The sequence below is a fragment of the Anolis sagrei genome, chromosome 6 (assembly GCF_037176765.1).
Source record: "Anolis sagrei isolate rAnoSag1 chromosome 6, rAnoSag1.mat, whole genome shotgun sequence".
In the NCBI taxonomy this organism is placed as follows: Eukaryota; Metazoa; Chordata; class Lepidosauria; order Squamata; family Dactyloidae; genus Anolis; species Anolis sagrei.
Window position 1 is genome coordinate 109,610,327 of NC_090026.1, and position 264,407 is coordinate 109,874,733.

At 40.6% G+C, this 264,407-nt stretch overlaps 4 protein-coding genes across 7 annotated transcripts; 3 read left to right on the forward strand and 1 right to left on the reverse strand.

Moving 5' to 3' along the window:
* Positions 1-33,620: 33,620 nt before the first annotated feature.
* On the forward strand, positions 33,621-173,411 carry MYO3A (myosin IIIA). Of its 4 annotated transcripts, none has more exons than XM_060782425.2 (36): positions 33,621-33,682; positions 60,656-60,838; positions 67,852-67,986; positions 76,832-76,936; positions 77,586-77,685; positions 91,499-91,575; positions 93,644-93,789; positions 96,841-96,906; positions 98,201-98,356; positions 111,018-111,117; positions 112,849-112,965; positions 113,071-113,175; positions 113,264-113,347; positions 114,403-114,605; positions 115,907-116,005; positions 116,214-116,328; positions 118,502-118,628; positions 119,721-119,931; positions 123,318-123,465; positions 125,731-125,884; positions 126,504-126,592; positions 127,698-127,827; positions 131,088-131,167; positions 131,304-131,345; positions 131,968-132,045; positions 135,769-135,974; positions 136,924-137,035; positions 137,997-138,159; positions 139,340-139,426; positions 141,264-141,384; positions 142,699-143,959; positions 144,616-144,754; positions 163,306-163,415; positions 169,122-169,162; positions 172,712-172,855; positions 172,984-173,411. In XM_060782425.2, the coding sequence occupies exons 2-36, from the start codon at positions 60,671-60,673 to the stop codon at positions 173,096-173,098; spliced, it is 5,334 nt and encodes a 1,777-aa protein (XP_060638408.2). In that variant the 5' UTR covers positions 33,621-33,682; positions 60,656-60,670; the 3' UTR covers positions 173,099-173,411. The 4 variants fall into 4 exon arrangements, with proteins under 4 accessions (XP_060638408.2, XP_060638410.2, XP_060638411.2 ...); XM_060782427.2 differs by lacking the exon at positions 33,621-33,682 and adding an exon at positions 51,805-52,038; XM_060782428.2 differs by lacking the exons at positions 33,621-33,682; positions 131,304-131,345 and adding an exon at positions 51,805-52,038.
* Positions 173,412-180,308: 6,897 nt separating this feature from the next.
* GAD2 (glutamate decarboxylase 2) lies at positions 180,309-232,206 on the forward strand. Its single transcript, XM_060782430.2, has 16 exons — positions 180,309-180,497; positions 181,294-181,353; positions 182,995-183,147; positions 185,934-186,167; positions 201,099-201,189; positions 204,810-204,922; positions 206,209-206,324; positions 208,583-208,662; positions 209,723-209,777; positions 213,665-213,781; positions 214,922-214,986; positions 216,036-216,114; positions 217,101-217,250; positions 220,032-220,139; positions 221,109-221,198; positions 227,398-232,206. The coding sequence occupies exons 1-16, from the start codon at positions 180,422-180,424 to the stop codon at positions 227,569-227,571; spliced, it is 1,761 nt and encodes a 586-aa protein (XP_060638413.2). The 5' UTR covers positions 180,309-180,421; the 3' UTR covers positions 227,572-232,206.
* Positions 232,207-242,935: 10,729 nt separating this feature from the next.
* LOC132779778 (alpha-ketoglutarate dehydrogenase component 4-like) lies at positions 242,936-243,273 on the forward strand. Its single transcript, XM_067469516.1, is given in 1 exon segment — positions 242,936-243,273. A coding segment is annotated over 1 exon segment (324 nt). The 3' UTR covers positions 243,260-243,273.
* Positions 243,274-249,223: 5,950 nt separating this feature from the next.
* Positions 249,224-262,865, reverse strand: LOC132778921 (uncharacterized). Its single transcript, XM_060782431.2, has 6 exons — positions 262,658-262,865; positions 260,186-260,224; positions 258,591-259,227; positions 256,074-256,612; positions 254,503-254,569; positions 249,224-252,919 (listed from the first exon to the last, which is right to left on the reverse strand). The coding sequence occupies exons 3-6, from the start codon at positions 259,213-259,215 to the stop codon at positions 251,400-251,402; spliced, it is 2,751 nt and encodes a 916-aa protein (XP_060638414.2). The 5' UTR covers positions 259,216-259,227; positions 260,186-260,224; positions 262,658-262,865; the 3' UTR covers positions 249,224-251,399.
* Positions 262,866-264,407: the final 1,542 nt, after the last annotated feature.

The following is a 264,407-nucleotide window of genomic DNA, read 5'->3' on the forward strand; positions in this document are numbered from 1 at the left end:
CACCAAACATGGGTTGGGAGTAATGTAGCCATCCAAATATTGTTGGACTGCAACTCCCATCAGCCCTAGCTACCATAGCCAATGGTGAAGAATGTTGGCTGCTGTGTTCACAGTTGTTGTTTATTCGTTCAGTCACTTCCAACTCTTTGTGACCTCAAAGACCAACCCACGCCAGAGCTCCCTGTTGGCCGTCACCACCCCCAGCTCCTTCAGAGTCAAGCCAATCACTTCAAGGATACCATCCATCCATTCATCTTGCCCTTGGTCAGCTCCTCTTCCTTTTTCCTTCCATTTTCCCCAGCATCATTGTCTTCTCTAAGCTTCTCTGTTCACAGTAGCATTGGCAAAACCAGGCAATACCAACCCTGGCCTAAGACAGCTATGGGCTTCAATGTTTTATACTTAAAATTCCCATTACCTCTAATCACCCGAACCAATGGTGAGGGATTCTGGGAACTGTAATGCAAACACTGACTTTTGTGCATCACCAGTTCTTTAACAGAGGGTGGTAAAGTGATTTTATTCAATTTCCAAACCAATGTTTTATCTTGAGTGAAAGCAGTTTGGGAGTTCTTCTAAGATGTTCTTCTAAGAAGGATTCCCCTTCCGTTTTGTAGAGCAATGGGTTTGGAGAGGACCTTAACTGCTGTTGCTCAAAGTGGCTGCAACACAGTTTGGAGATTGTTATTATAGTAGTACCTTTCTTTGGGGAATGATGTGAGTATTTCTCTGGAGAGCCAAGCACTGAGGTGTGTGAGATGGCTGCATAGTGGAGAGGAAGCTGAAAGTAGAAGCTGAAGAGGTACCAGCAACATCAATAGAGGGACCACCTTGCAGGTGGCAATATTTCAATATTTCAATGACTGCTTCCAGCCTGATTTCATCCTAGCCAGTCAGAGATCACAATAAGGAAGTCACAATGCTTTGGTTGATCATTAGTTTCACTGAGTTCAGACTGAGCCAATTATCACTGGATAAGTGAAAAAATAGGCATATTTTGGGGTGAGTTATGGCAAACATGCACTTACCTTTTTGGCTTAGACCCTGTGCTTACTGCTGTTCCAGGGGCAAATCCCTAGCTGGCCTTCTTTTGGGATTCTTTTATTTGCAATGTCTGATTTGCAGCACAAGTGGTAAGGAAAAAGGTGCCAACCACCTTCTGCCTATTGGTTGTTATACAAAGCAAAGGTATCCTTGCACTGAAAGAAAGCAGCAATATGGGCTGAGAAGATAAGGTCTTTTTAATCCACTCTGGTCTAGTATCCATTGGATGAAGCATCACTCCCTCCTGACCTTTCGAAAAAAGTTAAAACCTGGCTCTTTGAACAAGCCTTTGAAAATGCAGTGAAATAGACAAACATGGAATTATGTAAGATTGAGACAAGGAACAGCTTAGACAATGCTACTGGAAAATGAGATACACAGGAAGGCATTGGTTACATATATATGTTTTAATAGTTTTTGTATGAATTTTTAAAATGTTGTTTTAATTGTATATTATGAATTGTTCTGGCATTGAATTGCTGCCAACTTGTAAGCCGCCTTGAGTTGCCTTCAGACTTGAGAAAAGTGGGATAGAAATATTGTTAATAAATAAACAATAAATAATAAATAAAATCTCCCTCCCTTCCATTTGTGCTTACAAGGATGGAATCTCACCACTCATTTATCTTTATTTCTGCCCTATAGATATTATAATTAAACATCTATACTTAACTCTTTGTTGTGAATGCTGATTTCATGGATAGAGAATCAATAGGAGCTACAGTAGGTACAATGCTGGACAAAAGAAGGAGCTATCATTATTTTGCTACATCTGATAGCAAATCACATAGTTCTTCCTGTTCAATGGATAACCTCTCCCTACAATCATAATTTTTTGAAGAAGTAAAAAAAAAAAACAACCCTATGCATTAGTTGACTTATTGTTCAAAGGAGAGAATGTAGGTTTTCTAAAAGCTTCCCCACAGAGTTTCAGAGAGAATGATTTCTGCCTGGTTTTTCCTCCAGAATCAGCGTGTTAGCTTCAATGTTCCTTTCTTGTTCTCTCTTTCTCTCTCTTTCCTCAACCCCCCTCCCATTTTGAACAGATTAGACTGCAGCCTTTTAAGCATGGGAAGATATTACCCAGCAGCCCTTAGGATTATGTTATCAGCTGCAACCAGATGGAGCCTATCAGGGCTGTGTCAATCACAGTACACCTGTTGATCTCGTAAGGAGCCAAAAAAATTAATTGTGTATAATTTTTTTTAAAAGAAAGCACAATGCAAAAGAGAAAAGGCAGTGGGAAAAGGGAGGAAATAATGACTCAGTGCATGCAACATTCAGAATAAATAAATTTGAATAGAAAAGAGAAATGAGACAAAAGAAAAAAATGTTGCCTTCTAGTTCTATTTATACTGGAAATGAACCAATTCTTTCGCCTTTGAAAGCATGGAAAAAAGGCAGCATTTAGTACAGAAAGTCCATGGTAGCAGATATTCATGATTTCTGGGAGATAATGGGCACATAAATGCTGTGCAAGATGTTCTCTTTGAGGCTAAACCTCTGACATTGAGGTTTTAAAGGTGAGCACAGGCAGCCATGAGGGATGGGTAAAAAGGTAGGCATAGGAAAAATCCAAGCTCACCGTTTTGAGCACCAAATCTTTGGCTTTGAGTGCTTAAGACTTTAAATATGAGGGTTCAGGTTCCTGCAATGATTTAGGCTTTTAACACACCTATGGAGGCATGTTTTCAAGTATCTTAAATCAATAAGCTAGATCACTTTGTCTCTTATGCAAAGTTGGATAGATTGCTATATTTGTTTTGTGTTAGACACAATCATTATTTTTCTCATGCTTTTTAAAAAAGCAATCTTTTTTTCATTTGAATATAATGCAAGATGCTTTGGCCACAGTTTTGTGGGTAAATGACACACAAATATATGGAGGAAGAGGAGGATACAGAAAAAAGATGTAATGAACTAAATGTGTGTGTGTGTCGGGGGGGGGGGGGTGATGCTATGGAGAAGGTTGTTCACCCCTTTAGTGAACTCCATGCAGGAACAAATATCAGGAGATGGTGAAAACTATTTTAAACTAGTTCCCAAGATCCCCCAGCCATGTAATCCCCAGAATATGTGTTGAAAATGACCTTTTTGAACTATAATTTCAGCAATCCTCCAGCTAGTATGGCCCTAATGCTGGGGTGTCAACTCATTTTCATCGAGGGCCACATCAACATTATGGTTGCTTTCAAAGGAGTGTTGAATCCACAGATGGAGAATCCATGGATACAGAGGGCCAATTATAATTTTTACATAGTGGTCTTTACGTTTTAGCTGAGTTCCCAGATATTACTGAATGACAACTCCCATTACCATGAAAACTGGGGATAATGGGAATTGAAACCCAACAGCACCTGATGCTCTGACATTGGACATTTTAAAGGACATTTTAAAGTCAGCCATCATATCTACAACCCTTGCATCTAAATTAAAACCTCACTATCCTGACTGAACAGAACAATCTGCAGCCTTTCAAGTGTTAATGTATCACAACTCCCATCAGCTTTAGGGCCTTGAGTTTGACACATATGCCCTAATGGCTATAGCATTCTTGAGATCGTAGTACAAATACCTTTTCCAAGCTCGGTTCCAATATAGAGGTGTAGCTATTAGGAGTGGGACTGAAGGTGCTATTCCACAAAATAAGAATTCTCCCTCCAATTAAATGTTACTACGTTCTTCACATTTGTAGCATTTTGGTAATTCAAACTTGACTTGTGCACTTAGCCATATAGTTTCGGTGTCCAGAAAAGGAGACAGGTAAAGTTATCAAAGGAATGTGAATACTGCAAATGAAAGTGTTCAAGGTGTGGTCCATTTTTCAATCCCTCATTCTCCGCAGTGCTAGAATTTTGGGAACTTAAGGAAAAGTGTAGTTTGGAAGGCTGAATTTCTGTGGAGACAGTGGGTCTTCATTTTGCCTCCCCTGTAGCTGTACCCTTGTAGTTTGGATAATGGCCCACTTGTTTTCTGAAGAAAGAAAGCACTTATGCAGCTTGTCCTAATGGGTGTTTACTCTCAAAAATAAGTCCTGTGGAGTTCAGCAGAGCTTACTTATATGTAAGTATGCATTTATACAGCCTTTCAAAACAAATAGGAAAGCATCAATAAAGGAGAAGTGAGAGGAGTGTATTCAAAATCTTCCCGGTTTTAAAGAGGACACATCCCACATAGGAAGGTGCTATGATCTCAAAGTAAACCTTTGTGAGTAAGATTTATATCCCATCTTTCTTCCATTGAGCTGAAAGCGTATCTCCTTCTGGCTTTATTGTGCAAGAAAGATCAGAATTGATGTGCCTGGACAAAGGTTGACTAGTATGTTTCATGGCTTATTGGGAACTGAATACTGTATCTCCCAAGCCCCAATCCAACATTCTTATTCCTATGCCACATTGTTCCATAATTATTCATTTGAAGCTAAAGAAAAAAAGTCTATCTACAAATACTGAGTATTTTTCCAGCCTAGTTTGTCATTCGGAGGAGACTGCTTTTACACTTTATGATGTGACAAGAACATATTGTGCGTTCTGCTGTCACTCTAAAAAGCAGAAGATGAGATTTTATCAGAATCCTCTGGTCTTGGTGGCTGAGCTTTAGAAGACACATCGGAGATGGGAAATGATAGGGATGGATCCACAAATGGGTTACAGATCAATTCTAAATAGAGAATTATCGGTGCATCTCCAGCGATATGGCAAGAGAAGAAGCCCTGAATTAGGTCTTTTGCTAGAAAATGTGTTCTGCCTGCTCTTCTCAACCTGACAACCTGATACAACAGGTTCCAAGGAATAGTGCAACAGTGACATCCAGTGGTGTTAGAGATCCAATCCATATAATATAGTTGTTCTCTTCTCATCACTGCCCAGTATTACTATTATCTGTACAAGGCAACAAGAAAAGTTAATGTTTTGTAAATAACTATGCATACACTGCCATTTGGGTAGAAAAGAAATATAACATCCAGGTAAAGCTCGGTGGAGGGGTTGTTGAAGGCAATATCAGATGTTCCAGTAGTACAGTCAGCCCTCCACATTTGCAGGTGTCCCTTTTGTGGATTTGATTAATATGTTCTTCCTAGGAATCTCTGGGTCCTTCAGTGCATCTATATGATTAACTTCAGCCTGAACTTGTCCATGCAGTCGCAATGAAGGATCTAGAGATTATTAGAGAAAACATTTCTCTAGGTGTTTCTAAGTCACCTGTCACAATTCTATCACTATCTATGGTCTTCTCTCAGATTACAAAAAGTTATTAATTGGGTTTTCATTTTTGGCACAACCTCAGCAAATGCAGGGGGATTAATGTTGTTGTTAATTCACATTCTTACAAGTTTGGTCTCATTTGTTTCATTTCAGTTTATGCATTTTAAACTGATGAGTATCATATTGTCTGCTAAAATTATAAAGCTATAAGACAGGGGTCCTCAAACTAAGATCTGTGGACCTCCAAGGTCATTTACCAGTCCCCATCCTAAACTTTAGACTCCCTTCCACACAGCCATATAACCCAGAATATCAAGGCAGAAAATGCCACAATATCTGCTTTGCACTGGGTTATCTGAGTCTATACCAGGCCCGTAGCCAGGATTTTGTTTCGAGGGTGGGGGCTGGGTTTGGTTCGGGGGGGCTGGGTTTGGTTCGGGGGGCTGAGTTTGGTTCGGGGGGGGGGCTGTGTCTGAGTGAAAGAGGGTCTACCCTAGCAAACTTTTTGTATTGTTACCCCAATACCCCCATGCATATGGGATATATTGAGCATGGTGATCAGATCATGATATGAATAAACATAACAGTTTAAATAATGTACCAGTAAGGCCTTCTCGCGGACCACCATCAGAATTGGGGGGGGGGGGCTGAAGCCCCCCAGGCCCCCCCGGCTACATGCCTGGTCCATACTGCCATATATTCCAGTTCAAAGCAAAAAATCTGGGATTTTATTCAACTGTGTGGAAGGGGCCTGGGTTATTTGAGTTCACACTGCCATATATTCCAGTTGAAAGCAGAAAATGTGGGATTTTATTCAGCTGTGTGGAAGGGGCCTTAGGATTGCCCTAAATCTGAAATGACTTGAAGGCACACAACAACAACAACAACAACAACAACAACAACAACAACAACAACAGTCCTAATGAACTTGACTATCTTATCAGCCAAAAGCAGGCCCACACTTCTCATTGAAATGTCGGTAAGTTTCTGTTGGTTAAAATTGTTTTTTGTTTTCAATATTGTATTGTTCTTTCATGTTTCTTTACACTACACACAAGATGTGTGCGGTATGCATAGGAATTTGTTCATTTTTTTCCAAACTAAAGTTCTATCCCCTCAACGGTCTGGGGGACTGCAAACCGGCCCTCTATTTAAAGAGTTTGAGGATTCTTTTTGTAAACAGTGACTGAAGTAGCTTAAAAACAAAATCTAAAGTGTAACAGTATATTAAACAGTCCTTAAAAGACCTAATCAGCAAACTCCAAAATATTATAAAACAAAGGTAAAGTGTTTAGGAGATGGACCATTAGTGATGGGGATGGTCCGTTAGTCCATCTACCCAAGGAATGTCAGCAGTTCTCTATGCTTTGAGGCAAAAAAGGCATCACTGGAGGAAAGGGGAATTGCTTGAATGTTTGGACACAACTGACAGCGCGATGTGATTTTTCTCCTTGTTGATCGTGTTGAACTTGAATACTTGAGGTGCAGCGGATTAAACCGCTAAGCTGCACAACTTGCTCACTGGAAGGCCAGCAGTCTGAATCCGTGGGATTGGGTGAGCCAAGCTCCCATTGTTAGCCCCAGGTTCTGCCAACCTGGCAATTTGAAAACATACAAATGTGAGTAGATCAATAGGTACCTCTTCGGCAGGAAGGTAATGGTGCATCATGCTGGCCACATGACCTAGGAGGCATCTACAGACAACTCTTCAACTTAAAAATGGAGATGAGCACCACCTCCAGAATTAGCATAGACTAGACTTAATGTCGAGGGGAAACCTTTACCTTTACTAAACAACACAAATTATTTCAAATGCCTAAACTATAAGATCTTCAACATCTTAATTCATATGTTACCAGTACTTAAGGTTTACAACAAGCCCAAGGGTGGATATCCCATTCAGGTTGTCCATTTAGTGTCAGCTGCTCCTCTAACCAAAATAATCTGGCACCAAGTGCTATAAAAAGCTTTTCTTTCAAGTCTGCCTTCTCCACCCCAATGTCCTCCAGATGTTTAAGTTTAAAATTCTGGAGACGTCTTGCTAAACTGTTCCAGATATGAACAACATGGGCCATGCATCCTCCCCTTTGCAATCCAGTATTTGATATCCACAATTATGCCCCAAAGCCAGATATAACACTAAGCAGAGTGAAATGTCGGACTTTGATAACCAATTTGCAATAACATGAAAGAATAACAAATTGATATATTGTCGAAGGCTTTCATGGCTGGAATCACTAGGTTCTTGTGGGTTTTTTCGGGCTATATGGCCATGTTCTAGAGGCATTTCTCCTGACGTTTCGCCTGCATCTGAGGATGCTTGCCATAGATGCAGGCGAAACGTCAGGAGAAATGCCTCTAGAACATGGCCATATAGCCCGAAAAAACCCACAAGAACCTAACAAATTGATAAATATCCAATGTATTCTTATTGTATTTCTTACTGAAAGAGGAACTAAGATGCCACTGGGATTTCCTGCAAATTCCAAAATAAACTGTATGTGTTAAGTTGTTAAGTACTTTGACTGGGTGATACAGGTGTCATTTGTTGGGATTTCTTTTTAAAAGTAACTTTCCAAATGGCACACTAATAATACTTGTTTAAGCTAATAAGCTACTTGCCATTTTCATTTCAAATCAGGTGTTGCTTATGATTGGGAACACAGATCGTGCCATACGATTGTAACACATTGTCTCTCTCTTGCTAATGTTTCTGGGTGATTTCAGAGCGGCTAGAGGCTTCAGCTGACCTTAATTGGCCCGGCTATGAGGCCTTAAAGCCTAATAAGATCACAGCAGTATCTTTAGAACAATGTACAGAGAACTTTTCTCTCTGGTTACATGCTTAAAATGGCAGGAGGCCAATCCTTTCTTAATGACTTAGCACAGCAGGCCGGTTTGAGGAAAGCAACTGTATAAAAAGTGAGCCAAAGACCCTTAGGAAACCAGCAGCCGAGGTTGGCCCTGCAAAAAGCACAAGCAAGAATAGCTCATCTCTCCATCGTTGTGTCTTCTTTTATACTAATGAACGGTCTTAGCCAGATAAAGGTAAAGCTTATTATTGGTTATGCAATGGCTCTTTTTTGATTGGCTGTGAAAGAACCAATCAACAGTGACAGGAGTGTAAAGCATTATTGGGTGGCTCCAGAATGAATTTGTAATATGGGCTTCTTCACAGGCAAGATAGGGCTAGAGTTGGCCCACCATATCCAAGGATTCTGTATCCACAGACTTCTGTCAAGGTCTAAAATAGTTTTAAAAAAAAACACCCAAATCTAACCTTGATTTTAACCTTTTACTGAGCCATTGCATATCCATGGATTTTGGTATCCGCAGAGGCTCCTGGAACCAACCCCAGCAGATAGGAAGTGTCCATGGTATATCATAATAATAGAAATGGGGTTAGCGTCTGTAACTGAGGTTCCTTTGTTAAAGTGCATCTTTCCTGTTCCCCGGACTTGAACTTTTACCTTATAGCAAGTATGGGCAAACTTTGGCTGGTAGGAATTGTTAAAGTCCAAAACACCTGGAGGGCCAAAGTTTGCCCAGGCCTGCTTTAAAGGTTTGTGCTATGGAATGAGAAATAATGCAATCTGAACGAGGCCTTGAGGTTTTTTGCCTGACATATCCTAAAAGTGTGTGCACTCATTTTCTACCTTCTTTTTACAAAAGATCTGGCCATGGGCAAGAACCATTTAATAAGAGCAATGAGGAGGATGGAAAAGAAATGCAATTAAACAGAGTTAACAATGGTTTGTGTTTTCTACTGCTATGTGACCTTTGTTTCAAACTCCAGGAGAGCAAGGATTAAGGACTACAAACACCTATCTTTCCAAGGAAGAGTAAATTGTCACTATGTGTACACGATTGCTAGGATCTGATGCTAGAATTCATAAAAGAATAAATTTGTTCATCTGCTGTAACAAAAACAATAAAGAGATCCTTAAAAACAACACAATTTTGCAGAATTGTACCACTGATATCAGACTCTGTGTGGTACTAAAACATGCTGTAGTTAACTGTGTATGAATTTGTTATGTAAGCAGCGAAAGCGTAAGCAGCTTTGGGAAGATGGCTGGCAGGAGGAATTTAGTTCAAGGGTGAGAAAATTCTTTCAGTCTGTCAGCCAAATAAGAACTCAGAAAAGTTTTTCAAGGCCATATTCTAGAAGAAATGATAGAATCATTGAGTTGGAAGAGACTTCGTGGGCCATCCAGTCCAATTCCCTGCCAAGAAGCAAGAAAATCACAGTCAAAGCATCTCTGACAGATGGCCATCCAGCCTCTGCTTAAAAGCCTCCAAAGAAGGAACCTCCACCACACTCCAGGGCAGTGAGTTCCACTGCTGTACAACTTTCACAGTTAGGAAGTTTTTCCTAATGTTCAGGTGGAATCTCCTTTCCTATAGCCTGAAGCCATTGTTCTGCATCTTAGTCTCCAGGGGAGCAAAAAACAAGCCTGCTCTCTCCTCCCTATGACTTCCCCTCACATATTTATACATAGCCATCATGTCTCCACTCAGCCTTCTCTTCTACAGGCTAAACATGCTTAGTTCTTTAAGCTGCACCTCATAGGGCTTGTTCTCCAGACCCTTTCCTATCAAAACTTTGATAGCAATGTACCAGCATATTTTGTTTTAAGTTATGACTGTCAGTAATTAAGCTTTAGGAGAGGCCTTTCAACCTTTTGGAAAGGCAATGCAACCCTTAGTAAAGTTGAGAAAGGACTTAATTCTAAGGGGAACATGACCGTTAGGGGTGTGTTAGGAATTAGACTGAGTCCCAGGAACTGAGGTCCACCAACCTTGATTTAGCTGTTACCTTTGTTTCAATGTTCCTGTCTATACCTTCCTCCAAAACTGCCTTTTGAATTTTGAAGGAAACTTCTCTAAGAGCCAGTAGGTGTTTCTTTTGAAATGCAAATATTGCAACTAGAAAAGAAAAAGATAATACTATTTTGCTGTTGTGTGCCTTCTAGTTGTTTCAATTATGGAGAAACTTAAGATGAACCTATTATGGGATTTTCTGGGACTGAGAGAGTACGATTTGCCCATGGAATGGTTCCTGTTGCTAAGCAAGGGATCTCCATAATCATAATCCAATGCTCTCAAACCAGTATACTATGCTAGCTTTCTGCTACCTTGGCAGCCACCTCTCCACAAAAATCGAAGTCCATGGTGAAATACAACAGTCTGAGCTCTGTGAGCATAGTAATTTTTTTTTAATGAAGCATAGAATGTTTGAGGATTGGGACATTTGTAGGGATAGTAATATGCTTGCTATTGTCTTTCCGAGTCTATTGTATGCCTGCAAAACATGGATCATCTATTATCATCACTCTTGACTTTTGGAAAGATCCCATCAGGGTTGTCTTCAGAAAATCCTGCAAATTTATTGGGAAGACAGGTGGACAAATGTCAGTGTTCTGGGAAGAAGCAAAGAACTCCATCATTGAAATGATTCTCTACCATCAACTTTTCTGGACCAGCCACATTGTCCAAATGTCTGATCCTGTCACCCAAAGCAGTTACTTTATTCTCAACTTAAGAACAGAAAATAGAGTGTCAATGGACAACAAGAGAGATTTAAGAGATGTACTTAAAGCTGATTTTTTAAAAAGTGGTATAAACACCAAGAATTGGGAAGCCATAGCACTTGAGTGTTGTAACTGGAGGTTAGCTTTTGAAAGGGCACAAATATAGTGAGAAAGGAAGAAACGTGTCAAATGGGAGGTGTGTCAAGCCAACTCTTGTTGCGACCGCCTTCCATCCAGAAATCTATGTCCTCAATGTCAAGGACCATGTTGATCCAGAACAAGTCTTCGCAGTCATTTATGGATCCCCCGCCAAGACTCTACTTCTGAAACACATCATACTCGGTCACAAGTGATCGCCCATGATGACGACTGCTTATACAACAACAAAAACATGGACACATAATTTGCCCCTGAAAGTCACTTCTAGTAAAGATCAAGTGTCAGAATATGGATCCATTTGGTGGATTCTAATACATCATAATTTCTTTTCATTGGGATTCTTAGCATGTGAAAGAACATGCAAGAGTGTCTCTGAGCATGTGTAGATTTTTCTGACTGGATCCTCAAAGCCAGGCCAGTTCCTGCAGCTCTGTTAGCTTCTGGGCCAATTCAGTAATTTTCACCTTGCAATTCTTTGTAAATCACAATAGCATCTGACTGGAAGAATGTGTAAGAATGGGTCTTTGTCAACATTGCCTCAGGTTATTCAAGGACTCCTCATGAAGCTGGTTAGTCAGCTGGAGCCATGAGCCGGATGTCATTAACCCAGAAGCTCAGGCAAAGAAGTGTTGACTGAACTGAGAAAATGCAGGCAACTCAGGTGAAAGTCTGAAATGGGAAGTCTGTGGAAAAGAGGCATACACTTAGGATTTGCAAATGAGTGATCCTATGGTGGAGCTAAGCTCAATTCAATGGGTCTTGCTTCTGAGGAGATATGCATTCTGTTTTGCTGTGCAGTATTGTATTGTGAGCCTGCAACCTTACCACACATTAAGATGTAATCTATGATCAATCAAATGGGAGTCATTTCTGACCTATAGTCATCCTAAAGTCAGGAGCCTCTGGTGGCGCAGTGGGTTAAACCCCTGTGCCGACAGGACTGAAGACTGACAGTTCGCAGGTTCGAATCCAAGGAGAGCGTGGATGAGCTCCCTCTATCAGATCCAGCTCCTCATGTGGGGACATGAGAGAAGCCTCCCACAAGGATGGTAAAACCATCCAAGCATCCGGTTGTCCCCTGGGCAATGTCCTTGCAGACAGCCGATTCTCTCACACCAGAAGCAATTTGCAGTTTCTCAAGTAGCTCCTGACACGACAAAAAAAAATCCTAAAGTCAATCTATCACAGGGTTTTCTTGGCATGGTTTTTTCTGAAGAGGTTTGTCTTCCTCTGAGGCTGAGAGAGTTATCACTTGCTCAAGGTCACCCAGTGGGTTTCATGGCAGAATGGGGATTAGAACCTTGGTATCCAGAGTTGTAATCCAAGGTTCAAACCACTAAACCAAGTTGCACATAAAACTAAGAATAGATTTGGTACAGTAGACTCTGTTTATTCTTTTCATCACCATAGTTAACAATAATAATAAACGATGGTGATGCTTACTTACTTACTTACTTACTTAGGCAATCCCTCATTGTCCGAGTAAGATTATCTTACAAGGTCAGCGTACTGGCAGTGGGAACGTAGGTGAGTGACTGTGGAGCCCTATTCTTGACCTGCATGTTCTCCCACAGTGAGGGCATCGGTTTCCAGGTGGAAGGCTGTCCCGGTCGGGGTTGGCGTGATGCGCTTTCCTCTTGGCATGTTTCTCTCTTTTGCTCTCCAGTCATGCCTCTTCAAATTCTACAGCACTGGTGGTCACAGCTGACCTCCAGCTGGAGCACTCAAGGGCCTGGGCTTTCCAGTTCTCCGTATCTAGACCAGAGTTTTTAAGGTTGGCTTTGAGCCCATCTTTACATCTCTTTTCCTGTCCTCCAACATTTCATTTTCTGTTTTTGAGTTCGGAGTAGAGCAGCTGCTTTGGGAGATGGTTGTCGGGCGTTCGGACAACAAGGCCGGTCCAGCAGAATTAATGGTGGAGGACCATCGCTTCAATACAGGTGGTCTTTGCTTCTTCCAGCATGCTGACATTTGTCTGCCTGTCTTCCCAAGAGGTTTGCAGGATTTTTCGGAGGCAACACTGATGGAATCGTTCCAGGAGTTGCATGTGACATCTGTAGACAGTCCGTGTTTTGCAGGCGTATAGCAGGGTCAGGAGGACAACAGCTTTATAAACAAGCACCTTGGTATCCCTATGGATGTCCCGGTCCTCAAACACTCTCTGCTTCATTCAGAAAAAAGTGCACTCACAGAGCTCAGGCAGTGTTGTATTTAAGTGTCAATGTTGACTTTTGTGAAGACGTGACTGCCAAGGTAGCAGAAATGGTCAACATTTTCTAATGTTACACCATTAAGCTGTATTTCTGGCATTGCAGAGGGATTGGCTGGTGACTGCTGGAAGAGCACTTTGGTTTTTTCGATGTTCAATGACAGGCCAAGCTTCTCATACACTTCTGCAAAGGTGTTTAGAGTGGCTTGTAGGTCTTCTTCTGAATGCGCACAGATGACGTTGTCATCAGCATATTGGAGTTCTATAACAGATGTTGTTGTAACCTTGATTTTGGCTTTCAGTCTGCTGAGGTTAAATAGCTTGCCATCTGTCCAATGGATGATTTCTACTCCGGTGGGAAGCTTCCCATCAACAAGATGAAGTATCATAGCGATGAAGATGGAAAATAAGGTTTGGGCAATAACACATCCTTGTTTGACACCTGATTCCACCTTAAATGGGTGATAATGACAATACAACTTATACATTCAAAAGTCATTTGTTGGCAAAATCTGGCATATAAGACAACTTGATTTTCAAACTTTTCCCTGTAAAACTTTTTGTCTTTGACCATGTTATTTTCGAAAAGCACATAGTCAAAGATGCAATGTTTCATTTTAGCATGCTTTAGGAATCACAATTCCTTCAGCTCAATACCAGTCTTATGCCTGGCTGTGAAATTGGCATGTACTTCTTCCTAAAACACCATGCAATAAAATAATCTTTGATAATTTCGCTAGTGATATTTATAATGGAGTGTGACACTGTTTTTCAGCTACAATAGAACTATAAATATACATGTGGTAAAATCTATACATAAGCACGCCATTTGAAGATTCAGAGAAAACACAACTGGCTACAGAATAAGGGGTGGTGAGTACATAGTTTGCAATCTGAAGATCCCAGGTCCAGTTCCTGGTGCCTTCAGTGAGAAGGATCTTAGGGCCCTTCCACACAGCCCTATATCACAGAATATCAAGTCAGAAAATCCCACATCTGAGTGTGGACATAGATAATCCAGTTCAAAGCAAACTGAGTCCAAAGTATAAAAGTAGTTTGGACTCCATTAACACACTGCTTCTTAAGATGTGGGTCCCCTTTGCTCAGTGTTGGGTCACACTTTGCTCAGTGTTGGGCAACAGTAAAAGGTTAATAAATATCAACCATTTACTCCAATCTGTTAGCAGCAGAGTGCAGGGTTTATAGTGGAGTCTGCAGAAAATGCTTTAGCTGTACTCCACACCAAAAAAAAAAAAACCCAGTCTGTTTAGCAAGCCTTGCAAAAGCTGATTTATTTTCAGTAAATGTTTAAATTTTATATTTGTTTTATATATACAGTACATGGGGTCACGTAAAACTTTCTAGGTGGAGAGGGATCGCAAGTGGGAAAAGTTTAAGAAGTCCTGCATTAGCACAGCAGAATGGAGAGGGAAGACTGTTACCCTTCCCAATAGGTTCAGCTAAAATCAAACCGCTGCAGCCTTTTCTAGCTTGTGTATGCTTCCCCATTAATAAGTTTAGCCATTCAATGCTGTTTCACCAGCATTTGTCCGTGATCACCTGGAATCATTCAATGTATGACAGCACAATTCAAAGTGCTGGCTTTAGCCTATGAAGCCCTAAATGGTTCCAGCCCAGTTTACCTGTCCGAAGATATCTTCCCCTATGAACTGCCTCGGAGATTAAGATCTTCTAAGGAGGCCCTGTTCTTGGTCCCACCTTCTTCGCAAGCACAACTGGTGTAGACAAGGGACAGGGCCTTCTCAGTGGTGGCCCCTCAGCTATGGAACTCCTTCCCTAGCAACATTAAATCAGCCCCCTCCCTCCTAGCCTTCAGAAGGAGAGTAAAAACCTGGCTCTGGGTCAGGATTTCCAAGAACAGCACAATGCAATGATATAATTGGAATATGTGCAATGACTATGGAACAGCCTTAGACTACGGAACGGCCTTAGACTATAATTTTTGGATGGTGTGATTTTAATAAATAATGTAATTTTAAATGTTTAATATGCATTAATTTAAATTCAATTGATTTTAAATTTAATGTTTGTATGTGTTTAAGGCATTGAATAATTGCCAAATGTAAGCCACCTTGAGGAGGGGTAAAATTAGGGTAAATAAATAAATAAATAAATATGACTGCTTGGATGCTTAAGTAAAGCAGATGATATAAAAGTACTTTTGTGACCATTCCATTCAACATTCTATACATCCAGAGATTAGAGATTCAACCGTTATGTCAAAGTACTTTCTTTGTAGTTTTCTTTGCGGCTCTTCGCCAAATTCAGCTAGACATCATCTAGCTCTCTTTATTTTATTGTTCCTTGCAGAGAAAAGGTCAAATGTTTTATATTTGGCTTAGCAACCTTTATCAGCAAAGTGGCCTTGCTCATTTTTACCAGGTGCCCCTTGTATATTTATTGCCCATTTACAGGAATGTTAGTCCAATGTGCTTGAAATAGAGGTTGAAATTTTGTCTTGAAGCAGTTCCTTTTATTTTTATTTTTTGGCAGGCTGGTGTCATAGAAAAACATTTTTTTTACTTGTCAATTAATAAAATAGAAAAGTCAGAATTTTTTCAGGATTGCAGCAGTTTTTCAAGATTGCAGAAGTTTATATGAACAGGCAGGATTATTTTAAATATATGTGCTATTGTGGTTTTTAATGCTTATTTTGTCTTGTTAATTTTATGTTCGTGCTGTTCTCTTTGTATGTATTGATTATGTCACTTGGAAACTGCTCTGTGTCCCCTTGGGGAGATAAAGCGGTATATAAATAAAGTTTTGTTGTTGTTGTACTTCGCCTGCCTCAGAATGGATTGAACTCTAAACCTAAAATCAATCAAACTTTCAATGAGCTTTCTTTTGAGAAAGGCAATTGTAGCTTCTCCGGGGCAATTTTATGGTCAAAGTCAAGCAAAGTCAAACAAAATTCATGCTGGAGGATCCAGAGATTTCCAATAAAGATATTGTCTTAGGTCTAAAAAAGTGATCTTTTAATTTCCATTTTTATATTTTCCCAAGGATCCTGTGGCCCTAACCACCATAAAATTGCATGAGCTACCATACATATTCCAGATGATAATATGTGCAATATTGATCTGGTTCAATGCATGTACGAAGTGCCCAAGGTAAACTTACATTGAGCCTTTTACTCTAATTCCTGACCAGACATGTTCTATGAACATCTTGAGAGTTATTTAAGTTATCAATACTTGAGTTTTCAAACCTATTAAAGCCTATATAAGTAGATTATCTTGTATATTTGGCACCATTATGGAGCTAGAATCCTGTCTGTATGCCACTTTTAAGAGTAAGTAGCAAACAGGCAGAGGTCAACTAATGGGGAAATCCTCTAGTAATACTGTAAGGCATAAATGAGAGTAGCAACAACATTTGAGAAGTTACTTTTTGAACTACTGCTTTGAACTTCTGCTTCCACAATCTTCCATTTATGATTTAAAACAGTCTTTCATCTTTATTTGGATTTGATCCTTGAAAGGCTGGTGTGAGCAGCAAAACACAATGTGTGGCATATATGGAACATCAATCCTGTTCATTCAAGTGGCCACCAATATTTTTAGCTATTCCCCACATTTTTAAATAACTATTTTAACACTGAATAGAAGCAGATGGCAATGCTGAACCAACACATTTACACATTTATCCTTTTATACTAAGTTGTTCCCTTTCCAGGCTCAATTACACATCTAGTGGAGGAGCATCATCTCTGTCCAACCATGAAAAAGTGAGTGTCAGAATGCTAAATTAGGGCTTCATGATTTTGAAGTTAAATTGATCACTATGTTAACTACAGAACAGACTAGAACCCTGGTTACAATGATATTTTGAGAGTACTTCTGTATGTAAAGTTGACTTATTTTATTCAGAGTTCATTTGAACAATCATTGCTTTGTCAGAATGGTGTGGGTAATAAATCCTTTATTTTCAGATGAGCAAAAGTTTAATATATTGACGCACTGGCCAAATGTTTCTTATGCTCTGAGCATGGCCTTTGCCAAAGGTTTTAGACTACAACTCCCACAGAGGTGGCCCTAGGTAATTTGCAATGGTAAGCAAACAGTATTTTGGCACCCCGCCCCCCAACCAATCATTGATATATATTTTCTGTTCGTCGTGGGAGTTCTGTGTGCCATATTTGGTTCAATTCCATCATTGGTGGAGTTCAGAATGTTCTTGGATTTTAGGTGAACTATACATCCCAGTAACTACAACTCGCATATGTCAAGGTCTATTTTCCCCCCAAGAGCGCCTCAAGAATGCCCCTAGGCAAAATCAACTATACTGCAAATGCTTACTTTACGTAATGGATTGAGCCGCCCCTGCCCACAATCACTGACCATAGATGGCTGAGGCTAGTGGGAATTAGGATACACATGCGCGCGTGCACACACAAATACACACACATTAAAAGTGAAAAAAGTGTGTGTGTGTGTGTGTGTGTGCGTGCGTGCATGCATGCATGCCTGAGTGTCCACTTACACAGGCAAGCTCCCACCTCCGCAAATAGCTATAGCTCCCACTGGACACAATAGGCTCTCCCTCCAATGACATTGCAGGTTATAGTGAGTGCTGTGAACATGTATAAGAGCTCTGCCAATGTCCTCCACCAACACCATACTACCCATCACCCAAGTGAATGCTTTCATACGGGGACAATTCCATCCTAGATTTTATGTGTTTAATCCACCACAGACATCCCAGTGTTTCTTATTCTCTCCATTGGTGTGAAATTTCCATGACCCCGCCCACTACCTCTCTCATAACCATTTCCTATTCTTTCCTATGGCACACAGCAAAAAGAGAAATTGATCAGCAACTGAACACACTAGAGAGGTTTGAGGAGAATTCACCATGATTTAGAGGAGGTGTAGGTACTGGGATGTATAGTTCACCTGCAATCTAAGAGCTCTCTGAACCCCACCAACAATGGACATGGAAGCAACTTGGCACACAGAACTCGCATGACCAACAAAAATACTGCAGCTCTTTGGAAGGATTTGTAGGAGTTGTAGTTCACCTACATCCAGAGAGCACTGTGAACCCAAACACTCATTGGTCTAGTCCAAACTTGGCACACAGACCTGATGTGATGGAATTTGATTACTGGAGGGTTTCACCCACAAGCAGAAAAACTGTGACCTCCATCGATGATGGACCTGGACCGAACTTGGCACACATGACTAACTCAACCTACTGGAGAGGTTTGATGGGATTGACTCACCATAGTGGGAGTCGTAGTTCACCCTGCAGCCAGAGAGCACATTGAACCCCACCAATGATGTATTTAGAGCAAACTTGCCAAACATAACAGACTTTAAGTACTGATGGAGTTTTTCAGGATTAATCTGGCATGATGTCAGTTGTAGTTCAACCACAACCTTATGCATTTTGTACAATTAAAAAAATGACTTTTTCAAATAACCTGGACAACGCCAAGTACCCAAGTTGTATATGTGTGTGTGTGTGTGTATCTCCTATCAGACGTTAAGTTATATCCCCTTATTTCAAGTTACTATTAATTACAGTTGTATATATCAGAAAGAGGGTGGAAGGACAAATTTGATGTGTGATTTCTTCAGCATCTTCAGGATCAAGGAGTAACAATCAATAATCAAGCTCTCAAATGTCCAATGAATGAGGCAGAAGACAGATTCCACTTTACACAAAGATGTTGTTGAAGATGACCTCATATCTCCTAGCTGTAAAGTTTGGAACAGCTCCCTTTGTAAATAGTTGTCATAAACCTGCCAAAAAATCCTCCCTGTAAATGTATTGCCATTTTGGAAAGCAGTTATCACCCTGCCATTTTGGCACGGTTTTACATTGTCAGATAGATAGATAGATAGATAGATAGATAGATAGATAGATAGATAGATAGATAGATAGATAGTTTCCACTGAAATCAGCATCTTTCATTTTTCCATCTATATAACAGAAAAAGCTTTTCATTTCCAACCCTTGAAAAGGGGAATTTCCTTATAATAAGGAACAAGTTTCTAGCTCTGAAATAAGGCATTTCTCCTTAGAAAGATACACTTGGCAACATTATTTTTTATTAAAAGACCCTCTCAAGTTTTTGCTTACATTTTTATTTTGATTCAGATTGTGAAGTAGATGCCCCTTTAACAAATGGCTCCCGTGATTTGAAATGCCCCTGAAAATGTGAAACAAACCTTCAAAAATATTGTCCAGACTACAAAATCTAGCAAAGCACATTAGCCTTTGAGATGGTAAAGGTGGTCCATGTGCCAATTCTCAGCCACAAATTTTTCAAGCACCCAGCAGGGAAAATTAGCCTCCCTGTGTAATCAGTGTTTCTCCATGGCAAAGGAAAAGGGCAAATGAACATACGCATCCAGATCAAACAAAGAAAAGAAATCGCAGCTGTCTAGACTATAAACCTCCGTAAATACCAGCAGCAATGGCATCACTCTCCCAGCAAGATTGCAGAGCTGCTGTTTGCAGGAAAACAGAAGACATCTGGCAAGAATAAATATTGTTTCTCATCTGTAAAAAGAGGAAAATATCTCTAGATCCACTGAGCTCTTGGATGGAAAAGAAATACATTATACATTATACATTTATTTCATAAATGGAAATAGCCCAAAGTCTGGGGGCTAGTTACACCAGTTTAATCACAATTGTCTCTTATGGGGAGGGGAGCAAAAGAGAGATCCCGTTGATATTCTAGTCACGATGTCTCAGCAGCTTATTCTGGAGTTCATTCGGAGGAGGTAATGACTAGGAAAATGACAAAGAAAACTGTTACTGACCATTAGTGAGCAATCACTCTGTCATATTATCAAGATAATTTAGATAAATGTGGTGGGGGAGGGGGCAGCTGTCTCCAAGGGAAACTGTGATATTTCAGACAGCAGCAGCAGCCTCAAAGATCTTGATGTTGTGTGTGAGAGAGATTCTGCAGATGTTGACTCTTTTCTAATCTGTCTGATGGAAGTATTACTCACTCTTAGCCACCTGAGAAGGCAAAATGCAACTCAAATACAGTTGGTCCTCCATATTCATGGATTCAGCCATCCACAGCTTGAAAATATTTATTTTAATTTTGCCATTTTATATAAGGGATGCCATTTTACTTTGGACTGTATCTAACGGGGCTTGAGCATCCATGGATTTTGGTATCCATTATAGGTGGAGGGTTCCTGGAACTACAACCTAGTGCAGGGGTCCACAAACTTTTTAAACGGAGGGCCAGGTCACAGTCCCTCAAACTATTGGAGGGCCGGATTATAATTTGAAAAATCATGAATGAATTCCTATGCACACTGCACATATCTTATTTGTAGTGCAAAAAACACTTAAAAACAATACAATAATTTAAATGAAGTACAGTTTTAACAAATATAAACTTATTAGTATTTCAATGGGAAGTGTGGGCCTGCTTTTGGCTGATGAGATAGGATTATTGTTGTTGTTGTTGTGTGCTTGCAAGTCATTTCAGACTTAGGTTGACCCTGAGTGAGGGCTGGGTAAATGACCTTGGAGGGCCATATCCGGCCCCCGGGCCTTAGTTTGAGGACCCCTGACCTAGTGGATATCAATGGCCCACTGTAAAAGCAGCATGGGTTCAGATTTATAGAAGTATTCACACGAGAAGGCTTTTCAACATACTCCCAGTTCTGTCAGTAGCGTGCACACACACAGAATTGTGACACAATAAAAGCTCACCCATAAGGGTGCAAAAATGGTGGCATATTTACATCTGGAAACCCTTTGCATGGCTGCACACAGGCTACCCTTCAACTTGCAGTAATACAAATGCCTTAATAGAAAAATAAATGGGTAATTATATAGATTCAGGATTTATTTATAGTAAGACCCTTGTAAATATGGAACCCACATCAATGCTTTTACTCAGGCTTGGTGGTATCTCTGAAGGAATTTGCTAGGTGTTCCAAGCAGTTCTGTGATATATGCCCTCCAGAAGCCACCAGAGTGGCAAATTCCTAGAGATTATCATTATCATGGAGAATCACTCATGATCAAGTATGATGGTCTTCCAGGGGTAGAATCTTGGTGGTGAATCCATAAATGACTATGAAGACTTATTCTGGATCCCCGTGGTCTTTTGCAGTGAGAACATACATTTCCAGATGGGAGGTGGTCTCAGTATGGGTTTGCTTGTCATACCTTCCTCGTGCTTGTTTATTCCTTTTGCTCTGTTTGTGCCTCCTCGAAATCCATAGCACTGTTGGTAACATCTGACCACCTTCTTTAGGACTCAGTGTCCTTCAGCACAACTCTATGGTATGCTGGAAACAGATGTGAGGTAAATCAATGGTGTTTGGTCATGCCAATGGTTCCATAAACTATGTTCAGCCAGGAATGTATAATATTAACCAAGTGAAACATATTCATTCATGTATATTTAACTCTTCCATCTAACTGAAAAAAACTAACTGTTTGAGCCTTATCCCACTCTCTCAATTATTTAATTGACTGGACTGTGTCTCATCCTCCTCCTTCATTTCTTTGCTTTCCAAACTATTATGATTCCATGTGTTCCTGCTTTCTATATTCCGATGCCCTCCAGATGTGTAGGGCTGGGATTAAGACTGTGCAATGAATTAGCCAATTTGCAGGTGATACCATGTCATATATGAGTGGCTATAAAATGGGTTACAAAGAATTGATGTCTTCTTTAGTGAACTGAAGTTCAGAAAGATTTAGAGTTCCCACATATTTTCACAAGGTATTCAGTTCTCAAAAGAACTACAACTCTAAGCCTCTCAACTTAATTGAATCAAGATGCAGGTTGAGTATCGCTTATCTGAAAATCCAAAATGCTCCAATATCCAATATTGTCCACATGGGTGACTGAAATAGTAACATCTGTGCTTTATGATAGTTCAGTGTACACACATTTTGTTTCATGCACAAAATTATAAAATAATGTGCATAAATCCACTTTCAGGCTGCTTTTCTAAGGTGTATATGAAACATGAAACATTTTTCGTATAAACTGGGCCCCATCTCCAAGGTTTTAAGGAAAAGGATATTCAATCTATATGAAGACATCCAAATACAGGCACATTAGTTGCTATGCCTTTATATTGTTGTCAGCTCAAGATCTATATATAAGGTAGGTGGTTTGAACTCTAGGAGCACCAGATGGATTTACTTTTATGAGAAAACCCGAACTACATGTGCGTTCTAGCATAGATACTTCCAGTCCTCTAATGGCATCACATATTGTTACGTGCGAAAAAAATATGAGTACAAACTCATGTGAATCTGAAGCCACTGTTGAAGTTCTGAACTGATATAGGAGAAGGCTATAAAGGGAGGAAAGAAACTAGATGTTCTAGTTCTTTATTTTCTTATTCCGTAGAGAGGGCCATAAAGTCTATATTTTAGAGTTGGAAGCTAGTAGTTTCAGTCTTTGGTTTCCGATGTGATTAAACTATATTCTTTCATGAACCCATGAACCCCAGTCAGTATAAAATACAAAGATTAATTGATCCAAGGTGAAGCAAGATCCTCTGTTCTTTTGGAGTTTGCTTCTAGACCGCCGCATATTAGATTGACTAAAATGAACGTGTGGGCTTGGTTTTAGTAGAAATGAAAGATGAAGAATAACAAGCAAAGCTGTATGAAGATTTGCATATGTTCAGGAAGATGTTTGCTTATTATTCTTAATCATTATTTAATTATTATTTTTAATCATAGAGTAAGATCTTCCAGGGAGGTCCTGCTCTCAGACCCACTGGCCTCACAGGTGTGGCTGGTGGGGACAAGGGACAGGGCCTTCTCGGTGGTGGCACCACGGCTGTAGAAGTCCCTCCCGGGTGAGAATAGGTTGGCCCCCCTCCTTCCTGACATTTAGGAGACAGTTAAAGACCCGACTATGGAACCAAGCGTTTGGCCCATCATAGGAATAAACTTAAAGTGGAAGTTGAAAGTGCAATGAACCAGGTCTGTTTATGGACAATGGCTATGTCTTTTTGTGATATGTGATTTTATGTGCTGTGTTTAATAATGTTTAATGTTTTATCAGGGGAGGGTCAATTTTGATGTTTTATACTGTTTTTTTATCGATGGCATTGAATTGTTGCCAACACTGAAAATCCAAAATGCTTCAACATCCAATATTGTCCACATGGGTGACTGAAACAGTAACATCTGTGCTTTCTGATAGTTCAGTGTACACACATTTTGAGTCCCCCTCGGGGTGAGAAAAGCGGTATACAAATACTGTAAATAAACACTGTGAACCACCCTGAGTCCTCTTTGGGTTGAGAAGGGTGGTACCACAAATAAATAAATAAATAAATAAATAAATAAATAAATAAAATTTAGACATTTCATTATCTACATTTCCAGCCAATCGAATACTAGAGACTGAAATATTATTATTGGGTTCATTCAAAATTTTCCATCTGGATTTGTTCTTGTCTCTTAGAATTTAATACTACAGCCCTGAATATCAAAAATAGTGATAGACTAGTCAGTCTTAACACCACTAATCCACGTGATGGAGCAAAAATCCTTTCTAAGATCTCTGCCAACCTTTTGTTGATAGCACATGCATTTTCCTATGGTGTTTCACCTGTCTTTTATTTTCTTCTTGATCACTGATCATTTGAAAGCAAGGGATTTCAGTTTCCCATCCCATTTTCTCCATTTTATGTTGTGCAGAGGGGTATGTCTCCTAAAACGGGTAATGGCTCAATGATTGCCATGGCAACAGACTGACGTACTAAATCAAGATTGCAGTTCCTTGGCAGAAATGAGCTAAATTCTAGCTTCAGAATGTAAAGCTTAGGATCAGTCATCGACAGATCTGAATAATACTTTTGAATAATGACAAACAGACAGAGATGTCTTCAGCTAATAAACAGTTATTTATTAGAGTCTTCTGCAATGCGGAGCAGCATATCTGATTTTAAAGAAGCGTAACACACCTACAGCCATTTTCAACAGGGTGGTCCTGATAGTCTGTGCTGAAACAAAACAACCGTCATGTGGCACCCTTATGACCAACTGATATATTGTATGGTGAGCTTTGGTGAATTGCTGTCTATTCCGTCAGATGGAATGTAATCTTTAGTGGTCCAGACAGACATGCTTGGGGGAAAAATAGATGGAAGTAGAATTGGATGCAGAAATATTATTAACGTTGGCCATTAACTAAATTGTTGGTGACACAACACAAACAGCCTAGCAATAAGAAAGGTTGTTCTAACACATGCAGTGTGATATGAAATAAGCAGGACATGCAGCAAAATGTTGTGGCATATTGCAATTTGATTCAGGATTCCAAGCGCATCATTTTTCTCAGATAGTGCAGTTCATGCCGTTTTTTACCACCACTACCCCATAGGTGAGCATGCTGTGAGTAAGCTTATTCTTGACTTGCTGGTACCTTCTTTTTCTAAAGATTTGTTCTATTTCTGCAAAACTTTGGATTCCGCCAGGTTGGATTATATCTCTTTTTTGTGCTTAGTTGAGGCTGGCTATGATTCACGTTTGAAAAATGAGTTCATTAGCAGTATATAGGATGAAAAATGCATCACCAAACAAATTCAAGCAAGGGGATCAGAAAACAAAGGGACTGTTAAGGATCGTGGTAGCCAGCAGCATTCCCTGAACTTAAAAGTAAAACAAACAAGCCAGTGTATTGAGTTCTCTTGGCAACTCCCCAGTACTCAGGCACTAATGCTTAGTCTGTGAGGAACACAATGGTATAGCGGTTTGAGGGCTGGAAAAGGACTCTGGAAAACAGGGTTATAATCCCTGCTCAGCCACAGAAACCCACCTTGGGTAAATTATGCTCTCTCAGCCTCAGAGGAAGGCAAAAGGTAAATTCAGAATAAAATTGGCCAAGAAAACCCCATGATAGATCTATTTTAGAGGCATCACGAATCAGAAACAACTTTTAGGTAGACAATACTGGTCCGTTGCAAGGATGAACAGGGTATAGGGTTACAGTCTGTGCTGGATGGGGTTACACTCCCCTTCAAGGTGCACGTTCACAGCTTGGGAGTTCTCCTGGACTCATTGCTGAGCTTGGAACCTCAGGTTGTGGCTGTGGCCAGGGGAGCTTTTGCACAATTAAAACTTGTATGCCAATTGTGCCCGTACCTTGGGAAGTCAGACTTGGCCACAGTAGTCCATGCTCTTGTTACATCTAGGATAGACTACTGCAACACACTCTACATGGGGTTGTCTTTGAAGACTGTTCAGAAGCTTCAAATAGTCCTACAAGAAGAGGCAACCAAGTTAATAACTGGAACGGCTTACAGGGAGCATACAACACCCTTGTTACGTCGGCTCCACTGGTTACCAATTTGCTACTGAGCACAATTCAAAGTGCTGGCTTTGGCCTATAAAGCCCTAAACAGCCCCGGCCCAATTTACCTATCTGAATGCATCTCCCTCTATGAACCATTGTGGAGATTAAGATCTTCCAAGAAGGCCCTGCTCTCCATTCTGCCACTCTCACAGGCACGACTGGCTGGGACAAGAGAGAGGGCCTTCTCAGTGATTGCCCCTTAGCTATTGAACTCCCTTCCTGGTGAGATTAGATCAGCTCCATCCCTCTGTCCTTCAGAAGGATGATAAAAACTTGGCTGTGGGACCACGCTTTTGGGACAGTGCAATAAGGCAGCAATAGGGTTGTAGCACAGTTGGCTAGAAGTCAGCTGCATTAAATCACCACGGACCGAAAGGTCATGAGTTCGAAGCTAGCCTGGGTCAGAGTAAGCTCTGGACCATTTGTCTAGCTTGCTGTCAACCTTTGCAGCCCGAAAGACAGTTGCATTTGTCAAGTAGGAAATTTAGGTAACGCTTATGCAGGGAGGTTAACTTAACTAATTTATGATGCCATAAAAATCTCCAGCAGCAGGCAAAAGAATGAGGAAGTACTTCATCAAGGACTCAGTGTCACAAGTGGACTGTGAAGTGACAGTGTCCAGAATTCAAACATACCTTCATGAAGCTTAAACTGCCTCTGTGTTTGTCTATATATGATGTGTGTATGGCATTGGATGTTTGCCATGTATATGTGCACTGTAATCCGTCCTGAGGAAACCTCACCATGCCAACTAGATTCAATGCAGATGATCGAGACGGTTTTAGTGGATTTTAATGTCGAGATAAATTATTTTAATACTTATGTATGTGTATAATCTATTTATGTCCTGGCATTGAATGCTTGCCGTTTGTATGTTATGCTCCGTCCTGAGTCCCCTTCGGGGTGAGAAGGGTGCAATATAAATGTTTTAAACAAACAAACAAATAAATAAATAAATAGCAACAACAAACATTTTGCCTACAATTTTGTACCTACTTCACCAGGTATAAGGTGCCCTGAACTATCTGCAGGTTATTTTCAAGATGGCATGTCTAGCATTGCATTTAGGATTAATGTGCCTTGTTGGAAAATGTTTGGATCTGGGAAAGGAAAGGAGGAAAATCTGCTCCAATAACACTTTAGAGAATAATTATTTCAATTGCAAGAAAATTGAGGTGCTGTAGATATTAAAATGATTAGGTCAATAAAGTAGTAAGGATTTTGAAAGATTGAGCATTAAACCTCCATGAGCCTTCCAAGAAGCAGCACATTAAAATGAACATCCTGTCATACTGATGGTGCTGCGTTTAAAGACCAATTATATAAAAACATCAATATCAAACAAGAGTGATGAAATTCCTTGTCCCCAGATGCCCAGCAATTTTAGTTAGTTGAAGGGATTTTTGGATTGTTTTTAGACTGCGTCTTCTAATGTCTAAGGCCAGAAAATATTGGGTTTAGTTTCTCTTTATTAAAATGTATAAGAAATGTTTATTAATTAGTAGCAGTGGTTTGAGTTTTGAAACACCCCACTGGAAAGCAGGGTTTGTGATCAACTTTCTTCACCATCTAGTTTTCACATACATTTATAGAAATCAGAAATATTATGGTCATGAGTGATCCTGTCTTCAGCATACAAGCTGTATAACTTTATTCTTATTGTGTGCCTCCAACACTCAAATCACCTACACTATGCTGGCTTCTATATGTACCTTTACACTTTATGATCTTGTCCTTCACAATCTGCCATCTGCTAAAAGTATAGAAAATCTTAAGGCTATTTTGATATCTCTGTTTTTTGTCCTCGGTGCTTCTGGTTTAATTAGCTTTAGTAGTGTGATTCTATTTTGACATAGATTTTAAATTAGATACAGAAGCTCTTTAGATTGTATTTTGGCACTACCATTCATTTAATGTTCTTTTAAAAATCTTGACTCTAATTTTTGAATTATCTGCTCATGGTCTGTGCCAAAATCTGCTTCTGGTTTTATTGCTGTAGTGGGTGGAGCTTCTTTATCTTCTGTTTCCAAAGTGCAGTTTACTAAGGAGTAAATAAATGTGTCAAGATCATTCAAAATGTGGCAGTTGTCTTTGGACTCCCAGTCTCTTTGGGATCCAGCTGTAAAAGTAACAACTCTGAAAGATGTCAGATTATATTGCTGTGATTAGTAAAGGTAAAGCCTAGTTGCATCAAACTCTGAAGGTTGTTGCTCATCTCCATTTCTAAGTCAAAGAGACAGTGTTGTCCATAGATGCCTCCAACAGGAAAAGGTTGAGAAATGGAGAGTATTGTAGCTGGCATGACTGCATGGAGCGCCATTACCTTCCTGCTGAAGTGATACCTATTAATCTACTCACATTTGCATGTTTTTGAACTGCTATGTTGGCAGAAGCTGGGGCTAATAGCGAGAACTCATCCTGCTCTTGCACCACCTGACATCCGCCGGGAAGTAGAAGCCAATAGTGAAAGGACCAAGGCAGAGACATCTCCAGCTCATCCCCTGTTTGGGTATCAGCCAGCATGTCAACGACTTAAATCTAGAAATAGTTTTCTAAGATCTACAGAGACACTTGCTGGAACACCTCAGCAAGTGAGAGTCCAAAAGTGGCAGGCTCAAACCCAGAACCTCAACCAATGGCTGATGCCCAATGAGAGACTCCCTCCTGGGCACACAGAGGACTGGGTGACCTGGAAGGCACTGAACAGACTGCACTCTGGCACCACGAGATGCAGAGCCAACCTTCAGAAATGGGGCTACAAAGTGGAATCCTCGACATGCGAGTGTGGAGAAGAGCAAACCACTTACCACTTGCTGCAATGCAACCTGAGCCCTGCTACATGCACAATGGAGGACCTTCTTGCAGCAACACCGGAAGCACTCCAAGTGGCCAGATACTGGTCAAAGGACATTTAACCAACTACCAAACTCACAAGTTTTGAATTTTATCTGTTTGTTTGCTTTGTTCTGTTAGAAATGTAATATAATGGATTGGTTGCTCTGACGCAACAAATAAATATCCTACTCTTTCAGTCAGCAAGTTCAGCAGCTCAGCGGTTTAACCCACTGCGCCACCGGGGACAGCATTACCATGATTAGATAACATTAAATTCAAAATATTAGCTTGCTGGTGAAATTAGCACATATAAAATGCCTAAAACAACTATTAAATCCCACATTAATAATTAACAACATAATCAATAAGCATGTAATGTTTTCTGCATAAAAGCACTGCTGTGTTAGCCATACTGAAAGAATGGAGAGGAACCTGTGGCCAATTTCATTCAGTTTAAGGGGAATTCTAACTATTGCTGCAGCATAACAAATATGGGTTATTTTTAGTGTTTAGGTCTGTTTATAAAATGCTAGAGGCCATAAATGACCCTGTACTTGCCCTGGAATCAAAGTAGATGCCATCTATTAGCAAGAGAGGACTCTGAATGTAAAAGTCTCCATACATAGCTGACATTTCTAGGTCTCGTTTCCCCCAACGTGTTCCCGAAGTAATCATGATGACAAAGAAATCTCTTGTGAGTTGAACTCCAGTAAGATGGTACCTGGAGGACATTACTAGCTCTTTTTGAATGAGAAAATGCAATTTGCAAAAAGCCTTTAATGCAAATTGGGCATCACAGCAAAATGATTTACAAATTACAAATTATTGCATTCTTGACTATGATAATGCATCGGGTCCTACAGAATAAGTGCCTTGGGCAAAATAATAAAGCAATTACTTGGGCATCACTGTTTTTCATGTAAAAGTGCAAGTTTACAATTCTCTTGGGTTTTATGAGCCTACATTATAAAGATACAAGTAGTTTTTAAACTGGATTTTGAAGTATCTACTGTCAGGTACAAGGCCTCCAACAGAAAAAGGCTGAGAAATGGAGAGTATTGCCTCTAGAGTGCCTGTTAGACAAGTGCCTTGTGGCTGAAACAAATGTATTTGGGCTGCATTCTGCAAATACCTACCAATGATGTAGTGGATCCAGAATTCAAAAAGCCAAGGAACCACAACCTTTTGAACATAGAATCGTAGAGTTGAAAGAGACCATTAGGACCATCCAATCCAACCCAGCCTCCTACTATGCAAAAATACACAATCAAAACATTCCCAGAGGTTGCTAATGTAAGCAAGATCCTTGCAATACACCACCTTATTACAAATGAGCATCATTTGCATAACATTCATGTTGAAGTGAGAACAAAAGCAAGATTATTCCCTTGAAACAGCACACTGCCATTTAAAGCGCTTGCAATTCCACCTTCTCATATAAACAGTTTCAAGCTTCTATTTACATACTCAAGGGCTCCTCCTTAATGAAAGAGTTCTGTGTTCTGCTGAGACTGTCGAATGGAAAGGTCCCACTCTTGTTGCACATTTTCTTTTATATCTAATTGTGCTGTCCTGCTAAAATAAAATGTACAACATGGCTGCTTTATTGTCTTTGTGGATCTGGAGGTTCCCTAGTTAAAGAAGGACCTGGTTAAATTCCAATATGGCCGTTCTCTTAAGATTTAGCAGTGAAGGAGAAATGACCTCTTCGATCATACCAAGCTCAAATTCAAAATAATCTCTTGAGGTAGTCTTCGCCAGTGTGGTATCCCCTGGATTTTTGGACTGTTGCTCCCATCAGCCCAGCTAGCATAGCCCGTGGATGGTAGCAGTTGGAGGTTGCTGTTTTGGAAAAGACTTCCCAAAGGATCCAGCTGGCCCATCTGGTGTACAATGAATATAACAAAGCATAGCCTAGCATAGCAGAAACATGTGGTTTCTTTCAGTAGGTGAGGTTCAAATGCCGTTTACTTCAAATGCTAAAGTTAGGTGCTAACCCTGAAGGATGGAACAATATTCCTTCCCAGCTACAAAATACCCTTTCTGGTAAATGCTTCTTAGAACTCCTCTCCTTTCTGTCCAGAACTGTATTGCTATTCTTTCAGCACCAGCACAAAACCTTTTGTTATCTGTGACAAAGTTGGCATACCCTCCCTCCTGTTCCACATACAGAAATGTAGTCGAAAGACGAGGGATTCTCAAGATGGTGAACATTAGCACCCAAATAGGTTCAATCCCTTGGTCAGCTCTTTCAGTGTTCATAGTGAAATCCTGAATTGATTTCCCATCCCATTCACAGCTGAATTTTTCTTCAACACTGATAACAAGGACAGTATCCCCCACCAGTAGACATAGCTAGTTATGGGGATTTAGAATGGGTTGTGTTTTGTACCTTGTTCTGTTCTCCAACCAGGAGTAGTGCCCATAACATTAAGGAAGAAAGAGCCAGAATGTTTGTGCTGAGCATCTACTGCTACCTGAGGTGATTGCCACCTTGCTTAATTTAACACTAATGGAGCTGGTGTTTCCATGCAAACCACAAAGGCATTCTCACCTCCATGGCTAAAAAGGAAATCAGGCTACCTGCCTCTTGGCATTTTGCTATAGTGAGTTGGCCCACAATATCTTGCTAACTGTGGTATCTCTTCCTCATTCCACCGACAGACGTTAGATGGACTGGCGATTGAAACCTAACTTCACCAATTGCAAGAGGAGAGGGTCTTCATCACATCTCAGTCAGTGAATAAACTCACTGGTGTCAAACAGGTTGCATGTCACAAACATCTATGATAAAGTAGCACAGCCCCCTCAAGCAAATGCCACATAAGGAAACCATCTCACTTTGTATTGTTCTAAGGCTAACCTTATTGAGATGGTTGCTAGTTACACTTCCTTTTTCTGTAGTCATTATGAGAATGAACCAGCCTGGTGAAACAGGGATGAAGCCTACAGGTATAGTTGTTTAAATGCAGGGATGAATTAGACGTATTCCAGTTGCAGAGTCTGAAAAGACTACCTTTTTACTCCAACTCCTAGTATCCTCCAGAGTAACTTCCACAAGGCTTACCAATTTGATCAAAATGTTTTCATTTCTGTACGGCAATCACGATTACAGTTTCAAATGTCATAGCACATGAATTCTACCTTGCTCTTGTGATGCTTCTTTTTAAGCACAGTATATTTCTCTAAGTTATGAGTGGGCTACATTGATAAAGAAGCAGGAAATCATTATTGTGAAGCCTTCATATTTGTCTTCTGGTTTTATGTCTCTTATCAGTGATAAATGATTTCTAGGGTCTTGTTGTCTGACTATTTTATTTCTTCATTTTTCACATTTTATGATGCAGACAGCCTGGCGTGATAAAGTTTGTCAAAGTCAACAATCTTCTAGGTCTGTTTCACTGGCATCAACGTATTTTCTTTCTCACTTTCTCTCTTTCTGGTTTGTCCTGTTGCTGCATTCTCATGAATACAAAGTCAGGGTGTTGTTTGTTTGTTTGTTTGTTTATAGTCATCTGGGATGAAAGCAGCAGTACTGATTTTTGGTTTCTTTTCAACTGTTCCTTCAAATAGACAAAGGATGAGTAAGAGTTCTGTTCCTTCAATTATTAAATATAATAACTGACCAAAATGTACATGTTTCTTCATAAATATTACAGTAGGAGCTTAAGGATTGCATAATACTGGAGAAAACTAAACAGACATTTTCATCCATCCCTAAAACAGATTAAATTGCTGGACCAGCATTACCATTTGGCAGTGGGAGAGTGGCATCTTAAGAATGGATATGAAGTGTTCTCAAAAGATTGGTATGCTTAAGAGAACCATCATACAGTACTTTCAAAGAGTATGATAGAGAATTCTCAGTCCCTCATCAACCTCTCACAGGATGAAGCCAAGACTGCACTATAGTTGTGCAGTGAGGATATGTCTTAGATATATAGGATATATCTTAAATATATCTCAGCATAGCTAGTGGCCAAGAAACTAGATCAGTGGTTCCCAACCTTTTTTTGACCAGGGATCACTTGACCAGGGACCACTCTCCAACATTAGTACCAAAGGGGTTATTAATCAGTTTTTGGTCAACTTTAGATTAGTTTTGGTTATTTGGGGTGCTGATTCAGAGAATTGCATTGGATAGACCACATCAGCTCTAGTTTCTGTCACAGAACATATGTCATCCAGTAGTTGCCATCCGCTCACCCACAGAAAACCGTATTTAATAATCTAGAGCTGGTGTGGTCTATTCAATGCAATTTTCTGAATCAGCATCCCAAATAACCCCAGGAAAAGGCCTAAAGACACCAAGGCACTCAAGGAGAGGGAGGGAGGAGGAGAAGCATCAGTCAGGAAGCTTGTTTTCAAACCTTGCATAGATAGTCAGTCTCTCCCCTCCCGACATCCCTATTGCCTCGGCACTATAAGAAATTTTCACAAGAACAGTTACTCTCGTTACAACAGTGTAGTAACAGTGAGGCCGTGGACCATATTTTATTTCTTGGGGACTACTGGTGGTCCATGGACCACAGGTTGGGAACCACTGAACTAGATCAATAAGAACAGCAGACCTGCATTCTAGCTCTATCAGAGCTTTGTCTCTTGCCTATCATAATAAAATGTACAGTTCAATCATAATTTATAGAATGTTCACCAACCCCCAGAGTTGGACATGACTAGACTTAATGTCAGGAGAAAACCTTTACCTTTACCTCTATCTCATCAACATTTCAAAAGTCAAAACATTCCAGAGTATTTGGGGCTTTCCCAATAAGTCATGTGAAGTTTGAATAACCATAATGATGCCAGACAATACACAACACTTTCATACATAATATGTTTGTTTACCTTGGTGTCTCTCTCTCTCTCTTTCTTGTTTAGCTTTTGTGTTTTAAAATATGTTGACTCGCATAACGTTTTCTGAAGTTTGTGGTTTGCATGAACCATCATATTCATCCTTCTGAGGAAAAGCTTCCCAAGATTTGTGGGTGTTTAGATGTCTTTAACTGTGACTCTAAGAAATGGTGCATGTGTGCACACAGATATGCACACAAAGGAAAATGGATAGGTGCACTGTAACTCCATGCACATGGATTATGCGCACATACCACCATTCGGCTTTGTAAAACCACCGTGGGAAAATTCCTGCAGACTCCCATGCACCTACTCTAGGTTACTTTTCTTAGATTGAAAGGATCAAACCATCAGACTTGGAATCTGTGGTTCTTTTAATCATGTTTGGCTGGTGTAGAGAATGCAACTATTCTTCTCTAAAGTAGCTTGGCTAATGTAAAATGTTCACTTTCTAATCTTCCTGCATTGCTGTTGGGGGACAAACATAACCTTTCCTACAACAGTAAGTATGACTAGACTTTTTCATGGTCACTACTTTTGCTTTGTAGAGCCCCTTTAACTCTACCCCACAGAACACGAATGAACAACAGAGTGGAGTTTAAGATGGGAATGTATAGGTAGATCTTTAGGTGATTTGCAAAGGATTGGCACTCAAAATTGTAACAACAGCAAATACAATTACAGTTAAACAATCAGCCAGCCAACTCGCATAGGCATTGCCTTGAGCTAATTGCGTGCTTATCTTTAACTTTTAGTGTTCTTCATCTTGGATTTTTTTCTTCAGCTTACTATTTGTGAATTACTTTTGTCTAGCCTTTGAGTTTTATTTATCAGAATTATTGGTTTGTTTTTAAATGTAGAAGCAAATGTCTCCAGTGTGTGGTTTATTAGGTAAAAAAAATTACCGACTCCACCCCTTGAGCCATCATTTTGCACCCAGTTTCAGTTGATGGACCTAAGGATTCTTACTGAAAATGATAAAAGCACATTCTATAAGTCCTAAATCAGCACATCCCTGGTGTACTATCGTAATACTTCACAGTGCTTGATGGTAATTAGCTGGGATTTCTTTCCCTAATTTATGGTGATCGTAGGGTGAACTTCTCATTGATTTTTCTGGGGAGTTGCATGGGTTACTGTGGCCTAGCTGGAAATGAAACCATTTTCTAGTTGTAGTCCAAACTATACTACATTGGCTCTCACTAGTCTGGTTGCTAGGGAATAATGTTGTTGTTACCAGGGAATAATATTAATCTAGAATCAATCACGTTATGTTTTGCTGTAGACATTTAGTTCCTTGTGTACATGTTTGGGTCTCTGACTGGGTTGTACTATCAAGTAGTTCTTGTTAGCTGCTATGGAAAGCCTGAGACAGTATAAATATTTTGCATATGATAAAAAATGAGAGCTGGATTGAGAAATTTCAGATTTATGTGGATGTGTAGCATAAGAAATGGGTCAGATAATCACCAGAAGAATAGGGACCCCCGGTGGTGCAATGGGTTAAACCCTTGTGCCGGCAGGTCAGCAGTTTGAATCTGGGGAGTGAGGGTTGAGCTCCCTCTGTCAACTCCAGCTCCCCATGAGAGAAGCCTCCCACAAGGATGGTAAAACATCAAAACATCCAGCCGTCCCCTGGGCAACATCCTTGCAGATGGCCAATTCTCTCACACCAGAAGCAACTTGCAGTTTCTCAAGTTGCTTCTGGCATGAAAACAAAACAAAACAACAAAGGAATGATTATTTCTACTGAGGAACCTAACACTTCCTTTGAATGCACTCTGGATGACCAAAGTGGTTGCAGCTGGAAAGCACAAAAGGATTCTGCAAAAGGAAGAAAATGACTAAGAGACTCTTACCCAGTAGTTTTTTCTGTCTTCTTGTCCTGTTCATCCAGGTGCACAAGTTGTAGTTATTGGTTTTTCCATCTAAAAAGGTCAGTAATCTGGGAGCTCAAAGGTAACCCAAGGATAGTTTGACAGTAATGAGTCTATGGTCGCAGTTGCTCTCCGGTCTGTGTCCATTGTTGGGAACGCAAGAGTTTTCACTAGGAGACACTCCTAGTAGTTTAGTTCTTCAATTTCCCTTATGAAAGATTGAACCCATTAAGCAAAAATCTTCAGACTGTTCTGCTGGTTTCAAAGGTATGTTTTGCAATGGACTTGGGAAGAAATGAAGTGAAATGAAATGTTGATAAAGTTCTTTGGCAGGATTGCCCCCTACTGGGCCAAATTCATCGTGGCCAGAAAACAAACTCTCAAGGGCTGCTTCTTTCATTGAAATGTTTTGTTTTTGCACTTAGTTGTATTCAAATATACACAATGCACACTAGTTGTGTCCTGGCTCACATGGGCACTGTCATCATAACTTTGTTTCAGTGGATTAGATTACATTACACTTGTTGTCTAGAAGTAGAATGGGTGAACTGGTTCCACTGAAAAACTCTGTACTTGAAGTTATGCTTGAAAATTGGGAAATTTTAAATGTGGTATTTATATCTGCGATGGCCCATTAACAGCTATCATTGGAGAAACCTATAAGCTTTTGTTGGAAGTTATATGAGAAGTATATAGGATATATATTCCAAACAGATTTTGCATCAAAAGGAATGAAGAAGGAGGGGAAGAAGGGATATGTCTACCCTTCTGATGCAGTACCTTGTGATATTAAATCCTCAGGTTTAAAACATAGTTGTGGAAATGGGACATAATGTGATAGGATTCAGAAAGTTGCTCAAAATGACAGGGCTTTGAGATCCTTGCAGTAGTTTGCTAACACTGATGTGTGAAACCAATAAATCTGCTCACAAAATTTCTCAGGACTCAAAAATCTCTGCGAGAGATTCCTTTTTGTATTTGTGCAGTAGTGAGGACTCTTGTATGAATATATACTGTATATAGTGTACCATGAAGTCATTGTCTTTTTTCATACATCTGCTAATGATTTGGAAAATATAGATATAATAGTTCAGGGTTTTTTCATGTCAGAAGCGACTTGAGAAACTGCAAGTCACTTCCGGTGTGAGAGAACTGGTCAACTGTAGGGATGTTGGCCAGGGGATACCCAGAAGGCTTCTCTCATGTCTCCACATAGGAAGCTGGAGCTGACAGATGGGAGCTCACCCCACTCCCTAGATTCGAACCATCAACCTTCAGGTCAGCAGTTCAGTTGGAACAAGGGTTTAACCCATTGCACCACCGCAGTTCATAGATCAACAGTTGAATATGAGCCAGCAGGGTTATGTTGCAGCAAAGAAGATTTTATCCTGTATTAATGGAACCATAGTTTCCAAGTCAAGACAAGTAATAGTTTCACTATATTCTGTGCTGGCCAGATCTCATCTTGAGTACTGCATTCAGTTCTGGGTGCCTGGTGTTAAGAATAATATTATAGCATGTTGGAGCAGGTTCAGAGGATTATAAGAAGCATGAAGAACAAGACATATGAGGAGAGGTTGAAGGAACAGAGAAAGTTTAGCTTGGTGAAGAGAAGAGTGAGGGGCAACATAAATGCACTCTTTAAATACATCAAGGACAAAGAAAGGAGAAGGCAGAGATCGAATATTAAATGTTCTATCTGTTAATCAGTGGTGTTTAATTGACCATTGGGCATAGAGTTGTTTATTAAGTATTATTCTTCCTGAGGTTTACAACCCCAATGGGTTTATGCTCTTATCTGTATTACGTGGTGACTGTAGCTGGTGTTTCCTGCCAAAATGTCTGATATTTTGCATTTTTATGAACTTCAATAAAAATTTTGGAATACATATTTATATGCAACTATATGTATTTTTGTGTTTTTATATAAAGTCTTTGAAAATAGAATAAACAGATTGGCAATCATAATCTTTTTGGTTTCACAATGCATTGTTTATTGTATCTCTTTTTCTTAGCAATCAGATCTAGAAGGGGATTGATCCCATGTTGACTTTCCCAATTGCCCAGGCCCAAACACAAAGCTTTCACTCTTCCAAGAGTGATGGGAATCATTTAGGCACCAATAGCTTGCCATTTCCCCCGAGCTTCACAACTTTCCCATTATCTGCCATCATCTGTGTTTTCAATTGTCAGTCTGCTGTTTGCGATAAGTGTCTCTGCTGGCCTTTTGCCTGCTAGCGGTTAAGAGATTAGGGGGTCTTTCTCTCAGTCTAGCACAGAGATGATCACAACCCCCCTGCTACTTCCACCATTTGTAAATCAGTGGAGCAAGAAATTAAACAGACATACTAGAAGCTCCAGTGCTGGAATACCAATAATAAGAACAGTACAGTACATACTGTTCCTGGTTGTTTGCATTTTTACTATTTATTTATTTTTTTATCATATCAGGAGCAAACCAAGTGTACAGTTGTGATATGTTTGAGAAAACACAAAGTTTAAAAACTTGGCATTATATTAAATGTCCTTTGACCAGTAGCTAGCCACTTGGAGTGCCTCTGGTGTTGTTATAAGAAGGTTCTCCATTGTGCATGTGGCAGGGCTCAGACTGCATTGTAATAGGTGGTCTGTGGTTTGTTCTTCTCCACATTCACATGTCATAGACTCCACTTCGTTGCCCCATTTTTTAAGGTTGGCATCTCGTGGTGTCAGAGCAAAGTCTGTTCAATGCCTTCCAAGTTGCCCAGTTTTCTGTGTGCCCAGGAAAGAGTCTCTCATTTGGTATCAGCCATGGATTGAGGCTCTGGGTTTTAGCCTGCCACTTTTGGACTCTCACTTGCTGAGCTAGCATGGCCTTCTAAAAATTGTAGTCTAAAAAAGTAACAAGGCTCTGAGCATGCATAGTATGATAGCATATATCTACTCAAGGTATTTAAGATTTTGTTTTTTGTTTAAATCAGACGTTGTTTAGCATACATAGTATATGATGACTTCTCTACTATTTAGGTTTTAGTATTTATAACATGTCTCAGGCCATCAATTCAATTTTTACAAACACTGTCTTCCAAAATAAGAGCACCTCTACCAGCCAATGAACCCAAGATAATACTCATCATTTCCACCTATACAGAATAATAAGAAGAGGGTGATGCGAAATCTACAGAAGGTAGCGGTGTTGTTGTTGTGTACTTTCAAGTCTGATTTATTGGAACCCTAAGGCAAACCTAACCCATGGTTTTCTGGGACTGAGGATGTGAGGCTCTCTGGTACTAAATTTTACGCCATTCAGATTGCATGATGCCACTTTCTCAATCAATATTAGAAGCATTTGTCACAAGATTTTATGCTTGAATACCTAGATTTATGGAACAATCACCCTCACTGCCAACAATCATGAACTGCCACATGTGCAATAATCCCAAGTGTATTAATGAAATAATAGCCCTCTAAATGCCTGTTAAAATGGTTCATTAATTATGTCATTCATTCTCGTGTGACAAAGCTCGGAGATTCCATTGGCCCTGAGGGGCATGAACCAGAAATAAACATTAATTTCAGTGCGTTTTGGATAAGGATAAATTTTAATGTGTAACATTCAGTTTAATTTCTTCTTGTGAAGCACTCCCTGATGCATTGATAGGACACAGCCAAGTGTACTACAGACCTATATTTCCAGAGGCAACTGCTCTTGGGTATTTTAAAGTCCTCTAGGTGCACACCAATTTGGAGACTACTATGCAGATGAAAACAATACAATTTATTTTAAAAAAGCCAAACTAAAAAAGAAATCTTAGATTCAACTCATGCATTTATTACTGTGCTAGTGATTGTGAATACGAAAAAAAAATATTAGTTTGGAATCTGACTTTGATGTACCAATCTTAGAGAAAACCCACTAAAATTAATGGAATCCCATGTATCTTAATGGGTGTATCATAAGTATGGCCATGAGTACCCCTTGTGTCAGTCGGGCAATCAAACCTGCTCACTTCTATCCAGTGATTTTGGGAAAAGCATCATTTTTTTGCATCTTAATTTCTATAAAGCTAAGATTAACACAAAGAGAAGACTTTGCACTACACCATTATACCGTTTGTAGATTGGCAGTGCATGGGAGAATTCTAAACGCTCCTCCAAAACTCAGTATTCCCTAGGAATGTAAGAAAATCCAAAATCCACAAAAGAGTGGTTTCCTTATTGGCAAACAAAAATGCAGAAAATTAATTCTGCAAACTTTTGATGTTACACTGACTTCTTTATCATGCCAGATTATAACATCTAGGGGCTGAGGTGGCACAACGGGTTAAACCATAGAGCAGCTGAACTTGCTGACTGGAAGGTTGGCAGTTCAAATCCGTGGGACTGTGTGAGCTCCCACTATTAGCCCCAGCTCCTGCCAACCTAGCCATTTGAAAACATGCAAATATGAGTAGTTCAATAGGTGCCACCTCAGTAGGAAGGTAAACGGTGCTCCGTCTCTTCAACTTAGAAATGGAGATGAACATCTCGCCCAGAGCTGGAGATGAAAAGGGAAAGCCTTTGCCTTTGTCTGTGTATTTGTGTTTCATTGTTTCAAGGCATGTTTGCCTGTGTCTGTATATATGCTGAAATCCGCCCTGAGTCCCGTCCCCCGTCCCCGTCCCCCCCCCCCCCCCCCCGTCCCCCGGGTGATAGGGCAAAATACAAATAAAGTATTGTTGTTGTTGTTGCATGGTGCATTGTCCACATTTTGGTTGACCAGTATTAGTAATCACACTTTTGTGGATCTGGATTTTGCTCCCACTCCTAGAGAGCACCTGCCATGGCAGCTCCTATGGGGAAAATTGCTGTCCAAAAAGCTGGCTGTACTGAATCCTTATTAATAATTTTGCAGTAACATTACTTGTAAATCATTAATCAATATTTTGCTTGTAACACATGGAATAATAGAATTGGAAGAGACCTTGTGGGCCATCTAGTCCAACCCCCTGCCAAGAAGCAGGAATATTGTATTCAAGGCACCCCCAACAGATAGCCATCAGCCTCTGTTTAAAAGCCTCCAAAGAAGTAGCCTCCACCACATGTAGATGAAACCATATAATCTGAAGCATCACTGTAAATAAATAAAAATGACAGTTCTGACTCAAAGATGTACATATTAGAAAATATAAAAATTAGCATAGAGTTTTAACCTTGTATATTGATACAGTATTTGTAAACTGCACTTGTAAAAATATGGTTATAACTACCAGGATATTTTTATTTAAACAATTCTTCTCAAACACTACCCCAAAATTGTACAGGCAATTATCACCATTTTTGATGGTGCCCTTCTGTCTCACTCTCACACACCTCATCCACTTAGTGACACCACTGCTCAAAGATGCAGTTGGGATTTGGCTGGCTCTGTTGAAAGGAACATTAGCCAGTTCTGAACCTGGCATACCTTTTCACACATGGCAACAATTGTGTAGTAAGGCAGAATGTAAAAAGGGTGTGCCAGCAAGATGGGAAGAATAAAGGGAGGTGAACAGCTGAAACAGGAGGTGTATGAATGAAACAAGCAAGGAGAGAGGAACGTAAGAGATCTCAGACTGCTGCTGTTAGTAATCAATTATTCTCTCTTCATGAATAAGGAATGTTTGGCTTATTCATTACTGTGAAACTGAGAAGTTCCCAGGCATTTGATGTAGCATACAAAGACTTGCCAGTGTACTTACCTGTTCCTATACTTATTATTCATGATGTGACATAGACACAGGAACTTCACACTGTTGTGTTACAGAAAATTCCTATTCATTTGCTTTTATACATTCCTGTAAATGAACAAAAGCTGTGTCTGTGTTCCTTGTCAAAGATAGAATGTACTAAAGTTTGTACCTACCACATGGGACCAATTAACTTAATTCACTCTTATTGTTGCGTGCATTAAAGTCCTTTCCAACTTACAGCGACCCTAAGGTGAACCTAATGCAGGGTTTTCATGGCAAGATTTGTTCAGAGGGAGTTTGTCTTTCCCCTCCTCTTAGAGCAGTGGTTCTTAACCTGTGGGTCAGGCCTGTAGCCAGGATTTTGATTTGGGGGGGGGGGGCTGAGTTTTTTTCAGGGGGGTTTCGGGGGGGGGGGACTGAGTCTGAGTAAAATAGGGTCTACCCTAGCAAACCTTTTGTATCATTACCTCAATACCCCCATGCATATGGGATATATTGAGTATGGTGATCGGATCATGATATGAATAAACATAACAGTTTAATTAATGCACCAGTAAGGCCTTTTCGCGAACCACCATGAGAATTTGGGGGGGGGGGGGCTGAAGCCCCTCAAGCCCCCTCCCTCTGGCTACATGCCTGCTGTGGGTCCCCAGATGTTTTGACCTTCAACTCCCAGAAATCCTAACAGTTGTTAAACTGACTGGGATTTCTGGGAGTTGTAGGCCAAAACGCATGGGGACCCACAGGTTGAGAACCATTGCCTTAGAGGTTTCCATAACCCTGCAGAGATTCAAACCCTGGCCTCTAGGTTTGTGGACCAATAATAATATAATTGTAATAAACTTTATTTATACCCTGCCACCATCTCCCCGATGGGGACTCGGAGCGGCTTACATGAGGCCAAGCCCAAACAACAAAATACAATAAAATACAACCGAAAACGCAAACCGAAACCAACACTCATACCATTTCACCACATTGGATCTCTAAGATTCTGGTTATAAAAAAAAAACTCTTTGATAACCATGTATTTCAAAGCCATTACCAGGAAAGGGTGTACAGTGACAAATGAAAACCACAAGGGATGAAAGAGATTTTTTTCAGCTTCTTGCCATGATGCTTTCATGTTGCTTTACTGTAACTATTAATTGTGGAACTCAAAAGCAGTGTAGACTTCCCCCTGATTAAGTCACAATTGTGTGTTGTAGGAATGGGCTCCCAGTAACCCCCTATAGACCATGGCATCCTGAATCTGTAATAATCTTCTTAAGCTAGGCTTCATCATTGCTTGCTTTAAGTTGAATGACTTGAAAAGTATTATTCCACTTGATGTTTTATTAGTATCTTATGAATTCTTTATTAGAGGGCCTAGAAGAGGCTCAGAAATGCTTCTAAGGGGAAATATTTTTGGAGCATGTGTGAATAAAACTGTGGATATAAAACTTGTGATAAAGGGGTCATGGAATCATAGAACCATAGAATCATAATATTGGAAGAGACCTCGTGGGCCATCCAGTCCAACCTCTTGCCAAGAAGCAGGAAAATTGCACCCTTACAACGGATGGCCATCCAGCCTCTGTTTAAAAGCTTCCAAAGATGGAGCCTCCACCACATTCCGGGGCAGAGATTCCCACAGTTGAACAGCTTTCACAGTCAGGAAGTTCTACCTGTTGTTCAGGTGGAATCTTCTTTCCTGTAGTTTGAAGCCATTGTTCCATGTCCTAATCTCCAAGGTTGCTCCCTCCTCCCTATGACTTCCTCTCACATATTTATACATAGTATAGCTCTGAACCATGCCAGCCTTAAGAACCAGAATTAATCTGGGTTTGTATGACAAAGCAAGCTGCAGTTGATATATTTTAAACCTTCCTTTTCTTGGCCGCACCAGAAAAAAGAGGGGAGAACCTGGCTTTCTCACTTTCCTTCATCTTTATCTTTTGAAAGCTGTAAACAAATAGGATCCTATCATACTACACTGTTATAGCACTATATTCCACTTTAACTTCCATGGCAACATCATATGGAAATTTGAGATGTGCCGTTTGGGCAGTAAGAGTGAAATATAGTGCTGTAATAGTATAGTGTGATAAGGCAGTGTGTGTGTGTTGCTGAACACACACCCACTGCCTTATCACACTATACTATACAACTTCTGAATTTGCCCTCAATTCTACCTTCAAGACCATTTTTGCTTTTACTACTGCATCTATTTTTAAATACTTAAATGCCTTTGGGCAGGTAGTTATATTCTGTTGTTGCTCTGGAAATCTTCATGGCCATTAACACAGTTTGCTTAATAAATATGTAGTCTGTTTTAAATGCAAACATATCAGAATAAATATTTAGAGTAATCAGTTAGGAAGTTGTTTTGTTTGGTAAAAGAAAAGGTTATCCTCTGGCACCAAATAACATCCTGACACAGTACTTATTTTGCTATTACACTAATTAATGTTTAAAGAAACAGATGCATATTGGTTTACTTCATGTTCACCAAGGTGTATTGTTTAACAGAAGGAGAATATTTATGCCAAGTACTTCTTTATTGTTGCTAAAACAGTACAATGAGAAAATTTAGCAGATTTCCTGCCCTTGCCCCCAAAGCATTTGTTTGCTTCTGGAAAAGAGAAAAGCTTTTCCATCCTGCTCTGACTTCTGTTCATTGTTTTCAGTTTCCAATGTATTTATTTATTCATTTTGCCTCCTGAAATTTCAAAGAAAGAGATTAAACTGTCAAAGAGCCCTGTCTTCTGAATAGCTCCCCGTCCCTGCTGTCCTAAAATGACAGATAAACGATGTAATGTTTACATAGAATCCTGATGTGCACTATAAAGGGGGCAATGTAATGCTGAACTCACTTTTTAAAAGCTGAATCTAACCAGCATAGCATATTAATTTGAGTGTTGGACTATGGCATCCCTCACTTGGCCATGTAAACCCACTGGGTAACCTTGGGCAAGTCACATACTCTCAGCCTCAGAAACCCCTATGATACATTCATCTTATCGACTCCGTAAGTTGGAAACAACCTGAAGGCACACAGCTACGACCTGTCTGATGTATTGTATTTCAGTCTAGGGTGGGAATCATGCAGTCCATGGGACACATTCAGTTCCCAAAGCCCCTTTTATCTAGCCTCAATGTCTTTTGGTCCCTTCCAGGTTTTTTTTACCACTACCGTTTTCTGCCAGATTTAGACTCCCTGACTTCCTCTTTGTCTCCCTGCCTCTCTAGCTTTCTTTATAGACAGCAATTATTAGATCGAAAGGAATGAAGGGTGAAGAAGGCAGCAATGGCTCTAATGTGCCCGACTTGGAGGGATAGGAAAGAACATTTGAAAACATTTTAAATTGTTGAATTTTTTTTCCAATTCCTTGAGTTTCAAGGGACCATGCTGTTCAGAATCCTAGGCCAAAGACAATTGTAATGGTTTGAGAGTCATTCTGTGCAAACATTACACGTGATTATTTTGTACAGAAACAGCACTGCCTGCACAAGAAAAGTTGTTTTTGCATAGATGTTCCTATGTTAAAACACATGTAACTTTTCTGTACAGAATTATTATTTTCTACTTGAAAAATGTGGTTTCCTACTAAGCAATGCACTTTCTAAGCAAAAATGCTCAGAATAACTAATAAACTGCAAAAAGTGAGACAAAAAAAAAAGTACTCATTGCTCCCTTCAAGAAACAACATAGGAAAAGTTGCAGTCAAAAGGAAAAGATATTACTGTAATTGACACCTGGGGTTCTTTGATCTCTCTCTCCCAAAAACCAAGGAAATAAGGCTGAGAAAGGGAGAAATAAAATGTCTTCAATTTTTTTCATATCAGGGGTGACTTGAGAAACTGCAAGTTGCTTCTGGTGTGAGAGAATTGCCCGTCTGCAAGGATGGTGGCCAGGGGACACTCGGATGTTTTTGATGTTTTACCATCCTTGGGGGAGGCTTCTCTCATGTCCCCGCATGGAAAGCTGGAGCTGACAGAGGGAGCTCATCCACTCTCTCCCCGGATTCGAACCTCTGACCTGTCAGTCTTCAGTCCCATTGCACCACTGGGGGCTCCTAATGACTTCAGTGATTACTTTATTTCTTTGTTGTCATTTTAAAAAGGAGGAGTTATGCTAGCTATTTAAAAATGCCTTGGGTATTTTCAGGATTTCTGCCAGACAAGGAACTCGGGAAGTGTGTATAAATCTATGTGCCTTCAAGCTGCCTTGCCTTTTTCATAGGGTTTTTTAAAACAAGCACTCCTCAAAGGGGTTTTTACCAGTTCCTTCCTCTGAAATATAGCTAACAGCACCTGATATTTGTTGGTGGTGTGCTATGCAAGTGCTAACTGGGGTTGATCCTGCTTGACTTCCAAGATCAAATAGGATGTGGTACCTTTATGATAATTAGGCTCCTGGAGGGTGAATGAAAAATATTCACATGCTTTGCCTGTGGAAGTCCCAGAGGGTATATACCATTGATTCTGATTTATGGTTATCCTAAGGTAATACTTTCATGGGAGTTTCTTAGCAATTGTTTTTTGCCATCCTCTGAGGCTGTGAGAGTATGATTTGATTTGCTCAAGGTCACCAAGTTTCTGTAGCTGAGTAGAAACTCGAGTACCGGCTTTTATTTGAAGAGGTAGTTACCTCCACAAATAAAAATCCTGCCCTCTAAATTATATTTGCCCCCAGTCCTCAGATTTATAGCATGGCGATATCTTAAAATGTCCATTAAACATTTAGAAAGTCAGTATCCAAAAGGGATGAGGAGGTCAAGGCCAAGGGAATTCAAACATAGCAATTCTCGGTGATAATGATTTTCAGAGTCTCGCTGTCTGCAAATTTGGCAAACTGATGGAAAATTTCATGGGTAGAGAGGCAAAATCAATCTTTGGGAAGGTTCTGCTCTCATTTTGTTGCTGCCTTCAGTAGTTACACCTTTGGGAAATCCAACAGGCATCTAGCCATCCTCACTTTCCTTTGAGAAGAAATCCTACAACCATGATTCTAGTACAGAGAAACCCCTGACTATATATTTGCCAATCTAGCTTCTTAGGGTGGAGGAATCCATAACAGAATCTCCAATAAGTGTTCCACATTCCATTAAAGAGCAACACTTGCAGAAAAAATAATTAGATATTACTTATATCAACCCACTGGAGTGCTAGGAGCATTTTGCTGTTGGCTTAATTTTATGCAGTTTATAAAAACACAAACACTATCTCAAAGTCTAGACTTTGCAATCCTTAGGAAGGAGCCATAAGACTTGGTATGTGGATGAATCTCCCAGTGCCGACAGAACTTTTGCTCTCTCATCATACCTATCCTTCTAGGCATAGGCCCTCCAGAAAATATAATCTTGTTTGTGACACTGTTTGTTGCATTCCCTAATTAGAGCGAACAGACGACAAATCCAAATCCCCAGATGGCTATCTTTGGAACATCCTCTAGAGATTAGTGCATGTCCCAGGGATATTTGTGGGGCTGTGTCTATGGATTTGGCTCCAGATCTGCAGCCTGGGTGGCAAGAAAGTCTGTAGAAGCGTTTGAATATTGCCTGTCATCTTATAAACTGAACTTTTGTGTAGCTTCTGGGTGAGAGAATTGGCTGTCTGCAAAGATGTTTCTCAGGGGATGCCCAGATATGTTTCCATCCTGTGGGAGGCTTCTCTCATGTCCCCGCATGGGATGCTGAGGCTGACAGATGGAAAATCACCCCCATCTCATGGATTCAAACCACCGACCTTTGTGTAGCACTAGGGTTGCTAATGTTTTCTCAGGCAACTACCCGGAGCTGCGGTGGAGCAATGAATTAAATCCTTATGCCGGCTGAACTTCTGACCTGAAGACCTGAAGGTCAGCAACTTGAATCTGCGAGATGGGTGAGCTCCTGTCTGTCAGCTCCAGCATCCCATGTGGGGACATGAGAAAAGCCTCCTACATGATGATAACACATCTGGGCATCCTCTGGGCAACGTCCTTGCAGATGGTCAATTCTCTCACACCAGAAGCGACTTGCAGTATATTCTCAATTTGCTTCTGACATGATTTTTTTTAAAAGGCAACTACTCCAAACTTTTATGAGTTTCTGTAACTAGCAAAACCCCTGCAGATATTTTTGCAGTGTTTTCTCAGTTTCTACTGGTTTGGTTCCAGCACTTCCCAGGGATACTAAAATCCATGGATGCTCAAGTCCCATTATAAACCATATTGTAATAAAATTACATCCTTTATATAAAATGGCAATTAACTCAAAGGAGGCTATAGTACAGGTAAGCCTATACATCAGCATCATGTTTGGCAGGTGGCAAAATCAAGGTTTGCTTTGTGGATTTTTTTCCCAAATATTTCAAGCCATGAATCTGTGCATGCAGACCCATTGACACAGAGCTTTGACTATACACTGAAACTCTGCCTGTTGCCTAGCTGTTAATAACACAGGTGGAATTCAAGCCTGTGGCAAACAGGCAGACTTGCAAAATCCAAGCTCCATCAACCAGAACATGGTACAAAAGCCATTATGTGCCCAGTAGGGTGTTTATTTATTTGTTTGTTTGTTTAAAATATTTATATTTTTCTCACCCCAAAGGAGACTCAGTTTCATAGCCAAGGGGCAATCACTGAGAAGGAACTTTCTCTCATCCCTGGCAATTGTGCCTATGACGGTGGTGGGACCGAGAGCAGGGCCTCCCCAGAAGATCTTAATTTTAACCGTGGGTCATAGAGGGAGATGCGTTTGGACAGGTAGATTGGGCCGTATAGGGTTTTATAGGCCAAAGCCAGCACTTTGAATTGTGCTTGATAGTAAACTAGCAACCAGTGGAGCTGACACAACATGGGAGTTGTGTGCTCCCTGTATGCCGGCCTAGTTATTAACCTGGCTGCCTCTCAGACCATTTGAAGCTCCCGAACAGTCTTCAAAGGCAGTCCCACGTAGAGCGCATTGCAGTAGTCTATCCTAGATGTAATAAGAGTATAGACCACTGTGGCCGAGTCTGACTTCACAAGGTATGGGTGCAAATGGCAATTGTGCAAAAGCCCCCCTAGCCACCACTACCTGAGGTTGCAGGCTCAGCAATGAGTTCAGGAGGACTCCCAAGCTGAGAACCTGTGCCTTTAAGGGGAGTGTAACCCCATCCAGCACAGGCTGTAACCCTATACCCTGTTCAGCCATGCGACTGACCAGGAAGACCTCTGTCTTGTCTGGATTCAACTTCAATTTGCTCGCCCTCATCCAGACTGTCACAGCGGCCAGGCATACTGAGTATCGGAACTGAATGGCACTCAGAGCTTTTCCACAAAAAGAAATCCACTCCCATTTGTTTGTTTTTGCAAAAATAATAGAGGAGATGGCTGGGGAAAACTCATTCTGCTTCTCCCACAGTCAAACTACTGGACGTAATATTAAGAAATCTTTGTCCTCCTAACAGTGATCTGACCTTCCAAGTAGATTCAGGTCACATTTCCATCCAATTCTAAGCAATAATTCTTAACTTGCAGGAATACTAGATAGATACGTCTAGTGTGCAGTCAGCGCAGGTTTCTAGTGCAATCCGAGGCATCGTATTTGTGACCTATAAAGGCTTTGATGGCTCAGAGCCAAGTTTCCATTGGGACTACCTCTGTCTTTGTTGTGAAAAGAAAATCCATTTAGGTGCCCAGCCAGGAGAGGTTATTTTGGCATGCAAAGGGCATGTCGCCTTCTTAACTTCAGACTGACTCTTTCCTTTGGCGGCTATCATTCGGTTTCTTGATCTTCAGATTGTGCCACCATGCTTGCCATTTTGTTTTGGGATGACACCCATGTTGTTTATTTATTTATTTTACTTAAAAGAAGTATAAGCCAAGTTTTCAAGTAAACCTGCCTAAAGAAGGATAGAATAACATACAACTTAATTGTTGCAACAGCCCCACTGCCTGCCAACCCGTTTCCAGGCACAATTCAAAGTGCTTGTTTTGATCTATATAGCTTAAGGTAAAGGTAAAGGTTTCCCCCTGATATTAAGTCCAGTCGTGTCTGACTCTGGGATGTGGTGCTCATTTCCATTTCTAAGCCAAAGAGCCGGCATTGTCCGTAGACACCTCCAAGGTCATGTGGCTGGCATGACTGCATGGAGCGCTGTTACCTTCCCACTGGAGCAGTTAAAAACATGCAACTGTGAGTAGATCAATATGTTCTGCCTTGGCAGGAAGCTAAGCGGTGCTCCATGCAGTCATGTGAGCCACATGACCTTGGAGGTGTCTACAGACAAAGCTGGCTCTTTGGCTTAGAAATTGAGATAAGCACCACCTCAAAAAGCCAGACACGAAAGGGAAGCCTTTACCTTTATCTGTGTATGTGTGTTTCATTGTGTCGAGGCATTGAATGTTTGCCTTGTGCTGTATATGCTGTGAGTCCCCTTGGGGAGATAGAGCGGAATGCAAATAAAGGGGGGCCCTGGTGGTGCAGTAGGTTAAACCGCTGAGCTGCTGAACTTGCTGACTGGAAGGTTGGTGGTTCAAATCCGGGGAACAGTGTGAGCTCCCACTATTAGGCCCAGCTTCTGCCAATCTGGCAGTTCGAAAACATGCAAATTTGAGTAGATCTATAGGTACTGGTCTGCGGGAACAGGGACGGCTCAACCCATTACGCAAAGTAAGCATTTGCAGTATAGTTGATTTTGCCCAGGAGCACTCTTGGGGGGAAATAGACCTTGACATATGTGAGTTGTAGTTACTGGGATGTATAGTTCACCTACATCAAAGAGCATTCTGAACTCCACCAATGATGGAATGGAACAAAATATGGCACACAGAACTCCCACAACGAACAGAAAACAATATCAGTGATTGGTTGGGGGAGGCGCCAAAATACTGTTTGCTTACCTTTGAAAATTACCTAGGTCCGCCTCTGTGCAGGAAGGTAATGGTGCTCCATGTAGTCATGCCAGCCACATGATCTTGGAGGTGTCTACGGACAACGCCAGCTCTTCGGCTTAGAAATGGAGATGAGCACCAATCCCCAGAGATGGACATGACTAGACTTAATGTCATGGGAAACCTTTACCTTTACTTACAAATAAAGTGTTGTTGTTGTTACATAACCTATCTTGGGTTGCTGTGTGTTTTCTGGGCTGCATGACCATGCTCCAGAAGCATTGTCCCCTGACATTTCACCTGCATCTATGGCAGGCATCCTCACAACCTCAAAGGATATCTGCCATAGGTGTGGGTGAAATGTGAGGAGAGAATTCTCCTGGAACATGGCCATAGAGCCTGGAAAACTCACAGCAACCCAGTGTTTCCGGCCATGAGAACCTTTGACAACACATAGAACCTAACTTGAGGACTGCCTGTAATGATGATGTGTTTTTAGCTACGTTGCAACCTGCCTCAAGCCAGGAGGTGGGCTGGTCTCTCTGCAAGTGGTTGGTAAGAAACAATTATGGATTTTGCCATTAAAACTGAATGACTGTGTTGCGCAATGATGCCTGTCTAAAAACTATGCCAGGGACATGAAATGCTTGGAAAGCTCCAAAGCAGAAAGTGCCAAAGCAGAAAGAGCCCTCTGGAAGGAGTGGGAGTGGCATGGCTAGGAAGACAGGGCTTTGGCTGGCCTCTCTGTGGGTGCTTGTTAAGAAACAGTTATGGGGTTGGCCATTGAAACTGAATGACTGTGTTGCACAATGATGCCTGCCTAAAAAGGCAGAAAGAGCCCTCTGGAAGGAGCGGGAGCTGCATGGCTAAGAAGACAGGGCTTTGGCTGGCCTCTCTATGTTGTTGTTGTTCATTCGTTCAGTCATCTCTGACTCTTCGTGACCTCATGGACCAGCCAGAGCTCCCTGTTGGCCGTCACCACCCCCAGCTCCTTCAAGTTCAGTTCAAGGATGCCATCCATCCATCTTGCCCTTGGTCAGCCCCTCTTCCTTTTACCTTCCACTTTCCCCAGCATAATTGTCTTCTCTAGGCTTTCCTGTCTCCTCATGATGTGGCCAAAGTACTTCAACTTTGTCTCTAGTATCCTTCCCTCCAATGAGCAGTCGGGCTTTATTTCCTGGAGGATGGACTGGTTGGATCTTCTCGCCGTCCAAGGCACTCTCAGAACTTTCCTCCAACACCTCAGTTCAAAAGCATCGATCTTTCTTCGCTCAGCCTTCCCTAAGGTCCAGCTCTCACATCCATAGGTGACTACAGGGAATACCATGGCTTTGACTAGGCGGATCTTTGTTGTAGTGTGATGTCTCTACTCTTTACTATTTTATCGAGATTGGACATTGCTCTCCTCCCAAGAAGTAAGCGTCTTCTGATTTCCTGGCCACAGTCTGCATCTGCAGTCATCTTTGCACCTAGAAATACAAAGTCTCTCTATAGGTATTGTCGAAGGCATTCATGGCTGGATTCACTAGGTTCTTGTAGGTTTTTTCGGGCTATAGGGCCATGTTCTAGAGGCATTTCTCCTGACGTTTCGCCTGCATCTATGGCAAGCATCCTCAGAGGTAACACCTCTCAACAGAACATTTTCCCAGGCTCAGCCAGGCCTTCAAATGCTAATGAAGGTGGTCAGCTGAAACATTCACACCTAGCTTCAGCAGAGAGCTCTGTGCCCCACCCCAGTCATTCCACAGATATATAAACCCATTTTCCTCTGAGGATGCTTGCCATAGATGCAGGCGAAACGTCAGGAGAAACGCCTCTAGAACATGGCCCTATATCTCTCTATAGGTGCTTGAAAAGAAACATTTATGGGGTTGGCCATTGACTGAATGACTGTGTTGCGCAATGATGCCTGCCTAAAAAAGTGTATCAGGGAGGTGAAATGCTTGGAAAGCTCCAAGGCAGAAAGCACCAAGGCAGAAAGAGCCAGCTGGAAGGAGAGTGGGAGCAGCGTGGCTGGGAAGGCAGAGTTTTGGGCTGGCCTCTCCGCAGGTCGTCGGTTGCCACCTTAACAGCCACGAAAGAGAGGAGGGAAAGCGGGGATCGTTTGGGCGAGAGACCGGGGCGAAGGTGGGCCGCCCTGTTGCTTCCTCGGCAAGGGCGGGGTCCAAGCGAGACGGGGCATCCCTGGAGGTGAAGCCGAGGGACCTGCCCTGGCTCTGACCTTGAAGGGGAAAGAAGCGCCTGCGTCTGGAGGGCGCGAAGGCAGGCGGGGCGAGGGAGGCGAGGCGGCGGCCAAGAGCGCGCAGAGCCCGATCCTCTCTCTTTCGCGAAGGATCCCGCCTCGGAGGGGCGGTGGCTGGATGGGTCCGCTTGCCCGGGAAGAAGCAGAAGAAGGTCCGAGCGCCTTCCACGCGAGACAAGGGAAGGCGGCGCCCCCGCAGCAAACACGGTAAGGAGGTGGAGGAGGGCATCCGCACGGGAGAATGGGTGCAGCCCGACACTGCTGTTAGCTGCTTTGCAATTGTCGGGAATGTAGTTTGATAAGGCACAGGCACTCTTTGCCGGCTAAAACAGACCTGGGCAAACTTTGGCCTTCCAGGTGTTTTGGACTTCAACTCCCACCATTCCTAACAGCCTCAGGTCCCTTCCTTTTCCCCCTCAGCCGCTTAAGTGGCTGAGGGGGAAAAGGAAAGGACCTGAGGCTCTTAGGAATGGTGGGAGTTGAAGTCTAAAACACCTGGAAGGCCAAAGTTTGCCCATACCTGGTGTAGATGCACCTGTTGATCACAGAAAGGGCAAGGAGTGGGAAGGAGAGGCTGCTCTTTCGGCCAGTGAGGCTTCCTTCCTTCCTTGATCGGGCTTAGTGCAGACCTTGGGGATCCTCCACTTTCACATCTCTTGTTGGGACCCAGTCCGGAATGGGACCGGGCCAAAGGAAAATGGTTTGGCTCTTTTGGAATTGGCAGGAAAGGAGAGGGTTTGGACTCCCATGATCCTGTGCAGCTTTCCTGTGCCTTGAAAGGTCTCTCCCCACCCCATTCAACTCATTCATAATATTTTCTGAAGCTGGGTTTGCTGTGAGTTTTCCGGCCTGTATGGCCATATTATTATTATTATTATTATTATTATTATTATTATTATTTTACTGACACAAAAACACAGTATGTCACAGCAAACCAGATCTATATGCTGGATTTCATATCACAAAATTACAAGTCGAACACTTCCCAAGCATCTAGGACTGTGTGATGTGTTTTCGAATGATGCGTTCAGATCCAAATAAGGTAGCCTTTTGCAGTTGACAGATGGTGATTTTGTCAATGTTTATTGTTTCCAAATGCTGGTTGGGGTCTTTTGGCATGGCACCCAATGTGCCGATCACCACTGGGATCACCTGTGGTGATCCATTGCAGTTCACTTTTGAGGTCTTGATAACTGCTGAGTTTTTCCTGTTGTTTTTCGTCAGTTCGGCTGTCACCTGGTATGGTGACATCAATAATCCCAACTTTTTTCCTTTCCACAATTGTGATGTCTGTTGTATTGTGTTCCAAAACTTTGTCACGCTGGATTCGAAAGTCCCACAATATCTTTGCATGTTTGTTTTCCACTACCTTTGCAAGTTTATGATCCCACCAGTTCTTTACTACTGGCAGGTGGTACTTGTGACATAAGTTCCAGTGAATCATTCGTGCCACAGAGTTGTGTCTTTGTTTGTAGTCTGTCTGTGTGATTTTCTTGCAGCAGCTGAGGATATGATCCATGGTTTCATCAGCTTCCTTGCACAGTCTGCATTTATTATTATTATTATTATTAACAGCATTTCTATACCGCTTTTCTCACCCCTTGGGGAACTCAAAGCAGTTTACAACAACATAATAAATGGCAAATTCAATATCTCACATATAAAAAAAATCACATATCTAAATCAATAACATAACTGTGGAGTAAAACCATTAAAACTATTTTAAAAAACCATCAAACATAGACATAAGCATATTATTGTTGCAGTGTGGGACAATTTCAACAGGAAGGAGGAAACCATGAAAATGAATAAAATCTGGCTGCCAGTATTTTTAAAAAAATCTAAAATCAGGACATTAAAGAAAACATACTCAAAAATATCACATATCTAAATCAATAACATATAACTGTGGATTAAAACCATTAAAACTATAAAAGCCATCAAACATAGACATAGGCATGAAACATATTATTGTTGCAGTGTGGACAATTTCAACAAGAAGGAGGAAACCATGAAAATGAACAAAATCTGGCTGCCAGTATTTTAAAAAATTCTAAAATCAGGACAGTAAAGAAAGAATACTCAAAAACAGAGGAATTCCTGACAGGAAACAATGAGGGCCAGCTAATCACCTCCCAACAAAGGATTCCCCAGGCAGGAAGCAGCCAAGCCTTGAAGCTGCAAGGTTTTTCAATGCTAATCAAGGCAATCAATTGCAACATTCACACTCTCCTCCAACTAACAAGAGTTCTTTCTCCCACCCTGGACATTCCACCGTTATATAAACCTCACTTGCCTAGTTTCCAACAGACATCATAACTTCTGAGGATGCCTGCCATAGATGTGGGCAAAATGTCAAAAGATAATGCTTCTGGAACATGGCCATACAGCCCAGAAAACTCACAGCAACCCAGTGATTTCAGCCATGAAAGCCTTCAACAACATATTTTGTGAAAGTTTGGGTGGCCCCTTTTTTGTATTCACATGTGTGTGTAGCAGAGAGATCAGAGCGAGTTTGGTTCTAAGTAAATATTTTTTTAGATGCAGAGATTTGGAGCAAACCTTTGATAGTAAATCTCTCCTTGGTTAGAATGAGTGCAAACTTTCTACATTTAGTGGTGCTCTTGTTGCTTGTGTGGTATCTTTTCTTCCACCTGAAAGATCAGGTTGAACTTGAAATATATATCTTAAAACAATATCTCTCTTATGCCTTTTCAGTGACTAACAGGAAACAAACTTAATTCATGTTTAAGTGGTCAAGCTGCTTCTCACATAATAGGGGTGTACACTTGTAATGTTATCTTTCAGCTGGTCATAAAATGTATTGCAGCAAGCAGTTTGTTTATAGGGTTGTGAGTTTTCTGGGCTGTATGACCATGTTGCAGAAGCATTCTTTCCTGAAGTTTAGTCCAAACTTAATTCATTTTAAAGTGATTGATCAACTCTTTGCATAATAGGGGCGTACACTTGTAATGCTCCCTTTCAGCTGGCCATAAGATGTATTGTAGCAAATAGTTTGTTTATAGGGTTCCTGTGACTTTTCCTGTCTGTATGGCCATGTTCCAGAAGCATTCTCTCCTGACGTTTTGCCCACATCTATGCCAGGCATCCTCAGGGGCTGTGAGGTTGTGAGGCATCCTCAGAGGTTGTGAACATTCCTGTCATAGATGTGGGTAAAACATCAGAAGAGAATGCTTCTGAAACATGACCATACAGACTGGAAAACTCACAGCAACCCAGTGATTCCAGCCATGAAAGCCTTAGACAACAAATTTGTTTATCCAGCTTGCATTGACTTTTGAGACATCTAACAGCCCAGGCATCTGCTAGTGGTAATCCGCTGGAATAGTCCTAAGATTACTAATATCAATCTAACCGATTTTTTTTTCTGACTCCTTTGTTTGCCACAAATAACTTACTTAAAGAAATTCAAACACTCTTCCATCATCTGTGTCTTAGAAAACTAGTTCTTGATTTAAGATATTGGCATGGTGGCTGATATCCGAACAGTGGGTGGGCTGGAGAGGTTGCTGCCTTGGTTCTTTCATTATTGTCTGCTAATTCCTGATGGATGTCAGGTGGTGCAATACCGGCTAAATAGTTTAATTTCTCCAGTGGTCTGGGGCATAGACATCCTGTGATAATGCAGCATTGTCATTAAGAGCCACATCCACTGGTGAGATGTGTTCTACACTAGACATACGTACTCAGCAGCAGAGTAGCAAAGCGCAAGGACAGATGTCTTCACTGTATCTGGTTGTGATCCTTAGGTTGTGCCAGTCAGCTTTTGTATGATATTGTTTCTAGCACCCACTTATTCAAGCAGTGCTTATTGTAGGTCAGAGCATGGTCCAGGGTAACTCCCAGGTATTTGGGTGTGCTGCAATGGTCCAGTGGGATTCCTTCCCAGTTAATCTTTAGAGTTCAAGATGCTTGTCTGTTCTTAAGATGAAAAGCACATGTCTATGTTTTAGATGGATTAGGAATCACCTGGTTTTCCTTGTATTAAGCAATAAAAGCACCTAAAGCTTCAACACACCTGAAAACATCAAATTAGCTTAGAGGGCTCTGGGCAACTCTCTCATCCACCTGCTTCCCAGTATCCGCTTCTCAAGGTGCCTGATTTACTCTGCTGTGTACATTGTACAACCAGTTCTTCTTGGGCCCTTTCGCACAGCCATATAACCCAGAATATCAAGGCAGAAAATCTCACAATATCTGCTTTGAACTGGGGTATCTGAGTCCACACTGCCATATTTTCCAGTTCAAAGCAGATAATGTGTGATTTTATTCAGCTGTAAGGAAGGGACCTTAGTGTTTTTACTTAGCAGTCAATTCCAGGGATCTTATATTTGTCTGAGTTACAGGTCCCAGTAATTTCATTTACATATGATTTAAAATAAAGTCAAAGCTTTTGAAAAACTAACTTTCTTGAATTACCATTCCCAAAATCCTCCCTCTGGCAAGTCTGCTGGCCATGTTAGTTTAGGAGATTGTGGATGTTATGTTCCCCAAAAGTACTTTTCAAAACTATGCACACTTTATATATTTGAATGTGATGAAATCATTCCTGCTTCAGCGTTATTGCAAATCAAGGTGAGAATTATGTGCATCTCCACATATTGTTAAATATCAACTTTCAACATTCTCCACCTTTGGCTTTATCTGTTTCATATTGAGAGTTGTCGTGTAACAACATTTGGAGGGTTACACAACTCTCCTTCTTGACTTAAGTCATTGCTGCTAATCCATCCTGATTTAGATGTTCTCCAGATAGGTTATCCATTTCTTTCATAGTTAGCTTCTTGGGCACTAACAATGTTGGGGATCTGCAGTCAGATGCATGGAATTGCTTCATTGAGGGGCTTTCCCCTTACCTGACCCTGTTATCGGATAGGCTGCTTTAATTTCTAACTTGGATATCAGTAGCTCAGAAAGCAGGCAATTCTTGGGTTACGGCTGACCCAGTTCTTTGGTCGTTTACTCTTGTTGTCATCCACTCTGACAAATAGACTCGAGAGAGTGGAAGACTGAATTGATTTTTGTGACATATAAATATTGGCTTGTAATAGGAAAATTAAATGGTGCTTAAGCTTTGGAATCCAGCTTGCGCTCCACAAACATGAATCAACAGTCTGCTTGTTGAAAAATTTGCTCTTTATTTCTAGCAGTGTAACTCCCCCCCCCCCCCAGTTAAATGACACTAAGATGAAAAAGAATTGAGCTTCATCTGCAGACTGCTAAGACTAAACTTATTGTTTTCTTATGTTCAAGGTTTATGCATATCAAAGAGTAGCTGCTTCATTTCCAGTGTTGTATATCAACTTTGTATAAACAGATATGTCAATCAAATAAATGGATAAAGGTTATTTATTAGCTTCCATTTTTAATAAGCGTTTCTAGCTTTCAGTGACGCCCCTTGCATTCATTTCCCTGAAATAGCTGCCTGAGGCAACAGATGCTGGGAAGTGGCAGGAAGGAGCTATGTACCATGTAAATGACTCTACATCCCCTGTGAATGTTTCTTAAATATATTTATTTTAGGAAATTGCTTTTTTGGACTTCAACTCCACAATTGTGGCAACTGAAGTCCAAAACACCTGGAGGGCCAAAGTTTGCCCATGCTTGCTACAGCTGTTTCTTTCTTCTTCTTTTTTCTAGGAAACTGTCATGGGATCAGAAGTTGATGATTCATAGACGAACATTGGTCCATAGACCAACAAATTGAATAGCACTGCTCTAATAAATAACAACAACAACAACAACTTTATTTGTATTCCGCCCTATCTCCCTGAGGGGACTCAAGGCGGATTCTAGCATAACAACAGCAAACATTCAATGCCTACATAAAACATAATATCAAATTAAAACCTAACATCAGTACATTAAACCTGACATCAAAAAATTAAACTATATGTTGTAGACAAAATTCTAAAATAACATAAATCTAAACAAAATGGCCACATTACCCCTAAGGAAGCTTGTTGCTTCTGGTTGTTGGAAGAGGAGAACAATACCAACAATTGCCTTCGATAATACAATACCAACAATACTTTGCACAACCAAACATACATATACTATTCAGTAATGGTAGTCATCTAGTTAGAGCGACTTTGATATAGTCTGGTTTTTTTAATCTGTTTTGTTCCTGTGTTTGATGTAGACCAGATCTAGATATCTCATGTGGGGCATAGGCAGTTGCTTCTTCCTTCAATATGTCAAGATCAGACATTATATTTCTTTTTTATATCCTACTTACCTATCCGACTGCATCTCCTCATATCAACCTGCCCGTTAAAATCTTCTGGAGAGACCCTCCTCTCATTGCTGCCACCATCACAAATGCAGTTGGCAACGATGAGAGAGAGAGGGCCTTCTCAGTGGCTGCTCCAATTCTTTGGAACTCCCTCCTTAAGGAGGTTAAAACAGCTCCCTCCATGGCATCTTTTAAAAAGCAGCTGAAGACCTTCTTGTTCTTGCAAGCTTTTAATTAAGATAGCTAGTTGAAATGACAGGAAAGCTAACATTTACTGAGATATGCTAAGATCACTGTCTTGTTGAGTTTTCCACAATAACTGTATTTGATAAATGTTTCTAATATGTTTATTTCTTATTATAAACTTGATTTTATAGGATATATGTGTGTGTGTGTTGACTTGTATTGTTTTTTATAATGGTGTGAGCTGCTTTGGGTTCTGTTTAGGGATAAAAGTGGAATACAAATAAATATTTATTATTATTATCATCATCATCATCATCCTAAAAATCTTTCAGGAGCAAGCAGCCAATGGATTGGGGAATGACACCAGTTTAGGGGCCACCACTTTGTGTAGCACTGGTGTCAATTGACTTTCTTAGGGATGACTACCGTTCTTTTTCCAGTCAGTCCTATTTCTACTCAGATGTGAGAATCTTGAGACTTACCATCAGTCTTAGCCAAGGTTGCAAATGGTGAGGAATGCAGGGAGTTGCATCCAACAGCATCTTGATAGCCACATGATTCCCACCTCTAGTATGTAGCCAACATTGCAAGCTAATTAACTATATCCTGTCCTAAGATGGGAACCTTGTACATGAAACATATTTCATTTGTTTCTCTTATGGTGCATTCTTGCTCTTTAATTATTCTTTGTACGATCCTTATTTTATTTCTTTACAGGCTTGGTGGAGTATGCTTTCCCACTGTAAGCTCTGAGGGAAAATTGAACTTGCCAGTCCAGTTGTCTTTTGTATCTGAAATGAGCTAGAGTGCCATTTTGTTCTTCATCTTCGGTAGAATAGACTTCCCTTCTACCATGGCCAGCATGGAAACTTATTATCTTACAGTATAAAGTTGTCCCTCCACATTTGGAGGTTTAACTTTTGTAGATTTTATTATTCACAGATGTGATGAACATCATCTCTCTGGGAATCTGTAGGTCCTTTCTGCAGAAGTTGACCATATAGTTACAGTGGAGGCTCTATGGCACCTACTACCTTGTCAGATGAATGGTTTCCCCATCTTAGTCTGCTGCTGTCACATTGCCAGGATGGAGTCCAATGGAGCCCATCAAATGATGCAGGGCTATTTCTGATGGGGCTCCATCCCAGCAGCATGACAGCAGCTTTTTAAGAGGGAGTTCTGAGGAGTTGGATGACTACCCATTTCCTCATTGAAGAAGTTAGAAACACCACAGAAATGCCGTGAGATGGCAACCCATGACCCACAACAGTAAGGAGACGAAGCTCAGCACTGTCCCACAGTCTCAGTTATCCCTAGACTTGTGGACCTCAATGTGATGAGGTACTTAGAGAGGTTCTCTCAGGTAAAAATAATAATTTTCAGTCCCTTCACTTCTGTGGTGGTTCTGTTTCCCTAATCTCAGAAAATGTGGTCTGTATCATATATTTGGGTTCCTCTGCATATATGATTATAGAACTACTGCATATTCCACTTTAGCTGTCATGGCATTACACCCTGGAATTCTGAAGTTAAAAGAGGGGCATTTCAAACTCTCAGCCAGGGAGCTCAAGGACTTTGCCAAACTATATTTCTCAGGATTATGTAAGAGCAAAGAAGGTATGGCAGTCATAGCAGAATCACTGTGTAGTCTAGAAAGTCCTCTTCCCTCATTATCCTTACAATAATCATGTGAGATACACTATTATGCTCCTTGTATGGTTGAAAAACTAAAGTGCAGCTTAGCTAAGAACACCTCAAGAAAAAATGGGGCAACCTGTGTTGCTCTCAAGATATTTTGGGGCTGTAGTTCCAATCAGTCTTAGCATAAGCAATAGTGAAGACTGATAGAAATTGCAGTCCAACAAAGCCTAACGGGTCACACACATTTATCATCCTAGTCTAATGCGTTCATAGTGGAGGTGTGTCTTGAATCGAGGACTTCTATTGTTACCTGGCAGTGCAGTCTTTGTCTTCTACCATATTGATGACTGAAGGGATTTAGAGTATCACGATGTTGCCTCTATAGAGGTCTTTTCCCCCATAACCTGCATCCCACATCTCAGGTTAGAACTGTTGGCATTGCTCTTGAGAGAAGCTTCATTGTCTTACATAAGTTGGAGAGCAAAAGATGGAAATGCTTACCATATTGATTGGAGATTATGTAAGTTGTAGTACAGCACATCTGGAGGATAATAAATGACTCCTTGCACAATCCTCATCTTACTCCTTTGGGGACTTGGCAGAACATGCTTTTCCACTGCTCATGATTCTTGTTATTAATGTATAGAAATTCCAGGTGTAATGCATTTTAACCTATTCAGTTTCACCTATGCTTGTTAATATTGACTTCAATTTGCAGAATTTTTTGGTTTTTATTTCCAGGATTCATTATTTGAGATGCTGCCCTTAACTGGCAAAACAATAGTATTTGATAGCTTTCCTGATCCTTCGGATACCTGGGAAATCGTTGAGACAATTGGCAAAGGAACGTATGGCAAAGTGTTTAAAGTGTTCAACAAGAAAAATGGGAGCAAAGCGGCTGTGAAAATCTTGGATCCAATTCACGTAAGCGTTTTTTTAAAAATTAATAGCAGCGGATTTCATGCTGATGACATGAAAAAAATCCAGAATGAAATGAACAAGAGGGAGTATCTTGATGGCCAAGCTGCAGCTTTATTAGACATTTTATCACTGTGTGTGTTTGGTGTGCCAAAATAATTTTGAGAATTATGATAGATATTGACACCCAAAGGGGTTTTTATGTTCAGTCAGGAATGGGTGCAGGTCTGATGTTACTTGTCTATGCTGGAGGCCTAAACCCCATTGGAGGATAGATTGCTAGTTCCTGGAGTATCCTTTTCATTAGTATCAGTGCCTTGCTGAATGATCATTCTAAACCTGTGGTTCACAACCTGTGAGTCCTCAGGTGTTTTGGCCTACAACTCCCAGAAATCCTAGCCAGTTTATCGGCTGTTAGGATTTCTGGGAGTTGAAGGCCAAAACATCTGGAGACCCACAGGTTGAGAACCACTGCTCTAAGCAAATGAGCACAGAGAAGGAGAGAAGCACTTGCAGTCACTTTGCCTTCTCATTCTGGGAGCTGTATAGACTGAACCGAGAGAGAGAGAGAGAGAGAGAGAGAGAGAGAGAGAGAGAGAGAGAGAGAGAGAGCACAACTGAATGGGCAGTGGTCATTCATAAAGGAAGAGTACAGTATTTTGTGAAAAGTTCCCCAAAACCTGGAACTCAGGTGAAGTTGATAAATACTATACAGGCTGAGTATTCTTTACCTAAAATGCTTGGGACCTGAAATATTTTGGATTTCAGAATTTTTCAGACTTTGGTTTTCCACATCTTCAGGTTTAACTTTTGTGGATTAGTTTTTTGTTGTTTTTTGTTGTTGTTTTGTGGATTTCATTGTGGTGGGCTCTTTAGGAATCTCTAGTTTTGGCAGAAATTGGAGGACTTAAAAGATCCCTAGACAGTTTTTTTAACTTTTGTGGGTGTTTTGTCCCTTTTCGTTCAGTGAATGTGGAAGTGCCCGAAAGGTACTTTTACAAAGAATACATTTAATAATTTTGTGCATGAAACAAAGTTTGTGTACAGTGCACAATCAAAAAGCAGATGTGTCAGTATCTCAGCTCCCCATGCAGACAATTATGGATTTTGCCAGATTTTGGAATTCTGGATAAGGGATACTTTACCTGTATTTTGCTTTTGTATTAGTTATGTTAACATTCTCCTTTCCTCCAGTTAGCTCAAGATAAGGCATGCAATTCTCTTCTTCTTTTTTCATTATTTTCACTACTCTTTGTAGTTGACCAAGCAGAGAGCAAGAGATTGGGAAACAGCAGAGACATAAGGTGCGCCTATACTGTAGAATTAATGCAGTTCAACACTAGCTCAACTGCCATGGCCCAACACTATGGAATTATGGATGTTGTAGTTCCACGGGGCCTCTAGTCATCTTTGCCAAGGTGCTAGTGCCTCACCAAACTACAAATCTCAGCATTCTATAACATTGAGGTATGATAGTTAAAATAGTGTCAAACTGCATTAATTTTACAGTGTAGAGATGGACCCTAAGATGGATAAGTGACTAAGAGCACATTCGTTCCTTGGAATTTCATCCAGGCAGTTCATTTTCTCACAGTAACCTGTTTTGGAAGAGCAGACAGGATTCCTCTCCCAGCCCCGTCCTTGATTTAAAATGAATCAGAGCCCATATGAGTTTGCATCATGTGGCGCCTGGTGAGTTGCACATCAGTGGTGAATCTATTCAGAGTTTCCGTGTTAAGTGAGCAATCCAAGGAGCTGAAATTGCATAAAGGACAAGGTCCAGCACCTTGAAAAGCTCATTTCTAGTTTGTATTAGAATCAGGGCAGATTTCTTACCCCATGGGCATGGAAGCCTCCAACATGGTGTCGTGGCACCAGCAGTCAATGGTGTTGGTGTTCTGATACCAGTATCATGATAATAATAAATATTACCAAAGGGGCTCACCTCAGTTTCCAACAAAAAAATGGCAAATATTCAATGCCATGATGTGACAAACAAACAAACAAACCAATCAAAGCAATGAGTAAAACAACATCAATATAAACTTATAATGACCAAAAAATAAGTACCTAGCTAAACATAGTATATCTCATCCAACACATTTATAGTATAATAAATCGACATAACTAAAATACTTTAAAAGTTTGGCATGCTTCTCACAGTAACCTGTTTTGGAAGAGTAGTGGAAGGTGGTAGCATTTCTAAAAGAAGGAAGCAACTGCTGGAGGGAAGATGGAAAACCATCCTACATAGGGTTCTTACAGCTCATTTTGCCTGTGTTTCTGTGGATCATCTTTGAGCATCCTAGAACTGGTAGCCATTTGGTTTATGTGCCAGATTCCTGTTGAGCAACTTTCAATTATGCTACTTCTGTCCCTGTCTTGTCTGATAAGAACCCTATGCAGCATGATTTCCATCCTCCCCCTATTTATTCAAGAGATGAGGAATACATAGTTCTCTTAATGTTGTTAAAGTATAGCTGGGTAGTACTCGTGTGAGTTGCCATCCAACAACATCTTATTTCATTTATGCTTATCTCAGGCCTTAATAGACTGTTTACAGCAACAATTGCATAATATTGTCAGGGGAGCACTTGTTAAGCCTACAAGTTATTCCTACAGAGTGTTGACTGCAAATGAGTCTGGACTGTGTCCAAAATTTACCCATAAATGTTTCATTTTCAAGTTATATTTTCAAAATACACTAAAAAAACTGTAGTAGCATCTGATACTTTATTTAAACAAAAAAGTCAATGAATATAGTTCTTATTCATACAATGCATGCAGACATAGTCAAACTTATACAGGTTGAGTATGCTTTATCACAAATGCTTGGCCCTTGAATTTGGTTGGGGTTTTTTTCAGATTTTAGAATATAAGCATAAACATAACAAGATTTCTTGGATGTGCGACCCAACCTGAATCATGAAGTGCAATATTTTTTACTATGCTTCTGCATGAAACAAAATTTTTGCACATTGAACTATCAGAAACCAACAGGGTCGCTTTCTCAGCCATCAGCACATTTCAGATTTTGCATTTCCGGATAAGAGATACTCAACTTGTGAGGCTTCAGCTAAGGGATCTTTTCTAAATGTGACCCAAGTCTGCATGTTTATATCCATACATACTAACAGAAGTGGAGTTCTCTTAAAACCAAGAGAGTATTCTTATTTTACTTATCTCTTGTCTTAAATCATTGCACTTAGATGGTACAACTTATTCTTAGTAAAACCTGGGAAGCTTGTTTTTTTAAGTATGATTTCCACTATCTAGAGGCCATGTAATCTTTCCATACTGATACTAAACCAAAGCTGGAGAACATATGACTCTCTGGATCTGTGGTTCCACCTTTTTTAAACCAGGGACCATTTTGATTAGGGACCATTCTCCATCATTAGTACCAAAAGGGTTAGGAATCAATTTTTGGTCAACTTTAGGTTTGGTTTGGTTATTTGGGGTGCTGACTCAGAAATTTTCATTGGATAGATCACATAACTCTAGTTTCTGACACAGAACATATGCCATCCAGTAGTTGCCATCTGTTTATCAACAGACAACCATGTTTAATAATCTAGAGCTGATGTGGTAGTAGTAATCTTTCGTGGGTAGTCAGCCTCTCCCCTCCCGACATCCCCGTTGCCTCGGCACTATAAGAGGGTTTTGCAAGACCAGTCACTCTTGTTGCCACATGGTTTCAAGGCAATGGTGTAGTAATGGTGAGGTCGAGGACCATATGTTCATTCTTGTGGACCATTGGTCCACAAGACTACAGGTTGGGAACCAATGCTCTAGATACTGTTGAATCATGACTTCTGCCTTTCTCTGTCACAGCTGAATGCAGTTCCAATCACCATTTGGAAGATGTACATTCTCCATTCCTGTATTTTTCTAGGGCTGTAGCTACAGAGTGAGTCCTGTTGAAATAGTGGATTTCTGAATAAATACATATAGGATTCTATTTATCCATGTCACCCATCTGAGACAATTACACCTACAGCTTTTTCTGAGGCCTTTGGACTTCCCCAGTGTTGTATTTATGAGGTGGCATCATGAAAGTGACTTATGCAAGCATAAGTCTAAAGTATGCCTTCTTAATTTTTGCATTCAAATTTCAGTTCCCCTTCAAGTCTTGCTATAGCATAGCATTGCCTATGAAATTCAGGATCTTGACCATGGTATGGAAAAAATGCTTTCTCTTGAAATTGTCAACTTTTAATAATCCAGCATCATTGTTTTATAATTATGAGATAATATGGAATATACAGAAGCTAAAATTTCACCCTTAACTCCTTTGGAGAAAGATTTTAAAAAAACCCCTCACATCTGAAAATGAAACATTGTGACTTTTATCTGGCTGGAACAGCTTTATCCTGTTTCCAAAGAACTGGTTCATCTTTCCCACCCATTAGAATTTCTTATCAAATGTGTTGCTGATTCACAACCCTAAGATTACGATCTTAATTAAATGAATTTGAATGCAGAAAGATGTATTTGCAGTCTCTCTGTTCAAAAATAGCTCTTTTATTATTATTTTCCCCCTCGTGCTTGCCTGAGGTGCCTTCTGATCCACGGTTATCAGAACAATTTAAATACTTTATACCACCTACGTTGTCAAAAGAAAGACAAGGGAAATATGAGGATGTTTATTATTAGTCAGTGTTAAAAGGAAAGGCCATAGATCAGAAATGGGAAAGGTTAAGATTTTTGGATTCCAAACTGTATAGCTTAAAAGGAGCAGAAACATTCTGTCTATAACAGTCATGGTCAAACCTGGACCCTCCTCCAGGTGTTTTGGACTTCAACTCCCACAATTCCTAACAGCCTCAGACGCTTTCTTTTCCCTTGAGGAATTGTGTTAGTTGAAGTCCAAAACACTCAGAGGGCCCAAGTTTGACCATGTCTGATCTATAATGTCCATGGAATAGTATTGTCTTTCTGTTTAGTCTTTAAGATTAGTCTGAACCCTATAGGGAATTTCTGTCATCCCTATCAGGAACCTTGTTCTTTCATTCTCCTGAGCATCCATTTAGAAGGCTCATTTGCTCTTTGAAAAAAAAGGTTTCATAAAGTCCCAGATGGCCCAATGGTTCTTCTTTAGTGACCAGCAGGTGATGACCTGGTTTGTGGAACTTGGTTTGGTTCCATAAACAACACCTTCCTTCTACTTAAACTGAAGGAATTGTGAGTGGCTGCAGAGGGAGCCATTGCAATAACCTAAAAAGAACAGCATTTGAAAATTTCTGTCTTTCTATAGAGAACATGAGGCCATGAAATCATGAAAAAAATGAAGCTAACCCAAGATCAAATTATTATCATAAATTTACATTGTCAGTGACATAGCACATGCTGGTGCACCTGTTCGTTCACTTTCTGCTTGGTATATTTTCCTCAGTAGTTTAAGATATACAGAATTAAAAGAGAAAGTTTCTTCAAATACAGGTAGGAATGTCTGAAAGAGAAACATAAAGAAGCCCTTATTTTGTAACCTTTTGAAAGAGCTGCTTGCATTGTGCAATAGCTGATTTAAAGCTATTGATATCCCCCTTTACAGGTGGAAGAATGCAATGATTCTAATTGTTTTCTAGGGTGAAATAGCTCAAGTTGAAAGGCAAACAAAAGCTTCTGACAAGGCTTATTATGGAGCTTTACAGAAAAGATGGTTATGGAGCAGGAAAGATTAACGAGTTCTATGGTTGTGCATAAAGTTTTCCTCTGATTTCACAAATTCTACCAGCCAGATGCTTCTTCTGGCTGGAACACCCCAGCAAGCGAGAGTCCAAAAGTGGCAGGCCCAAACCCAGCACCTCAATTCCTGGGTGATACCAGATGAGAGACTCCCCCCTGGGCACTCAGAAGACTGGGCGACTTGGAAGGCGCTGAACAGATTGCGCTCTGGCACCACGAGATGCAGAGCCAATCTTAAGAAATGGGGCTACAGGGTGGAATCCTCGGCATGCGAGTGCGGAGAAGAACAAACCACTGACCACCTGCTGCAATGCACCCTGAGCCCTGCCACATGCACGATGGAGGACCTTCTTGCGGCAACCCCAGAGGCACTCCAAGTGGCCAGATACTGGTCAAAGGACATTTAACCAAATACCAAATTTACAAAATCTGTGTGGTTTTTTTTCTTTCTTTTTCTTTTCTTTTTCTTTTTAATCTCTGTGTTTGTTTTGCTCTGTTGGAATTGTAATACAATGGTTGCTGATGACACGATAAATAAATATACCAGCCAGATGCTTTTTCTCCATGCTTTTTTTTTTAAAAAATGTGATTACGTATATACTGAAAGCACAATACAGGCCACATACCTTCAGGGAGCTTTCCATGGAAACAAGAAGCCATATATAATACACTGATGAAATGATTGACTGATATGATTGAACACCATTGAAATGATTGGCTTCTGTCTGATGTTACTATTGAGTTAAACTGAAGGAGCTAAAAATCTCTAGAGAAGTGCTTCAACAAACAAGTCAGCCTCAAAGCTTAACATCTGAATAAAAATACTTGCTAGTAGAGGGACACCAGGGATTGAGTTTCCATTTCAAAAACTTGGATAGCAACCAATAAGGCTCCGTCTTATGTTTCCCCCAAATAGTGATGGGACTTTGAGATGGAGCATTCACTAGGAAAGCTTGTCCCCCCCCCCCCCCCTCCTCCTAATAAGACTCCAAGCACAGTATTTCTTTTCAAATTTCTATGAAGCAGTGGTTCTCAACCTGTGGGCTCCCAGGTGTTTTGGCCTTCAACTCCTAGCTGGTAAACTGGCTGGGATTTCTGGAAGTTGTAGGCCAAAGCACCTGGTTGGGAACCACTGCTAAAGAGCAAGATATTTTTTGTTGAACATCAGTAAGTATGCTTTACAATGTTGTATAAATCTTTTCGGAATGATCTTTGCCATTTTTTCAAAGGCGTTGTTGATTAAAATATTCACAAAGGGAAGGAGGAGGTAATTTTTATTAGATGCTCTGTTGTTAACTTGCTGTTTCTTTCCTTTGGATACATGACCCCAGGATATTGATGAAGAGATTGAAGCCGAATACAACATTTTGAAAGCACTTTCTGATCATCCAAATGTGGTCAAATTCTATGGACTATACTACAAAAAAGATGCAAAAGATGGAGATCAGCTCTGGCTGGTTTTGGAAGTAGGTGTTTTTTATTTCCTCATATTGATTCACTTCTGCTTTTTTTTCTTTTTCTCTTGTGCCTGCTCTCCCTAACTTATTATGATCAACTTAGAGAGAATTTATGGGTGCCATAGACTGCAGTCCTAAATACACTTAGCAAAGAACCTGGCAATGTGACCAGTGGTAAGGAGCTGCAGGAATTTGGTATTACTTTTATCATGCTGTTGTGCCTTGAAGTCTTTGACAATGTATGGTGACTCTATTTTTCTGGGTCTGAGTTTGTGTGCCTAGCCAAAATCACCCATGCATTTTCCCATGAGCAGGGAATCAAAATTTTCTAAAGTGATAGACCATGGTACTGTCTAATTTGTTGTAGCTTCGTCCTAATTAATTTGCAGTTTGATGAGGCACTTAGAATTCCATGGTAGAGAACTCTAGTGTACTCTCCTAAACCATACATAACACAAGAGCGCTCTAGTAGATCATTCTGATTACTTCACCAAACTATGAATGTAAGAAATACTTAGGATGCAGCTGTGACAATTAAAAATATATATCGAACTGCAATATACACATGTACTGTATTATGTACTTTATTAATCTAACTGAATTAAGAAGGATATGAATTAAGAAGGATATATCGAACTGCAATATACACATGTACTGTATTATGTACTTTATTAATCTAACTGAATTAAGAAGGATATTTCTGAGTCATAATGTTTAGGATTAGAATGACAATTTCCTGGTATTTTCAGTATCTGTTTCCAAGCTTATCTCCAAAAGCTTGAGTTGACTGTAATTTTGTAGAAGAGATTTGAATGCTGGTTTCATAGAAATAAGGATGTGGATTGAAGTCATTGAGGTCATTTCTTTCTTTCTTTTCTTCTTTCTCATTTTGTGCTAAACATGAACAGAAGCATAACAAGTAATAGTCATTTTCAACTTTGAATACTTAAATAACAGTGTGTGAAAGGGCTTTAGGCTTCCTCTAATTTGGCCAGACAATTAGTAGTCAGGTTCAAGTAGGAGGTAATTTCAGTTCTGTACTTTCAGCCTGGGAGGGGAGCAGTGCTCCAAGAAACAGAAGAGTCAAAAGAAGACAAAGAACAGCACGTCTTAAACTACTGAATACTGAAACTACCGAGATGCCATATAGGCAAAATGTAACATGGAGCAGCAGTTATTCAGTAGCAACCAATGGCTCCATGGTGTCATCCTGCTCCAAATGTTATTAGATGCTTGAGTTGTTTGTAGGATTCCCCAGTGGTAAAACCAGGAGCTCAACCAAGGGTAGGAAATCTCTGTTTCAGGGTGCTGCATTCTAGGGGTCAGCGAAGACCAATGAGTGGAACCAAAATTGCTATTTTTTGACTGTTTCTAGCAGTTAACTAAGCCTTAGGAGAGGCACTTTAGATTTTTAGATTGCGGAAAAGCCCACACAAGGATGGGAAACCTCCACACAGTCGTATTAAGGGGAAGAGTGTGTGGCCAGAGGGTAGATGCCAGGGGTTGGATTCAGTCTCTAGTCTTAAGGTTACCAACTCTGGTCTGCATAAATTATGGATTTACCCAAAGCCTGCTAATCCCTTTCCCTTGTGCGTGGGTGGTACTATTTTGGCTACATAAACAACAGTATGCACAGGTTGAACTTGGAAGCAGAAGGAATGATATATGATGACTCATCTGTTTGGTATGGCAGGACTGCCCTGAAAGTGTTGCATTTTGAATTCTTCCTTGCAGCAGTCCTTGAAGTTAATTAATAATGCTAACCACACATGGCTAATCCCAAAGAATAATCATCACGGAGGCTTACTGTGATCCAGTTGGCAGCCGCCGGTTTGCTAATTTAAAGCCTGCCTGGAGTGATAACTAAGTTTACATTATTTGGCTTTGATCTTTTAAAAGTGAACATTAAGTGCTGGCATTTCGTTCACATTCAGTTCCACAGGAGAGACGTATAAATATTTAACGGCACATTCCTCAGTAGGTCTGGTCTTTATCAGTTGTGAGCTTTGTTTTATCAAAACAAATAAGCCAAATGTTTTGAAAAGAATCAGCAAAAGAGCACAGGGATGTTTGGATGCTATTTAATGCACAGAGCCATTGCAAAATCAGCATGGCAGAATTGCATTTCAGATTTCACAAGCTCATTCAGAGTCTTTGGAGTAGGCCTTTCGAGATGCCTTGGTAGGGAAAATGTATAAAAGCTTATTGTGTAGCAATATTAAACTGATAGTGATACTAAGAAAATGCCTATGCATCACATGTGGAACACAAGTCCCGTCCTCTCTCTTTGTTTTCTCCTCTCTCCCTTTTTCTCTTTTTGAAAGATCATCATGATTCCACATCACCTCTTCAGAAGAAACTTAGAGCCGGTGCCAATTTTAGGTGAAAAATGATGTGAGAGTAGCGGTGATGATAAGGTCACACCATGCTTTCATGTGCCCACACCATGTATCCACCCATCCCTTCTGCAGTCCTTATAATATTCCACCCATGAACTCAATCACACACATATTGTCCTTGTCCATTCAAAGCATCTCATCCAGGAAGAATTCTCTGGCATGTGCATATGTGGCTACATCTGCCCATTCCAAAGTATGTTCTTACCCTTGCCCAGGTGAGATGTATTGTATATAGTCATGTATAAGCATGATTGGTGGGGACGAAAGAGAGGGCTTTCTTGGCGGTGGCCCCCTGGCTCTGGAATACCTTTCCTAGAGAGATTAGGTTAGCCCCCACCCTCCAGGCCTTTTGGGCTAGTTTAAAAACATGGCTCTTCAGACAGGCTTTTGACCTTGTGTAATCTATGGTCAGATTGGGGATTCAGCAACTGCTTACTCTGGCACTTTGAATTGTTAATTGCAGATAGCCAGCCTTATTTGCTCTTCTACTGCGATTTAGGAATTTAAAAAAAAATTATATGTGGTTTATGTGTGTAATTGTGGTTTTGTTTTTGTTTTAGACTTCTGCTGCTTTGGGGAGACAGTGGTGGGGTATAAATAAAGGTTATTGTTATTGTTATTATTAACCTAGAAGTGTTAGCCAAAAAAAACCTGGATTGACTTATCCACTAGTCCAGGCATGTAGCCGGGGGGGGGGGGGGCTCGGGGGGCTTCAGCCCCCCCCCCCCCCGAAATATTCATGGTGGTTCGCGAAAAGGCCTTATTGGTGCATTATTTAAACTGTTATGTTTATTCATATCATGATCTGATCACCATACTCAATATATCCCATATGCATGGGGGTATTGGGGTAATGATACAAAAGGTTTGCTAGGCTAGACCCTCTTTCACTCAGACTCAGCCCCCCCCCGAAACTCAGCCCCCCCCCCGAAATCCCCCCTGAAAAAAAATTCAGCCCCCCCCCCCCCGAAACGAAATCCTGGCTACGTGCCTGCACTAGTCTATACTGTAACTTAACTTTTATCAAAAGCATAACAATTCCCTCTATTTTCTCTACTATGGCTCTACTTCTCCCCTTTTTTAATGCTTGGGTAGGAAAACAGTGGAGATGGTGGCTCTTTGATACTTCCTTTCAGGGACTACTGAGAGGGAAGTGAGGGTTGGTATTTCTTTTAGGTTCTCCTGAGATGAAATAAACTCTTGTCTTTCGCTACTCTTAGTTTCCCTTTCTTGCTTTGGATCAGTATTTATCTAAGAAGTAGTGCCTATTCCAAATGTCTGTTTCAGTTATATGGAAGCCATTATTCTCCTAAAGATTGTTGCATTAACAGATTTACCTAGTACATTCTGAATTATCTGGAATTGAATAGTCTTATGTTAAAAAGTCTATTTTAATAGGAACAGATGACTTTATGATAATCCCAGAATGACAATTCATGGCCTTTCAGGTGGCATTGGACTATAGCTCCCATCATTATTCACTTTTAATTGTTCTGGCTAGGTGTGATGGGAATTGCTGTTCAGAAGTTGCCTAACCATAACTCATTTTTCTATTTAAAACTAATCCTTCACCTTGTTATATTTTGGAAATGCTTGTTTGCATATTTCCATTACTTTTTGGCTCATGTATAATCTAGTTTCTTCTGCATCTCCTTCCTTGTCCTCCTCTGTTCAGCTACCACTGGTATGGAAATTGCCAGATAACAATGTGTACAAAAAGGAGGTTACTAGCTGAAACTACTTTGTGAATGAGGACAAAATGGCCTGCCACGGAACTATTATTCCAGCCATGTCAATAGTCCTGAAAATAGAACTGCCTCTCGCTTTGACTACGTTCTCTAATTATACTACATAATGTATTGTCTTTGAAAAGAAGCCATGTATAGGAAACAAATGTGCACGCCAATAACAGACCTCTCTCCCCTATTCTTTAGACCAGGCCATTTTTCCATGCTCCTCTTTATAATTGCTACTTTCAATCCAACTCTACTTTCTTTGATCCATTACAGCTCTAAATCAGCCTTAATTCAGCCATTTCAAATAATCAGAGCCGTAATACCTCTTCTTTACTTCCCAATTACAGTAATTCTGCTCTTTAAAAATCACATCCTTTCTCTCCCTGCAAGTTCAAAGATTTCTGACTACAAGTAGGTTTTAGGACACCAAGGTTTGACAAATACTTGTAATTTTCTGTGGAAAATTATAGATTATAACCCCTTGCTTAGGCAGACAGAGAGCATAAACTGTTTCCTATCCCAGCATACATAATAAAGGCTAGCTTTTTTAACACTTCGTTTTCATAATTAGGTAGAAAAGCAGAAGGCAAATAAAAATAGAAGCATGAATTCTCAGTAAATAAGGCAGTAAGCAGAATTCTGGGAAATGTAGTTTAGGGTGGGACCTTTTGAATTCTCTGCTACAGGAGTCCTCACCTTCCCAAACTACATTTCCCAGAATTCTGCTTACTGCCTTGTGCCACTTCCTCCTCCTCCTCTCTGAAAGTTTTGGTGGGGGTGTTCATTCTCTAAAGGGATTTCAAGATAAAAGGGGATTATTCGGATTTTCATCAACCCTGTGAGGTAGGCAAAGTTGAGAAGCAATAACTCCAAAGTTTACCTAGTAGATTTCTTGTTGTTGTTGTTGTTGTTGTTATTATTATTATTGTTATTTCAAAGGCTGGTGGTTTGACTGCTTTTACTGCCTGGCAGAAGGGATTGGGCTGGATGGCCCCTGGAGTCTTCCAGTGAAATAGTATTATTAGGTTTATGTTGGTTAAAGTTCCCTAAAAATCAGTGGATGTGCAAATTTTTCTGAAACTTGTGGGGGGGGGGGTGATGCCCTGGTTATGTTGTATTATTAAAAATAGAAATTCGTGGAGATAGCTCTTGTAGGTTTTTTTAAAAAAATGTTAATAAAGCTTTTTTTAAATTCCAGAAATCAGTGTAGCATTCTGAAACTTGGGTTCGGTTGGGGGGGGGGCAGTGGTAAATATGTTCTACCATTGTAGCAAGTTTCATCCAGATATGTCTAAATATGAGGGAGAAAGGAGCCCCGGAAACTCCTCCTGTCCTTGCACAATTACATAACAAAAAAGTAATGAATTTTGTTACATTGTTATAGTTACGAAATGTACTGCTTACTATATTTTAGAAACAATTTAGAAATGATTTGCCACCGCCCGCTAATTTTGTAATGAGTATTGAAACATTTTTTTCATTGGTTGGACAGGCCTAGTTAGTATACTATACATTTTGAAGTTCTGCATATATGGATATACTTTAACATTAAATGAAGGCTGTGTTGAGCAAGGCCTTTTTAAAAGTTATATTTTTCTGAAAGCTTTGAAAGTAATGGACAGATTAGTTTTGCATATATCCCATTATAATAAAGAAGTAATTTTTGATTCAAGGCAAATCTAAGGCAACCCTATCACGGGATTTTCTGTGGCTGAGAGTAGGTGACTAGCCCAAGGTCCAAAGAGTTTCTATGGCTGAGGAGAAAATTGAGTCCTGGTCTCCAGAGTTGAAGTCCAATGCTCAAGCCACTATACCAGTGGTTTTCAACCTGTGAGTCCCCAGATGTTTGGCCTTCAACTCACAGAAATCCTAACAGCTGGTAAACTGGCTGGAATTTCTGGGAGTTGTCGTCCAAAACACCAGGGGACCCACAGGTTGAGAACCACTACACTATACCATGCTGGCCCTAGGTAGCCTCAGTTTGACCATGAATGCAGAAAGCAGAGCTTGCAAGAAAAAAATACTTCAGAATAATTTACTGAAGGCATTGGCTTTACACCTGGTATAATATTTTTGTTCTTATGCTGTAAGCTTCTTTGGGCACATTCAGGTGGAAAAGTTGCTTGTAATGTAAAGTAGTAGCAGTAAATAATACCAGCAGATAATAATCTCCAGACTCAATTATCTGTATGCTGTGTTCACACACAAACGCCATGAAATGAGGCAGTATTGTTGGTAACTCTCCTATTCTTCAATTTGCCAGATATCTGGATTTTATTATTATGGGATTCTTAAAATGCTGTGGGTTCCTATAATAACTACAGATAGATAAAGAAATCTACACTGGAAAGGAATATAAATACACTTTGCTGAAATCTGGTGCCATAGGGAAAAATTATTTGAGTGGATTCTTCTGTTCTTACAAGTCAGGAAGGGTTTAATGGATGTTTAAGTGGAATCTGTAACTTGAATCCAATAGTTTGTGTTCCGATTTCTAAAGCAGCAGAAAACAAGCTCACCCCATCATCTACATGGTATCCCTATTGTATCACCTTTCCATCTCCTCTAAGCTTAATCTCCCCAGTTCTCTACAATGGCATGGTTTCCAGAATGTTGTTCATTTTGGGTATATGTACTATGACACAATGTCATCACTCTTCATAGACTTCCCTGAAGGTTATCAAATCCAAATCTTGCCTCCTGCTCACACCTTCTAAACACTGCTGAATATGTGAAGTTAACATCGTTATTTGCATTCTTTTAATTCCCTTCTGCTTCTCAATTCAGTTCCCATGATATCATTGCTAAAGCCCATTGGGTTCTGTCAGGGTTCCTGAGGAATACATGGAAATGTCTTAGTGTTTGAATCTGCATCTGCAAAGACAGCCATTGTGGAAGGAGTGTTGACACAATTAGTAAAAATAGACATTGGGACAGGAGAATTAAATTGGAGGAGTTGCTTTGCCCATGGGCTTCGCTTGAGCCGATAAGAAAATAGAACAAGGCTAATATTAACTCAGGGAAAGGTGGGGTGGGGTGATTTGTAGAGGTCAAAGGAAAACGCAGGGATGGATGAAATTCTTAATCTCCATCTTCAACATGCATTACAGAATGCTTCTTGTAACCGGTGCCGAAAGCTGCTTCTACCGCAGCTAGTTCCAATTTATAATCAAGAAATGATTTTTTTTTTTACACAGATAAGTGTAGCTTAGTTATAGTTCTTCACAGGCCTGATTGCTTTGAGTTCCTTTTCCAATGACACCAATTATTACAACTAGCATTTCAGCAGAGGATGGAGGACAGAAGTGCTCTTTTGCTTTATGCATGCCAATGCTTAACAATAGGAACTTCCATTTTAAAGAGTACCAAATGAGAAGCATTATGCTAGTTTCTTGGATAGTGTATATGTATGCATTTTAGACATATAGCTGCCTTCCATTCACCTGTTGACTTGTGGGTATGTCATGAATTTCATAGAATTTTCTGAAGCAAAGAATGCTCTGGTGGTTTGTCATTGCCTTCTTCTAGAGCAGGCCTGGGCAAACTTGGACCCTCCAGGTGTTTTGGACTTCAACTCCCACAATTCCTAACAGTCTCAAGCCCTTTCCTCCCCCCCCCCCCCCCCTCAGCCGATTAAGCTGGAATGTTAGGAACTGTGGGAGAGAGCAGTGCTCAACTTTGCTTCCTTTGTCAAGTCTGTTGTTACATCTCATCCCATTTCTTAGAGCAGTTAGATGTTCCAGTGGACAGACCACGTCATGTTTGCTGCCTAAAGCAGAGCAGTGAATGATGCTTCTCCCAAAGTCATAATCTGAAAGCTGAGCCAAAATATTTTGGCATTTATGGCACAAACCTACAGCTGTCTCTCTCTCTGTGTCTCTCTGATAATGAAAATGCTATTGTGTTACATTAATAGCTAACAATTTTCACGTACTGTTTAAGATGGCTAATTGTCAGGGATAGAGAAACATGATTATGTTTCAGAATAGTGTTAGGCCCAATTTAAAAGTAGCCATTTCAAATTGGACCTATCCTTAATTGTGGCCATGGTTGGTGAATCTAAAGGGATTCTGAAAAGCTAAATATGCATCCTTGCTGTGGCTGAAGCCAGCTTCACAAGGAGCCATATAGGAACAATCAACTACATGGACTCTATAATTTTCAGTAACTCTAACTTAGTTTTTGCTGGGCATTAGTGCAGCCATTAATGCAGCAGAAACATTTACCTTTACCATAATGCAGCCATAATATTTCTCAATGTCCTAAGATGGCCAATAGTCACATGGTTATTAAAGAAGATAATATATAGTAGAAGAGGTTCCTTTGGAATGAGAAAACCATGAAAGGTAAGGAGAAAGAAAAAGAGTATCTAATGAGAGAAGCAAAAAAGGGACGGTGAATAGAAAAGAGTTATGGCTTGATTCTTATCTCAAAAACTAAGATGTTGCAATAATCATTTTTCTTTCTTGTATAGGAATCCACTGATTTAAAATTGATTAAGTTCCTTTACTTCTTTATTGGACTAAGTCCTGTGTTACACTTTTGGCTTTTTTAAAAACTATTTTCATAAAGTACCTGTAGAGAGAGATTACTAGAGAAGATTTCTGTGTAGTTTTCCAGCTTGTACCATCAACCAGGGCTTGATTCTTATCTCAAAAACTTGGATGTTGCAATAATTATTTTTCTTTCTTTTCAAATTTTGTGTTTCTATACCTATAGTTGTGTAACGGAGGATCGGTAACCGATCTTGTGAAAGGGTTTTTGAAACGAGGGGAAAGAATGAGTGAACTTATCATTGCTTACATTCTACATGAAGCACTTATGGTGAGTAAAAAAACCCTGAAATACCATAATTGAAATATTCTCGTGGATATGGAAATCACAGATAATAGCAAATCCTATTGAAATGAAAGACCCGTGGCCCAAGAATACATAGAATCAATTTGGAGGACTTAGACAATGTCTAGAGAGGATATATTCTGTTGGACAGGAATAAATGAATCAACACATATGGAGATCATACTTAATACTGATTATGTAACAAGGCTACATGGGTGCTGCTTTGATTAGGGCCATTTCTTATTTGTTTAGAAGAGGGAAAGATGTCATTGTATACAGTGCTTTCTTTCCCCATAATTTGGGGAAAGGCCTAGCTTGGCCTTTGCAGGTAGTTTTGGCCAACCCCACCCTGATAAATACACTCGACTATAATACAAATATTTCTGGCTTCTGCTGATTTGGAGAACATTTGAGAGGGAAATTAATTATGGATTTGAATTTTATTTTTTATTTATAAATTGCCACAATACCCATAATTTACATACTAATTATTATTTCCAAGATGTCAAATGCTGAATCTTATACCCTTGAATTATATTGAAAATAATCTTAATGATACTGTTATTCAATTGTACTGACATTTCAACAGTTTTTAAATTTTTGTATGTTAATGGGTTTTACACTTTCTTTTCAGGGACTTCAGCATTTGCATGAAAACAAAACCATTCACCGTGATATCAAGGGAAATAACATCCTGTTAACCACTGAAGGAGGTGTTAAGCTTGTGGATTTTGGTAAATTACTATGCTTTTATAACCTAAGTGTCATTGCTCAATTAGGCTGTATACCAGCCTTGTGTTTAACAACTTGCTTGTAGCTATGGGAAAACAGGAATTCCATTCAGGTGAGATAGTGGGCAGACAGAAGAGAGGGATCTCTCTCTCTTCTGTCCATCTATCCTATTCATTCTCCCCCTGTTAGTCCCTTGGTTTCCATGCTGGCTTGTTATTCCTTGAATTACTTGCTGGTTAGAAGGAATTTTAAAATTACAAACATACTTAAAAGCTAGAACAGGCATGGGCAAACATTTTTGCGAGTCCGGCCAGAAGGACCAAGCCAGGAGGAAGGATGACCAGGTACACTGGGCGGGGCAGGCCCAGGTGGGAGAGGGCCCAGGAGAGGGTGGGGCCAGGAGGGGACAGAGCAGTTTCAGGGTCATCCTCAGGTTGTCCTCCCGGGGCTGTCCTTATGCCGAGAGGACAAGACATGCAGCGACTACCCTAATCCTCCTTCCTATCCTCCTTCTCGGATCCTCGGGCTGTCCTCTTGGCATTATGGCAGGAGGAAGGTGAGACAGGCGGTGGCTGAGAGTACTCCAGAGGGCTCTCAGCCACCTCGTGCCTTCTTCCAGCCGTCCTCCCGGCATAAGGACACGGTGGCCCACAGCATATTTGTACTGAGAAGGTGGTGAGACATGCAGTGGCTGAGAGTGCTCCAGAAGGCTCTCAGCTGCTGCGTGCCTTTCTCTGCTGTCTTTTTGGCATAAGGACGTGGCAAGCCATTGTGTCCTTATGCCAAGAGGACAGGAAAAATGAGGAGGGCCTGAGGTAGGTGCCCAGGTGACACATGACACATTCGGCCCCTGGGCCTTCGTTTAGCCATGCCTGAGATTCAATATGGTGTTGTGAAGGTAGGGTTCTAGGTTCCTAGTTCCCAATTGAATATGCTTTTGAAGTATGGTGGAGTCTCCTTCTCTGGAGGTTATTGAATAGATATTGCCTGGACATTAAGAATGCATTGATTGTATATTCCTGCATGGCAGGTTCTTGAGTCCCTTCCAACTCTAATTCTATGAACCGCAAATTACCTTGAATGGCATTGTGCCAATGGAACCTCTCTTGGCTTGACCAATCTCTCAGGATTTTTGTAAGAATAAATTAGTGTGTGTATCATATACACTGCCTTTATGCACACTGTGGGAAAAGAAATGTATAATTCAGATAAATAAATCAAATAAATTATATTGACTTGGATGATGGAGATTTTTTGCATGGCATTTGGGTAAGAAGATTATGTGCATAGTATGTTTGGATAGATGATATTACCCAGGAGAAGAAAGTTTGGCTCTCAGCTTTAATATAGTCATGTCCACTTTCTCATAAGATAGTAGAAAATAACAAGTGCACTGTACATGGGCTTTCCCCCTCTAAAAACAATTTTGATATCTTGAATTTCAATGTGTGTGTACACGTATGATATATTCCACTTGATGTAAATGCAAAACTTTGTCTGGATCCTCCCACAAAGCAGGAATTATACAAGTCTTTGCCAACCACTGCCATTTCACCTTCCAGAGCATGTATTAGGTAGTTCAAACTCACTATAAATTCAGTAGGATCTTGTTTTGTGCCATCATTTGCTCATTTTTATATTTTAAAATGTATTTACATGTCTAATATGTGTGTATGTGTTTATTATAATAATTTAAAATCATATATACATTCTAAATGTACTTACTAAATTTGGAAGTCATATGTAAATTGTTTTGAATTCTTGTGAAAGTCTATTATGGTTAGGGAAGCATCAAAATCTCTTCTTGCTTTTCAATATATTGTGCTTACTCATGCACCCTTGACATTAATAAGGCCGGTCATATCTCTCAGTTCTAATTAGGTCACCTATATGATAGAGGCCCATTCATAACAAAAAGAGGAGCCTTCATTCATTTGTAAAATAAATCATCAATAAATCAGGGGGCTGACTGATGGGATGAGACACATGTTGAGCATGAATATGAGTGTATTTTTTTAAAAAAAATACTTCAAAGGACGAAAAGCTTAAAATAATAAAATTAAACTGAGTTGGTATGTGGATTAATTGAACATTAGGTTCAAATAATTTCCTTTTGGATTCCTGCTATGTGCATAGTGTTCTTAATTAGTATGGTATTGTGGCTTGATGTGGGATTGTAGATTAAAGAGCTTTGGTGGGGATGTAAATCAAGGTTGCTGTTGCTGACCCCATGAGTTAGTTCAATATGGACGTTTATAACTAATGAATTTAGATTAAAAGACAGAAAAGGATCTTAGGATATATCCAGAAGAGCCAAAACTATCATGAAATGTTTTGAATGATGAAATAACTCCCTGAAACCATCTCACCCAATTTAGCACTCTCTAGATCTGTTGAACTACAACTCCCATCATCTCCAGCCATTGTGCCCATGGTAGAGGGAACATATTCTAAAGTGATACTATATATAGATCGGTGCCATTGTTGTGTGTGCACTCAGGTTGCCTATATACTTATAACAGACTCATGAATTTCACAGGGTTTTCTTGAGCAAGGAATAATCAGATGGATTTGCCAGTTACCTCTGAAGTTTTGCTTGGTATTCATTGGAGGTCTCCTATCCAAGTACTAATCGGGGCTGAACCTTCCAAGATCATACATGATTTGGGAGTTGTTTGAAAAATGAATGAGTTTTTATCCATATTGAGGGTGGGGGTGGGGGTTGTTATTGTGTTACCTTGACTTTTGTGTTGTTTTTCTTTTTGTATTATTATTGCAGTATTATGACTGCTAGTGAATTGCATTACTCTAATTTTGCAATTACTGTTAGTGGAATTGTAAATTCGACAGACGAGACTGTTTTATTGTTTTAATGCTTGTTGATGTATTGTTTTAATTGTGATTTATATTTAATTGTTGTTTTACTATAGTAATTGTTTGTATTGGCATCATATCGGTGCCCAACGTAAGGCATTGAATCTTGCCATTATTTATGTGTAAACCACTTTGAGTCCGTTCCCATCCCCCCGCCCCCAGGGGTGAGAAAGGCGGTATATAAATACTGTAAATAAATAAATAAATAAATTGAATTGCAGAAAGAATTCTAGTGGAGAGTTAGAGTGCTGTAGTATAGGAGGCCTCAAACCTTCATGGTCCCTCACACTTTCAGGGAACCTGACTATAGTTTAAACAAACATGAAAAAAGGAAAAAAAAAGTACAATATGTGAAATGAAGAACAATTTTAACCAACATAAACTTAACAGTATTTCAGAGGGAAGTGTGAGCCTGCTTTTGATGGATGAGATAGTCAAGTTAATTAAGACTGTTGTTGTTGTGTACCTTCAAGTTGTTTCAGACTGAGGGTGACCCAAAGTCTAAAATTTAGGGCAGGGGTTGGGTAAACAACCTTGAAGGGCCACATCTGGACCACAGGACTTAGTCTGTAGACCCCTGGTGTAGTAACTTACAGTCTGCGACTGTGGACTTATTCCAAACTCGGTAGCCTGCCTGAATCTATGGTGATTTCCACATCACAATGAGACTGCTCAGTAGGGGAGGATATCTTGCTGTAACATCTAAGCTAGTAATTTTACCTACTTCTGCTTCTCTCTTTCTGCATGTGAAGCTAACTGTCACAATTATAGATTTAGATGAAGGAATCATGAAGTGACAGCAGTAGTTCCTCTGTATTTCATCCAGTGCCAGGCTGGAGATGTGGTATGTTTGCACATCTGTTTCAGTATGGCATGTGCCATTTGAAGAGAAATTGCCTTATTATCTCAGCTTTAACCACAATCTTCAACCATACGTTTCATAATCTGACTCATTTATTAAAGAGGCCATTTTACTCAAGCATGTCATAAATTTAAAAGGAGGAACAGCATCTGCTAAATAAAGCAGATGTGTTATGGTCCTGTATACCCACTTCTATTATGGCACAACCTCCCTATAACCATTTGCTTGTCATGTCACCAGAAGTAGTTCTAGGACCTTCAGGTTTATGTCAGGTTTCTTGCTCACCTGCAAAAGTTCTCTGCATATGCATATGTATGTGTAGAGGATTCCTCATAAATGTCAAACTGGCAGGGTACGGCAGGGCTAGGGCTAATAGGAATTGAAGAGTTCACGAGGACATCTGACAAAAACTACAGCAAAGAAGATACACCTCTTTTTCATTGTTTGGTATGTCCATCTCCTTGGGGAATCATGCAGGCTGACCAGATCTTGTTGGATTGCAGTTCCCAGCATCCCTAGCCAGCAAAGTGAGGAATGTTGAGAGTTGCAATCCAATTACATCTGGAAGTCAGCATCATTCCCACCCCTACCCTTGTTTAACCCAAGTGTGTCCGCATATCCATTTGATGAAGTAGCAATGAAAACATTGACATGCTTTTTGCACCTACTGAGAAATGGATACATAGGCAATGGTAAAATTGTTCTCATTATTTTGTTGTTGTTGTTGCTGCTGCTGCTGCTGCTGCTGCTGCTGCTGCTGTTGTTGTGTGCCTTTAAGTTGTTTCTGACTTTTGGTGACCCTAAGATAATACTGTCATAGTTGTGTGACTTGCCTTGTGGGTTTTTATGGCTGAACCCTGTTCTCCAGAATTGTAGCCCAACACTCAAACTGCTATGCCACATTGGCTCTTCATCCTTATTCTAGACAATGTTAATTAAATCACTAGTTTAGTAAATGGGTACTCAGTAAATTGATTCTTATATTCCCTTGTAGTGAAGAAATGTGCAAAACTGTATGGGTGAGTGTGTTTATTGGTTTACATACTGTATACATGTGGCCATGCCTAGGAAAACACAATCTGTGCTGACTTCAGAATGACAGTACTATATAACACTGTTTTTGGACTAGGATATGTGTAGTAACAGCAGTAACAGTGGTATCAGAACCTAATTTTGCTAGAGCTGGGAGTCAAAAATCTTTGGTGATCTAACCCACAGATCTGCCAGTAGATCCCAGCCTATCTTCTGTCCACCCCAAGCTAATGGATGAGCTTGAATCAACAGGACATAAAGGGACAGCTTTGCTTGTAGCGTCAGGCTGCCTGACTAAACCAGAGGCTAAAACTCTTCAGTGAGTCATTTCTGAGAAACAGAAGGAAGATAATTGGCTTTTTATTTAGAATATTTGACATTGGCATGACACATATACTGGAACACATTGAACCAACTGAACTGAACTGGAAAGATTTACTTAAGCAGCTTGTGGAAATTCAAGCTGAACTAGATGATATGACAGGAGAACGATGTGAGTTGGGATACCACTTAATTCACATTTAGAAGTGGAGGTTGGGAAGGTAAAGCTCTTTTTTTCTTCCCTCCAGCTAACTTCATTCCAACTAGATTTTTCTCTTGTGAGTCTCCAAACCTAAAGGAAACCCCTATCCCAATGTGGAAAAGCAGTTAACAAGGAGAGATGAGATTTCAAATTCTTGCTCTTTTCTACCCTTTCACTTTAAACTGAACTCCCACATCCTGCTTTATGTATGTATTTGCATTCACTAGACAAGACAACAGTACTTAGTAAGGTAGAAGCATTTAGAAAAGAGGAATACCACATTACAGATTACTAGAATCAGTCATAGCCCTGAGATTGTAAGACCTTAACTGAGTCATTGACATCAGAGATACCATGAGTTAGATCTCTATATCATCTTCTTTTTCACTGTGTAAATTTCCTCAGACGTTCTTGAAATGTGAGTTTCAGTATAACTCATTCCATTTCTTTAAATCTGAACATCAAATGTGTGTATTATGCATATTTGTATATCATACAATGTATTCTAATTTGCATTGTAATTTGGTGAATTAGGCATACTAATTCTTGCTTCTCCCCTTCATTATGTTTCAAAGTTCATAGCATTTTTACTTACAGCTGATCTGAGAATAATGTTTAATGTACTGAAAGCAGAACAAGGGAACCTAGATTCAATTCTGTGCTTGGTCATGGAATTTACTATGTGACTTTTCTGCAAACCAATCTTATAAGATTGCTGGGAAGATTGAAAGGGAGAAAAAAACATACAAAGTCAAAATATACATTCGTAGTGCAGTATAAAAAAGAGCAATAACAAGAATATTCATATTTTGTTATATATAGACATTACCAAGGTTATCTCAACAGAGAATCACTATTTTTGTCTTCATTTTTTTACCTTTCACCCAGCACCACACCAGAGTCCAGCAATCCAATAAAAGAATGCTTATTAAAGAAAGCATATAAAAAAGAGGAAAAGGGCAAATCCAAAAGAGACAGACAGGGTATAAAATGCAATACACAAAAGAAGCCAGACTTCAGTAGCAATAGTCCAAAAATGCCAGGTTAAACACTAAAATCAAGGAATCTAAAATCACAGAATAAATCCAAACATATATCCATGAACATGAAAACAGGAACCTCTCCAAGGCAAACGTACATAGGCATAAACAGGAACCTGAAATAGGAATCTTGACATCAGGAACCATGAACTTGGCATCATGAAGAGGCGACCATTCCCCATTAGCAATGTTGTCTCCTCTGAAAGGCTTGAAACCAAACCACTTAATTTAAGCTCTCCCAGGCACCCATGACATCATGTCTAACACATCTGGACTTGAAGGTCTTATCTCGAATCCTCTAGTTTATCTGCTCTTCACGCTCTGTGTTCTCAGGTCTAATCTGTTGTTGTTCATTCGTTCAGTCGTCTCCGACTCTTCGTGACCTCGTGGACCAGCCCACGCCAGAGCTCCCTGTCGGCCGTCACCACCCCCAGCTCTTTCAAGGTCAGTCCAGTCGCTTCAAGGATGCCATCCATCCATCTTGCCCTAGGTCGGCCCCTCTTCCCTTTGCCTTCCACTTTCCCCAGCATAATTGTTTTCTCTAGGCTTTGCTGTCTCCTCATGATGTGGCCAAAGTACTTCAACTTTGTCTCTAGTATCCTTCCTTCCAGTGAGCAGCCGGGCTTTATTTCCTGGAGGATGGACTGGTTGGATCTTCTCGCAGTCCAAGGCACTCTCAGCACTTTCCTCCAGCACCACAGCTCAAAAGCATCGATCTTCCTTCGCTCAGCCTTCCCTATGGTCCAGCTCTCACATCCGTATGTTACTACAGGGAATACCATGGCTTGGACTAGGCGGATCTTTGTTGCCAGTCTGATGTCTCTACTCTTTACTATTTTATCGAGACTGGACATTGCTCTCCTCCCAAGAAGTAAGCGTCTTCTGATTTCCTGGCCACAGTCTGCATCTGCAGTAATCTTTGCACCTAGAAATACAAAGTCTGTCACGGCCTCCACATTTTCTCCCTCTATTTTCCAGTTGTCAATCATTCTTGTTGCCATAATCTTGGTCTAATCTACACTCCCTTGAAAACTCCTCAACTTCCCAAGGCATTTTCTCAAGGGAACTGGCACTTTCAGTTTCCCCTGTTGCCTGGGAACAAGGTGAAGAATTCAAAACAGCAGCCTCTACTGCCTGCAGTTCCCCGCATTTTGGAACTCATCATCCCCCTCATCCTTTAAACATTCAGAAAAATCCTCTGATGCTTGCCAGACTACAACATTATGAGAGTAAATATATAGACCTTGTGGAGATTATTTGCAAAAGATCAATTAAACCTTGCAAATTGTTGCAAGGTGCTATGCTATTAGTGGAACTAGATATTTATATGCAGTCTTTTTTATCTAATCTGGGAAGAGCCCCTCAAAATTGGAGAAATTGTACCCTCATCTCTCATTTAGAGACAACCCCTGAAAACCCAAGACCAAAGTGATGTTTACAAGAATAACCACTTTGAGTCACCCTCAACAGCCTATTCGAATCAGAGTTCTAGTTGCCCTGCATGAACTGCAAACTTTGTATGAATCATTCCATAAAGCGTAATCCTTACTTAAAGCAATTTCACTTGAAACTGTTCAGAAATAAGTTTTCCTGTGCCTTTAGCTTGATGAGTCAGAGAAAGGCTTAGTGTTTTCTTTTAGTCATGCCAACATGTATCAGTAAATAAAACTCTCTGCTTCATTGATTTCAATCAAGAGCTTTTGTGCTGCTGCTCCTCCAGAAACTAGATAATATGATAGTCATATATTCCATTCTATAGAGGAGCACAGCTGGGACTTTGAATAGTTTGCTATTTAAGAACACACAGTTCTGAATGTAAAAGATTGTGTTGTGTAGCTCCATCAGTAAAGATGAGCTCGTGGTGCCTGTTATTCTTTTATAGGGAGCTGTCTCAGTTTGACCTTGTAAAGGACCAAGGGAGGTCCATGGTGACCTTCCTTACTGGGGATGTTCCACAGATTGGACACTGTTGGAAGCAAGGATGTGTTTAGATGGTGACTATAGATCCCTTGAGAGTTGTCCTGTCAGGTTAAAAAAGTGGGGGGGGGGGAGTTTGCAGCTTTTGACATTTTGCAGGAGTCTTGCTCCCCAAATCTCAGTGAATGTTGAGCCCTGACTACACTCAGTTGAAATGGGGTCATAACCTAACCCCACTAGGCCACAGGGCCGTAGCCAGAAAAAAATTTCGGGAGGGGTTAAAATTTTCGGGGGGGGGGGGGTTGAAAATTTCGCGGGGGGTGTTGAAACCTGCCTCCTAGCTCACGCTGAAGCAAAGAGCATAGCAGGGGGCAGAGCAGCCTTCAATAGCCTGCAGCTCCGCCCCTGTCAACCACCTCCACCAAGTCTGGCCTCCTTAATGAGAGCATTCAACACACACCCTCCCCAACTTGGTTGCTTCAGTACATCAGCTATTGCTGCAAGTAATGATAGTGTGAATAAATTGTCAATATTTGCTTGAGATAGTGCTTGCCGTTCTGGAGGGACTCTTAATTTTTTGCATCTCATAGACTTAGCATGGGGATTTGGTTAACCAGTTAAAATTCATGAGTAAACCAGTTTTTTTAAAAAAAATCTGAAACATTTCGGGGGGGTTGAACTCCTAACACCCCCCCCCCCTCGCTACAGGCCTGCTAGGCCAGACCCATTTGATGTATGGACAAAGCTTGGATAACAACTCCCAGTGGCCCTATAGACTACAGAATTATTTTCCAAATCCTTTACATAAATAAAAAAATCTGTGGAATTTTCCCTAGGCATTAAGTAGATTTAATGCAGATGAGCAATGCTTTCATACTCTGTGGTTGCATTGTGGTTTAAATCCATATGGATGTGCACTCTATATTTACATCTCCTCTAAAAATAGTTTTAAATACACACCACTTTACATATACACACACAAGTCCCGGAAAAGCCATTGTGCAAAATCTTGTGAGTCAGCTGGGTTTATGCTTGACCGGTTGATGGAAGTGAAAGGCAATATTGCCAAGTGTGGCATTGCTGACATCATGGTCCTCTCATAAGAGGCAAGAGCCCAAGGAAATGTTCACCTAGTGATGCACACTGAAATGTCAGACTGCCGCCAAGAGCAAAAGGCTAATACAAATACTAATAATGTTTTAAAATCTTCCTTAAGAAAGCAGTGTCTCATGATTAAAATTTAAGGCAAGTATTATTTTTTAATCCAAACATGCTGTCATAAATTTTAGCACTTCAGATTAAAGGAATGGAACACTATTTCAGTTCAGTTTCTCCTATGAATTAATGTCAGTTTTATGTTTGCCCTTTTCTCTGTGAAGCCATTTATGTTAATCAGATCTGACAGTGTAGCATAATAAGAGTTCACTCACTGCCCTTTTCTTTTGGCATGATGGTCCAAGTGTGTGTCCCTTTGCCAAGACGAAGTGAATTACATTTATACCAGGGCATAAGATATATTGTAGGAGAAAAAGATACAAGGTCCTTCTCTCCAAATCATAAATATGAGTACCCATAGCTTTTGCAGTTGGTTTTGCAAACCTTAGTCAAGTGTGGGTGAACAGTGCATAACCTATACTGAGTGAGAAATAAGAATTTTGAATAGTTCTGCCATCTTCTCTTCTTAATTTCTGTAGTGGTACCCCTATTGTAGAATTACCCTGCTTCCATGGTTATGTTGGCTACATTTGGACAAAACTAAAAGCCACAGTTCTGGGGATCCTGGCTTATCAGTCATCAACAAACACAGTTCCCTCCATTTGGTTCCTCCCAACAACAGGAACAACTCCAAAAATTTATCAGGAAGAAAGAACTTAAGCTTAAATCAAATTTATTGCCACAGCTTGAGCCAGCCTGAATTGATGTGCTCTAGCTGAGACTGACAATTGGATTTAAACCTTCATGTTATATCTGAACCCTAGTTCTGACTTGTCACTCAAAGAAGGCAGTAATCATAGACCAACTTCAAACTCTGGCTTGTTAGCAGAGTGACAAGCAAGGACTCTAGTCTCAGATGTAATGTTAAGCTGTTGAAGTTGTTTCTGCCGGAACAATGAATCGGGATTCTCAATATGCTGTGTTTTCACCTTTTTGCCAGTGTTCCACAATCATTTAAAAACTGTTTTCTCCTGTACATCTTTTAAAAAATTGCTGCTGCTTAGATTGGTTGCTTTTGGTCTAGCTTTGTGATGTTTTTTATTGCTTTGTTGCTACTCTTGCTTTTTGGTATAATTATTTGCTTTTACAGCTCTTATTTTATTTATTTATTTATTTTCAATTTATTGCATTTATATGCTGCCTTTCTCACCCTTAAGGGGAGTCAAAGCGGTTTCCAACATAATAGAGGCAAAATGCAATCCCTTACATACATGTAAAAACTAAAACATAATTTCTAGACAATAACACATACTATAAATTAAGAACCTTAACCATATTACACGTATCAGTGTAAAACAAAATATACATTAAAACTGCATCATTAAAACGTATCAATTAAAACTGTTATTTAAAATCACACAATCCAGGAGCATAAGTCAGGAGCTATTCCAATTGTCATCTGTAATTGTTCATTATTGCACTGAGATATCAATTGTTGCACTATCACTGTGCAAACACTTGGTCCCATAACCAGGATTTAACTTTCTTCCTGAAGGACAGGAGGGAGGGGGCTTATCTAATTTCCATGGGGAGGGAGTTCCATAGCTGAGGGGCCAACACCGAGAAGGCCCTGTGTCTTGTCCCCATCAGTTGCATCTGTAAAGGGGGTTATTGTTTTACTATTGTCTTTGGGCTCGGTCTCTTGTAAGCCGCACCGAGTCCTTCGGGAGATGGTAGCGGGGTACAAATAAAGCTTTATTATTATTATTTACTAAGGGGGTGGGATTGAAAGCAGGGCCTCCCCAGACAATCTCTTAGGGGCCTGCTTGATTGACATAGTTTATGTAATGATGACTCCTTCAGATATTTCTATCTATTGGAAGAAATTGGAATACAGATTATAAATTGGTAGGCAAGTAGACTATGTGACAGAAAAATTGATGTGAATATATGGCCATGACTATAACTGTTTTGTTTCTTTCTGCTTTTTACTGTTAATTGTGTACTTTAGCTCCATTTAGCTCCTATTGTGTCAAAGCAAATTAAAATTTAGCACACATATATTCTTCAATATCTTAAGTTACTCAACCATGTTTTACTTTCTTCATTTTAGAGGATAAGGGACATACGTGCAGACTGTTGGGCTTTTGGGTTCCTGTCCCTTGTGATACCAAATAAAAGACTAAGCTTCTTGGTAAATGGAAGCAGATCCTTAATTTTATGGATGGTGTAGAGCAAGCATGGGCAAACTTCGGCCCTCCATATATAACAGCCTAACATCCAGTAGGCTGTTAGGAATCATGGGAGATGAAGTCCAAAACACCTGGAGGATCGAAGTTTACCCATGTTTGGGGAAGATAATGTCTCTGGATTTAAATAGCTTTGAAAAGAGATCAAGCAAATTTATGAAAAATAAAGCCATTGCAGACCATTGCTCATACTTCAGGAAATAATATTGGTTGCCATGCTGACTGAAAGGATTTTGAGAGGTCAAACACAAAAAGTCACATTTCCCGCTTTTAGTTGAATAGACTGATTGCTTTAATATGTATTGGTCTTCTGTGTTCTTTTAAGCTGATGTTTTCTATTTTTAACAGATTTATGTGTTTTTCACTGAAACTATATGTTGTGTTCGACTCTGTTGTTGTTCCCCACCTACATCTATGGGGAGATGTGGTTAAGACATAATTATGTATTATTACTATCAGGGAATGCTAGCTGCTGGAGGAATACCTGTTGACTTCTCCCAAAATTATTTAGATGAACAGTATGAGAGGCAAGTTGTTAGATGCCATGGTTGTCTGGTCTGATACAGTAGTTCTTTCATGTCAGTGGTTGAAAACAATCTAATGCAGAGGTGAGAAACACAAGGACATCCAGATGTTGGAATGCAGCATCCTCACAGCTGGGTATGCTAACTAGAAGAATTATTGGTAGTTGTCTGCAACAACAGGCTAAAACAACATGACTGTAGTTAACCAGTGTCAAGTTGACTTCAACTTATAGTGATCTCATAAATGAGAGCCCTCTGTCATTTCCTCAGATTCAGTGCTGTAACTTCCTTGATTGAGTCTATCCACCTGGAATATGGTCTTCCTCTTCTACTGCCCTCAACCTTACCAAGCTTTTTTTTCCCCTAGTGAATTATGTCTTCTCATGTTATGGCCAAAGTTCAACAGTCTCAGTTCATTCATCTTAGTTTCTAGAGAGAGTTCTGTCTTAATTTGTTCTAGCACCCACTGATTTATCTTTTTCACAATCCACAGTCCTCTTCTCCAGCCCTACATTTCAAATGACTCGATTTCTTCCTATCAGCTTTCTTCATTGGCCAGCTTTCACAACTATACATAGAAATGAGAAATATGGTGACATGTGCAATCCTATCATTAATATTAAAAGATATATCTTTACTCATTTCACAGATGAAAGCGTGTACACAAGTGTCTAAGCAACATCCATGTAGTCAACATGGCAAAAATAGTTAAAGAGGAAAAATGGATAAGTTGGGAGAGACTGTGATAGGTTGTTTTTAATCTCCTCTTATGGAATTATATAAGTGGAAACTAGTTTTGCACTTTTAACTCAGTTTGCACCTGTGGATGTAAACTGAGGGAAAAGAGGGAAAGTTAGAGAAGGAAAGAGAAACTGGGACATTTCAAAACCTGCTGACAAAATGAGATGGCGCGTGATTTAGCAAGATTGTAACTGGTAAATTAGAAGAGTTGGAAGAGCTGCCAAATTGTAATATAGATTTTGGTAACAACAAATGTTTTTGTGTAAGCCTTTCTATGATGTGTTTGCTTAAGTTGGGACATGGTCCCAGACCAATGTGAAGCAACCTACTATGGCAGCAGCTCATGTTCAATATACATTTAAATGTTTCTGATGCTCTTTTCTCCTTATTAACTTCAAATGTGATATTGGGGGGGGGGGTGAATATAAAATGAAAATAAACATAGAAGGCTATATTTGTAATGTTGTTAAAGCATCTTTTTGTTTTTTAAAAAAGTATGGCTTATGTGTTTTCTTTTCTATATAAAAAAAGAGTGCTCTATGCGTTAAAAAACTCAGTGTGGTTTCCTGCTGCTAAGAAAAGCATACAGAAAGGCTATAATCACCCATCCAAAAAATATGCAGTCAGATTGCTTGTAAAACCCTCATTTAGAACTAAGTCCATGCCCCTTTCAGTGACTGGTGGTGATGGAGGAAATTCAGAAAAGCAAGCTGTGTTGGTGGAATATTGCTGACGGGCTGGCTGGCTGGCTGTTAGAGAACTGCAAAATGCTGCTAAGCTTTTGAAGGAAAAGGCCATGTTGGAACATAATTAAGAGAATAAGAAGTGGCAAGAGCCTCCAAATGGAAATCTTTAAACATAAACATCATACTGGTGTCAATCTGCCTGTTCCCTTTAGGTGTATCGGCTCAACTGACCAGCAGTCGTCTCCGACGGAATACGTCAGTAGGGACTCCCTTTTGGATGGCTCCTGAGGTTAGGATTTTTTAATTAATTGCTAGTTTGAGATATGTCTATTTGTGCTTCTGTGCTTTTCTTTTTAATCCATCACTTCCTAGTCCTTCTGTCTCCTCCCCCAAATTTCTACAATGCCCCCTCCTTCATTCTCCTGTGACATTTTTAAATTCCTTTGATGAAATGCTTTATGTTTTGATCAATGCTAAGGCTATTAAAACAAAATATAGCCAAGGTGTCATTATTCACTCAAGTACAATGAAGCAACTATCTTATATTGCAGTCAGTTGTTTCTCTACACAGAAAATGTCAGTTGTAATAGGCTTTGTGACATAAATTCCTTTTTAAAAATCAAATGTTTATAGCTTTTCATAGAAACCTGCTTCTCTCTCTTTCTCTCTCTCTCTCTCTCTCTCTCTCTCTGTTTGTCTCTCTCTCTCTTTTTGCTGTCCTGTATCAGCTAATCTTAATTGGGATCCCAAAATAGGGGCAGTGTTGGTGGATTTCAGGCCTCTAAGGGGAAACCACCACACAACCAGAGCACTGAAGCCAAGAATATTCTCCTCTGTATCTTCAAATAGAGGAGGGAGATATTAATTGAAATAGTTACAGGTTGAGTATACCTTATCTGGAAATTAAAAATGCTCCAAAATCCAAAGTTCTCCATATGGATGGCTGAAATAGTGACACCTTTGCTTTTAGATGGTTCAGTGTGCACACTCTTTGTTTCATGCACAAATGATTAAAATATTGCTTATCAAATGACCATCAGGTGTCTATGAAACATAAATTAATTTCATTGTTAGACTTGGGTTTCCTCTGCAAGAATGCCTCATAACTTCTGGTGCCAGCCATTTCGGATATAGGATACCCAAACCAGATTTGTATTGAGGCAATACCTGGTTTTGTATCAAGGTCTTGATTAAGTCCTCAAGTAAGAGCTATACCTACTATTTTGTAGAGTTAGGCAACCACCTTTCATAACAAAAGATGGTCTTGTTCTCCAAAATGACAGTGGATTTGTGACTCGTGTGCTGTAACCAACAATAAAAAGGAAAGCTTTACTTACAGTCTGTGCAGAAAGGGATGCTTCACAATCATTCACAAAGCAAGCACACCATTGACAAACTTTAAAAAATCTAATAGCATATTCTAGTCTGATGGGTTCTTTGCCATCTACCTTGGCATTCGGTGATTGAGTACAGTTTGCTCACAACCTAAAAGAGAAGTTAACATAGTGACATATAGTTGTATACTCACTACTAAAACACCCTCAGCTAGACACTAATTCTAAATGACTTTGGCTTGGTGTCTAAATGTTCTTAGCCTTTAAAACATCAATGGGAAGTGGCAAAAAGGTTTTGGGGGTGGAAAACCCTTGCACCTCCTAAGCTAGCAAGCTGTTTCCAAATGCAGTGCAGAATTCATGGCCATTGTCAGTGTTGAAAAAAGATTTAATTGCCAACCCCGTCAGCTTTTGTAGATGGAATGAGAGGGGTGCCATCTTGTTCTTCACTTCTGGAAGCCAAACACCTCAGGCTGGCTCTGCCCGGAGTGCATTAATCCCGGCTGGAAAGATGTTATTTTGAATTCCTTTTAGATGTGTAGGCAGATGCTTAGTTACCATGGCAATAGCACTGGGAACATGGAAAAGAACATCCCTCTCCCCACTCTGTATTATTGCAGCCAAACATCACAAGCTGAGATATTTGGGGTTCAATGCTGTTGTTTTGTTTTTTGTTTTGTTTTGTTTTAATTTTTGTAGAGGTTAGAAAACTTACTTTTAAGATTGTAGTTCTCATAATCCACTCCCCCAAGCCAATGTGGCCATTGTCCAAATTGACTGAAGGGTTCCAATAGCACTGTTAAAAAAATAATCTTTCCAAATTTGCTTTGCTTTGTTTTATTTTGTAGTGTGGCTGTTATCATCAGGTAACTTGGAAGACACAAGTGCAGTTTAAATATATCGTACTTATATTTTCAGAGTAATTTCACTTTACACAGCATGAGGTTCAAAAGTCTAAAACTAAGTCTATCCTGATTGTTGTGCCATAAAATTTTATTTTTATACAACTTTATATCTTGACAGGTTATTGCATGTGAGCAACAGTTGGATAGTTCTTACGATGCCAGATGTGATGCATGGTCACTGGGTATCACTGCTATTGAATTAGGTGATGGAGACCCACCTTTGGCTGATTTGCATCCCATGAGAGCTTTGTTCAAAATACCAAGGTACGGTTGTGAAAAATGTTATTTAATACTGTCACTGCTGTGGAAATTGTTGTTTAATACTGTAATGGACAACACTGCCCACTTTCCCCTTCCACCCACTTTCCCCTTTAACTTTAATTAAGGTGAAAAACACATTAAAATTGACTCCTTGAATTCTTCATTAAAGAAGGCAGCTTGTATTTTCTATCAAAGAGATATTGAATTTTAGGACTTCGTCTGTGCCATTACATTGTAAATGTGATGTTGTGGTTCGAGTGGAAGGCTCTATGGTCCAGGGAAACCAGGGTTTGGATGTCCATCAGTCTTGGAAACTCACTGGGAGACTTTGCGCAAGTCACACGCTCTCAGTGGCAAACTTCATGTGAATTAGTCAAGCTAGGAAAAGCCTGTAGTTGGCCCATCCTAATTTGGGGTCAACTTGAAGGCACATGGCCATGGAAACTGTCTGAAGAACTGTATAAGAATATGTTGGACTTTTAAAGGGAAAACCAAGAGTTGTTAAAATATGAGTAATGCAGCACTTGAAGAAAATAATGAGCATGAATTATTGTAGTTTGATTGCAGTTTGAGTTTTGAGTTTCTGTTCAAGTTACTGAGCATACTAATTCAGTAAAATGCTCAAGCGTTTTGAAAAAGGCAGTGGAGTAGTGGTCCAGCAAAGATAATGAGCATTTGAGTTAAGCCATTGGTTCACAACCTTTGGTCCTCCAGGTGTTTTGGACTTCAACTCTCAGAAATCCCAGCCAGTTTACTAACTGTTAGGAATTGTGGGAGCCGAAGTCCAAAACACCTGGAGGACCAAAGATTGGGAACCACTGAATTAAGTGCATAGACCAGGCATGGGAAACTTCGGCCCTCCACAGACCACCTACTACAATGCAATCTGAGACCTGTCATATGTACAGTAGAGGACCTTCTCGTAGCGGCCAGCTTCCAGTCAAAGGACATTTAGCATAATGCCAAGTTCTTTTTTAAAAAAAATGTTTTTAAATGCAGTTTAATTGTATCCTCAGCTCACTTCTGAAATGGTAAATAAATACCCACCTCATTGCTCGAGGCAATGGGGTGGGTATTTATTTATTCTATCTATTGGCTGTTAGGAATTGTGGAAGTTGAAGTCCAAAATACCTGGAGGGCTGAAGTTTGCCCATGCCTAGCATAGACTGTTCTGGGAGCTAGAACTTGGAAGGTGTAGGGTTATGACTCCCTCCACTTGGACAACCACATTGACATCATGAACATTTTTGTACAAGGAAACCTTATTCATTCAGATATCCTATCAATAACAATCCCACATCACAAATAAGTATGCAAAAAAAAAAAGCCCAACTCTTGGTCTTACTTTTGACTTGTTTGTTTGGATTTTACATTTTGGGGTTTTCTTTGCCAAAAAAAAATAGGTGTTTTGAGCATAAAATTACATTTTAGAAAAAAACACACCCTATTTTCTGCATAGAAAAATAGTGAAAACATGATTTCTACACAGAAAAACTCAGATGGACTCTCTCATATAGAATTGTGAAGATTCTCTACGTGCAGAAATATTTTCATTGGAAAGCTCTTCTTTCACCTTCATCTTCTGTGATTTTATGATTCTACCTGTTGGTTGAATATTTTCAAGTATACAAAGAAAGAATTGAGAGAATATATCAAGTTATAACCATTCTTGCTTGGAAATGCATGCATACCTTTTTGTAATTTATATAATTCTGAACACACAGTGACTGAAGCTAGGTTTCTGCATATTTTATAGTTGTCTCTGTTTTAGTCAATCACAATTGTAAAATGTTTGCATTGTATGTATAAATCTGAATTTCCCAAAATGCACCATAACCCTTGCAAATGTATGTATTTTAAGGCACATATCAATCTAAGGAAGTACAGCACAGGCTCCTTTTCTTAAGTATTCCAAGGAAATCCTTTTGCATCCCTGCTCCTAGCGCAATATCAAATTAAAGATCTTATACTCTGCTATGATGAATTTGAAGTGTACTCATAACCTGAAAGCATCACCTATCCTTCACCTTTTTCACTCCTGGCCCTAGTTTCTTTGTTTACTGTTACAATTTTTTTTTACTGTTTTAGATTGTAAATGACTTTGAGTTGACAAGTGGGGTAACCCTATTACACAGCCCAACCAAAAAGTATTTTCTTGCTGTCTTGATTTTTAGGCCTGTTTGATGCACTGATTCAGAAAATTGCATTGGATAGATCACATCAGTTCTAGTTTCTTAGATATGGTTGTCATGATTTTCTATGGGCGAGCAGATTGCAACTGGTTGGTGCCATATGTTCTGTATCTCAAAAACTAGAGTGGATAGGAGAAAACTGGTGCCATTTTTGGAATCTTCAGGTCAAATATACCCAGAAACAGGGCTAACATTTGAGGCACCAGAATGTGTTTTGTTTTTAAAGAAGGGGACAAAAGCTGGTGATTGATGTAGGGCAGCCGTGGTGGCAAAACATTTGGGACTTTGTTTCTCAGAATTTGTTATTTGTGAAGTGCCATGAATAAATTAATTATAATGTTATGTCTTATCTTTCCCTGAATGCTTAACAAGCTTCATTTTTCTTAGATTTTGAGCAGCTCCTTCTTAATCAAAGCAGTTGGCTTACGTAGGTTAGATTAGGATCCTGGAGGAATTGGAATTAAATATAATTTTTCTCCTTCAATTCTTAAAAATATTAGCAAACTCAAAGAATTGTTCAAGTCTGCAGCTTGTGGAAAGGAGTTTGTCAGCGATGCAATAATCATGACAAAGAAGTCATTAGTCACAGCATCTATTTCAGAATGCAAGGAAATTATAGCATTTTTTGATTTATTGAGCAGTGATTGTTAAGCTCTCCTTTTTTAAAGCCTTGTAACATTAAGACAATCAGTAGTGCATTATGCTTTTCTAAACAGTGATCCTTTTAAATAGAGAAAACCGTTTTTTTAGGAACTCTTTCCAAAGTCATTACTCAGCTTCACTTTTCTCACTCCCTTTATTGTTGTGAAGAATACATTCAAGCCTATTGTAATTCTTTGTATTGACCTCTTTTCTTTTGCAGAAATCCACCTCCGACATTAAGGCAGCCAGAACTATGGTCATCTGAATTCAATGACTTTATCAGCAAGTGAGTGACAAATTGACAGTTAAGACATTAAAAAATAAATCCATGGTAAAAGTGCATCATCCACTTAAAAGTAATGTGGTGTATTTATTTGAGTAGCATTGAAATGATTCAGGCGGCTTAAGTGAGCAGGAATATTACTTTCTCTAAGCTTTGAAAGCTGTGTTACTTTCCTTGCACTCCCCTCTACTGTTCTAGAGCAGAGGTGGCCAATTGCCCGGATTTGCACAGCCCACTGGGGGTACTTTGAGAGCTGCCCCCCTCTTATCTCTTTATATTTTTAGCCATTTAAAATGGATCCCAAGCACCCCAAAGCAGTGCTACTTGAAGCTGTGGTCCTTAGACTGTCTCTGAGTCATTGGCTGCCATTGGCATGTAGTTGAACCTAATGGGCACAAATATGGGATGCACACTGGAATAATTTCCAGCATTCCATCTCAACTTGAGCGTTGAAATTGTTCTTGTTTTGTTGTTGTGTGCCTTCAAGTTATTTCTGCCTTAATAGTGGCCTTAAGGCATATGTTTTCAGAAGGTTTGCCCTTGTCTACCTCTGAGGCTGTGGGGGTGTGCCTTGCCCAAGGTCACCCATTGGTTTTCATAGTCAAGTGGTAATTTTAACCCTGGCTTCCAAGGGTCTTCACCAAATGGCCGGTGGTAGAAGGTGGCAGTGCTCCACTTCACAGTGGGGTGCGGGGAATCCGGCATCCCACGCCTTGCATTTCCTGGATCCATGGGAGGGTGATCACATGGGGGGAAGCATGAGCGAGTGTAGAACATGTGGCTTCCCTCCATGTTGCCGCAGCAGTGCACCAGTTCCGCCCTCCTTTACCCACGATGTCGTCTGATAGGAGCCAGTCAGCTCCATGGGTAATTGGGGCTAGATCAGCACATGACACCAATTTTAGCTCCGTATGATGAAGTCATTATTCCAGGATTCAAGCACTACACCATACAATTTGATCCCTAGCCATAGAAACCCACTTGGTGATCTTTAACAATCACATTCTCCCAGCCTCAGAGGAAAGCAGTGGCAAGCCTCTTCTGAAGAAATCTTGCCATGAAAACTGTGTGATAAGTAGAAGGAAGAGGAGAAGGACTATTCCTGTATCCTCTTCCTACCTAATAATGTCACTGGAGTATAGATGAAATATAGCATGGTAAAGGTAAAATCAAAGTACAGGAACTGTTTTCTTATGCTTGTCCACATGTTTTCTTTTCTGACTCTTGTTGTTGCCCCTTGTTGCTTCCCCTCTTGCATTATATTTCCTAAAAGTTGTTCCTTTTTTTGCCAGTCCAGGTGTTTAACAAAAGATTATGAGAAACGCCCAACTGTGTCTGACCTGCTGCAGCATGATTTTGTGAAACAGGTGGAAGGTAAGGAGACTATCCTGCAGATGCAACTGATGGAATTCATTGAAGTTCACCAACAAATGGGAGTCACAGAAAAAGCAAGGTACTTCTATTGTAGAATGCAATTTAAGGCCATTTAAGTAGCCAACATCTCTGTAAATTGGCTTTGCCACACATAGTTGCCTCCAAATTAACTGGATTACAAACTCCATCATTTCCAGCTAGCAAGGCAAATCTGTTGCTTTATATGTTTGGGATGCAGTTGCTATCACAGTCTTTTTTAGAACAAGTACTTGGAGAGAAGATTAAGCCAAAGAAAATGACACTCACTAAAAGGCTACTTAATGCAGCCTCACTAATATTAGTAAACAACTTAATGAGTGCACGCATGCTTAGAATATCCTTTTCTAGATGCTTTAGAATACTTTCTCAGGATGTTTTTCCATGCTCGATTTGAGTCTATATTCACTTCCAAATGCAAATGGCCCATTTACTAAAGATATTTTTTCTGTATTCTTGAGTCTTTTCCTTCCATTTTACTATGACTCTCATGCACGTAAGAAGATAATAAATGTTAATGATTGGTAGTGGGAGAGTGCATATGTTTCCTTTTAGAGAAATTGGTTCAAATAAATTGATTTTAGATTACATCAAATCAGAACTCCCACGACAAACCCAAAATGACTAAACTGAGACTGTTATACTTTGGACATGCTATCTATCAGAAAACATGATTCACTGGAGAAAACAGTCATGCTAGGAAAAGATGAAAGTGGGGAAAAGAGGAAGGCTATATTATATATCAATGGACTGACCCACTTCATAGAGGCTGGAGCTGCAAGAAAAGAAACTGGAGCACAGAAGCACTAAGTAGAATGGTTGCTGCCAGCATTGACCACTTGCTTTATTGCTGATTGATAGCCCTCAGCTCCCTGCACAGGTGTTCCTAGGGTGAGGTCTGATTGCTCTGCATCCTTGCAACAATGCTAGCTGATCTTCTACTTTCTTCTTTCGCCCACTGGCGTTCCTGAAATGTAGGAACCAGCAGTATGTTTTCCTCACCCTCTTCTTCCTTCTCAACACTTGGCCCCAAATCCCCAACTCCTACATCTTCACATTCCTGTTCTACCTCCTCCGCCTCAGCAGAGGGGTACACGACAGTTTGCAAGAATGGACCTAGGCTAATTGGATCTAAATGAGCACACTTTAATATGCTAGATATAAGATGAAGTGGGCATGGTATCACACTAAAAACAACTTGGTTTACTAAGAAATTTGCAAGAATGTGACATAGCTGAGGTTTTTGCCATTCTTGTTTCAAAGGTATTTAGAGTTGTATTTTGTATATCAGGAATCACTCCATCTGTAGCCTTTCTATAAAATTGCCTAAAGTACTTTGGCTTTGTATCAAGCCTTTGAAATAACTTTGTTCACATACTGCATGTGAAATTCAGTCATTTATGCATATTGATATATTTCTATACTGTTTCCAGATTTCTTTTAAAATATTTTTAAAGGGGATTGAGAGGTTTATTTTTGATCCTTTCAGTTGTTAATGCGACCGTTTCTCTATATCAAATGAGCTGCATAGAGAAACCTCATTAAAATCAACTGCCTTTCTTCTTATTGATATTTATGGCAACTTAATTGCTTTTGCACTTCCTTTTTGACAATCTTCCAGTGAGATCTAAGTGTTTAGTTCGTTGTTTTTATTGCCTGTCATTTATCTCATAAGGATGACCTGTCAAGAAATGAAAACAATTCTTCTTTCCAGCACTTTTAAAGTGCTAAGAGAGGCCTTTAACATCCATAAAATTGGAATATGGCCAGTATCTGTAGAAATAAAGCTGCATTGGATCACTGGCCAGGAGCAAATCTAGTATACAGTGCTAATGAGAGAGCCTTGAGCTCTTACTCAAGAAATGAAACTAGGTGCATGACTTGATGCAAGCAATAAACCCAAATATCTTCCCAAGCAAACACTTCTTCAAGCAATAAGTGCCATACTGTTCCTTATTTGCTGCAGAGAATGTTGATGTCTGTGTCTCTTCAAGATCGCACTGTAGGTGTCCCAGTTTTCCAGCACATAGTGCAATATTTTGGCACTGATAAATGTGAAGTTTCTTTATTTCAGCAAGTGGTTGCAGCAGCTGTATGGAACATAACGTTATAGAGATCTATTAGAAATTGCTTGTGACAACACTGGCGACAAGCAAAATATTTTTTCCTTCCTTTTCTTGTTTGAGCATGTGAGGCTGCCTTGTGCATTGTTAGACCACTGGTTCTGTCCATCTAGCACAGAGATGGGGAAAAGGAGGCTTGTGAGCTATAATCCTGCCATTCAAAGTACTGTATATATTGTGTATAAGTTTAGAAATTTTAGTCATAAAATGGGACCAAATCTTGGACTAACTTATCCAAGGGTCAATGTAAGTACTGTACCTTAACTCTTATTTTAAAAAGGAACAATCCTTCTTTTCTTTCAGTAAAGTGATGAAAGGCAACAGCATAGTCCAGCGTTTCTCAATCTGGTGTTCAGGACCCCTGGGAAGGGTCACAAGGGGGTTTCAGAGGGGTTGCCAAAGACCATCAGAAAACATTGTATTTTCTGTTGGTCATGGGGGTTCTGTGTGGGAAATTTGGTCCAATTCTATTGTTGTTGGGGTTCAGAATGCTCTTGGTTGCTGGTGAACTATACATTCTCCCAAATGTCAGGGTCTATTTCCCCCAAACTCCACCGGTGTTCGCATTTGGGCATATGGAGTATTTGTGCCAAGTTTGGTCCAGATCCATCATTGTTTGAGTCGATAGTACTCTATGGATGTAGGTGAACTACAACTCCAAAACTCAAGGTCAGTGCCCACCAAACCCTTCCTGTATATTCTGTTGGTCATGGCAGTTCTGTGTGCCAAGTTGGGTTCAATTCCATCATTGGTGGAATTCAAAATGCTCATTGATTATAGGTGAACTATAAATCTCAGCAACTTTAAGTCCCAAATGACAAAATCAATCCCCTCAAGCCCACCATTATTCAAAGTTGGGCATATTGAGTATTTGTGCCAGACTTGGTCCAGTGAATGAAAATACATCCTGCATGTATTTACATTACAATTCATAACAGTAGCAAGATGACCGAAGTGGCAAGGAAAGTAATTTTATGGTTGAGAGTCACCACAACATGATGAACTGTATTAAGGAGTCGCTGCATTAGGAAGGTTGAGAAACATTGGCATAGTCCATCCTGGGAAAAGGATACTCTATACTGTCTATTCGCACCATGGTGCTGCTTTGGGCCTTTTTTGAATGCTTGGATTAGAAAATGCTGGTGGTGTGCACCCTCTCTCCATACATAAAATGACCCTCAATGTCCATAGGTCATATCAAAATCCATAATTTTGGCTAATTAGAAAACTGCAATAACTAAAAATTCCACCCCCTCAAGTGACCATTTTCCTTTTACTTAATATCCAGTTTAGAATTTTAATAAGAAACATTAGCACAGACAACACCAGTTTGTTACAGCAGCAATCTGGTATGATCCCCTGGCCCACAGGATCTCTGTGTGAAACAGAGCAGCATTTTGTCTCTCTCCTTGTATTTGGTTCTAAGCAAAGGTGGGCATCCTGTATCTCACAAGCCAAATACAGCCCTCACATCCCCTTTTGTTTCTCCCAAGTTTTCCTCAAGGTAGCAAAATTAGATGTGGTAGCTCATGTTGTCTTTAGTGTGATCCGCAGCAAAGAGGGAGATTTGGGTCCCTTGCCTTGAAGCAGCATCCCCCTTTCTTGGAAGTAGAAGACTTCCAAATCAGTGTTCAGAAGTATTCATTGAGAGGTGACTTTTGACTTTTAAGCATGTCAGAAAAGGCTACAGTGTGCTTTACGGCATTCTTTCTCCTTGACCTCTACAGCTCATCCATATAAAACAGTTTGGCCTCGCCTAACATGCTCCAGTGCATAGCAATTAGATGAGTAAAAGTGACACTGGAGGAGAGAGGCTATTCCATCAAGCATTATCTGGCAAGATCAGTTTGTCTTCTGTTGCTTCATCTGTCCATTTGTGTTTGCCAATCCAGGAAAAAATGTAGTGATGCTTGTGGTTTTTGTAGCTGATCCAATTAGGTTTTACTACAAAGCCTTTTCACACACAAACATAAAACAACCCTGTAGGCATTTGGAAAGAATTTACAGGATGACCTTTAGCAGTGATAAAAGGCAAGGAAAATACATTCCTCAATGAGATGTTGAAGAAGCTAGGTGTGACCCATAGGTTTTCAGAAAATACATATTCAGAAACAGCTCCCTATAAAAATTAGAAGAACGTTCTAGACATGGCATTTACATAGAAGTAAGTGTAAACCATGATATGTTGCTTTAATCTTGGTTAAAAACCCTAATGGAAAGTGAAACTGTTCTTCAGTTTAATGAATTGAGACCTGTCCACAGAAAAGTTGTATAAAGTAATTCCAGGAAGAAGTGCTTTTTGTGTTGCAAACAGAGACCAAATAAATTGTCTCTCATTGTTTGCTTAGTAAATAATATATTGTCGACAACAATGCTGAAAGACATTATTATAAAAATAATATAATTTTTAAATTGGTAATGCCACAATTTTTTCATATAAGTAAGATTGCATAACCAAATGTACATCTTACAAGAAAAAAACTTATACCATTACCAGTTTTGCATAAGTTTTTTTTCCTTATAAGATGTATATCGTACTTATTATATATATATATAAAAACTATATATAAAAATCCCTGGGGAAGGCAATGGCAAACCACTCCAGTATCCTTGCCAAGAAAACTAAATGGACCAGTACAACCAGAGATATGTCGGTATGCCATTGGAAGATGGGACTCCCAGGTCGGAAGATGGCCAAAATGCTACTGGGGAGGAGCAGAGGATAAGTTCAACTAGCCCCAGATGTGATGACGCAGCTAGCTCAAAGCCGAAAGGAAGGCTAGCGGCCGACGGTACTGGAGGCGAACGACGAATCCGATGCTCTAAAGATCAACACACCATAGGAACCTGGAATGTAAGATCTATGAGCCAGGGCAAATTGGATGTTGTTATTGGTGAGATGTCAAGACTTAAGATAGACATTCTGGGGGTCAGCGAACTGAAATGGACTGGAATGGGCCACTTCACATCAGATGACCACCAGATCTACTACTGCGGACAAGAGGAACATCGAAGAAATGGAGTAGCCTTCATAATTAATAAGAAATTCGCTAAAGCGGTGCTTGGATACAACCCAAAAAATGACAGAATGATCTCAATCCGAGTGCAAGGAAAGCCTTTCAACATTACAGTGATCCAAATATACGCCCCAACCACAGCTGCTGAAGAAGCAGAAGTAGATCAGTTCTATGAGGATCTGCAGGACCTACTGGATAATACACCAAAAAGAGACATTATTTTCATTACAGGAGACTGGAATGCCAAGGTGGGAAGTCAAATGACAACAGGGATCACAGGCAAGCATGGTCTGGGAGAACAAAATGAAGCGGGACGCAGGCTGATAGAATTTTGCCAGGAAAACTCGCTGTGTATAACGAATACTCTCTTCCAACAACCTAAAAGACGGCTTTACACATGGACCTCACCAGACGGTCAACATCGAAACCAGATTGACTACATCCTTTGCAGCCGAAGGTGGCGGACATCCATCCATTCGGTGAAAACAAGACCCGGGGCTGACTGTAGCTCAGATCATGAACTTCTTATTGCCCAATTTAGAATAAAACTAAAGAGATCAGGGAAAATACACAGACCAGTTAGATATGATCTCACTAACATTCCTAGCGAATATACAGTGGAAGTGAAGAACAGATTTGAAGGACTAGATTTAGTAAACAGAGTCCCAGAAGAACTATGGACAGAAGTCCGAGACATTGTTCAGGAGGCGGCAACAAAGTACGTCCCAAAGAAAAAGAAAACCAAGAAGGCAAAATGGTTGTCTGCTGAGACACTGGAAGTAGCCCAAGAAAGGAGGAAAGCAAAAGGAAACAGGGATAAGGGGAGATATGCCCAGTTAAATGCGCAATTCCAGAGGTTAGCCAGAAGAGATAAGGAACTATTTTTAAATAAGCAATGCATGGAAGTGGAAGAAGACAACAGAATAGGAAGGACAAGAGACCTCTTCCAGAAAATTAGAAACATTGGAGGTAAATTTCAGGCAAAAATTGGTATGATAAGAAACAAAGATGGCAGGGACCTAACAGAAGCTGAAGAGATCAAGAGAAGGTGGCGAGACTATACAGAAGATCTGTATAGGAAGGATAATAATATCGAGGATAGTTTTGACGGTGTGGTGAATGAATTAGAACCAGACATCCTGAGGAGTGAGGTTGAATGGGCCTTAAGAAGCATTGCTAACAACAAGGCAGCAGGAGACGACGGGATCCCAGCTGAACTGTTTAAAATCTTAAAAGATGATGCTGTCAAGGTGATGCATGCCATTTGCCAGCAAATATGGAAAACACAAGAATGGCCATCAGACTGGAAAAAATCAACTTATATCCCCATACCAAAAAAGGGAAATGCGAAAGACTGCTCAAACTTCCGTACAGTGGCCCTTATTTCTCATGCCAGCAAGGTAATGCTCAAGATTCTGCAAGGAAGACTCCAGCAATACATGGAGCGAGAGTTGCCAGATGTTCAAGCTGGGTTTAGAAAAGGCAGAGGAACGAGAGACCAGATTGCCAATATCCGCTGGATAATGGAGAAAGGCAGGGAGTTTCAGAAAAACATCTACTTCTGCTTCATTGACTATTCTAAAGCCTTTGACTGTGTGGATCATAATAAACTGTGGCAAGTTCTTAGTGGGATGGGCATCCCAAGCCACCTTGTCTCTCTCCTGAGGAATCTGTACAAGGACCAAGTAACTACAGTAAGAACTGACCACGGAACAACAGACTGGTTCAAGATTGGGAAAGGCGTACGGCAAGGCTGCATACTCTCACCCAACCTCTTTAACTTGTATGCAGAACACATCATGCGATGTGCGGGGCTTGAGGAATGCAAAGCTGGGGTGAAAATTGCTGGAAGAAACATTAACAACCTCAGATATGCAGATGACACCACTCTGATGGCCGAAAGCGAGGAGGAGCTGAGGAGCCTTCTAATCAAGGTGAAAGAAGAAAGTGCAAAAGCCGGGTTGCAGCTAAACGTCAAAAAAACCAAGATTATGGCAACAAGAATGATTGACAACTGGAAAATAGAGGGAGAAACCGTGGAGGCCGTGACAGACTTTGTATTTCTAGGTGCAAAGATTACTGCAGATGCAGACTGTAGCCAGGAAATCAGAAGACGCTTACTTCTTGGGAGGAGAGCAATGTCCAATCTCGATAAAATAGTAAAGAGTAGAGACATCAGACTGGCAACAAAGATCCGCCTAGTCAAAGCCATGGTATTCCCTGTAGTAACCTACGGATGTGAGAGCTGGACCTTAGGGAAGGCTGAGCGAAGGAAGATCGATGCTTTTGAGCTGTGGTGCTGGAGGAAAGTTCTGAGAGTGCCTTGGACTGCGAGAAGATCCAACCAGTCCATCCTCCAGGAAATAAAGCCCGACTGCTCACTGGAGGGAAAGATACTAGAGACAAAGTTGAAGTACTTTGGCCACATCATGAGGAGACAGGAAAGCCTAGAGAAGACAATTATGCTGGGGAAAGTGGAAGGCAAAAGGAAGAGGGGCCGACCAAGGGCAAGATGGATGGATGGCATCCTTGAAGTGACCGGACTGACCTTGAGGGAGCTGGGGGTGGTAACGGCCGACAGGGAGCTCTGGCGTGGGCTGGTCCATGAGGTCACGAAGAGTCGGAGACGACTGAACGAATGAACAAGCAATATAAAAACTTATGCCATTACTAGTTTTGCAGAAGCCCCCAGTGGCACAATGCATTAAACCTCAGTGCCAGTAGGACCGAAAATCGACAGGTCGGAGGTTCGAATCCGGAGAGAGTGCGAATGAGCTCCCTCTATCAGCTCCAGCTCTCCATGTGGGGACATGAGAGCAGCCTCCCACAAGGGTGGTAAAACATCAAAACATTTGAGTGTCCCTTGAGTAACGTCCTTGCAGATGGCCAATTCTCTCACACCAGAAACGACTTGCAGTTTCTCAAGTCGCTCCTGACATGACAAAAAAAAAAAAAACAACAACCCAGTTTTGCAAGCCACATTTTCTTTTTTTACTTCTAAAATCTTTGGGGATGGTAGTTTGGAAGATGGATGATTGCCAATTTTCCTAATTATTTCTCTTGTAAATATTAATAATGCAATTAAGAACTCACATGTTAGTAATTAGTAATGCCTAATGTAGTACTTTGAAAAATAACTAATGACAGCTGATATGTTATATTTGAGAAATTTTTCGAACTCCAAGACTAGACAGTGTTGATGTTTCTTTGTGTACTTGCACACCTTCAACTCACATTGTGACTGTGGTGATGCCATACATTTAATACGGTTTTCTTAGGCAAGGAATATTCTGAGGAGGTCTTGCCAATTCTTTCCTTTGAAATTGTGTTCATTTGCTGGCCTGCTAATTATGTATTCTATAACGGTTCTGTATTGAAACACAAAAATATATACAAACTTGTAGCAATCACTAGTCTGCTGAGCAATTAATAATTGTTCATTTTCAGCTGTGCCCTTGGGGGTAATTTCATTTTTCTTAAAGCCATTCTTCACTACCATATAGAATAAAAGAACATATGAGCATGTAGAAGGCTGTGAAAGGTTCAGAAAGGTTCAGGCAGACTAGTGCAATGGAGAAAAATTTAATTTAATTTCACAGAATCAAATAAAATGGAATTCAAAGCATAATAAAAGGGAGAGCAGTTTCTAAAAAGCTCCCTCTGTCCCTTGGAGGTAGTGTTTATACTTGCATTTCTACCAATAAGAAGGTGGAAGAGGAGAAGGAGGAGAAGAAGAAGCTTTATTTGTACCCCGCCGCTTCCCACCAAAGGGATTCATTTAAGTCACAGCTGTCTGATTTCAAAGGTTTGAGAAGTAGCCAACAGATAAGTCTTCACTGAGCAATTTTCCAAAAACGAAAGAAAAAGGAGAAGAGGGGATGAGAAAAGGAAGGAAGGAAGGAAGGAAGGAAGGAAGGAATTTTGCCCTCCCACGTGGCATAGGCAAATCTGGTCCCTCAGAAGTTGTTGGACAACCGTTCTCATTCATCCCAACCAGCATATAGTATAGCAATTTATGGAAGATCAAGGATTGCCCTCTTGGATTAAATAGAAATCCCTGTGTCTTCTGGTGAAACAACCACTTTTGAATCAGACTCCAACTAAGGAATGGGAAGAGTGTAGGTCATGGACCACATATTTTCCTCAACTCCTTTTTCCACCCAACCCAAAGCCACCAGACCTGCTAACAAGATTGTTTTTTACACCTAAATTACTTAAATCATGGAAGCACCACCGAAAAATATGTCAGTTGTCCTTAATTTGCCCTTAGTGATCTCTACCTCATATCCCAAGGCCAAAAACTGAAAACAAAACCAGAAATGATGTCATGCCATTTCTGGTTTAGCAGGAAGACACCAGGGTAGACATTGACTCAATTCCTGTTGTAGTTTCCCATCTTCATTCCAACTGGTCATATGGAATAATCAGATAATGACAGGCTTTAAAAGGGACAATTATTTCCCCACCAATATCCTAAAGGATGGTACTTAATGTCACAAGGGGAGTTCTGTGCCAAAAACTGCATGCCCAGTTCTCCCTGCAAGGTGACATTCTGCTGCATGCTCCTGGAACATCCAGGCCTATGGTTGTCATTTATTTTTAAGCCTTCTAAAGGTGTAATGTTGTTACAGTTATTCCTTCTTTGTTTTTGCTTCTTTGTGTTTCTGTAATTTGAGATTGCTGAGCTAGCCTAGGAATTTTCCCTATCAGACAAAAATTGCCTTTGAAACGACAACCAATTTCTAAGGAGTTGGCATTCCCTGTGCTATTTTAGTATCCATCAAAAACTACTCTTTGGTGCATTCTGACAATTGGACCAAAAGAGCTCCAGTGACCTCATTTTGCTTTGATTGTGAAAGACAGCAAAGGAGGTAGGCAGCCAGGGGCAGAGAGAAAATGAGCAGAAACAATAAATGCCTTGAGTCATTCTGTTGTCAATGCTCCCTCCATGGATCAGGCTGTCAGGCTCTTGACGATGCGTATGGAACTGAGTGTCTGTTGCACATACTACGAATAATGATTTCACTGATAGAGATACTTAGGTGGGGGAACAATAGCGTTGTTCTGTTTACGATGTCCATGAGCACAATGGTGAAGAAAACACATTGAGTGATGCCAGATACAGAATTGTTTTTGGTCCTAAAAATTAAACTCTTTGGTCCTAAAGAATTAAAATCACCCTTTGGCTTCAAAGCCAGCTAAATATTGTAGTGTTGTATTATCTTCTGTGTACACAATGTAGGAAACAACATAAGTTGCTTGATGAGCTTTGCATGAAATGGCATAGCTGTAGTAGATTTTCCCCTAGAACTGTATATACCTTTTACATATTTTTAAGGGAAACATTGGTGAGTTCTCAGTGAGAAGAAACAATGATGCAAGAGAAGAAAAATCCATGTGGATGATTATAGGCAAACTTCCATTAGTTTGGCTTATTTTATCTTTCACTGGCTTCTTGGGTTGTTAAAACCTCTAGGCTGAATGTTGATACTGCACTGGAATTGTTCTAGCACTAAATTTCTCTATGTTTGCCAATGTGCTAAAAATATTTCATACTATGTAATGGTTAACATCAGGGATGTGAAATGTCAAGTTGATTCAAGGTCTAGGTTTTTCCTTGGGCGGAAGGAAAAAAATAGAATGGGAAGGATAAACTGTCAGTTCTTACATCTATCGTGAATGATGCATCTACCAAAGAGGCTTGGACAAAGTCACCCTGTCAACAGGACATGTGCAGGAAAGAGGATGGCCTTCATGAACAGCTTTACCAAGCAAATTGCCTAAAATTACATTTTTAAAAGGCTAAGTATAATTTGCCCTAATTGAAATGTCAGCAGCCTGATTCAAAAAAAATGTTCCTTTACCAAGCAACGTTTAAGTTTCAGAGCACTTCAAAATATGTCAGTGTAATATCACACTTAATGATCTGATACCAGATCATTAAGTGTTAACAACAACAAAAGATTTATAATGGGGTCTTAATCACCTTTGGATGCTTGCCATGCTATTTGTGAGTATGTACACAAATAGACCAGAAAATGCAGATCAGTATGAACTGGATATTTACCTTGGGATCAGGGATTATCACCCGATACCTTCTACAATAGCCTCTTTTATTGACAAATTACACTATGTAACAAAATTTGAAAAACAAACCTGTTCCTGGTTTAAAAGTGTTATTTCCTGTTTAATTGTGTGATACTTTGAAAGTAGTTGTTAGACCCTAGAAGCGTTTTTGTGGTTGCCACAAACTATGTTGAAGTGGTTGAGACTCTATGAGATAATCATTAAACTACTATAGCAAAATTTGCTGCAGGACATCCCACATAAACAAAGTTTTTAAAATTTAATAAACCTTTTCTATGTTATATGATAAAACCAATTGGGAAATGACATTTATAACAGAGGAACAAAAATTGTGTTGCATACATAGTGTTAGTGCAGGCATGGGCCCATGGGCCAGATGCGGTCCTTTAGACACTTATGTCCAGCCCTCTTATTTCCCCTGTCTTCTGGCTGAAAGGACACGTGAGGAAGGTAACTTGTGAATTGCTTTCAGCCACCGCATGCCTTCCTTGGGCCCTCCTTCTGACCCTTCTCTCAGTCAAAAGCAAGACCCCATCTTTATGCCGAGAGGAGAGAAGGACGACATGGGGGAGCAAGGCGGGCAATGCACTCTAAAGGACGACGTGAGTGGCCCCATCCTTATGCTGGGAGGATAGCCTAAAGAAGGCATGCAATGGCCAAGAGCCCTCCGGAGCACTCTCAGCTGCCACACGTCTCACCCTCCTCCCAGCAGAAGGATGGGGCTGCTCACCCCATCCTTATGCTGGGAGGAGAGCCTGAAAATGACCTGGTGTTATTGGGTGATGACAGAAGAACTATGTGCATCTTTCTGACAGAAGTATGTGGTCTTCAGGGCAGTGTAATCAAGCACATGGCAAATTGAGAAAGAAAGGTAAAAGCATGTTCCCCAGACACTCATGGCTGAGATTTTAGGGCGTGCCCTCAAATATTTGTGTGATATAGAGGTTGTTTAATTCAAAAACTGGAGGTCCTTCAGGGCAACTGCGGGATCCAGTGATCTGTAGCCCCTCTAAGAGTGGTACTTGTTGATATATTATTTCAAACCACCTTCTTGGAGTCCTTTGTCTTAAAAAAAAGAACTCCTCCCATCAGTCCAACACTGTGGCACTACACATTATTGTTAATGATCCCCTTCAGTGCCATTTATACTAACAGATTCCAACAGGCACAGGATGGGATTACATTGGGCACAATGTGGACGCAACAGTGTGTGGCCCAATTATATTGTGGACGTCCAAACCTCTTTGCTGGGCAATATTACAATGTGGTTAAAGGCACATAACAGTGAAGGTTGTCTAAAGAGCTGCAGAGAACTAAACAACTTTTAAGGCATGTAACAGCCACAAACAAGAAATAGCAACAAGAAGAAACAAATGACCACTTGAAGAATGACTGTTACAGGTGAGTAACCTGTTCTTCTCTTTAAGTATTTTCTTTCTGTGTACTTATGTTCTCCCATGGTTTCTTTCTTCAACAGATTTGAGCGCATTCATACCAAGAAAGGGAATTACATTAGGTCTCCTGTTGGAAACCAGGAGGATGTAGATGACCTGGCAACTTTGGAAGTGTTAGATGAGGTAATATAATAGTGAAAACTTTTGTGAATTGTTAAAAATGTTATGCTCAATATTGTGAAACCCAAAGGAGTAGTTCAACGACAAATCGGATAAAGGAATAAAGGGAATGCTGGCCAAGAAATTGCTGAAATCGAATTAAAATAAATAACACATAAAGGTGGGTTCTCACATTGTGTATAAAGCTGACCTTTAACTGTCCTGCATCTAGGTTAACTTGGAATTATCCCTTGATCAGTGAAATTGTAGAGTATGTTTTATTTCTGAAACAACTGTGCAATGCTAAACAATTATTGCAGTGATAGCCAAGTTAATGAGTGTGATTAATCTAGGTTATTTGGGTGAGAGCCTAATATTTATTTACACTGTCATAAACCATATGTTGAAAGGATTGTTTTGCCAGAACACAAAACAGCATTAAAAGCTTGGAAATTAGAGTTGTGGACTTAACTCCTGAACTGATGGAGAGATTCTAAGGTCACACCTGCACTATAGAATTAATGCAGTTTAACACCACTTTAACTGCCATGGCTCATTGCTGTGGAATATGGGAGCTGGCGGTTAAAATAGTTCCAAACCAAGTTAATTCTGCTGTCTAGATGCAGTTATATACCAAAGAAACCCAACTTCTCCGGGTTCTGATTGAACCTTTTAAAAAGCTAAGTTAACAGAAGACAGAAGTAACAATTATCTTGCCTACCCCCGTTATATATATTTTTTTAGGTAGGTGTAAAACTGAGGACATTGAATGGAAGGAAGTTTAAAAGTAATACTAGTCATATTGGTCCTACTCTACTTCGAGATAAAATTGGATCTAGACCATAGTGTTACATCAAGGATATGCAGCACATGGCACACTAGTGAGATGCATTGAGTTAGGGTTTTTAATGTCCCAAAGTATTCTGGAGGAGAAAAAAAATGATCTGTGCAAAAAGAAAAAAACCACAGGCATTTCGTGAATAAAAACATTGTTTCCTGTGCAAGAAACATATTTTTTCTAGGGAAAATGCAGGAGTTGTACAACAACAAAACTCTGCACATAAAAACCCTGTAGAAAATTATTGAGCATTTGGATACTGAGAGAAAACTACACAAAGGTCTTATTAGTCTGCTATTCATCTTGACAGGAATCCCATTTTTTGATTGGGAGACGAATAATAGATAATATTCCTTCTGTTCTTAATATGTACAAATACATAATTTTCAATATAATACTCTTGCCCAAAGATTCCTCCCTCTTGCCTTGATAATCAGAGAGGATTGTCTGAGATCTAGAAACCCTAGGATCCAGTGAGCTGTAAGGGGTTGGATAGAGTTGTAATCCATTCCAAGTAAAGGAAGTTGTAACTCATGCTTTACATGCAGAAGTTCCCAAATTTGGTCACCACCATCTCCATCTGGAGCTGGAATGTTTTCCTATCAGAAACCTAGATTTATGTACACTGAAATAGCTGGAACAATTGTGTGCTATAAGTTATGCCTGTATTCCTAGCAAGTTTAATGCTACTGAATTTGAATGTTGATACACAGCTCTCAAGATGTCGTTATATGGCAATGGTGAAACTCAATAATTTGAACGCTGGGACATGGCTCATATCTGTTTGAAGATACCTGGAAAGCATAACTTGTCATCTTTGTTCAAAGCTTGTATTATTTAAAAAAAACCAGAAAGCAGCCATGAAATAAATGCTTTCTCTGTATCCTACCCATCACTGCCTACCCTTCCTTTAACAGAATTCAGTAACTGAGCAACTTCAGAAGAGCTACGCCAGGGATCAGATCTACACTTACGTGGGAGACATTCTTATTGCAGTCAATCCTTTTCGGAACTTAGACCTTTATGCTACACAGGTATGAAATGTATACCTTCTGACAGAACTAGTTTGGAAGACTAGAAATGCCTGAGGATAGGATTGCATAATGAAGTAAATAAATGTTCTCTGCTCTTTCTTTCAGCAATCCAGACTGTACATTGGGGCCAAACGGACTGCCAATCCTCCTCATATTTTTGCTGTGGCAGATATTGCCTACCAGTCCATGGTCACATATAATTCAGATCAGGTAACATTAATGTCTTTCAAAGCAAGATACTTATCATAGATGTGCAGAAATATGTTGATAACAAATGATCTTTGGGTCTTACCTTCAGTGTATTGTTATTTCTGGGGAAAGTGGAGCAGGAAAGACACAGAGTGCCCACCTTTTGGTCCAACAGCTGACTGTCCTTGGAAAGGTAAGAAAAATTCTACTCTCCACACCATGTTTCCATTACTAGTTATTAGGCCTGTGCAATCGATGAAAATAAATTTCAATACTCATTACAAAATTAGGGAGTGCTGGTGAATTGTTTCTAAAGTGTTTCTAAAATATCATAAGTGTGTATTTCGTTACTTAAATGAGAGTAACTAATTATTTGTTATTATTTCATTAAGTAATTGTTCGGGGGACTTTCGGGGTTCCATTCTCACTCTTTTTTAGAGCTATTGAGGTGAAACTTGCTACAATGGTAGAACATATCCCTACCCCCAAAGTTTCAGAACATTTCACTTATCTATTGATTTTTGGAACTTTTTTAGACTTTACAAAAACCTTCTTCTAAAAAACAAAGTACAAGAGCTATTTCCTTGAATTTATCTACAATTACATAACATAACCTGGGCATAATTTCTCCCAAGTTTCAGAAAGATTAGCACATCTCCTGATTCTGGGGAATTTAATTTTTTTTATCAAAATAAATTTAAATATTTTTAAGTTGCTATGGCTGACTGGAGTGGAGTGGAGTGGATGGGGTGGGGTTTGGTGGGGTGGGGGACGGACCAAACCACGCCCCATTTGGATAACTGAAACAACTTGTTTACTTTTTGGCTCAATGCACACAGATAGCACAGCAGCACTAGAAAATGTTGCAAAAAGGCTTGTGCCTGAGTGAAACAACTTGTTGTGTGCTTTTTGGCACAGTGGCCACCACTGCTGTTACATCCTGCTCTAGTAAGAAGTGCTGTTGTAGCTGTTTTGGTGGGTAGTGATTCCCTTTCCATTTTTGGATGGGTGGGAGGAAAGTTTGATAAACACTACTCCTTGGAGGATTTCATTTAAAAAAACTACCTAGGAACTCGGCCATTTTTCTTGCCATTTATTGGTGATGAGAGGCATCATGGTAAACGTGAATAAAGTAGGGTTACAATAAAAGTATCCTATATTGAGTTATGTATACTTTATCAGAGATACACAGTGAAACTGCTTTCCCCACTAAAGTGCTCTGGGTTGTTGTTTTTAATGCCCATCCAGGCTAATAACAGGACTCTTCAGGAAAAGATTCTCCAAGTCAATAATCTGCTGGAGGCATTTGGAAATGCGGGTACTATTATTAATGATAATTCAAGCAGATTTGGAAAGTATCTAGAAATGAAATTCACTTCCAGTGGAACTGTTGTAAGCGCTCTGATTTCAGAATATCTTCTAGAAAAATCTAGAGTCATACATCAAGCTGTGTAAGTAACATGAGCAAAGATTCACATTTCTGGAGTAGGGGAGAAAAGTTAAAATAGCATGTTTGTTTCAGATGAAGTCTAAAGGTGATATAACATATAACGGTGAGGGGTGGAATTGGATTTAAAATATGTGTAAGGCCACTGAAATTGCAGTATGAATATATAAGAACTGTATGATTTTGTCCCCCATACAGACACACATGCACCACAAATCAAACATTTTTTGATAAATGGACAGAGATACACAAAGACAAAAAATTATTACAGTTTCATACAAATATATCTTAGTTTTTAACTTTCATCCTTCCTCCAGAACTCTTACTATGTTTTGATATGCTATATGTGACCACTAGTCTTGTGCATTTGTATGGAATCGCTATCAGTTGCAGTTTCATTTTTGTTCGCTGCTTCCAAAAACAGGGATCCTATCCAAATGGGCGTTTTGTTCTGCATTTGAAAAACACAAACATTTTTATTGGCCAACATGGATGTTCTTTCCAGGCTCCCCTTCTCCTCTGTTTCAAGGCTAGAGGGGTGAAAATGGCCACACATGGAGAGGACATCTACTACTCTTTGCTCACCATGTTTTGTAATGTTTGGGTCATCCCCTGATTTTTAGGGGGGGGGGGTTTCTTTCTATACATAAAATCTCCTTAAAAACATGGCATGGTTTGTACTTATATCCTTCATTACAACCTGAATTAAAAGCACCAGAGTTACTTAAGATTCCACTAATTCTGAGAAGTTTAACTCTCCATCTGCAGAAGAGAAGTGAGGTTAAAGAAAGGGCTTAAGATACCATATGTAATGCTTTCCCTTAGTCTGCAGAGCATTGGGGGGTGAGGCGAGTCAAGGCAGGGAGCAGGTGAGGCGGATGGTGTTCTTTTCCTCCGCTGATTGGCCTGACAGGCAGGGCTCAGAGGTCCAAAAAGCAGGCGATCAAATTGTTTCTTTTCCTACTTTCCATTTTGTTTCAATGCTTTTTCTGTACTGGAAAAGGTTGTACCATTTCATGCCATCTGAATGGATGGAACAAAACAGAAACATGAATTAATCGAATGATACTGGTACCGCACCCATTACTACTGTCCACATCTCCTACAACTTTACATATTGTAATTTCCAGACAGTGCAGTAAGGCTCAGACATAACTGCAAGAGAAATGTTAACATTTGAAAGCTCAAGGGTAAACCTGAATATTTTTGCTATAAATTTCGTAAAAGAGAAGCAGAAATCAAATGTCTTTGTCTTAATTATAAAATCTGTCTTTTTTAAAGTCTGTGTTTGGTTTTTAATTTCAGAGGTGAGAAGAATTTCCATATTTTTTATTACATCTATGCTGGCTTAGCAGAGAAGAAAAAGCTAGCTCACTATAAATTGCCAGAAAATAAGCCCCCCAGGTAAATAATACATTCCATTTTCTATTTTTCCTCCAGTATTTTCCTAAACTCTATTACCTGCCATGCCTCCTTTCAGATAAATATATGAATTGGCTCCCTCTACTAGAGTGAACCATTTAAAATGTCACATCAAGTTTTGTGTTGACCTTAAAATGCATTTCCGTATTAAAACTCTCTCCCTCTCTTTTGCACACCGTGATCCCTCTAGGTATCTGCAGAATGAACATTTGAGAACAGTGCAAGATTTTATGAACAACAGCTTCTACAAATCCCAATTTGAATTAATTGAACAGTGCTTCAAAGTGATTGGGTTTACAATGGAGGTGAGCAACAACATTCATGAATATCTTTAATGTGTTCTGCTTTTCATTTGGAAAGCAATTTGACCAATAGTAGGGAAATGGAATTTCTGCAAATGTTAAACATGTAGAAAGGTTACGTTGTAACAAGAGAATACACAACTTGGAAAAATTATTTGACTATTCACTCTATGTCCCAGCTCTTGTTGGGGGATACTGGTGGATTTAGTCTCAAAATGGAACATTTCAAGGATCTGACATACCATTTCATTGTTTAGACTACAGTAGCTCTTCTTGTGTTTTATGGTATCTTACTCCATCAGCAGTGTATTATGAGAGGTCTGATGTTAGACCACTGTTATGGTTCTTTCACTCTGATGAAGTAGATGTGAGAATGTAGAGATGTTCCTAGGCTGCTTATATCTCAGTGTTGTGAAGTGGGAATTTTGTTGTTCTTGTTTTTAGCAAGGGCCCTTCTTCCTTTCCTTTCAATATCTATACGATTGCTTCATTTGGGGGGTGGGGTGGATGAAAGACCAAATGTTGATTTTACTGTACACCAAGTTCTGTGTTGATATGTCGGCATATCCAGCTATAGTCTCCCCCCACCTTTTCACTGATCTTTGTGTTATTTGCCTTTTTATATAAGGCTTGACAGAGAAGAAAACTATTGTATATAATGGGACTTGAGCATTCATGGATTTTGATATCAACAAAATCAAACTCTAATAGGGGCCTACTGTACAAACGCCTAATTTTTGTTATTTGTACAAGCATCATCTGGAAACAGCACCAAAAGTGCAAGAAAGCTTTGTTTAACACACACACATATATATGCATATATGTGCTGATCAGAACTTTCACTCTGAGCTGTTTACAATCTTCAGTAGATCTAATTTATATTGCACTAAGAGAGCATTTGTAATGATGAAGTGAACATAGAAAAATTTCAGTCTCCAGTTTTCTAAGCAAATACATTTTGTTAGCTTGAGAGAGGAGAACAGTTGATATTATATGGTATGACCATCCACAGAGTACATCTGCGGAAATATATCCTTCAGACCTATGTTTTCCACAAATGCTTTTCCCAGAAAAGCCTCAAATATTTCATTGCAAGGTGGTCAAAGTAACTTCTGAGCATTTTTAAAAGTTTCTTTTCTTTCTTTCTTTCTTTCTTTCTTTCTTTCTTTCTAACAGAGAAGCAGGTTGCTTTTGTGATATACTTATTCCCAACCTGTATATTACTTTGTGCCTGAGAATCAAACTAAAGGTTATATGACAAACATTTAAAGAAAAGGGCTGCTGGGAATAAGCAGCAATCATGGCGTACAAGACATGTCAAGCTACAATTAATGCTTCTAGAAAAAGGGCACTGAGATGTCAATTGCAATACACATAATATGGTGTAATGACAGATGTCAACATAATAATTTCAGTCATGACTACAATATTTTTAAAAGACATTGTAGGAGCTTTTATATATAAAAAAATAAAGTAAAAGGAAATTGTAGTATTTTAGCAAAAAAAAAAGGTGGGTTAAGCTAGTTTAAGGTCTTGCATTCACCACCATATAAGGTGTATGTTATACATGTATTTATTTATTTATTTATTTATTGAACAGCCAAGCCTCTATTATCCCCATAACAAATTTTTCACTTTCCTTCTGGTTCATAAGTCTTTTGCCCTTCAACATAACAAGGGGCTTCTGTTCATAAAACATAAACCCAGATGATCTGTAGGCACATAAGCAACTCTCTGAGGAAATGGTTTTGTGACTCAGGCCAGACATAACTGAGATACCCATGGCATCATTGCCATTAATTTCTTTTGCCACATTGGAGAGGGTTTTTTTTTTTAGTTTTGCCTTACCTATCTGTAAAATGGGTAGAAAAATTATATTACTATGCACAGAACAGTCATTAGCCAATACAGATTCTGAAGACTTGAGGACATTAGGTCAAATCTGCAGATTATTCTGGGCACCACCTAAATATCTCCAGTACTGATGCTATATTTCTATCTGGTTAACTAACATTTTAATACTTTTGCTGCACTCCAAACTAAATTTAAAACAAACTGATGAGATTTTACTTCTGTCAATGTTCAAGTTTTCAGTATTCTGAATCAAGATGGTTATACCCTGGCATGCCAATTATAAGACACTAAATTAGAATATTTTTGTGCATCTGTCTTTCAGGAATTAGGAAGCGTATACAGCATTCTTGCTGCCATTTTAAATGTGGGTAACATTGAATTTTCTTCTGTGGTTACTGAGTATATGATTGACAAGAGCATCATTTCCAATCCAACGCCTCTTGAAAATTGTGAGTTTTCCTTCCTTTTTATAAAATTCAGATTTTTGTGATTGATAGTGCAACCTTAGACATATCTACTTGGAAATAAACTCTGCAGAGTTTAGTGGGACTTCTGGGGAAATTGTGTGGGCTGTCTATGTAATTATGAATCATGATTTCAATCTGGACTTCATAGGGATCATACTTCATTGCATTTGATTCTCATTGCATTCTGTTTCGAGCATTATTCTAACATTCACATAGAATAAAATCTACAATAGGGTGAAGTTATATTTCTGCAGGACTGGTATAAGGGCAGTCCCCCTTTTCTATGAGACTTCCCACTCACCTAGGAATCTTTCTTACAGAATCTACAACCAATGTGGTCTATCCAATGCAATTTTCTGAATCAGTGCTCCAAATCATCCCAGAAACAGGTCTAAAAATCAAGACACCAAGATTTGTTTTTGTTGAGCTGTGATATAGGACACATGCTGTTCTATTTCCACTTGCAGAAGCCAAGTGGTCGAGCACTGGCTTTGACATGATCCTGCTGATTATGGGCCCAGTAAGAGCAGAAAGAGCCACAGTCCATAGAAACACAATAATACTGTCAGTACTTAGATGTGTTCCTCCACATTGAAGAATAAATGTCTCTTTTCCCTCTCACTATCTGGCACTTAGCAGCAAAGTTAAGGTTTTATCCTGTAAGGGTTGCTGGTCTGAAATGTGCATTACATGGGATTTCCATGCGTTGTGGAGCTCTGGGATCTCAGAAAAATACCTCCTCTTGTGAGATATGAATTCTCCTTTATAGGCCTGCCTCACATGCCCTGTATGGCTCTAGAGAGGTGGTTCTCAACCTGTGGGTCCCCAGATGTTTTGGCCTTCAACTCCCAGTAATCCCAACAACTGATAAACTGGTGGGATTTCTGAGAGTTATAGGCCAAAATATCTGGGGACCCACAAGGAACCAGTGCTCTAGAGAAAACCTACAACCCTAATCCATCCCTTTATCATGTTTATTTATTTAGAGTTCTTGCCATTTCCACAATTTATTTTGAATTCAGTCCCTTTTCTTTGGGCAAGAAATAGATATAACACCATTTCTTTGTTTTCCAGCTGCTTCCTTGTTGTGCATTCAGGCAGATGAGTTGCAAGAAGCTCTAACCTCTCATTGTGTGGTGACCCGAGGGGAAACCATTATACGACCCAACACAATGGAAAAGGCCACTGATGTAAGAGATGCCACAGCCAAAGCATTGTATGGGCGACTCTTTAGTTGGATAGTCAACCGCATCAATGCATTGCTCAAGCCAGATACGTGTTTAAAGTAAGATTTCTTTTCACATGGAAAACTGAATTGTCTTGTGATGTGAAATGTATCTTTTTGGGGATATCCTGGGAACACAAGAACGAGGAAGTGAATATTTTAGCAGCATTTAATGAACTTTTCACTAGTTGTTCCTGACATCAGTTTCAGTCTCAGCTCTCCCATATGGAGTTAAAGAAACAAAAAACAATACATGCTTTCATGTCGCCTGATGATTAATAGCACCTCCGTGGATTGTCCATTTATTATTTTGCTTCTTGGTGCCTTGACTTAGCAGTACAAATATGTTTTTTCAGCCACATCCAATGCTTCATTTCTCCCACTGGTTTAAATTGATTGAGCACACCTTAAGGATCAGAGGTCCAGTTCTGGCTTCCTCGGGCTCTTGGTAGGCCTTCCCAGCAATGCCAGTCAGCAACTGGAAGTGATATTTCAGATAGTTAATAACAGATTAGTACAGTAGTATAGTGCCACTGAATTTCCTGGCTTACAACATAATCCCAAAGCATGGTTGTCATGTTCAGGAAAATGCTTCTGATGTACCAACTAAAGCATTACTCTAGAACTCTACTTGACCATAAGTTTCAGTTCAGTTTCAGATAACAAGCCAAACCATACTTCTCGGGTTTGGATATAACAATATACTGCTGTTTGGCAGAAGTGACTAATTGAATCTGTACTCAGTATGAAAGCACACAAGGGGAGGATACAGTGCATGAGTCTGAAGCACACTCCTACTCTCATACCATGGAAGACTGGGAACATTAGAGAGGTATCCTGTGCAAATGACATGGAGGGCATTATGCGGACTGCAGTCCTGCTCCCTCAAGAAATGATGGTGCCTTCATCAATTTAATAATAGCAATGATGATGATGATGATGATGATGATGATGATGATGATGATAATTTATTTATATTCCACCCTATATTCCCTGGAGGACTCAGGGCGGATTCCAACAAATAAGAAGGCAAGCATTAATGCCTTAATACAAATATAACAACCCCAAATAACCATACATAAAGAGCAACTTAAGCATACCAACTATGATTTAAATAAAACACAATCAACTGAAAATTACTAACATAGAACTTGAATATAAAAAAATCAGAATTAATACATCAAAACAACACGAAGGTTTCTGTGTATATTCTGCCATTTTGTATATATAATGAATGTAAATTCCTGAGGCTCTCTGGTTTCACTGACGTTCCTGTTCTTTATGTATGAAAGAGTGTGAGTACTGTTACCTGAAATCTCAAACATAAGATTTTTGACTAACTAAGCAGTCCTGTGGTTCCAGTGAATGGAATAGGATTTTTCTCTCAAGGGTGATACCCTTCATCTTGCAGGAGACACGATCTCAGATCTTCATTCTGCTTTTTTTTTTAACCAAGCTATGTTTAAAGGGAGAAAATAGGAGGCCATGTATGGACAGATTAAAGTAGGTCTGGATTAACAGTGTTCAAATTTCCAAACACTTCACAACCAGAGAACAAGACCTGGAGCCAGTATTGGCTGTTTCTGTCTTATTCTTCACTATGAAAGTTGATTTTTTAAAAACATTCTTGTCGTCTTTGAACTTTGGGAAATCCAAATTAAGCCAAGAAACAACCAAATATTGCCCGGCGGTCTCTATAAGAAGTATATTTATGTAATTTAGTTATATAGCTGATGTGCTAAGAAATCCTGTTAGTAAATTGTGAAAATGTGTAACATCTGTGTCGTGGTGCATATTGGCAACCCTTTGCTGGTAGCCCATTGTGCATTTAATCAGTTTATAGGTTCCCCTATGTAGAAATGTCAAGGCTAACATTGCAAAACTGCTCAATTGTTATTTTTGTAGGTACAAGTCTTATACTGGCCACTTGCTATCTGGGATTTATGGAATACATTTCCATAAAAGGGATTTATGGAATACATTTCTGCCACAGAACACTTGCAACCTGGAGAAAAAAGTCATGATTTTTTCCATAGTGTCTGACTGAATTTGTCAGAAAAAACCATTGACTTCCATTCTGTTTAGAATTTTCTTACTTGAGTGGGTTTTTTATTTTATTTATTATTTGTTTTTTTGCTAACCTTTGCCTTCTAGGGCAGTCCTGCAGCACTAGGACATCTTTCTGATTCATTCAGGACAAGTTGCTGAAGGGCAATATGTTTGTGTAAATTCAGATTTGCAATGCAAATTAACCCATGGGATATGCAGATGCTTGAGTGGTATATGAGGTCTCTCTGCCCAGGAGCAAGGACAGCTTATCCTATAGCCACTCTCCTTACATAAACAAGGAGTTGCAAGAATTTATCAGGGTAGCTAGCCATGCAGCAAAATACAACAAGCAGTGATATATTTATTAGACCAACAGCAAAGCACAATATATATGCACGCTCTCAAAGCTTCACATCAAGTAAATATGTTAAAAATCTTACATGAGGAAATGGTGATGATGTTAGAATCATAGGCCTAGATTCTTCTGAGATGTTGTCAGCTAAGATGGTATTAAGAGACTTCAATGCAGATAGAGCCACCCTTTACAGTAGAGCAGTGGTTCTCAACCTGTGGGTCCCCAGATGTTTTGGCCTTCAACTCCCAGAAATCCTAACAACTAGTAAATTGGCTGGGATTTCTGGAAGTTGTAGGCCAAAACACCTGGGGACTCACAGGTTGAGAACCACTGCTTTATAGCAAAGTTCTGCAGATGTTTCTCAGATCCTCTCCTTAGATAGACCATTAGCCTCTGTAGCCCTCAACCTCCACAACCATTCAATAGCTGTTGGAGAGTAGAAAGGCTTAGAAAAGCATATGGCTGTGCCCATAGCCATAGACAGATTAATGACATCTTCCACTGAGTTTTGCTGAGGTCTTTCACGAAATGTTATAGTCATTATTTGAAGATATAACCAAATCCTTTTTTAATTTTCCATTTCAACCCATACCAGCTACTGAATGGAGGGTGAAACAGTGAGCACTGGAAGGCCTTTGGTCATTGTGGAAAGAGGAAGAGAATCCCAACCCTTTTAGTGACCTATATAATAATAATAATAATAATAATAATAATAATAATAATAATAATAATAATAATATTTTAGTTATATTCCGGTCTATCTCCCCAAAGGGACTCAGGGCAGATTCCAAACATAAATGGCAAACATTCAATGCCTGAGTACAACAACAAGAAACATCCATACTAACAAAATTTATACAACCCAACATATAAATACAAATTATAACTTAACAAAAATAAAATTATATAAAAAGCAGTTATAACAGACATAAGACAAAACATCAAATGGAAACAATAATTTCCCATTTCTTTGGCGCAAATACATATTTGCATACAATTGCATATTTCATTGACAGGGCACAGTCATTTTCTGTCTTTTCAGCATAAATGATGAAGGACTAAACATTGGGATCCTTGATATCTTTGGATTCGAAAACTTCAAAAAGAATTCATTTGAACAGCTCTGCATCAATATTGCCAACGAGCAGATTCAGTTCTACTTCAATCAGCATGTTTTTGCCTGGGAGCAGGTAAACACTATAATGTGTGTGTGTGTGTGTGCCTGTTGAATGTCTTTAAAATGTTGCTACGCCACTTTTGTGTATCTCAGAGGACCTTGCCAAATCAAAATAGGCCTTCCATTTTTAAAACACAACATTAAAACATCAGCATCAGGTTGCTTATTAAGCTAGCTTGTCTGTTATGCTTGCCTGTTTTCCCATCTCTTTTTAGAATTTTGTCTAAGAGACCTCAAATACTTTTGCGGAGGCAGTGAAAAACAATAAAAATATTTGTTTATGATGTTCTGTGATTGCTTTCTGTAATTTAAATGCCCAACCTGAAATGCACTAGGCTTTCCATTTACAGTTTCTAGGCAAGAAAAAACATAGAATAATGGGTTTGATGTAAATGCAATGTAGTTTTCATGAGGTATGTAATTTACAGTCCAACAACAAAGAACACATACATTAAAAAGTGAATACCATAGAGAGCCATTCTAAAGAACTGAATTCTTAAGAACCTATTAACAAGCCTGTTAACTATGAGAGTGGGAAATTGCAATTTTACTTTTATTTCATCTAAGGAAATCAACAGATTAATTCAAAAGATAGAAATGTAGTCTGGCTGTACAATGACACTGGATTTTTATTTTTAAAATGTGCAATTACTAAAAGTTAATGAATTTGAAGGGTCAGCAAGCAGAATTCAGCAGCTTACTTAAAAGGCTGAAAAATGAATATTTAACAGTTTCAAATGGCAATGGAATGTTTGTTTAGATGATATTCCTCAGTGGAAGCAAAGAGCAAATGTTACAGAAAGCAGCCTATGATTATTAAGCCCCAGCCAAATGGAGCTTCTTTCTATGTAAGTGAAGCATACAGGTACTGGCATCAAAATGTTGCAGTACATTCCCAGCTAATACAGGAAATGCTTGTGTCAAAAGCCCAAATGTCTTTCACTGGTGAGCTGGGGCAGTTATTCCATGGAGGAAAAGGAAAATCTGTGGGTTTTTTTATTCTCTTGAACATCCCCCCCCCCCCACACACACACACACACACACACAACTTGTGTGCTAGTTGTGCCTATACCTTGGGAAGTCAGACTTGGCCATGGTGGTTCATGCTCATGCTACATTGAGAATAAATTACTGCCACAAGCTCTACATGGGGTTGCCTTTGAAGACTGTTCGGAAACTTCAAGTGGTCCAACAGGCAGATGCAGCATACAGGGAGCATACAACCCCCCTGTTACGTTAGCTCCACTGGCTGCCAGTCTGCTACCAAGCACAATTCAAATTGCTGGCTTTAGCCTTTAAAGCCCTAAACAGTTCAGACCCAACTTTCCTGTCTGAATGTATCTCCCTCTATGAACCGTCATGGAAGTTAAGATCTTCTCGGACGCCTTGCTCTCAGTCCTGCCTCCGTTGCAAGTGCGGTTGGTGGGAATGAGAGACAGAGCCTTCTAGGCCCTGTCTCTCTGGAATTCTCTTCCCAGTAAGATTAGATCAGCCCTCTCTCTCCTGGCCTTTAGAAAAAAACAAAGACATGGTTGTTCAACCAAGCCTTTGGCCAGTAAAATAATTCAGTGCAAAGAATAATTAGGAAATATGAGCATTGTCAATCAGAATGACCACGATGTACGATATTTGGATCATGTAATTTTAATATTTATACTAGGATATTTTAATGCTTTTTATTGCTGAAATGTTGTTTATGTCTTATGTTTAATGGTTTTAATTATTTTAATTTATAGTTATATGTCAATGTTTAGTTATGATTTTTTTTCTGTCTACATGTATGTTGGAATTGATTTTTTTGCCATTAGTATGTTATAAACTGCCTTGAGTTCCCCCCCCCCCCCGGGTGAGAAAGGTAGTATATAAATACATTAAGTAAATAAATAAATAAATATTGTGGGTATATCTACACTGGGTCGTTAGTGCAGTTTGAAACTACTTTAACTGCCATAGCACAATACTAGGGAATTCTGGGATTTGTAGCTTGGCGAGGCACCAGTAGTCTTTATAACAGAAGGCTAAAGATCTTGCAAAACAGCAACTCAATTTTAAATGGGGCTGAAGCATGTGTGGCCTTCTAGATATTGCTGGATTGGAGCCCCATACAAAGAGGTTCTGCACATCAGTCTTTTTCAGCTCTTCCACGATTTGCTGTCCTTCTCCTTTCCATTTCTTTCCTCTTAGCTATTCAGCCCCCAGATTGGTATGAAATTAAGCCCATATTTTTCTCTTTAAAAACACACACATACCAAGACAACCTTTCTGTGGTCTATTACAGAATGAGTATTTGTATGAAGGTGTTGATGCACGAGTCATTGAGTACGAAGACAATAGACCTCTGTTAGATATGTTCCTACAAAAACCAATGGGATTATTGTCCCTCCTGGATGAGGAAAGCCGCTTTCCCAGAGCTACAGATCAGACACTTGTGGGTAAGCTATTGCATTTTAAGGTACAATGGCAACTTGGGCATGTTACATTTCTTGTTGTATTTGGCTTGTATTTTCAGTGTGAAAGGGCATCAGAGGGTGTTAGTGGTACATCATCAGTTGGTATTTTTGCCTATAAAAGTCAACCCTACCCTTAGTTAGAATGAGGTGGCCATTCAAGCAGCATTAATTGGGTGTTATGATAAGGAAGAAGTTGAGATATATATCTGTAACTGCATTTTTACTACCGGGGGTGCTGAGAAATGCTTTGACATTTCATGAGTAAAAATAAAATGGCAGGATTGTGAGTCCCTTGACTTGGAGGACAACACTTCTATTTCCTGTCTTAGGTCAGCTTGCTACTCATGGAAAGCATCTGCTCAAAAGAATGATCCAGTAAGATCATGAAATGAGTTTTTGTCTTGCTCGGCTTTACTTAAAATGATGAGAAGTTTAGTGTACGCATGACAGATTCAGTTTGTTTTGAGGTTATATGAAAACATGTTTATGTGTTTATACATTTTGAGGCTGAGAAGAGTTGGGTGGGGAGAAAGCAGTTAGCATAAGTCAGTACATGCTGTTCTGTTCACTTGTAATTGAATGCATCTCTTTTTACTAACAGAAAAATTTGAAGACAACCTAAAATCAAAATATTTCTGGAGACCCAAACGAATGGACTTGACCTTTGGAATATATCATTATGCAGGGAAGGTAAAGGAACTGAAGCTTGCTTCTTACTACTGGTCAACCTGGGCTTCCAAGGTAGACCTACACTGTAGAATTAATCAGTTTGACACCACTTTAGCTGCCATGGTTCAGTGCTCTTGAATTACATATTAAATGGTGCGGTGTCATGTTTGCTTTGGTTAAGAAGCTAGAACAATTAGAACATTGAAATAAAAAAAGAATACATTTGGTCAGATAGTTGTGGTTGCTCTTCATTTGTGAGTTTTGTACCAGTGCACAGTTTTGTTTGTATGTCGTTGCACCAGTGCACAGTTTTGTAAGAATGTGATATAATGTTGGGTTAATTGCTTCTTCATGGTGAAACTCTGGGCTACCAAGAATGAATCCGCCCAGCACAGTGTTATTAAATAAGTTTTGAGTTTTACTATGTACTATCAGACTCCATTTGTGAACCTTAGAGGATTAAAAAACTATTTGAAGGCAATCAGCAACAAGGGTTGAATGAAGCTAGTATCTATGCCCTCCTAACCATAACAGTAACTAATTAAATGAATGAATTTATCCTGTGTCAAGTTACAGTCATAGTGTGACTTTCTTGTGTTTTCGTTATTACAACAGGAAATCAATATTCCAATTGATAATAGTAGTTAGCTGTGATGTAGTGGTTTGAGTGAGAGGTTTGTATCCCTTCTTGGCCATGCAAACCCAATGAGTGACCTTAGGAAAGTCTCACATTCTCAACCCCAGGAAACCATATGAGGGTTGCCATTAATCAGAAATGACTTGAAGCACAGAACAAGAACAAATTGTAAATAATTATTCCCTAAATCTGACCTTTTCTCATTAACACCAATCAGCATTTGCTGAATGCATAAACATTCTACAGTGGCAATTGAATGACAAGATGGTGTTTAGGTTCCAAATGTTTTCCAACTGAACCAAGCCATTGATTTAATTAACTGAGCACCATCTTCCTTGATTACTCAGCTTCCTTATTAAATCATTGGACTGGATCTCCTAATGAGCTTCCAGTTTCTTAACACATATAAATACAAACATAGTAAACACAAGACAAATGTTTTGTGATGTTTACTGTCATTGTTTTCATTGTTGCTTTTTTAAAAAACAGGTTCTTTATAATGCAACTGGATTCCTAGCCAAAAATAGAGACACCTTGCCAGCTGATATTGTGCTGCTCTTGCGATCTTCAGAAAATTATTTGACCAGGCAGCTGGTAATCCACCCTCTTACTAAAACAGGTAATATGCTACCTATGTCCAATTTGGGGGTTCTCATACTTTTAAAGCTGTGGAGCCCTTTTTGAAGGAAAAGCTTTTTCAAGACACTTTTGGAAACAGGGCCACATTACATTTTAAAATTTGACAGATGAGCCGAGCCAGTGGCCGATGGATGGAGAATGTTTGTCTGAACTAATTGGGGGAAAAAACATGAACAAATTCCTATGCACTCTGCACATATCTTGTTTGTAGTACAACAAAGAAAGAAAGAAAGAACAATACAATATTTAAAATGAAGAACATTATTAACCAACATAAACTTAACAGTATTTCAGTAGAAGGCCCCTGGGGCCATCCAGTCCAACCCCCTTCTGCCATGCAGGAATAGCACAATCAAAGTACCCCCAACAGATTGCCATCCAGCCTTTGTAACAACAACAACAACAACAACAACAACAAAGAGAGCAACCCAGTGGGCTATCCAGTCAAACCCCTTTATGCCATGCAGGAAAAGCACAATCAAAGCACTGCCAACAGATGGCCACCCAGCCTTTGTAACAACAACAATAACAACAACAGGAGCAACCTCATGGGTCATCCATTCCAACCCCCTTCTGCCATGCAGAAAAAGCACAATCAAAGCACTCCCAAAAGATGGACATCTAACCTTTGTAATAATAATAACAACAAGAACAACAAGAGCAACCCCATGGGCCATCTAGTCCTACCCTCTTCTGCCATGCAGGAAAAGCACAATCAAAGCACTTCCAACAGGTGGTCACCCAACATTTGTAATTATAACGCATTATAGAATGGGTATCTCATTAGCTGTTAGTTCTATGATGCTCTCTTTAAATCACACCACTACTGAACTGACCTTTATGAACTGAAAATTCACCCTTAAACATCATCAGGATTCCAATTTCTTTTTATTGGCCCTATTTCATTGGATATTAGGTAGCTGCCTTGTTCTGAGTCAGACCATTGGTCAGTCTAGCTCAGTGCTGTCAACTCTAATTTATAGCAGAATTGTATGTTTACCCAGAGAAAGATTTGGAAGCCATAGCCTATGAGGAGCAATTCTGAATGCAGGAGACAAGAAGGTTAAGATGAAACATGGTAGCTTGCCATGTTTAAATATTTGAAAGCATGTTACATTCCAGAGAGGGCAAGCTTGTTTTCTGCTGCTGTAGAGACTAGAACAGGGTGGTGAAGCTATGTCACGCATGTCAAAAGAGACATACAGCACCCTCTCTTCTGGCATGTGCACCCTTGCCCATCTCCCACTGACTGTATGATTCTATGTTTAATGCTTGTACAAAAAAGAGATTTCATCGGATGTTGCTTGGTTGCAAGACTTTGTGTTGCAAGTCATATCTAGTATAAAAGAATTGGCTGTCTGCAAGGACATTGCCCAGGGGATGCCTGGATGTTTTGATATTTTACCATCTTTGTGGGAGGCTTCTCTCATGTCCCCGCATGGGCAGCTGGAGCTGAGAGAGGGAGCTCATCTGCACTCTCCCCAGATTCGAACCTCTGACCTGTCAGTCAGCAGTCCTGCTGGCACAATGGTTTTAACCGACAGGACGGAACCATACAAAAAAATGAAGTGGTAACAGTGTACTTACTTTGTAACCATATAACAGGATAACTGGCCATTATGATGATAAGGTGCTTGGGGACTATTTTTTTAAATAAAAGATAGGTGAATCCTATAATCCTTTTGTTAGATCTTATAGAATTAAACCAGTATTTATTTATTGCTGCTCACTGAAAACAACACAAAAACAGTCCAGAAAATGCAGATTGTCTTTATGCAATTCTTGTCAATTATTTCTGAAGCCAGCATATAATTAAATTTTCCCCAAGTGTTTTTTTCCAACCATCCAACTGCAATATTAATTTATATTTAAATTCTGTAGCGAAATTGCAATGAGGAAGCAGCTTTATAGAGTGCATTTGGAATTCAAAAGATTAGGGGCATTTTCATTTTGGGTTCAAATATTTTAGTTGACTAAGCCAAAAAAGAGAATATTTAACATTATTTCATTCTCAAAACTAGGTCAGGGAGAATAAATGCAAGTGCAATCTACCACTTCAGCTAAAAGCAATCTGAAATAAGCAAGATAACAGGGAGACGCTAGCTATCTTTTCTAAGGGAGGCAACTTAATAAATTGGCTCAAAGTGTGAAGAGCAGGGTGGCAAAGGTCTGGTCCTACTTTGGGTCCTTTCAGACTAAAGAATTATAGCATTATAATTCCCTTAATTGTTATAGCTGCATTCAATGAAATTCTGGGACTGGGAAATTGGTGAAGCACTAGAGCTCTCTGGCTAAGAATTCTAAATATTCATTCCTTGAACTTTACATTCCAGATTCCATAGAATTGAAACAAGGTGATTAGAGTGAATTATAGTGCTATAATTGTGTAATTTCTTTTCACATCAGGAGCGACTTGAGAAACTGCAAGTCGCTTCTGGTATGAGAGAACTGGCCATCCTTGTGGGAGGCTTCTGTCATGTCCCCGCATGGGGAGCTGGAGCTGACAGAGGAAGCTCAAACCACTCTCCCCAGATTCAAACCACTGACCTATTGGTCAGCAGTCCTGCCAGCACAAGGGTTTAACCCCTCACCACCAAGGGCACTGTGAATGTGAAAGAGACACTAGAGTGTCATTGCAACAATGCCAACAAGGGTGGTCATAGAATCATTACCAGTTATTTTAATATATACTTCAGGTTTGGTGAGAAGTGCTTATGAGATCATAAGTTCCAAAATGCAAAAATAACTTAGTTGAGTTTTGGTACTGTGTATATTCATATAGAGCAGGGATTCTCAAATGTTTCCACTCACGACCCCTTTTGGCTCAAGAAATTTTGGTGTATAAAAGAGGTATAAAAACCAAGCATTTATTGATAACAAATCAGCATCTGCAAGGCTTGCTGAACATGCTGTTTTCCCTTTTTTTTATGAAGTACAGCTGAACCATCTTCTGCAGAGTTCACTGTAAACACTGCACAAGAGGTTTACATGGGCACTAGATGACATTAAAAAAAAGTTCAGAACCCAACATTTTGCTAAGGGGACCACATTTGAGGTTTGGACCATATTTTAAGAAGCGGTGATACAGAGGATAGTAAAAACACTATTTTAAATTCTGACTCATGTGGGTTAGACACATATATAGATATACTTAACCAGAAGCTCTGTCATCCCTATTTTTTAAGTTTGATGTCTAATAGAGGGTAGCCCACTTCTAGCAGCGTGTTTTTCCCCATTTAGGTAATTTGGCACATTCTAAGAGTAAGACTGCTATCAACTACCAGACGTGGACTCCACAGAAATCAATCAGCCAAAATAAGGTATGAATCCCAATGACAGCCACCGTACCTTCATGTTAAAGTAGAGAGAGGCAATATTGTTGTTGGTACTCAAGAAGTAAGCGAGTAACCCCTTCCTTGGTTTCTCTCCCTCTCTCCTATTTTCTTTTCTGTTTAGCTGGATATCTTTGTGTTGTGCAATTCGTATTCCTTCCGTGAGGTAAAAAAAAGACCTACGTTTCCCTTCTTTCTGGCTATAGTTTTATAACTACTTCAGGGAAAACCTAACTATATTTTTGGCTGTCACTGTTTTTATCTCTCATCCCCTAAACATGCTTGTTTGTAAGTATGTTTCGGTGAACTTAAAAGAGTCTTACTTCCAAGAGAAAAAGAAAAACACAAAGGTTCTGCCTGTGGAGCTCTATTTTAAAACTCTATTTTAAACTCTATTTCAAACTCTATTTTAAAAACTATTATTATTTATTACTATTATGGGCTGTCAACAATTCTGATCATTTTCTTAAAGAGGGGGGAAAGAGAAATCTAGATTTTTTTTCTTTTTTGTGTCATTTGTGACAGATATCTATACATTATCAAACTCTGCTCAGTGTGTGTGTGTGTGTGTGTCCATGTTCGTACAGTATGATAAAGCATTGTAATGTGTACCTGGTGTATTGCACTCTGGCTTCCTTAGTGATTACTCAGTAGTATCTGCAACTTAGAGTAAGGTTGTACTCTTTATTAATGGTGTTTTCTTAAAAGGGCATTTAGTTTGAGCAGGAGCCATAAGCTTTGGATGCTGCGCAGATAAGAAATGCCATTTTCTTTCTTGGTGCCTATAGAGTGAGCCGGAGGATTCCACGCATCATCCAAGGGAAACAACTAATATGAAAACACAAACTGTTGCTTCATATTTCAGAGTGAGTCCTTAGTTGTCCTTGGTTTTTTTTAAAATACTTATTATTTGTGAATTGAGTTGTAAAGTAATTTGTATAATTTATGAATGGAATCATAAACAGACACACCACTCCACATTGATACACAATTCTGCAAATTAAGAATGGGGAATATGTAATTTCAAAACATTCTCAGATGTTACTTTCCAGTGGTTTATGGGTCCAAAGGCAAAAAGGTGTAACCTAAACATTCCAGTATATTTTAGCTGAATTCTCTTGCTTTTAAGAGCTAAACCTTTAATCTATTGGTTCTCAACTTGTGGGTTCCCAGATGTTTTGGCCTTCAACTCCCAGAAATCCTAGAAGCTGGTAAACTGCCTGGGATTTCTGGAAGTTGTAGGCCAAAACACCCACAGGTTGAGAACCACTGCTAATCTATTAAAATATGAGGAAAGACTTACAATGTTGGCCCATTCAGCCCATAGGTGAGTTAAGGGCGCATCTAAAGTGCTATGGATTCTTGGAATTTGTAGTTTGGTGAGGCATCAACACTCTGGCAGAAAAAACTAAAGACCTTGTAAACCTGTATCTCCCATAATTCCATATAATTAAACTATGCAAAGAATAAAAAGCAGTTAAAAGCATTGAAAAGAGAAGTGACCAATACAGACAATATAGCACAACCTGCAAGATCCCCTTCATCCCTTAATTATAACCAGTCCTCAAAGGCCTACTAAGGCAAAGAAGTCTTTACAGAAGGGTGTATTTTAAATGGGTTTCAAAGTAGTCTTTACAGAAGGGTGTATTTTAAGAGAGTTTCAAAGTGTTTCAGTAAATTACAGTTACTTGTTCAGTTAATGACAGTCAAATGAAGCCATAAGTCATCTGGAAGCAGCTGTTACCATTTGATAACATGCAAGTCAAATAAGGGAAGAGGGGATTCCTACTCTCTTTCCATTCAGCAGTCATTCAGTAGTAGCTGGAGGACTGATTACTCCAGGTTCATACATACAGACATGAATGAGGATAGCCAAAAAGTGACTGCTGAGTTGAAAAGAGACTAGAAGTTCCCCTTTCCTTATTTGATGAAGACTTGCATTTTAACAAAAGGCAACAGTTTCACTAGTTCAACAGCATCCTTGGTGATAATTGCTCAGTAAAATTGATTGTTTCCTAAAGTAATTGCTTCTTCTTTAGGTTTTACTTGCAGTTCTTGCCAGCAGATCATTTGCTAGTTAATGTAAACTTAATGCTTTGCCATTAGCCTCTGTCAGTTCAGGTTTGGGGCAAAGACCTTAATAGCCTAAAACAGTACTGCTACCATGCCCAAAAAGTGGCAGAATTGCTCCCTGAAGTCATAAAGAATGCTTTGTGCTATTTGGGGGGAAATCTACAAAAACAGAGGTAGGCAATAGGGACTCCATTGGGGATCCCAGAAGGCCCATCACAATTGAATTTTGTATTGTCTAATTTATCTACTAAGGCCTGCTTCTCTGAGGTCTCAGGCAGAGGTCTTTCCTGGTCTTGCTCTCTTAGATATTTTCAGAAATGATACCAAAGGTTTTGTTGGGCAAAGCAAGCAATTGACAGCTATAAAGGAAACAGGCTTATCGGAGTATATACTGCCAACACATCCTTTTGCTGCTTTCCATTTCTATTTTTAAGATATTCCCTTTAATCATGTTTGTATGTGTGTGTTGTTATAATGTGTGTGTTTTATAAAGTTGACAAACTTGTGCGAAAACATAGAAGATTGAGCAACTGAAATACTCCAAAATTTAAAATGGTCTGCATGAGTGACTGAAATTATTTTTAAAATAATATAAAATTACTTCCAGGATATGTGTATAATATGTTTATTATATCCCATTAAATATGTACATGGATATACTAGTGTTCCAAAAAAAAGTCCCAAATACTTCTGGTTCCAAGCATTTTGGATAAGAGATACTTTACCTGTAATGCCTCCCAAAAGTGCCATGGGTTGAACCTGAGACTTTTCGACATGGCCTATTAAGCAAATTATCCTGTCTTCCTTCTTACAAATTGGAGCTATGTCTTTGGTTGGAAGGCAAAATAAACTTTAGTCTAGCCAAAGAGAAAACCATAGGCAGATTTTAAGGGTCATTTACCAAATTTTTGTGCCTCTATATGGAATTTACCTGACGTTTCATTCATTCACACAAGCTGGACTGAAAGTTGTTTTGATCCCTGAGCAACTAAAAATATATGCCAGTTTAGTCGACTGGAAATCTGAGGCTTCATTGCCGTAAACACATACATTAAAGTTGGTGTTATTTGTTGCATAAATGTTATTTTTTTTCTCAATCCACAAGGACAGAATGCTAGTTGGAAAAGAATCCTGCTTTGTTTTGTTTTTATCTTTACTTCTCTTTCAGTGTTCATAATATCACTGAAGGGTCCCCCTTCCAAATATTTTATCACTTTATCCATGCTATTTGTGGTTATCGTGGTTATCTTTTTTGTTCAGTGGTGCCCATTGAAATTGCAATTATATATTCAAGGAGCTCACGAGGATGCATTTTGAATTTACATTTGAATAATGCACTCTCAAGCAATGTTACATTATTGCTGTTATTTTCCTCTGAGTCACTTTGATGCTTGCACAATTAGCATCTCTCTTCTGAATAAGAATCTGCATTAGAGCCACTCTGCAGAACACCTGTCAGAACATCATTTTATGCCACAACTGCCATTAACAATATCATGCCAATAGGCAATTACATATCCATCTGCTCATAAGGGCTACAGAATTGGCAGGCGCTCCACAGTCAACACTGTTTTTAGTGTGTCATTTTAAGCCATAGGCCATGGCAATATAGCATTGGTGATATTAATATGAAAGGCCACAGCATGAGTTGGCGTATAAGAGCTATGACCAAGTAACAGCGTGTAAAAGTGACATTTGGAAAGTTAACCAGAAAAATGGCACAAATAATCTGCAAGAAACATGGCCCATTAGCTCCAAGAACTACTTCCAGGTATCGCAGTAACAATTTGCAACATTTCCTTTTCCAGATTTCACTATCATTGCCGAAGACAATTTAGTACTAACACAAAATGATTTACTTTATATATCAGAAAATTCAACATAAAGTATAAGCTCAGTCATACGGATTAAACAAAAGCTTAGAAACAAACTAAATTTAGCTTGCAAGGTCTTTGGTCTTTTGAAATAAAAATAATAATGTAAAGCAGCACAGACAGTCAATGAAAGTACAGGATATAAAATAATAATAATTTTATATAAATATAAAAAGGTAAAGGTTTCCCCTGACATTAAGTCTAGTCGTGTTTGACTCTGGGATGTGGTGCTTGTCTCCATTTCTAAGCCGGCGAGCCGGAGATGTCTGTAGATGCCTCCAAGGTCATGTGGCCAGCATGACTGCATGGAGCACCGTTGCCTTCCCGCAGAAGCAGTACCTATTGATCTACTCACATTTGCATGTTTTCAAACTGCTGGTTTGGCAGAAGCTGGGGCTAACAGTGGAAGTTCACCCTGCTCCCTGGATTTCAACTGCCAAACATTTGGTCAGCAAGTTCAGCAGCTCAGCGGTTTAACCCACTGCGTCACCAGGAGGCCAATATAAATATATAATAATAATCATCCAGATGCTTAAATACGGCATGCTGACAGTTTTCTATGGCAATTGAAATTCTTACTCCTGCACACAAAATTCAATAGATTAAAACATTCCAAATGTTTCTTCTTATATTTCCTTCCAGTATTCATTAATGGATTTATTGTCCAAAATGGTGGTGGGCCAGCCACATTTTGTTCGTTGCATTAAGCCAAACAATGATCGCCAGGCAAACAAGTTTGACAGAGAAAAGGTACTGGTTCAGCTGCGTTATACTGGCATTCTGGAAACGGCACGGATTCGGAGGCAGGGGTTTTCTCATCGCATCCTCTTTGCTAACTTCATAAAGCGGTATGTCTTGTATGCTAAGCCCAATAGATTTTCCCTTCGCTCTCTTTTTTGGCAATTATTTGCCAGAGTATTTGAGATCATTCCGAGTGGGACAGAAGTTTTGTGTTTTTTATAACCCATCCTTGGAAATGTTACTTTTTGAACCATGTTTCCCTGAATCCCCCAAACTGTACATAAAGATTACTTTTACAAGCTTTGGTTGTAATTGTGATAACACATCCAAATAAACAGATTGCATTTGGACACTGCAGTCTCCAAGGGGCCTACACACTTTTCTTTATATTTTGAAATGGAAGAGTCTAGAGCAGGGGTCCTCAAACTTTTTAAACAGAGGGCCAAGTCACAGTCCCTCAAACTATTGGCGGGCCGGATTATAGTTCGGAAAAAAATGAATGAATTCCTATGCACACTGCACATAGTTTATTTGTAGTGCTAAAACTTTTCAAAACAATACAATAATAAAAATTAAGAACAATTTTAACAAATATAAATTTATTAGTATTTCAGTGAAAAGTGTGGGCCTGCTTTTGGCTGATGAGATAGGATTTTTGTTATTGTGTGCTTTCAAGTAGTTTCATACTTAGGTTGACCCTGAGCGAGGGCCGGGTAAATGACCTTGGGGGGCCGCATCCGGCCCCCAGGCCTTAGTTTGAGGACCCCTGGTCTAGAGGATTGTACCCAATGGTTTCTCTAAATGTGTAGATCAGCTCAAACAAATGACAGTAAATAAAAAGTAAGGTTTTTGATGCTTTGCAGTATTCATTTATCAAATTTTGTGTGCAGCCATACCTTTGGCAAGCCTCTTAGCTTGGTGTCTAAATGCCATGCATACAAATTCACAGTGGCTGTGACAGCATTACATTTCAGTTTGATAGAAGATAACGGATCGGCACTAAATGTCTCCTGTAAGTGTAGTAGTTAAGGATCAAGGTTTCTTTCTCTCTATTAGATATTATCTCCTTTGTTACAAATCAAGTGACAACCCTCCTGTTAGCCCTGAAACCTGTGCTGCCATCTTGGAAAAAGCCCAGCTTGATAACTGGATACTGGGGAAAACCAAGGTAATGTATTCACTCACTTGACTCTCTGCTTAATGCAAGTATAAACATTACTTTTGCTGAGGATCAAATATTCAAAAGCATGGGTGGGAATCATTAGTGATAGAAATGTTGTTAAACTGTGGGATGCAAACTTATTATGGGATATCATTCTGCCTTCCATAAGACATTCCTCAATATGGTACCTTCTAGATCAGCGGTTCTCAACCTGGGGTCCCCAGATGTTTTTGGCCTTCAACTCCCAGAAATCCTAACAGCTGGTAAACTGGCTGGGATTTCTGGGAGTTGTAGGCCAAAAACATCTGGGGACCCCAGGTGGGGTGGAGAACCACAGCTCTAGATGTTTTAGATGACAGTTACTATTTTGGCCAAGAGGGTGGTTTTTGTATCCCAAAATATAAGGAGAGCACTAGGTTGAAGAGAAATCCCCATATCAGTGACAATGTTCATATGATATAATACATTAACATTTCCACCAATCTGGTTCGTGCACAGAATCTGTTTGTTCCCATTTCACTCCACACTTCAGTAACCATTAAACAGACTAGATTTATTTAGTGTCTTGTATGGGAAATAATTTCTTACTTGTTGCTCCCAATCACATTGAGAACCATAAACTAAGAATGAACTCTATCATGCAAATCTGGTTTGTGAAAGGAGAGACAACCAAGGAAACCTAGTTAGGACAGCATGTAAATAGAGGCATCCTTGTTAGCAGTCATTGGAGCAGAAGGAAGCAAAGTATTCCAGAACTGTTTATTCATGACAAGCTAGAATATTTGAGATGTCTGTGTCAGAATACTTGAGGCATTTCAGCCATCCTAGTTCCTATGTTTCTCAGTGGTTCCCCTAGTTCTAATCAATCAAGAAAGAGATTGCTCAAGGCATTAGTATGTCAGATGTTCATCAGTTGAAGAAAGTGTGTAACATGTAGTTCCCCTCCCTTTCCTGCTCTTTTTTAAAGGTCTTTCTCAAGTACTACCATGTTGAACAACTGAATTTAATGCGAAAGGAAACAATCGACAGGATTGTTTTGATTCAAGCATATGTCAGAGGATGGCTTGGTTCAAAGAGATACAAAAAACTAAAGGAAAAAAGGGAAGAAAGTGCAATTAAAATACAGTCAGGTAATAGTTTGACTTATGCCACTCAATTATGTGTAAATTTTGTTCATGTATTGTTGAAGGCTTTCATGGCAGGAATCACTAGGTTGTTGTGTGTTTTCTGGGCTGTGTGGTCATGTCCAGAAGTATTATCTCCTGACATTTTGCTTGCATCTATGGCAGGCATCCTCAGAAGTTGTGAGGAAACTAGGAAAATGGAGTTTATATTTCTGTGGAATGTGCAGGGTGGGAGAAAGAAAGTGTGTGTGTGTGTATGAAAACCAAATATTAACAAAGACATACACATTCAGATTTAATTATTCTTGGTGTTTTACTGAGCTACATTATATATTGTATTGTTGTCATTTATTGTGTGATACTGTAACTTCTACTGAACTATTTTGGCTAGATTGGCAAGAGTCATAGTAACAGTGTCAATGATGGTTGTAAGTAAACTTTTGTTAATAAACTTTTACATTTCCAATTGCATTATATCTCTGATCAAACTGTTGGCATCATATTAACTAGGAGAGAGTTCTTGCACTGATGCATAATAAACCACTGTTAAATATAAATGTCCATGATGGTGAGGCTACTTTGTTTGTCAACTGAAGACTATAAAAACTCAGTATATTGAGTGTCTTTGTTTTGAATATAATGAATGTCAGTCTGATCTCTATTAAACAAAGTGCTCAATGGAATAATTTTAATGGTTAGGAATTTATGGCAGAAAAATCTGTATTTTCTGTTGTCTTCAACTAATTACTGCTTCCTTTTCATGTGTTTGGACTCTCACATGACATCTGTGAGAGTCCAAAGCACCTTTTCTAAAGCAATCATGAGTAACTGCAGAAGGTGGTGGCCGCAGTTGTATTTCCTGAATTTCCCACCACCACACTGTCACCAAAGTTGGGGCAGTTATTTCTTGAAATCAAATGCATGCTCCCTGGGAACTTGGTTTACAAGGAGAATTACACCAGAACATGTTTCTCTAGAGAAACAAGGCATGACTTATTTTCAAGGGGAAATGGCACTACGGCACAGAGAGCAAAAACTCTCACAAATGGGGTAAAAATGGATGGGGTTGCATACATGCTGGGTGGTATATGAGCCCAAGGATATATCTCACCATGTGACTTGCAACAGTAGTTTAGCAAGAGTATTATAACTGCTTAATTAAAAAGTTTTCACCATCTGTCTTTAGCTTACAGGGGATATGTTATTCGCAAAGAGTATTTAGCTGCAAAGAACAAACACAAAATGGAATTGCGCATTACCAGACTTCAGGCTGGTAAGAACTGATGTTTGATTCTTTTAGGCTTCCTTGAAGGCACTTTTATGCAATCAATATGCATGTCTACATGTTTGCATTAATGGGAGAGATCTGTAGCTTCTTTTTTAAAAAAAAGCTTTATCTGTCAAAACCCAGCCAAAAGTTGAGCAGCAGTTGCAAACCAAGAGCCAAGTTAGGACTTAGAACTAAACTAAGAGTCAGAGAAAGAATGGATTAATGTCCAGGAAATGTCTTTCTTCCCACTGAGGAGAGGCAGTGGCCAATTTACAAGAGCAAAGCCACCCCGATACCTAGAAACTTTTACTACCAAGTAAAAGTACCAATGTGTGGTCCTGATGAAGAGCCAGCATGGTGTAGTGGTCTGAACAATGGAGTATGACTCTGGAGACCAGGGTTGAAATCACCGTTCAGCCAGAGAAATCCACTGAGTGATCTTAAGCAAATCACATTCATTAAGCTTCAGAAGAAGGCTCTAAACAAACCTTGCAAAGGAAACCCCATGATGGGATCATCATAAGTCAAAAATGACTTAAAGGCTGAAGACAATAACATCATTTAAATGGCCAAAACTCAAGAGGTAATACGTAGTTTACAGGAAGTCTATATTCCCATTAAATTACTACAAGGTGAAGCATTGCATAGAGAGACAAAGAGAGTAACTCTAGTCATTCTTGGCAGTTTTCTCTCCTGTTTGAGAGTATGCTGATATCTATATACTGTCATTGTTCTTTGTATTCTGAAGTCATTTCTGACTTACTGCAACCCTAAGGTATATCTATCATGGGAATTTCTTGTCAAGATTTATTCAGAGAGGTCTTGCCTTTGCCCTCATCTGAGACTGAGAGAATGGGACTTGCCCAGGGTTGAGTGAGAATTTAAACCCTAATCTTGAAGTAATAGTCCAATGCGCAAACCTAGTGGTGGCTGCATACATTCTGCTAAATGAAGCAGCTAGTTCCAGAGATTTTAAAATGGACTGTATCATTGCAAACTGAAGTGGGATGCTCACTTTTAAAAACTCCTCTCCTATGGAAAATCTCCATGTTAGCATGACAGGGAATTGATAGGTGTGGGGCTTTTTATATATAGAGAGAGAGGATTTATATGTGGGAGCATTCAAAGTGGTTCCTCCACCTTTTGATTAAGTGGAACAATATATTTCAATTTTGTTGGAGAAAAGTGAACATATTTCATCTTACAAAAAACTATACAAGAGGATTTTCTCAAAAAAAGAAGCCCTTGATTTCTGGAAGTCGGACCAGCCATATTATTAGGCAGAAGGTGGTAGCCAGCTTTGATGGCAGACACTGAATGTCAGGAATGAAGTGGCAAAATGTTATGGGGTGGAGCTGTGGGTTTCCTCCATCCCAGCACACACAGAGCTTTACAAGACACTTTGTGTTATTCATATTTGCATGGAATGTGTTGATACTGTTGATATAAGACTGAATCATCATTCTGGTTGGGTTCCCAATGGAAAATGGGTGGCATCTTAGCAGTCCCTTCAGATAGCAAAATGTCTTAGAATGGCCTTTCCAAGGACTGGAGGAGTTCTGATCCTTATGAAATACATATCATAGAAAGAAACCCATGTAATGTTATTATTATATAATACACTATTATCCAATGGTTGCACCTTTCTTATCTTTCTGAATAATAGACTATTGCTACACTGGTCAGGGATAATACAACTTGTCACCCAGCACATCTGCAGGACGCCCAGTTAGAGTAGTCTGATGTAACCTCTCCTTTCATTCATAACCCTATTATTAGAACTTCGTGTTTTGTTTTTTTTAAAAAAAAACAATTTTATTCTTCTTGTTATCTATGTTAGTTGCAAGAGGATACTTAATCAGAAAGAAGATTAAAGAAGAAAAGGATGCAAATAAAGCAGCAACAACAATTCAGTCTCATTTTAAGGGATACAGGGAAAGAAAGAGTTTCAGAAGGAAAAGGTACTTTTTGTTTTGTTACAGCTGTTTCATTTAAACACCATATTTTTCTGCAATAAACTGCATTGAAAAATCATAAGTATATCTCAAACCATAACAAACAGCACTCTTTCAGAATGAAATATCAATGTAAGTATTGTGTTCTGTAGATGTTTCATGGATTTCTATGGAATTGCCACTAAAAAAACCCTGAAAACAAACAAATCCTATTTAGAGCTCTTGTTGTGAACCGCGTTGAGTCACCTACGGGCTGAGAAACTGCGGTATACAAGCAAAGTAAATAAATAAATAAATAGAGCTAACTGTTTTGTCCACATCATATTGGGAAGATATTTTTGTGTCTCTGAGACTATGTGTTGTTTTCTTGACTCCAAACTGATGTGGAACCAAATGCACTTCTTAAAAAAGGGATTAACAGATATTATCCAGATAATGAGAGTCCAGCATGGGAAAATACAGAAAAATGTTGAGTACTTCCCATAGCGAACACTCAACCTATAGTCTACAGAAGAAACAAAGAACACATTTCAAGATGTTCAAAAGATGTTTTTTATTGGTAGAAAAGCCCACTGTTTCCCAGGTTATGGGTAGCCTTAATGCCTTCTTTTGGAGCGGAGATACTTGGAATCCAATTTCAGAAATTTCCCAGTCAGAAGCTTTTGAAGCAATTACTGGATACATGCTTCACCAAAAAATTATTTTAGTAAAAGTGTTCTTTTTTGTAGCTTCCATTAGATGCTATGCTAAATAATAACTTAAGTATAGTAGCAGATAAGTGAGTGACTTCTGACTTGTACTGAATGGATTTTAAATTATCTAAACTGGCTAGTCATAGAGTCATAGAGTTGGAAGACACTTCATGGGCCATCCAGTCTCTGTTTAAAAGCCTCCAAAGCTGTCAAGAAGCAGGAAAATCACATTAAAAGCACCCTGACAAATGGCCATCCAGCCTTTGTTTAAAAGCCTCCAAAGAAGGTGCCTCCACCACACTCCAGGGCAGAGAGTTCCACTGCTGAACAGCTCTCACCATTAGGTAGCTCTTCCTAATGTTCAGGTGGAATCTCCTTTCCTGTAGTTTGAAGCCATTGTACCATGTCCTGAGTTACTAAAAAAAACTATGCAGAAGTTTTTATCTTCATTTTTAGACTGCTTCCTGCTGTAAGCAACAGCAAAAGAACATTATCTTTTTCCATTGTTTTCATTTTTGCAACATTTATCATATTGACATTTTAATGTATAACCATTGCCCCAAGGGGTCTTGTAAGGTTACAGTATCTGTCTCTTATAATATCTGCTAATATAATATGCCTGTTTCAGGGAATCGCTCCTCAGAAAGCAACACACTGAAATGGCAGCTAACCCAGGAGAAAAGGAAGAAGTACAAATTCCAGAAGTGGAGAGTGAGGCAACTGCCGTGCAAAACTCTCCGTCGCGTACAGATGAAGAAGCTGCTGTCATTCTTCAGAGTAATTACCGGGGTTACAGGGAACGTAAAAAGTTCAAAGAACAGTGTGAGAAAAAAGATGGTGGACATGTTGAGCAGAGCTCCCCTGTAGATGTTGAGGACAGTTCAGGTGCTATAAAGAACACTTCCTCTACTGAAGAGGAAGCTGCTCTTGTCCTTCAAAGTAACTTCCGGGGCTACAGGGAGCGTAAAAAGTTCAAGGAGCAGCACAAGAAAATGGCAGGTGAGGAACAGAACACTTCTCCAGAGGTTGAAAGTAGTCCAGCTGTTGTCCCAAACTCCCCTCCTCATTCTGAAGAAGCAGCAGCTATTATCCTTCAAAGCAACTTCCGAGGTTACAGAGAACGTAAACGGGTAAAACAACAGTGCTATAACAAAATGGCAGAGACTGCGCTTTCTTCAACCCAAAGTCTCCAATTGGCTGAAAGTATAGCATCAGATATGGAAGCTGGAATGGACCAACAAGATACAGCTGCTTCTTGTATTCAGAACATTTCCTGCTTGGATGAAAAGGCACCAGAGGAGAACAAAGAGACGCTTTGCAGGAGAAGAAGTTCATCACGGAAACAAAAGCCTCCAGAGGATGACAAGAACCAGGCCAGTTCCAGCCCCTCATCAAAGAAAGCATCTATCAAAAAGGCAGGTGAGGCTAGCCAGCAACAGAGTCCTCAGGAAAGAAGAGCGACAAATGAGAAAAATCAGACTCCCATCGCTCTGTGTGATAGTCACTTGGAGAGAGGCTCTCTGAAGCACAGCCAGCCAATTCCCAGCGAAAACAAAGCAAATGTAAGAAAAGGCTCCCTGAGAGGTTCTCAGAAACATATTGAAGCCAGCAAGTCAGCCTCAGGAGACAAAGAGAAGGCAGCGTTAGTCATTCAGAGTAATTACCGAGGATACAGAAGACGAGGACAGCTCAGGAAAGAAGGGAAATTGCCTTGCGAAAACCAAGAGAGAGCCCACAGTGAGCTGAGAGGTGGTGGGCGAAATCAAAGTCCTGGCTGTAGGGCAACCAAAGAGAGGTGCAGCTCTGGTACCCAAGTGGAGGGCCTTATGAATGTTGTAAAAGAGGACCCAGAGAAGGAAAAGTCTGACTTGGCAGCTTTCTCCAGGCAGGTAAGCTGCTGAAACCAGTCTTCCTCAACACAGCATTCTATGGGCTGGGCTTGATTTCGCCACCTAACATTCCCAACCATTTTTAAATCATTTTAAATTATTAATTAATTTGTCATCATGATTAGTATTTGTTGTACTTGGTTTTAGTGTAGAACCCTAGAAGATCTTACAAAATCATCATTTTTAAAATGTTTGATGAAAAATTAGATTCATTATAAGACCATGGTCAAGTAGGACTTGTCTGTCCTTCCACCAAAGCCCTCTTCATTTCCCAGCTCCTTGGAGAGGTTGCCAAGAAGCTGCAGAAAAGGGGATAGCCAATTCTGACAAAAGCAACTTACAAGAAGCAGTGGAAGTGCTCCATTTCATGTTGGCCAAAATGTTGATGCAACTTTTCAAGATAAGGTTGGGCATCCTTTATCCAAAACGCTTAGGACCAGAAGTCTTCTGTATTTTGGGGTTATATATTTATTTATTTGGCAATATGTGTATATACATCATGAGATATCTTGGACATGGGACACAAGTCCAAACATGAAATTCATTTATGTTTCATAAACATATATGCATGAAATGTGCTTGTCATTACCTTGGCCACCCATGGTTTGCCTTTGGTTTGCCTTTGAACATGGTTTTGTTTCATTTCCCAACTATAGATATCAAAATTATCAGAAGACTATATGGTGCTGCAGCAGAAACTGAACGAAATGATTCTCTCACATCAGCTGAGACCTGTGATGCTGTCTAAAGAGAAGCAAACAAATGGTCACCTTTCCCTTCGTGCGTCTCAGCCAGGTAAAATACACTCTCATTGTTGAAAGGCATTATTAATTTGACTCAACAAAACACTACACAACTACACGGACCTTATTGGGGACAATAGGTGTAGGCAACCAATGGCCTTCCAGGGGTTGTAGGACTTTAGTTGTCATCTCTACCATTGGCTATATCGGTTTGGTAGAGTTTATGAAAACGATAGTCCAACAACAGCTGGAGGGCCATAAGTGGGCCACCTGTGTGTATGGTTTAGTTCTGCAAGTCTTTCATGCTTTCCATGCAGTAGGTTTCCGTACTTCAATGCAACAGAAGACTTTGAAAGATTATCCAGTCTAACTTCTTTTCTAAACGGCAGGATTGTCCACTGTGTATCTTTCAAATATGTCTCAGATGCAGTATAGGCCATAATATGTCATCTGAAAAGTACATGTAGTTGATGTCTTCGGAGGAAAAAGCCAGATAATATTCTAAGAATCAAGTCATGTTGTTCTTGATAGGGAAACTTCACTAGATTTGGAGGAAACTTCCTACCTAAGTCTTTCAGCTTGAGCATTGATCAAACAGTAATCAAAGGGAAATTTGCAGCATAGCATGCAAGTAATTAGTTACATATAATTAGCTACTTGTTGATAAATTCATTTTTATCAACAAGTAGCTAATTATCTTATGTATAAGTAGCTAATTATATGTAACTAATTACTTGCAAAGTAATAAATTACATTGGAAGAAGTAGACTGGAGTGAGTACACAATGCCTATGCTGAAATAAATTAGCCAATTTTAAAAGTGCCACAATGTTTCTTCCTTCTTTTCACATTGCTAGCCCAGCTCTCTGTCTGAAAGTACATTACATTATGATGGTAAAACAGCAAGGGATAATTTCCTTTTGAATTGTAATTTGCTTCTTTTTAATGGTTCCTTAGTAGCTACAGGTATTATTTAAAAAACTTAAATAAAAGCAATTGTTGTATTCAAGAAAGAAAAGGTTGCTTTTGAAAATGTAAAAAAAAATACTGGTTGGACTTGAACATGGTTCTTCATTGTGAATGAGATTATAAAAGCAATTGTTGCCTTAAATGGACAGGACCCATTTCATCTGGAAATAGCAAATTCTACTGAGTTTGCTTTGTTACAGCTAAAGGATTTAGAACAATTTGTTGGAGAGGGAGATCAGCTTTAAATTCTTAAATCCAAAAAATGAGAGAAAACTCAGATTCACTGTTCGATCTATTCATTCATTTTATGGGTGCCATTTATATGACACCTCATTGTTTCTTAACATAACATGTTAAATACTGTAATAATCAGAGAACAAAGAAACCAGATCCAGCTTTTTTTTTTTTTTTTGCAAGGGCATCATCTTAAAACACCACAGAGAAACACACAAGAAAATTAAAATCACGTGGATTCAAATGGAATAGAACAAGAATAAATTGGAAACTTGTGCTTTTGTGCCTATGTTTAAGTTATGCGTTTTAGATTATGTACTTACTTACTTAGGCGATTCCTCGTTCTCCAAGTGTGATGGCCTTCCAAGTCTTGACAGTGGGTACGTAGGTGACTGTGAAGCCCTATTCGTGACCTGCATGTTCTTCCACAGTGAGGGCATCGGTTTCCAGGTGAAAGGCAGTCCCAGTCAGGGTTGGCTTGACACACCTTCCTCTTGGCACGTTTCTCCCTTTTGCCCTCTATTCATGACTCTTTGAATTCCACAGCACTCCTGGTCACAGCCGACCTCCAGTTAGAGTTCTCAAGGATCAGGGCTTCCCAGTTCTTGGTGACTATTGTACTGTTTTTAAGATTGGTTTTAAGCCCATCTTTAAATCTCTTTTCCTGTCCACTAACATTCTGTTTTCTACTCTTGAGTTGGGAGTAGAGGAACTGCTTTGGGAGATGATGACTGGGCATTCAGACAACATGACCAGTCCAGCGGAGTTGATGGAGTAGGAGCATCTTCTTTGTTTTTTCCAGCATGCTAACATTTGTCCGCCTGTCTTCCCAAGAGATTTACGGGATTTTTTTGGAAGCAACACCGATGGAATCATTCCAGGAGTTGAATGTGACATCTGTAGACAGTCCACGTTTCACAGGCATATAACAGGGTTGGGAGGACAATCTATATAATGTTTGTTTGTGGGATTAACATAACTCAAAAACCACTGGACAAATTGACACAAAATTTGGAAACAATACACCTATCAGGCCAACAAGTGACCATCACTCATAAAAACACTGGAAAATGCAGCAGAAGAGACTTAAAAAGCCAAAAAACAAAAATTACATCACAACACATAAACTAAACCACATATATATACGTAAACACACATATACACAAATATATACACACCCAAAACACATATACACAGACTAGGCCACAGTAATGCGTGGCAGGGGATGGCTAGTGGCTTTACAAACAAGCACCTTGGTATCCCTATGGATGTCCCAATCTTCAAATACTCTCTGCTTCATTCTGAAAAAGGCTGCACTCGCAGAGCTCAGGGAGTGTTGCATTTCAGTGTCAATGTTGACTTTTGTGGAGAGGTGGCTGACAAGGTAGCAGAAATGGTCAACATTTTCTAACATTACATCATTAAGCTGAATTTCTGGCATTGCAGAGGAATTGGCTGGTGACTGCTGGAAGAGCGCTTTGGTTAGATTATGTCCTAATCATTTTAAATGCACTGATCTTATATATTTCTTTCAACTATTTTAACTGGTCTATGATCTATGAGTTTTAATTGATAGTTCATGTTGTGTTTTAATATGTTGTTGCCACGGGGAGAGGCAGGTAAAAAATCAGAATCATAACTACTTTGGAGTCTCTGAGGTTCTGAAAATAAAGCTTGTGTTTGAGAGAGAAAGTGGTGACTCACTGCATAATTGTTTTAGGATCTTTCACATTAGTCCTAACCAGTTGTGCTTGTTACTAAGTTGACTCATCAAGATGGATTATGGTGAAAGATAAAGTGAGGCCTGACAGCATATCTAAGTATTCTTACCTAATACAGATTATCTGTTCAGATATTAATATGGAAAACAGCAAATGCCAGTCTTCTCAGAAAACATATGAAAGAGAGGAAGAAAAGAATCTATGACTTGACATACATTCCACTATTTTCCATTTGTAGATTATGATAAGTGAAAGAAGGCAACTAGCATTCTTAGTACCTCAAAAGCCTAAGGAAAGTAGCATCAGATGAAACACCCTCCTAGTAATGAAGTCCATCCCGAGACATTATTCTCCTTCAAAGGATGTGACACCACTCCTTCCCCATTTTTGAAACATTTTTCAAATGAAAATAACAAACTCCAGTTGGTTTCTGGTTTACAGATTAGACTTGGTGTATTAGGCTTAAGCAGGTTTACATCCCAATTCTATCAACATGATTTAAGGTCTCATCACACTAGAGAAAAAATCCACTTAAAATCTGATTTCTGCCTCCTGCAGAATTCTGGAGTTGTAGTTTAGGAAGGCACCTTTAATAGAGAAGGGGTGGACCTTGGAAAACTATAACTCCCAGAACCACATACTATGGAGCTATGGTATTTAAAGTGGGGTCCAAGAGCATTCATTCCATAGTGTAAATGCACCAAAATAATGGCATGGACCTTAGGAAACTATATCTCCCAGAACCCCACAGCATGGAGACATGGCAAAATAATAATAATAATCATCATCATCATCATCTCTCCTGGCTTTCCCATGCAGCACAAGGCACAATGGAAGGACCCTGAAAGGCTATTTTTTAAAAAAAATTGTTCTGGCAAAGTAAAGGTAATGCTTTCCCTGACAAGAGTACTTTTGGCTCCTCTCCATAAATTGGGAATTTCATTGTAAACCTGGGAGCAACTAATGCCATCACATTACAGAAATCATCCAGATGATTTAAAAAAAAATCCATTTTCCCATCACTTCATGAAATGTTTTAAAAGAATGCTGGCCCTTACACTTAAAATGCGCAAAGAATGCTCTATCCTACACTTGAAGCCAAACTAATGTGATGAGAAAAGTGGCTTTCTGGATTTTAAGTGTAGCACTCGATGGAATTTAGTAAATGTGATGAAGCATTTGTTCTGGAGAGTAGGACTAGAAGAGAAAGGGATAAACCTCCCTTCCTCTGCACATGTAAACCCTATCTCACCCACTGGCTTCTGTGTGGTGAATGGAAACTGTTCCCCTTGCCCTTTTCAAAAGTACAGATAATTAATGTGACAAGTATCTACAATCCAAAAGTGATTTCATTCAACTCAAAGGCAGATTCTCCTTTGCTGAATAAATGCACTTCGAGCGATGAGGATTTTAAAGATCTGGATGCCCTTTTAAATAATTATTTTGAAGGCAGCGCCATTACTTTTCCTCATGTATTTAACTGTCTAAAATTCTAGCTTTTGTTGCCTTTGTGCACCTCACGGAGTTCATCATTTGTGATAAGTAATATCATTGTTCAATGTGGTATAAAAGGGGGAAAGTATCTGTTGAAAAACAGCTTCCATGCTTACTTTGTTTTGCCTGGCTAAGGCCCAATTAATGTGTGAGTGTGTGAGTGTTGACCTGAAATCGATATTATCTTCAATGATAACACCTTTCAAGCATTCAGTCATTAGCTAAAGCATTTAAAAAGTCTTATGGGTTTGTGGTCATTGGTATATAAGCTGTATCTCAGATACTTGTTATTAGTCTATGTTTAAAGTATATGTGTACACCACAGTGGGAGAGAGACATTTGCAAGTTTCAGATAATTGTTGCTTTATACTCCAGTGTATGCCTAACCAGAATTAAGATCTATTGGGCTGATTTAGATGTCATAATAAGCCAGAGCTATGCAGGTAATGGAGAACTTGGGTTCGCTATTATTACATACAGAGCTGCAGTGGCGAATTCTCCATTAGTTATCCTTCTTGTGACAAGCTCTTCAATGAATACCTGAACCTGCATATAAATAGCAAGCAACACAGTCCATCTCTGGGACTAGACTTGACCTTCTTAGTTAAACCTGCTGAGCTTTCTTTCTGCTGGAATAGCTTGGTCCACCTCCTTGGATCCCAGAATCCTTGGATCCCAGAATCCTTGGATCCCAGAATCCTTGGATCCCAGCTGTATTCAACCACTTCCATGGTGAGGTGGTTGAATACAGCTTTGCAGAGAAGTAAATGTGACAATCGACAAACAACATACACGACTCTCTTCTTCATCAGGCTGGGAATAAATGATTGACCAAGACCACCCAGTCAATTTCATGTAGGGACTAAAGGAAGAGTGGATAACTGTTAAGTGTTGGGAAGGCCACATTATGATCCTTGCCAGGAAACATTGGAGAGCTAGCTCCAAAGTAGATGTTATCACATTTTTGAACAATCACACTTTTTTCAAAAACATCTTCCCAATGTTTTTCAAAAAATATTTTGATGCTCTTTGTCCGCTCTGAAATTAGAACCCAGATCTCTCAAACCCTGGCCTATAATCTTTACCACTGCACTGTAGTATCTCTGGGCAGTGTCATTAGGGACCATTAATCACAACTCAACCTCATTTAGCTTGATCATCAATGGAAAAAGATGTCAGAGTGTGTGTGTGTGTGTGCGCGCACGCGCATATGTGTGTGTTGTGTTGTTTGTTTGTGTGTAGGTAATATGCTTCTAGTACTCAGTTCAAACTCTCTAGGGCAGTGGTCCCCAGGTGTTTGGATTTACAACTCGCAGAAATCCCAGCCGGTTTACCTGCTGTTAGGATTTCTGGGAGTTGAAGGCCAAAAATCTGGGGACCCACAGGTTGAGAACCACTTGCTCTAGAGAGAAGCAGGCCAGAGTCTCCAGTTCTCATGTCAAATTAGACTAGAGTTTCTCAAACTCTGCTCATCCAAATGTTTTGGACTTCAGCTCCCACAATTCCTAACATCTGGTAAACTGGCTGGTATTTCTGGGAGCTCATGTCCAAAACACCTGGAGGAGTACAGTCTGAGAAACACTGAACTAGACAGATCATGGCTATATGGATTGTGTAGTTGCACCTGCTTATATTAGTAGTCACCTGGGAGCATTTGGTGTTCATGAGTCTATTGCTTGTAAACAATGTGTTAGCGTATTCCAAAACTGCTAGCCATTAGAGTGTCCTGGTTCATCATTATTTCTGAACAAAGCCAAGATATAACTGCTAGCAGTTCCAAAACACATGCTGTAATACTTACAAGATGAGCTTAATATATTTTATTTTGCATGAGTCTGCCTGACAGTTTAGTTATCATATCCTATTATAGATTTTTTTAAAAAATACTGCAATCAGAGCTATTGGATCAGTAAATAAAATGGTACTCTTTAAAAAATAAAGTAAATAAGATGTTTTCCTCCAGCGCTGTTTCTGCTTCCCCAGCCACACCATCTATCAGGGGCAAAGACTTATCTCATTAATAGAGTTTTCATTAGAAAGAGCCATATCTTTTTTCCCCTCTTCTTTTGGAAGCAGGGGTTTCGGAGAGGAAATTTCCTGCCAACTTGCATCATTGTGACCCTTGTTTCCAATAAAGGCATCAGGGAATGGCATTGACTGCTGATCCTTTGTTTTCCTTCAAATCATTTGGCATGCCTATTTACATAATTACTGTAATGCTTCAAGTGATAATTGTACATGCTTCCTTCAACTTCAGTTGTTCAGTGTGTCATCTTATAGCTGTGATACAGGAATCCAAAAATAGTACTTTGTATGCCAAACAGGCATGCTTGCCTGCCTTTAGCCATGAATAGATCCACATTATTCATTTCTGACAGCCCACAATGCTCCTAGTGGTTAACTTTTCATTTTAGCTATATTTACTGTAGATTATTTTTGTTGGCCACCCAAGGTGAAAGGATAGTAAGAAAACAAGTTGGTATATTATGACCAAGAATTCAATGTTTAGGGAAAGTCATTTTAAGAAGAGGGAAGACTCAGGATGTTGTTGTCCTATGCTCTGTTGCCTGGGATATATCTATCAGCTCAACCTATTGTCTTGAAGGCTGAATACACAATTATCATTTTGCAAGTGAGTTCAAACCCTGCCACCTGAAGATTTTATTGATGTAGACTCATAGGGCCTTAGATTATCTATTCATGCAGGATTATGCAGCTAAGCAATCCTGGAAGATATCCATCTAACCTCTGCTTAAAGGTCATCAAACATGGAGAGTCCACCATTCTCTAAGACCCTTTATTCTATTGTTGAGCAGTTTTTTTAATGCTCTTCCTAATGTTTAGATGGGAGTCTCTTTTCCTATCATTTAAATCTATTGGTTTGTATTTTGGTTCCCGGAGCAGTAGAAACTATGTTTGTTCCATTTTCTACATGAAGATGCCTACAGCTTAAAACAAACCATGGTTTTCTCTTTTTACTGAATATGAGGGCCTATGCCTAGAATAAACTACATTACTGTATTAGGATTCTTGGCTTATCATGTCAGAAACAAATTGAGGGTACAATTGTAATGTATTCAAACAACAAAGTTTAAAAACTTGGCATTATACTAAATGTCCTTTGACCAGTAGCTGGCCACTTGGAGTGCCTCTGGTGTTGCTATAAGAAGGTCCTCCATTGTGCAAATTTATTTATTTATTTATTTATTTGCTATATTTATATACCGCCGTTTCTCAGCCTAGCCGGCGACTCAACGCGGTTTACAACATAACAATCAACAATATACAGTTAAATGCATAAAAAACATAAAAACACAATTCATACATCAATACCAATCCAGTTCGACTCTTAACTAAAAACGTGATCCAGTTCGTCATCCATATTGCCAGTCCTTTAGTCAGTTACCATTCGTTGCATTGGGTTAACCAAATGCCTGCTTAAACATCCAGGTCTTCAATCTTCTTCGGAATATCATCAATGAAGGGGCTGATCTTACCTCCAAGGGCAGGGCGTTCCATAGCCGCGGGGCCACCACAGAAAAGGCCCTGTCTCTCGTACCTGCCAGCCGCACCTGTGAAGCAGGCGGGATAGAGAGCAGGGCCTCCCCAGAAGATCTTAGGGTCCTGGCGGGCTGATAGGCTGAGATACGTTCGGATAGGTAAGTTGGGCCAGAACCGTTTAGGGCTTTAAAGGCCAACGCCAGCACTTTGAATTGAGCCCGGTAGCAGATCGGCAGCCAGTGGAGCTGGTGCAGCAGAGGAGTTGTATGCTCCCTGCGCTCCGCTCCCGTTAGTATCATGGCTGCCGAACGTTGGACTAGTTGGAGCTTCCGGGCCGTCTTCAAAGGCAACCCCACGTAGAGAGCGTTGCAGTAGTCCAAACGGGATGTAACCAGAGCGTGGACTACCGTGGCCAAGTCAGACTTCCCAAGGTACGGGCGCAGTTGGCGCACGAGTTTTAGCTGTGCGAATGCTCCCCTGGTCACCGCCGAAACCTGGGGCTCCAGGCTCAGCGATGAGTCCAGGATCACACCCAAACTGCGAACCTGCGTCTTCAGGGGGAGTGCGACCCCATCCAACACAGGCTGTAACCCTATACCCTGTTCGGCCTTGCGACTGACCAGGAGTACCTCTGTCTTGTCTGGATTCAATTTCAATTTGTTCGCCCCCATCCAGACCGTCACAGCGGCCAAGCACCGGTTCAGGACCTCGACAGCCTCCTTAGTAGCAGGTGGAAAGGAGTGACAGAGTTGGACATCATCCGCGTACAGATGACATCGCACTCCGAAACTCCGGATGATCTCACCCAGCGGCTTCATGTAGATGTTAAACAACATGGGAGACAATATTGAACCCTGAGGAACCCCACAAGACAAAGGTTGTGGGGTTGAACAGGAGTCTCCCAGTAACACCTTCTGAGACCGACCCTCGAGGAATGAGCGGAGCCACTGTAAAACAGTTCCTCCAATACCCATTCCCGCGAGGCGTCTCAGAAGGATACCGTGGTCGACGGTATCGAAGGCCGCTGAGAGGTCCAGAAGCACCAACAGGGACACACTCCCCCTGTCGAGCTCCCGGCGCAGATCATCCACTAAGGCGACCAAGGCTGTCTCAGTACCATGCCCCGGCCTGAAGCCAGACTGTGCCGGATCCAGATAATCCGTGTCTACCAAGAATGCCTGGAGTTGTGAGGCCACCACACGTTCCAGGACTTTGCCCAAAAAGGGGAGATTGGAAACAGGCCGGAAGTTGACGAATTGAGTGGGGTCCAGTGATGGTTTTTTCAACAGCGGTTTTATTACAGCTTGCTTTAAGCTGGCTGGAAAGATCCCTTCCCGGAGGGAGGCATTAACCACCACCTTCACCCACTCGGCCAATCCCCCTCTGGCCTCCTTCAGAAGCCAGGATGGGCAGGGGTCTAGGATGCATGTGGTAGCTCTCATTCCTCCAAGCACCTTGTCCACATCCTCGGATTGAACCAATTGAAATGAATCCATCAAAACCGGACAAGCAGATGCTCGTGTTACATCCTCAGAGACTGCCGTTAATATGGTGTCCAGACCAGAGCGGATCAAAGCGACTTTGTCTGCAAAGAACTGAGCAAAGGCTTCACAGCGAGCTGCCGAGTCATCAGGGCACCCATCCTGAATGGTGGGTTTTAACAGGCCTCTGACAACTCGGAACAGTTCAGCCGGACAGTTCTTTGCAGACGCAATAGTGGCCGCAAAGAAGGCCTTCTTTGCGGCTTTTATTGCCGCGGCATATGCCCTTAAGAAGGACATAAACCGTGTTCGATTTGGCTCGCTCGGATTCGAACGCCACACGCTCTCTAGTTCCCTCTTCTTTCGCTTCAACGCTGCCAGCTCCTCAGTGAACCAAGGAGCTGGTTTAGCTCGGCTACTTGAGAGGGGACGTTCTGGAGCGATCGTGTTTATTGCCCTAGTCATCTCCCCATTCCAGAGAGCGACCAGGGCATCAACAGGATCACCAACCGAGGCGGCGGGAAATTCCCCAAGAGCCGTCAGGAATCCATCTGGATCCATAAGCCTCCTGGGGCGGACCAACTTAATGGGTCCTCCACCTCTGCAGAGGTTGGGGGGTGCAGTTAATCTAAAGCTGACCAGGTGGTGGTCGGTCCATGGCAACGGAGAGATGGATAACTCCTCAACACCGCCACCTTCCTCCCATCCCTGGCAGAAAACCAAGTCCAATGTATGTCCAGCACTGTGGGTGGGGCCAGATACCTGTTGGGACAGCCCCATGGTTGCCATGGTAGACATGAAGTCCTGAGCCGCTCCCGATAGGGTGGTCTCGGCGTGGACATTGAAGTCCCCCAGCACAAGCAGCCGCTGGGACTCCAATGCCAGGTCCGAGATCACCCCCGCTAGCTCAGTCAGAGAGTCTGTAGTGCAGCGAGGTGGACGGTACACTAACAGAATCCCTAATCTGTCCCGGTCACCCACCCTCAGGTGGACGCATTCAAAATTTGTTGACTGCGGGATGGGGGCCCTGGTCAGAAGAATGGAGTCTCTATAGATCACTGCAACCCCGCCTCCCCGCCCCCCGGATCTTGGTTGGTGCTGCACGGAGAAACCTGGCGGGCAAAGCTGGGTCAAATTCACACCTCCAGCTTCGTCCAGCCAGGTCTCCGTGATGCACGCCAGATCTGCCCGTTCATCCAGGATTAAATCCTGGATGAAAGCTGTTTTGCCATTGACAGATCTGGCGTTCAACAGCACCACCTTCAATCCGGAGGGACCGCCGACCTGGTTACACCAATTCACCATATCAGGAGACCGAGTTGGAGTTACTAATGTTGTTGTACGATCCCTAGGCCGAATTCGAGGTCTCCTTTTCCCGTATCTCCCCATCCCCACCACGACTTCTATGGGGGCTCCCCGACCAATGGAACACCCTCCCTCCTCCATGACGCAGTCTACCTTCCTATTTTCACCCCATGCTTCACTGCTGGTTATATGATTTATCACTGGTTTAACTCGCACTGAGATCTCCAATTCACTCCCCTCCTTACCTCTCCCGCAGGCAGCTAACAGCAGTGTTACAAGATACCAAGAGATCGGAACTAGCATGGGTGGTAGATGTTAGCAGTCTCAATAAAGTTACCAAAGTTCGTAAAGTGCAGCTTGTGGTTGTATAAATCTTACAGTTCTTAAAGTGCAAAGGAGGATAGTAACACTCACACTAAAGCTACCAAAGTTCTTAAAGTGCAGCCAGTGGTTGTAGCAACCTCCCAGGTCTTAAAGTGCAAAAGGTTATTGAGATTGTTCTAAAGTGCTAAAATAAGGTGCGTCATGGAGGAACCCCAATTTCAGAAGCTAGGGACTAGCACCTGGATAGTAACCAATACAGTACAGGATAACAATTTAAAGTGCTAAAGGATTAAGGTGCTGATAATATAAAGTGCTAGAATTGTACAAAATAACAGCACCACCTAATCTGTTGGTAGAGATGTTAAGACACACAAAATCAAGGCAATGAACGACTGAAAATGGATCAAAAGGTGGATTGGTATTGGTCCTTCCGGAGATAAAGTTAGTGTCCGCAAAGATGATCAACGGCCGAAATCGGCCCGATGGTAAAGGATGGACACGCAGGTGGACAGCACAGTAACTTGAACAGCACAGCGGTCGGCACAATAGATTGAACAGCACAGGTGGTCGGCACAATAGATAGTTAGTCAGCACACGTCGGACAACCAAGGTCGGTCAGCACAGCGTTGGCCTAAAGTTGGTAGCGTCGATGGCATACACAGTTTGGCCCCAGTGATGCTCTGGAGGGCTCCGGTCGACTAATCTGTGGTTTGGGAGGGAGCGTGCTCGGACCCAACTAGAGGTGGGCCTCGCTCCACCTCCACTCTTCTCTTCTGGGGAGCCGACTCGCACGGCTGAGGCAGCCAGATGTCCGAGGCTGCAGCTGGAATGCAAACCGGCTGGGCCGAGCAGGAGGGGGCGGCGTGGGTGAAAACAGCCCTCTCGGAGGTCAGTCTGCCAACCCGCTGGGCAGCCAAGCAGCCGAACAAAGCCTCCACTTCTCCGTCCAGGTACAATGTCCAAGCTAAGATTATCGAAGCTGGAGACTGGAGGGTGTAAGGGGGTCCAGAAGGGGTCCAGTAGCTGGGAGGTAGGGAGCTTGGGGCCAACAATGGCGGTGGCCCAGTTGTCTTCTCCTTTCCTCCTTTCCCGTTTGTTCGTCTTCTTTCTCCGACGCTCGCCGAACAGGTCTCCAAGCTCACTTTCGTGACTCTGGGAATTACTGTTTGTGTGGGGGGCGGTTTTTTAGGAGTCCAAAAGGGGGAATAGAGCCAGAATAGGGTAAATTGAGGCCCCTCTCTTACCCCGGGAAGAAGGTTCGCTGCTTACCACGCCGCCATCATTTTGAGTAATTTGTAGTTTGTATTTTGTAAATAGTTCGACTTCAAAGAGCTCCCATTCAAACAAATAATTTACTCTTATGTCCAGTCTCTATGGGTAGCTTATTCAGCAAGTTTCCTTTCTTTGCTCTTTGCTCTTTCTTCCCTCCGTTTCCTTTATCTCTCTTTACTTTTTGTTTCTTTGTAACTCCAATTAATTTATCTTAATGGAGGCGGTAAGCCGCAATACCATACCATTAGGTCGGCGTCCTCATCCCGGGTCTTTATCTCCAAGGTCTCTCGTTGCCAGTAGAGGTTTCCAAGGAAACCCTCCCTCGCTGCGTGCCTTGGAGGAATGCCAACACAACTTTATCTGTCGTTGTTGGGGGGTAATATTACTCCCCAACTTTATCTGTCGTTGTTGGGGGGTAATATTACAAATGGCAGGGCTAAGGCTGCATTTTAGTAGGTGGTCTGTGGTTTGCTCTTCTCCACACTCGCATGTCATGGACTCCACTTTGTGGCCCCATTTCTTAAGGTTGGTTGTGCATCTCATGATGCCATTGCTCAATCTGGTCAGTGCCTTTCAAGTTGCCCAGTCTTCTGTGTGCCCAGGAGGGAGTTTTGCATTTGGTATCAGCCATAACTTGAGGTTCCGGGTTTTAGCTCATGTTCCTGTGAGTTTCTCTGTAGATCTTAGAAAGCTATTCCTTTATATAAGCCATTGGCGTGTTAGCTGATATCCGAACAGGGGATGGGCCAAAGATGTCACTGCCTTGGTCCTTTCATTATTGACTGCTACTTCCTGGTGGATGTCAGATGGTCCAATACTGGCTAAACTGGTAGTTCTCAACCTATGGGTCCCCAGACGTTTTGGCCTTCAACTCCCAGAAATCCTAACAGCTGGTAAACTGGTTGGGATTTCTATGAATTGTAGACCAAAACACCTGGGGACCCACAGGTTGAGAACCACTGGGCTAAACAATATAATTTTTCCAGTGGTGTGGGGCATAGACATCCTGTGATAATCCCATGTCTCATTAAGAGCCACATCCACTATTTTAATGTGGTGAGATGTGTTCCACACTGGGTATGTGTATTCAGCAGCAGAGTAACAAGGCGAAGGGGCAGATTTCTTCACTGTGTCTGGTTGTGATCCTCAAGTTGTATCAGTCAGAAATAATGTACAAGCATATCAACCCATGATGATATAATTTGTTTACTGCTTATGATTTCTTCAAGCCTCCATTTAAAATTTAGAGAAGAACTTCGAATGAAAGTTTCAGTTCTTTTCCTCTGAAGGGAACTGGATCACAAAAGCTAAGATTTACAATGCAAAAATTATTTTTGAATGCTGCCTAAGTCATTAAAGCCAGATTTCTGTATATATGTGTACATACACATATATGTATTACTGCAATGCAACATTTTCAGGTGGAGTTGTAATCTGACTCTACAGACTTGCTTTAAATGGAAAACTGCTATGTATTTGCTTTCATTGTAGAAAATTAATTAATTACATTGAAATTTCATTGTTTATAGCAAATTAACTGCACCTTTGTATAGAAAAGCACCATTGTTCCTCTGGAGGAAAAATGTTAGAGAGATAATTTTCCATTCATTCAATTAGGACCCATCTGCATTCCAAATAAAAAAGTAGAACAATAAATGAATCCATTATTCAACTGTGTTATAAATTAACATGATTCCTTTTGGCTCTTCAATATATCTGTGACCTTTCCGAGGCATTTATCATATATAACAAAACAAAAATATATAGCTAATTGTGCTGGTACTTACACTGATGTATTGCTGATCGTTTCTGATTATAAATGCTTGTGCCACTTTCTTAATTAAAATGGTATCGTGGTGGTGGTAGTGCAGCAATTTCCTTACCACCAGGGATAACAAACTTCTGTGAGATTTCAGAGAGGAAATCTTTAGTTTTCCCGTCCATGTAGGTCGATACAAGGTTAATGCATTAAATAGCTGTGGGTGGAACAGGCTGCTCCCATGAGCAAGTTCCTTAACATGTATTTTAAAGGATGATGAGCAGGTTCCTTACCATGTATTTTGGAGGATGTCCTAGTTGCCCACATGGAACAAAAAGGGAGACCTCAGAGGCCATATAACAATGGCCTACTTCACACAATTGTTGGTAGATTACTTTTCTAGAAATGAAGTCCTCTGAGGAATAGTTTTTAAACCTGGATATGTTTAGTCTAGGAAAGAACTGCATCATTGTCTTCTCTAAGCTTTCCTGTCTTCTCATGATGTGGCCAAAGTACTTCATCTTTGCTTCTAATATCCTTCCCTGCAATGAGCAGTTGGGCTTTATTTCCTGAAGTATGGGCTGGTTGGATCTTTCATTACTTTCATTCATAGGGTCACTATAAGTCTCAAGTTGCAACTGCACTGTAAAATTAATGCAGTTTGACACACTTTGGACTTCATTACATGAATGAGATCCAGCGCTGTGATTCAACAGCCTCCATGGCAAATCATAGCAGCAGTGAAGTGGCAGCAGGGCAATTGTGGTGCCCCAACTGCCAACTGATTATTCCCCATCCCACGTGGGGAAAGATGTTTCACTGCCATGGTTCAGTCCTATGGAACAATAGTTGTAGTTTGGTGAAGTGCCACAACTCTTTGTCAGAGAAAGACTAAAAATCCTCTGAAACTACAGCTCCCATTATTCCATAGCATTGAGTCATGTCGGTTATCACCTCATCACATTTACCTTGGAAATCGTCTTATGACACTTCCGCTCCAGCTGGAGGACTGATGAGCTTACTGCCCATCAGATGATGCAAGGGAGCAGAGGCAACCCTAGGTAATTTTCAATGGTAAGCAAACAGTATTTTGGCGCCCACCACCACCAATCACTGATATATATATTTTCTGTTCGTCGTGGGAGTTCTGCATGCCATATTTGGTTCAATTCCATCATTGCTGGAGTTCAGAATGCTCTTTGATTTTAGGTGAACTATACATCCCAGTAACTACAACTCGCATATGTCAAGGTCTATTTTCCCCCAAGAGTACCTCAAGAGAGCCCCTTGGCAAAATAAACTATACTGCAAATGCTTATTTTGCGTAATGGGTTGAGCCGCCCCTGCAAGGGAGTTTCCTGTGGAAGCTTCTCTGCCAACTAGAAGGAAAGTGTCATACAACACTTTCATAGAATCATAGAATCAAAGAGTTGGAAGAGACCTCACGGGCCATCCAGTCCAACCCCCTACCAAGAAGCAGGAATATTGTATTCAAATCACCCCTGACAGATGGCCATCCAGCCTCTGTTTAAAAGCTTCCAAAGAAGGAGCCTCCACCACACTCCGGGGCAGAGAGTTCCAATGCTGAACGGCTCTCACAGTCAGGAAGTTCTTCCTCGTGTTCAGATGGAATCTCCTCTCTTGTAGTTTGAAGCCATTGTTCCGCGTCCTAGTCTCCAAGGAAGCAGAAAACAAGCTTGCTCCCTCCTCCCTGTGGCTTCCTCTCACATATTTATATGGGATGCTTCCCGAGTTGTCCTGGCTCCAATGGCCTCTCTAGGATGGCCACACTTTCCACATATGATGGGGAAAACATTGCCAAGAGGAAGCTGTGCATGGGGTGACAGATTCCCCCTGTTGCTCCCTCTTTCCTTCCAGATGCCAGGCGAAGCGGGATGCTTTCCCTGGCTAATAGAGTGAGGTTGTTAAAGTAGTCTTAAACTGCATTAATTCTGCAATGTAGATGTACCGTAAGTTGACTTGATAGCAAATAACAATAACAAAGATCTCAACAAGATTTCAGAAATTCCCAACCAATATAGTCCTGGGAGCTTCTGGGTGTAATAGTCCAGAAAAGCAACTTTTCCAGACTCTGGACAGAAGTGTAGTAGTAAGTTAGAAAGATAGAATCATAGAGTTGGAAGAGATCACATGGGCCATCTAATCCAACCCCTGCCATGCAGGAAAAGCACATTCAAAGTACCCCTGACAGATAGCCAGTCTCTGTTTAAAAGCCTCCAAGGAAGGAGCTTCCACCACACTCCAAAGCAGAGAGTTCCACTGCTGAACAGCTCTTACAGTCAGGAAGTTCTTCCTCATGTTCAGGTGGAATCTCCTTTGCAGTTATTTATTTATTTACTTACTGCACTTATATTTCCCCCTTCTCAACCCTGAAGGGGTCTCAGGGCGGCCTTACAAAGGCAACAATTTGATGCCACATCTACACATATCTTCGATAAATAAACAAAAACATTATAACCAGCCAATTCAAACAGCCATTTAAAATTGCATAATCCAGGTCATAATCCAGGGCCAGTTGGAGTTGTCAATGTTAATTTATAGTCTCTTATTGCACGGATCCCATTACTGATCCCAAAGCAATGTTTTTAGTTTTTTCCTGAGGGCCAGGAGAAAAGGGACCAATCTAACTTCACTGAAGAGGGAATTCCATAGACGAGGGGCCACCACTGAGGAGGTCCTGTCTCTTGTCACCACCAGTCATGCTTGTGAGGAGGGTGGGACTGAGAGCAGGCCTCCCTCGACAATCTTGTCCTCTGAGGTGAATCATAGAGAAAGATACATTCGGACAGGTAAGCTGGGCCAGAAGTGCTTTACTGGCAACCAGTGGAGCTGATGTAACAGGGGAGTTGTATGCTCCCTGTACACTTCCTGTAATTTGAACCCATTCCTCCAAGTCCTATTTTCCAGGGCAGGAGAAAACAAGTCCGCTTCCTTTTCCTTATGATACCCTTTCACATATTTATATATGGCTGTCATGTCTCCTCTCAACCTTTTCTTCTGCATTCTAACCATACTCATCTCTTTAAGACACTCCTCTTAAGCCATGGTTTCCAGACCTTTGATCATTTTAGTTGCCCTCCTCTGAACACAGTGATATTATATATCACCCTTCTTAGAATTGTAAGGTTATAATTGCAATGCTTTTTAGAGAAACTTCTCCAAGCGTGTTCTGAATTCTAAAGTGAATTGTTTACTACACTAATATGCCGCCATTCTGCCAATGAACTCAGGCTACAATTACAATTTGCAATGCAAGAAAATTAAAAGTACAAGAGCCAAAACTATCTTAAATGTATACCATTCTTTTCTGTTTTGTATATTCAAAAGAGCTAACGCTCTGGTTCAAAGCTACATCATAAAGTATATATCTCTAAAACAAACAGGTAACGAATAAAATCTCACAACTGAGTTTATGAAGCATGAAAGCAATCTTATGGATAGTTACCTAGGAGTATGCTCCATTGAATTCAGTGGTGCTCATTTCTGATTGCATGGGTTCAACTTGTAAAACACATCCAGCTTTAACGAAAGCTCTTCAACTAGCTAAAAGCTGCCCTTTAGCTTTTAATTAGAAATGCAAACAATCTAGTTTTTTTTAAAAAAGCGTTTCTGCTTAAACTGCTACAGCCAGAGCTAAGAGGGTACATCAATTACCATGGTAACAGTGGATGATGTTATCTCTTCTGCTCTGAGAGGAAAAAACCCCTTTGAGATATTTTCTCCTTCTACCACATCACAGGTTACCCTGCATCCCTTGCTTTGGGCAGGCAAATGGCTACCAGGCTATAAGTGGATTTGTGGAATATAAAATACGTAAACATGAACTGTGATGGGGATTGCATGCAGGATGAGGTTGCTCCAGGAAAAGTCTTACTTCCTGCCAAGTGTATTGCAATTTTTGGAAGTAATATATGAATGAGTTTATTTTTTCATATAATGGTGGCCACGGAATCCCTATAGCAAGCTAGTTTTTTAAATTTTTATGACATTTCTAGGTCTCAAAAATGTGAGTACTATTACTATCTTTAAGGATAGATTTCAAAGACATGTTAGTCTGGAAGATGTAAAAGGATCTTCTAGCGTTTTAGAGATTAACTGAGAGAAAGAAGTTGATATAAAGGTTTCATAGATTAAGACGGGATCTACACTGCCATATAATCCAGTTCAAATCAGATAATCTGGATTGTATATGGCAGTATATATGGGACCTAAGTCTTTTTCTCAAATGTATGGAGACTGCATGTGTGAATTCCTAAAGAAATGCAGAACAGGTGGGTATGTTGATTAGATGACCAGATCAGTTGACTGAGGCAGGAGGAAAGATCTTGCCTTAAAGCCAGAGTGAATAGATAACCATATTGGAATATAGTTTGATGTTGACTGGGAACTAGAAAGGAGATAGGGTACATTTTGTGTACCTTTAAGGGTTTATTGTATCTCCAGGTATGTGTCTTGTATAAAACAAAGATATTTTCTTCCTTCTGTTAACAAGAATGGTCTTGCCTTTCAATCCTCTCTTCCAGCTGTTTCCAAACCAGAAGATACTCAGACTGTTCAGAGAAGCCCAAGGAGACCTCAAAAACCTAAGACACTGAATAACCCTGAAGATTCTACATACTACAGTCTTTTACATGTAAGATGAGTGGAAATAATTTGGGAGAATTCAAAAGGTTTCATAGTCCGTCTTCCAGTAGTGAATGGGACAGAGGGCAATATCAGAACCGAATGGTCAGTTGTAATCCCTACTGATTAAGACATTTTCTCATCAAGAACACAAAGCTAGGTTAGGACTATGCCAGGCCCTGAGACCTAGGAATGACCTCTTGTGATGTCACAGGTGATTTTCCAAAAGTCAGCTCCTGGTGATTCCACCCAGCATGGTTGCATTGAGCATTAGCCACAATGAATGACTGATACACACACACACGGAGCCCCTGGTAGCGCAGTGGGTTAAAGCACTGAGCTGCTGAGCTTGTTCACCGAAAGATCACAGGTTCGAATCCAGGGAGCGGCATGAGTTTCCGCTGTCAGCCCCAGCTTCTGCCAACCTAGCAGTTCGAAAACATGCAAATGTGAGTAGATCAATAGGTACCACTCCGGAGGGAAGGTAACAGCGCTCCATGCAGTCATGCTGGCCACATGATCTTGGAGGTGTCTTCGGCTTAGGAAATGAAGGTGAACACCACACCCCAGAGTCGGTGAAAACCTTTACCTTTAACCTATACACACACATACACAAACACATCTTATCTCATCTTGAGATTCCCTCCTTCCCTTGAGAAAAATGAGCAGGTCCTGAAAAGTGGTATTCTTATACAAAGCACAGCTTGAGGAGTAAATTGGAACCGGAGTGTCACAACTTTCAGACATGCAAAACACACTTCTGTGCATCTCCACTCCACTTGCAGCTGCTTGCTGTTTTGTTTTGTTTTGTTTTTATGTGAGGAGTGACTTGAGAAACTGCAAGTTGTTTCTGGTGTGAGAGAATTGGCCATCTGCAATGATGTTGCCCAGGGGACGCCCAAATGTTTGATGTTTTTACCATCCTGTGGGAGGCTTCTCACGTGTCCCATCATGGGAAGCTAGATCTGAGACGGGAGCTCACCCCGCTCCCCAGATTCGAACCACCAACCTGTTGGTCAGCAATCCTGCCGGAACAAGAGTTTAACCCATTGTGCCACCAGGGGCTCCTTGTTTGCTGAGTTGCAAAACCCCATCCAGTTCAATAGAAAAGTTTTGCAGGCTGCAAAGCAAAACTCACTGTCAAATGAGATGGTTGAAACAGTTCACTTTAATATATTACTCATAGTTCATTTATAACAAGCCATTCTTATCCAGGGCTACTAAGTTCCAGAATTAAGTGGGTTTATTGTATAGTTTGGCATATTACATCCTCCACTGAAATCAATGCAACAAACCGTTCTAGTTGCCATTTTATATAATGGACTTGATTTAACACCTAAACATACATAAGTACATACAGAAGATACTTTCCTTTTCCCTAAGTTCAAGGAAATTGTCTAAAAAACAGAAAACATTTTCAGTATCTCTTTGTAAACCTTTGTAAGGTCAGATATTTATAAGAGCTTTCCAAATCTGACCTCAGAAGCTACTAAAAGCAGAGAATGGGGGCAGGGTGATCAGATGTGTCAAAGGGAAATGGGAGAAGCTGTTTTCCTATGTTCCTCTTAAGAGCAATTAAGCCCACTTGCTAGAGGCATATGCATATTATTGACCTACTTAGCAGCAGGTGACAAAATACATTTGCTTAGTCAGAGTGCTGCTTTTGCTGGCACTCAACCAACATTGTAGAGGATTTTTTTATTTTAAAAAAGTAGGCAGAACTTGACACTTTAAGCGACATCAAATGAATGCGGTTTCAGCTCTCTATGCCCTCTCTTTTTTACCATCTATTATAATACGTGATGTGACATCTTTACACTGTAGGTTTCCCTTCTACAGAGAATCAGTGAGGTAAGGCCATGGAGAAGAGATCAAAAGCCCAATGGTGTTGCTATATACTTTGTGACACAATAAGCACTTCAAAAATGAGTTAAATAAAGAGATACAGGATAACGTTGGCAGTCTCTTATAATTGTCAGTTGACACAGTCAGTGTTTGCAAAACTGGAGTAGCAAGTAAGCAGTGGCAAGCAGGTTTCCATCAATAACTTCCTCCAAGTTCTGTCTAATATGTGAATTAACTTCCTGTTCTCCAAACTCTTTGACATGCTCAAGTAAATCATACTGTGTTCGTTGCATTGAACGCCATGGAATGCAAAATTGTACAATTTATGTAACTATCATTAGAGTTGACCACAAAGACCATTCAGGCCAACTCCTTGCCATGTAGGGAGACACAATCAAAGCATTTCTGACAGGTGGCTAACCAATCTTGCTTTTAAAACCTCCAAAGACGGAGAAACTATTCCACTCAGAGTCCATGTATTCTACTGTGAAAACAACTCTTACCATGAAAAAAATCTTCCTCATATTTAGGTGGAATCTCATTTCATATAGTTTGAATCCATTGTTCCCTGTCCTAGTCTGTGGAGCAGCAGAAAACAAGTTTGATCCATCTTCAATATGACATTTTTTCACATATTTAAACATAACTCTAATATCACCTTTTAATCAAGCCCCTGGTGACACAATGGTTTAAACCCTTGTGCTGGCAGGAGTGAAGAGGTTCAAGGTTGGAGGTTCAAATCCAAGGAGAGCATGAATGAGCTACCTCTGTCAGCTCCAGCTCCCCATGTGGGGGCATGAGAGAAGACTTCCACAAAGGTATTAAAACATTTGGTGTCCCCTGGGCAACATCCTTGCAGACGGCCAATTCTCTCACATCGGAAATGACTTGCAGTTTCTCAAGTTGCTCCTGACACACACAAAAAACTATTTATTTATTTATTTACTTTATTTGTATACCGCTCTTCTCAGCCCTTAGGCGACTCAGAGCGGTTAACAACACAGTTTCAATATGCATAGTACAAAATCATTGGGCATTTAAAGCAATATCAAACTATTAATTAAACAGCAAACATCAACATCAATATCAATATAACAAATCCATCACGTCTCATCGATAGAATCAGAATCCAGACTCATTATCCTTATTCCATGTTCCCAATAATCAATTGCACTGCCTAGTTAAATGCCTGTTCAAAAAGCCAGGTCTTCAATTTCCTCTGGAATGCCAACAGGGAGGGGGCCGATCTGATCTCTTTAGGAAGGGTGTTCCACAGCCGAGGGGCCACCACTAAGAAGGCCCTGTCTCTCGTCCCCGCCAGGCGTGCTTGTGAAGCTGGCGGGATCGAGAGAAGGGCCTCCCCAGATGATCTTAATGTCCTAACTGGTTCATAGAACAAAAACAAAAACTTTTAACCTCTCTTCCAAGCTAACAATAACAGCTCCCTAAGGTGTTCCTCATAGAGATGTGACTATTTTGGTCACCCTTCTCTGGACACATTCCACTTTGTCAATATCCTTCTTGAAGTCTGGTGCCCACTATTATTTCCATTTAGTGTAACCAGGTATTCATGTATTGTCTCCCTTTGCTTTGGACACAATCCAAAAAAGTCCTTTTTTTGTTGAATATGCATTAAAATATAAACCCAAACTTTCTATTTGATTCTCCTTTTACCCCAGTTTTTCTGAATTGGGGTAAAGATTTGGCATGTAGGTATGTGTTTTGTAAGCAATATTTCAAAAGAAAGAATTGGCAAAATCACTTCTGAGTATCCCTTGCCTAAAAAATCCTATAAAATTCATGGGGTCACCGTAAGTTGACAGACGATTTGAAGGCATGTACACACACGCGCGCACAGAGTTCCACCATATGAAAGTGAACCTGAAGAAAAAACAGAAATGGTATCTTTGGAATACAGACAGTGTACAGAACTTAGATCAAGGCATCTGTGAATCACATTCTTGCATAGACAATTTAGACATCTTAAATTAGTACCTTTCAAAGTGAGACTGAGCTCGTGATCATAGAGAAACTCCTCCAAGTTTCAAGAGTGTCAAGGAGAAAAAGGATCTGCTTTCTTTTGTGCCAAAAAAAGAAGGAAACATAGTTAGGGAAACTTACTTCTTTGAACCACATCTTTCAGATACCACTATCTAGAACAGGCCTGGGGCTGAACGCGGCCCCTTGACCTCTTTTCTAAGGCCCTCCTCTCTCTCACCATCCTATTCTTCCTTCCTTCTCTCTTTCTTTCCTCTTTCCCTCCCTCCCTCTCTTAACTCCCTCTTTCTCCCTCCCTCCCTCCCTCCCTCTTTCCTTCCTTTCCATCCTTCTATCCTTCCCTCTTTCCTCCCTCCTTCCCTCTCTCTCTTTCTCCCTTCCTTCCTCCCCTCCCTCTTTCTTCCTCTCTCCCTCCTTCCTTACTTTACATCCTTCCTTACCTTTTATCCTTCCATCCTTCAGTCTTTCCTCCCCCCTTCCCCCTCTCTCTATCTCCTTTCTGCCTTCCTTCCCTTTTGTCTTTCCTCCCTCCCTCCATTCCCTTCCACCTTTCCTTCCATCCATCCTTCTCTTCCTCCGTTCATTCATTCGTTCTCATTTTGTGCCAAAAAAATCTCCTGGGGATGTTTAGCTGGGAGAAGAGAAGGTAGAGAGGGAACATGAGAACCATGTTTCAAGATTTCAAAGGGAGTGACCTTGAGGAGGAGGAATAAAACTGATTTTGTGCTGGTCTGGAGCCCTTGTAGGGAGAAGGGTGGGATATAAATATATGAAGTAATAAATACAAGGAACCAATGGGTTCAAATGGCAGGGAAAGAGATTCAGCTGAAAAGATTAGCAAGAACTTCCTGGAGGGTGGCATAGGCTGCCCGGGAGAGTGGTGGAGTCTCCTTCTCTGGAGACTTTTCCGTAGAGGCTGTTCATTAGGAGTGCTTTGACTGTGCCTTCATGGGGATTGGACTGGATGGCCCTTGGGGGTCTCTTCCAGCTCTAGGATTCTATATCAGGAGTAGGCAATATGGGGTCTAATGGTGGACAGGACACTTTTACTCTCCTGTCCTAATGGATACACTTTTTCTCTCCTGTCCACCATCTCATCCTGACCAAGGCCAACCCTTTTAGGATCCAAACGTCTCCTGTCTTTCCTTCACTTTCTACTTGGGGAGAACTCCCTCCCGCTGGGCCCACCCGCCATGTGGCCCTCAAGTTAGAAAGTTGCCCATGCTTGATCTAGAATCACCATACTGTTTGGAGGTTTATGGAAGTTGTAGTACAAGCTAAATTGTTTCCATGTAGCAAAAGGGAAAGATCCTTAGCCCTTGTTTTGATACACACCTGTCATGGGTTCAGATTCTCATTTTTTTCAACCAATGCAATGATGCAAATATAGTTTTTCTTTGGGTTACACATAAGATCAAACATGATGATATAGTTATCAACTAACAAAAATGGTTTGATGCATATCTTATGATAAAATTGATTCCAAGATACATATTAGGTTTCTAAATTGGAACTTTCATGCATGATTTTGATTCCAAACGTGCAGGCTTATGCAGAAACAAGACCAAATGAACTTAAAAATGAATATATTTGAAACTCTGAAATGCCCTGAATTGCAATTGACCCATCAATATCAACTCTATGACTTATAGAAAAGGACTATACCAGTGGTTCTCAACCTGTGAATCCTCAGATGTTTTGGCCTTCAACTCCCAGAAATCCTAACAGCTGGTAAACCGGCTGGGATTTGAGCTGTAGGCCAAAACACCTGGGGACCCACAGGTTGAGAACTACTGGACTATACATTAGCAGTTGAACAGAATGTGTGCAGTGTGGATCATAGTTGTAATGACTCCAAAAATTATACTTTCAGAAATCAGTGCAGGATGAAAAACGGAGACCAAGAAAAAACAGGTAATGTTATATTTGGTTTTTAAAAAAAGCTCAACAGCATTGTCAGGTGATATCAAGTCTTGTTATTTAAGGAATTCAGTATTATTGCTATATCACTACTGGAGAGCAATAAAAGCAGGATAAAACCCTTACATATTTTTTTCAAGGACCAGATGTATTACGGAACGCTGAGCTGATAGTTCTGTCTGGTGTCAGAATTTTATAGGAGCATCACATGCTTACTCATAAATTACGTGCTCTACTTTTTTAATCAGAGAAAGTTAAACATTCATTATCAAATTTTGTGCATTTATTAATGGTAAAGGTAACTTGAAGGTGTAATTTAAATCAGAGTAGTGTTGCAGAAAATTATTATTTATTTATCACATTTGTACCCCACCCTTTTCACCCCGAAGGGGACTCAGAGCAGCCTTACAATAGGCAATGATTCCATGCCATACATTTACATATTATATAATAAACAAATACATTAAAATCCAAGCAGTTAAAAATCACTGATGATTAAAACATCAGTAAAAATCATGCAATCCAAATCATAATCCAGGGCCGTTCCGTTTGTCAATCATATTAATTCATATCCCTTATTGCACTGCTCAAATTACTGATCAAAGGCTTGGTCCCAAAGCCATGTTTTAAATTTTTTCCTCAAGGTCAGGAGAGAGGGGGCTGATCTAATGTCGCTGGAGAGGGAGTTCCATAGCCGAGGGGCCACCACTGTCTCTCATCCCCACCAGTTGCACTTGTGAAGGAGGTGGGACTGAGAGCAGTGCCTCCCGCAATGACCTTTTTCTGTGAGATGGATCATAGAGTGCAGGGCCAGAACTGTTTAGAGCTTTATAGGCTAAAGCCAGCACTTTGAATTGTACTCAGTAGCAGACTGGCAGCCAGTGGAGCTGACGTAAAGGCGGAGTTGTATGCTCCCTGTACACTGCTCCAGTGAGAGAATTGAATTGTCCCAGATCCTCCTTCTCTGTCCTGAGAGCAGACTATTTTTTGGAAAAGAAAGTTATAACATGAGCCCTCTGTTTCTGTTAAGTTTCCAGGACCTCTTGGATTCCAAAATCCTGGATGTTTAAGTCCCGTTATATACAAAGGTGCAGTAAAATAGCATCTTTTTAAGAAAATGGCAAAATCCAAGTTTGCTTTTGAGATTTTTTAAAAATATTAAAGCCATGGTTTATTAAATCTGTGGATACAGAAGGCTATCTGCATTTGGAATTCCAAAGTAATGTCCTGCTTGAACCTTAAATATAGTTTCTTCCTCAGTCCCCATGTTATTAGAGTTTGAATTCCTTCTAAAGATCCAGTGTTACAGCTAATTATGCTATGCTAATATCAACATATTTTCCACATGTCTGTAAACTCCAATAAAAACCCATTGGGATCTACCTGCAATCTACAGAAAACATAACTCAGTGCTCTGGGCTGGGTTGGAAGCGTTTCTCATACATCCTGAAATCAAATTTGGTTCTTTTATATGGGCTCCCTAGCTCGGCACTGAAACAGTTAAGCATGCAGATGGTGATTATCTCTGTGTTCCTTATTGATCAGGCTAAGCCATTCATTCATTTTGCAACCTGACATACTCCTGATAATGTCACATTCTCACTGATATCACAAAAAATTGAAGCCATGAATTTAAATGCCTTCCAGCCATGGTTGAGCAGAAGCCTTGCCTGCAAAATTGCTATGTAGAATGCATATGGGTGTTAAACACATAAATCCATCTGCACTGGGCTTTATAAAGGGAGTCTTAATACAGTCCTAATTATATCAGTAAGAAGAGCATTGGAGAAAATTGCCCTCTAATTGTAGATCCTTTCAAGCTTGGTTCAGCTCTGAAGTGCACCCATTGCACATTTTGCTGTGTGCTCTGGAAAAGCTGCATCCCAGAGTATGGCAAAAGACATTTGAAAACACTTGTGTTTTGATTTCCTATCTTGTGGTAAGCTTTGTGGCTGACTTGTTCTTGTTATGACTTCTGAGTATTACCACTTCTACATCTGGCCCTCAAGGATAACATTTTAAAAAGCTGATAGGGTTTTAGATTGTTTTCTGATGATTATACTAATTTTGTTCAGAGGCAGAAAAAAACTGGATCCATCTGTCTTAGACTGTGGTTGTTGTGGGTGGGCTGTATCTACACTGCCATATAATCCAGTTTCAGAATGCAGATTAGCTGGATTTAACTGTATTATATGAATCTACCACATTATAATCCAGTTTAATGCATACAGAATGGGTAAAACAGTGTGGCCCAGATCTGAGGTCATAATCAGTGAAAAATCCTGGATAATTACAGTGACCATTCCTGTTCAGCCCCCCCCCCCCTTCCCTTGGCCAAAGTTTTCCAAACGTGGTCCCCAAATGCTGTTGGACTCTCATTCTGCATAATCACCGTGGCTAATGGTCAGAAATGGTGGAAGTTGTGGTTTAGCTGCCCTAAATTGAATACTTGGCATAGGCACAGAGGCTTGATGAAATCTACTCCACATATTCCCAATAGATTTTGTCTTTGACTTAAATAGACTGTATCCCAGCCTCCCCCAACTTGGTATCCTCCATATGTGTGGAGATATAGCTCCCATAGTCCCCAGTCAGCATGAGCCTAACCATATACATCTAGAAAACAACTGGGAAAGGGGAAACGTGGTAACCTCAGATATCCAGTGATAGAAGATGGATCGATCTATCAGTAGAACTCCAGTTTCCAAAGCAGTGTGCCATTGAATAGTGTTGGAGAACAATTGCTTTCATGTCATATTTCTGGGTTTATTGGTTAGCCATTGCCAGAAATGGTGATGGGCCAGATAGCTCTTTAAACCAGATGGACAACTCTCATGTTCTTTGACACACATAGGGCCAGCCCTGCCATTAAGGATAGGGAGGCATTGGCCTCAAACATCAGAATTCTGGCACCACAAAAAGGCAGGAAATAGTTATTTCTTGATGATTCTTTTTACCATTAGGGAAGAAGAAAGTTGCTTGTGGGTATTTTTGCCTCAAGTTCCAGAATTAAGCGCCATCCACACTGCCCTGTAATCCAGTTTGAAACTGTATTTTATGGTCAGTGCAGACTCAATATAATTTGGTTCAATACAGTTTCAAACTGCATTATATGGCAGTGTAGATGTGGCCTTACTTGGGAGGCTTAAGGTACCAAGCATCCTGAGTGTTGAATGAAGATGGGAAGTCACTGCTCTATTAGTGAAATCTCTTGAACATACCTAGAAGCATACTGCCTCATTTCTCTTTGTGTCCTGCCTGTGGGCTTTCCATCATGGAGTAAGACTAGAATGCAGAATGAGTCCACAAAGTGTGATATGACCTAGCAACTTTTCATGTACCCAGTGTAGCAATACACCCACGCATGTGTTTGTGTATACATACAGACATGGACTGTAGCTAGAGCCTGGTAACTGTTTTGAATCAATACACAATACTTTTGAAACATTTTTATCTGGTGAGGTAGTGCAGGATATGAGTTGGCCAGATTTTATTTATTTTTATGTATGTATGTTCTTACTGATTTTTGTTCATTTTTGGTAGCGTGGGGAAGATACTAGATGTAGAAGATCTGTACTACCAAGAATTTTCACCCACTGATTTAATTTCAAATGATGGTCATACCAGCACAAGAGAAAAGAAACCACCACGAGAGCCTAGAACTTCAATATTAAAGATTAGCGAAGGGTAAGTGATACCAAATGAAAGCTGAGTACTGAAAGTTCAGATCACCAACAACAATGCATTAGCATTGTTGACCAAATTAATTACTTTTATGATTAATTTCCAAGATGCTTCTGTACTTTGATTTCTAGGCCAAAGATCACTGGGAGTCCTCTGGAAGAGAGCAAAACCAAGGAGAATCCTTACGACTATCGAAAGTTGCTACGAAAAACCTCTCAACGCCGACGCCTTATCCAGCAATATTAGCTGCTACACTTGCTTATTTTCTCCAGTACAATCTCTGCCCCCTTTTTTGTATGGTTTTATACTGTATTCCTCTCTTCTTAATGCATCTCTCTTCCTCGCTCTTTGGCTGTTGAAGTCAACTGTATGTTTTTGCATATGACATTTCAACACACAGGATTATAGTAGAGCCTTACAGGGAAAGATGCCATGGTTTTAAATACAAATTTGCTGGTCTTCTTCTTGGGTTTTTTTTTTTTTAATGAACAGATGTGTGAAAAATATTTTATTAGTAAACCATAACTTATTAAAACCTAGATAATTTGAAAAAAGGAAATCTTGTCTCTCAATTGTTTTTCTTTATTTTTCCCTATAATTGCATAGCAAATTTTCCATTTAAAAGGACTGCTTTGACTTTTAAAGCACCCAGGCACATACATTGATAGAAGCAATTTTGTACAAATTGAAGCCTTTGGAAATGATGCTGAGGCATAAGGAAGTGCCTTTCTGACTGATGTTGGACATTTTCTGTCCTTTCCTTTCTCCCAAACACAACAACAACAATTTATTTCTAACTCACCCTTTCTCCCTGGAGGGACTCGGGGTGGCTTCCAAGTACAAAGGCAAATATTCAATGCCAAATACAACCATAAAAAAGCAAATATTCAATGCCTTTAAGCAAATCATAGTTTAAAAGTGCATATAAAACAGACTCTATGACCAACAGAAAATACTATTCATTCTGATGATCTTCAATGACCCCTCTGACACCCCCTCACGACTCCCCAGGGGTCCCGACCCCCAGGCTGAGAAACACTATTCTATAGGGAGGATAAAGGATCAGGCCCTATAAAGTGCAATAGCAATAAGTACCATTTAAGTAAAGAATCTAGAAATATAAAATGTAAATGTAAAAGTGACTCTTTGAATGTGTAAACCTTTGACAGGACATCGGTCGGGAAGGAAGGGGGGTTCATTATTCATCAACCTCTCCATAAACTATGGAACATAGATGAGTTTTTAGGTGTTTTTGAAGAAGCAGAGGGAGGGAGCTGTTCTAACTCCCAACGGGGAGGACGTTCCAGAGAGACAGAGTGACTACAGAGAAGGCCCTCTCTTTCACGCCCACCAACCACGCTTGGGATGGGAGTGGGACCAAGGGGAGAGTCCCTTCCAATGTTTGCAGTGGCTGGATGGGATTGTAAATGAGGATGTGGGTTCTCAAATAGTCTGGGCCTGGACTGTTAATGGCTTTGTAGGTGATAACCAGCACTTTGTATTTAGCCCAGAAGCAGACCGGCAGCCAGTGGAGTTGCCATAACAGGGGAGTTGTCCGCTCCCTGAACAGCAGCCCTGTTTGCAATCTGGCTGCCAATCTCTGAACCAGTTGAAGATTCCAGAATATCTACAAAGGCAGCCCCACATAAAGAGCATTGCAGTAGTCCAATCGAGATGTAACTAGAGCATGGACTACCATAGCCAAGTCCAGCGTCTCAAGGTATGGACACAGCTGGCTCACAAGTCTTAATTGTACAAAAGCACCCCTGGCCACCGCTGATACCTGGGGCTCCAGGGTCAGCGATGAGTCCAGGATCACTCCCAATTTGCAAACCTGTGCTTTCAGAGGGACTGTGACCCCATCCAGCACAGGCTGTAACCCTATATCCTGATCTGCCTTCTGACTGACCAGGAATACCTTGAATGATAATAAATTCTATCAGAATGCTTCTAAGCTGGATGAACATCTGGATGCGTTTCTGGTGGATCTTCTGAATTGCTTCTGAATAACCCTACTCATTTTGATAGTGGTTGTATTAAAAGTCTGTTAGATCCCTGTTGGAACACAATTTGGTATTGTGCATCAGTAGAACAGTTTTCATGCATTTTGAATAGAGGTATATGAACATATATGCACACACCCACACCTTCTCCTCTTCTTTTGTAGATTTGAAAATCCCTTTCTAAGAACTTTTAGCTTCTGTAAGTACCTGCAATGCTTAAGAAAATCTAAACAGAAGGTGTTCAAATTATGTCTATTGGGAAGAAAGCAAACAAAAAGATTCTTCCATAATTCCACCTATTTTGGAACAAATGGAAAAACTGAATAGTGCTAACGTTCCAGTTTCTGCATCAATGGTTTATAATTGACTGGTAGATTCTTAGCACAGCAGGGAAGAAAAATCTCCCATATTCAAATCAAGTATTTCTCAGCAGCAGGCTGAAATGACTGGCTCAATATTCCATAGTATTGTGTTCTTTTAGGGGGGACAGAGATGTAGAATATGCACAGACATATGCACATACACACAATTTTTGCACACTTTCTATGTGGTACCTTTTCTCTAATTTATTGTGTTTATATTCTTTTTTTCCATTTGTTTACATTTAAAATGCATGTCTTTGCCTTCACAAGCATACTCCCCCCTCCCTTTTCATTAAAGAAGTGGGAAAGGCTGATCCTTTCTAAATGGGAAGATGACTTTGAGACAGTCTCACCCCCAACTCTGTTCCTCGTCTGCAAAATAGAATATGTTTATTAATGGCCTACCTTACAACATTGCTGTGAAGACTGAGTGGGATGAGCATCCTACGCAGACTAGAACTGTTATATTTACAGAACAAAGAAGATAAAACCTCTGTCTGAACCAGGCATGGGCAAACTTTGGCCCTCCAGGTGTTTTGAACTTTAACTCCCACAATTCCTAATAACTGGTAGGCTGTTGGGAATTGTGGGAGTTGAAGTCCAAAACACCTGGAAGATCAAAGTTTGCCCATGCCTGGTCTAAATTATGATGGCAACAGAGACAAGTCCAGGCACAGCTTTTTCCAAGGTCACAGAGATGACCACAAAAACAAAAAAATGGAAGTGGTGGACATCTACTTGTAATATGGAACAACGTTGTTTTAAAATACAATAAATAGTTCAGGGACAGCCCTACAACTATTTAAAAGATGGCTTGCTACTGCTGAAGTCTTCCAGAAAGAACATTTCACCTTTTGGGCAGGACAGGGAAAGAAGGATTTTGGGGTCCCAGGGACACACTTGCATACATCCGTTGTGAACCATTTTTTGCTGTTGTTTAATCCCTGTGGAGAATAAACCTCGTGGGCTGGGAAGCAGAATGTAGTCAGATCCTCTTGCACTCAATCTCCCTGTTCCTATTTCATTTGTATGGTGCTTGTCAGGAGCTAAATTCCAAAAACAACCCCCCTTTCATAAAGAGAGTCTTGTTTTTCCCCAAAGCAGTTTTGAAAGGGGAGCAAGTGACTAGCTGTTTCAATGAACCCAAGGCGTAAACTAGCCCCAGGATGCATAAGGACAGGATGTCTGCTACTGATGCCCTTTCAAGAGCTATATGTGCTATGGGAGAACAAAAGGCACAGAGGTTGCCTGCAGCTTGTTACCAATGAGTGCAGCATGTCTCATGGTACACAGACGGAAATTCCACAATTTCTCCTCCTTTCGTTTCTATATTGTGTTGCATTTGTGCCAAACACTAGCCTATATGCTCTTAGATATGAGTGAAATAAATGTCCAGGTGCAAGAGAATCCAAAAAGATTGCCAAGGGCAAGATAAAAGCATGGGAAAGTTGCTTCTTTGTATGGCTATGTTAACTGGGTTTCTAAGAGTTTTAATAGAACTGAATACTTACTGTTTAAAAAAAATTATATCACATGTTGTAGTTAATTTGTTTTAACTTGTAATGTAAACAACTTTAAGTCTCATTCAGAAGAATAGTGGGCTATAGATCAAATAGATGAGTAGGATAAGATAGATAGATAGATAGATAGATAGATAGATAGATAGATAGATAGATAGATAGAAAACAGGGCTCATCATTCCACCTTCTCAACTCTATCAGTGAATTCCAGATGAATAAAGGAATGGTGTGAGAACTTGTCTGCTTGCTGCAAGTACACATCTTTCTGGTTTCCAGTCACTCCAAAGTTGGCCATTAATACTTTCACTGATGCTTGATTTCCATCAAGCACCAGACTAATACATTTGTCTCTGCAGTTCATTAACTCACAAATGTGTTCTTCAGACAGACAGCTGAGGTCCCTCTCCAGGCCACCTGTTTACTGACACAATGAACCAGAAGCTATTTTGCAAACAGGGCAGGAAAAGGGCAAGCAATGAGAGCAGGAGGGGAGAAGATAAAAGGCCTCCATCTCTCTCTTTCTAGAGGAGAAGGGAGGCATAGATAGGCCTCTAGATATGTTGGACGGTAACTCCCAACCAGTCCTAACCAGGAAAACAACTTCGGGAGAGAAAAATGTCCCCTAACTATGCTCTACAGTCCATGCTTGGAGAATGCTTCAATTCTCCTATTATTTGCGGATGGACCAGAGCTCAAGCAAAATCAACCCCAGTGATGGGTGTTGGTGAAATGGTTGGATCCTATGAACGGTCTCACCTCACTCTTCTCTATGCTGGATAGATTTTGTGGGAGCTAAAGTTCAACAACATTGGGAGAAACATTCCCTTTCCTTGGATCAAGGAAAAGTGTATGTGTTACAGCCACCCACAATAAGGCTTACTTTCAACCTTGTTGCTATAGTGTGCAAGGTAGATACACCCACCAAGTGTAAATCACTAAGTTGGAAATGCATTAGCCTCCCTGTTCAGAGTTTTGGAAAGTTTCCTTTTAGGTCTGTTAGCCATGCTGGCTCTGGTATTGGGTTGCACTCCACCAGTTCTGCCCCCTTGATGTTCTTTCCTGGCTGGCTTCCTGCAAAGAGTAAGCCGTGGATATCTGAAATGACTCATAAAGTGAATTGCTCACATGGCTCATTCCCAGAGCATTCTGCCTACAAGAGTGAGTAGTTACAGGAAGAAACTATCTTGACAAAGCTGTTTTCAAAGCAGCTTCCATGTTAAGGTTTGGATGTGGAAGGAAAGCCAACACTTTCTGTGCTATGAATATGGTAGAGTTTGAGAAACCTACTTTCTTGCAGCTCCCAAAAATCTGCACTTGGAGTGGCTGCTGGCTATGCTATCTGAAGAATCTGGGCTGTAGTATAAATAAATAGCTTTCCCAAACAAGGTTATTGCACCAGAGAGACCCCATCCCTTACAACTCTTGAGTAAAAGCTTGCTTTGTGATGAAGAAGCCACATAGAAAGGACTGTTATGTTTAGAACATGCCAATGTCTTCATTCCAGATATAGATTGCTTGTCAAATGCATGTGAAGTCTATTCTGTTCTCCGTTCTTTTCTTCCATCTCCTTTGGCTAGACCTGAGAGTAACCCCTACTGCAACCAGTCTGTGTGAAGAATGTCAGATAGTTCCATTGGCATCTGGAATCCACTTTGGACTTTCATTCACATCTGGAATCCAACTTATTTCCTTAAACATTCATATTTAATCATACATAGCTGGAATTCATATGGAACTGGAGATACCTTCCTTTTCTTTTTAGGTTGGATATTACTGCACCCATCTTTTATGTCTTCCCTCCAAAATGTCTGAATTGCCCTTCTAGACATATGATCCCTATTCTCTGTGGAATCCAGCTCTTTCTTTCCCATCTCTCCCACCTTCCACCTACCCACCTATGGGCCCATGCAAACAGTATACACCTGTTTTGTCCTTGGAAGACTGTTCTCCCAGTATAGTGAACCCAGCTATTAAGCTGCAAGGAAAGGTGGGTAATAAATGAGTTGTTGGGTTGCTATGAGTTTCCTGGGCTGTATGGCAAATGTGTTGTTGTTTTGAGTGCCTTGCCTGGGGTGAAAAAGACTGCTCACACTCAAAGCTTGCCCTTGTCACCTCCGAAAAATTGTGATCAGACATTGCAAGTGGCATGTCTCTTCCTCAACCCTTGCTAAAAGTTCCAGAAGCCAAAAAAGGTGATGCCAAAACACATCTGCACTGGAAGTACGTGCCTATCCCCCCCACCCCCATGTTGGCTGGGTATTTATTCTGCTCCTGGCTCTGAGAGCACCTTGGAGAGCGAATCAGCAACACAGAGAGCGCCCTTGGCAATGCTACCCCCTCCTCTCATTCTCCCCCTGTCTCTAAAAGAGCCTTGGAGGGAGCATCAGCACCAGCTCCACGTCTTCTCCCGCCCAGACAACTCATTCCCGTCTAGAAGTGCCTTGGAGAGCAAATCAGCACCGCGGAGAGCGCCTCTGGCGTAGCTACGCCGCCTCTCATTCTCCTGCCTGAGCTTCTCATTCTCCACCTGTCTCTGGAAGTGTCTCAGAACTACGGCGAGATCCCTGGGCTCCTAGTTCAATTCCTGTCTGTAATAAGAGGGGATCAGCACCATGGAGAGCGCCTCACGTAGCGCCACAGCTCTTTTACCGCCCAGGCAATTCATTCCCCTCGGAAAGCGCCTTGGAGAGCAAATCAGCACCACGAGTTGTGCCTCTGGCAACACCACTGCCTCTCCTCCTGCCTGGGTTATATTTCCTCCCTCTGTCTCTGAAAGAAGCAAGACCATGGAGAGCTCCCTTCGCGGCGCTATTCATTTCCCGCCTGTCCCTAAAAGCGCCCTGGAGGGAAAATCAGCACCGAGGAGAGCGCCACAGCGCTTCTCCCGCCCAGGCAGCCCAATTGCTTCTGAAAGCGCCACAGGGGTGGAGGAGGGTTCAGGACCACGGAGAGCTCCCTCGTTGCTCTTCCTCCCCTTGGGCTACTCATTCCCCTCTAACAGCTCCTTGGAGAGCAAATCAGCACCACGAGTTGCGCTTCTGGCAACGCTACTGCCTCTCCTTCTGCCTGGGCTAGTCTTTCTCCCCCTGTCACTGAAAGCGCCTTGGTAGAAAGGATCAGGACCAAGGAGAGCTCCCTTTGCCTCTCCTAAAAGGGCCTTGGAGGGCAACTCAGTACCGAGGAGAGCGCCATAGTACTTCTCCCACCCAGGCAACCCAATTCCCTCTGAGAGCGCCAGAGAGGTGGAGGGTTCAGCACCAGGGAGAGCTCCCTCATCGAGCTTGCGCTGCTCTTCCTCCCCTTGGGGTACTCATTCCCCTCCTGCCTCTAAAAGCCCCTCGGGGGGCGAATCCGGAGCCCCCGAATAGCAACGCTCATAGCTCCGCGCGTGTCTCTCTGTCCGCCTGGGCGCGATCGCGGGCCACGCTCGGCTGCCTCCCTGGTCGCGACGTGGCTGGCCTCGCCCCGCCGCCCCCTCCCTTCGCCCGTCACGCTCGCGCTCCCCTCCGCCTGCCTCCTCTCCCCTCCCCTCCCGCGCCCTTCCTCCTCCCCCTCCTCCCCGTCCTCTCTCTCTCTCTCTGCCTCTCGCTCACTTTTCGCCCCGTCGCGCACAGCCAAAGCAGCCGGACCGACGGCTCCCGCGCGCCCTCGCCGCACTCCTCCGGCCCCTCACCAGCTGCGCAGATGGCCGCTCCCGGCGCGGGCTTTTGGTCCTTCGGGTCCGAGGAGGGGTCCGGAGACCCGGATAACCCCGGCCCAGGTAGGAGAACCTCTCCTCTCGCCTCTTCCAGGAGGCACAAGGCGCCTCGCAACAATTCGCTCGCTCCACGCCGGCTCTCCTTAAGCGCCTGGATCGCGGGTCTGTTCCGTCTCTGGGGGATCGCCAAAGAGGATCTCATCCTCAAGAAGGTGCCCTTCAAAGAAACGGACGCCTTGAAGACCAGCAAAGCTTCGCAAGGCACAAAGGAGACACACGCTTGCGCGCCGTCGGGAAGAGTGGTGGGGAAGACGAAGAAAAGCTCATCGAGGGCAAATTCGAAGAAGAATGTCTAGGATCTGCCCTGGCGAAGGAGAGGAGAGGCGGACACAGCCAAATGGGGCTCCGAGGGAGGGGAGGGGAACTGGGAAGGGCAAACAAAGGTCACGAAGCTGAGAAAAGAGGCAGGCGATCCGTCCGTTCTTTTTTTTCTTTCCCTGGTTAGAGCATTAAGATAGTTTCGTCCTTTCCCTCTTGGATGTGGTTCAGATGTTGCCTGCCTAGAACCTAGTTCTAGTCTCAGACGGAGAGCATTTGGAGCCCCTAACTCAAAAAGTCTCTCTGAAATCCCCCTCCCGATTCTCCTCGTCCTCTTCCTCCCGTCTCATGAAACCACTCTCCTGAATGAACCCCCGACAAGGGCTGCAGACAGGGCTGGGTGGCAGTCTAGACAGCAAGGACTCTGCTTGCTTTGGAATGACCTTCTCGAACGCCAAGTTCTGGTGGAAAACCCACGCAAAACGGTCCTTCTAATCCTCTCTTCTTCGTTTCTCCTCTCCCACCCCCAAATCCTTCACAGCAAAAGCTTGGTGCCAGGCTGCCCAGAAGTTCACAGGAGGCATTTCTACCAAACTCTGTGGTAAGCAGGGAGAACGTTTGAGGGGGGGGGGGGGGCTCCTGAATCAATGGCCTCCTGAAAAAGAAGAGGGGGAGATAGAAACAAGACAAGTAAACAAAACCTCTCTCGCCCCCGCCCAAATTGTCATGGAGGTTTCTATTAAGAGGAACCAGTGGTGTTCGTTTAAATAACGGAGAAATTAAAGTATTCTCTATCATAATTATATTTATTTATATCCCGCTATTATATGTATCTTAATTGAGATGCAAAGCGACTCACAATGTTATATTTATATATCCCGCTTTTATCTCTTGGTTGAGACGCAAGGCGGGTCACAACATTTAAAAACAATGCAGTTTAAAGAACAAAGCAATTGGGTTGCTGTGAGTTTCTCCGGGCTGTATGGCCATGTTCCAGAAGCTTTCTCTCCTGACGTTTCGGCCACATCTATGGCAGGCATCCTCAGAGTTGGTGAGGTCTACTGGAAACTAAGCAAGTGAGGTTTATATATCTGTGGAATGTCCAGGATGGGAGAAAAAACTCTTGTCTGTCTGAGGTAGTGTGAATATTTCAACTGGTCACTTTGATTAGCATTTAATGGCCTTGCAGCTTCAAAGCCTGGCTCCTTACTGCTATGGTAGCATTCATTGCCATGGTACCCAAATACACAATCAAACAATATATAAAATAAATTATTTTATTTTATGCCAACATTAATGCCAACTTATACTTACAAAGAAAGAAGCAAATAAATACTTAATCAGAAAAAAATTCATGATTAAGATAATCATAAAAGTTTACAAAAATATTCCCTAATAATAATAATAATAATAATAATAATATTCAAACAATGCAGTTTATTTATTTATTTTTAAATATTTTATTGTTTTATCATAGTTATTACATTTGTTATACATTTGTTTATGACAGTTATATATTATTCAACAATGCAGTTTAAAGAACAATGCAATTGGGTTGCTGTGAGTTTTCCGGACTGTATGGCCATGTGCCAGAAGCAGGCCAGTAGCTAGGATTTTGATTCCGGGGGGGGGGGCTGAGTTTGATTGGGGGGGCTGAGTCTGAGTGAAAGAGGGTCTACCCTAGCAAACCTTTTGCATCGTTACCCCAATACCCCCATGTATATGGGATGTATTGAGTATGGTGATCAGATCATGATATGAATAAACATAACAGTTTAAATAATGTACCAGTAAGGCCTTTTCGCGAACCACCATGAGAATTTCGGGGGGGGGGGGGTGAAGCCCCCAAAGGCCCCCCCCCCCCGCTACATGCCTGGCCAGAAGCATTCTTTCCTGACGTTTCGCCTGCAGCTATGGCAGGCATCCTCAAAGGTAATGGCCAATTGAAACATTCACACCTGCCTCAAACGGACAAGAGTTCTTTCTCCCACCCTGAACATTCCACAGATATGTAAAGCCCATTTGCCTGGTTTCCAACATACCTCACAACCTCTGAGGATGCCTGCCATAGATGCGGGCGAAACGTCAGGGAGGAATGCTTCTGGAACATGGCCATACAGCCCAGAAAACTCACAGCAACCCAGTGATTCCAGACATGAAAGCCTTCGACAACACAACAATGCAATTCTCCTGTGAACGGGAAAGGCTCCGTTCAGTCTCTATTGTTGCCTCGTTTTGCCAGCTTTGCTCTACGGAGATGGGGAGAAGCCCATGGAAACGGGGGCTGCCAAGGAGGACCCCAACTCCAAGGCCAGGAAGGCGGCCTGCTCTTGCAACAAGAAGCCCTGCGGCTGCCCCAAAGAGGAGATCAATTATGCCTTCCTGCACGCCTCAGGTGAGTGGATGTTTTGGAAGCCACCCAGCCGTGGATCTAGCCTCCCTGCCTGTCCTCTGCTGGCCAAGATACAGACATCGGCCAGCAGGGCGCCATGGAAGCCTGGCTCAGGAAAACCCCTTGGCCCGTGGCCATTGACTTGGCCGACTTGGCCACTGGTTTCTCTCTCAATAGAGCAAGAGGGGTTCACGCCTTGGCCAAGCTACACACAGTGCTCATTAGGTTTCCACACAACTATTCATCATAACCAGCAGCGTATAACACCTTTGCCTCTTGGACCTGGTTCAAAAAATTGCCAGAAATTCCCTTGATCACCTTCTCCGTTGCTCCAGTTAGGCGTCATGGGGAAGCATTGCAAACCAAATCCATGGCTGGCTCCCAACAATATTTCTTTATGTCACTTGGACGCCCACCCGTAGTTTTCCCCTTCCTTCCCCATCCTTCATATATAGAAGTCGGTCAAATCCATGGCTATGGGCCAATGGATTTCGGAAATCACGAATCCCTCATTCCAAAACCCAACGCGCTCCAGATACGATAGGAAAGCAGACAAAAAGGGGTGAGGAGAGGCGGGGGAAGAGAGAGAGAGATCTAGGAACGGGAGTCAGGCTATTAATTCGGGTTGAGCTTGCCAAGAAGTGTCTTGTTGGGATATGAATCTTCTGACTTCAATACATTCCCTCGGCAGTGAACGAGACGATATATATCACCAATAAAAGGACTTCCTTAAATTCAAAGAAACTGGGGCGGTGTTGTTGCCAATTCCTCGATGTTAGAGAGTCGCTTCTTTGCCAAGGTTGCAATGGTTTCAGCACCACGGGAGAGGAACAGCGACCTAGAAGGGGTTCATTCGGGAGTATGGGGCTTGTTGGAAGGAAATAGTCCTCAGGATCAAGGACAAAACTGGGGGTTGAGAAACTCGTGATAAGCACATCGAATTGAATTATTATTATTACTATTACTATAGGCCTTATCATTACATCCACAATATTATTATATCTTACGTATTGTACACACAACGTATCATTAAATATCATATTATATACAGTATTAAAGTGACATTATCATCAAATGTTTTATCTATAATACTGTATATAATATGAAATATAATAATACGTTGTATGTACAATATATAAGATATAATAATATTGTGTATGTCGTATATTATGACATCATATTATATATTATATATAAAAATGATGATAAGGATCATATTGTACTTATAATGTACAATAACATAATCCTATAATAATATTGTATATATTATATTATATATCATATTATATACAGTATTAAGTGGCATTATCATCAAATATTTCATATATAATACTGTATATAATATAAAATTTTATATGTAATTTATAATCGTATATATTATATAAAATAACATAATCATATAATGATATCATACAATAATATTGTATATATCATATTATATATAGTACTAAAGTGGCATTATCATCAAATATTTCATATATAATACTGAACATAATATGATAACATTTTATATGTAATATATAATCGTATATGTAATTTATAATAACATAATCATATAATAATATCCTATAATAATATTGTATATATTACATTATAGTATAATATAATATTATAGTATGTTATTATGGTATATTATATATTATAATATATACAATATACAGTATAATATACAATAACATAAGCATATAATAATATCATATAGTAATATTGTATAAGATACAGTATTAAAGTGGCATTATCATCAAATATTGTATATATAATACTGTGCATAATATGATATATAATATAATATATGCAATATGATTATATGATTATATTATTGAATATTATATATACGATTATATCTTACATATAAACTGATAATATTGTATACGTTACATTATAGTATAATATAATATTATAGTATATTATTATGGTATATTCTATATTATAATATACTATAATATATATTATATTATACTATAATATATATTATACTTTGGCCACATCATGAGGAGACAGGAAAGCCTAGAGAAGACAATTATGCTGGGGAAAGTGGAAGGCAAAAGGAAGAGGGGCCGACCAAGGGCAAGATGGATGGATGGCATCCTTGAAGTGACTGGACTGACCTTGAAGGAGCTGGGGGTGGTGACGGCCGACAGGGAGCTCTAGCGTGGGCTGGTCCATGAGGTCACGAAGAGTCTGAGACGACTGAACGAATGAACAACAACAATATATATAATATACTATAATATATATAATATACAGTATAATATACAATAATATAATCATATAATAATATATAGTAATATTATATATATTAGATACAATATTAAAATGGCATTATCATCAAATATTGTATATATAATACTGTGCATAATGTGATATATAATATAATATATACGATAAGATTATATGATTGTATATATAATACTGTGCATAATATGATATATGATTATATTATTATATTATTGTATAGTATATATAGTATATATACGATTATATCTTACATTTAAACTGATAAATAATAAATAAAGCTTTCCTTAGGAGGGGAAGATGGTTCCCTTTTTCAAAACAATCCAAGTGGAAATGTGGGGATTTTGGATCCTAGTCATGGATTAATTCCACCCACAACAGAAACGTAGAGGTATGTTTTCATTCTTCCAGAGCAGCTACCCCCTCTTTTTTTTCATGGTCTCTTTGGTCTTGAAAACGACACAAAAGGAAGGGAATGTCTTTCCGCCTTTCTCTCGTAGAGGGAAGCCAAACCAAGGCTCCAAGCCCATGCCATCTTGCCTTCCTTCCTTCAGATCTCCTGCCTTCCTCGGAGGGCGAAGCGGCCACGTTGTCCTTCCTGCAGGACGTGGTGGAGATTTTGCTCCAGTACCTGGTGACCAATTTCGACCGCTCGACCAAAGTGATCGATTTCCACTACCCGAACGAGCTGCTTCAGGAATACAATTGGGAATTGGCCGACCAACCGCAGACCCTGGAAGAAATTCTGCTGCTTTGCAGGACGGCGCTCAAATACGCCATTAAAACAGGTAAAGAGAGAGACCTCGGGCTGAGCAGTTGTATTAAAGCCTCTCTCTTTTTCTTTCTTTCTCGGCTCAGGTATGGGGAAACTTGGGACCTTCAGGTGTTTTGGACTCCAACTCCCACCATTCCTAACAGCCTCAGGCCCTTTCCTTTTCCCTCTCAGCCGCTTAAGCGGCTGAGGGTGAAAAGGAAGGGGCCTGAGGCTGTTAGGAATGGTGGGAGTTGGAGTCCAAAACACCTGAAGGTCCCAAGTTTCCCCATACTTGATTTAACTGCTTGACTTTCGGTATTTACTGACTGGTATTGAAGCCATGTTGTCTGACATATGAAGCAAACAAGCCTCATTCCTGTCTTGGAAAAGAAAATAAACACTGACTGGGTTTCTTGTCTTTCTGGGTCTTGCCGGTTGTTTTGGGGACTATTTTATTTTCTGGAGTAATGTAGTTCTCCCTTGCGTTTGTGATCCTTGAGAAAGACTGGATTTCTCTCACGAAAGGCGTTTAGATAGCTATAGTTTGGGTTGTTGTGATTTTTCGGGCTATATGGCCATGGTCTAGAAGCATTCTCTCCTGACGTTTCGCCTGTATCTATGGCAAGCATCCTCAGAAGTTGTGAGGTCCCTAGAGTTTGTCACATGGGGAAACTAACGCTTTTCGTTGTGGTGTTTGGTTTGGTTTCAGGAAACACTCGATTATGTTTTGAGTTGCCTCCCTGGGACCATCAGATCACAACTGACTGAAATCTTGCTTGTGTTGATGTGCATTCAGTCGATTTATGGATACCCTACGAATTTCGTAGGGTCTTCTAAGGCAAGGAATGCTTAGCAATGGTTTTGCCAATCCCTTTCTCACTAAAACATAGTTTACACATCTATGTGTTCATTGGTGGTCTCCCATCCAAGTGCTAACTAGGGCCGACCCTGCTTAGCTTCCACAGTCAGATGGGATTTGATATGTGTTGTTAAAGGCTTTCAAGGCCGGAATCTCTGGGGGCATTTCCACACAGCCCTATATCCCAAAATATCAAGGCAAAAGACCCCACATTATTTGAGTGTGGACTCATGGCCCTTCCACACAACCCTATATCCCAGAATATCAGGGCGGAAAATCCCACATTATCTGAGTGTGGACTCAGATAACCCAGTTCAAAGCAGATAATCTGGGATTTTCTGCCTTGACATTATAGGATATAGGGCTGTGTGGAAGGACCCTCTGTTGCTGTGAGTTTTCTGGGCTGTATGGCCATGTTCCAGAAGCAATCTCTCCTGACATTTCGCCCACCTTAACAAAGGAATCTCAACAAAGGATTCCCCCTGGCAGGAAGCAGCCAGGCTTTGAAGCTGCAAGGCCATTCAATGCTAATCAAGCTGTCCAATTGCAACGTTAACACTTGCCTCTGCCTCAAGCAGACAGTTCTTTCTCCCACCCTGGACATTCTACAGATATATAAACCTCACTTGCCTAGTTTCCAACAGACCTCACAACCTCTGAGGTTGCCTGTCATAGATGTGGGCGAAACGTCAGGAGAGAATGCTTCTGGGACATGGCCAGAGAGTCCAGAAAACTCACAGCAACCCAGGGCATTCATATCTTTAAGGGGACCAGAACACCCCTAGTAGCAATCAGGGGCCAAATCGACTACAGGACGTCTCTCAATTATCATGTTCTTCTGGTGCCCCCAAAAACCAGGGCCAAAGGAAAGGAAAACCAAGGAGGTGGCTTTAATTTGTTGCCTTCCTTTGAAACAAAAAGGAGGGTGAAACTCGGGTGAGTGAGTAATTAAACGCAGGCAATGAATGCTCTTATACTCGCCTGGGCTCGTTAAGATCCACCGCCTAAGAGTGAAATAACGTTTATGTAATCCATATTGATGCAGTTAGTCTACTTTAAATGAGATTAACAGTTAGGCTACATATACTTAGAGTCGCCATAAAGCGGAAATGCCTTGGAGGCACTCCACCAAAAGAGACGCACAACGAAAAACTCAAGCAGGAAAAAGAAGATCGATTTCTCTATTGGATTGTAGAACAAAATGCACTTCTGACAAGTCTGTTCTGGATCCCAAGCGAATGCAGTTAATCACTTACTAGAAAGAGATGTAGGTATAGAGTGTGTTTGTACCAGGGCTTGAAAATATCTCCCTCGCAAAAATAATAAATGCAAACAGATGATGATGATGATGATGATGATGATGATGATGATGAGCCAGTAAAGGTGGTCCCAGTGGTGATCAGCATACTGGGTGCAATGCCTAAAGACCTTGGCCTGCACTTAAACACAATCAGTGCTGACAAAATTGCTATCTGTCAGTTGCAAAAGGCCACCCTACTCAGAACTGCACAAATTATTCTGGATACATCACACAGTCCTAAACACTTAAGAAGTGTCCAGGGTGTGATCAAATACAAAAGCCAACATTGTGATTTTGTTTACTGTGTATTAATCTTGTTGTGCATAAAATAATAATAATAATAATCATCATCATCATCTAATTTTCGTTTGTGGGATTAACATAACTCAAAAACCACTGGATGGATTGACACCAAATTTGGACACAATACACTTATCAGGCCAATGAGTGACCATCACTCATAAAAACACTGAAAAACACAGCAGAAGAGACTTTAAAAGCCAAAAAATGAAAGATACATTACAACGCATGCACAAAACCACATATTTACACAAACACACAGGAGATCTTGGCGGGGTATAAATAAAGTTTTATTATTATTTTATTATATACACAAATATATATAAACACAAAACACATATACACAGACTGGGCCACAGCAATGCGTGGCAGGGGACAGCTAATAATAATAATAATAATAATAATAATAATAATAATAATAATAAATTTATTTATATTCCTCTCAATCTCCCCGAGTGGATTCAGGGCAGATTACAGAACACAGAAAGGATAAGGACAAACAGTACATAAACAGAGGTATAGGTTTTCCCATACCAAGCCCCCACAAGTTATATATATGAGTGTGTATGTGTGTGCATGCATGTAATGTGTACATACATACATACATACATAGAGAGAGAGATTATGACATTTAAATAGTTCTGATGGTTATAACACACACACAATTCGATTGTGTGTCGTTGTGCACTGCCTAATTGAGTGGATGTGGATGCTGGTCATCGAAATCCAGATTATAGCTGCAGTTTTGTCTATCCTTCTCCTCCTAGACTAAACCCTATTAAGATAAATCAGACCATCCGGAGATGACAGCCCGGTCAGCCCAGAGTTAACCGAGGGCTTGTAGCGCTGAATCCTCCCCAAACATCCGTTTCACGCCTTGCCTTGTGCCGGTTTATTTGGATGTAGCTGCGCATAAGATTTGGAGAGCTTCGATCTTCCTTTGTCTACTACCGGAGAGACAAAACCAATCTGATGGGGGAAAGCGGGGGTGCTGGTTGGTGAAGTGGGCTCAGACTGTTTTGTTTTGGGACTTGCATTGTTTCACTTCCGGGGGGGTTTCTTTGAACGGAGTCTCTTGTTTCCACTTGTTTGGGATCCTATTGTTTTCTTTTGTTCTGTAGGCTCCCTATACATGTGTTCATTGCCCCCTGTTTCTATTTATTTTCAGGTCCTGATTACATTCGTTTAGGATCCTGTCTCCTTGTGTTCAGGATCTTGTTTACATTTGTTTGGGGTCGTGTTTTCATTTATCTAGTCTTCTGTTTCCTTTGCTTGTGGTCCTGTTGTTGCCATTCATTTATTGTTCCCATTTGGTTTTTGTTTGTTTGTTTCGGGTTTCGATGTGTTTAAGGACCCCTTTTTATTCGTTTTGGGATCCTGTTTCCATTTGTTTGGGGCCGTTTTTCCATTCCTTTAGGGTGCTTCCAGACAGCCATATAACCCAGAATAATCAAGACAGAAAATCCCACAATATCTGCTCTGAACTGGGTTATCTGAGTCCAGACTGTTCTGGTGTGAGAGGATTGGCCGTCTGCAAGGATGTTTTGCCCAGGGGATACCTGGATGCTTTGATGTTTTACCATCCTTGTGGGAGGCTTCTCCCAAGGCTGCGCATGGGGGAGCTGGAGCTGACAGAGGGAGCTCATCCGAGCTCTCAGTGGATTCGAACCTTCAGTCCTGCCGGCACAAAACCCACTAGCTGTCCCCTGCCACACGTTGCTGTGGCCCAGTCTGCTGATCTGGAAAATAAAGTAATGAGAAAGTGTTGGTTTCTAATAGATGTAATTTCTTGATGCTTGTAGGTAAACAATATTTCTTGCTGCTTCTTTGTCAGTGTTGATGTGGAGATTGTCTAGTTTGCCTACTCTGGAACATGCAACATATAATTTCCCTTCTTTAGGGGTCCCTTTCAAATCTATGACACTGTGTGTGTGAATCATATATATCTACCTATATCTATGGCTGGATGGCTCTTTGTCAGGAGGGCTTTAATTACGTTTTCGTTGCCCCGGTGAAGGGAGTTGGACTGGATGGCCTTAAGTATTTTCTGTTGGTCATGAGGGTTCTGTGTGGGAAGTTTGCCCCAATTCTGTTCGTGGGGTTCAGAATGCCCTTTGATTGTAGGTGAACTATAAATCCCAGTAGCTACAACTCCCAAATATCAAGATCTATTTCCCCCAAACTCCATCTGTGTTCGTATTTGGGTGTGTGGAATATTCGTGCCAAATTTGTTCCAAATCCATCCATTGCGCTCTGTGGATGTAGGTGAACTACAACTCCCAAACTCCCAAACTCAAGGTCAACGTTCACCAAACCCTTCTAGTCTTTTCTGTTGGTCACGATTGGTTCAATTCCATCATTGGTGGAGTTCAGAATGCACTTTGATTGTCGGTGAACTATAAATCCCAGCAACTACAACTCCCAAATGACAAAATCAAGTTTTTTTGAGTGAAGAACATACATTGGGTTGTTAGGTGTCTTGTGGCCAAATCTGGTGGCAATTTGTCCAGTAATTTTTGAGTTCTGTCAATCCCACAAACGAACATTATATTTTTATTTACATAGATTGCGCCACGAGGTTCAGTTCAAAGCTTAGGTTCCTGTCTCTATTTGCTTTTTAAGGTCCTGTTGTCCCATTTGTTTAGGACCCTAGTTCCATCCATTGAGAGTTCTGCTCTCTGTATTGTCGAAGGCTTTCATGGCTGGAATCACTAAGTTCTTGTGGGTTTTTTTCGGGCTATATGGCCATGTTCTAGAGGCATTTCTCCTGACGTTTCGCCTGCATCTATGGCAAGCACCTCTGAGGATGCTTGCCATAGTTGCAGGCGAAACGTCAGGAGAAATGCCTCTAGAACATGACCATATAGCCCGAAAAAACTCACAAGAACTTAGTTCTGCTCTCGTTTGTTTTCTTCAATGCATTTAAGGTCGCGTTTCCATTCGTTTGTGATCCAGCATCCATTTGTTTTGGGTCTCATTGTTTACATTCTCATTGTTGTGTTTCCGTTTGCTTTTCGAGAGCAGCCCCGTCAAGCCTGGGTGTTGGGGCGCCTCTGATGGGTTTGCATTATCCTTTTGACGGGCTGATTTACGAGCCGGCCATTTGTCACAGGAGATGAGTTTATTTCACGGCCTGTAGGCTACCCTTTTTGATATATATCCATCCAGAGAAAAGCCATGTGCCCCTGAGACGGAGCTTGAAATTTTACAACCCGAATCCTGACCGATTTCTTTGAAGATTTGTGTTTAATTTTTTCTGGGTCTGAAACTCGCTTTAGTTTTATAGCTTCTGAGTAGAGATGGAGATGACTGCATAGTAAGGATGCAGTTCTAAAAGGGCTTACTAACCTTTTGTGTGTATGTTCACTAGGCCTGGGCAAACTTGGGCCCTCCAGGCGTTTTGGACTCCAACTCCCACCATTCCTAACAGCCTCAGGCCCCTTCCTTTTTACCCTCAGCCGCTTAAGCGGCTGAGGGTGAAAAGGAAAGGGCCTGAGGCTGTTAGGAATGGTGGGAGTTGGAGTCCAAAACGCCTGGAGGGCCCAAGTTTGCCCAGGCCTGTTCTAGATACATCTCTACATCATGCCTAAGACTGCATGAAGCCAGTGCTTAAGGTAGACTGAACACATCCCCCTTGCAATCAAAATGATGTATTCGACATTATCTCCTATTTCCATTATCCCTTAAATTATGATATTCTTCCCTCTAAATCCTCCCTGTTGGTTTGGGAGTCTTCTCCCCTTCCAAGGATGTCGCTTGCCATTTCAAAAAGAAATAGGGATGGTTAGTCTCATCGAAAGAGTGAGATATGGAAGGTACACTAAATTGTATAGATGGGGAAAATATTGTTGATGGGCAGGAATGAAGTTCTCCCCCCCCCTTCCTACGTGGGTGTTCTTGGCTGAATCGATCTCCAGTTCTAAAATATAGATTTGAAGAGCTTTTTGAAGAGTGGGTGTTGCTTGTAAAACGGTATTTTATGCCTAATGGCTTTGCAGTTCACCATCTGGAAGGGAAAGTGAATGCATTTAGTCGGAAGGGACCTGCCAGGTGCTTAGTCAGTAGGAAAAAGACTCTGTTTTGACAATAGAAAGAGCAGGGTGCCTGATGGCAACGTGATTGTTGCTTTGTGAAGGAATTCTTTAGCTATTATTATTAGTAGTAGTAATAATAGTAGTAATAATACATATATTATTACCAATCAGTATTATATAATTACTATTATTAATAATAACTAAATAATTATTTAATAATAATAATATAATAATAATAATAATAATAATAATAATAATAATAATAATAATGTGTGTGATCAGATACAAAAGCCAGCACAATGATCTTGTTTTCAGTGTACTAATCTTGTTATGTATCTACTACTACTACTACTACTACTACTAATAATAATAATAATAATAATAAATGTGATCAAATACAAAAGCCAGTGATCTAGTTTGCTGTGTACTAATTTTGTTATGTATCTAACAACAACAACAACAACAACAACAATAATAATAATAATAATAATAAATGTGATCAGATACAAAGGCCAGCACAAAGATCTTGTTTGCTGTGTACTAATCTTGTTATGTATCTACTACTACTACTACTACTACTACTACTAATAATAATAATAATAATAATAATAATAATAATAATAATAAATGTGATCAAATACAAAGGCCAGCACAATGATCTTGTTTGCTGTGTACTAATCTTGTTATGTATATACTACTACTACTACTACTACTAATAATAATAATAATAATAATAATAAATGTGATCAAATACAAAAGCCAGCACAGTGATCTTGTTTTCTGTGTACTAATCTTGTTATGTATCTCTACTACTACTACTACTAATAATAATAATAATAATAATAATGTGGTCAAATACAAAAACCAGCACAGTGATCTTGTTTTCTGTGTACTAATTTTGTTATGTATCTACTACTACTACTACTACTACTACTACTACTAATAATAATAATAATAATAATAAATGTGATCAAATACAAAAGCCAGCACAGTGATTTTGTTTGCTGTGTACTATTCTTGTTATGTATCTACTACTACTAATAATAATGATGATGATGATGATAATAATAATAATAAGAAGAAGAAATGTGATCAAATACAAAGGCCAGCACAATGATCTTGTTTGCTGTGTACTAATCTTGTTATGTATCTACTACTACTACTACTACTACTAATAATAATAATAATAATAATAATAATAATAATAAATGTGATCAAATACAAAAGCCAGCACAGTGATCTTGTTTTCTGTGTACTAATCTTGTTATGTATCTACTACTACTACTACTAATAATAATAATAATAATAATAATAATGTGATCAAATACAAAAGCCAGCACAATTATCTTGTTTGCTGTGTACTAATCTTGTTATGTATCTAATAATCATAATCATAAGGGACTCAGGGTGGTTTACAGAAAAAAAATGGTGAACATTCAATGCCAGGCTTTCATGGCCGGAATCACTGGGTTGCTGTGGCCATGTTCCAGAAGCATTCTCTCCTGACATTTCGCCTGCATCTATGGTAGGCATCCTCAGAGGTTGAGGGGTCTGTTGGAACCTAGGCAAGTGGGGTTTATATATCTGTGGACTGTACAGGGTGGGAGAAAGAACTTTATTATAAGCAGAATTATTAATAATGAACATATTATTAATTAGTATTATATCATTAATAATACTAATAGTAGATAAAGAATTATTATTGGCAGTAGTATTAATCATAATATACTTATAGATTATATTGATTAATAATACTACTGCTAATAATTATTGCTTAATAATCGCTAATAAAATACTCATTAATACTTACCATTAATAATAATAAGTAAAGAATTATTGTTGTTATCATTATTAGTAGTAACATTAACAATAAATATATTATTAATAAGTATTATATTATTAATAATACTAATAATAACTAAAGAATTATTATAATAATAAAATAATATAATACTCATTAATTATATTTATTAATAATACTACTGCTAATAATACTAATAGCTAAAGAATAGCTAATAATATTATTAACAATAAAATACTAATTAATATTTATTATTAATAATATATTGATGATGATGATGATGATGATGATGATAATGAAGATGATGATGATGCAATGTTTTGGAAGGCAGGAAGCTACCCAAGTAGTGTAGGGACAACCTAGGCCCCCATCTACAACGCCATATAATGCATTGAGACTGCGTTATACAGTATGAATGTTTAGAGTGATCATTATATGAATCTCTAGAGTTCACTGACTATATATGTAGCAATGTAGATGGGGCCCAAGCCAAGGATCTGTAAAAAGGAGGTCCTCTTGTGTGCTGAGACCATGTTCTCAGTTTGGACAACGGATCACGTCGGAGTAAATCGATATCGCCCTCCCACCAATAACATTTTGCCAGCAAGTACAAGTGGAGCTGAAGGGTAACATGCTTGACTGGAATCGAGGACACTGCACGCACTAGGTGGCAAAGCTGAAAGCGACGTGACGCACGCGTGATCGTGTGCACGCGTGTCTTCGGGTGAATCACCCAGAACATAACGCACGATTCTGGCTGGCAAGCAAAGGGAGGAGACCACCGGGGAGAAGGCTGGGCTGTACCACTTCCCACCGCAGCGGGGTGATCTCATCTTTGAACGTGCCTCGCCTGGAAACAATGGCCCTACGTGGAATCAAGCAACCCTTCTAGGAAAAGGCTGTGCCCTGTCTTTGTCTTTATTAGTCAATTCATTTTGCAGACACATTTCCCTTGCAGTTGTTGATATTATTTTGTAATGGGGGAGAGGTCAAAACTGGAACCATCCCCACCATAGGAAATGATACAGTCTAGAATTCGGTTGGCATTTAAGGTGGATCTCAATACCAACCATGGGGAAGCTTGGGCCCTCCAGGTGTTTTGGACTTCAACTCCCACCATTCCTAACAGCCTCAGGTCCCTTCCTTTCCCCTCTCAGCCGCTTAAGGCTGTTAGGAATGGTGGGAGTTGAAGTCCAAAACACCTGGAGGGCCCAAGCTTCCCCATGCCTGGTCTAGAAGGATAAAAGAGTAATGTATGTGCTAACTTCCTCAAAGAATTGACTCCATGAGATGAAATAAACCTGCCATCTATTCTAATAGATAGATAGATAGATAGATAGATAGATAGATAGATAGATAGATAGATAGACAGACTACTTCTTGGTTGGGATTAAGCCCAATTCTTGTATTCCTCTGAGAGTTATCAAGTGTCATTGTGTGTGTGTGGTTTTAACATTTCCATCCTTTGCATTGTAACCAACTAGGTCAATTCACAATTTGAGCAGAAGTTGAGGAAATTGTTTGTTTGGACCTGGTGAGAGTGGGATTTATTGGAGCTTTAATCCAGAAAAAGTACCCTTTCCTACTGATCACGTTTCCTATTTGTAGCGTGGACGTTATAAAGTATGAAAAGGATTGTCATATAGAAGATTTGACCTGCTTGTTTTGTGTTTCTCCACAAACTAGAACAGGAACTCAAATTACAAGGTGAGATTCCACCTAAACATTGTATAGGTGCCTTCAAGTAGTTTATCTATTTTATGAGGAACCCATGAATTTCACAAGACAATGAAGTTCTCAGTTCCTTCTTCTGAGAAATACTACCTGGCATTTGTTGGCAGTCTCCCATCCAAGTACTAACCAGGATTAACCTTGCTTAGTTTCCAATATCAGACAGGATCTGGTGCCTTTAGGCTATTTAGGTCCACCTCCATATTAAAAATATTTATTTTTCTGTAAGAATTTGTATTGCCCCAGAAGGTAGTGTATTCTTCCTCTTTGTAGGTCTTGGACAGCCATCTTTCAGGAGTATGGCAAGGCAATAGACTTGATGACCCTTGTAGTCACTTCCAACTCTGGGATTATAAAGTAAACCTAAACAAGATCCCTGTGCCTGGATAGACTTGCAAGAGGACAGGTCATTGGAATCATGTCATTGATTTCTATGAGAATAATGGCAGAGTCTAGCTAGCCAGTTGCATCTATGTTGGACTTGGCAGCATCTATGTTTAGAATCCCTGTGTTAGGAGAAGAAATATCTTTCACCTCCTATATAAATCCACGCTACTCCAGTAGTTGGTAATCATTCTGTTTGTCAACATCAAAAACCAGATAAAACTTTATCTAGTATGCCATTCTTCTTGCTTTTTGTTTGATGTTTTGTTTCAGAAATGTTTTCTTTGATACATGTATAAATGGAGGTTTTTTCAGATGTGATTTGTAATTCTAGAATTGTGTTTTTACATATGCTGTTGACTCCCTTGACCTTCTGTGAAAAAGATAATGAGATGAGGGCGCTTTTGCATGTATTTGTATGTATGTCATAAACATATGCACAACATAAATCATTCATAATTATAAATCATGCAGGATATATATGGTACAGGAGGTTATGTAAATGTTGTAGATTTTATAAAACTTTTTGAAATTATACAGAAACATTCAAGTTTGGGGAATTGTATTTGTATTTGTGTATTGTGTATATATGCATACATGTGTGTATACAGAGGATTTCTGTCATATATATATATATATATATATATATATATATATAGGGAGCCCCCAGAGGCACAGTGGGTTAAACTGCTGAGCTGCTAAACTTGCTGACCGAAAGGTCACAGGCTCGAATCTGGGGAGTGGAGTGAGCTCCCACTGTTAGCCCCAGCTTCTGCCAATCTAGCAGTTCAAAAACATGCAAATGTGAGTAGATCAATAGGTACCACTTCAGTGGGAAAGTAATGGCATTCCATGCAGTCATGCCAGCCACATGACCTTGGAGGTGTCTATGGATGCCAGCTCTTTGGCTTAGAAATGGAGATGAGCACCACCCCCCAGAGTCGGACATGGCAAGACTTAATGTCAAGAGGAAACCTTTTCCTTTACATATATATGTATATGTATAGGAAAAGGATATATGGTATGAGATGATATATAAAGCAGAAATAAAGCAGGGTATAAATCAATATGATGATGATGATGATGATGATGATACCAAATAAACCTTTGGAAATTGCACACATGTATGCAGATATATAAGTAAATACACAAACATTTATAAATACAAAGGATCTGTAAAGAGCAGCTAGAAGCAGTGAAATCATCCATGTAAATTGACCAATCAGTCCACGAAATATTTTCTCATGAATCATACTGGCACAGCAATGATACTGACTTTAATCAAGGTTATTTAAAATCACAATTACCAGGAATGTTCCCATTTATAATTGTGCATTCTGACAAGGAAGAAGTGACACATATTTCGGCTGCCCAGGCAGCCGGCTTACACCACCCTCGGCCCCTTGTCCCCCCTGCGATGCAATCGACAACGAGTCCCATTTCCTCATTTTGCCCCGTCACTTATAATCTTTAGCTATTCATCACAGAGGTTATTATGAGCCTTGGCAAGCCTCCTCAGCTGGTATGCCCGCCTCTGCCTCTGAAATGTAGCTTTTATTGACAACATGTGGCATGTGAACAAAGGTCTTCAAAGGGCTATTGCTAGAAGGCATCGCTGAATTCATTGTAAAGAGGAGGAGAAAAAGCAATAGGAACAAATTCTACTTTATTATTTTAGTATTTCTTAGCACCGTGATTAAAAAGAAATATTTTTTGCATTGCCCTAAGGATTCTATAGTGCTGCATTTGCTCTCTGCTGTAGTGTGACTATTGTAGATCTAATTCTGGTGGTACATACATTTTTATATGATGTTGTTGCAAGATGTATATAATTATATTTAGTCACCTAGATTGGAAAACCTTTTTCTGAGCAGTGGGGAGGCTAGAGCTTAAATTAGGAGAGAAAACATGTAGCCCTCCAGATTTGTTGGACTGAAACTCCCATCAGCCTCAGCCAGCATAGTCAATGGTGGATGGAAGCTGCAATCCAATAACTGAAGGTTATAGCCTAAAGATGTCCTACTGATTTCGGGCACAATTGAGCATTACATGATTTCTGTGAATTCAGGACACAGTGTCTCTTCAGCAATTTATTTACTCATAAAGGTGTTGTTGTTGTTGTTGTTGTTGTTGTATGCCTTCAAGACATTTCCAACATATGGTAACCTTGAGGTAAACCTGTCTGAGGTAAACCTGTCTGAGTTTTCTGAGGCTAAGAGTGTCTGACTTGATTGTTGTGAGTTTTCCAGGCTCTATGGCCATGTTCCATAAGCATTCTCTCCTGACGTTTCACCCACCTCTGTGCAGGCTTCCTCAGAGGTTGTGAGATCAGTTGGAAACTAGGCAAGTAAGATTCATAGATCTGTGGAATCTCCAGGGTGGGAGAAAGAACTCTTTCTGCTTGAGGCAAGTGTGAATGTTGCAATTGGCCACCTTGATTAGCATTTAGCAGCCAGTTGCAACATTCAGACTTGCCTCAAGCAGAAAAGAGTTCTTTCTCCCACCCTGGACATTTTACAGATACATAAACCACACTTGCCCAGTTTCCAACTGACCTCACAACCTCTGAGGATGCCGGCCATAGATGTGGGAAAAATGTCAGGAGAGAATGCTTATGGAACATGGCCATACAACTCGGAAAACTCACAGCAACCCAACGATTGTGGCCATGAAAGCCTTCAACAACACAGTGTCTGACTTGCTTGGGGTCACTCAATGTATTTTCATGGCCAAAGGGGGCTTCAAACCCTTGTCTCCAGAGTCACTGTCCAATGCTCAGACCACTATGTCATGCTGCCTCCCATAGGGACATTAAAGAGACACAAACAAAGATACAACCAATCCCAGTTAGACTGTTTTGTTGTGTGTTTTCGAGTCATATACGAGTTATGGTGACCCTAAGGTGAGCTTATCACATGTTTTTCTGAGGTTGAGAGAGGGTTATTTCCCAAGGTCATTCGGTGGGTTTTAAGCCATACAAATCCTATTCTCCAGAGCCATTTCCAAGGCTCAAACTGCTATGTTACCCTGACTCTAATTCTTTCCCCAGATAATTCATTTCCAGTTCTCTTCTTCCCCTATTTATTTATTTATCTATCTGTCTCTCACTTATTCTTATTCTTTCTCTTATCCCCCTCCCCCCTCAGACACAAACACATCCCTCCTGGACAAACCTGTTTCAGCTTCCCACCTGTGTAGGTGTCTTAAAAGTACATTCCAATGTGACTTTGACAAAAGATCAGGCTAATTGGCCAATTCGTGTTCCCTATTAATGCAGAGTCCCAAGGGAGAACCACTTTGTACATCCAAAGAGCCTGATGTTTTCAATAATACAGCTGTACTCCACAGAACGTTGCGGGGTACTTGCAAAGTGCAGGTTTCAGACTATGATAGAATATACAGGACTCTGTCAATCATTTTTAGCTACTTGCCTTCCAAGGGTGTTAGAAATTGAATAGAAATGTGATTTTTCTAGATAGAGCTACTGCTTTAAAGTATGTGTCAATGACCTATGCTCACCATTGGTGTGTGTATGGCAATTATGGCCATACACACACCAATGGGGTGGGGCGCTCTCTTGTACCTCGGGGCCTATGGTGATGCAAGGGGCATGTGGAGTTGTGTGTGTGGGGGGGGGGGGATCAGTATCAGAACACTACAAATGATTGCCTCCTCCTAAGGACACCAAATGAAAAAAAGCATGTCCTCTCCTTCAGTAATCCAAGCAGGCAGAGGGCAGCTGGTTTACATAATCATGCTTGAAAAGTCTATTTCTGCACACTAAGGCCACCGTTTTGCTTATGACATATACTGGCACAATGTCCTCTTTTTTGTTATTGCAGAAGGAAGTGTCCAGTGTCACGTTGTACAACATCCATCCATACACTTAAATAACCTTGAGATGCCAGGATATACACACATGCTTAAACAATGACCAGGAGTCCATTCACACTAACACAGCTACAATACTACTTTGTCTTAACTAGCATGGTTCCACACTGAGCAGTCCTGGGACTTATAGTTTGCTAAGGCACTACAGGATTGTGGCTGAGAATGCTAAACATCCCTCTATTCAGTGCAGATCCCATTTCCAACTTATGGTAACCTTGAGGTGAACCTATACTGAGGTTTTCTGAGGCTAAGGGTGTCTGAGATGTAGCTATGCTGGGGAATATAGCAGTATGATTGTATGAATGGGCCCTAAAAGGATGAGACTTCCCCCTGGCACAATTTCGTTGTCTGAAAAGGAAGAGCTATCAGCCTTCTGGATCTTGCTCATCGCTAGATCTTCCCTGTTCTCTGTTGCAAAAATGAAGACAGATAATGCCCAGGATCTTTTTGTTCTCTCCCTTTCCCCTCCCTTAAAGTCTGGATGTGAGAGTACACTGAAGTCTTCAGGCTATGGTTCCATGCAGAGATGGAAATTGTCTGTCATGCAATGATCTCTGTTCTCTGCAGAATGAAATAGAGAGAATTCAGTAGTTTACAGGCATGTGGCTTAAAAGAAGCAGTAACCAGCTTGACATTTTCTTACCAACATTTCCAATATTTTACAGGGCATCCCAGGTATTTTAATCAACTGTCAACTGGATTGGATATGGTTGGATTAGCTGCAGATTGGCTAACGTCTACAGCCAACACTAACATGTAAGTATATGATTTTCTTAGTGCTTTTTAATATAGGAGACATTTAGGTGTAGATACTGCAATATGGAGTCTTCACAGAAGCCTTTTCAAAAATAGATTCTTTTACCACTATAGCTGCTCTGTATGTTGTTTCCCACTGAAAATAAACAGAGCATAAACAACTGTATATGGCCACCAAAGAAATGCCATAGATAATTACTTTGTGACTTGAAACTATAGTGGTTTCAGCTACTATTATTTAAATACTCATTGGAATGCTGCATCTTGGGGATATTTTTGTTCATTGGTCATTTTGTGTATAAGATTAGTATCTGCTTTCTGGGACAGATACAGATTGAGCCATGTTTAGAGTAGAGCCTTTGAAATCAGTGGGCCAGTATATTATATCTAATTTCAGTCCCATTAATTTCAATGTATATGCAATGACTATGAACCCAGCCCATTAAATCTATATCAAGTGCTGAAAGCCAGACTGACATGGCAATGTACAGATATCTTAAATAAACCTATGAGTCCAGACTTACAGTTTGTCAGATCACTCATCCCATCTAGTCTAGTAGTGGGAATCATGCAGTCCTCCAGACTGCACAATTCCCTCAAAGTACTAATCTTATTACCCCTATCTGGTATAGCTTATGGTTAGAAATGCTGGGAGTTGCAGTCCAGCAATACATGAAATGTTGTATGAGTCCCATCCTTGTATGAGTCCCATCCTGATCTAGCTCAAGCGCTATCAGATCTCACAATGACCCTCCAAGGTCTTGAACATTGTTTTCTTGGCTCTGCCTTTGGTAAATCCTTCAACTAGAACCCAGAATCTTATATGTTCTCCTCATCAACCTCTAGACCACTTCGACCAGGGACCAATTGACCAGGGACCACTCTCCAACATTACTACCAAAAGGGTTGTTGTTGTTGTTCATTCGTTCAGTCGTCTCCGACTCTTCGTGACCTCATGGACCAGCCTACGCCAGAGCTCCCTGTCGGCCGTTACCACCCCCAGCTCCCTCAAGGTCAGTCCAGTCACTTCAAGGATGCCATCCATCCATCTTGCCCTTGGTCGGCCCCTCTTCCTTTTGCCTTCCACTTTCCCCAGCATAATTGTCTTCTCTAGGCTTTCCTGTCTCCTCATGATGTGGCCAAAGTACTTCAACTTTGTCTCTAGTATCCTTCCCTCCAGTGAGCAGTCGGGCTTTATTTCCTGGAGGATGGACTGGTTGGATCTTCTCGCAGTCCAAGGCACTCTCAGCACTTTCCTCCAACACCACAGCTCAAAAGCATCGATCTTCCTTCGCTCAGCCTTCCCTAAGGTCCAGCTCTCACATCCGTAGGTTACTACAGGGAATACCATGGCTTTGACTAGGCGGATCTTTGTTGCCAGTCTGATGTCTCTACTCTTCACTATTTTATCGAGACTGGACATTGCTCTCCTCCCAAGAAGTAAGCGTCTTCTGATTTCCTGGCTACAGTCTGCATCTGCAGTAATCTTTGCACCTAGAAATACAAAGTCTGTCACGGCCTCCACGTTTTCTCCCTCTATTTTCCAGTTGTCAATCATTCTTGTTGCCATAATCTTGGTTTTTTTGACGTTTAGCTGCAACCCGGCTTTTGCGCTTTCTTCTTTCACCTTGATTAAAAGGCTCCTCAGCTCCTCCTCGCTTTCGGCCATCAGAGTGGTGTCATCTGCATATCTGAGGTTGTTAATGTTTCTTCCAGCAATTTTCACCCCAGCTTTGCATTCATCCAGCCCCGCACATCGCATGATGTGTTCTGCATACAAGTTAAAAAGGTTGGGTGAGAGGATGCAGCCTTGCCGTACGCCTTTCCCAATCTTGAACCAGTCTGTTGTTCCGTGGTCAGTTCTGACTGTTGCTACTTGGTCCTTGTACAGATTCCTCAGGAGAGAGACAAGGTGGCTTGGTATGCCCATCCCGCCAAGAACTTGCCACAATTTATTATGATCCACACAGTCAAAGGCTTTAGAATAGTCAATGAAGCAGAAGTAGATGTTTTTCTGAAACTCCCTGCCTTTCTCCATTATCCAGCGGATATTGGCAATCTGGTCTCTCGTTCCTCTGCCTTTTCTAAACCCAGCTTGAACATCTAGCAACTCTCGCTCCATGTATTGCTGGAGTCTTCCTTGTAGGGTTATGAATCAGTTTTTGGACAACTTTAGATTTGGTTTGGTTATTTGGGGCGCTGATTCAGAAAATGGCATTGGATAGACCACATCAGCACTAGCTTCTGATACAGAACATATGCCACCCAGTAGTCACCATTTGCTTGCCCACAGAAAACCATATTTAATAATCTAGAGCTGATGTGGTAGTAGTAATATTTTGTGCTGGTGATATCCCTGTTGCCTCGGCACTATAAGAGGGTTTTGCAGGACAAGTAGCTCTTGTTACTGTGTGGTTTCGAGGCAACGGTGTAGTAATGGTGAGGCTGTGGACCATATTTTTGTTCTTGTGGACTACTTGTGGTCCACAGACCACAGGTTGGGAACCACTGCTCTAGACCATAAGCCACATGTGGACTTCAGGTTATTGTGCACATCCTCTTTTGTCACTAGCTGCAAACTATGCTACTGAAAACTAGTGGGAGCAACAGAACAAAAAAACAAATAAAAATGAAATCAGTTATCAACACTCACTTGGGTTAGGGGCATGAGGATCTTGCAAAAATGAAAATTTCACAAAGAAAAAAATTCTTCTATTAACATGAGAGAACACCTGTATTTATAGAATCATAGAGTTGGAAGAGACCTCATGGGCCATCCAATTCAACCCCCTGCCAAGAAGCAGGAAAATCACATTCAAAGCATCCCTTACAGATGGCCAGCCTCTGTTTAAAAGCCTCCATAGAAGGAGCCTCCACCACACTTTGGGGTAAAGAGTTCCACTGCTGAACAGCTCTCACAGTCAAGAAGTTTTTCCTAATGTTCAGGTGGAATTTCCTTTCCTGTAGTTTGAAGCCATTGCTACGCATCCTAGTCTCCAGGGCTGCAGAAAACAAGCTTGCTCCCTCTTCCCTATGATTTCCCCTCACGTATTTATACAAAGCTATCATGTCTCCTCTCAGTCTTCTCTTCTGCAGGCTAAACATGTGCAGCTCTTTAAGCCGCTCCTCATAGGGCTTGTTCTCCAGACCCTTGTTCAATTTAGTCACCCTCCTCTGGACACATTACAGCTTGTCAACATCTCCCTTCAATTGTGGTGCCCAGAATTGGACACAATATTCCAGGTGTGGTATAACCAAGGCAGAATAGATGAGTAGCATGACTTCCCTAGATCTAGACACTAGCCTCCTATTGATGCAGGCCAAAATCTCATTGGCTTTTTTTAGATGAAGCATCACATTATTGGCTCATGTTTAACCTGTCCACAAGGCCTCCAGGATCTTTTTCACATGTACTTTGCTTGAGCCAGGAGTCCCCTATTCTATATCTTGGGATTTCATTAACCATGGGTGATAGGAAGAGGGAAATTTCAATGCTTGGAAAGTTACATTTATGGAGTACAATAGCAAGTATGCCCCAGCAAGCATGATAGCCCAAGTTCAGGAAAATATTATCCTTATTTTCATTTAGTCAGCAAAATTCTGGTGCTCTTTTCTTTCAGGTTCACCTATGAAATAGCTCCAGTGTTTGTGCTCTTGGAATATGTCACATTGAGGAAAATGAGAGAAATTGTTGGTTGGCCAGGAGGTGCTGGCGATGGGATATTCTCTCCCGGTGAGTAGTCTTCTTTAACCTATTTGCTTTGTGATGTTTATCATTTGCAATTATTCTCGGGTGGGGGGGGGGGGGAAGCAGTGTTCATGTTCAAAAGGATGCTTAACTTTTATTAAACATCCTCTCTTGGAAAGCAAAATATTGAATAGTTTTATGGCAGTCTAAGGCATGATTATTAAAGACTTAGCAATGACGGTCCCAGCTGAATGCTTCCTTCCAGCAAATTGTGCTGCTTTATATAGAACTAAAGTGTCTTCATAACGCAAGTAACGATAATACGAAAAGTCATTTTTGTTGCCTTTTAGTTTGTGTATTGTATGTTTGTAGGTATGTGTGCACCCCGCAGAACTTTGGCAGTATTCCTTATGGTGTTCTCTACCCTCTCCTCCAGTATCATATCAAACAGAGAGAGAGAGAGACCCAATTTCTGCTTTTTTAAAAATGTCACAAGTGACTTAAGAAACTGCAAGACACTTCTGGTGTGAGAGAATTGGCTGTCTGCAAGGACGTTGCCCAGGGGATGTTCGGATGTGTTACCATCCTTGTGGGAGGCTTCTCTCATGTCCCCGCATGAGAAGCTGGAGCTGACAGATTGGAGCTTACCCTGCTCCCTGGAATCGAAATTGCAACCTCTTGGTCAGCAGTACTGCTGGCACAAGGGCTTAACCCATTGTGCCTCATTTTATATAGGGAATGTGTGAATGAACAGTATGGAAAGAACTTGGCTGAGTTAAAGCGTAAGAGTAACAAGATACCAGCTTAGTGTAATAAGCAATAGTGCTAAGAATCTGGACAAATGTTTTAGAATAACAAACAGAGAAGTAATGCCAGTCTCCCTGGAGATATATTGGGCAAGGGATGGAATTACACATGTGCAAGTGATAGGGTGGAAAAACATGGAAATCGCCACCTACAACTGCTCCAGTGAAGTATAGCAACAGGTCCACACATAGGTTTGAGATCCAAAGAAGAAATGTTGCACTCAGTAAAGTTTTAATACATCTGATGGAATATACAGGGAAATATACTGGAGGAAAAAGAAGCATCTTTTGGATCTTGATACACTGCAAAGATCCCAACCCATCTAGATGAGCCCTAAAATATTTTGCTTTTTTTAAATACTGGAAGTGTTATTTGGGGCAGGGTCAATTAATAGAGCAAAGATTTCTCTTATCTAAGTTTAAGCCGTGTATTTTAAAAGTTGCATGATGAAAAATGCTGTTTGTGCTTAAAGCTATGCAATTGTGTGAACAGAAGAGGTAACAGTGTGTTACTATGGACTCCAGGTGGTGCCATATCTAACATGTATGCTATGTTGATTGCACGTTTCAAGATGTTCCCAGAAGTTAAGGAGAAAGGAATGGCAGCTATTCCAAGATTGGTTGCCTTCACATCAGAGCATGTAGGTGTTTCTGTTTTCACCACTTTACTAAATTCACATGTTTGCTCATTAAGTTAGGCTCTTCTTACCATGATTTTATAACTGTAAAGTCCAATTGTTACCCCAAACTGGAATAGACCCACTGAATGAATTGTAATTTAGTCAGTTTGCAGTGTTGTGTTCATTCCATTGCTGAATGGATCCTCTCTAGTTGGAACCAACAATAGATTTTAGACTTTTGTTATTCTTTACTTATTTCAGGGTCTTATTTATTTATTTATTTATTTATTTATTTACTGTATTTGTATACCACCTTTCTCAGCCCATAGGCGACTAAAGGCAGTTTACAGGCAGCAATTCGATGCACACAATATAATAAATACAATTAAAAACATTAATATATAATATAAAACCGCAACAAATCAATAAAACAAAAATCATTATCATCTCCTTGTTTAAACCTTGTTCTTTTTTTCCTTCCTTCTTATGAAATAAACTGGGTTCTTTAATTCTCCCTTTCTAAAATGCATTATATCAGGATGGTGTGTTCCTTTGAAAACCTCTTGGTTCATTTAGTTACCTTTTGGATTTAAAATCATGGCTATTATTTACACTCAGCCCTCCAGATTTGTGAGTTTAACTTTGAAGATTTTATTATTCATAGATATTATTAATATGCTTTCTCTAGGAATTTCTGGGAGTACAGTTCCATTATCTGGGCAAAGGTCACAAGGAGGTGCTAGAGAGAGAAGGATAGCCCATTTTATGGGGATGGAGAGTGGGTTGAAGGAGGAAAACAATTTCTCCCTGTTTTCCTATTATTCCCCACCACCACCATCCATGTCCCCATCATGTAAACAACTCTTGTTTATGATTTGGGAAGGCGGGGGAGGGAGAATAACCAGCGAAAACAGGTTAAATTGTTTTCCTCCTTCAATTCCCCCTTTAAAATGGTCTATCCTTCTCTTTGTAGTGCCCCCAAGTGGCCTCTGCCTGGATAAAGGAGCAGTACCTTTCTGGGTCTTCCAGAACATTTGCCAGAATTTGGCTAGAGAGTCACTTTGGAGGACATTTTTTAAAAAAAAAAAAACCCCGTTGTCGACTTTTGCTGAGCCTTGCTCCCCTAATCTCAGCAAAAGTAGAGGTCTTACTGTATTTTTATCCTCCCTTCCTCCAATGAAATCAAGGAGGTGTACATCAGGAGAGAGGGGGTACCACAAGGTTATGGGTGTAATCTGACCCATAAAGCTTTCCCTTCTGATTTCCACACAAGTTTTATTCTTTCCTCTAAGACCTACTCATGGCAGCTATTGTGAAGGGGTTCTCCTCCATCATCGACTAACAACAGAAAAGAAATAACATTTCCTCCTAGATTTGCTTATTTCCCTTGTACCCCTGGCAAACATTTCAGGAATGACAAACAAAGCTGGCTCTTTTCAGCCATTGTTTGCAGATGCTACTTCAGCAAAGGAGAGCAAGAACAAAACTAATCCCAAGCCACAGTGAGTGTAAGAGTTCTAGATACTCCTTTGTACATGATCTGATGATGTCAACAAATATGAGCATGTCCTGACATCAAGAGCATTGTCACTTCCACTAACATTTTCTGGCCCATGGAGCAAGGAGCATCTGGCCTCCACCCAGCTAAAAAAAAATTCCTGTCTTCTGATGCACAGACTTATGCCCCTGTTTCATTTTGCCTTCTCCACCATCTTGTGAGATTGACAAAACTAAGTAGCTAAAAAAAGGTCACCTATGAGCTTTGTCCATAAATTAGAATGTGACCCAGAATCTCCTTACAGGCCAATGAAAGGACCCCAACAAAACCCATTGCAATGAATCATTACCATTTATAACAGTGCTTAGCACTTTAGAGTTGACACAACTCTGTGAAGTTACCTGTTATTACTATCGCAGCAATGAAGATGTGGGACTGATTCCCAACTCCCAGGGAATCTTGGGATCTGTGGTTTGTTGTAGTACCAGAGCTCTCTGATAGAGAAGGATAAATATCTCACACATCACAAATCCCAGAATTCCATAGCATTGAGCCATGGCTGTTCATGTGATGTCAAACTGCATTAATTCTGCAGTGTGCATACAGTCCTAACTCAAACTACTATACCACACTGGCTCTTGGTACTAGAGTGTTAATTTCGCAGGAAGTGTTCCTGGTGGATTTTCCCCCCATGGATACTCCTTGATTATTCTTAAGCCATTGGAGAAGCAAACCTACTATAAATATTGTGGAAAAAATAATAATCTATATCCTTTTTCAGAGTCATTTTTCTGTGAAGAAAGGAGCAGCAGCCTTAGGAATTGGTACTGACAGTGTGGTTTTGATCCGATGTGATGAGAGGTAAGCACATCATTGTTCGCTTATAGGAAGATCCTATCTTTGATGATGACAGAAGGTGAAAAATATGAAACTGGTTGCCAAATAATGCAAAATGCCATCATCCTGCAATTGGTTCAAGTAAGTTGTGCAAACCAACATAAGCTTTTCATCAAGTTTAGAAAGGAGCATAAAATAGGCATTAATGCTTGGCTCATATGCTGATGTTCGTTTCATTTTAAGACACAGGCAAACTAATTGTTCTTGCTTCTACATTTAAGATGTCAAGCTTAGATCCTGCATTGCCTGGCAGAGTGCAAAGTTTCTCTTGAAAGCCAGAACCCTCCACAGCACAATGGGTTAAATCCTTGTGCCAGCTGAACTGCTGACCAAAAGGTCGATGGTTCAAACCTGGGGAGTGGTGTGGAGCTCCCGTCTGTCAGCTCCAGTTTCCCATGTGGAGACACGAGAAAAGCCTCCCACAGGATGATAAAACATCCACATATCTCCTGGGCAACATCCTTGCAGACAGCTAATTTTCTCACACCAGAAGCGACTTGCAGTTTCTCAAGTCATTCCTGACACACACCAAAAACCATTTGAAAGCCAGTATAGGACATGGTTTGAGCGCTGAATTAGATTTCTGGGAGAACTGGGTTTGAATTCATGTTAAGCCACGAAATCCACCTTGGGGGTAGAATTTAAAGACATAACCACATTAGTCTGGAATATCAAAGGGATTTTATAGCACTTCAGAGACAAACTGATACAATGAAGTAGATAGCACACGCTTTTGTAGACCAGATGTACTTTCTCAAATGGATGACCTTGGGAAAGGCATGCTCTCCCAGAAGAAAGCAATGGCAAACTCCTCTGAATGATTCTGGCAGGTGCTTCTGCTAGTACTAGAACATCTTCAGTTGCATGATCAACAATCATGTTGACTGGGAATTCTGGAAGCTTTAGTCAAAACATTTCAAAGTTCTGGAACTTCTCATAACTTTGCAATAACCTGAGTATCAGAATAATTGGGGAAGTCATGATAGCAAAGTAATACTTTTTTATTTTGTTTACTTCATTCCAGAGGCAAAATGATCCCATCTGATCTTGAAAGGAGAGTCATTGAAGCAAAGCAAAAGGCAAGTAGATTTCTGGCTATTGTCAATGCACCATACAACAGCTTTCCTTCCACATGTGTTGGACTTTATTTTTCATAATTCCTATTGAACATAGGAGTTGGTTGTGGTACTCAAAGATGGTTGCAATTATAACCTAGAGAGTATCAGGTTAGGCCAGAGAGAAATAAGTTGGAAGTTTTCTTATTCCTCTCGTGTAGGCATTTACATTGTCTGTATGAATTCTTTTTGCCATTTAATTTTGTGGTGCATTTGCTATCATTACAGTGTTAATTGGACTTTTGATATTTATGAATTTCCTCTATGGTTGCTGAGTTATTTTGACAGCTTCTTCATGAAAGGATGGGGGACTTGGATACCAACTATATAGATAAAAACCACAACACAACTTTTCAATGTACTTTAGTGAGTTTCTAGCATGTTGAATCAGTGTGTAATGTGAGTGTCTGAAGCAGGGATGGGCAAAGTGTGGCCCATTCAGGACAGGTTTTGTGGTTCCCAGGGGTCAAAATATATTTATTTACAAAGAAAATTAGTCCTCAATGCCACCACGTGCACGCTAGCGGTTTGGAAGGCATTTTCACCATGTTTGGAGGCCAGTTGGCTCAAAAATGTTCACAAGAGGGCATGGTGTACATTTGTGGGGCCCTTTGACTATTTAGATCCAGATTATGCTTTTGGGGGGAGGGGGCAAACCATGATGAATATACCCTTGTGCCTATACTCTATAAAGATGGGCCTCTTGAAGCTTTGCTAGGGGATAATGTGGTACCATAGCCTTCCACAATTGCCCTTGGTCTAAGTGTTTGAATCAAATGTTGCCATCCTTCACTTGGAAAACAAAGACAATTTATTTATTTATTTATTTATTTACTTTATTTGTATACCACACTCTCTCAGCCCGTAGGCGACTCAGTGTGGTTTACAACCAGGTCAATATACAAAGTGCACAACAATAGTATTAGCATTTAAAAAACAGTAACTAAGCAACTAAATCACATAGCAATACATCAATATAACAATATAACAACAATGCATCCATATAACTAATCCATCACGTCTCATCAATAAAGTCATAATCCGATCTCCTCGTCAATTATTCCAAGTTCCAAGTTCCAATCTCAATCAATTGATTGCACTGCTTAATTAAACGCCTGTTCGAAGAGCCAGGTCTTCACTCTTCTCCTGAACGCCAACAAGGAGGGGGCCGATCTGATGTCTGCGGGAAGGGCGTTCCACAGCCGAGGGGCCACCACTGAGAAGGCCCTGTCTCTCGTCCCCGCCAGTCGTGCCTGCGAGGCTGGCGTGATCGAGAGCAGAGCCTCCCCGGACGATCTTAATGTCCTAACTGGTTCATAGGGGGTGATGCGTTCGGACAGATAGGTTGGGCCAGAACCGTTTAGGGCTTTAAAGGCTAAAGCCAGCACTTTGAATTGTGCCCGGTAGCAAACTGGCAGCCAGTGGAGCTGGCGCAACAGAGGAGTGGTGTGCTCCCTGAGTGCCGCTCCCGTTAGCAACCTGGCTGCAAATTACAAAAAAAACCCTGTCAAAATCTGACAAGCTTACAAAGAAAGGAGATCCAAAAGGTTTCTATCAAAGTTTCTCAGCATCATCCTCGACAAGATCTTTGCAGTCCTTGGAAGAGGGGGAATTAAGCTGTGTAAGATTGTATGTAGCACAGTAGCCCATTCTTCATGAATGTTCATTTTTGCATATAGAAAACAATACAATAGTAGTACATATTTGGGCAATCATTCACCATGGCTGTTCTCATTTACATGTACTCCAAAACAGGTCAAAAAGATGGATAGGTTCTTTTCAGCAAACCAGCTCTACACATGAAGAACAGGTCTTTTACTAAGCTGATAAGTCCAAGACCAGGCCACTACAAAATACCTTGCATTGTCACATGCTGCTGATGGGAAAATTCATTCCCTCTAGATGCTGCAAAGTCTGCATTTAAGTTCAATGAGCCATTGTTGCGCATGGGTTAAATCCTTGTGCTGGCTGAACTGTTGACCTGAAGTTCGGCAGTTTGAATCCACGAGGCGGGGTGAGCTTCTATCTGTCAGCTCCAGCTTCCCATGCAAGGACATGAGAGAAGCCTCCCACAGGATGGTAACACATCTAGGTGTCTCCTGAGCAACATGTCTGCAGACGGCCAGTTGCAGTTTCTCAAGTCACTTTTGACACATGAAAATAAAAACCCTTAAATTCAATGGAGAGTCTGAGGAACAAAACAGATGATGTTACCGTTGCGAATTTAAAAGTCACAACACTTTGATTCTGTGATCTCTGTCAATAACACTTGCTAAAAGTCCTAGTTTCAGTTCTGGACACGTCCCATTGAAACATCTCTGGGCAAACTGGCAATTTCCTCACTTCTGATGCAAATACCATTCTCAGTGGAAATAATTTATTCAAGAATGTAGCAGGAGAAGGAAAAAAATAATTCCCTCTCTATGCATGCCTGCTGTGATCCCAACAATTATCACGATCTAACAGTTTCTGTGATGTAAATGTAAAAAGAAAAATCCTGAATATTAAATACAAAAGGATATTTGAGGTCGTGTCTACTTTGGCTTCAAATAAGAGGACTCAGAAAGACTCCCCTTCTCTCCGAGATTATAGAGAGGAAACAACTGCCAGTCATCATAAGCAATATAAGGCTAGATTATCCAAGATGTAAAACAGTTGCTTGGGAAACTGCCCTGGGTCTCATAAGACTGCCATTTCAGTCATGTAGCTCAGGACTGTCAACCACACTGAATGTCAAGATTAAAGTATTTCCCAGATTGAATTGTAGATGCAGAGGTTGAATCTGGAGTCTTGCGCATGTAAACCATGTTCTCCAGATCTAGATCCTTCCTTAGCTTCCTATGCTCATATGCCAGTGACAGTTTTCATTAGCACAAATTAGGATCCTTGTATTCCACTGTTCAACATGGTGCCAGGACTGGTCCTACCATTAGGCAGAGTGTCATGGGTGTTATATCAGTGACTTATGTTATATCACTATCTTATATCAGTGAATATGAATTGCTTGTTCAACAAAGGTCAGAAGTGAAAGGCAGATATGTCCATTCTAGATGGTCATTTTATTATGTGCCAGGGAAAGCTTTCTGCAAACAAGACATCAATATGTATTTATGATTTTAGCAGTTTGCTGCCACCTACATGTAAAAACAGCAAACATCTGGCAAATTGAGAAGATAAAGGGAAGTTATAAATGAGTGGCAACATTGACTTCTGTGGTGCTTAAATGAGATGATCCTTGTTTCTTTGCCACTTAATAACATAATAGTTGCATAACAGTAGCTAATGTATAGATAACATGGGTGCAGATTTGGCACTAATGGCCACAATCTGGTTGATGCATTATACCAGCAATGCATGAGTTATGAGGAAAGGCAGGAACAAATCTGTGAGATTCATACATCTTATTTCACTAGTGACTTCCTTCTCTTACATGTCATTGTTTGGCATTCATTTGAGTTCCTGGGTTATATTCAGAGGCAATTTGATCCCAGCACAATAATCCAATTGGGAGGTTGTCAGAGTAAGGGTTCTAGCTGGGTTCCTAAAAGGACAGCTGAGCCCGAGGAAACAATTTTAAATCCAGTAGCAGGCCCAAGCTACATTTCTATAAAAGGATGGAAATCTTACTTCTGGTCACAAGTACCCACAGAACCTCTCTTTTTGAGAATTCAGGTTCACTTGGTTGCTCCTCATTCCCAGTATTATCAGCTCTGGCATCCATCTCACCCGATTCATATATGTTGTTTGCTAATTATAAGAAGCCTCTGCTCCAGTTTACTTCCCAACAGGTCCAGGCAGCACCTAAATAATATTATCTCCTTAAGAACATTTTCCTGTTTTTTATTCCGTAGGGTTTTGTTCCTTTCCTAGTAAGTGCTACAGCAGGAACTACAGTATATGGGGCATTTGACCCACTGATAGCCATTGCAGATATTTGCAAGAAGTACAAGATCTGGATGCATGTTGATGTGAGTATGAAATCAGTATCTTCAAGCACTGCATTGCAGCAAATATTACAATATTGAAGAGTATATAATCTAACAATATGCTCCTGGGCTAAAATCATGCTGGTAAATGAAGAAATAAGCTTCCCAGCAGAGTTTGTAGACAAAAATTAAAAATTGTTGCTTCTTAGGAAGCTAGTGGACATACACTAGAGTTTCGCTTATCTGACATAAATGGGCCAGCAGTACATGAGATAAACAACAATTTTACATTGGCTAATATGGAGTCTCCTACTGCTACTTATCCAACACAGCGCTAGACACCTAGAATATTAACAACATGGATTCAAAGGGTTAAGGCAAGGCATTGCCTTGGGGCTAGAGTGGCCCAGCAGGAAGTGTCCGGATGTGGTAGAGAAGCATGGAAATCACAGAGGGAAGGAGAAATGACGCTTCCGCTTCCCGTCCTGCCTCTTTTCCCTTTCATCTCTTCTCCTTGTCTTACCATTTTTTACTTACTGGGAATGGAAACAGAGTGGAGGAGTGCTCCTTTAATTGAAGGGGAAATGCTGGAGGAAATGGAGGACATTGGATAAAAGTGTCAAATAAGACTGTATGTCGGATAAGCGAAGGTCAGATAAGCGAGACTCTACTGTACTTGCCAAATACAGAAAATGATATTTTTTTTGTGCTACAAGACCAAGAATTTCCTCTTGTTTACTAATCATCCTAGTTGGGCAGATTCTGATATTTCTGGTCTAAATATCCAGCCTTTCAAACCCTTCCAAATATTTAATATTGGTATATTGAGGCTTTATTTGTTTTCTTATAATATTGTTTAATCACAGTCATTACATTGATCTGCCATTAATTTGTCAATCTATTTGTGAAGCACCACATACCAGTATTGGCACAGATTTTGCAAAATAAAACCTTATAAGTACTGAAAAAATGTTTAAGTTAGTGCCATTATCACACCTCGTAATCATAAATTCCAAAGATACAACTGACTTGCCATTTAATCAGCATCAATGTTCCACAATTTCCTTCCTTTATTTTAGTTGCTTCCACCAACAATCATTTTCCAGATATGATTCATGCATTTGGATTTTCACCCTCTGAATTAAATAGCATTGATGGTTACTATCTGGCTTTTTTTTCCAGGGAGCATGGGGTGGTGGTCTACTGATGTCAAGGAAACACAAATGGAAGTTAAATGGCATTGAAAGGTAGGGCTTGTAGAAATGTTATTAAATGCTGCTAGATTAATTGGGCTAAAGTCAGATTGCTCTGGAGGCTGGTGGTTTTACTCTCCCCTTGCTACCCTTTTTATTCCTAAGGGGAGGGGGACATATATTTTTATATTTGTATATTTTAAATTGTATGTTAATGCTTTTATGTTAAGCCACTTTGAGTCTCCTTCGGGAGAGATAAAGTGAGGTATAAATAAATATAATAATAATAATAATAATAATAATAATAATAATAATAATAATAATGTCTGGAGAGATTCTCAGCCATTCAAAACCTGTTTTTGGATTGCAGTAGAGAAGGAATACTCTCATCTCGGTTTTGCTGGATTCTCACAGTGGAAGTCTCACACTGGATCCTTCCCATTGACACTAAAGTTCCTGCAAATTAAAATTACAGGATGCCTCTGCTCTCCAGGACATTCCCAACAGGATTATGGCAGATCAATTAATTGTCAAAGATATGATTAGAAATTAATTATTAAACTGTAGACATGGTTGAACTAATCGACTAAATCTCTATTAGCATAAAGACTGGATCTGAGTTCCTTTTATTTTATCATTGTTATTGTCTCAATGATCCTTCTCATCACCATTTTATCCTGGAAATGTGTTATTAGTGTGTCACCAGTGATTTAAATGTACATCCACTCTCCAGAATTGGGCCCAAAGACCTAGAAATAATGTTATAAATAAAAATTGAAAAAGATAAATAAAAAATGCTACCCAAGTGCACTTGGTAATAGAAAATACTACCCACATCACTGTGAATATTCAAACTGAAATAAAGTAGAGGTCATACCCCACCTAACATTAAAAAAGCTGGCTGTTATTCCAAAAATCCAAATATTTGTGCTTAAGTATGTTGTCATTTTAAAAGAACATTATCTGTTCAGATAAATGTAAATGAACTGTTTCTGGTTGGTCACAAAACACCCAGTTATGACTCCACATTACTATTCTATCTTCATTTATTTGGATTTACTATGATTGCAATTCAGTCTTTCAAAGTTTGCTTGCTGTTCTAGGGCTAACTCTGTGACGTGGAATCCACACAAGATGATGGGGGTCCCTCTACAATGCTCTGCTCTGCTTGTTCAGGAAGAGGCACGTTTCCATTCATTTGTATTTCTGTTCACTTTTGACATTTTAATGGATGAGATCTGGATGGTTTCCCTATAGTTCTGACAAAAAGATTTGATGCATGTCACAGAATTTGCAGATCAAAGTGAAAATTAAATGTTGGAAAAGTTACCTTCTTGGACTACAGCTCCCCTTGGTCTAAATCAGTGGTTCTTAAACTGTGGGTTCCCAGATGTTTTGGCCTTCAACTCCCAGAAACCCTAACAGCTAGTTAACTGGCTGGGATTTCTGGGAGTTATAGGCCAAAACACTTGGGGACTCATAGGTTGAGAACCACTGATCTAAATCATCAGGGCTGGCAGGAATTTTTCAAAGCTCTGATATGAAGTCCCTTTTTCAGCCTCAGTCAGGAAACAACTAAACTCAATAGAAAACAAAGATAATCAACATTCTACATTGGCTATTTATTTGTATCTGTAACTATGACCCCATCACATTGATGTTTTTCCCTGCTTTCTCTCCATTTTTGCACACTGGTAAAACAGAGTCCCATGGAGGCCATCCCATGATGCATGGCCATGCCTAGTGGCCATCTGTGGGAATCCATCTTGCCAGTGGGCTACAATGGAGAGAAGGCTCCAGAAAGTGGAGGGAAGCGAGTGAAAGTAGGAAGAGTCAGGGAAAGGTCATGGGATGGCTGGCCATCCCCGAAGATGGACCTTGCCAGCAGAGAACGGGATAAGACGGTTTCCCTACTCTTCCCAACACTTTCCCCTGCTTTTCCCCACTTCCCTCCTGCCCATATATTGAAGTCCATAGTAATATCATCTGGTCCAACCCACCTTAAGAGCCAGCAGCCACATCCCCTTTCCATCAGTAAGTGAAACTGTAACATATGCATACATCTCCTCCAAATCGAGGCCAGGATGGAAAGGGCACTTAGAAATTAATAGCACCCTCTAAGGATTGCTAGTACACTTGTCCTTCAGTGTATTCCTGTTTCTTTAAAGGGACTGATGCAAAGCTGCAACCAGATGCATGCTTCCTACCTCTTTCAACAAGACAAGCACTATGACCTCTCGTATGACACTGGCGACAAAGCCTTGCAATGTGGGCGCCATGTGGATGTCTTCAAACTATGGCTGATGTGGAGGGCAAAGGTAAGCTTTCCCATGTCTCATTCTGGAATCAGGGTGAGTGAAATTCTGGTCTGCAAGAATATAGTTAAGAAAAATGTTGACTTTTATGTGTGAACCGAGGTTGTCAATATGTTGGTGCACCAGTGATTGCACTTTTCTAGGAATTGTAAAGAGAGAGAAGACAAAACTGACCAGTTTTAAACAGCCTAATGTCTCCATCACTTACTTTGACCATGATCATTGTGTTTACTGCCTTTTCCCTCCTGCTGCCACAACCTATGTCACAGTAGTTGTATCAGATGAATATATCAACAGGATTCTGGATTGAGACTATATTAATGAGAGCATTCACTGCCTCTTCCTCCAAACAATGCAGCAATGGAGTCAGTGCTTATGGAGTTGAAGTGTTGGGACTTCTTCATTAGCAAGGCTGATGGCATTGTCTGCATCTCCTTCTCTCTCTGAGCTAAGGCAATGAAATCTCGAAGTAGCAATGTATTCCAATGAGCTATCCCTGTTGTAATACAATGTCTTTAAAGAAAAGTTGGCCTTAATGGAACTTGAGATGTGTTAGCTTTATAGAGGCTGGTTCCAAGTAGAGACAAAAACTGCTAAAGAAGCACTCAGTGACAGCTATTGGGTTTGAAGGATCTATCCAAGGTGTTGAATATTGTTCATTCATCACCTTGGATTGCTCCTTTGTTTTAATGGAAAATTCAGAACAGATTCAGTGCCAGATGACATAGAAATCACCAACTACCATTGGCAACAACAAGGGAAAGGCAATAACCTTTGCTTTCAAAACTGGGCAGTGCTTCATCAAAGCTAGTCATTTGTGGAAGCTAAGTAGCCCTCCTAGATGCCCATTTCAGGCTCCTTCCAGCCATTGTGTTGAAGTGAGAATTGCTTGTGAGTTGCAAAGTAACTACTGCTCAGCAGTCTTGCCAATTTGTGGACATATTTCCCTAATGCAAGATTTCTGTGTAAAAAATGAACAAAAATATAGCCCTGGGAATGAAAAAAATATACTGTCACTGCACATTCTATTTACAAGAAATCACATTGCTCATAACCTCTGAGGATGCTTGCCACAGATGCAAGCAAACATCAGGAGAGAATGCCTCTAGAACATAGCCATACAGCCCGAAAAACCTACAACAACCCAGTGATTCTGGCCATAAAAGCCTTTGACAATACATTAATCACGTTGCTTTCAAGTTTAGATTCTATAACGTCACAAAGCAATTGCTGAGCCTCAGCTCTAGGCAACACAGCAGTGAAGCAGTTGTGTTTTAATGTAATCAGGCTAAAAGCTTTGGAGAAACACAGAGGATTTGATTGTAGGAATTCTTAAAACTAGACATGGCAAAACTGTGACTAGAACACCTGCTTCCATTATATGCAGCAATTAGAGCAGGCATATTATTAATGTGGGGAAACTAATTAAAAATCTGTCCTTTCCTGGGGCACATTAGTAAGGAATCTCAAAGGATTGGTTGAGCTGCACATGGGAAATGATGCCAAATAAATACTTCCCACTTAATGATCTCAGCTTTCTTTACCAAGATTTCCTCTTGGCAATGAATAGAGATATTTATTGACACAGCCTTGATATTGTTTGTTATTTCGTCATCATCTTGTAAGCAACTTTGAAACAGGTTGGCATTGCTTCAAAACAGATCTACATACCATCTGATAAGAGCTTTGAAGAGTTACATTTTTGAATAACTTCCAGAATCCTTCAGACAGAATGAGAGATTTTGGATTTAAAGCCTAAAAATTAACATAACTTATAAGCATAGAAACTTTACCAAAATAAAAAAAACAATCCCCAAAAACATGGGTCGGCTTCACCACTTGGTCAATGTGATTACTGTACCCTAACTCTTTCTTTATAAAGAAAACATCCATTTTTTTGAGTGGCAAAAGGGAAAAGGTCAGGTATGGGTAAACCCAGGCTCAGGGGCCGGATGCAGCCTATTGGGCTCCTTTCTCAGCCCCTCCCCCCTTCTCACCATTATATCCTTCCTTCCTTCTCTCTTTCCTGTAACATCAAAGCATTAGACCTGGTCCTACTCTCTGGGGCAGCAGAAAACAAGCCCAACCACCACCAACTCCCCTGTGACAACCATTGAGGGGTAACACGATTGCACTCTTTCAGAACCTCAACATTTGTCACAGGGGGGAGGGAGCATCTTGGAGAGTCAGACCAGTCTAATGGTTTGAATTTACAGGAGAGTAGATTTTAATTGAACATTAGAAGAAATTTCTTCACAATAAAAGCAATTCAGTAATGGAAGGAATTGCCTAGAAAGTTGATGGGGCCTCCCTCTCTGACCATCTTCAAAAAGAGGCAAAATGGGGATGCTTTAGCTAGAGATCCTGCATTGAGCAGAGGATGCACTCCATGTTATTCATAGTGTAGCATCAGTATTTAATTTGGCCTTTAAAATATTGCTTACTGTGACAAGTCAGCCACTACCGGCTAGCGTACCATCCAAACCCAAAAAGCATTTGCTTACTTAGAACAACAGATTTCAACCACTGAGTATGATTGTCTTCTAAGGGTAGTCTTGGCACTGGGTTTGCAAGTCACCACATGGTTTTTCACAGTAAGGACATAGATTTTCAGATAAAAGGCGGTCCCAACAAGGGTTTGCTTGATACACCTTTTTCTTGGCACTCAATTACCATAAGCCTTGCACTGAAGTCACTGCATAACGATTGTTTCTATTGTTATCTTGCAGCTATTTTAATTTTGCTTCAGTTCCCTCAGCTTCTCTTTTTTCCTTTGTTCCAAAGGGCACTGTAGGATTTGAAGCTCACATTGACAAGTGCTTGGACCTTGCAGAATACCTGTATAACAAAATAAAGAACAGAGAAGGCTATCAAATGGTATTTGATGGAAAGGTACATCTCTACTCTAACTTCAAAAGTTTAGTCTCGAGCCAAGGTCCATTGATCCACACATACTGAGAGGAAACACCACTAAATGTGAAAAATGTTACTTCCCAGTAAATATGCATAGGCTTACTTTTTAAAGAACTGCCATCAATATACCAGCCTTAACTTTTATTAATAGGGAAGTCTTCTTCAAAAGACAATTAGATAGATAACAGTTTTGCTTCCGATCTGTTAACTGTTTTTTCTGGCCACTTTGCTGGAAAGAATCAATATATGCCAGGTATAGGCAGCTGGTCCTTCAGGATTTTTGGCCTACAACCCCATCAATACTGGCAGCCAAATCAATTGTGAGGAGTTATGGGAGCTGCAGTCCCAAAACATCTGGATGACCACAATTGCAGTCACCATTGGCAGTATAATTGTTGTGCTAAATCATTAATGGATTGCAAGACTGGTGCAAGGACCACATGTGGCATGCATGCCAGCAGTAGAAAGATCTGTTGCTTTTACATTGCAAGTTTTCAAGGCTTCAGCTATTTTTAACTGCAGCACTCAGAAATTCCAAACCAGAATCCATGACTAAAACTCTCAAGATCCAACTGGCTATGTTGGCTGACTCTTGTAGGAACTGAAGGCCAAAACACCTGGAGAAACTCTCTGCCTCAAAAGAGTGGAAGTCAAGAATATCTATGGAGAGCACTTCATTTCTAATGTTAGTATATGACTCCTATTAGCATACATCTTTGAAAAATATTTTCTATAATTTAAAAGAGAAATAGTATAATGAGGAAGACTTAGCCTATGGTGCATCTACACTGTACAATTCTTGCCAGGCTATGCTGAACTTCATTATGTAAGTGATTTGTAGCAATCAAATCACTCACATAAGGAAGAGCAACATAAGGGAAGGGAGAAACCATGAATATTACTATGACTGAGCTACCCTTAATATATATGCTGTTGTTCTTCCATTAGCCTCAACACACAAATGTTTGCTTCTGGTATCTGCCTCCCAGTTTACGGAATATGGAGGATAATGAAGAAAGAATGAATCGGCTTTCAAAGGTAAATACAAGAAAAAGAGAGAGGAGAATGAGATTTCTTGTTATGAAGTCAAGAATGAAAGTATGTGTTTTTGAGTAACCTGATTCCAGCACTCATCTAAGCCCTTATTATTGGATGAAAGACTCAAATCGTTTTTTACAAGACTGAAGCATAAGCTGCTTCCACACAGCCATTTAATCCAGAGCAGAATGTGAATTTAAGAAAAAATCTAGTCTGTGCCAGAGTGCCTACACAGGCACCCCAGGAACTGGCTGAAAGATCAAAGAGAGTACACACATTTATTTATTTATTTTATTTATTTAGTACACTTGTATACCGCTAATATCTCAGCCTGTGCGGCGACTCATTGCGGTTTACAACATATTTAAAAATACAATATTCACTATAAAAATATAAAATAAAATATAAAAATACATACATATACATACATAGTATTGGGCCACCAATACAGACCGGAACATCTCATAGTTAAAGTCGTAATCCAATTCGTTATCCTTGATTGCTAGTCCATGATCAAAACATCATCACATCGGAATTAGTTGAAAACTTGCTCGAACATCCAAGTTTTCAGTTTTTTCCGAAATGCCATTAGCGAGGTGGCTGATCTTATTTCAGTAGGGAGGGCATTCCAAAGCCGGGGGGCCACCACAGAAAAGGCCCTATCTCTCGTTCCCGCAAGCCGCACTTGTGAAGCAGGCGGGATGGAGAGAAGGGCTTCTCCTGAAGATCTTAGGGTCCTGGTGGGCTGATAGGCTGAGATACGTTCGGATAGGTATGTAGGGCCAGAACCGTTTAGGGCTTTAAAGGTCAAAGCCAGCACTTTGAATTGGGCTCGGTAGCTAATCGGTAGCCAGTGGAGCTGGTACAGCAGAGGAGTTGTATGCTCCCTGCGCCCTGCTCCTGTTAATACCATGGCTGCCGCCCGTTGGACTAATTGGAGCTTCCGGGCCGTCTTCAAAGGCAACCCCACGTAGAGAGCATTGCAGTAGTCAAGGCGGGATGTAACCAGAGCATGGACTACCGTGGCCAAGTCAGACTTCCCAAGGTACGGTCGCAGTTGGCGCACGAGTCTTAACTGTGCGAATGCTCCCCTGGTCACCGCCGAAACCTGGGGATCCAGGCTCAGCGATGAGTCCAGGATCACACCCAAACTGCGAACCTGTGTCTTCAGGGGGAGTGCGACCCCGTCTAACACAGGCTGTAACCCTATACCCTGTTCGGCCCTGCGACTGACCAGGAGTACCTCTGTCTTGTCTGGATTCAATTTCAATTTGTTCGCCCCCATCCAGACCGTCACAGCGGCCAAGCACCGGTTCAGGACCTCGACAGCCTCCTTAGTAGCGGGTGGGAAGGAGTGACAGAGCTGGACATCATCTGCGTACAGATGACACCGCACCCCGAAACTCCGGATGATCTCGCCCAGCGGCTTCATGTAGATGTTAAACAACATGGGGGACAGTATTGAACCCTGAGGAACCCCACAAAACAAAGGTTGTGGGGTAGAACAGGAGTCCCCCAGTGACACCTTCTGAGACCGACCCTCGAGGAATGACCGGAGCCACTGCAGAGCAGTACCTCCGAGACCCATTCCCGCGAGGCGTCCCAGAAGGATACCGTGGTCGACGGTATCGAAGGCCGCTGAGAGGTCGAGTAGCACCAACAGGGACACACTCCCCCTGTCGAGCTCCCGACGGAGATCATCCACTAAGGCGACCAAGGCTGTCTCGGTACCGTGTCCCGGCCTAAAGCCAGACTGTGCCGGGTCTAGATAATCCATGTCTACCAAGAATGCCTGGAGTTGTGAGGCCACCACACGTTCCATGACTTTGCCCAAAAAGGGAAGATTGGAAACAGGCCGATAGTTTACCAATTGAGTGGGGTCCAGTGATGGTTTCTTCAACAGCGGTTTTATCACAGCTTGCTTTAAGCTGGCTGGAAAAATGCCTTCCCGAAGGGAGGCATTAACCACCACCTTAACCCACTCGGCCAATCCCCCTCTGGCCTCCTTTAGAAGCCAGGATGGGCAGGGGTCTAGGATGCATGTGGTAGCTCTCATTCCTCCAAGCACCTTGTCCACATCCTCGGTTTGAACCAATTGAAATGAATCCATCAAAATCGGACAAGCAGATGCTCGTGTTACATCCTCAGAGACTGCCGTTAATATGGTGTCCAGTCCAGAGCGGATCAAAGCGACTTTGTCTGTAAAGAACCGAGCAAAAGCTTCACAGCGAGCTGCCGCGTCATCAGGGCACCCATCCTGAATGGTGGGTTTTAAAAGGCCTCTGACAACTCGGAACAGTTCAGCCGGACGGTTCTTTGCAGACGCAATAGTGGCCGCAAAGAAAGTTTTCTTTGCGGCTCTTATTGCCGCGGCATATGACCTTAAAAAGGACACAAACCGTGTTCGGTTTGGCTCGCTCGGATCCGAACGCCACACGCTCTCTAGTTCCCTCTTCTTTCGCTTCAACACCGCCAGCTCCTCAGTAAACCAAGGAGCTGGTTTAGTTCGGCTACTTGAGAGGGGACGTTCTGGAGCGATCGTGTCTATTGCCCTGGTCATCTCCCCATTCCAGAGAGCGACCAGGGCATCAACAGGATCACCAACCGAGGTGGCGGGGAAATCCCCAAGAGCCATCAGGAATCCTTCCGGATCCATAAGCCTCCTGGGGCGGACCAATTTAATAGGTCCTCCACCTCTGCGGAGGTTAGGGGGTGCAGTAAGTCTAAAGCTGACCAGGTGGTGGTCGGTCCATGGCAACGGAGAGATGGATAACTCCTCAACACCGCCACCTTCCTCCCATCCCTGGCAGAAAACCAAGTCCAATGTATGTCCAGCACTGTGGGTGGGGCCAGATACTTGTTGGGACAGACCCATGGTCGCCATGGTAGACATGAAGTCCTGAGCCGCTCCCGTTAGGGCAGCCTCGGCGTGGACGTTGAAGTCCCCCAGCACAAGCAGCTGTTGGGACTCCAATGCCAGGTCCGAGACTACCCCCGCTAGCTCAGGTAGGGAGACTGTAGTGCAGCGAGGTGGACGGTACACTAGCAGAATCCCTAATCTGTCCCGGTCACCCACCCTCAGGTGGACGCATTCAAAATTTGTTGACTGCGGGATGGGGGTCCTGGTCAGAGAAATGGAATCTCTATAGACTACTGCAACCCCGCCTCCCCGCCCTCCGGATCTCGGTTGATGCAGCACAGAGAACCCGGGTGGACAAAGCTGGGTCAAGTTTACACCTCCAGCTTCGTCCAGCCAGGTCTCTGTGATGCACGCCAGATCTGCCCGTTCATCCAGGATTAAATCCTGGATGAAAGTTGTTTTACCATTGACAGATCTGGCGTTCAACAGCACCACTTTCAATCCTGAGGGACCGCCATCCTGGTTACACCTACTTACCGTATCAGGAGACCGATTTGGGATTACTAATGTTGTTCCACGTTCCCTAGGCCGAATTAAAGGTCTCCTTTTCCCGTATCTCCCCTTCCCCACCACGACTTCTATGGGGGCTCCTCGGTTAACGGAAGCCTCTCCCTCCTCCATGACGCATTTGATGCTTATAATAATAAACCAAGGATCATTGCGGTTTGCATGCCATGTTACAGTTTCAGTTTGCCATAGCTTTGCCTTCCAAGTGGTCTTCGGTCCTGTTAGGCTGTATTCGAGTTCCCTCGTGCTATTCCATTTCTTCTTACCCACATATGCAATTAGCAACCAAATTAACAGATGCCAAGAAGTAGATGGTGGCATGAGTAGTAATTGTTAAGCACAGTCAGGGCAGGGTTAAGCTGTTGAAATACAGATGGAAACTTATTTCAGCACAACACAGTAGAACAACAAATAAATGCGATGGCTTAAATTAACCCAAGGTGTTAACTAAAGTGCGTCATGGAGGCCTGATTCAACACTAGCTGTATCAATCGAATTAAAGTGCTATAGTTGGTTAAGTGCACAAAGAAGTAGTTTAAAGTGCTAATGGCATAAAGTGCAAGATCACAACAATTAATAAAATACACGATGTAACCAACTGGTCATGGAATCAAGATTAGTTAGCAACCATCAGGAACGGTCAGCACAAATTAAGATGGTCAACATAGACTACAATAATAGTCAATAAAAGCAGAGGTAATTGGCACCGTCAAGAATGATTAGCACACTCAAAGATAGATAGCAGGGTTAAGAAAGATTAAGGTGCTAAGGCTCATATAAAATAATAGTCCACTGATGTAATAGGTTAAGGTGCTGATAGTATAAATGCTAGTAACCCACAAAGTTGGAGACAATGAGATGCCGGAAGATGGCAATAATTAAACCAAAACAAGGATGGCCCACACGGTTTTCCGGATTTGGTGGGTTGCCCGGCGAGATGATAAAAACTCGAGCAATGGCGGCGGATTACTCCCAGAGGGATGGAGGAGCTGGGGCGCTGGAAAACGGCAGATCAGCGAACCGGTGCAATGAAGAACTCCCTCGAACGCCAGGCCGGACGTCCTTAATTGTTGGGCCGGAGCCGGAGCCGGAACGCCGGGCTGATGACCGAGCACCGGGTGGGTGACAGGAAGGGACGACCAAGTGTCCGGCAGAGCCGGGGCCAACGCGTCGGGCCACGGCAGGCAGCAAGCACACGGGAGACCGATGCGCCGGAGGCCCAACCAAGCGCCAAGTCGAACGGCAGCAACTGGGGCCGCGAAGGGTTGGCGGGGCAGGCGCGCCAAGGACCACAGCAACAGTTCCACAACGGAGGCCCTGCAGGACACCAGGCCAGAGGCACTAGCGGCCGATGGAATCGAGGCCAAACGCCGGCTGGGGTTATTGAAGGGTCGCGTCAATTGCCGCGGTAGCAGCACCGGCCGGGCAGGGGGCTACTCACCCTTCACAGCTCCCTGAGAAGGGGAAGGCTCCCACCGTGGCCTTAGCTACGATGATGGTGGTGGCAGTGTCAGCAGTGTCAGCAGCAATGGCGGCAGCAGCTCTCACCCGGTTGCTTGCCCCCTCCCGGGGGCAGCTTTGCCGCGGCCCAATTGGATGGCAGAGTGGCGGTAAAGGCCCAGCTGGAACACGCGGCGCTCGCGGCGGCGGCCTCAGAGGCGGCTTTGGCAACAGCACCGGCCCTGACACGTCCCTCCTCAGCACTCTGAGGAGGGGATGGACTCTGGCAGCAATTTCGCTGCGGCAAGGGCGACCGCAGCAGCGGCAACAACAGCGGTCTGTCTGTCTATCTCCTCTCGGTCTCCAGCATCTCCTCTCGGTCTCACATCCAGCTGTACTCTTCAAGTTCTCTGCAAATGTCACTCTAGTCTCCATCTCACTTGCTTCATCGCCACCAACTCCTTGGAAAGCCAAGGGTCTGGTTTGGCTCTACTTGGTGAGAGGATATGTTCAGGAGCTATTGTGTTCACCATCCAATCTCCCTTTCAGTGCAGGAACCCCATACTGGTAAGTGGGCATCCAAACTCTGTTTAAAGACCTCCAAAGAAAGTCCACCATCTTTTGAAGGAATTTGTTCTTGAACCTCATTTACTGTTGAGAAGTTTTTCCAATGTCACAATTAAAGGTAGAGCCATAACCCACTGAAGGGGGCATTAGTCAATGTTATATTCCTTCCTTCAAAAGGTAGTCAGTCAACCCTGATTAAAATGAGGGTGTTCCTATTCATTTGACTGGTTTTCCAGATTTTTGCTCTAAAGTTCTCTCCCAATGGCAGCTTTGGCCACATGTGTAGCTGGACCCTGAAATTAAGGCCAAGTTTATATTGGCCTGTTAATCCAGATTTATTCTTTAAAAGAAATGCTGCAGAATGGTCTTTGAAGTGACCACACATACCATCCCAAACCCAGAGAGATGAAAGGTCCAGCTGGGTTGAGCCCTTGCCATTCATGTTACTCTTGCCATTACAGATAGCCACAGACCTCCTTTACTAATGAGCACAGGATAAAGGGGTTGGTGGAAGTGCCTTGGAACAATGTAGGAACAGCGTAGCCACAGATTTGCTCGTGAGTTTCAGGCAAATTGTAGAGTATTTCCCAATTTTTCTTAACATGGGGCTAAACTGGATTAACCCAATTTACCCCATGATACCTACCACAAGAACAGGAATGTTGTGCAGATAGCCAAAGTCATACTGTTTATATTGCCTATGTAGATGAATCCTCAGAAGCAACCATGCCATTCTCACATACTTTTCATACTGTGTTTGTGAAGGTGGCCCCAGTAATTAAAGCCCGAATGATGGAGTGTGGTTCCACTATGGTCAGCTATCAGCCTCTGGGAGACAAGGTCAACTTCTTCCGTATGGTTATCTCCAATCCATCAGCAGCTCACCAAGACATCGATTTTCTGATTGAGGAAATAGAGCGCCTTGGGCAAGATTTATAATCATGTGGTCTATCAGACTCTTCTGAAATGTCTCTAGGTAGACGATTAAGTTGTCACAAACTGTGGTGAATGTATTTGTAGTTTGTTCCAAAGTGAATCTATTTCTATATTGTGGCGTCAAAGTAGAGTGCAATTTAAAATTGAGAACATTGCTCCTCTTTAAAAGTTTTTTCCCTCACCCTTGAGTTTGTGAATACATCTTTTCTGATGATGTAACATATAAAAGGCTGTATTCATGCAAATCAGAAGTCAAATCCATGCTTGCAGTCTCGCCCTCTCCAAATTTTAGTATGGTTAATACAAATGGTAGTTTATGCTAGTAGGAGCCATACAAAACAGTGCCAAATTTGCTCCCAAACCATTGCAAAATAAAATGAGGAGCAGTGTGCAGCAAAACAAAACAAAAAATGCTTTAAAACGCTGATGTTTTGCCTTTTTTTCTTAGTCTATTAGAACAGAATTTCTAATTTACATGCAAACATTTCAGATGTATTTAAATACATATAATTTTACAAAAGAAATATATAAATATATAAATATATATTAAAAAGATCCTATTTTGTAAAATATAGATTTTTTATTTTATATGGGTTATAATGATTGCAGGGGCAAATAATAACAGTAACAATAATGATAAGAAAAATAAAGTATTTTATTTTCCTTTAAAGAAGGTGCACCAGATATCTAACCATGCTTGGTTTGAGACTTGATCCCACATCAGTTCTGAAAAGGAAATGTCCCTCAGATGTATGTGAGACTTCCTCTTGCACATCTCCAGAGTTTGGTACTGCAAAACCTCAAGTGATTACTGCAGCTCTTAAACAAAACCTAAATGTTCCTAAAATACTTCCCTTGTGGCCTAGCTAAGCAGACGCACAATCATAAAAGATTGGTTTACCCAAGATTAATCCTAGGGTTGTATGTGGAGTCTTGTTCAAAAAGGGTTACACTTCAGATTAAATGCAATGACCATCTTTATGGGCTGCAAGTGAAAGACAACTGAAGTTTCTTATTATGTAATACATTCTAAATTCTAAGCAGGTCAGCTCACAAAGCTAAGCAGTAAGAGATAGGTTTGTTGGGACAACAACTACCCTGAGGGTGGAAGAAGGGAGAGCTGGACTGGATTCACAAGACCAAAATTCACCAGCAAATCTGCATTAGCAGTCAACCAGAAGTCCTTTCTTGGGTGCTTCCAGATGTGGCTTTGATCATGCAATTGGCCTTCATGATTCGTAGTGTTTTATGGGAATACAGAAGTTGTTGTCTTCCATGTATGACCCTTCCATCTTTTCCTACTGCACCTTCTCACAATTGGCTTTCTATAAACACACATTAAATTTCTTAAGGCAGAATAACTGCACAATGTATTCATAAGCCTCTGGAAACTCTCCTTGTTGAAATCCAAGGATCCAGATCTAACTTCAAAGCACAGATACATGATATGGTGCTAGAGAGCTCAGACTAATATGGTGGCTGTTTGCCTAGCTTTGGTTGCTGAAACCACTGCTAGGAGACTTGTTGCCCTCCAGAAGGTCAGAGCTTGAGAAAGTTGCTCTTTGAACTGTGACCAATATCCTGTATCAGGGTTGTGTAATGTAAATCTCCTCAAAGTTACAGGTTGATTGTGCTACTCAACTTTTGTGTTGAAGAATAATGTTGCTCAGATGAATGTACAGTTAGAGGCTCAACTGCATGGCTAACCAGATGCAAATATAAAGGAATACTTCTGAGAACTTCAGCAGGAACATACTGGTATGCATCAGTTGATAATGTAAGTCCACCTGTGCAATGGGACTGCATGTGCAACATTGCTTCTGTGATTGTGAATAAAATGTGGATGTTTTACAACCACTTTCTCAAGACATGAACAGGATTCAGGCCAACATCTCCCAAATCCCTCAAGCCAGCATGGGAGATGTAGTCAATGCGTCAGCACCAGTGAGGCTGAATGGGGCTGATGGAAAATGGAATCCAAGAACATCTGGAATGCCATACCTGGCCTGAGTCACTCTGTAAACTTACTCGGAAAGACAGAGAGAGAGCAGTTTCTCCATTTCTTAGAACACACATAGAATATTTCAGCTGATTTCTGCATAGAACTGCTGACATCATCAGGGATATTAGTTGCAATCAACACAGTCCTTGTAAAGCAAGAGTCTTGTAGAACCATTTCCCACTATATAGTTATACCACTATGATTCCACTTTAACTGCAATGGCTCCATTTTATAGAATCCTGAGAATTGCACTTTCGGGAGAGGTCTTAAGAAATTTCAGGCAGAGAGCTCTAGGACCTCACCAAACTACAAACCCTAGGATTCCACAGGATGTAACCATGACAGTAAAAGAGGAATCATGGTGTTATAAGAGTGTATTGTGAACAGTTCCATAGTCAGCTACTGGAACCCTCTGTAATTCAAAGACAAAGACTCTCTGCATGCATCTGAGAAAACATGCAGAGAGATACAACACAAATTCCAGGGATCCGCCATTCTACCCCATATCTGATGTCATGCAGACTAAGGGTGAATCGGCATTACTTGGTAAATCTGCAGACAAGCCCAGAGCAGAAATTATCTGGACTGGCTCTGGAGAAGGCCACATACACCTTATCAAATCTGCTGTGGTGCTGCATGGATCTCCAAATAGTACAGCCAACCTGAAATCATAAAGGGACCTGCCTCTATAGATGCCCAGTGCTGCTAAGGCTTGGCTCCAGTCCTGAGTTAGAAGTAATGTATACCTGAGACTGCAGCCTTCTATTACTGAGAATATTTATATCATTTCCCATTATCCACTTCTTCTGAAGAATTAGAGATGGAGGTCAACAACACCTAAAGGACCACATATCTCTCAACCATGACTTAAACCAGTGGTTCTTGGACTAGTGCTGGTTCCTGAGCCATAGGCAAGTGTCCAGGAAAGTAAGAAGCATCAATATAATGCAATTTCCTGGTACAATGGGGAAAAATTCCCAGTCCCCCACATGAGATCAACTAAGGAAAAACTATGTATTGTCAAAGGCTTTCATGGCTGGGATCACTGGGTTGTTGTAGGTTTTTCGGGCTATATGGCCATGTTCCAGAAGCATTCTCTCTTGATGTTTCACCTGCATCTATGGCAGGCATCCTCAGAGGTTATGAGGTCCTAACAACCTCACAACCTCTGAGGATGTCTGCCATAGATGCAGGTGAAACATCAGGAGAGAATGCTTCTGGAACATGGCCATTCAGCCCGAACCTACAACAACCTAAGGAAAAACTCACATAGATTTTAAGGATGTGAGACATGTTACACTCTGAGACAACCTCCTTCATCATGTTCGTCCGTGGTTGCTGATGGACTCCAACTCCCATCAGCCCTACCCAGCATGATCAGGGATTATATCAATTGAAGATAAAACTCTTGGAGTCCACCATGTTTCAGAAAACGGGTTGGGGAGATGGAGAGGAAATCGGTCACGTGTTGGTTTTATGCCTTGGAGTTCCCTCCACTTATAACCTAGCTCAATTTTGGGGTCTAGCTTTAACTCGAATCAACATGGCCACCTGGGTTTGTAAAGCAATAGCGTTTTACACTCTCTCCAAATACTTGAAGCAAACAAATGTAATGTAACAATTTGATGAAAACTACATAACTTTGGGTACAGGCTCATTGTAACATTAAGAAATAGGAACAAGGAGATTATAAATTGTGTCTGTAATTGTGTTGCCTTTTAAATTATATTGATAGTATGTTTTTGTCACCTCAGACTGAGGGCTGTGCACTTTAGATTTAAAGGCTGTACAGTGTTGCCAGTCAACATAATTGCTGTATAAGCTTGTATAATATATTACTGAGATGTCCTTATCTGTGTGGTAGCAGTATTGAATCTTGATATTGTAAGAACTGCATTCATTCTAGTTCTTCTATTACTCACCTGCTGTAGATCACAACATCCTCTTCAACCCCGATTCCCAAGAACAATATTCAATTATTTACATTAAAGTGTGAGTTCTGGAAAGCTTAATAGCTCTGCCAATAGATCTAAAGCAGCTTGTTTCAAGCTACCCTACTTGCCCAGATCCCAATGGACTACAGAATTTCCTGTACTTTTGGACATTTCCCATTCACTTCAATGGATGGGCAGCTCTGTGCTTACTTCTATAGATTGGGGCATATGGGCTTCACTCATTAAGCACTGGTGTTCTGTCATCACTGTTCCTGTGATGGTAGTACAACTTTCCTGGATGCAAATGGAAAATTGTGCACTTGAGATAAATGTTGCCATTAAATGGCTCATTTACAACTTATCCACCAAATGCTTCTGCTTCCCCAAGGGAGAGGCAGTGCAGAGACTACAGCTATGATGATCTATAGGTATGGGTTACATCTTGCATGTATTTTTTTTAAAAAAAGAAATAATAAAGCTGATTACAGTGTTGTAGATATTATTTATGTGTATATGTCCAAGATCTTCACCTGGTGTTTTGATGTGGCTAAACACCAGCCGGACTTTCTTTTTTCCACGTTAACTGTCTGTTGCATCTAGGGAAAAGAACTACCTGGCAATCTGTTCTTCTTGTATTTGATTCAAGTATTTTATCTGTGGTGATGTCACTCAGAACCCAAATAAAAATATATATAAATTGTGGTTTTCGTGTCTCTGCAGGGCCAGTCTCTTCGTTTTTGTATTGCTTATCTGCAGGACCAGGAACATCTGTCATGTCATCTTTCCACAAAGGTCATGGGAACTAGAATGCTTTATTCCAGTTGTCACTGATGTCAGCATTGACATTGATAAGGCTTGCTTTATTAAATGTGATAAGCATAGACATAATAGTGTTCTGCAGTTACAGCCTCTCAATGGTCCTCTGAGCCACATATAAATGTACATCAGCTTATCATTTGCCAAATTGGATCTAGGCCTTTAAAAATCTGAAGCTTGTATCTGTCTTTTAAACATAAATGTAGTTTCTTTCATCATGAAATATTTCATTGAACTGATCAAGGTATGGTTCCATAGCTGAGCTTGGAAAAGCAATGTTGTATTCTACCAGTCGTATCAGGAGCCCCTCGTGGTGCAGTGGGTTAAACCACTGAGCTGCTGACCTTGCTTATCGAAAGGTCACAGGTTTGAATCCAGGGAGTGGTGTGAGCTCCCGCTGTTCGTCCCAGCTTCTGTCAACCTAGCAATTTGAAAACATGCAAATGTGAGTCGATCAATAGGTACTGCTCCGGTGGGAAGGTAATGCTGTCATGCTGGTCACATGACCTTGGAGGTGTCTATGGACAACAACGGCTCTTCAGCTTAGAAATAGAGATGAGCACCAACCCCCAGAGTCGGACACAACTGGACTTAATGTCAGGGGGAAACCTTTAACTTTACCTATTCTACCAGTGCATAGTTAGTTATAGTTGATTTCAGCATGTCCTACTGTTCGTTTCTCTTAAAACTAACATCTTCAGCTTTGCCTTTAATTATTTGGAAAATACAAACATCACAAGCACAGCAGTGTTGTCCTTTCTGTTTTAAAGAGCTTTATGCTGCTGCATTGTTGATTAGCTGCTTTGATTCTCCAGATTGTTATGAGCTGCAAATATAAACAAAGAAGGTTTGGAAGCAGCTGTCAGTGGATGCTACAACTGGAATGTAAACAGTTGACGGTTTTTTTAAAAAAATCCCAGGACCCAAAGTAAGCCTGTTCTAATGCTATTTTCTAAAGCGTGTACATACTCTGAGTTAGCACCTTTCAGGATAAATGAATAAGAATCATTACAGCTGCTTTGAACTAGCTAAAGGGGAAAAGAAGGGTTTCAGAAGTATATAAATGGAGGCACTAGATGAGCAGTGGCTCAGAGAGTTTGATCTGCACTGTTTACCATCTGTTTGCTCTACTTTCTCTCAAAATTCTCCAGCTGCCAAGTACAATAAAGAGAAAGGAAGACAAAACTGATATTGGCTACCATGAGAGACAGAAGGCTAATGAAGCATATGGGAATGCCTGTTGAATCTGCCTGTGTATAATAAGCATATTTGCACTTAGTTGTCTATTGGGCCTGCCATGTATTCTTACTTGGCTGCCTCATTGTAACATGGGGACGACTTTAGCTACAAAGAATATATCAATGAAACACAGGATACTTCCACTATCAAGTCTTCAGGTACAACCCCAGTGAATGATTTCATATCTAATGTCCAAGAACCAGTCCATTTTAGTGTGGAGAAGTTCATCACAAGAAGACCAACCACAGGGTTGCTAGTTTTTTCTGACACCAAAACAAAACAATGTTCTCCGTTACCAGGCCAATTCAAGAATCGCCAGTACAAAGCATATAAAGCAATGCTCTACAACTGACTTAATTTGTCAGTGATAGTCTTAATCTTCTTGTCATTCCACTTTTGAATGTCCTAGTCACTCTCTGCTCCTTCATCTATCCCTCTTCATCCTTAGCTTACTTCCATGGCTATTTTAAAAATAGTTGGCATATGCTTAATTCAGGCTCCTTGGTGGCACAGCAGGATAAACCACTGAGCTGCTTAACTTGCTGACCAAAAGGTTGGTGATTCGAACCCAAGGAGCAGGGTGAGCTCCCACTGTTAGGCCCAGCTTCTGCCAACCTAGCAGTTTGAAACCATGCAAATGTGAGTAGATCAATAGGTACAGCTTCTGCAAAAAGGTAACAGTGCTCTATGCAGTCATGCTGAGCACATGACCTTGGAGGTGTCTACGGACAACGCTGGCTCTTCAGCTTAGAAATGGAGATGAGCACTAACCCCACCCCGAGTAGGACATGACTAGACTCAATGTCAGGGGAAACCTTTACCTTTACCTAGCAGTGAGAAGAGGAGGGAGCATAATCTTGCATTTCCCAGTAGTTTCAGGCAAAATCAAATTACTGCAACCTGTGCTACTTTGTATGTTCTTCCTTATTAATACCATTTGCCATCTCGACCACACCCTAATATGACTCAGACATATTGGTCTCATTTTGTGGGAGGACAGAGGCTTAATCAGGACTCTCCCTGCCAAACTGGGCCACTTGGAGGACATGCTTCCATAACCCCTCTTGCCCCTGCCTAACTTTTCTATCATTTTGAGGAATGCTGAAGGACAATAGCCTGTTAAACTTGTAAGAATATTTTATATTTATTCTAAAACAGCAAAATAGTCTGGTTTTATGAGCCTATGGATATTTAAAAAGAGAAACCAGTCTGCTAGGAACACATAGGTACAAATACAAAACTTAACATATAGCATTCAAAGACGGTGCAGTATTCTGAAATGTGATGACAAAACCCTCTAATGTTTGATTTTTATGTGTGCAAGTCTTCTTGGGAAGCCATGTTAGAGACATAGTTTGTTGTCTCTCACCAATTAAGAAGAAGATGGAGGGGGGGGGGGGAGAGAAGTGGGAAGTGTAGTAATCCACATATAAATCTAAAAATGATAATCTAGGGAAACATCAGGGGCTATCTTCATATCCACTCTACATGGTTCACGTTGCTTGCTATTTGCGGATCAAAAAAGTTAAAATATTTGGAAAATTGTAAGAAAAAGTTTCTTGAGTGCTGAGAAACTCAGATAGGAACAATAATGAATGTAGATAATCTTCAGGTCTTATTCTACACACATTTCATGGAGTTGGTTTGTGCAGCAACTATTAGAAACAATATTTCCTGTGCAGAAAAATGCTGTTTTTCACATATAATAATAATAATAATAATAATAATAATAATAATAATAATAATAATAAATCTCCTCAAGGGAACTCAGGGTGGTTTCTAACATATAAGGCAAAACATTCAATTGCCAGACAAATTAAAATGAACATCATAAAACATAAAAACCTGCTAAAACATACGCAAAAGAATTAAAACCCAATTTCATTATAGCACCATCAAATGGGTTCAAAAATGGAAAAACACATACATATTTTGCACAGAATAAGTCCTAAATAGTCTTCCCAAAAATTGCACAGAAGAATACTGCTAAAAATACTCATTGCTTCATGTGAGTTGAAAACCAGCAAAATTGCTATTGCATTGGTAGTTTTTATTTTTAGTTGAAGAAATATTTTGTTTGTCTTTAAACAATGTTAATACATCAGGTAGAATCAATCCTGTATATTAGATCATGTGGCATTGGATTGTTCTATGCAATGGAACCTATATTTGGTTACTCTTTTCATGGGATTCTGCATGTGCCTCAATAAAGATTTGACTGAAACATGCAAAGGAAGACAATATGCAAGGACTTCAGTCAAGTAAAGCCTCTTAGCAATGGAGAATTTGAAATATTCTTTTCCATTCTTCCTGAGCAATTAAAGGCATTTCAGAACACTGACAAGAAAAGATTAATAGCAATGCTGCCACTGATATTGTTTCCACAATATTTCTGACCGGGAAGTGCAATTTTCTGATTGATTGATTAATTGATTTTTGCAGTGAGTCCAGCGAATAGGATAGCTAAACAGCCTCACGAATTATTTCCTGACAGGCAAACAATAAATCATGGCACTTATGAAAAATGGCAAGTGGCTTCACGTCTCACTCTGTCCTTGTTTGGTACCTCAGGCAGAGATGAATTATGAAGCATTTCAGGAGCCAGGTACCTCCCATGTTCCAGTTGGTATTTCTCTGACTTCAAAGGCTTCCTTACATTTATTCACTGAACTCTTCACTTTAAGACAACAGAGCTGAGCATCTATGTTACCTTCCAAATTCAAAAGCCTCCACCATTTCACTTTCCAGTCTCTGCTAAAGCTATCTCAGCAACCCGTTGTCCACGAAGGAAGAGGGAGGAAATTAGGAGGGAGAAGAAGCTTGGAAAAACATATTCTTTCCCAGAATCAGCATTTCCAGATATTCTCCAAGTGTCCTGAGAGAGAGGAGCTTCATCTACCTTGATTCTGACCTTGCATTGGAAAAACACATGAGACCATGGACCTCATCACATTGACAACTGGAAAGTGGGGGAAAGCAAAGGGTACCATCACAATTCATTTCCTACTATCTTCCCTCTCTTTTGGGATAGTTGGTCACCCATCCCATGTCATTTTCTGTACTTTCCTGTGCTTTCCCCACTTCCTCCTTGTTTTATTGTTTGGAGTTGGGTAGCACACGACTCCTGAAAACAAAATCTCCGCTCTGTTCTAACACACTGGCAATAATAATAATAATAATAATAATAATAATAATAATTTTATTTATCGTATCAGGAGTGAACCAAGGGTAAAGTTGTGATGTATTTAAACACACAAAGTTTAAAAATCTTGGCATTCTACTAAATGTCCTTTGACCAGTGGCTCGCCACCTGGGGTGCCTCTGGTGTTGCTTTATGAAGGTCCTCCATTGTGCATGTGGCAGGGCTCGGGTTGCATTGTAATAGGTGGTCTGTGGCTTGTTCTTCTCCACACTTGCATGTTGTGGATTCTACTTTGTGGGCCCATTTCTTAAGGTTGGCTCTGCATCTCATGGTGCCTGAGCGCAGACTGTTCAGCATCCTCCAAGTTACCCAGTCTTCTGTGTGCCCAGGAGGGAGTCTCTCATTCGGTATCAGCCATGGGTTGAGGTTCCGGTTTTTCACCTGCCACTTTTGGACTCCTGCTTGCTGAGATTTATCTGCAAGTATCTCTGTAGATCTTAGAATACTATTTCTTGATTTAAGGCATTGGAGTGCTGGCTGATATCCGAACAGGGGGTGGGCCAGAGATGTCCTTACCTTGGTTCTTTCATAATAATCATAATCATAATCAGCATAAAAATTACCAAAAATGGAACACTGAGTACAGTGCCTAAAGACCTAGGCCTGCACTTAAACACAATCAGCTCTGACAAAATTACCATCCGTCAGCTGCAAAAGGCCATCCTACTCAGATCTGGATGCATTATTCGCCGATACATCACACAGTCCTAGATACTTGGGAAGTGTCCAACCTGTCAACAACAGCCAGCATAGTGATCTTGTTTGCTGTGGAATAATAATAATAATAATAATAATAATAATCAACTTTATTTGTATCCTGCCCCTTTTCCACTAGGGGACTCAGAAGGGCAACACGGATTCTCACAGGCAGCTATCAGAAGTAGCTTCTGTGGGACTCTGTTTTGCCAGCATATTAAAACAGAATGAAGATGGAGAGAAGACTATGTGGGATGAAGTCATTAGATGGATACAGACTGGTTTAAAAGACTAGAAAGTTCTAGAATTTTTTTCCTATGCTTTTTCATTTTATCTTGGAGAACTGTAGATAATTTATCCCACATATTTTCAGCTCCTATTATGATCAAACATTTTATACCAGCTTCCCAAATTGGTTTATTTGAACCTAGGATAAAATCAGAAAGGACAGGGACAACATCTGGAATTTTTCAATCAGTTTGGACACACTCTTAGGACTTATTTGCATGGAGGTGGCAAACCACCATTGAAGAAAGATCATCGATTTTGGCACAATGTTGTACACAACCAGTTGCCAGTCTACTCGTTCTCTATGACAAACCCATCCACAGTTATCACCATCAATAGCCTTCTATCAGACCATGGTTCCCATACTTATCTTGAGTGATATGATCAACCCACTTCTGTGGTGGTGTGGTGGCACAGAAGTGATTTCAAAGGCATCATTCTCCCCTCACAGCAATTCAAGATTTAGAGGTTTTGGAAAATCATTAAACTTTGCTGAAATTGCTACGTTGCTTTAAATAAATAATTAAAAACAATAACAGAGTTATGCCCCTGACCAAACTTGCAGCCATGAATCCAGAGATTGCTATGCAAAGCTTCAAGGTGCAATAGGGACATATCCCCATAGAGGTAAATTGCCATTATTCCTGATTGTGCAAATGGCATAGGCTAGCAGCACCATGAGATCAAATCCTTAATAATGTTGTGTCAATAGCTTTAATATCACCTAACTTTCCTTGGGGAAAGTTGGCATAGAAATTATTATATGTTTCAAAGTCCATGGAACAGTCAATATAAACACTGTATATAACCATGTTGGCTGAGAATGAAAGGTGTTGTGATCCAAAAGGTCTGTTTGGGGGTTTTTTCTTTTGTTTTTTTTAAACAAATACAACAACAACAATAATAATAATAACAACAACAACAATAGGGACTCCACTGGAGATGGAAAGATAGAATTAGGAACACAATGCCTCCCAATGTCACTTTGAGATACATAAAAAGATTCTGCTGATCTCGCATGTCCTGGCCATTCTTTACTGTTAATTGTGTTTTGTAACCTCTCAAATTAGGATAGCTGTCTTAAGGACCATTTTAACATTCATAGCTGACACATCCATAAGATACTGTTGCTGATTTCTCTGTTATGAAGCCTGGTGCAGCCATTCTAATAAAGCTGCTGCACCAATAAATTTAATGAGAATGAACTAATAGCGTTTTAATGTTGTCACTCTTGGTTATAAGAGGTAAAAGGGCTGGTTGCCTTTTATACTTCACTACTGTCTAGATTTCAACAGCACTGCTATAAAATCATAGTAATAAGATCCTACAACCCTACAGTAGACATCTTAAAATATCACACTCCAAAGATCTATTTTCCAAAAGTGCTAATTAGTTATTGAGGAGGAAAATAATTGTGAATGGATCTATGAAAGAGGCTGGAAACGTCACTTTGGGGATATGCTAACCTGGGACTCATGGAGTTGCAGTTAAGAATTTTAGAAGTTTCAAGTTTTTATCCAAGGTACTCACAAAAGTATGTTTCCCTATATACGCAACTATGGGGAGACTTAAAATTCCAGCTATTTCCCAATATCCTAATGTAACTTGCCCCTCTCCCAGCCCACCTTAACTGTCAGCAGACATTTCTGCTATACTATAAGCCAGGCTATGATGAGGACTTGCAAGAGGGGTCCTGAATCTCATTGCCTGTCTCAAGAGTGCTATGGCAGGGAGCTGAAAATATCATCTTCCTTGTGGCCAATCACCCTGAACAGAACTCTTTTACTCTATGTGGTTGATGGCTGTAAGGTGGATTGGGGAAACTGGGGAACCAAATACAGAAGTTATGGCCCATAATTCTAGGCTACAAATCTGTAGTTGCAGTACCAAATGTCAAAGATTATGCTTAGGTTATAAGCACAAGTTGTACAGATAGGATTCCTAATTTTATGGTGTTGATATGCTGTTCTGTCCCCCAGCTTTAAACATTAAAAGAACACAGAGAGTTTCCTTTTACTGCCCCATTTAACTAGCCAATATTGGGATGGCTGGTAGCAGTTCCCAAGGGCTCCAGGCAGGATTCTTTTCTAGACCTTGGTATTCTCTAGTGGTCTTCCATCAAGTTGCTTGTTGTTATTGTGCAGCCATGCAGCCCTGCTGGCAAACACAACCAGGAGGGCCTACGAATAACAGGCTCCTCAACATTGAATGTGGAACAAGAGCACACACATTCATTCATCTTCAGAAGAATGGAATAATAAACTTAATTTGAATAAGTCTTCCAAGAAAACCCTAGGATGGGATTATTAGTTATTAATTCCACCTCTTTATTTTTGGGGGGATATTTGGCAGCTGAGAAGCTTGTGAAGCTGCTGGAAGTTCTTTGCAGAAGCATGTTTGAGATGAATGGTTCAGCACTACTGAATAACATCACTCCTGCACACTTGAAATTATGTTTTGTCTTTCTTCCACCAGTCTAAGTGGTTCACTGCTCAGAGCTGCAGAGTTGCTCTGAATCCCAATACACAAAATGACCTTGGTTAGAGACACAGCTCTAACAGAGGTGGGGTGAGGTATAGTACAAAAGATCCCAGGAAGCACTAATGATAAGTAACGTGATATTTGAAGAACTGACCTCAATCTCCGGGTAGTGACCCTTATCGGGCATCACGGTACTACAGAAAGCTCAGGCAAAGAGAAAAGGAGATTTCAACTTCGATAAGGGAGTAAATGTAGTCTTCTACCAGAGGAAATAAATTGGTTGCTTGCTATTGATCCAGCAAAAGAGCGCTTCATCAAGTCTGTTAGGTCACACACAAGCAAAATCTTGGAAATTGGTGTTTTCATCTAAATAAATGTAACCTCACAGAATATTTAGGTAGGAGAGGAAATGTTTAACAAGTGAAGAAGTTTCAGGCCAAGAAAGAGAAATGATCAATTGTTGTCGTTGCATGTCTTAAAGTAATTTCTGACTTATGGTGACACTAAAGCAAACCTATTACTGAGTTTTCTTGTCAAGATTTGCTCAAAGAGGGTTTGGTTTTGTTTCAATATCAGCCAGCATGCCAATGTCTTAAATCAAGAAATAGTTTTCTAACATCTACAGAGACACTTGCAGGAACACTTCAGCAAGCAAGAGTCCAAAAGTGGCAGGTGAAAACCCGGAAGTTCAATCAGTGGCTGATACCAGATGAGAGACTCCCTCCTGGGCACACAGAAGACTGGGTGACCTGGAAGGCACTGAACAAGCTGCACTCTGGCACCACAAGATGCAGAGCTAACTAAGAAATGGGGCTACAAAGTGGAGTCCATGATATGCAACTGCAGAGAAGAGCAAACCACAGACCACCAACTACAATGCAACTGGAGCCCTGTCACATGCACAATGGAGGGCCTTCTCACAGCAACACCAGAGGCACTCCAAGTAGCCAGCTTCTGATCAAAGGACATTTAGTATAATGCCAAGTCTAACTTTGTATTTTTAAATACATTAGAAGCCCCAGTTTGCTTCCGACATGATAAATAAATAAATTTGCCTTCCCCTGAGGCTGAAAGAGTGTGACTTGCCCAAAGACACCCAGTGAATTTCCAAAGCCAAGCAGGAATTTGAACCCTGGTCTCCAGAGTCATAGTCCAATGCTACAACCCCTACACCACACCGGTTCTCATGTGCCGATGGACAAAAGTTGTGCATATTCCAAATATGAAACATATCTCTTAAAATACTTTTCTTGGCATGGCTGTAAAAAGGGTGTGGAACTTTTAAGCCAGAAGATTTTCCAAATACAGATCTAAAATCTGAGTGAGACAGAACCACATTTTCAGACTGCTGCTTTTTGGCAATGCATGTACATTTCTATGGCTGGGAGGTATCAGCAGATGTTCAACATCTGTAGAAGACTCAGAGGAATTCTAGGAATAATGTTACATATGGAAACAAACTAGGAACTGATACTTTTCAAAGTAGTGCAGTCTTTCTAATACCATTTCATATCCTTCATTTTTCAAAATAGCCAGATTTGTAAACATTGTCCTTGCCTCCAGTGTGATAAATCCATATTTTTGACACATGCAGTCATGTTTTACAACATTCTAATTCACTATCTTTCAAACTAAAAGCAATCAATGGCAAAATACAATAGAATGTATTGATGGGTTTATTATTTATTTATTTATTTATTTATTTATTTGACTTGTATACCGCCACTCCCAATTTGGCTCGGAGCAGTTTACAGCAGTAGATTAAAACAATACAACCAACTTTAAAATACAATAAAAACGAGAACCGACATAGTCCCGAGTTATTCACCCATCGAAAGCTAATACAAATGAGAGCAGAGAAAGTTCTGCTTCCCAAAGAAGATACCTTATACTAAAGTCAGTTGTCTATATTGTTGGCAGATTTCTGTCTTGGAAGCTCGGATTTGCATACATTCTTCAAATTAACACTATCTCCAGGAATCACAGGATTTCATTTTCAGTAACAGCTATCTTTCTTACTCCTGGTTCTTTCTTTTTCAAGATTCCCTTCACATTACAAAAAAAATTAAATGAACCCTAAGATGGTGTTGGGCAAGTAACCATCTGCTGCATTTGCAGCAGTTGATGAAGAACTTTCAGCAAAGTACTGGGATTTCAGACCCATTCCAAAATACCACAAAAAGGATCAAGCCTTGTCTTCACCTGGAATCATAGAGTTGGAAGAGACCACAAGAGACATCCAGTCCAACTTCAACTGATGCCAGGGCAGCAAGTTCTGGACATTGTGGGAAAAATAGCCCTCTTCCTCAACTAGGTTCTTTAACATTTTCAAACAGCAACATGAAATACTCCTCTTTGTCACCAGCAAGACCAAGACCAATGCTTTTGAACTGGGTGGTTTAAGTAATTGTTTGAAGTTGTTATGTTTTAATTATGTGATTTTAAAGAATATGTTGTTTTATTTTTATATGTACTCATGTCATCAAATTGTGCCTTTGTTGTGAGCTGCCCTGAGTCCCCTTCAGGGTGAGAAGGGTGGGATATAAATGCAATAAATAAATCAACAAATAGTTGATTATTGTACCTTCCTGAAAGTTATTTGAAAGTTACGCGCCAAAGATACTTTCCTCTTCTTTCTAGTCTTTTAACTTGTACATAGGAGGGACATATTTGATGGTTGTTAAAAATAAAATAGGTGGGGGTGTCACGATGGGCAGCAAGATGGCAGTCGCCAGTAGGGTCATTCAGGTGGTCAAGCCATATACACCATTAATTAAGTTTCCAGACAGAAGAAGTACTCCCGGACCTAAAATATAAGATCCTTTACAATCAAGAGTGCCACTACTTCATGTGCCATTCGCACAAATCACTACAGAAGGTGGACCGGCTTCCCATCAACATATTTCATTTAGTGGCAGAATACAAGGCACACCTGACACAATAGAATTAGTAAAAACATTTCCTCAAAAATACCAATGGAAACCATTGTCAGTTGAAGCGATGGAATACATTCAAAGGGGAGGTCCAGAATAACACAGAAGAATATGCAGTTATTTATTATTATTTGTTTAAAACTTTTATATCCCGATCTTCTCAACCTCCGTGGAGGGACTCAGACCGGCTTACAGCAAGGATTCAATGCTAATAGTACAATCTAAAAACATCATATAATAACAAGTTAAAATACATATCGATTAAAATTACAAATAAGCCAAATCGCCAAGATAAAATCATGTCCAACTCAGTCCGTATGTGTGGTCGATAACTTTGTTCTGTAGCCGGTTTCAACCATTACTCTGGGAATGCTTCCTTCCATAGCCAGGATTTCACCAGCCTCCTGAAGGACAGGAGGGAGGGGGCAAATCTGATCTCAATCAGAAGAGAGTTCCATAGCCGAGGGGCCACCACAGAAAAGGCCCTGTCTCTCATTCCCACTAGATGCAATTGCGAAAGTGGCAGGACTGAGAGCAGGCCCCACCAGAAGATCTTAATTGTCTTAGTGGTCCGGTCCATAGGGGAGAATACATTCAGACAGGTAAACCGGGCACGAACCGTATAGGGTTTTGTAGGTTAGAACCAGCACTTTGAATTGTGCTCGGAAGCTAACTGGCAGCCAGTGGAGCTGGCGCAACAAAGGAGTTGTGCGTTCCCTGTACCCCGCTCCTGTTAGTAATCTGGCTGCCGAACTTTGGACTAATTGCAGCTTCTGGGCAGTCTTCAGAGGCAACCCCACGTAGAGAGCGTTGCAGTAGTCAATACAGGATGTAACCAGAGCATGGACCACTGTGGCCAAGTCAGACTTCCCAAGGTACGGGCACAGCAGTTAGTTGCTGCTGAGCAACAAACTTGCTGTAAAGGCATTCCTTACTATCCAAGTATTGTAAACTTATTGTTAAAGACCTTTTATGAGACACTTCGCAAAGTGGCTGTGTCCTAAATCAGAAGAAAATTCTGATTTGAGTAACCATCTGACTCCGCTTCATAAAACAACACCATTAAAATATTTTCATATATATATATATATATATATATATATATATATATATATATATATATGGAAAATGAAGCCTTCATTAGTTATGTAAACTAGTCTTGACCCAGTCTGGGACTTTAGGAAGTGATATTTAACATAACATGCAGTTGAACTCCTAGTAAAATCATCTCTAATGGGGCTGAAACACTGGTGAAGTGAGGGAATAATCTAACCGAATCTAATTTCCCATGAAAAATGCAAAAGATTCCTGCAGTGTTCCTGTGTATGTTTACCAACGCCCTGTGATCTTTTGAAAGGGGGAAGAAAGATGTCTTTTATGTGCATATGGTCACCTTGATGAACGCAACATACCCTTATCCTCCTGAGGCAAAGATGAGCAGATTATATTGTTCATCTGCCAATACAACAGATGGCATGGCTAATTGTTGTTCAAAGGATGTGTATTGTTCTCATTTTCTCAAGGGCAAATTAGGAGAACAAATATGAGGTTCACCCCAACACCATATTTTTACATTAGTAAAAAAAAAAAAAACAACTTCCAGATATAATTGTGGTTAAACAGAAGATAAAGGTAGGATAGCCTAAGACAGACATGTGGGAGTTGAAATCCAAAACACATGGAGGGCCAAAGTTTGCTCATGCCTAGTCTAAGGCAAAATTTACTGGGCTAGGGAAACCCCAACGTCTGTTTTATCAATATAGCTCTGTTCATTCCTGATCACAAGACTGATCCAAGACACTTTGCTTTCAAAACAGGAACAAAGGGCAACAACCTTCATCATATACATATCACTCAAAGCTAAACAAATTATACCCAAATTTTGTGAGCCATGGCTTCTTTGACTGAGTTTTTTGACTAGGCCATGGCTTCTTTGACTGAGTTTATCCAACTGCAGTGTGTTCATCCTCTTCTCCTACCACCTTCCAAGAATTATAATACTTTCTAACAATCTCATGATACGTGCAAAGGATGATAGGCTCAGTTTCGTTAAGATGGCTTCTAGTGACCAGATCTTTTGTAAAGCAGAAGAATCTTAATTGCCCATTCAAAATTCAAAACAATAGCTTAAAGTAATGGCTTCTTTTGCTGAAAATGGCAAGACTTTCCTCAAACAATTGTGAGGGCTGTAATTAAACTTAGAGTAGGTAAAGTAGCAGGTGAGACAGAACCTCACCAAAATATCCAAATACATCAATCTACAAACTCTGACCTTGGAACATCACTCAGTCTGTGGAAATGTGGAAATATAATATTGTCCCATTATGTCGTGGAATTACAAAAAAAAATCTGCTCAAGTATGGAAATAAAATATAGCAGCAAATGCTGGGAATTACCAGAAAATAATCTAGGACAACAAGAGTGAATATTTTAAAGGAGTATTAAGAACTATAACAGCAAATGCCACAAGGTATTTGTCCCATCTAAAGGGCCCTACAACTGCTGTTGCTATCATATATTTTTCTTTGCAAAATTGGTTCAGAGTGGATTCCCTCTGCCTTTCCTCTGTTGTAGGAAGAATATGAGTTGCCCAAATTCACTCAGTGGTTTTCCATGACTAAACAGGGATTCAAACCCTTGTCTCCAAAAATCCTAGTCGAGCTCTTAAAATCATTACACCACACAACCTTCCACTTTAATAGGTAAAGGTTTTCCCCTGACAGCTATTTACCATAGCTGTCAGTCAATGATTATTTTAATAATTTACTAAAGCTGTGTTCTTAAATGGGCTTGCTACAGAGTAGGTTCATTGCTTGCAGTGAGACTTCCTTCTGAGAAACCATGCATAAATCCCTTGCAAGAACAAACATCTGTCAATTAGCTTTAGGCTCTGTTTCTTGCTTCAAAAATTTAAATTATATATCAACTATTAATTGGTAAAGGTAAAGGTTTCCCCTGACATTAAGTCTAGTCATGTCCAACTCTGGGGGTTGGTGCTCATCTCCATTTCTAAGCTGAAGAGCCAACATTGTCCTTAGACACCTCCAATGTCATGTGGCTGACATGACTGCATGGAGCGCCATTACCTTCCTGCCAAAGCAGTACCAATTGATCTACTCACATTGGCATGTTTTCAAACTGCTAGGTTGGCAGTCTATTTTTAATACAATTGTGTTAATATTGTTGCAGATCTATACACCTACACGTATGCCCAGTCAGTCTTTAGTTTGGGTTTACCTCAGGAAATGGAAAAGCAGATCACTAATATAAAGATGAGTATCTTGTGTGTAATCATTCTACTACGATCAGAACCAGTGTGGAATAATAGTGGAGTCAGTAGGACTATTGGTCATCATATTCTCTCAGCCTGCATGCTTCACAAGTTGTAAGGAAAGCTGACATGAGCGTAACAGGTCTTTTTGAACACTATGTCCATTTTTCATCTACAGTGAGCCTTCCAGATGTGGACTCTGGATCCATGATTTCCACTGGGCACAGACCATCATACCCCATATTATCAAATAGCATTGATGTGTTTGCAGCTGCCAAGTAATACTTAGTACTTGGTGAAAGTATTCTAAAATAAAATCCTTTTTATGCAAGTTATTATCTATGAGGGCCCCCTGGTGGTGCAGCAGGTTAAACCGCTGAGCTGCTGAACTTGCTAACTGAAAGGTTGGTGGTTGGAATCCGGGGAGCGGGGTGAGCTCTCACTGTTAGCCCCAGCTTCTGCCAACCTAGCAGTTCGAAAAACATGGAAATGTGAGAAGATCAATAGGTACCACTTCTGCGGGAAGGTAACGGTGCTCAATGCAGTCATGCTGGCCACATGACCTTGGAGGTGTCTATGGACAATGCCAGCTCTTCAGCTTAGAAATAAAGATGAGCACCACCCCCCAGACATGACTAGAGTTAATGTCAGGGGAACTTTTACCTTTACCAATTATCTATGAATAGTTGATATAAAATTGAAATTTTTGAAGCAAGAAACAGAACTTAAATCTAACTGACAGATGTTTGTTCTTGCAAGGAATTTATGCATGGTTTCTCAGAAGGAAGTCTCACTACAAGCAATGAACTTACTCTGTAGCAAGCCCATTTAAGAACACAGCTTTAGTAAATTATTAAAATAATCATTGACTGACAGCTATGGTAAATCACAAAAAAGGTTTTGTTTCTTGGTCTCAACTGAGATGTGTCTTGTGTGCTTTTTTGTGTTTTGGTTTCAGCTTGCAGGCATGGAAAAAATAATTATTTTGTACAAAATATTAAAACATTGGAACCGTAAGATAAGCAAAACCCGGCAAATTAAATAAACGAGAAGTCTGAATGAGATGGCCTCCCAAGAAGTCTAATGCTCTTTCAAGCATGAAATAAAGCACATTGCTTCAAGCACCTTTATCCATTTGGCACAAGATAAATGTCTTTACCGCTCCTGCCTTCTTTCTTAATAAAAACCAACAAGCCCTTTCCTTCACCAAACAAAATATTTTACAGGGTCTGCAGAAAGCTTTGTCCAGTTTTAGTCTTCCAAAATGAACATCAGCTTATTTGTGTGTGATGCAAAGCATCTGTAACCCTCTTCTGAAGTCACCTGCTTTCAATTTATCAATAGTCCTGGGCATCCTTTGTGCTCCTCTCCAAGAGGGCTATAGTCATGCAATTCAGATGTGATTACGAGTTTAACTCATTCCATAGTTCTCACTTGCTTTGAAGGGATTACACGAAAGCTTCTATGCATACATAACGTTACTGAGCCAATCATGAAGCAAGCAGGTGAAAGTAGACTTCACAGCAGGAGGAGGGAAGATAGGCCTTTCTTAGGCTGTTGGACTGCAATGCACATTATCTCGCATGATTTGAGTGTTAGCACAAAATAAGAATTGCTTTAGTTCCAAAAATCCCCACAAAAAGATGTTTTCCCCTCCAATTTTGAAATAAAATCCTTAACAGCTGAAAAAAAAAAGGAAGAAACAATAACAATAATGCATGACGCAACATAGCGGCCTGAATTTTTGAGGATTTCTGGACTTGTTAGATTATTTTAAAGTACATGTATTTCAGCCTTTCCTAGCACGGAGATGTATTTGCTCATATTCTTCATTCAGAAAGAGCTCAAGTATGCAAAATATTCCTAGAAGCAAATATATAAGGAACACATTCCTACTATCAAGCCTATTGTGACCATAATCTTTTAAAAATAAAATATCTAATTTAATATGGCAATTTTATATAACTATCTTAGATAAAGTTTTCCCCTTGACATGATGTCTAGGTGGGTCCGACTCTGAGGGGTGGTGCTCATTTTAATTTCTAAGCTGAAGAGCCAGCATTGTCCATAGACACCTCCAAGGTCATGTGGCTGGCATGACTGCATGGAGCACCGTTACCATCCCGCTGAAGCAGTACCTATTGATCTACTCACATTTCCATGTTTTCAAACTGCTAGGTTGACAAAAGCTGGGGCTAACAGTGGGAGCTCACCCCGCCCCCCAAATTTGAACCACCAGACTTTCAGTCAGCAAGTTCAGCAGCTCAGCGGTTTAACCCACTGCACCATCGGGGGCTCCAACTATCTCATTTGGAAGCAAAGAAATTCAATTGCTTTGTTCGCATCAAATTCTCTCAATGCATTTTTTGAAAAGCAACATCAAGAGCTCAAATGGTACATTGCTATAAATGCAATGATGTTTGGTGATGAAAAAAACCCAACATAAATTAATACACTTTTCAAAATAGACTGTATTGAGCAGAAATGCCAGCATAGACGACAATCTTAATCATAATTTGGATTATTTAAAATAGAGTGATCAACTACGGCCCGCAAAATCTTTTTTGGCCTGCAACTCTGATCAGCATTTCCAATAAAACAGAACTCAGGGAGATGGAGTTCAGAAACATCTAGATCAGGCATGGGCAAACTTGGGCCCTCTAGGTGTTTTGGACTCCAACTCCCACAAGTCCTAACAGCCTCAGGACCTTTCCTTTTCCCCCTCAGCCGCTTAAGCGGCTGAGGGAGAAAATGAAGGGTCCTGAGGCTGTTAGGACTTGTGGGATTTGAAGTCCAAAACACCTGGAGGGCCCAAGTTTGCCCATGCCTGATCTAGAAGGTTCTAAATTTCAGCCCTGCTTTATATTCAAATACTTACAGCACACATGTCTGTACACACTGATGTCAACTTCCCAGCCAGTTCAACAGGACTCATTCCCAGGTAAAGGAGTATAGGATTGCACTTGAAGATAATCAAGATAATCTGTGCACATTGGTAAATACATACAATTTATTAAAAGTAATAAAAGATATTCAGATACATTCTTTATAACACCAGATATTTAGAGTGCACACTCAGAATTAATGTTTTGACTTTCAAGAAACAGCAACTGGTTATATAAACCAAATTTTCATTATTTTACTTAAGCTGCTTTTAAAGAAGGATTTTTCTAGAATTTGGAAGCTGAAGATTAAAAATGTTTATAGTGCTTTAAAACCCACTAGGAAGGCACCTTTTCTCATTAGATGTAATAGTGCATATATGTGATTATCACATAGTACATTGAAGGTCACTGCAAATGTGAAGTTGATATAATGTTCTGAAAAGGAACAGAATGATCCACTCAAGAACTTCGAATACTCTTTGACGTTTTCAGTAGTTGTTTTACCTCTGAAGTCAATAAAATCTCAAAAGGGAATCAGCTTTGACAGAATGGTGCTACCTTTTTCATTTGGAAGCACTTATATAGAAAGGTGGAGAGCCAGAAAGGTCTAGGAGCATGAGTGTTGGACATCTGGAGACCAAGGTTCAAATTACTGCTTGGCCATGGATCTTGGGCAAATCACACACTTTCAGCCTCAGAGAAAGGCAAGGACAAACCCTCTCTAAACAAATTCTGCATTAATTTGTCTTAGGGTCACCATAAGTCAGAAATAACTTAAAGGCACAAAATAACCAGTAAGAAAACCCTAGGAAACAGGTGGCCTGAAGGCTCATACACACATACCTGTGAACAACTACACTGCTAGACTTTTGTCTTTCTTGAGTTGAAAGTCATTGCTACTCAATCTCTAGACTATGTGTTTTGATGGCAACCTTTAGCATGAAATATGTTTTGTGTGTGTGTCAGGAGCAACTTGAGAAACTGCAAGTCACTTCTGGTGGGAGAGAATTGGCCGTCTGCAAGGACACCCAGATGTTTTTGATGTTTTATCATCCTTGTGGGAGGCTTCTCATGTCCCCGCATGGGGAGCTGGAGCTGACAGAGGGAGCCCATCCACACTCTCCCCGAATTCGAACCTCTAACCTGTCGGTCTTCAGTCCTGCCAGCACAAGGTTTTAACCCACTGTGCCACTGAGGGCTCCTCCTATGAAATATGTTGTCCTCCCAACATTAATACTGTCATTCAAAAAAGCAAATTCAAATTATTCTATTACCAGCCTGAAATGTTTATTTTATTTCTTAAGTCATTTTTATTTTTAAAAGTTGATAACTTATTTTGCTTTGTTTTAAATCCTTTGCCATATTAGGATTCTAGGAGCAGGGTCTTTAGTGATCATCAAGTGGTTCTCAACCTGTGGATCCCCAGGTGTTTTGGCCTGCAACTCCCAGAAATCATAGCCAGTTTACCAGCTGTTGGGATTTCTGGGAGTTGAAGGCCAAAATATCTGGGGACCCACAGGTTAAGAACCAAACTGTTCAAGTTTAAAAACCTGCACAGTCACCTTCCTGCAACGTAACAGCCCTCCAGATATATTGGACTAAAACCTCCATCACAACCCACCAATATTACTAATAAATAAAATCATACTGAAAGTCAAAGTGTTACACTGCCTGGGGTATTAGTTAAAAACTGAAAGTAAAGAAATTAAAATGATTCCTGTATCCATAGTACCAGTAACTGCGGCTTCATTTATACATGTCTAACAAAATATATCCTCTCTAGATATATTCTCTGTCCTCCAGCACAGCTTGTTGTTGTTGTTGTTAGTAGTAGTGGTGGTGTTGGTGGTGATAGTAGTATTCACAGATTCATGGCCCCAAGAACATATGCCCCATATGGAGTCATACTCTACTTCCATCTTCAACCATATTATACCCTTCTTGTTGTGTCTTCTCTATTTTCTCCCATCCAAATATAGCTGGAGAAAAGAAAACATCCAACACAGTCTTACTGGATGTTGCTCCTCATAGTTCCTTAATCCTAGCATTAATCTGGTTACATTCTAGTTTCATCCTTGGATTTGCTAGGATGAAATCCATAAGACAGATAGGCTGGTTCCAGGTCCATGAGCTATATGGTTGATTCTGCCACGCACACAATCAAGAGAAATAGATATCATTGTACCATTGAGAACTTCAAAAGAAGAGTGAAGGCTAACACTGGTCCAGAGACTTCCTTCTGGCATTTGACCTCCAACTTGCTGGGCAATTGCATGAGGTTGCACATGATCACCAATGAACTGGTTTAGAGTTACCTGGAGCATGTTACAAGAGTGGATCAGCTTTAAAGTCAATGTAACACTGGCTACTCCATTTTCAGTGAACAAAAAATATTTCTGAGCATGCTGTCCAGTAGATATCAGATAGACCTGCTTCTCAATGGGTGAGACCTGTGTAAAATCCAGTAACTTGTTCCTGACAGCTCCTGTGGGCAGCCCCTTAATGGAAACTGAGGCTGAAAGAGCAGCAGACACTGCAGATGGGATCCAGATGAGGCTAAGCATGCTAATTCCAGAACCATCTCCAAAATAGCGAACATTGCATTGTGCTGGTGAAAGGATCTCAAAACTAATAAGATCCCCAGCTCCAACTCTGGTGGCCCCAGAGGCAGATATTGATGTGTCTCTGTAATTGACACCAGACTTATAAACAGTCATCAGTTCTGAATTTGTGCCATTTCTGTTGAGATAAGAAACTAGGGAAAAGCCTTCACGGACACAGGTCTGACCCATGGAGTATAAGGCTTGGTGAAACACAAACTTTACAACACCTGTTTCAGTAAACTTGATGGCTTTCCCATCATGGGACAACGTCAGCATGTAAGGATCAGAAACAGTACCTAATTTAAAGGTGGGTCGATAGCTGTTTTGGTAGTGCATTGCCGTGCTAGTCTGCGCAGTCATGGCCACGGCTCCTGTATCATGTGATAACCAGAACAAACTGAAGGGTGTGTTGAGGTCATAAATGTTTAAATCTTTGCTCTGGTTGCAGAATTGATTAGGGCTCTTCAAAAAGACCGAGAGAGTTTGGCTCGGCTCTACCTCTGCAGCACCACTCAAGCTGACGCCCTGGAAAATTTTACCTTCCGGCTGTTCGATACGAACTCCACTCAACTCATAGCCTTCCTCGCTGTTGTTGAGTTTGAGAGAAAGTTGGAGGAAATTCCTGCAGCTGTGTTTCACAGCAAAATTGAAGTCAGCCCACATTAAGCCATGTTGCCTGAATACTAAGCTGTTGCTTTCCACAGTTCCAATGTTGCATTCCTGTTTTGCCTTGATGGGCAAACTGAAACCTGGATAGACTTGAGATGTGCCAGACTTTGTCAAGGGGAAAACAAGGTTTGCAGCCCATGACTCAGACAGCTTGTTTTCACTGGCTGTTGAACAAATGGTATCACTTACAGTGGAGCAAGGAAATGCAACCACCCCAGCATCACATATAAGGCACGCTTGGCACTCTTGCAGCTCTTTGTTAAAGAAGTATTCCTCACCACACAGTCCCAAAGCGGCTTCCTTTTCTGCAATCCCAAGACACCGGAATCCTCCTGTTGACAGGAAGAAAAGACCATTTCAGCCACAACCCTGTGTTTAATTATTTCCCAAGAACCATGATATTCTATCTTTCTACAAATCTGTTTATTTATTATTTATTTACCCTATTTATACCTCACCTTCCTCTACCAGGTTTTTACTTTTCTTCTGAATGCTAGGAGAGAGGGGGCTGATCTAATGTTGCTGGAGAGAGAGTTCCATAGCCAAGGGGCCACCACTGAGAAAGCCCTGTCTCTCGTCCCCACCAGTAGCGCTTGCGAGGGGGGTGGGACTGAGAGCAGGGCCTCCCCAGTGATCTTAATCTCTGAGGTGGTTCATAGGAAGAGATACGTTTGGACAGGTAAGCTGGGCCAGAACCACTTAGGGCTTTATAGGTTAACCCAGCACTTTGAGTCGTGCTGGTAGCAGACTGGCAGCCAGTGGAACTGATGTAACAGGGGAATTGCGTGAGTAATGTGGCTGCCCCCCATTGGGCCAACTGAAGCTTCCAAACAGTCTTCAAAGGCAACCCCATGTAGAGTGTGTTGCAGTTGAGCTGCCGCTCCCATAGCAAAGCATATTTTTTATTTATAATTCCTGAGTACGCTCATCTACAAAGGATTATTTTACTAGACCATGGTGGGGTTGAGGCTCAGGCTTCCTCTACTTATAGTCAAGGGAGAGCTCAAGGCTCCCTGCTTCTGGTGTCCCCAATTGTTTGGGCTTTCATTGATTGATCTATTCCACAGTCAACTACATCTGCATGTGAGTACAAACAATACATTTGAAGTCCATTATCTTTGTTCTTGGGATGACTCATGCATATATCAAAAATAGGCATTTTCCCATTCTATCTCATAGACAGAACATCTCTCCTAAGATGATGCCTTTCATCTACAGTTTTTATAAGTACTAGTATTAAAAAATAACACTAAAAAACATGTTTCAACATTTTTAGTCACATGTTGCAGACTAACCAAAAACACATTGCCTATAGTGCCTTTCAGATGTGTGCAACCTAAATCATCATGTTAAAACTGTATTGTCGAAGGCTTTCATGGCCGGAATCACTGGGTTGTTGTAGGTTTTTTGGGCTATATGGCCATGTACTAGACGCATTATCTCCTGACGTTTCGCCTGCATCTATGGCAGGCATCCTGAGGTGAAATGTCAGGAGAGAATGCTTCTAGAACATGGCCATATAGCCCAAAAAAACCTACAACAACCCGTGCCTAAAACTGTTTACTCCATTCAGCAACTGACAGTATGTGTCCAATCTAGTTGAACATGACCAACAGAATGCCATCTTACATCTACAGCTCCAATCATTCCCATTATTTAGGGGATGATGTGAATTATAGAGCAACATATCTAGGAGATAATTCATATTGGAGAAGGCCAATCTATGTGCTCTTAATAGCAAACTATACTGGCTCCAATTGAGGCATCTTAACAAATTAATCATGACTAATAAAAAGGCACATCTATATAAAATAAGCAGAGTATAACCACATCTCTCTGTCTATCACCATGCTTTAAAATGCATAGTGAGTAAACCTGCCTATTTTCATTCATTCTTAGCAAAATAGCAATTTACCTGGAGTGTTCAGGCATTTTATCTTTTCCCCACAGATGCTTGGTGATTCAATGCACTCATCTCTGTCCTAAAATAGTAAGAGTCAAGTTCAAACCCAAATCACTCATTTCTGGGAACATTCTAATCTCCACAATCAGAAAAAGGTGTACACCAATTATAACCACTTCAAAGCCAGAGGTTACAACACAGCTTGGAAGAGTTACTTTTTTGACTACAACCATGCACACTGAACAGGTCTGTTGTAGGATTTTTCTGGGATTCAAACTATGATTATAAACATCTAATTGCTAACTCTTAAATTTACATTAGATATCAATTAAATCACTGGGGGAGGGTTGTGTCAGAACTGGCTTGAGAAATTTCAAGTTGCTTCTGGTGTGAGAGAATTGGCCGTCTGAAAGGATGTTGCCCAGGGGACACCCAGATGTTTTACCATCCTATGGGAGACTTGTCTCATGTCCCCGCATGGGAAGCTGGAACTGACAGATCGAGAGCTCACCCCGTCTCGTGGATTCGAATCGCCCACCTTCAGGTCAGCAGTCCAGCTGGCACAAGGGCTTAACCCATTGCACCACCATGGCTCCTAAATCACTGTTGTCATGTGCTAATCCCTTGCCTGTAGCAAAATGCAAATGAATAAATGTCTTTTCCAATTTATTACTGTGATTACAACTTTCCTTTCAGAGATCAAGTTCTACATACTCTGAACTTCCAAATCATGTAATAGATTTTTTTTGTCCCCTTGAGGTTTTCTCCTGACTATAGTTCCTTTTCTACATAACAAAATTGTCAATTAATTCTTTTTTTCCTCTCTTTTCAACAAACAAAACAGTTCTCCATATTTATGAGTTTTACTTTTCCAGATTTGATTATTTATGAATTTAATTAAATCGCTCTCTCTGGGAATCTCTAGGCACTCCAGTGTGACTCTACGGTCAACCTTCTTTGGAAGTTCACCATACAGTCATGCTGGAGAATTAGAAATTCCTAAAGAGAATATCTCTGTAGGAATTTCTAGGTTCTCTACAGCAATTCCATTGTCAACTTTCAACAGCAGTTGACCATATGGGAGGACTTAGAGATAGCTGGAGATTTTTTCCCCGCAATTAATAAATAGCAATTCGCTTTCAAGAAGGTTCTGTGTCCCTAACCTTGGTGAATGTGAAGGGTTGACTATATAACCACATTTTGTAATGGTAAATCCTCAAAAGAGTTAACCATAAAAAGAAATATCGGGGAGGGCCACAGTTGGCCTCCCCATTCTAAAGGATTTGTACTCTTTCAGCTATAAAAAGGCTTAAAACTTTAATATAAAGGGAATTATGTTACGAAAAGCAAGGCATCTACCCAATTTTCTCCCTTCTCTGCAAATAAAATCCAATTAGTGGAGAGGATGAGGGGGGAAAGTATCTAGATCTAGGTCTCAATCATAATAAACACAAATTGAATAAATAATAAAACAACTAAACCCATTATGATAAATTACTTAAAGGCAGATACAGTCTTGATCTTTAACTACTGTGATGGTGACTCTGTTTACTGTTGAAGTTTAAAGCATGACAATACTTTACCTGGCATATCCGATCAGCATTTGAAGAGCACTCAGACAGCTGGAAAAAACCAGCAGGGCATAAGGTGCATTTTTCACATTGTGAGGGTGTCTTTTGGAAATTGCAAAATTCATCACTTTCACAAAGACCACAGTCCATTAAAGGTTCTCCAATATCAATCACTTTTGCATCAACTTCTACTTTGTGCACAGAGTAGGATTTCTGGAGGTGATTCCTGGCTTGGTTCTGGAGGCCTTGGAGATTGGCTTCAAAATAATGCTGAATATCCTCTTGCAAACCCTGAAATGACATTTGTTTCACTGTGTCAAAAAGCATGCCATACTGGACCTTGATCAGATCCATTTGCTCATACATTTTCCTTTGTTGTTCAATAATTTCCAGCTGCTGAGTGGCCAATACGTTCTGTTGCTCCATTAGTTTTTGCTGTAAATCCATGATTAACGTCTGCTGACTCTTCAGAGCTTCAACAAATTTCTCTTGACCTTTGCTAAGCTGGAGCTGAAGTATAAGAGCATCTTCTGATGGGACTTCATTTTCTCCTAAAATACAAACAACTAAGCATTTATTTTGTTTTCTTACAACTGCTACCATTTTTTAGAAACTAAGAATCTCTGTCTCTCCCATCTGTGTGCCATCTTGATGTGTTGTACTATAAATCTGATAGCCTCTACATCAGCTGGGAAATTATAGGCCTTGTAGTTGGTACATTTGGATAGTACCATGTTGAAGGAGGCTGCTCTAGATAACCAATGTGATCATTCAGCTCTGAACAGCCAAAGAACAGAAATGAATGAAGTCTGGTACCAGTCAGGAAAAGGATATTCAACTTCCATCAAGCTAGGCCAGTGATTCCCAACCTTTGGGCCTCCAGGTGTTTTGGACTTCAATTGCCAGAAATTCTTACCAGTTGTTAGGAACTGTGAGAGCTGACGTCCAAAACACCTGGAGGCCCAAAGTTTGGGAACCACTGAGCTAGGAGAACAAACAATATTCTTGCACAGATTGGTAACACTAACATCTTCATCTGGCACTTCGCCTAATGAAGGTGCTTAGCATAATCCAGAGCTTGCAAACACTAATCACTGGAAGTATCTCTGGGTAGTTAGCAAGACACACACCTGCTGCTATCAACTGCCAGCCCTTATATTGGGCTTTGTTTATTAGCACTCCAATTGGACAGCCAGATCAGCAAAACATTCCTGTCAAGTGACCACAGTACTACAATGTAGCATCACTCAGGTTGTGCTAGATTGGCGGTGCTCAAACTAAGGCCCATGGACCAGATGTGGACCTCCAAAGTCATTTACCTGGCCCCTGCCATAAACTTTAGACTTAGAATCACCCTAAGTCTGAAGCTACTTGAAGGCACACAACAACAATTTTAATTAACTTACCGTTACTATCTCATCAGCCAAAATCAGGCCCCACTTCCTATTGAAATACTGATATGTTTATATTGATTAAAATTGTTCTTCATTTAAAATATGTTATTGCTCTTTCATTTTTTTTACACTACAAATAAGATATATGCAGCGTACAAGACAATTCATTAACATTTTTTCAAATTATAGTCTGGCCCTCAACAGTCTGAGGGACCATGTACTGGCTCTCTGCTTTAAAAGTTTGCAGACCCCTGGGCTAGACAAAGTATTGATTGTGAGTCACACACAACCTGCCTTGAATGGCCCATAGATCTAATCTGATCAGTGGAGGTTCCATTTACAACTTGTAGCATTTCTGCATTTCCTTTTCCAAAGCCTTTTCCCAGTCCAAGCTGGTGAAGCAACAGCTGTCACTGATCAATTATTATGGAGATCCCCTTTCCAGCTTTGAGGAACCTGATTGAAACTGGTCAGTATTTGCAGGTACCAGCTGTAAATATGTCACTCCTTTTCCCTGTTTGTCAAACGAGGGGCAAACCTGGGTTCCTTGCCAAAACATCATCCAGGCTCATCAGCTGGGAACCCATTATAGGTTTGTCAGAATGATAACAGGAGAGAAAATTTCAGGTTTTGCTTATTACCTGGTTTGCAACAGTCAGTGTTGCTGACATTCCCTCTTCTGTATAACCATTAAAAGTCCAGAATCCATCTATGATTTGAATCTATCAAGCCTCAAAGATAATTGTGTAAGTAGGCATAACTTGCTCTTCCAGAGCAACCCCCCATTCTGAAGCAATCAATCTATAAACTCAATCAACCTTTATTTATAACCCGCCCCATCTCCCCATGGGGATTCAGGGTGGCTAATTCCCACCCATAGCTTACATCAAAGACTTATTGCTTCTGTATGTGAATATGTTCCAGTGTACTTTCTTGTTATCTAAAGCTAGCATTTCATCTAACTATTCTACAACCACTGGAAGGACCAGAGCAAATGACTTGACCACAAGTAGTTTCTTGACTACAGCTTTCAGCAGTCCCCAGCCAGTATGGTGACATAATCCAAAAATAATCACTTCTCCAGGTTGTGAAGAACATAGAACGCTTCTATAATCTTTCAGAGACTGCTACCTACCTGGTTTAACATCACAAGTAAGCTGAACGCCTAGAGCACCACCTCCTAAATCCGATGCTGTGTAGGCAAGGTCTTCCCCAATGAACTGGGCAGCTATCTCAGCTGCTCTGACCAGTGTGGGTTCAGGACAACCTTCTCCCTGGTTTGGTGAGCATGGCATAGCTTGACCAGCTAGTCTGGGCTTCTGGCGAATGCGCAGGGCCAGCCTGCACTCAAAGCCTTTGCAATTCTGGGCAGTGCCATTCGGAGCCCTTGGGGTGCAGTCTCCTCCTCCTGGGCAATTCTCCCTTGTGTTCTTCATGGCCAGAGCTGCATGTTCAACCCCTCTCCCCACAAGAGGATATTGCTCCTGCTGTTGTTGGACAGAGAGGTATAGCTTGCTGTGGGGCTGTCCTCGAGCAAAGGTGCCCATATGGGCGAAGGCACGGGAGGAGCGATTTGCCCTGCCTGAGCAACGGGGTCCTTGGCACAGTTGTCTGCCAGGTAGTTGCTCATCCTGTCTGGTCCTGCCACATTGGAGGCCTCTACAGAGTTCGGTGCCAACGTCTCTTCCCTCTCCAGTCAGAAGCCAAAAGCAAACAACAAGCCAGCAACAGCAAGTCCAGCTGAGCTGTCCCAACAGCATCTCTGGTCACATCTGTAAGAGATTTATTTAGAATTTACTTTATTTAAGTTACTTACATGTGTGGATACCTCCTAGTCAAGTATTGACTTATGACATTTCTATAAATTATAAGGAAAGGACTACTCAAAGGTGGTCTTGCCAGACTCTTCCTCTGAAAAGGAACATGCAATACCTATTATTTGTTGATAGGCTCCCATACAAATACTATCCTGGGCTAACCTGCTAAGTTTCCAAGATCAAACAGGATCTAGTGACTTCAGGGGTATACATTTCACAAAAAAAGCAATATGAGAATGTAGTCAAGACAGAAGAAGTGATTAGTGAGGAAGAACACCCAAACAAGGAGAGACTGCTGCAGTTTGCTTTTGCCTGAATCTACAGGGATGGGCAAAATCATACCCCTTCCTTACTCTTCCCACTCCTGAATTAATTGAAGGCAAACTACTTTTGAATTTTGAGCTCAGTTTGCAGCAACTGAAGTTAGTTGAAGACAAAAAGGGAAATAGAAGGATGAAACAGAAAATGAGAAATTTTGAAAGCAGCTGAAAAAGTGGGATGGCAGGGGATTAATCAGGACAATTGAAGGGAGTGAATTTATGCCACAATCTCCAACTGAAAAGGCTCTTGGGGGCGATGTTTATACAGTCAGGCATCCACACTTGCTGGCATTAGGGCACAGGTCCCATTTAAAAATGAAAACTCTATATAATAAAATTCTTTTGTGTTAAATCTGAGAGAACATCTCCATAGAAATATCTAGGTTCTCCAACATGAAGGCTTAAGCAGGGTTACATAAAAGGTTAGAGAACATATGCAGTCCACGGGCCACTGTTCTCACACTGCTGAAATAAAAACAAGGCAAGATCATATCCATCCTCAGGAAACGGCACAGAAAGAAAATAGATTGGGAAAGGAAAAAGTGAGAGATCATGTCTCAGTGGAACAGAGACAAAGAGATTTCCACTCTTACTTATATGTTTCCTTGGAACTGTGAATCCAGCCTCCAGATCTATTTCAAAAAAAGAAAAAGACGAATAAGTATGCAAATCTTTTTGCAACAGGTTGTGTATCTCTTATCTGAAATGTTTGGGACCAGAACGTTTTGAATTTTACATTTACTTCTCTGGTTCCCCCAATCAATTCTACACAGACTAGGTACCACAGATGAACAAACCAATGGTGGAGAATTAGATTTGACCAATAGTGTCTCCCCTTATAAACCGCCCCAGGCACTGCAGTCATTGGAGGAGGCCCTGCTCTCGGTCCCACCATCTCAAATACGGCTGGTGGAAACAAGTGAAGGACTTCTCCATGGTCACCCCCCAAGTCTGGAACTCCCCCCATAAAGAAATAAAGCTGGCCCCCTCCCTCCTCTCCTTCAAATAACAGCTGAAGACCTACTTTTGCTCACTAGCATATGTAGAAGAGGAGGACTAGATCAGTGTTTTTCAACCTGGGGGTTGGGACCCCGGGGGGGGGGGGTCACAAGGGGGCGTCAGATTGGTCACCAAAGGCCATTTATTTATTTCCTATATTTATACCCCACCCTTCTCACCCCCAAGGGGGGGGGACTCAGGGTAACCTCACAGAAGCACCATACGATACCATCAGAAAACACAGTATTTTTTGTTGGTCTGTGTGGGAAGTTTGGCCCAATTCTATCATTGGTGCGGTTCAGAATGCTCTTTAATTGTAGGTGAACTGTAAATCCCAGCAACTACAACTCCCAAATGTCAAGGTCTATTTTCCCCAAACTCCACCAGTGTTCACATTTGGGCATAGTTTGGTATTCATACCAAGGTTGGTCGAGATCCATCATGGTTTGACTCCACAATGCTCTATGGATGTAGGTGAACTACAACTCCAAAACTAAAGGTCAATGTCCACCAAATCCTTCCAGTATTTTCTGTTAATCATGGGAATTCTGTGTAACACGTTTGGTTCAATTCTATCATTGGTGGAGTTCAGAATGCTATTTGATTGTGGGTGAACTATAAATCGCAACAACTGCAACTCCCAAATGACAAAATCAATACCCCCCCCCCCCCCGCCCCAGGGTTTTGTGCCCAATTTGGTTTAATGAATGAAAACACATCCTGCATATCGGATATTTACATTACGATTCATAACAGTAGCAAAACTATAGTTATGAAGTAGGAATGAAAACAATTTTATGGTTGAGGGTCACCACAACATGAGGAACTGTTGTTGAGGGTTGCAGCATTAGGAAGGTTGAGAACCACTGGATTACATGGTTGAGAGATCCCTGCCTGTCCTCTGGGTGAGAAGTATTTGTATTGGGTTTTCCTGGTCCATGCCAACCCAATAACCTCATTCGACTACATAAACAACCCACACCAATTTGTGAACCCTTGATTGCTGTTGTAAATTAATATGAATGTTTTGTTTAGAGTTTATGTTATTATATAATTTTGTCTGACTACGTGTAGTTTACTTTTTTAATGTTAGGTTTAATTTACTGATGTTAGGCTTGAATTGGATATTAGGATTTCATGTTATTTTCATATGTGGGATTTTTCAGGGATTTTATGTCAGTGTTTGTTTTATGTCGGGATTGAATGTTTGCTGTTGTATTTCGGAATCCGCCCTGAGTCCCCTCGGGGAGATAGGCAGAATACAAATAAAGTGTTAATATTATTATTATTTGAAACACAACAAGATGAGTCCACAGCAGACAAGATTACTCTGCTGGCTGTTGTATTGGATCACATGTCAGACACTTCCCAAGTGTCTAGGACTGTGTGATGTACCGGCGAATAATGCGTGCAGATCCCAGTAGGGTGGCCTTCTGCAGCTGGCAGATGGTAATTTTGTCAGCGCCGATTGTGTTTAAGTGCAGGCCAGGGTCTTTAGGCACTGCACCCAGTGTACCAATCACCACTGGGACCAGTTTGACTAGCTTGTGCCAATAAATAATAATAATAATAATATCCAGCATATAGATCTCATTATTATTATTATTATTATCAATCTGAAAAGTCTCCAAAAGCAACGTCTAACTTGATAAACCTATTCCATTTGAAGAGTAAATAATAATAATAATAATAAATCCAGCATATAGATCTCATTATTATTATTATTATTATTATTATTATTATTATCAGTCTGAAAAGTCTCCAAAAGCAATGTCTAACTTGATAAACCTTTTCCATTTGAAGAGTAAATAATAATAATAATAATAAATCCAGCATATAGATCTCATTATTATTATTTATCTGAAAAGTCTCCAAAAGCAATGTCTAACTTGATAAACCTATTCCATTTAAAGAGTCCAACCTTTTCTAATACACACACACTCACCGATTGCACACAGCCTTCCCCCCCCCCCCCCCCCCACAGCAAACACTTTGAGGAAACTTTTCTTTCAGAAGTTCATTCATTCCTTTCACCGCGAGCAGAAACAGAAGGAAGGCTCTCTTACCCAAAGAGGAGGCACTATGGATCCTAAAACAAGAACAAAAACCCAGTCGCTTGGGAAGAACTTTCTTCTCGGACTCCACAAGCAAATCCAAAGAAAGGACGTTGCTGGGGGTGATTTTTCGACCCAGAAAAAGCCGCCTGACCCCTAAGTGAGAGGCTGGAAGGGAATGCGAAGGCGCAGCCCTTCTGGAGACATCCCTGGCATCCGATTTCCAAAGACCCTCCTTTTAACCCTTCCTTCTCCTTGCTCCCACCCACAGAGCCAAAGGCAGAGAGAGGAGGGTTAACCATAAACGTCTTTGCACTGAGATGAGTTGCAGGGGATGAAGCTGTTAGAAGTGGGAATTTCAGAGCCAAGGAAGGAGGCCAAGCCCTCCTGATCTTGGAATTAGTTGAAACCTGATCTTGGAATTAGTTGATCAGGGGAACTCAGCAGATCTTGACTTTTGGGGAAGTGGCTTTGTTCTTGTTGTGTGCATGTTCATCCTGGAGTCTCACAAAACATGGTGAAGTGGACCTGTTCTCTACTGGTATACAGTTATTATAGATAGGTAAAGCTTGTCCCCTGACATTAAGTCTAGTTGTGTCTGACTCTGGAGGTTGGTGTTCATCTCCATTTATAAGCCGAAGAGCTAGCGTTGTCCATAGACACCTCCAAGGTCATGTGGCTAGCATGACTGCATCAAGCACCGTTACCTTCCTGCAGAAGCAGTACCTATTAATCTACTCATATTTGCATGTTTTTGAATTGCTAGGTTGGCAGAAGCTGGGTCTAACAGCGGGAGCTCACGCTGCTAGCCTAATTTGAACCTGTGACCTTTTGGTCAACAAGTTCAGCAGCTCAGCAGTTTAACCCACTGCACCACAGGGGGCTCAATTCTGAGACAAGAAAATGCCAAAGACATTTGTGCTATCCAATTGCCTCCAGAAATTATTTTGTAATTGTCAGTGGATCATCTCCAAGCAGAGGCGGCCCTAGGTAATTTTCAATGGTAAGCAAACAGTATTTTGGCACCCCCCCCCCCAACCAATCACTAATATATATTTTCTGTTCGTCGTGGGAGTTTTGTCAATTCCATCATTGGTGGAGTTCAGAATGCTCTTTGATTGTAGGTGAACTATACATCCCAGTAACTACGACTTGCATATGTCAAGGTCTATTTTCCCACAAGAGCTCCTCAAGAGTGCCCCTAGGCAAAATCAACTATACTGCAAATGCTTACTTTGCGTAATGGGTTGAGCCACCCCTTTCTCCAACGCACCTCAACTCCATAGCACATTACCTGATAAAAATGTACAAACATTTGAAGACAGACTGTGAGCCTCATGTTGTGATAGAGGGGAAAGACACCGATGACTGGTTATGCATAGATTTTGGCCATACCATGGTCCACTTCATGTTGCCAGAGACGTGTGAAGTCTATGAATTGGAAAAGCTGTGGACACTTCGATCTTATGATGATCAGCTAGCACAAATGATCCCCAAATCTATACCAGAGAACTTCATACTTGGGATGAAGTTTTCGATCTGCTAGGTTGGCAGAAGCTGGGGCTAACAGCAGGAACTCATCCCGCTCCTCAGATTCGAATCACTGACCTTTCGGTCAGTAAATTCATCAGCTCAGCGGGTTAACCCACTGTGCCACTGGGGGCTCCATTTTATCCGCAGTTATTATACTTGTGGATAAAATGGCATAAATTGCATTCTCCCTTCCACCTCTCTTAATTTTCCTCCTCATCTTGCTCCCATA

Bases quoted from the DNA above. Each gene is read 5' to 3' on its own strand.
- LOC132778921 (XM_060782431.2), bottom strand. From the start codon at position 259,215: ATGCTGTTGGGACAGCTCAGCTGGACTTGCTGTTGCTGGCTTGTTGTT. The intron at 256,613-258,590 runs GTAGGTAGCAGT...TTTGTATTTTAG, and splicing joins TACTTGTGATGTTAAACCAG to GAGAAAATGAAGTCCCATCA. The intron at 252,920-254,502 runs GTAAATTGCTAT...TCCTGTCAACAG, and splicing joins AAAATGCCTGAACACTCCAG to GAGGATTCCGGTGTCTTGGG.
- GAD2 (XM_060782430.2), top strand. From the start codon at position 180,422: ATGGCCGCTCCCGGCGCGGGCTTTTGGTCCTTCGGGTCCGAGGAGGGG. The intron at 201,190-204,809 runs GTAAGTATATGA...CTTTTCTTTCAG, and splicing joins TCTACAGCCAACACTAACAT to GTTCACCTATGAAATAGCTC. The intron at 217,251-220,031 runs GTAAGCTTTCCC...TTTGTTCCAAAG, and splicing joins GGCTGATGTGGAGGGCAAAG to GGCACTGTAGGATTTGAAGC.
- MYO3A (XM_060782425.2), top strand. From the start codon at position 60,671: ATGCTGCCCTTAACTGGCAAAACAATAGTATTTGATAGCTTTCCTGAT. The intron at 60,839-67,851 runs GTAAGCGTTTTT...ACATGACCCCAG, and splicing joins AAATCTTGGATCCAATTCAC to GATATTGATGAAGAGATTGA. The intron at 144,755-163,305 runs GTAAAATACACT...CCTCTCTTCCAG, and splicing joins CCTTCGTGCGTCTCAGCCAG to CTGTTTCCAAACCAGAAGAT.